Below are 285,389 nucleotides of genomic sequence, written 5' to 3'. Positions count from 1 at the left end.
TGCCATTCCCACCCGGGAATCTCGCCGTTACCTTCCTGAAAACTCAGGCATCAGAAAGTTCTCCCTGAATCCCCGGTGGCCTGTTAAGTAAACTACGTTCCCTCTACCATATTTATCAATGTGTCGGTTCTTTTGTGCCTCTAGACAGCACATTCCTTGGGAGCAGAAGTCAGGCGTTTACAGCCCAGGTGTTGGGTTTCCCTTCTGAGGTAGCAGGTACGACGAGAACGGGGCGGAGTCTGGAGTTCGTCTGAGGGGCTGATAGGTGGGCCCGCGGAAGGCGAGTGACGTAGTGGGACGAGGTTTCGTGAGTGGATGGGAACGAGAAAGAAATGGGACTTTAACTTCCTGGCCACAAGACAGACTGCTATGGTGTGGGGGCAGGCAGTGATAAGGCAGTGGGGGAGCGCTAGGAGGGAAGAATTACTTTCAGGGACACGAAAGAATTTTCGGGAAGAAGACATTTGTTGGTGGGCGTTCTGGAAGACTACCCGCCCCCCGGAACCTGGCGTCTTCCGTACTTGGTCCTCCCCGGCGGAGGCACGCTCCCCCCCCCGACCCCCCCTTGCGCCTGCGCGCGGCCGCGCCCTTGCTCTTAATCCCGCCTCTTCCGGCCACCCCTACGGGTGGGGTGCTGGGGGTGTGGTGGCCCTGGCAAGATGGCGGCTCCCGAGAAGATGATGTTTCCGGAGAAACCAAGGTAAGCTGGGTTGGGGGGGTAATGAGCCGCTGAGAAGACGGGACGGGGCCAGCCGAGCCTGGTGATGAAGGATGTGCAAGCCGGAAGGAAAGGGGAGCTGGGCCAAGCAGGCGAGGCACTGCTGCCGCTCGAGCCCTCCCCTTGATGCACCCCGGACTGTCAGGGGCGCCTGTGGGCTGAGGTAATCCGAGGAGGTGAACAGGTGGCGGAATGGAAAAGACCTGCCGGCTGGTCATGGAATGGCGAGGCGATAGTGAATACGTGTTCCGTAATTAAAGCACGGGAAATAAGAATTCACTCCCGGGCACCGGAGCGATTTCCTGTCACTCAGAGCGGCTAGGGGGCGGGAGGCGACGGGGGGGCGACGGGGGGCGCGTGAGCACGCTCTGGCAGCGGCGCAGGTGCGGTCAATTGACGCTAGTGTGTGCCTGTTTCAATTTTCCAGCCACAAAAAGTACAGGGCTGCCCTGAAAAAGGCGAAACGAAAGAAACGACGGCAGGAACTGGCTCGATTGAGAGACTCAGGTAACCGGCTCCTTAGCCCGTTTTCTGTGTATGAAATTGCTCTCTCCGCTCCCGTCCTAACTTGAAGCCCCAGTGCCAGAGGAAGCCAAGTACTGACCTGCTGAAAAATCGCTGCGCCTATTGCCTTCCAAATAAAGTGATCTTAGACCCATTTCACAAACGATATTAAAGTACTAAAGGGGGAAAGACGTCATGGTAAATCAATCCCTGATTGTGTGTATTTATGAAGTATCTGGTATTACCGGTGCAGACATCATGAATTACAGCAGCTAGCACAGCCCTTGCACATAGTAAGTATTCAGCGAATATCTTCATCTAAAACCAGCAGGACTTGAGGGGTTTACACATTTTGCAAATTTTTCTCAAACTTCAGTAACATGGGAGACCCTTTGACTCAAATTATTATTGTCATTTAAATATACACAAGCATAAAACCAGATATGAAACTCTTATTAGACTATAAAACAATACATGTACAGGTTATAAAGCCAAGTGAAATTACACATCCAGTAAAATTCAAATTTAGATTAATGTAACATTAGGAATGAGGTAAAACAAGCTTACAGCATGAATATGGTACTGAGTGGAGTTGGGAGTGCCACTACTGTTGCCCTCTGGTTATTTGCCAGTTGTTTTTCCTATTAAAGTGCTTGTGGCACCTTCATCTGTACTGGCTATGGTATCATTTATCCTTCACGTGTCAGAATCTAACAAATATATATTAAACCTGCCTGTTTAATACAGCAAAATTAGTACTAATTTACAAAATTATATATTAGTTATAAATGTGGATGGAAGCACTGAAATCGCACAGCAGTACTGTGTTATGTTTGCATCTAGACTATCCAGGCAATCCTCAGACCTTTTTATTTATTTTGACATATAACTGATTACTTTGTAATGATTTGGTACTTGTGTACATTGCAATAATGTATCTAGACAATTCTTACAGTCCACAGGCAAGGGCCTCAAGTAACCAGTATTCAGTATTCACTAGCCATGTGAAACATAGTTGTAGACATGTTAATTACTTTTTGATTATTTTTAGAAGCGATACTTGGAATATTTAGAATGGGAGGAGCAGGGTGTTTACCTGTGACCTGTTACCATCTCTCTTTTATTCAAAACTGGACCACTAAAGGCAGGACAAAGCATCAGGGATAAAAAACAAAAGGAAAAAAGAGTAGGTTGCAGTTATTGATGCCCTTGGTGTCTGCGCCCCCCCTTCCCCTCAATAATCTTAGCTACCTTTTTTAACTTAGCCTGTGTTTTTCCAATATAACTTCTTTTTTAACTTCTTAATTATTTTCTCCCCTGTTCTAAATCCTAGAACTATTGTTTGTATTGTGTTGAATTTTTTTTCCCCTTTTGACTTCACAGAGTGCTTTCAGAGTGAGCCTTTGTGGAGAGGTGTGGGTGGGATCATGTCCTTTGGCAGTCTAGTCAGTTGAAGAATGCAGTGACTGCATCAGGCTTATACAGCTAATGGCAGATCTAAGTCTAAGTACTTGTCTCTGGACTACTGCTCCTACTTTGGCCCACTCCAACTCCTAATTATTTACTCAGTGGTGCTTCGTGAATAGTGTGGCCTACCAAACATTGCTGTTCATTGTAGCACACATTGGATGGGCAACCAATACCCAGAAGGCTAGAATAGGGACATAGTCTATAAGAATTGCTGTAAGACCAAGTTGGAAAATGAGTGGTAGGAGTTTCTGGAATTTTGACCTCATTTGCAGATAGCCTCTTTAGCATCCAGTTCTACTCGAAATAGCTTGTGATGAGCTGCCTTGTCAGAAATTAAGGTGACATTAAGAATAAAAATCAAAAAAAAAAAAAAAAGAATAAAAATCAAGTTGCATGATTCTAATACATATGATTGTATGTATGATACAATTAGGTATACTATACTTACATGTGTCTTTGCATATATTTGTATGTATGTGTAGAGCAAATGCTATACCTGGTACTGTTAGTGATCACCTCTAAGGAGTGTCAGCTTGGTTTTGGGAGGATGGAGGGGTTGAGTGAGTCAGACAGATATTTTTGAGTAGCAGCTATGCCAGGCACTGTCTAGTTTATGGGCATATCTCTGTAAGTCAATCATAGGCCCTATGCCAGGTTCTCTCGAAGGTCCTTTATGTACATTAGCTCATTTAATAATCTGAATAATTAGATTTTATTCTGTGTGAGTTAGAACTTACACTAAATTTTTTTTAACCTATTTTGATTTCAGATGCTGAGATAATAAAGTTTATTTGCTTAAGAAAAGTAAATTGTAATTACCTAGGACTGGGAGTGCCTTTGATTAGAACTATACTCAACATACATGACAGACAGAAAATCTTTTTCCTTTAACCCTGAGATCTTCTGTTATATTTCCTTCACTTCAGTTTTCCTCCTTTTCCCCCCAAATTTAAATTTGGAATAGGAATCTATATTATATATGTATAATAATATATATAATTATTATACTAAAAATATTTTCCCGGGATGCCTGGGTGGCTCAGTGGTTGAGCATATACCTTTGGCTCAGATCGAGGTCCTGGGATCGAGTCTTGCATCAGGCTCCCCAGGGGAGCCTGCTTCTCCCTCTGCCTATGTCTCTTCCTTCTCTCTGTTTCTCTCATGAATAAATACATAAAATCCTTTTAAAAAATTAAAAAACAAGAAATAAAAATATTTTCCTGTGTTATTTTGAAAATGTTCCAGTGTACAGAAAGTTGAAAAAATGGTAAACATTCATGAACCCATTATCCAGATTTGCCAGTGTTAATGTTTTGCTTTACTCCCTATATAGATGGATACATATGTCCATATTTTTTCTGAACCCTTTGCATGTCAGTTGCCAATGTCATGACCTCTCACCCCTAAATACTTCAGCCTGCATCTCCTTAGAATAAGGAGCACTATATCAGACTTGTAGCCAAGCAAAGGAACAACAATTCAGTGGTGTGAGATGCAGGCCATACTTGACCTTGCTCAAAACAAGACTGATGGGCAGCCCCGGTGGCTTAGCGGTTTAGCACTGCCTTCGGCCTGGGTTGTGATCCTGGAGACCCCCGGGATCGAGTCCCACATCGGGCTCCCTGCATGGAGCCTGCTTCTCCCTCTGCCTGTGTCTCTGCCTTTCTCTCTCTCTCTCTCTCTGTGTGTCTCATGAATAAATAAATAAAATCTTAAAAAAAAAAAAAAAAAACAAGACTGATTATTGTCAAAAGCTCAAGCCAGTTGTCTGGTGGAATGCCCTGCATTCTGGAGTAGCCTGTCTTCTCCTGATTAGCTTCAAGTTACACTCCTTATGGCAAATACTACAAAACCGATGCTGTGTACCTCTCATTACCCACATCAGGGAGACTATGATGTCAGGTCGTTCTACTCTTAGTATTGCTGCAAGTGGTCAAAATGTTGCCAATCATCTGGCTCCCTTGTATAGAATGTTTCCCCTTTGTAATCAGTACTTACATGTGGGCTGGTGTTTTGCGATGGTGCAAGTAAATATCTTCTTCCCAATAAGGTTTTATCCAATGTTTTTAGCATTTTTTAAAAAATCAGTTCTTACTGTGGGGGTTGCAAAAATGATGACTTTTTCTACTACAGTCTTTCTACATTTTTTAGTTGCCATTCTTCTGTAAAGATGAATGTTCCTTTTCATAGCCCATTGCCTTTTTGAGAATCCCTGTAGAACCACCATTTTTTAATTTTTTTATTATTTTTATTTTTATTTTTTTTTCGATTTTTTAAATTTAATGTGTTATCTACCATTATTCTTTTCGGGTTTCACAGTTGTTTCAAATTTAGTTGGTTGGAGCCCTTCCTATTAGAAGGCTTTAAAAACATTCCTACCATAATTGTAAAGATTAGATTTTATCTTTTTTTTTTTAATCATTGGTTTTACAATATTCAGCTCATTTAATGAAACATTTAAATTCCCTTAGGACTCTTACAGAAGGAGGAAGAGGATGCTTTTATTGAAGAACAACGCCTAGAAGAAGAGAAGCTGTTGGAGATAGAGAGGTCAGCAGCGATTGGAGCACTTCTCATGAACTCAGTTTTATTTGAAGTCTTGGGGCGCCTGGGTGGCTCAGTTGGTTGGGCATCTGACTGTTGATCTCAGCTCAGGTCTTCATCTCAGGGTCGTGAGTTCAAGCCTGGTGTTGGGCTCCACATCCAATGTGGGGAAAAAAAATTGAAAAAAGTAAATATTAAAAGTCCTTATGAACTAGTTTGGGTCTTCTTTATAACACCTATTAATTTATACTCGGTATTTTTACAATTCTATACAAAGTTGCCATGAGTATCCATTCTTATATATCTTTGGTAACTGCCCAGTTGTTACCTCAGGAAAATGTCTAGAAGTGAAATTGTTGGGATCATAGGATAAGTACCTGTAAACTGTTGGTGGTTGGGTAGAAAGGCCATCCCAGTTGCAGCTCTTCCAGCAGTAAATTGAGGTGCCCGGATTCCTATACCTTCTTTACTCAAACTGGGCATCAGTTTTTAAAACTCCTGTAGTGAAAAGATGCATTTCATTGTTTCAAATGTACATTTCTCAATTAGTAAGTTTGTGTATTTTTGAATATATCTCATTACCTATTTTATATTTCTTAAGTCTTGCAGCTTTCTCTTTTGGGATACACTGTTTTAAGTTTGTTATGTAAGCAAGGTTATTACTGATTAAGGGTATTATTAACTCTTTATTAAATGTGTGATGTATTCTTTTCATATTTGTCATCAGTCCTAACTTGACTTAATGGCATTACTTACTGTAATTTGTTTTTCACGTCATCAGCTTTCATCTTGATACCTGACCATGGTATATGGACTGTAAAAGGCCTCCTCCATCCCAAGATGATGAAAATCTTCTAATTTTTCTCTTACTATTTTTCAGGGGGTAGGGTTTTTTTTTTTTCCAGTAGTGCACAATAAGGTGAATGTGCTTAATGCTACTCAACCATGCACTTAAAAATGGTTAAAATCCGAAATTTTATGGTATGTAAATTTCACCACAATAAAAAAATATATTTGAACAGGAGTAAAAAAAACTTTATAGATGCTCTCTAGCTGTTTAGTAGGGAATGTGGTTTCTTTGCATGTAATTCACTCCCGTTCTCCACCTAAGCACATAAACAGGTGCAGTCAGCAAAACTGCCAAAAGAAAATGTACTAGCGATTGAAAACATGGAGTTGATGAGCCAGAACTGCATTCCAGTCCTGGCCCTGCCACTTACTGGCTGTGTCCAAGTTGCTTATCCCCCTAAGCCTTAATTTCCTCCTCTTAAATATGGAGACAAAATGGAAATAAAATCAGTCCTAGTACCTGCTTCATGGAATTGGGGAGATGAAATGAGGTGGCAATTTTATGCACTTAACATCATGTTAGTATATAGGAGGTGCTGTAAATAACTCTGGTTGGTCCAGATTTCTGTGATGATGAGGATGACATTTATGGTATGAAATAAGGGAGTCATTTTTTTGGTTTCTCATTTATTTGCAGTTCTTCTTTTCAATCAGATAACCCCATCTTTGTGTTCCTTTGATCTTTGTTCCTGCACAAGTTACATGATAGTATGTCGTTGAAAAGCAGGAAAATTAATTGTGGAAATACTGTATGGCTTTACATACTGCCTTGAAGCAGAGGTATGGCATCAGAGAATAACACAGGCAGACGTTAAAGTCGTGAGAACAGGTTGTATTCCATTACCCCTGACTGTAGGGGCAAGAGTAGAGCCCCATTCTGATTTGTGCAGGGGCCCTGGAGAAATAGAGAGGTGGGGAAGTATCAAGGGTTGGTCCACGTAAACGGGACTAGGCCAGCTGTGTTTGTTAGCAGGCAGATAGGGAAGTTCGCATCCTAGCCTTTCACAGACACTGGGACACAGGCCTTGTCTTTCTTAAAGGGGACATTTCCCAGTAATGGCTCCCAGGTCCTTGAGACAGACTTATTCATAATTAGAAGCCTTTTTTAGTAAATGCTCTATGAAAGGAAGGGCAGGGGCCTATGATCCTGTGTTAGCTAGAGCAGATAGTCCATTTTCCTGGCAGCTTTGAGCTCTCTCAGCTTTGAGCTCTCTGGGGCAGGCATTTTAACGAGGGTGAGGAGGAGGGGCTGGGGTCAGGGATCAGCCGGAGGACACAGCCTTGCTCTTTGCTGGGCTGGAAGCCATGCTAGAGTTTCCTCAAGTCCTCCTAGTGCAGGGGTTTTGGTGGAGCCATGCGAGCAGAGTTCTACAGTTTTAGTTCTTGGCAGTATATTCAGGTTATTAAATTTTAAAGTGTGTAACATTTTGTTCTTTTGAGGTCTTAGATTTATATGCACTTTGGTTCGGTTTATATATAATTAATATGTTCCTCAAAAGGTTTATAAATCAGAGTTCTACACACTGAAATATCTATACATAACCTACAATGTGCACAGGAACATTGACCTCTGCAGTGTGCCTGCCTGTACCATGGTTAAAAGATGTGTTCCTAGAAATGAAATATATTTTCCCATAGGGTATTTGAAATTGTGAATAGGTTCCCCGGCCATACATAAAATTGTATTTAATGCCTAAAGTTGCTGAAGTGATACAGAGCCATTTCTTGTAATTCAATTCCCTTTTACAAAATAAGTGGGAAAATGCAATCTAGGTTCTAAACACCTGATTGGCTTTTCAACTTTTGAAATGTAACCCATCTTTCAATTAGAAACTTGTGATATTGGATGTCTGAGATGCTTGCCATTTTAAGATAAGATCTGCTTATAATTGGTCATTTTAAAAAGTAAATTAGACACCTGTTAATTTATTTGTATGACTCCTTGTCATCTTCAAACCCCTAGCTTTCTTTGTTTTAAAGACAGGATCAGATATAGTTTTATATTCCCTTCTTGGAGCACTTTAGGTGTTTGGGGACAAGCTACAGGAGGCTCTTACCTGTCTAGAGGAGCAGTGTGAAGATAGAGGGCAGTAGATGCTGGGTTTTCAAAGTGCCGCAGTCTGACATTTGCTGCTTGTAAAATGCATAGAAGAGGAAGGGTAGGACCTCCTGAACGTGAAAAGCTAGATGGTGCTTTGAGATTTGTTGGCGTCTTTATCGACACCTAAACATCACAATGGTCATCCTAAAGAGAGAGTCATAGTGTCCTTGTTCTACATAAAAGATGTCATGGATAGGAAATATAGAAGTGGTGATTTTCACCTGTTAACCCTCTGGGAAGAGAGCTAGTGAGGTAGTGTTTTTCTGAGATCACTACTCATAGCCTGTTCCTCTTATCCCTCCACTTAACTGCTTTCTAGAAAATCTTTCATGATACCTTAATCATTCTCAAATATGTCATTTTGCTATCATTGTATGTAACTGTAAATTAGTGCTCATTTCTTTTTTGATTATATCATTACATTGATAGGCAAAAATTACATGAAGCGTGGTTGCTTCGGGAGCAGAAGGCACAAGAAGAATTCAGAAGAAAGAAGGAAAAGGAAGAGGCGGCTAGAAAACGGCAGGAAGAACAAGAGGTAGGAGGTTAATCAGATGGCCAACTAACTAGTTAACTAAAATAGCTCTTAGGAGGAGTTATAGATCTTGAACTTAACAAAAATGGATATTAGCCATTTCACCAGTGTTAAAGTTTTTCATTTATCTGCCCTGTATGTTAAGTGTTTTTGGAAAGTGAATGACAAGAATTACCTTTCCTTTTCTCTCTTTTTTCCGGTAAAGAGAAAGTTAAAGGAAGAGTGGGAAGAGCAGCAGAGAAGAGAGAGAGAAGAGGAGGAGCAGAAGCTGCAGGAGAAGAGAGAAAGAGAGGTGATTCCTGTCACAGGAGGATAAACGCACTGCGTATCCTCACGGTGCACAGATATGCTGTTGGGTGGGCTGCAGAGTAAGCTGCAGGCATCACAGGGTTGGGGCTTCGTTTCCCTGTTTAGGCAGGGTCCTGCGTTAACACAGATACACACTAGAGTTTCCTTATCTCCTCTTTGGGTCTGTGCAGTGGCAGATACCTTAAATTAAGGTTTTCCTTCAGCTTCTTCCACTTCCCCTTTATACCAGGGATTGGCAGACTTTCTCTGTAAAGGCAGAGAGTCAATATTGTAGGCTTTATGGTGAATATGGTTTCCATTGCAAATATCCAGCTCTGTTGGTGGGTTATGAAAACAGCCTTAGATAATATGTAAATAAATGGTTGTGGCTGTGTTCCAATTAAACTCTATTGGTTTTATTTTGAAAAACAGGCAGCTGGCCCTGCTTTACACTTTGTCCCACTCTTGGGCCAATGTTTTTTTGCTCTAGCTCTTGACATTCACACCAAAGTGTTTCTCTGAGGTTCCATTGTATATGGGCTGACCCACTTACAGAATATTTTGTGTCATGTCCACATTGACTTAGTCAGTAAAACACTTAACTGTTTATGACATGTCAGCAAGAATGAATTGACCAAAAAGAATCAGGAATTACCATACTGAGGAATTAGGAAATATTTTTTGTTGCTAAATCTTGACTTCTTTTCCAACTTGGCTATAAAGGCCGTTGTAGCTAACACATAGTCACTTATTTAAAAAAAAGAATCTATAAGGTATATGTACAATATCTTCCAGGATCTTTTAAAGAATGCTTTGGTTTATTTTGCTGCTATTCCTTAACATAGTGTATTTATTTCCAAGATCCCACAGCTCATCATTCCTTGACTGATTCATCAGGATGTATCTTTTCTCTCATATTCCCAAGTTTGAATAGCATAAAAGTGGGTAGTTAATCACTTCATCATGGAATAAAATGCATTTGTCTATATCTTAGTCATGTTAAATCCAGCACAAGTTTTTTTTTTAAAGATTTATTTATTCATTTTAGAGCATGTGTGAGAGAGAGAGCATGTGAGTAGGGGGGAAGGCTAGAGGGAGAGAATCTCCAGCACATTCCCCACTGGGTATGGAACCTGATGTGGGGCTCAATCCCATAACCCATGAGATCAGGACATGAGCCGAAACCAAGAGCTGGACACTCAGCTGTGATTGAGCTACCCAGGCACCCCTGCAGTGCAAATCTTTAACACCCTCATTTGAGCGCTGCATTATAAGATTTTTTTTTTTTTTTTTTATGATAGTCACAGAGAGAGAGAGAGAGGCAGAGACACAGGCAGAGGGAGAAGCAGGCCCCATGCACCGGGAGCCCGACGTGGGATTCGATCCCGGGTCTCCAGGATCGCGCCCTGGGCCAAAGGCAGGCGCCAAACCGCTGCGCCACCCAGGGATCCCGAGCGCTGCATTATAGATGAGGCGAGGCCATGCTAATGTTTTAGGGGGCAGGGAAATTGTTGGGAGCTTGTCATTTTTTTATAGAGTAATTGATTCCCCCCGCCCCTTTTTTTTAAAGATGCTATTTGTTTATTCATGAGAGACACACACAGAGAGGCAGAAACATAGAGGGAGAAACAGGCTCACTGTAGGGAGCCCGATGTGGGACTTGATCCCAGAACTTTGGGATCATGCCTTGAGCCAGAGGCAGACATTCAATCGCTGAGCCACCCAGGTGTCCCTCGATTCCCATTTTAACAGAGTGTTCTCAATTGAGGCCTTTGTGGCATCAGATTAAAGTTAAGCCTTATAAAAAAGCACAGGCTTTTCTTTCAAAGGAAGACAAGTGAGACCTTATGGAGAGGCAGGTAAGATAAAGTAGGTTCTAAGCATGTATAAAGGGATATGCAGTCATGTTTCTACTGTGTGCTAGATACTTCTCTAGTAGATAGAGATAAAGCAGTGAAAAATACAGTCCCTGCTCTCCTTGAGTTTTTGAGATGGGGAGCCAGATGAGTAAGCAAAAAAGATAATTTTAAGTGCTATAAAGAAATAAACAGAGTCATGTGATAGTGGGGTAGGGATGTGTACTTCTTTAAATTGCCTGGTCATGGAAGACTTGTCCAAGGAGCTGAGGTTTGAGCTGACACCTGAGTGCAAAAATGTTGGGGAAAGGGGTTCAGGCAGAGGGAAGAGGCCTGAGCATGGAGCTGAAAAGATGTCAGGATGCCTGAATCTTGGAGACCAAAGGAGAGAGTGTTGGGTGGTGAGGGAAGGGGTCAGGAAGGTAGGCAGGGTCAGATCATGTAAGGCCTCCTAGACTGGAAGGAGGAGTTTGCGTTTTATATTGTCATGGGAAGCCATTAGCAGGGTTTTTAAGCAGGGTTTGACTTCACTTAATTCATGTCTATACCCTTAACAGATCATTCTAACTTTTGTATAAAGACAGGTCAGGGGGGTGGAGAACAGGAGCGGTGACCAAGGAGACAAGAATGGAAATAGAGTGACCAGTTAGAAGACTGCTGTTCCAGATAGGACATGATGGTGGTTTGGATGAGGGCAGTGCTTAGTTAGGATAAGTTTACAGATGTGAGGTGTATGGTTGAACAGACAGGGAGGGGAAGGAAAAGGAGAGGAATTCCAGTTCTTCTTTTTAGGTTGTTAGTCCAAACAAGGGGGCAAACGGCAATGTCCTTTATGGAGATGTGGGGTGTTCAGGTGATTGGGGGTGGAGAAGAACCAGATTTGCCTGGTGAGCATGTTAAGTTAACCAGGGGTCCTGGTAGCGTTCTCAAGTACGCAGCAAGGCAGAGGAGTCTTTTATGTAATGCTTTAAGGGGCTAGGGAAGAGAAGTCTGTCAAGAATAATTTAAAACTTGTTTAAATGACAGCTCAAAATTTACTGGCACATTGTAAGACTTCCTTTGCCTTACCGAAAAGTTTGATCTTTTTCATCAACCCGAGTTACTGCTGTTCATGTCATACTTTAATATCTGTTACGTGTTGATGATGTTTGATCTAAGCATTGCATTTTATAATAATTCTCTGATACTATATCACTCATTTTAAAAGCTAGAATGTGGTATATATGAGCAAATATGCTAAGTATTACTGTTAACTGAAACTATTATAAGACTGTTTTGCAATGGGAGCTAATAAATGTCCTATTTGAATAAACAGTCTCAGCTATATGTCCTTTGAAAGCTTTTCAGAAGATCTGTGCTGTAGAAAGCAAATTAGAACCTGAAACCTTTGATGTGTGTGGGGTTTTGTTTTTGTTTTTATGTTTTTAATTGTTACAGAGATTCTTAACCAGAGAAACCAGACGTGACATTCCTGACTTGCAGGTTTTCATTAGTCCTATGTTTGCACCATTTGTAGGAAGCTGTGCAGAAGATGCTGGAGCAGGCTGAAAATGAGGTATTTTCAAATCTTTCATTCAGAATTAGAGATCAGTGAACATTTCTTTAAAAACGGTTCTTCCAGTATAATGTTAATTTTGTGGTAAGCTATTTAGGTCACATCTGAGTATCAGAATCACTTTTGTAGCTCTGCGATTTTTACAGCAGCAACAACAGCAGCAAAAGTTTTTTGATGAGCAAAAGCAAATGGTATCAAGTTACCTCTCTGGACTGTATTATTTATAGTCCTTACAGTGTGTGTGAGCAGCATCACACACTGTTGTCCTGAAATAAATGGTTTGACTTGCTACAGAGCAACTTTGGTCTCTCTCAGGGGTGGTTCCCTGACAAGTCCTTTGACCTCATTCAGAATGGCTGGGCAGAAGGGAGACCTCGGTGACAGTTCCTGGTAGCCACAGTGACTGACGCCTGATGATGGGCGATGACTGGGAGCCAGGAAAGACACGGTGCATGTCTCCGGGCAATTGTTCGTGAAGTTTGGATTGCCTGTTATGACCTAAATGTATATATTCTTAAATCTATTTTTTATTTTTGGCCAAAATATTTGCATACATTTTAAACATGGAGTTCTTCATGGATTTTTACACCACCAATAAAGTCACGGTTATTTTCAACAGTTGGAAAATGGTGCCACATGGCAAAACCCAGAACCACCCATCGACTTAAGGATAATGGAGAAAGATCGAGCTAATTGTCCATTCTACAGTAAAACAGGAGCATGCAGATTTGGAGATAGGTAACTAATTTTGCTTTATCGGGTCAGAATTCAGTGGATCACAATGTCGAGGTTGTTCTCTTTGGGGGTGCAGCACGGGCTTGAGTTTGAGAGGTTCCCAGTCAGGTATCTGCTGCTTTCTTGCTGCTTCTCCAGTCACATTGCTCCTCCTGTACATGTTCCCTGGGTAGGCTCAGCCTAGTTCTCTGATAGGGCTTCCTTTGCATTCCTCTACAGCTTCATGAAGACCTTGTCCTTTTTGTTTTCTTCCTGTGCTTGCATGAGTCCACGTGGGACAATTTGGATGGAGAAAGAACATATTTCAAGAGACCGGAGCAGCTTGGCTTTATTTATTTTTATTTACTTATTTTTGAGTGGCCAACACCATGCACAGAAGAGACTTAAAAAAATTGGCATGCCCAAGGCTATCTGTGAAAGACAGGACCCGAGTGAATGAGGAAAAGTTTTCTCATTCCCCATTCTCAGTCTGTTTGCTTGGACTCAGGAACAGAGCCTGGGTGCAAAAACTGACTTAAGCAGCTGTCAGTTGGGGAGAGTTACTTAAGCCTTCTGAGCCTTAGTTTCCTCATCTGTAAAATGGGGATGAAAAATAGTCTCTCCTTTTGGAGGAGTTTGTGAGGCTGCAAGGAGTGAATGCAGGGCAAACCCAGACACCGTGCCAGGCATATGGCAAACACTGTCCCGAGTGTTGGCTGGTATTTTCATTTTGTTGTGGTTGTCCTTATTCTCTGAGGCACTCGGCTGGCTGCCTCTTTTGGCTCCGTGTTTTTGAAACAAGCCATTCACATGGAGAACTAAGTGTCGGTTCATTCGTTTAGCAAATATTTATTTATTTATTTATTTATTTATTTATTTATTTATTTATTTATTTATTTAAAGATTTTATTTATTTATTCATGATAGTCACACAGAGAGAGAGAGAGAGAGGCAGAGACACAGGCAGAGGGAGAAGCAGGCTCCATGCACCGGGAGCCCGACATGGGACTCGATCCCGGGTCTCCAGGATCGTGCCCCGGGCCAAAGGCAGGCGCCAAACCGCTGCGCCACCCAGGGATCCCTTTAGCAAATATTTAAATCCTTACTATGTGCCAGGCATTGGTGATGTTTATCATTTGGCTTATTAATGAATGAACAACTCAAAAAAAATGAACAACTCAAAAGTTGAAAAATAATTTATGATAGTCTATCCAAGACAAAATCTGGTGATTACTAAGCATTTTGCAGAAAACATCTAATTGTTTCTTAGGATCCTATTAATCCTGAAAGGGACGTGAATAGGCAGATTCATATGTATGTAATGAGAAAACTCTGTGTTTTCATTCATGTTATTTTATTCATAAAATTAACCATGCCATGAGTTTCATGTCCTTCTTTGAAAATATAAACTTGCTCTCTCTTCCTCTTATTTTTCTTTTTGAAGTTAAGCCCTCATGCCTTTTTATATTTTTTAAGAGCAGTGGTTCTCTTTTTTTTTTTTTTTTAAGTTATACTTGGATTTTCATTTTTTTCTTTATTTATTTATTCATGACAGACATGGAGAGAGAGAGGCAGAGACACAGGCAGAGAGAGAAGCAGGCTCCATGCAGGGAGCCTGACGTGGGATTCAATCCCGGGTCTCCAGGATCACACCCCCGGCTGAAGGCGGCGCTAAACCGCTGGGCCACCGGGGCTGCCCAAGAGCAGTGGTTCTCAACCCAGGTGCACATGAGAATCCTCTAGAAAGCTTTAAAAAATGTATGTCCTACCTCAAGTTGAGGAAATCTCTGAGACGCAGGCAGCCTTACTTTTGAAATGTCCTCTGGTGTTTCTTGTGTGCCCTAGGACTGAGAGCCCCTAATGCAGGCTGCGTAGTTCCTTTTATGGTTCATGACTAGGGTTGTGTAAAGTCAGAATATCTGTGAAAGGATTCATAGGATGTGGTCAGTAGTGAAAGCCTCCTCTTGAGGAACTGGGAACTAAGGAAAGAAGAAGAGACTTTATTCCCCTTTTTACCTTTAGAAGTGTTTCCTACACTTAGGCTTAGTTCATCAAGAAATAGTAATCATTGGCATTAAACACCCCCCAGCAAAGAAAACATGGGAAGTACCTGCGAAAGACAATGGGGACTCAGTATAAATTCACATCTGTGTGGGTAGGTTTTCTAGCTGCAGGTTTCCTCCTTTATGATGTATCTCCAACATTACCTTGAATCTTAAGACTGTGGTCATCAGATTCTAAATTCCCCTGTGGATGGGCATGAACGAGAGAAGGGGGTGTATCCTGAAGGGTTTCAGGACATCCGTGGGCAGTGTGTGTTTGTGGAAAGGAGAAGAGTCCGTCAGGTGCTCACACAGCCCTGAGAGTCATTCCAAGGACATAGTGACAGTGAGCAGGTTAGTTTGGGAACATTTCATATTTTCATAGGCATGTGAAATTTCACTATCACTGCCATCAAAGTATGAGAGCAGTTTGGTATTTTCATCATTCGGGTGATGAATTGTGAAATACAATTCTATGAAATGAGCAGTTACAAAATGCAGCACCATCCTTTCAGACAACAACAAGACTGTTCCCCTCTTAGAGAGAGCCATGCTGACTTGCTCCAGGATCCTACAGCTGTTGTTTTCTGTTAAGGCTTGTCACATCATCAGACAGATACTTCATCACCGAAGTGTTTCTTTGGTGGTTCTGTTTTTGTCATGAGTCCACAGGTCAATTCTAGAACCTTTCTGGAGCTGATACTTCTGGAGTCACAGCTTTGAGGGGGAGTTCCGGGTTTTTTTATTGTTGTTTCACCCTCCTGAAAACATGATCACTGATGAAAGGTAAAACTTACATATCAGGATAGCTATTTTAACTCACTGGTTTCCAGAAGTGATTTAAAGAGGGCTCATAATCTATTGCACTAAGTGTAGTGAAAGACATGGAAAGCAAGGAAAGGAGGAGAAAGTGAGTTATTGTGAGTGTGCAGTACACCTGGCACTGGATTGTAACACAGCCCAAGAGGAAATTTAGTTCTTACCAAAAAGGAAGAATGTGTGGTATCTCTGGAAAGACAGATTTTCCAGGCATTAGGTTCTATATCTTTCTCCCATGCAATACTGTGTAAAGACATTGAGGAAGGAGGTAGGCCATAACTTCGATAGATGTCTTATTAACAGCTGCTTACATAATTTTCCCTGAAAATGTTCTCACAGAGACCTTCAATAAATGATTGCAGCCTCATTTCAGCATGTATCTTGAAATCTGTGAAGGACAAAGGTAGTGGGCAACTCGAGAGCTCCCTCAAGAAGAGAAAAGGGTATAGTGGGTTAGCTATGCCCAAAGGGGCATCTGGAGACCACACGGTTCAGTGGCTGACCTTGGGCTAGGGTGATGTCTTAACTGTGATTTCATGGCAATCTTAACTTGATTCAAGTTATCTGCATCTTAAGTACATAGCATGGCCTAAACCAGGGGTTCCCAAACATGGCTGACCTTCAGGATCAGGTGGGGAGTTACTTTGAAAATATGGTTCCCCACCCTGAGGTCTTGACAGATGGTTTGGGACAGAACCTCAGAAATCTCGGTTCTTTCCAGGTGATTCTGGGAACCAAACAGGTTTGGTATCACACCTTTAGATTGCCTTCCCAAATACCTCTTGCCTTAGCCGACTTCTCAGGAGGGGCTGTAGTAGGGCTAGCCCTGAGTATACACAGATTGTGCGGACTGTCTCCAAGCCAAGTGGGGATTTTCCCTAAACAGGGACTTGGGCCCTGGGCCAAACTCACATGCTCGTTTGACACTCTAGGAATTAGAGCCAGGTTCATTCAGATATAATAATCCCACGAGCAGAATTTTAACCCTGTTAAATTGGTTCCATGTTTAAATCTGTCTGTGCTTCCTACTTGTAAAATTTGGATTTGCTAACACTTGTGGTCAGGTTGAACTTTCACTCTTTGTGCAGTTGGTAGCTATATTTGGGAAGATGGATCTATCACAAGGTTGCTACTGAATCATCTAGGAGGGTCCTTTGGAAAGTAGAACATTTCACATTCCTGGACACTGCACATGTCTGAGCTGGGTGCGGTGTGCGGGGGGGCACTCTGGGTGCGTTGTCTCACTGGGCGCACAGATGTCAGTTTATAGACATGGGAAGTGAGTGGGAGTTAAACGTTTAGTCATTTCACAGTAATTGATTTTGCTGACACTTGCCTTATTCTTCAGCTTCTTTTCTTCCTTATTTCTGGGGATTGCTTTTTTTCCTAAAATTTTTGCCTTAACCCATTTTTTAATAACTAGAAACCTAATCAGGAAAATCCGGTGATTTGGAACCTTGAACTACATTTTCTCTTCCTTCTCCTTTTCAGAGAGGGAAGTAAATAAAGTAAACCCCTGTAGAAGACTTAAATTACTCACATACAACCTGGTGTGGCGCACTTTAAACTCTGAAAAGAAAATCGTTCTTCCTAATGCTTAGCCTCCATTATATGGGAAGTCTGTGCATCATGTCGTATGATGGACAGGCACTAGACTGTAGCTTAACCCCGCCTTCCCAGCCCCCTCTTACCAGCCAGGTGCCCTGGATAAGTGTGCTGCTCTAGGCCTCTGCTTCTCTCTTTGCAAAGTGGGGAAGATGCAAGCCCTGACTGTCCTAACAGGCTGCAAGGATCAGAGGAAGAAATAGAAAAATGCCATGATAACTATGAAATGCTGTGTGTACACATGTGAAATTGAAATATTCCATTAGCTCGAAACTCGTAGGTTACCCTGTTCTTTAAGCATTGAGTTAGTTGAAGATTGTATAGAACCAGGATTGTATTGTTCTCACCTTCCTCCTGAGTCCCACATATGGTATCCTTGTGCCCGTCACCCCAGCCTGTCATGTCAGTGGACCTTTCCTCCTATGCTTTTACATGTGTAACACTTTGGGAACTTCATCAAAAGGCAGCCAAATGGCATATGGACATGGAAGTAATTCCCAACTTGACATCTTAACGAGAGCAGATCTATTGGTCAGTTTCAGTGTTACACTTTGACATCTGAATGGGGTTTATTATCTTGCAGTGAAGAAGAGAGACTTGTAGAGAAGTCTCTCAAAGTTTAAAGGGAGTTTTTTTCTTAAAGATTTATTTATTTTATGGGAGAGAGTGAGAGACAGAGAGAATGAGAGAGAGCATGAGTAGGGAGGAGAGGAAGAAGCAGGCTCCCCACTGAGCAGGGAGCCTGACGCAGTGCTTGATCCCAGGACCGCAGGATCATGACCTGAGCCAAAGGCAGACGCTTAACCAGCTGAGCCACTCAGGTGCCCCTAAAGGGAACTTTTGATGTACAATTTCTAACTCTTGGAGTGCTGCATTTAAGTTCTCCTTTCATATGCAGGTGTTCACGTAAACACAATTTCCCATCTTCGAGCCCCACACTTCTTATTAAAAGCATGTTTACAACGTTTGGGATGGAGCAGTGCAGAAGGGATGACTATGACCCAGACGCGAGCCTAGAGTACAGTGAAGAGGAAACCTACCAGCAGTTCCTGGACTTCTATGATGACGTGCTTCCGGAGTTCAAGAACGTGGGGAAAGTGATCCAGTTCAAGGTGGGTGTGCACGATGCACATGAAGAAGGGGACTGCTTCACTTCCCACCAAAGTGCCCTAGAGGACATGAGCGCTAGGGCACAGGCTGTCTGCCTGGGCGGGGCGTGTGTGATGGTGCAATGCCTGGTCCAAAGTTGGGCGCCCGGGTTCTCAGTAAATGTGACTTCCTTCTCCCTTTCTACCACCCCTCACTGCTGATACGGTAGAGGGACTACATGAAATCAGAACTGCGTAAGGTCCTGCAGATAGGCATCCCACCGTTCATGTAGAGGCTGCATATGACGGAGAAGGCAGCTGTCCCTTCCTTTGTAGTGGGTCTCACCTAGAGCTGCAGCGTGCACAGTGTAACACCCCTCCACTTACTGAGTTTGCCTCATGATAATGGCACTTGCTTGCACCTTCCACCCCAGGTACTAATTCATTCTGGAGCTACCCAAGAACAGAAACCTTGATTCCTTCTTTTGACATTGTTTTTATTCATTCAGTACTGAACATAGTGTTCCCCAAATTGTGGCTTGTGATGCAGCATACCGGCTGAAAAGGAGCCTTTCAGAGTACACAGTTATTGGAAAACATTCCTCAAGGCACGAATAAAGGCAGAGGTACTAGTAGCTGCTCTTGGGACCCTCGGGCTCGAATCCTAGCATAGTGAGGCCTCCCACTTTGTGACTTGATCAGATCCAAACCGGAATGATTTTGCTATGGTAGGGTGGGGGAAATGCCCCATAATTTGAAGGGGGAAGAAAAAAAGGAATAAAATCATGACTTTTTTTTCCTGCAAGTTAGCAATGACGGGAAAGTTGGAACAGCCAGGAAACAGCAGAGCGACTGCTAAGCATCAGCACTCATGAAATGCAAAGCTGTACTTAATGTACAGTGAGTTCACAACTGTTTTTTTTTTTAAGATTTTATTTATTAGAGCACGTGTGCACACACACAGGGAGAGGGAGAAGCAGACTGCTGAGCAGGTAGCCCGATGTGGGGCTCGAACTCAGACCCTGAGATCAAGAGTCGAGCATTCTACCCACTGAGATGGCTAGGTGCTCCTCTAATTCCACTCTTTAAATTTTTTTTAAGATTTTATTTATTTGACACAGAGCCCAAGCAGGGGGAGCAGGAGAATGAGAAGCAGGCTCTCCGCTGAGCAGGGAGTCTGACACGCCTCAATCCCAGGACCCTGAGATCATGACCTGAGTCAAAGTCAGATGCTCAATTGACTGAGCCACCCAGGTGCCCCTGAGTTCCTAACTTTAAAAATCTTTTAAAATTTCTCTTTCCCTTTCCATTTGTGTTCCATGCACCTCCCGGTCTTCACACTGCTTCTCAGCACAAGCAGTGATCACTAGAGCCACAGGGCCAGCCCCGCATGGCACCATAGCATGCTGGGGGATCTGCATGGTTTGACTAGCTCTGTGCCTTTGCACATATCACTTTGCCTCTTCCTGCTTTTGCCTCGTCCCAAAAGGGAGGGCATTAGACTATATCAGTGGTTTCCCTCGTGGGGTCCTTACATTGTATTGCTTCTGTGAAGTCAGTGGCAGAGCTGCTTTCAAAACTTCCACCTGGTTAGTGGAAGTCACAGCATTACTTAGAACAGGCTGCACCTGCTAGCCACGGTGTGGTTTATTTATTTATTTATTTTAAAGATTTCATTTATTTATTCATCTACACAGAAAGAGAGGCAGAGACACAGGCAGAGGGAGAGGGAGATGCAGGCTCCATGCAGGGAGCCCGACGCGGGACCCGATCCTGGGTCTCCAGGATCACACCCCAGGCTGCAGGCGGCACCAAACCGCTGCACCACCAGGGCTGCCCCACGGTGTGGTTTATTGTTTTTTGTCCTTCGGTTTAGAATTTTATCAGCCAAGCTCATGCTAATCACATTGGCAATTTTACATGGACAGCTCTTTAGTAAATTCTTAATAAGAGAAGTTTGAAAACACTGAATTAATGGAAAATTAATGGGTCCTTGGGAACAACTGGATTAAATGATCTCTGAGGTCGCTGGTGAAACTGATGTGGTCTCCTAAGGCCTTTTTAGTCTTCAAGGATGATGTTATAAACTAGCATTCCTCGTCTTTCTAAGGATGATGTTATAAACTATCATTATGGAGTGTGCCTCTTTTTGAGTACTCTAACAAAAATACTGTAGAACAAATTTGTAACATTGTAGATTCATTTTGAAAATAAAAGCTGATCATTTGTATCAATATCTGAGGACCTTCTTATACCATTAAATAAAAACAAATCGGATTTGTCTATTTTTATTTATTTTAATTCCAGCATAGTTAACATACAGTGTTAGTTTCGGGTGTACAATATGGTGATTCCAAAATTCTTTTTTTTTTTATTTTTTATTTATGATAGTCACAGAGAGAGAGAGAGGCAGAGACATAGGCAGAGGGAGAAGCAGGCTCCATGCACCGGGAGCCCGATGTGGGATTCGATCCCGGGTCTCCAGGATCGCGCCCTGGGCCAAAGGCAGGCGCCAAACCACTGCACCACCCAGGGATCCCCTGATTCCAAAATTCTATACATTACTCAGTGCTCATCAAAATAAGTGTACTCTTCATCCTCATCACCTATTTCACCCAGCCCCCCTACCTACCTCCCCTCTGGCAAGCATCAGTTTGTTCTGTAGTTAAGAGTTTTTCAGCTTTTCGCTTTTTATTTGTTTTCTTAAATTCCACATAGGAGTGAAATCATGGTATTTGCCTTTCTCTGTCTTATTTTGCTTAGCATTATGCTGTCTAGCTCCATCCAGGTTGTTGCAAATGGCAAGATCTCATTCTTTTTTTATGGCTGAGTAACATTCCATTGTATATATACCACAACCTCATCCATCTATCAATGGGCACTGGGGCTATTGCTATAATTTGTCCATTGTAAATGATGCTGCTATACATATAGGGGTCCATGTATCCCTTTGAATTAGCATTTTCATTTTCTTTGGGTCAATACCCAGTAGTGCGATTACTGGATCATATGGTAGTTCTATTTTTAACTTTTTGAGGAACCTCCATGCTATTTTCCACAGTGGCTGCACCAGTGTGCATTCTCACCAACAGCACACCAGGGTTCCTTTTATTCTGCGTCCTTGTCAACACTTATTTCTATTCAATTTGAGCCATTCTGACAGGTGTGAGGTGGTATCTCATTGTGGTTTGGATTTACATTTCCCTGATGATGAGTGATGTTGAGCTTCTTTTCATGTGTCTGTTGGTTGTCTGTATTCGTCTTTGGAAAAATATTCATGTCTTCTGCCCATTTTTAATTGGATTATTTGGTTTTTGGGCTTTGAGTCATATAAGTTCTTTATATATTTTGGATACTGACCTTTTATCAGATATGTCATTTGCAAAAGTCTTCTCTTACTACACAGGTTGCCTTTTATTAGTTGTGTTGATTGTTACCTTTGCTATGCAGAAGCTTTTTATTTTGATGTGGTCCCAGTAGTTTATTTTTGCTTTTGTTTCCCTTGCCTCTGGAGACCTACCTAGAGAAATGCTGCTAGGGCCGATGTCAGAGAAATTACTGCCTGTGCTCTTTTCCAGGATTTTTATGGTTTTAGGTCTCACATTTAGGTCCTTAATCCATTTTGAGTTTATTTTTTGTGTATGGTGTGAGAAAGTGGTCCAGTTTCATTTTTTTTTTTTTTTTTTTTTTGCATGTAGCTGTCCAGTTTTCCCAGAAGCATTTGTGGAGAAGCTTTTTCCCATTGCTTAATCATTCCTCCTTTGTCATAGATTAATTGGCCATATAATCATGGGTTTATTTCTGAGCTTTCTGTTCTGTCCCATTGATCTGTGTGTCCAGATTTGTCATTTTTGAAGACAAATGATCAAATGCTCAGCCTAATAATAGGAACAGTGCTTATTAAATGAGATTATTTACACCTATCAGGTAAAAAATGATAAATTCTGTTAATACCAAGAGTGGGCAAGGATGTGTCAATTAGTAAAACCACTTCAGAAAGAAGTTTACCAATATCTAGTGAAGTTGAAGATACATGTGAACCTACAGACTGGCACACTAGTTCTGGTCATGCATCTTAGAAATCCTTGTATCCACAGAGACATGTTCAGGAATGCTGACTGCAGCACTGTTTGTTGAAAAATTGAAAGCACCTATCTAATGATGATAGTCCTCATTAGAGGAGTGGATAAATGAATTTGGTATTTTGATATACCCAGTATACAGTTCAAATGAGTCATGTTTATGTGATGATATTTGGAAAAAATGTAAAATATACTTTGTTAAAAATTTTAAATGTACAAAGCAGTCCTGTGCATTGTTTACCAATACATATATGGGTTTCTTTGCATACGTGTACATAAATATACCCATATATTCACATAAAGTCTACCCATATGTTTATAATAGATGTCTGTACATAACATGTATGATTCTATGCACAGATGTATGTGTATGTGCCTGTCTGTATACATATGGATATGCATGTTTGTGTCTGTGTGGATTGGTGCACGTATATTTGTTTGCATTTGGAATGTGAAGGATACACCAGCCTCAGGCTAGTTTGTGCTCATCCATGTGATGGGGAAGGGACGCTAGGCAGAAGGCTTTCAACTGGGTCTTTAATGTTTTGCATATTTAACCATTCTTAGTTGAAAATGGCAAGCGTTCATCTTGAAATTGGGTGGTTGATTTTTGTTCTCTGTATTTGTATGTACGTGTGAAGCATTTCACATTCATGAAAAACGAATCTGGATCAGCAGGCATCAAATAATTGGGGCCTGTAATGGTGTGGTGTGCTGAAGCATGCCTTAAATAGGCCTGGGAGTGGCATGGTAGCTGGATTTTGGAATCTTCAAATGTTAACTACTTTTGGTAGTGTTACCTTGGACAAAGTGCATTGTGATGACTGGAGGATTTCTTTTCCTCCTCCTTCTTTCTCCTTTTTTATGATAAATTCTTCATTGCTCCTTAGGTCAGCTGCAACTTGGAACCTCATCTGAGGGGCAATGTGTATGTTCAGTATCAATCGTAAGTATTCTGAACATAAATATCTTCACATTTTGTCACAGTGTAGTGTAATTATGTTGCCGTCTGGGTTTTTCCCACTAAATAGATGGCTTTCACGTGTGTGTTATTTTTAAAAATGTAATATTAAGAGCTGATAGAGATATCCAAAGGGACTTGAGAATGCATTTGCATTTCATGCATTGTATACTTAACATAGTTTTGAATCTTTTACAGTGGTTATTTTTTTTACTTACATAGTTTTCATAATTAAAATACAAACTGAAAAGGGAGTGGCTAGCATAGAGAACAGAAAAGGGTACATTGTAAAAGCCAGAAATCGAAGCCCCGAAGCCCCGTGTAATCTTGGTATGCCTTCGGCCCCCTAAGAGAGCAGTTGGTGTATCATTTCTGCTTGTCCTGCTGTTTGTCTGGGCCCCGCCGTGGCTAATGGGATCAATTAACCACTGTAATAAGAAAAACAGCAATCCTAGCTGAGAAAGGAGAGGCTCTGATGATGGGAAACACTTCTGCATTTTTAATGGTCCAATCTATTGGTTTAAGCAGTTTTGACTCCAGCCGATTTCCATGCATCAGAACCTCTCGGAGGGTTAGCAAAAAAGCATTCCTGAATAAATTGTGAGCTTCAGGAGCTTGAATGCTCTAAGGAGGACTCCCTAGTACAAAAGCAGTGAACTTGGTGGTCTGATGATAAACTAATAAGAAAGTTAATGAACAGTGGGGGTCATCTACATAATAGAAAGTTACTGTAAAATGCATCCTTTAATTTGTGTTTTTTTGAAGGGAAGAAGAATGCCAGGCAGCCCTCTCTCTGTTTAACGGACGATGGTATGCAGGACGGCAGCTTCAGTGCGAATTCTGTCCAGTGACCCGATGGAAAATGGCAATTTGTGGTAAAATACAACACGATGATTTTACCCCAGTAGTTCTGCTATTGTGTAAAGGGACATTTTTAAGGGAAAAAACCATTTTTTTAAAAAAAGTAGGCTCCATGCCCAGCGTGGAGCCCAGTGCGGGGCTTGACCCCCTCACCCTGAGATCAAGACCTGAGCTGGGATCAAGAGTCGGATGCTCAACCCACTGAGCCGTCCGGGCACCCTGAGAAGAGTCTCTTAAAGGGGCAAAACCTAGCTTGTGCCTCATGCACTAGACGAGCAGAGACCGTTACGTAAAGACCCTTGCATTTTAGGTCTGTAATAGAGCTTGTAGATCACGCTGTGGATGAGGTGGCTGCAGTCACGGCGTCTCCGTGACAGAGTTGGGGCTAGAATTCCCACCGTCTCATCCTCATCCCGAGCCCTCAAACTTCAGGAAGCCTGAGTTGTGTTTGCGGGAAGCTGCCTTTTCTTTGTGGCCACGTCAGAGATGACCTCTCCTCACGGGCTCCCCTCATGCAAGCTGGGTTTTCTCCCGTATCTCTATCCCTCGTGAATTTTCGGTCATCCCTGCCACCTTAAAACATGATGGCATTTCCTGCCTGGCTTGAAAGACATGTTTTGTGCAGTAGAGGTCGGCTGTAGCTGTAGGGTGTGGCCAGGGCGCAGTGAGGCTCACTCATCAGACTGTGGCCGCCGAGTCCAGAGATGAGTCAGTCCTCTAAGTAGCCAGCAATTCTCAAGGCCTTGTTATTTTTTTATTTCCGTCAGACGAGCTCAGCCAACTATTTATCGTTGAACTCTTCTGGAAACAGGGATGAAACTGTCCAGGCCTTAGGGGAGCACTTCTCTTACACTTTACTTTTCTTGGCTTTACATTTGCCTGCTTAAAACCTCTCATTAAACAAAATCCATAATTTACGAAGGCTTTATCTCTGGCAGCCTGGTCTTAATGGATGCCGTCACTTAAAAACCATTTATTGAAGGGGGCAAAACAAGAATTTAGAGTTCCTTGCTTTGGAGAGCAGAAGAACCATGACGTCTGAGGTTTGAGAGCTTGCGGGCTAAAAGAGCTGGAACTGGCGTTTCCCTGCCGGCGGTTATTTTTGTCAGTTCATGGGAACGCGGCGTGCCCTTTCGGTGAGGTGCTTCCGAGTGCGACACCGGCTCCCCCAAAGCAGGAGACTCTTTCACCTGTTTTTTTAAAATAACTTTGCTACTTTCCCTAGTAATTAATGATGTTGAGCGTCTTTGGTGCGTCCTCCTGATTGGCCATACGTGTGTCCTCCTTGGAGAGAGGCCTATTTAGATACCTTGCCCCTTGTTAATTAGGTTGTCCTTTTACCATGGGGTTTTACTCTTCCATCTGTCGAAGCCCCTTATTGCAGATATGATTGGCCGATATTCGCTCCCATTTTGTGGGTTGCCCATTCACTTTGACGATGTCCTGTGAAGTATAGAAGTCTATAATTTTGATGAAATCTGTTTTATCTTTTTTTTTTTTTTTTTTTTTTTTTGCTGTACTCTTGGTGTCATACCCAAGAATCCATTGCTCAGCCCAGTGTCATGAAGATTTTACTTGTATGTCTTCCTCAAAGAGTTGTACGGTTTCATGTCTTACATTTAGGACTCGGATCGATTTTGAGTTTTCGCATATAATGTGTGGTGTGGAGGTACTTCGCCTTTTTTTTTTTTTTTTGACCGTTTTACATATTTGGGGAATTGACGAACTTTAAAAAAAAAAAGTTTGAAAGCCTCAAGAGGACCACTAAGTTGTTCGGGTAGATTTCACCTTTGACAAGAATCTTCCGTACTAAAAGCACTTGGTAAATTTAAGAGCATGAGGCCAATGTTTACCATCTTCTCCTTAAAGTATAAAGAAAAAATACAAAGTCCTCCACTTCTGATAGGGCTCCCTTCTGGACAGTAGCTGTCCTGCCACCAGCACGCTGTCCAAGCGCTGTCCCGGGACTCCCAGGGGCTGGTGCTTCGGTGTGAATTAGGGATCTACACCGTCTATCAGTGGGACGGTGGAGCCCTCAAAACCCCCCGATGTGGTCACCATGCGTTCGGTCGGTCGCACTCCACACCCTCATCCATCCGGTCGGGGACCGGGATACTCGGCTTAATGAACACCTTCTGCTTTGTTACCGTTCACAGTGCCGTTTGTTAGAGTGTTTGAATGTTTTTGCAGTTCTGGGCACCAGAGCTATGACATCAATTTACATAAGCCGCTTTGAAATAATACGCAGGAGGAGATAGGTCTGTCACGTCCAAACGTCGGCGGTGTACCTTCTAAACTGGATAAAGGGCCAGCAGTAAATTCTATTTCCTCACTGTGCCGTTGCAGGTTTATTTGAAATACACCAGTGCCCAAGAGGAAAACACTGCAACTTTCTTCATGTGTTCAGAAATCCCAACAATGAGTTTTGGGAAGCTAACAGAGACATCTACCTGTCTCCCGATCGGACCGGCTCATCCTTTGGGAAGGGCTCGGAGAGGAGAGAGAGGACGGGTCACCACGATGAGTACTATGGGAGGCCACGGCGGCGAAGAAGCCCCAGCCCGGTCCACTCCTACAAGAGAAACGGGGAAGCCGAGAGGAAGAGGAGGAGCAGCCACCGGGGGAAGAAGTCTCACAAACACCTGTCGAGGAGCCGCGACGGGCCCAGTTCACGGAGCCGAGGCAGGAAGAGGGGCCGCAGCCGTGGCCGGGGCAGCCGGAGCCAGAGCTCCTCTAGGTCCAGGAGTCGAGGCAGGAGGAGGTCAGGCAGCAGAGACTGAACGATTCAGGGTTCCAAATGCAAATAAACTTACTTTATTCGTAACTGATTGTACACCGTCCGCCAGAACCCCACTTCAGGATACTTTTCTTCTCTGATAATTAGTGTGTTTAGAATAGAAAGCCTAGGCAATATCAAATGCACAGAAACCGTGAAAATCCCCTGTAATCCTAACCTTTAGCAATAAAGTTCACACTGGAGCATTGCTTGCGTCTTTTTTCCTCCTCTTACGCGTGTGTACACATTTTTTTAGCACCAAGATCATATATGGCTGCACTTGAATATGCTTTGCTTTTCCTACACAGAACCTCCTATTTCATCAAGTCTCTCATTAATTTTCTCACTGTGCGTGGACCTATCCATTAATTCAACCATACCCCTATTGTTGGATTTTAAAGTTACCTTTGATTTTGCACTATTAAAGAGTCCAGTGCTATAAACTGTCCAGTTGTGGATTTCCTTACTTTCACATATTTCTGACCATCTCCTTAGGATCAGTTCTATGACACCAAGAGATAAGACTCCTGAGACATTTCCAAACTGCCCTCCAGAAAGGCTACCAAAAATGTACTCTATCCATCATAAGTTTTGCTATCCCCACACCACCAAGTTAATCTTTGCTGATTTGGTAAATTTTGTTTAACTGTTTGTTTCTCTATGTATTGGCTAAGCCTGACACTTTTTCTGAATTTAATGGCTCTTAAGTTCAGTTGTTTGCTCTTTATTTTTAATCTGTTGGGCTTTTCTACATGCAGTTGCTCAGCAGCTTTTTTGACTTTAAGATTCCCTTTGTTGGGCAGCCCGGGTGGCTCAGCGGTTTAGCGCCGCCTTCAGCCCAGGGCCTAATCCTGGAGACCCAGGATTGAGTCCCATGTCTGGCTCCCTGCGTGGAGCCTGCTTCTCCCTCTGCCTGTGTCCTGTGTCTCTGCCTCTCTCTCTCTCTCTCTCTCATGAATAAATAAATAAAATCTTAAAAAAAAAAAAAAAAAAAAAAACTAGGCATGGTAGTGCCAAGAATAGTTAAAAAAAAAAAAAAGATTGTTTTAAAGCACTGAAAGGGTAAAGTCGGTTTATTTTCTCTCCATCCTGTCCCATATTCACAGCCCCTTCTCAGCTGGAGGTTTTCCATTAGGGGCGTCATCTTTTTTTCTTTTAGCGTGTTGGGGAGCTGTTTATATAGAGGTAAGTCTTATTTTTGTCATTTTCAGGAAAATTAGGGTCATTGCTACTGAATTTGCCTGGTGTTAAGTAATTCTCATTTTAAAAAAGTGGTCAGAGAAACTTCTGTTTGAAGAGAAAAGGACTTAAGGTAAAAATTATTTAGATTTCAGATCATAAAAAAAGATGTTCATATATTTTTAATTTTCTTCATAACCTAATGACATACTGGACATCTGGATTTTCAGAGTATATGGCATTTGGTGACTTGGGATTTGGAAGTAAGGGCTTAGGGATGCACAAAGTACTGAAGCTGACAGGGAAAGAAATTTCAAGATTGGGATTTCTGAGTGAGTGGTTATCTGTTGAAAATGAGAGTTCTTTAGTATGTAGTCTATAAAAGGAAGTATGGTCCAGAAATCACTTTACTTTAAAAATTGATTTGTTCAACTTCAAATGCCAGCTTTACCCTAAAAATGTTTGAAAATTTTCTGTAATTACCTACTGGATTCACTAATGCTGAATAACATGGTATCCAGTATTTTCCATTACTTTCCTAAATACAGCCAAGATATACATAATTAAAGGTGATATTCCAAGTGGAATAGCCTTCATAGGTCGTGGAGGACAAAATAGGATCAACACCAGCTTGTGCTCAAGGTAATTATGAGATAATGGGGTCTCTTCCCTCCAGTGTTCATGGGTGCTGTGGTGTGGAGGGAAGGCAAATAACAGTTTTAAACCACTTGACTGGTTCATTATCCTGATAAATGTCCATCTTGAACTTAAAGTTATTAATGTTTCTTAAACTTATAACCTGATTACTATTTATGATTTTAAAATTCCAGCTCTACAGTGCCAGCAGAAGCCCATCAGACCTGTTTTCAGTGAATAAGCCAGCTGAGTGTTGGAGACTGTCCAGGTCTGCAGTATCTTTTTATCAGACTAGAAACTTGATGGTAGTTGATGCCTTGTTCTTTATTATCCTCGCTTTAATATGTAGCATTTCCCATCTGCGGTTATTAGGAGGTCCCTTAACTATCATGACCAGTTTTGAGTTGCTGCTTATATTAGGCGGTAGTTTGCAGATACTGGTTCACTTGGTGAGCACCTCCAGGTGCGGGAGGGCGGGGGGGGGGGGGGGGGGGAGGCGTGGGTTGGGGAGCTGGTTGATTTGCAATGCCTTTGATTACCTGGAATAATCAGAGTTGCTAATTCAGAAAGTAGAAACGTCAACTGCATCAAGGTTTTAAAAGCGGCATTTATTGATTGAAAATAAATGTGTAGATAAGCTCTCAGCGTGGAAGCCACATTATTTCTCAGTGAGCTCTAAGTACATGAAAACTCCTTACATCTTCCATCATTTATCTCGTGTGTGCTTTTAGCAACCACCTTCAAATGGAGGTGAATTTTCAACATTTTACTGAAAAAACTTTAAAATTCTTTCAGCAGCTCCCCATAGTTTGACAGACTTTTGTAAAGAGAAAGATAAAAACACACTACAGTGGTGTACATTGAACATTTATTACAACTAATTGGTGATGTGATAAGACAGTGCTAACATGGCCTGAATATGTATTGGTCACAATCACAACAAAGCTTAATCCAGCCCAGCAGATACAAATGAAAGTATAAATCATGAAGATACGTTTACATACATTAAAGTATGTATAAAAGTGACACTGAAACAATTGTATAGCTTTAAGAAAACATAGGGCCCACTAATGCCATTTTACCCATTCAACTCTCAAGTTTACATGAAAGGTGGTGTCTGCTTTTTTAGATTTCTGCTAACTAGGCAGTGCCATGGAAGGGAAGGAAGCTGCCCTAAAGTTTGCAGCACTTACAAGTGGAGGGAAGCAAAAGCACCCCAGGAGTAATATTCGTGCTTTAAACAATGACTTAGGCAACACTTTGTGAAGAGAACACATTTTCCATAAGATACTGTTATGGAGAATTCTGGTAGGTCAGTGTTTCCATTTTACTTGGGGGCATCAAAAAACCATTTAAGTCACTAAATGGTTATGACTACAAAAAAATCTGTCTCGAGTTGAATGTTCCTTAGCTTTAAACATAACATGCTCACTATTAAACAACCTCTGTTCCTCGTCCCCGGTTTGGAATGCCGGAGAGATAATTTTAGTGTAAAACGCATCATTTCAATTTAGTCATTTGTGTATTCCCTTTTAAGTATGTAGTTTCCAATAAGGATCTTTGGTATAAATTTGGTTCTTTTTTTTTTTTTTTAAAGTCTCAACAGTTAAATTTTAATTCATTTGATATGTATCAGTTCCCTTTATTCTCATATATACTGAAATGCTACACACTAGTCTTTGGTTTCATAAAACCAGGTTTCATATTCTAATTAACAGTTGCCTTTGCCAAAGACGGTGATTAATTAGTGTATATTGCCTGATTGTGTGTTATTCTCATAGATACATGATCGGATTGAGAGAAACAGATTCTATAAACTTTAAAATATCCAGAAAAGGTACCTTTCTTTTTCTGCATCATTCTAATTTGTATTTAAGTTCCTTATCCCTTGATTAACCAAAGTTCCCTTAAAAAAAAATTGTGTAGGCCTGAATGAAGCAGCTTTAGCAAAACAGTTAATACTGACAAGACGTCATCTTATACCATTAGCTAACATGGACATGAAGGCAGTGACCATCTACAGTGTGTGAAATGCCACAAGAAGTCATCAACAAGGGAGGAGAGTTATGTCAGTCCAATTTCTTCAAGAACACTACGTGGGGTTTCAGCTTCCTGTGGAGGGAAAATGTGAGACTCTGGTAAGCAGATCCGGGGAGGCTTGAGAATGGGAAATTGACACGGAAGGATGTGCAAGTTTAGAGAACAGTGCAAGCAGCAGGTCATGTGGGCACATTCTGATGTTGAGAGCAGTGGTTATTTAGGGTTTTGTGCCCCAAAGCTCAGAGACTACAGAAGGATATTTTCAGCATGCATTCAACACCTACTGATTACCTACCAGTGTGCTGGGCACCACTGCTGTCGCACAAAAAGCAGGCAAACCCACTGGCAATTTAGGAAATCATTGCTATCGAATTAGCTACAGGAAAGGTAACCTATAGTGTTAAAATTCAGTCTCCCCTAAATAAAAAGCAGGAAAAACCCCAAGTTCTTCTTCTGAATCTTCACATAAGTTGGTTTTCTATGGTTTCCTTTTTTTTTTTTTTTTTTGGTCACATGTATTTATAGAAATGTCTTCCTCTGCATTTTTACTCAGTTTTTTACTTTACTCTCCCTAGCAGCAGAGCTTCAGAAACTCACCTTCGCAGCCCGTTCCCCCACACCCACCCTGTGGCAACCAGTGGCTTCAGTGGGGGGCAAGCAATAACTCATTTTTAAATGTTAAAGGAAGACAAAACAAAGCAGGCATATCTAGAAAAAAATTATTTGAAAATTTTCCAGAGTGGCTGATTTTGCACATCACAAAAGAGGACCAGGTCAAATTCAGGTATTTCTTGCAACAATTTTGTCATTAAAAGGCATGACAATTTAATGGAGAAAATGCAATTTTTAGTATCCAATAATAAAGTAACTTACTTTTGCATCCTAATTGTGGTACAGCACAAAACAAGGAAAAGAAAAATATTAAACCATAAATCCATACATTAGATTTAATTGTATGTAAAGCATTATACGGAGTAATCGTAAATAAACTCTAGCCTGTCTCATTTGGAAAACAAGGATCACAGTACTTACCTTCATACGCAGACATTTAAGGGAGAGAAGGCTTAGTGCCTTACTTCTAGAAAGTGCTCAAAAAATGTTAACTGATAACATTACATGATTGAGACCTACCCTACAGGAAGGTATTTAGCATTCAGTACTAAATAAAGTATTATAAACCAGCTCTCCGTATAAAGTTCACATGATGACCTTTTAGTAGGTTAGTGAAAAATGGGTAAAAATCGGCTTTGGTGACAAAAAGGTTTTTTTATGAAGTATTCTTGCCCTTGCCGCCCCACCCCCATCAAACCTCAGCCTAACCAGGCTTTATCAAAATATATATGGGGGACAGGCAAACAAGTTAAACATTGCCACAGGATTACGATCCACCAAATACAGGATGAAGGACATTCTACAGCATGAGTGACTCTGTTAAAAAAACAAAAAAGTGGCAAGGAAAAAAAGAGTTGTTAAAGATGAAATGACTTAGACGTCAGCCAGATACAGTGTTAAGCCTTGTTGGGAATCTGGTTCAAACAAACCGATTATAGAAATGCAATTTTCAGGTAATTAGGAAAAATTAAACCAGGAACAAGATATTAGGAGTCACTGTTAATTTTGGAGGGTGTGGTACTTTCGTCTCTTGGTGATACATACTGAAGCATTAGGGATGAAATGACGTACAGGACATGCTTTCAAACCCTGAGCCAAAATGGGGTGGGGGGTGGAATGGATGACGCAAAAGCACAGTACCATGAATTTTGAGTTGATGGGTGTTGAAGCTGGGTGATGTGCACATGAAGGTGCCTTCTCCTGTTTTATTTGCATGTCTCAGAATTTTTAAAGAAAGTCTAATGAAAAAGATGCAACATCCCTAAGAACAATGTAGCCAGTCTCTGTATCATGTTTAGCTTTAAACATGAAATATATTGAAATCTGAATCACATACATCTTAAATAAAGGAAACAATATAATAATTTGCATTTGACCCTTGAACAAACCCGGATTTGAACTGTACAGGTCCATTTATATGCAGACTTTTTACCGTATTTTCCTTATGATTTTAACATTTTTTCTCTAGCTTACTTTACTGTAAGAATAAAGTATATAATACATGTACAAAAGATGTGTTGTTTAGGTTATTGGTAAGGGTTCCAGTTAACAGTAGGCTATTAAGTTTTGGGGGAGATAAATGTTGTATGTGGATTTTCAACTGTGGGGGGGGGGGTCAGTGCTTCTAAACCCCTCATTGTTCATGGGTCAACTGTACTGTTAATAGTTCTTAAAAACACTATTCAACCTTCATTGCATTTATTAATAGATGCCTACACTGGATTCTATACAGTTAGCGTTCTTCGCTTATCCGTGTAAAAATGCCTCCCATTCCGTTCCGTGGAGCTGGTCGGATTTCCCTGTGCTCACTGCCTGCAATCCTATATGGCATCTCATGAAGAGAACCATGTTACTTATCAAATATGCATTATTTAAAATGTGTCCTTTTCTAAAAGGCCTGGTTTAAAGAAACCACCTGCACATTTTATTTCTGGAGTACTCTACAAACAGTACATTAGGTTTTTTTTTTTTTTTTTACAAATTGTGTTCATAGTATCAAATGTAATTTTCCCATGTTGACACTGAACTTGTAGTTCAAAATTACCTGGAAAAACCATTATCTAAAGTAGTCACATTCATAGAAAGAGAGTAGAATGGTGGTTACAAAGGGCTGAGGGGAGGGGGAATGGAGAATTGTTTAATGGGTACAGTTTCAGTTTCACAGGAGGAGGAATTTCTGGACAGCAGTTGCACAACACTGTGAATATACTTAACAGTACTGAACTGTACACTTAAGAAAATTTGCCAGATTAACCACTTTAGGGTTTTTTAAACACGACCTAATAAAATTACCTGGAAAAACCAAAATATAAAATAGATTATTTGTCAAAAGGGATGAAGAAGAAAAAAGTCATTCACATGAGACAAAGTACATGCAATACTTTTATTTTAGACGTGCAAGAAAAGCAATTTCAGAATCTACGAATTTTAAGCAAGCAGCTGTATACAAAGAATAAAAGAAGCAACATCTTGTTACAGCTCAGCACACCGCATCCAAAGCAAACAGGCATGAGACAGTGCATATTCAGCAGTAAAACCAGATGAATGACATATTGCAGGGTGGGGGAGGGACAGAGGACAAAAATGGAAATGAAAGACCCGTGTTTCCCAATGCTTTCAAGGGCGAATGCCAAGTTTCTCATTTGCTAGCCCATCCTCTCATTTGCTAGCCCATCCAGGTGCTTGCCACGTACTGCAGGACCCGGGGACCCGAAAGAACTGCTCTGCGTCCCTGCCTAGTCTACATTTTCATAGGTCTTCCGTCAGCACTGAACCTGCTCGAGTGACTTCGGAATTTGCTTATCGATGCCTTAAGATAGCTTCTGTAATCAGGCTTTAAACTCTCTAGATAGAAACGCTGCATTATTTGGTACTTTTCCTTTTATAATAAAATAAGTTGCATGTCATATTAAAAGTCTTAATATTTAGAGTATAATACCATAGTTAACAAAGCATTAAGTATTTAAATGGAGACTTAATAGATATTATAAAACTATAGTAAAATATTAGTATTTAAACTGAGTCTTAGAACTCAGTATTAACATTTTGAAAAGGTTACTTCCTACTGAACAATATATATTGCAGAAGACACTTCTGACGCTTTCTCTGATGTGTCTTAAAGGGACTGTTCAATACTGTATAGCACAAATGTGATCAATAAATGTGGCATCACAAACTTAAGAACTGTGACTGTTTTACCCTTAAATATTATGTAACAGTACAGATTTTACTCTCTCAAATTACTTCCAAGTACACTTTTATGTGATACATTAGAATACGGTAGCTCACAAAGGCTGTAAAATAGTCACACTGAATAGAATTTCTTTTCTCCCCCGAACATCTGAAGACCAAGCCACATTATATATCATGGCATGGCACTGCTTATTTTGCCGTGGCGTTTCCGCTATATTTTCTTTGGTGAACATTTTAACGATTGCTAAATTTTTCTTACAAGATTTTAATCATAGATGGTTCATAAATGATGACATGTATGTCTTTAAGATGAACTACTCAAAACATTCATAGGTCATATTTCAAGAAGAAATTATACCAGCTGTGAGCAGGAATAAACTACATCAAGATCACATACAGAATGAAAATAAAACAGAAAAAGAAAAATGAGGACGGGAAAAACAATTACAATCGTAAAGGTACTGGTTCTGAAATGATCTATTGTACAAGATAGTCACCAAGCTGAGGATATTTTCTTTCATAAGTATATCAGCTCTCTATTTCCTCTGTGAAATTCTGCATACACGACGAGTAGTCATTTAGTACACAGGGACATTAAAATATTCATGACGTGGCTACAAAAGAAATGCATATATTCTTACACAGTGTACAAACTGACAGACACAATCAGATTCCTAGAATGTTTAGTGCACAGTAAGGAAAATGGAAGCTTACATTTTTGTTTTCGTTCTTTGGTGTATGGCTGAACATTTAACTTATAAACAGTGCTTAGTTCCAATTCATCTTGAGTATGAAAAGATTTTCAGTGTAAAATCATCTGGTCAATACTGAGTTAACTGAAAATTCAATTAGAATACTACTACCTCCTGCCAGTCTTCAAGTATGTCAGGATTTTATTACACGAAGTAAAGGAATTTAATCCCTTAATGGAAATCATTACATCCTCAGGTGACCATAAACTCTTCTACAGATCCTAAAGGAAAATCTTTGCCAAGAAAAAGTGGAAAAGTAGTCACCCATTTGGTATTTTAAGTAGCAATGGAGGTGTTTAACGGTTTGCTTAGCTTAAAAAAAAAATTCCAAAGACTATGCCTTTGAGACCAAGGATATTATTTTTTAAATAATCCTCAAGATAGATTTTAGAGAACTCTCCAAAAAGATTTAATGTCTATGCCTACAAATGTATGTAAGTAGAAGTTTCCCACATCAATGAGGTACCCTGAGGTGAGGTTTTCAAACAACCCAGAGATGGATTTCTAGGGACTTTAAGAACCCCCTGAAACTAGTGGCAAAATTACATACAGATTTTCCTGAGAAGAGGGCCCATGGCTCTTCAGACTCTCAGAGGGATTATACCCCTGCCAAAAGGCTTGTGACTCAAAGTTTAAAACTGCTCATTTGAGTGCCTTTAAAATATCTTCATATTAATATGAAAGCTGGCATTTTGAAATGTTAGGCTACAAAGTCATGTAAACTGGTCAAATATATAACAGATCCCTTATACAATTAAATACAAAAGTATCTAAGAAGCGCCAGTTAAATTTTAATCCTCAAATAATTAATCTTAAAACAGTTTAAAGAGAGTGTTTTGCTTTTGTTTTTCCACTCAGGATATAGTGGAATGAACCAGCAAGTTAAAATTATATTAGTAATAAACCCCAAATGCTTCATTTTCGTATAGAAGCTCTCATTTTCATAGGGGAATTCTATTTCTTTACATCTGTATCAATGACATTAGTGCTTCACAGTACTTAATAATACTTTTTGGCCAATGAACCTCTGACCTCTTTCAATATTCTTTGTGTAAAAAAATAGTCCCAGAGATGGATTATTATCAGAATAAAATTCCCTATGAAAATATCAGTTAAGCGAGGTTTGGGGACTATCCCTTGAGACTTAGTATAATTAGACTTTTTATCCTAAAATATAAATAACAAACTTGACAAAATTATAATTACAAACTGAATTCATAGATCCTACTACATTTTGATGCATGTCAGTACTCCAGCACGTATTCTAGTACGCTTTCTTACACCCCATGAAACTCTTGCTGTGATACATATTCTCTGTTTTCTGGAGAGAGAACAAGAAAAGTTTAAGTCTGTCAACCTTTCACCTACATACCAGTTCTTTGAGCCTTTATAGTATAGCTTTTTATCTTTTAGGTTTTCTCTCTTAATTTTATGCACACTATGTAAAAACCAACCATGGAGAGCTTATGCCCATTGAAAGAAAAGAGAAAGATAGTTTCCCAAATAGGGCTGAGCACACCCCTGATGCTCCCCAGAAGAGACTTTACTAAGCAAGACAGACCATTCTCAAACATGCATGCCCAGCATTTCTGACGGACCTTTCACTACATTTAGTAAACTCAAGGGTAGATGATAAGCCAAACTGTTCTTTATGGCCAATGATCCATATTATTATACTTAAAAAAGAAATTAGCATCCATCAACTGTGAAGAATATTCGTCATAGGAAGAAAACCCTCTTCATTGGAAAAACACCCTTTAAAAAGAAACCCTAAGATGTACAAAAATAACGTATCCTTTTACTTTTAAGTTGCTTTACTGTATTTTTAATAATTTCTCAATTTTGACAGTCTGAAAAAGTTGTGCTGTAAATAAATACCTTAATGACCACCTAACCTTTAAGGTTGATTTTAAGCTAAATGATACAGATATGCCCATATTAACCAAGTTATTTTTTCTCCTATAAACCAAGAAAATATTGTAGTGGATTAAATATAACTCCAGGATTCTGGGCCCTCAAAAACTAGTACATCTTCTGAGTCACAGAATAATTAGTTTAATTAAAAATTGGGGCGGGTGAGAGCCAAGTCTGTCACAACACACAAGGGGTCCTGGGCAGAACCAGAACTACCCTCTTCTTCCACTACTGGGCAAGCGGAGTTCCTCAATACACTAAAACATCAGTGATTTAGATTACATGGGAATAATGGCCAGAATGAAAACGGAAAAAATTAATCCAGTTGTATTACACAAATTGCAAACTGCCCTTAGTACCAGTTCTTTGGAGACCTGTTTTGAATAAAAATCAGACATTATTTTCAACCTGAAACGGGCCTGTAATTCTGGGCTATCCTTTTACTCCTCACTCATTTCCTCCCCCCATTAAGTCTATTCCAAACCCTCAACATTTTATTCCAGTTATCTACCTCTACCTCTTCTCTTTCTCCTTAGTCCCCAGCAACTCTCTTCTAGATGATAGTTTCTCAAAGCCAAGAATTTGGCTCATCCAACTGATGAAGAAAAAACAAACCACAGCTTTCCCCAGTTATCTCCTCCAAACAGGAGGAAGATTCGTCTGGCCTAAGACCAAGGCTTGTGCTTCCACTGCCACTCACCCTGCCAACTTCCGTGCCCCTTGATTCTATTTCTGCTTCCCTTGCTCTGAGTTCGCTCCCCACCCCCTACACATGCATCTATGATGTATGCTCAACTTCCCTCGGTACTCGGAGTGACTCCCTTCTCAATCCCCTATGAAAAGAGCCAGAGGTGGTGGGAAGTGCAGGTTAACAAACAGCAGAGAGGAATTAAGTTACACCTGCTCTTCCAACTGTCTACATTCTTAAGACAAAGACAAGCTCCATTGCCTTAAAAATTCCCAGATCTCCACCATAATAGGCTGATGACTCAAAACTAAAGCAATCTGGGAAACTGTAAGATACTGGAAGCTAGACTTCTCTGAAGGTCTAAGTCTTGTTGAGATGATGCCTAAGTCAACTACTGGTATTGGATCCAAAACTGAAAACCTAGTTTCCTGATTGTCTCTTTCTAGCACACAATGTGGTCAAAGAGCAAATCATTTACATTAAATGAAAAATAAGTATGTGTTATTTGAAGTTACTGCTTTCCAGTTTTTCTTGTGAAAGGGTTTCATTTATTTCTTGTACTATAAGTAGTATCCTCTAGCCTTCATGTTCTAGAATACAATGGTCCTTGTTATTGCCTCTCACTGAATTTGGTAGCCAAGGTCCTACTCTCGACCCTGGAACCCTATTCCCTGTGCTTAAAGACCAAAGGGCCAGGGCAGCCTGGGTGGCTCAGTGGTTGAACCTCTGCCTTCGGCTCAGGGAGTGATCCCCGAGTCCCGGGATCAAGTCCCACATCAGGCTCCCTGCATGGATCCTGCGTCTCCCTCTGCCTCGGTGTCTCTCATGAATAAATAAAATCTTTAAAAAACAAAAACAAAAACAAAAAACACAGGGCCAGAGAATGTCCAAATTCACTAAAATCTATGTTTAGTAATGAACAAAAAGAGAAGAATTGAAAGCCCTTGTAAGGTACCTTTCAGATGACACAGCTCACGGTGTCAGTCTTTCTCTGCCAGCAATTCTGGGCACTAGTAAAGTCAAATGATTTTTTTTTTTTTTTTTTTACATTAAGTTAGCAATGAGTGGCAAGAGCAATATGGTTGTGCCAGATGGTTAGTGTCTAAAATGGCCAAAAGCACGCAAGTGCTTCACTTTAAACTTTTTAGCAAATTCTACTCTAATTTTACCTAATGGAACAACACAATGTGTACTCTTACATTCACATAGTTTCATTTTGTCATTTAAAAAAATGTATAAATTAAAAAAGTTCATACTTCTAATACAGGTTTTACACTTCTAGAAAATGGTGGGGGGGGCTTCAAACATTTTCAGAGTTAATGCCAATAAGTTATTAATGTCCCACTCCTAGATCTTTTCTCACTTGATAGACCTTGAGTATCTTTTCATATCATTACATGGAAATTAATCTCATTCTTTTTTACAGTCAGGTAATGGTTTCATGTGTGGCTGTACTGTAATTTTCTTAACCTATTTCCCATTGATTAATATTTGGGGAAGTTCCACCAGCTTAATATTATACTAAAATTTTAGTGCATTTGTATATTTCTGTTGGATGCAATTCCTTAAAATTTAACTGATGGGTCAAAATATTTAACTGTTAACAGGTATCACCAAACTAATCCTCCAAAATGGAATACAAGTTTAAGTGCTCACAAGCACCAGACAAGAGAGTTGCTCATCCTTGCCAATCTAAGAACGAAAAAAAGTTCTCATTCATATTTTTATATGCCTTTATGTAAAAGGACCATTTGTTTTTTCTTTCATCTGTGAATTATTTATAGCTACTGCTGTTCTAGTGTGCTGTTTCTATTACATGTCTCAAAAGATTGTCTTAGAAATGATGGGAATAACTTAACTACATCTTGTAAACCCTGCTCTAAAACCTATTCGTTATAAAATACTAAGGACAAATTACTTTCTCCGGCAGTTAATTATACTTTTTAAATTAAAAAAGCAGATTACTGGGAAGTCTGGGTGGCTCAGTGGTTGAGCATCTGCCTTTGGCCCAAGGCATGATCCTGGGGTCCCAGGATCGAGTCCCACATTGGGCTCCCTGCATGGAGCCTGCTTCTCTCTCTCTGCCTGTGTCTGTGCCTCTCTCTGTGTCTCTCATGAATAAATAAATATTTAAAAATAAATTAAAAAGCAGATTACTTAGTAAATATAACTTCAGACTGCAAAGAAATAGTTTTAACCATATTTTAGAGTAACTATATTGCATCTGCCTAGGTCTTCCATTTGGACCATAACTTGAAATGCTTTAAATTTGATCAGAGTTTTCAAAACATAACAGATTTCTTTGCATCATTGAATTTCAAATATTCACACTCTAGGTGTTTACTAAAATTCTTTAAGGCTAATAAAATACAAAAGAACAACAAAAAGTCTACATGTACAATAAAAGTCTATACACGCAAATTCTGGTCATTTAAACTAGTGCCTCTCGGGATCCCTGGGTGGCGCAGCAGTTTGGCGCCTGCCTTTGGCCCAGGGCACGATCCTGGAGACCCGGGATCGAATCCCACGTCGGGCTCCCGGTGCATGGAGCCTGCTTCTCCCTCTGCCTGTGTCTCTGCCTCTCTCTCTCTCTCTATCTGTGTGACTATCATAAATAATAAATAAAAAATTAAAAAAAAATAAACTAGTGCCTCTCTAAAAAAAATTATCAAATCCCTAAGGTGGATGGGGAAATCAGCAGAAAATTTAAAAATATTCTAATTGCCTAAAGGGTATACTCCATTCTGTTTCCAGGTAAAAACTCAATTACCTTAACAGATATTAACTGATTTGGTTGTTGCTGAGAAAATGAAATTATATAGTGACATCGCACAAGCTTTGCTGTGGGTTAGATGCTAAAAGCCAACCACAGATGATCTCCCCAGGCACTGGTTATCAAGTAAAGTAAAGGTGATTTTGTTGACTCACAGAGGTGATTTTTATAGCTATTTACATGTTCTTATTAAGAACATTTGTCCTTCTTTTATAGTTCTTAGGGGTTTTTTTTTTCTCCCTCTTACTTTTGATTCATTTCAGCCAGTCATTTATACTCTGGACTATATATTATAAAGATGTAGTGGTCTATAAATGTAAATGGAATCTTTAAATATCCTATCATGTTAAATTAAACCAGGGTTTTGCAACCACAGCACTACAGACACTTGAGGCTGGATAATTCCTTGTTCTACAAGGGCTGTCCTGGGCACTGTTGGATGTTTAGAGGCATCCTTGGTCTTTACCTACTAGATGCCAGTAGCACCCCACTCCCAGTCATGACAATCAAAAATATGTCCAGGCATTTGTTCAATGTTCTATGAGGAGGCATAATTGCCCCACTCCCCACCCCAGGTGAGAACCACTGAATTAATCTAATTGTCTCTGGTTGATGGGTAGGTAAAATTAACGTTCTTGGGTGCTTGGCTGCACCTTAATTTTTCTATAATGGGAACTTTATTTTTTAAAAAAGGCAACAGAGGAAACAACAAAAGAAAAATTTAAAGAATTTGTCAGTAGGGGGAAAAAAAGAACTCAAACCATGACATTTTTCAGAAACTATTTTTTAAAGAAAAAAAAATCACCACCAACAGCTAGAAATAGGCTCTTTTGTAGGCCCCAATCCTAGGGTGCATGCAATCAATTTAGTAGATCAGGATCAGCATTGAAAAAAGGGAGAGAATAGAAAATGTGAGAATGCAAAACGAGAAATAAAGTATTAGTTAACAAAATACTTTTTTGGTTTATGTGCATGTAACTGCTATGATATAAAAATGTATTTTATTACTGTGGGTTCTTGTCAAATATCTTTAAAAATCAGATTTACAGCTACTGATTTTAAGTTACTCCAACTTTTCATTATTACAAACAGCCCAGAGTAGCAAGAGTGGGCTCAAAATAAGTTAAAATGAAACAGAGGGAGGAACCCTCAAAATTCTGAAAAGCAGACAGAGTGCTCAAAAAACACACATACAGCAAAGTGATTACAACCTAAAAACCAGTGACCAAGGACATTGGTCAAATTTCTTATAAAACATAAAACAAAAGGCAAGATTTGTTTTGCCTTCCTTCTGTATTTTCCACTCAAACATTAATGTAACCAAACCTTTACTTCTCCAGTTTGTTCTAGCAGACCCCAATCAAATTTACCTATAAGAAATTAAAATATGCTGGCATATATATAGCCTTGTTAACTTTTAACCCAACTTAGAAGAAAAAGGTTTAGGCTTGAAAGTTTTAACATCACCAGTGGAAATTACAAAGGAATCATAGGAGTTTTTCTAATTAGGCCAAATCCTAAGAGGATTTAGATCAAAATGCTTTTTGCTGTTAAATGATATTGTATATATTTGAACACATCTAGCTGTTATAAAACAATGTACAATATTCTTGAGTTTGACTAGCATACCCAAATATTCTTAATTAGCAAGATTTTAATTAAAAAACCCAAAAACTTCATACTAAAAGGCATGTTATTAAGTATTTCAAGTACTTATTTACTTAAAATAATTTTAAGTCACAAAAGATTCATTTTTAAAAATCAATTTTTCTAAGATATCTTACCTTTCCATTTTTATGCAGTCCAACAGATTTATTATTACTTTCACAAAGATGGTGCATAGTACTAAGATATATCATGCAGCCCCAGCACTAAAACAAATCAATTTTAGCAGCGCTAATTCTCCATAGAGCACCACTTTCTAGCCGAGGCAGATTAACAACTGCAAATCCAAGAGACCCTATTCATAAAGTGGATCATCTCAAAGTAGAAGCAAATTCGTGAGTGTAATGCTTGCTTTTGGTACCTCACTTATTTTTCATTGCTCACGTTCTTTAGTGAGAAACAATACCAACAGCAAACAAAGCTCAAAAGGAAAACCCCCACAAATTTCAAAACGATGCTGTTAGTATAAAAAAGAAAGGCTGACACATCTCAAAGCGCCGATCAACACCATCATGCATCTACCGCTGAGGTTAAAGCCCAACGCCCGGTTTTTTAACTATTTGATCTTCATGGATCAGGCAAGGACTTGAAATCATCTCACGTGCAACAGTCTTTGCATAACACCCCATTTTATCCATGCCACAAAAACGGTAAATTTGGTAGTTACCAATAAATAAGTTGGGGGTCAAAAGGACTAAAGCCTTAGACTGCTCTTTATCATAAGATATCCTCAGACAAACCTCCCCATTCTTCATTCTGGCTCTATAAAATTAAGGAGCAGAGAAAAACTGGTAAGTGCCTGACTTTACAAAGAAAATGCACTCTATATTTCCTTGGTCATTAAATCTATGTTTATAAACCAACTGTACCACTCCCCCATGTACTCCCCCTCAAAAAACTAGCTTAAAATAGGCACTTAATTGGTGGTGGGGAAATATTCCAAGTATTGCAAAGAATGTCAATTTAGTAATCTCAGCATGTTGCACTTTAGTAATTTAAGAATCAGGTTAAGTACCAGTGGCATGTTAAGAAAACCTGTGTTAAATTCCAGCAAACATTAAAAATTGGATAATGGACTGATATTTCTGGGCTTTACCCCCAAATTTAATTATGTATTCACAGAACCAAATATCGAAAAGAATACAAAGTTCACTCTAGAAATGTCAAAACTGAACCACTGTTTACCAAGTAACTAAGTAAAATAAAAAGGAAATCGTGGTTATTTAAACACAATGTCTGATATTTTAGCAATTATAATTTGAATACATTCTTATGTTCTCATTACTGACTGTAATATGCTAATAGAAAATCTATCCACTGACTGTGCCCTGTTTGCCTATAAGATGAAGGACTACCTCAACAAACTACATGACATTTATGCAAATTGAGTAAAAAGGAAATTTTAAAGAAAATTTTCTGAAGAAAATAAATATTTTTAAGGATAGAAATGTGTATTTCACAAACTTTAAAGGGCTAAAATCTAAATCATTTTGCGATTACCATGTATCATTAAGCCAACAGATATTTTCATTAAAAATTCAGAAGCATCGTTGGTATTTAGAAATAATCAAGTAAAAGACCTGAAACCAAATAGAAAAATCACAATACAAAGAAAAGTAGATTAAAATAAATTAGTTAGGACTTCTACAAGTTTAAGACTGCATTTAGGTAAGTGTCTTTACAGCTACATTTACAAAATTGGAAGCAAAAATCATATTCATGACATAGACTAAATTATAAGACCCAAAAAGCTACTATAAAGCTACTATAAATCCAAGAGTTTTGAGAAATTCATTAAAGAAATGATTTTTAAAATATATTATTTCTATCTATACATCCAATTTAAAAATACCAACAATTGATAATTTGGACAATGAAAACTCTATAAAATGGCATCTGTCTTAGGAAATCTACTCTGTTCCATATAGAAAAACCTCCAGAATGATGAATCTCTTTATTACTGAACAACACAGAAGTTGGTACTGAAAACAGAAGGTTTAAAATACACATGCCAAGACAATATACAAATAGGGTAGGCAGGTGGGTAGACATGGACAGGGCTTAGTGGTCAATATTCCACTCAGCTCCCAAGTCTAGCAGATCTGGGTTTGGAATGCTAGGACCAGTCACTGTAACCTCACTGAGCCTCTACTTCTGCATTTGTTAAAAAGGTGCTCATGATCCTTCTCAGGGCATCCTGATGTTTAGCACAGGATGCTTCCCATCTAAGTGCTCAGTAAGCATCAGCTATTGTCACAGTTCTTTTTTGTTGTCATGGTGTCCAGACATGTTCTCATTACTGACTATATATAATATGCTAATAGAAAACCTACTTTATCAACTGTCTGCCCTGTTTGCCTATAATATGAAGGACTATCTAAAACAAATCACAAGACGTTTATATAAATTGGGTAAAAGGGAAATTTTAAAGAAATTTAGCAGTTGGTGGAATGCTTTTTCTCATCTTATTCCACCGCCTACTTTATGAACATAATACTTACTCACCCGAAGATGTAAACATGTACCATATAGCAACATATAAATAAATCTATTTTAGGAAACAAGCATCTTGTCATCCCTGGATTTGTGACAGTATGTTGGCAAATAACCTGAATGAGTAACAGGTTAACCTGAACGGAATCATCTGAAGCCGTACTGCCCCAAAAAGACTTTAGCTTGGCTTCAGAAAGGCCTTAACCTGCAATGTTCTAACTCACTCTAAACTTAGAGCGGACCAGCCATGTTCTGCCTCCTAGAGACCTGAATGGCTAAATCTAAAAAAATGGTACACTCAGACCATTGAATAGAAAATGTCTTAGTGTACTATCATTTTGGTTTATGTACAAAATATTAAGGTAGTCATAGATGAGAAATAGGGCCAAATCTCTCTTCTAAAGATATGAAACCAAAAAAATAAATAAATAAATAAAGATATGAAACCATAATTAATGGTAGTCAACTTTTTTTTTTTTTAAACTACGGTGAGACAGGGAAAGAAAAATCTTAACATGGACCACAGACATCCCATGCTTCTCTCCACTCCTTTCTCCTAAAGATACCAAAACACTACTTCAAAAAGGGAGATATTACTTACTATTAAGATACTTCAATAGGGGAGATACACACACATACTCACAAATACAGACTTCTTTATCCTCAATAAAAACTATAAGAGTAAACTTAGTATATTTCTCATATTATAAATTCTATAGTGATTGTTCAGTAGAGTTTAAAAAACAATCCAGACACAGGAGAGATAAGTGCCCTAAACACTACTCTCCAGAAAAAAAAATATATTAAAATTAAAAGGTGAACTTCAAGAATTTTAGAGATGTTTTAAGGCAGATGTAATTAATCAGGAAATGATGAAGAACTTGGAAGAAATACCAGGATCTGAGAGAGCTGAATACCGTTCCATAATAACAAAACATAAAAGTGAACGAGAAGAGATAAATATGAAAAATTCCCAGTTCCTGTTCTGGCTTGACCCTATTTTTAGAAAAGTCTGATTAGTAAACAGCAAAATAAGGAGGTCCTAACTTTAAAACCAATTTTACAATAGCAGAATATGAGCTTGTGGTCACAATATCAGACATTGAAAAAAATCTCCCTTATGATATATTTGCAGTCAATAATAATAATGATAAAGAACCGTGGCAAACCGTACACACATGAAAAAAGGCCTAAGCTATTTCACTACGGACAGTGGCTAGTATCAGGGCTGCCAACAAGATTCCACTTTTTTTTTTTTTTTTTTTTTAAATAAGATTCCACTTTTGCAGATATCTTAAGTACTGTTTTGGTAATGCAAGATAATACATGTACAATGTATTATCTCCTATTTAATATATGTATGTTCTGGATGATATCATCCCAACTTGGAGTAATCCTCACAACTGACCCAGTCAGTGACTAATGAAGAGCCATTACCAAGGCCTACCCTCCCTCCCGTAGAGGCACACAGTTAAGAGAGGCTTACTCTTCTCTTAGTTCACATTTCTGTTACAACAGAAATGCTTAAAAAAAAAAAATGGATTTAAAGCCTCCTTTAATAACAAAAAAGGCAATTAATGAAAACACACTACATTTTTATATTGACTAGCTCCTTCTCCTTGTATTATAGTTTTTATTTGATTAAAACCACAATTATTGCTAAACCATAATTCAACTTCGTATCTGAATTAAGGTATCCTTAAGTATTTTGAAAAACTTCAGAAATTGAAGGTCCAGAAACAACAAATATACAAGTAATCCAGGACAACTGTGGAAATTGGAAAGGGAAGGGGGTTTATCAACGGTTCTCAGGATATCAAGAGAAAATAAGGATGCAATCACTTGACAGAACATGATTTGCTATTTTAAAAGAGCAAAGAGGGGTGCCTGGGTGGCACAGTTGGTTAAGCATCCAAATCTTGGTTTTGGCTCAGGTCACAATCTCAGGGTCATGAGACTGGGTCCCAAATTGGGCTCCCATTCAGTATGGAGTCTGCTTGAGAGATTCTCGCTCTCCCTCTGCCTCTGCCCCTCCCTCCCTCCCTCACTTGTGTGTGCATGTTCTCTGTCTCTGTCTCTCTCTCTGAGATAAACAGTTAAATAAAATATTTAAAAAGAGCAAAGAAAAAGGCCAAATACTTTTTAGTTTTTCTAACACAAAATTAGAGATTTCTACGAAAAGTGTAATTATAACACTTATCATTTGCTTGGCTACATTTGTGCTTAATGGACATGAGGTGAAAATATGAACCAATCTGGGATGAAAATGCCATAGTCTCACAGTCAACTGATTATCCATCCACACTAATGCAAAAAGGCATTACCTTCAGTAATTCGGAACAACGGATGGAGAGTTCTCAAATTACTGTTAGATGAATCTTTTCCCTTCTTAGTCCGTCTTCTAAAGGTTTAGACCCTAGTGTTTTGGGGTCCAAAAACTGGGCCATCAATATGACAGACCATCTCTAAAGCAAACAATCCATCCACAGATTAACTAAGTTGATGTGACTAACATATACCCCAATCAATATATTGCACATGGACACTACATGCCAAGCATGCTTCAGAGTAATTTCTGAAACTTTAAGAATGAGAGAACATAACTGAGACTTCCTTAGCAATACCAGAACATGCTTAGGTCTACTAAAGAGAACTCCAATTAGCTTACCTCCTGCAGTAGATCAGCCTGCTCAATTGCTTTAAGGACATTTTTCTTGGATGTTTCCTGAACTTCCCCTCCCAAAAGAAATTCATCCAAAATAAAATAAGCCTTCTCAAAATTAAAGATGATATCAAGTTCACATACCTGAAAAGCAAGAAAAACAATGTCAAAAACTGAAGAAAGCAAAAGATACTTACCCATCATTGGGTAGTGCATAAAATCTGATCAGAGTGAATCGATCTTAATTCTTTCTAAAAACAGCAATCTTGCTAATAACTAAGCATCACCAATTTAGTCAGCTTAATTGTAAAATCTCAAGTACTTGGAAACACAATACCTACAAGCTAAGTAAAGTAAGACCTGATTCTGGAAGCTCCCAACATGAGCAACTTAATAATTCTCTATTGATAAACACTGATCTTTTTAAATACACATTTCTTAGATAATGTGATTATAACTGCTTACCAAATCTAAATTCCATACAAAGCACTTCCAGAATATTAATCTTTGCAGCTGAACTCCTTCCTGTTTCACTATTTTAAATCTCATTCTCACAACCATCATTAAATGAGTAGGGCCATGGGATCAAGCATTCATTCTGGCAGCTGACTGAGCACGCTAGCAAAAGACAGTCAGCCCTTCCCTCTCCTGCAGTTATTTTTAAACAGTCAGAATCCCCAAGACGATCAAATAATAAACTTGTTACAGAAAAGATTAAAAAAAAAGACCATGGCATTCAATTTCCTAAAACAAAATACTACTCACACTGCCAAAATACTTGTCAAGTAATTCCACATAACGATGAATTATTTCCAGGGTAATTAGCTCATTGTCCTGATCCTCGATAGCACAGCAAAAATACAGACTAGCATATCTGTAACAAAGCAAATGTGGAAAAAATTTTACCCTATAATCATGTTTTCTAAATATGTTTTCATACCCTATTGTGAAAGATCCCATGCTTATACAGTTTATTTCCCCTTTTACAACAGTATAGATTATTTCCCTCCTGGATTACAAAAGGAATGAATGTTGGGACGCCTGGGTGGCTCAGTGGTTGAGCATCTGTCTTTGGCTTGGGTCATGGTCCCAGGGCCCTGGGATGGAGTCCCACATCAGGCTCCCCGCAGGGAGCCTGCTTCTCCCTCTGCCTGTGTCTCTGCCTCTCTCTGTGTGTCCCTCATAAATAAATAAATAAAATTTTTAAAAAAGGAAAAAAAAAGGAATGAATGCATATAGTGTTTCAAAAGTACAAAGCAAAAAAAAAAAAAACAAAAACAAAAAACAAAACAAAAACAAAAAAAGGATCATTCAATCATACCATCCAGAAATCTAGAAAGAGTAACTCATTTTGCTCTTCTTTCAGACTCCCTTCTCTGAATATTCTAAAACATAGCTGGACCCGATTATTAAATATAATGAAAGAAATATAATTGTCCTATATTGTATGAAATATAATACACTTACTTAATTAAAACAAAATGCACTGTGTGACTAATTCAAACTACAAGTAAACAGGGAAGAAGATAAACTTTCCGACCGAAGGACTCATTGAAGATACTATCAACATGAAGGCAATGCCTGAAACATTTTGTTGAAGTGTAATATACAAACAGAGGACACAGGTCATATACTCTTGGTTTTTTTCTTTTCTTAAAGATTTTATTTATTTATTTATTCATGAAAGACACGAGAGAGAGAAAGAGGCAGAGACGCCGGCAGAGGGAGAAGCAGGCTCCATGCAGAGAGCCTGACGTGGGACTCGATCCCAGGTCTCCAGGATCCCGCCCTGGGCTGAAGGTGGCACTAAACTACTGAGCCACCCCTTGGTTTTCAAAGTAAACCCACCCAAGTACCAGCACCCTAAGAAACAGATTATGGAACTCCTGAATCCCCTCTCCTAGCCCCTCCAGGTCACAACCTGCCACCCCCAAGGGTAACTACTATCTTGACTTCCCACAGCATAGAACTGTTTTTAAAAACGAGGTTTCTAGGACTGTGGAATAAACTCCAAGATAAGAACAGTTTTAAGTTATTACAGAAGTTAGAGAAAGAGAACAGGGGAAACTGTGACCTGTCGTCAAATTTTCCAAGGTCTATCTGTTAAATGAAAGTTTAGGTTATTTACCCTTGAATAATAAAATTGGAAAACTCATATTCTCTTTCCAAATTAGGATTCTAGCACATGGGACTACATTATACTTGACCCAAGGAAGCCAAAACTTAACATATAACCTTGAGGCACAGCAAACAATGATCAAGTCTTTTGAGAATTAAAAGAGCATTTTCAAATGGTTTAAGTGTGTTATAAAGGCTGTTGAAAAAACCAAACCAACGCTACCAAAAAAAACAGAACATTCTAAACAAGTCTGTTTCGACTGTAATTTTCACTGACAAGCATTTAAGTGATTTTTCGAAAACACAATGAGCAATTACTGTTCATAGCATTAACAGAAAATAATACACACACAATCTCAGTTTTGGAATTCAATGAATTCCTACTCTTCAGTATGAGAATGTCTAATATTTACAGAATGCTCTATTAATATCAATGTTATAGGGGCACCTGGGTGGCCCAGGGGTTAAGTGTCTCTCTTTGGCTCAGGTTGTGTTCCTGGGGTCCTGGGATCGAGTCCTGAACTGGGCTCCCCGCAGGAAGCCTGCTTCTCTCTCTGCCTAGGTCTCTGCTTCTCTGTCTCTCATGAATAAATAAAATCTTTTTTTAAAAAAACCCACTATCATCACATTGATCAAATAAAGACCAATTGGGGATCTCTGGGTGGCGCAGCGGTTTGGCGCCTGCCTTTGGCCCAGGGCACGATCCTGGAGACCCGGGATTGAATCCCACATCGGGCTCCCGGTGCATGGAGCCTGCTTCTCCCTCTGCCTGTGTCTCTGCCTCTCTGTCTCTCTCTCTGTGACTATCATAAATAAATAAAAATTAAAAAAAATAAAAAATAAAAATAAAGACCAATTGGGGATCCCTGGGTGGCTCAGTGGTTTAGCACCTGCTTTAGGCCCAGGGCGTGATCCTGGAGACCCGGGATAGAGTCTCGCATCAGGCTCCCTGCATGGAGCCTGCTTCTCCCTCTGCCTGTGTCTCTGCCTCTCTCTGTGACTCTCATGAATAAATAAAATCTTAAAAAAAAAAATAAAGACCAATTATTTGATCTTTCCAACAGCAAGCACCATAATCCTTGATTACAGAGGAAGGCAAAAACAAAACAAAGAAAAAAAAAAAAAACGAGGCCCAAGAGTATAGGATCTGCCAAGTGGTTGGTCTAGGACAAGAAATCTGATCTTCAGACCTTTTCCCACTCCACCTTAGGGACTCCCTCATCATACACAGCTCGACTTTATTGCCATGTCCATTCTACCTGACTTATACATTAAGTTATTCAAAATGGTAGGTCTCCTGTAGGCTTAGAGAGAAAGCTTTCGAATGTGTTCATTTATTAGCATGAAGGACATAAGAGGGCACCACCTCCAATTTTATTTATTTTTTAAAAAGATTTTTTTTAAAGATTTTATTTATTCACGAGAGACATAGAGAAAGAGAGAGAGAGAGGCAGAGACACAGGCAGAGGGAGAAGCAGGCTCCACGCAGGAAGCCCGACGTGGGACTCGATCCCAGTCTCCAGGATCACACCTCAGGCTGAAGGCGGCGCTAAACTGCTAAGCCACCCAGGCTGCCCTATTTTTTAAAAAGATTTTATTTATTGGGATCCCTGGGTGGCGCAGCGGTTTGGCGCCTGCCTTTGGCCCAGGGCGTGATCCTGGAGACCCGGGATCGAATCCCACATCGGGCTCCCGGTGCATGGAGCCTGCTTCTCCCTCGGCCTGTGTCTCTGCCTCTCTCTCTCTCTCTGTGACTATCATAAATAAATAAAAATTGAAAAAAAATATAAAAAAAAAAGAATTTATTTATTTATTCATGAGAGACACAGAAAGAGAGAGGCAGAGACACAGGCAGAGAGAGAAGCAGGCTCCATTCAGGGAGCCTGATGTGGGACTCGATCCCAGGACTCCATGACCACGCCCTGGGCCGAAGGCAGGCACTAAACCGCTGAGCCATCCAGGGATCCCCCACCTCCAACTTTAGAGTGCTTCCTCTCCTTCCTACCCTGTTTTGTGTATCTGTTTATTTTTTTTTTTAAAGATTTTATTTATTTATTCATAGACACAGAGAGAGAGAGAGAGACAGAGACACAGGCAGAGGGAGAAGCAGGCTCCACGCAGGGAGCCCGATGTGGGACTCGATCCTGGGTCTCCAGGATCACACCCCAGGCTGCAGGCAGTGCCAAACCGCTGCGCCACCGGGGCTGCCCTGTGTATCTGTTTAAAAGGCAATGAGGGACACCTAGGTGGCTCAGTCAGCTAAGTGAACCACTTTGGCTCAGGTCACAATCTCCAGGGTTCAGAGATCAAGCCCTACACTGGGCTCTACACTGAGCATGGAGCCTGCTTGGGATTCTATCACTCTCCCTATCACCTAGCACTCTCACCCTGCTCACGCAAATTCAACAATCTCTCTCTTAAAAAAAAAAAAAAAAAAAAAAAAAAAAAAAGCCATGGAATATTCCAACTCTCCATCCTCCCTAACCCATGTTCACCAAATAGTTCTGAATTTGAGGAAACTGATACAAATAACATATTACAAGTCCCCAAATCAAGAAAACTAAAGATTAAAGGAACTGATATTAAATAAAAATGGTAGATAAAAAAACAGACCTGATTAGCTGACATGAACAGAGTGCTATTTAAATAATCTCATTAGAAGGAATGTATTAAGGGGCGCCTGGGTGACTCAGTCAGTTAAGCATCTGCTCAGGACATGATCCAGGGATGCTGGGATAGAGCCCCAGAGCCCCACATCTGGGCTCCCTGCTTAGTAAGAAGCCTGCTTCTCCCTCTCCCCCTGCCCCTCCTCCTGCTCATGCTCTCTCAACTCTGTGCTCTCAAATAAATTTTAAAAAAATGTTTTTTAAAGAAGGAATTTAGGGAACTCCTGGGTGGCTCAGCAGTTAAGTGTCTGTCTTCGGCTCAGGGCACGATTCTGGAGTCCCAGGATCAAGTCCCACATTGGGCTCCCTGCGTGGAGCCTGCTTCTCCCTCTGCCTATGTCTCTGCCTCTGTCTCTCTTTCTCTCTCTCTCTCGCTGTGTCTCTCATGAATAAATAAAATCTTTTTTAAAAAAATAAAATTAAAGAAGGAATTTATTAACAGTTTAGGGTAAACTTTCTTTTACTCTGAATGTCAGCATTTCTACAATGCTACTGTTAATCTAATGCTTGCACCATCCACAGTACGGCCTCCTGAGTTACAAATAAACAGTACTTATTCAATGGTGCTTAATTGTGTGAATCATTTAGAACTATTAATTTAATTATCACCAGGACTGATGTGTCCAAGCATCAACCATTATTTTTAAAATCCTGCAACATAGGGGTGCCTGGGTAGCTCAGTCATCTGCCTTCGGCTCAGGTCATGATCTCAAGATCCTGGGATTGACTGAGCCCCACATCAGGCTCCCTGCTCAGCAAAGTGCCTGCTTCACCTTCTTCTCCTGCTGCTCCTACTTGTTCCCTCTCTCTCAAATAAATTAAAAAAATAATAATAATAATCATCCTGCGATGCCAAAAAAAAATCCTGCAAAACTACCTAAATGTTTGCTTTCACTCAGAAAGGAAAAAGAGTTATCAATTAAACAAATTTTGTTATAGGTAAACATCCAGTTATCAGGATTATAAGGCACCTGTTTATAGAAAGCTTGGAAGAAACAGAATAGTTAACAAATAACATTCATAGAGCCCTCACTCTGAGACACTAAATGTTAGCCAAGGCTTTACCATTTTAATCCTCACAACAACTCTTCCAGAAAGATACTGTTATTAACTTGCATTTATAGGAGACCCAGGCTTAATTGAGTAACGGTAATTTGACTCCAAAACCCAAGTTTCATATTAAAAACTACAGCCAGGAACTGTATTAAATAAAGTAATCCTGCACCTGGCAAAAATTAAAACTGAATAAGCAATATTTTAAGAGTTTTGAAGAGGAAGAGAAAAATTGTTATGCTGATTTAGTAAAAGACTATCAAGAGAACTGAAGTATACCCCTATTTTTAGAACCAAATGCTTTTTAAATATTCAATTTTGGCTTATTTTGTTCTCTTAGTATATATTTGTAAGTTTAAATCTGAAGTAAAAGTAATAATAGACTAGTAAGAAGAAAGGTATGTTTGGTTATTTTTAGCAGAGTGGATTAAGGCTTACTCTAATTACTGGCACTCAGAACATCTGAAAGTGCCTATTCTTATATTCAAAACACATGACTTCTCCGCAGCCAGCTATGTGTCAGCTGACTGTGCGTGAATGTAACTAAACTATTCTCAATACCCACTGGTATGTCATTAAAAATTCTTTTGTTAGTAAAGAAAATACAGTACTGTGGCAAATTCTCAAACTAGTAATTTGGAGATATATGTATTTTTAAATTCACTGAAAAACTTTAATCTAGTGCCTCTTCCATAACATGCTGCATAAAATAGGAATCAAAAAAAGCATACAGTGTTAGGTCTTTTTCTTTCCCCCCCCCTTTTTTTTAAGGTTTTATTTATTTATTCATGAGACACACAGAGAGAGAGAAAGAGGCAGAGACCTAGGCAGAGGGAGAAGCAGGCTCCCTGGGGGAGCCCAACGCTGGACTCAATTCCAGGACCCCGAGATCATGACCTGAGCCGAAGGCAGATGCTCAACCATCGAGCCATCCAGGTACTCCCAGTGTTAGGTCTTTAAGAGATCTTCAAGAGCATTTATTTCAGAGATGAGAAGACACACACAAAATGACTTGTTCAAAGTCACAAAACTAGCTAAGGGTGAAAATCAAACAGAACTCAAGTCCTCAGATTTTTCAATCTATTTTTTCAGTTATATTCTTCTTATCCACACCTCCCCCAACCCTCTTCCCAAGAGGGGGAATGTTATGAGAAATGATCAGCAAGAAGAATGTGGCTGAGACAAATGGAAGAAGGAAGACCTAAAGAGATCACTTGGTGATGGGAACAGCAACAGGGCTGGTTCAGAATTTCTCTCAGAAGCTAAGTGAGAATTCTTTTGCTTAAAAGGTCTTCTCTTCCAGCTGGACTAGGAGAAAAAAAAAATCACCTGTTTATATCAACAAAGAATACGTTCTTAAATATGTATTTAATATATGAGGTTTTCAGTATGAAATGGGGCAGATGCATAGAAAAACAGATTAAAAATTCTAACTTCCGCCTTAAAATAAAAAAAAATTCTGCATGTGAATTTTATCTCAATAAAGCTTTTTTTTTTTTTTTTTAAGGGCACCTTTTATTTACAGGCACTTGATACAAGTATCAGAATCGGGTTAGATTACCCTTTAGCCTTTAAGAAAAAAAAAAGCTTGGCCCAACATGGGTGGGCTGAATGCTGTATGCGGGAACACGGGAGAGCTTGCTTTCCTTCAGCATTAACAGGCCACTGCCTTCAGCTGCAGGAATCTCGATTTCTGGGATTGATTCCCTTGCTGGTATTTTCCTCCTCCACACGGGGGACTCCTTCCCCTATCTAGAAATAAGCTTAAGTCTCTCACACCTTTTTAAAAACCCTGTCCCTCACTCCTATGTCTATGGGTGGTTACCACCTCTTCACATCTGACAAAGCTCCCAAAATAATCTACATTTGCTGTTTAAAAGTCTCCACCTCTTCACACCTCGCCCCATTTCTTCGAGAGTTGTTTCTACTATTTCACTGAAAATGTTCCGACAAATGGCATTTTATGAACTCTCACTGTAAAACCTAATAGATTCTTTCTTCACTTTGTTTTTGCAACATTTGGCACTGGTGACTTAATTTTCAAAACTCTCTCCCCTTCCCTGACATTACTGACCCTATAACTTACCCTCTCCCCGTCTCCCTGCCCCTTGAATGTTGGTGATCTACCACTTTATGCCTAATTTCTGCCCTGACTTCCACGTTCACCCCGAGCAAACTAGGCATCTCAGTCACCGTGTCTACTACCTCACATTTACAATCAGCTGAACCAGAAATGTGGAATCACTGCCTTCCCTGTTTCTAGCGGCGACCAAGTATTGTAAAACTTACCTTGTAGTAACAGCTCATTCCGCTGGCCGAGCCCACAGCAGTCTTCCTTCAGGGCTTCACTATAATGCCAGGGTCTCCTCTAAGGGATCTCTCCAGGCGGACCTCAGCGCTCCACAACCCCCTCCCCGCTCCACCCCATTCTCCAATTACAAAGATCCTTTCAGAAATGTGTATCTGCTCTGTTTTCATCCCCGTTTAAAACCTTCCCCTCTCCACTTAATACCTGTTTCTAGCCCTCTTGTCAGTCACTAACTAGAATATGACCTTGAGCAAGTCACTTCTCCCAAATTCTTCCTTTTACAAAATTGAAGTTTAATCAACAGTGGCGGTTTTAAAGCTCATGAAACATCTCCTATGCAGAGGATACAGGCCAAGGGAGCAGAGGTATGCGTCCTGTTTTCATGACAGCACCTCCACTTCCACTTATTTCATTTAAGGTTCTAACCTTGGGACAAAAAGCTTTATAAAAACAATCATCTGACTAGATTATTCCAAGACCTCTCTCAGCTCTAAAATGCTGAGTTTTCTCAACAAGTACTAAACCCAAATCACCCAAAGATGACTAAATTTATTCTACTGGAAAAAGGAGTTAATGGTATTGAGAACATTCTTAATGTCCTATAATCCCCATTACCTCCTCTGCCACCTCCCTCACAAAACACAGTCCACACCTAGAGTGGAATAAAGGAAAGAGATAAAACCCAGACTTCTCTTCAACCCTCCTTGCAGCCCATACTGTTTGTTCCCTGCACTTCCCCTACAGAAGACAATTTTTTATATGCAGAAACACTCATCTTACATACAGTAAATTATGTGTAAAAGAGGGAATATGGAGAAGAAACAAAGTAATTATATTTCTTTTAACCTGATTAGCCTAATCTTGAGAAATATATTTTAGAGTATTAAAAGACTTGCATATATTAATAAAGATGTACATTTTTTAAAAAGCTTAGTGTTCAAAGCCAATGTGAGTCATTTTGCAACATCAAAAATTTAAAAATCTATTCTTTGCAAAATTATCAGATCTAATTATACCTCCATGACAGCAACAAGTGTTCTTTGAATAAATGCTAACAAAGAAATCTTGTGTATACACAAAGGTTCAAAACCTCTATATGACTAAAATGGTCTATGTATCCAAGGTGTTCATAAGTAAGATTCTAAAAGTCAGAAAAAAGGCATGTCAGTTATTAGTCATTACTGTATAGATTTTCAAGAAGGGGGTAGAGGGAAAAGGCTTGTCTAAATTCAGAGAATTATAGCATTTAAAATACAACCCAATTTTCACCTGTAAAGAAATAAATTCATTTTTCTAAAAAGATTATTAAAAAAGAATAATCATTTATGCCTTTAATCACATAATTAGTTTTAAATCGACTTCTGATTTTATTTTTTTGACTGGGTAATCAATCAAAACAGCAGTTATTTTAAAGACATAAAGCTTTAACTTAAACCTTTTTCACGTAAATCTTTATTAATCATTATTTATAAATGTCATCTCTCAAAAAAAGTCTATTACCACATTATACATGACTGAACATTTGATCCTACTATTTTACCTATCTGATAAATAAAAATTATACCTTTTGTAAACAATCTTCAGATCACGCCACTCAAGAAAGCTGCACATTTTAGGTTTCCGTGCTAAAACGGTTTGAACAAGTTCTCTTGTAATCTTTTTCTTCTCTTTGTCTGATAGTGGGACATACCATTTTTGCAGTCGAAGCTTTCCCTGACGACTAAAAAGCAACATAAACTGCATCTGTTAAGATAAATAGAACCAAGATTACATGCAACACTTTGACTCGGTAAAGATTAAGATGACACATTTCACAGAGAAGCTTTGGGGCCACGACCTGTAACTGACCAATGATTAGCAGCCATCAGTATTGCTATGCCAGTTAAAATAGCAGGAAAATTCTTGTATAAAGATCTTCCCACCAGATGCAAATTTCCCCACCCCACCCCACCCCACCCCACCCTGTTCCACCTAAGTGTGGTAAGCAGCTTGTGGCAAAAAAACAAAACAACAACAACAAAAAACCCCCCCAAAAAACCCAGGTAAAGAGCTGAGTGAAAATTTTGAGGAAAAAGATAACACCTGCAATTTAAGAAAACTGTCTACCTGTGCTATACATTTCACACTCTCTGTATGATACCAACTGGTTTAGATACATTTGAAACAAACAGCAGATCTACTATTTTTCACCAAGGCTGTTCCAGTTCCAGGCTGAATTACTTGTTTTCAATGCTCAGAATGCTCTCTTTAGTTTATGCTTACATATTTTAGGGAAAACAAAAGATCTAAAATTTTAAACAAAAAAACCCCAAAGATGCACATTTTTCTTAATTAGAGCCTGATTTTTAAGTACCTCTTCTCATCTTCACTTAAAAAATTCCAATATAAATAGGCACACAATAAAGAAGTGGGTTAATGTAACAATATGAAAAAATATAAACCTTTAAAATGCCAAAATTGAGTCACACACATGTAGAGACATTATGCAAAATACTTCATTTAAAACAATTTTTAAAAAATGCATCCACAGATGGAGTGGATATTGAATTCTAGTATATTTTACTTACACTATTTTGTATATATGTATTTGGAACCTCAAATACGTCAATTAGTTTTACATGTTTAATTTTAAAGGAAAGCTTGTAATCCAACTGGTCTTCCCAAATGCAAACAGGTATGCATTGTTTCTAACAAAAGTTCATTTAAAGGTACAATTCAGACACTTTTTTTCTTGTAACTGCTATAAGTTCCTTTAACAGGGTTACTACAAGTAAGATCCCAACCCGATTCTTAATATGCATCATGCCATCTTAAATTTGAATATGGGGTGGGGGAATTTGCACAGCCAATTTAGAATAAAACCGGCTCTAAATTTCGCTAAGAAATTATTGTCGCTTTTTGTACTAATCCAAACGGGCGTCAACAAGATATTTAGAAATTTATGATGTGGCAATTTAACTTTATTAAAGTTAAAACAGTGGTATTACACCTCACTTAAAACCTGCAGCGGCACAAAATAAACGATGTTCTTGATATCAAAGTGCCTCCCATACAAGTCGTGTTAGGACAGCTGCGTTCGAAGGGGGACAGCAAGTAAAGCATCACCTGGACGTTTACTGCAAACCCGTTACCAGAACTTTAAGAACAACAGACCCCTGTATCAGGACCCCGACGACCTGGACGGGTGGCGGTTTGCTTTCGAAAAGAGTACGAGCTCCAGGCGGTCTGTATCCCCTCCCCACCACTTTACAGACGAATGAATAACACACTCTAAAATAAATTATGTGCTAACACGGGACGATCCCCGGTTGCGAAGCACAAGTATTCCTTCCCTCTGGTTAAAAACTAATGCTTTGATTTTTGCCACAAATCACAGGGCACCTCAATTCCTCGAGATTGGCTATTAAAAACAATAGGCTCCGCCGCGGAGCCGGCTCAGGGCCAGCGTTCCTCGGTCCGGCCGCGTCCGACGCCCCCCCACCGCCCCACGGGGCCGCGCTCCATCACTGACCGAGCCCGCGTGAGGTGACAGGCTAGGAGCGGGGCAGACAATGGCATTCGCCGCCGCGCAGGGGGCGCCAAGGGTCCTCCGCCGCCCCCGCCCCGGCCGCGGGCCCCTCACGAAAATGCCCCGCAAAACTTGAGGTGATTCCCGAACCACAGGTGCCGCGGGGCCCCCCGCATCCCCCGGCGCGGCGCGGAGTGGAGAGGGGCGCGGACACCGAGAGAAGTGAGTTGCCGGGCGCCGCGAGCCACTGGCGGGCCGGGCGGCCAGGCACCGGGTGGGGTCGTCGGGGCGCCCGCGGGGCGGCGGAGGGCGCGCCCGACCCTCCCTCCCGGCTCCCTGTCCTCGACGCCCCCGCTTGCCCCCCGGGACTTACGGCGGCCGCGGGCCGCGGGCGCGGCGGAGCTCGGCCGGCGGCGGCGGCGGCGGCGGCGGCGGCGGTGCCGGCGGCGGCTGAGGGGAAGCCCCTGTCGCCGAGCGCTGGAAGAGAAGCCGTGTTGCTGTGGGGAGGGGACCCAGCCGGCGGAGGAAAGGCTTAGGCGGCGAGGGGAGGGCGAGCCGACAGACCCCGCCCCGTGGGCCGGACGAGGGAGGAGCCGGGGCTGCGGCGAGCGGAGGGGCGGGCTGGACGACGCGCGGGAACCCGCTAGGCCGTCGCCAACGGCACCGGAGGCGGCGCGGGCGATCGCACCGTCCGAGAAAGCCGATTGGCCGCGTCCCTACCGAGAGGGGTGGTCTGGGCCGGAAGTCGGGCCACGTGACCCGGAAGCGGCTGCTGCCAAGGCCGGCGCGCCTGCGCAGGCCTGTGCGTGCCTTCGGAGCTCCGGCGGGTGGCTGCTGGGGCTCTCGGTGGCGGGAGGACGGGGTTCTGCGGTGCCCTTTGCCGACCCCGCTGTGCGGGGCAGGGAAGGGCAGGATCGCGAAGAGCCAAGTTCGAGCCCGGATAACTCTCCGCGCCCAAAGAGGGTGGGGCAGGGAGGCGTGGCTGCCGCGATGCTGGTGAGGGGAAAAAGGGAGTGCTGCACCCCTGGGGAAAACAAGCCTGCTCCGTGGTGGAGCTCGTGCACGCGTTCCGAGCGCCTCTTGCAATTACTCTGCCTCCAAACTGCCTGGAATCCAGCTCGTCCTGCCCATCGCACTGCTCCAGCCCTAGACACCTTTTGCCCCAAGCTGTGCAAGTGTCTCTTCCCTGGCTTGCCTCGCCTATCCTCAGTGCTGTGGAACTGATGAATTACTGTCCGTTCTCTGCCGAAAAGCCCCGACAGCATCTCGTCTTTGAAATCCCACTTCCTTCACACGGAGTCGCGTCCCCCGCCCCCCCACCCCCACCCTAAAGCCGCCTGGGTTCCAGTTAGCTTTGCCGAAGACTTGCATTGCCTGGCATGCACTTCCTCTCAAATGTTACATCTATGAAGCCTCACCCTCAAACCCTGTAAGAACGTGTTCACCCTTTCACCCACATGTTCATTAGCTTCTGTTTAGCACATCTTGAATTTTAATCGTTTTGCATTCCCCACGTGTCCATTTGCCCCGATTTAACACGTCTTGAATTTTATTCTTTTTGCGCCCTAACCTAGTTCACTGCCTGGCATATAGCACATCTAATAAGTGGGAGTTGACTGATAAGGACAATAAAATGATAAATTTGTTAAGAACGATAGTGCTGAGCATTGTGCCTGGCACATAATGGATATCCGTATTTTTTTGAATGAAAAGAATGGATGAATCATCTAGTCCGACTCATCTTTTACAGATGAGGAAAGGGGAGCCCCATGGGATTAAGTGACCTTGCTTGAACAGCCACGGGTTTCTCATGTTGAATGCTATTCATTACCCCAGTCACCTAGGTTCTTACAAAGGAAGCTGGAAAATTGCTTTTGTTGAGCTGTGCCCTTTTTGCAGAGGTTCCCAAACCTAGTCGCCAGAATTTTTTAATGGCCCAGAGTGAAAAAGAAATGCTACGTTTTTCACGAAGCTGACTTTAATCAATTTAAAGGAATCCTTTATTAGAGATTGTTCTTTTTTTTTTGTGGTGAAAGGTCTATAAAACTATGATAGTATATAACAGGGATTTGAGAGCATTTTTGATGCCCTTATTTGGCAAAGTAAAAACGTATAATACCTCCCCTTTTAAGCACTACTGTACTGCTAGGAAAATTTCCTACAAATATGTACAATAATGTATACTGGACTATTAAGTGATCAACACAAAGCACAGAGCTGGCTTTCTGTGGTCTTTAGGCCCCCTGCCCAAATTTCCCTCGCTTCCTGAGCAGTCATGCCCCAAAGTCACATGTTAATGTCCCATTTCTCCCTTACTACGTAAAACATGCCATTAGTCAGTTCAAAGATAGATTGAAGACTGCAATGAAAACTTGCCTTCTGAATCCAAGTGCCGTTTTTCTTTTTCTATACAAAGCACATAAATCCTCAGTGTTCCTAGCTAACCACCCCCAAGTTTAAAGTCATTGGTTATGCTCCTAATGTTGGTCTGTGGTTCTGAAAATGAAGACAGGAGACTTGCTGATGACATATTGGCAGTCTCTGGTGCTCCTAGCCAAGAAAAGGTGGGGGTGGAGGGTAGAGATGGAAAGGAATTATGGGAAAAATAATTAGCAGCTGAAAGCAGCTATTACATAATGTTGGCTGCTTATTAATTTAGAAGAAGGAATGGCTTATTAAATTCTAATAGCAACAGCACAACTGCAAACAACCTAGCAATTAACAATGCAGGGCCCATTATTTTGTTAATATGTCCTCTTTTTTTGGCAAGTGTATAAGAACAAAATTTATAGAAGCAGATGGTCTTTTTCAGTAGATTATAGACGGTTTTTCCCCAGTCTTAGTATTAAGTGCTAATTGTGCATTCACTGTGAAAGACAAAAGCACTGTTACTGTCTTTGTTAGTAATTAACTGCTTGACTTTGATTCCCACTTTTTCCAAATTGTAGGCTTTCTTATATACATATTTCTTCTCACCTAGTATCTTCTTCATCTGTCATGTTAATAGGGTATCTTTTTTCATTCTTTGCTTTTGTTATCTGGGCGATCCTGATTTCTTGGTTGTTAATGATACAAAAATAATTTTTTATGAAAAATTAAAAATCAGATTTTATACTTCTTTTGTGCAGGAGACATTCATTACAAAATCATTTCTCATGGAACAAGAACATGTACTTTCATGGTGCAAGGTTGCCTGATGTTTCCCAGGTTTCAATGGCCCAGGCAGATAAAGGAAATTCAGCAAGATCAGAAGAAAGAAGAACAGATCTATCCTTAAGTAGGAAAAATAACCGTGTCCTAAGTATACAGAAGGGAACAAATGAAGTATTTCTGGTAAACTTTTATTTATTTGTTACTGAGGTATAATTGGCATATAACATTATACCTTCAGGTGTACAACATAATTTGATATTTATATTAGTGAAATGATCTCACAATAAGTCTAATTAACAGCACTTGTTTTTTTTAAAAAAGGAAAAAAAAAAGTACCTAGCTTTCATTTATGCTAAATGCAAGAGGTGAGGGTGGAATAGGGATTTTGCCTTCTAATGATAAAATTTTGAGACTTTTAATGTAATCTTTTAAAAGTTTCAAAAATAGCTTTAGTTTCCTGTTAAATGTGTGATGGCCGTATGCTTTTATCTCCTCTTCCTCTTAAAATGCCATTAAATGAAAAAAAAGAAGGAATGTTTAAAGTATATACCCACATGGGCAATAACAGAGGGGATATTAGCATGAGGATGTCAACAAGGATGTCTGGGTACACTGTCAGCTCATCGTGAAACACTGATGATTTAGGTAAAAATTGTAACATTTATATTGAGATATGGTGGAGCAGACATGAGGGGATGTTGAAATAATGGTGAATCCTCATGCACTAGCAGTAAGAAAATAGATAATATCTAACATAAACCAAAAAGTAGAATTATTAGTGTATTCTTTAGATACCAGGAAGTAAATTCCAAAAGCAATCGTGACTTTCTTTCCAGGGACAGAATCTTGAGGTACGATGTATTAAAGGTTATTATTACATTTTATTTTAGCGCAGGTTCTACTTAGATTGTTTTTTTAAATATTGTAATGAAGTAGATAAAAACTTCTGTTAGTGTCAACACTATATTATGGACTTGTACAGTATTCCTTTAGCCCCATCTATATGTTATTTAGAAATTATTAAAGTGCCTTGTAATGTAATTCAGCACTCAATCAGCATAGAAGATCATAATAAGTATAAAAAAGATGCTTAGAGTTTGTGAATTTGCATCTCCAAAGATAAACTGATTCCAAGAAGAAAACTGGCCTTAAATAATGAGGATTTGTGAACCAATCATTTCAAATAGATAGAGCTGTCACTACCAAAGCCCTCAAAGGTGAGCTAAAGACAAATGTGGCATCCACTTTTCCCTGAAGCCTATTTCCAGGGCTTTGAATAAAATGCAGGAAAATGACTCTTCTTTTAATATTAGGCTAGAGCAGTGATTCTCAACCTAAGCAATTTTATCCCCTCCTTCCCTAAAGGACACTTGGCAGTGTCTGGAGACATTGTGGCTGTCATATTCGTGCCCAGGTACAGGGCAGGTGGGGGTGCTGCTGCTGCGGCACACAGGACAGTCCCCTACGGAGAATGATCCAGCCCCAAATGTCAACAGCACTGAGGCTGAGAGGCTCCAAGTTAGTCACTGAAAAGGTTAGCATGCAGTAACCAAGCTCTTTTATAGATATTTCAAGAAATGGAACACGCATTATATTTGCATAACTTTTTTTCTCTTTCTTAGAGGGATTGGAGGAATTCTTAATATCTGATAGCTAATATTCTTAACTGCTGAAGAGACTGGCCACCTACATAAGGCAGTCAGTATTCTTTAATAGTAACTAGAATAAACTTTTGAAATGGGATTTCTTTCAAAGTGACCCCAGAATGTTAGTGGAAATTATTTAGAACCTGAATCCATGAGATGACTATTCCATCCATTCATTCATTTAATGTAAATATTTATTATGCTGCTTTTTATCTTTATTTTTTTTGCTTTATTATCTTTATTAAAATGGTTTACTATGCTGGCCACTCTGAAAGATAATGGGGATACAAAGATGAGTAAGATGTTGACTGTACCCTAAAGCTCTAAAACCATTTCTCCTGACACAGAATTTCATGTCTTTTGGTGACTAATTCTAGGAGCAGTCACCAGTTGAGCATAAGAATACATTTTCTTTTGGGCAGCTCCGAAAGATGCTTCATAGAACCTTAGATTTCCATCACTGATACCTTTAGAAACTATTCACCCTAATAACCTCCCAGGGCTCTTAGTGATCTTTTCATTCTGTGAATTTTCCACAGAACTCTTAATTCACAGCAACATAAAAAAGTCAATGTGTTTTCAACAAAACAGTTTCAAATAATATTCTTTTGACCTGGTCCTTGGAATGAAATGTTTCAGCAGTAATCTAAATCAACTAGACTAGTGGTTCTAGGTTATTCTCTATAGGACTTGTGAAAATGCTAGATTTTTGGGCCCCCTCCCAGAGTTTCTAATTCACTGGGTCAGAGGTGAGGCTTGAGAATTGCATTTCTGACAAGTTTTCAGGTGCTGCTGATGCCACTGGTTCAGGGACCACACTTTGACAACCACTGCTCTATGCCCAAAAAAACCTCCCCCCTCCTCCCCCCCCCCCCCAAAAAAAAACTATGATACCTAACTGGCAAGTACTCAAGCCAGCCATTGTGATAGAACTTTCCAGACTGATGATCTAAAGGAAACTTGATATCTGAGTTTTTTTTTTACTGCTGACCTTATTAAGTCTGATAACATTAGGAGAGTAATATTCCCAGTTATATGAATCTGAAGCTAAATCTATATGCACAATCTAGGGTGGCCTATGATCATTGTATGCCCTTACAAACTAATGTACTGTGTTAGTCTAAGTTAGAAATTAGAACACTTAGAGAAACTTGAAGGCTGCACCATAAAAATCAGATGCTTACTTGATGAATATCACTACTCTAAAAATATTTTCCAGCTACTCATGCCAAGTAGGAATCACCTCTGAAATATTTGCCAACAATTACAGACATGAGGTAGGAAGGAGAGAGTTGAGAGGGAACAGCTAGACAGAGTCAGTATCTCTGGAAATGGTAGAAACCCACTCTGTAGCAATCGAAATCTGCCCCTTCCCTTCCTTGGCACACAGCGAGATCCTGTTCTTCAGCCACCCCTGCAGTTAGGTATCCCATGGGGCTGAGATTAGGCTAATGAAATGTGGTGATATCTGGCAGGGCCCAGAAAAACTTTCCACGGGAAAGCCTCTTCCCCCTCCCATCTTCCTTCCCTCCTCAACCCTACTTTTGTCCCCTCGCTGTTGACACCCAAGGTGACTTTAGAAGTTAGTCTTTTAGTCTTTTAAGATGGCTGCGTCTCTATCAGCCTGGGGTCCTGAATGACTGTGTGGAGCAGAAACATAGACCACCACCAGCATACTTACCACCAATTGTACTTCAAGTGACTCAGAAATAACTTTGTATGAAGCCAGTGATTTTTCTGGGTTCATCCGGCACAACTGCTGGCATTACTGGCCATTCTCATAAGTTGTTACACCGTTAGTTGCAAAGAGTAAGAACCATAGTGATGGGGCAAGCAGGTGAATTTTCAAATAGAGAGTTATTTTTCTTGATTCTAAACTTGCTTTTTTTTTTTTTTTTTTTTTTTTATTTATGATAGTCACAGAGAGAGAGAGAGAGAGGGGCGCAGAGACACAGGCAGAGGGAGAAGCAGGCTCCATGCATCGGGAGCCCGATGTGGGATTCTATCCTGGGTCTCCAGGATCACGCCCTGGGCCAAAGGCAGGCGCCAAACCGCTGCGCCACCCAGGGATCCCCTAAACTTGCTTTTTGTGCTCTTTCATGGGTCTCCTTTCCATTGAAATTTAAAGAACATTCTCCTATAGTCTGAGCCCGGAGTTTAAAAGTCATTTATCAAAGGGACAAAAAAACTGATTTGAGGGTTTGTTTGTTTGTTTGTTTATTCTCTGGCAAAGCCTAGCCTTTGTACCGGGTGATAGATAAGGCAAAATTGAAAAAATAAAAAATCATAGGGCTGAAAGAGCCAAGGAAATAGGGGTGGGAAGAGACACATTCCAGCTAATTGTCCCTAATTATCCAAAGTGGATCATAGTCTCTTAGAATTGAGAAACCAAAGTTTATGGTTTATTTGTGACCAGATTATGTCCATATATTCTAAATACTATGGGATGCAGTTAAAACATTTATCCAAAAATGTTGTTTAGAATATATGAACATTTTCATTGAATGAGTTGAAAAATTTTTCGAAATACTGCATTTTTTAAAAAACATAACAAACATAGGAAATAATAGCATCTGAAGGTCATTTCACTTAAAAACCTCATTTTACAAATAAGGAAATTAAGGCCCAGAGAAGTTAAACAAATTGTTCAAGATCATACTACCTGTTAGTGGTGGGTGAAGAACTAAGATCCCTATGTTTTGTCTCTAGGCAATCTTTTTTCCACTGTACCACACCATTACCCATAAACTACTAGCCTTTAGACAAAAACAAACAAATCAACTGAAAAACTACACACATACAGCCCCTCCAAATGGAAACTCTTGGTGCCTTCTCCTATTATCGCTCTGTCTTCTATTAAAGTTTTTGTGTCTCCAATAGCCAACTGAAACCCTTGGAATCTCTGAGATTGGGACAGTATCTTACTCTCTGTCTCACATAACCTAATGACTTTATGCCTTGCATAAAGTCGACACTTAAAAATGTTAATTAAATTGAATTGAACGACTATACTTCAATTTAACAAAAAGAAAAAATTGAATTGGAATGCCAAAAGTAGGTGTAATAAGCCCCTGTCTTATTACTTCTCAAATATTGCCAATTTTCTGTGTCCCCTCTTCCTGCCATAGCATGCAAAGTATCCTTCTTTCCATCTCCACTAATAGTGCACTGGTCAGACCAAGAAACTGGACCTTCCATCTCAGCCCCTTCCTTCCACATGATCCCATTACAATTTCTTCTGAATGCACATGGCTGCCTGAGTGTTTTTTGTAAAACATGATTAGATCCTCTGCTTAAAATGCTTCAATTTCTTGATTACTTCATTGAATTTATGCACCTAAGTCTGGGCCAGGCACTTAGTACTGGGGATAAAATAGAGGACAACTTAGACCAGGTGCATGGGGTTTAAAGGTCAGGGGAAGTACAGTTTACAAATTGGCAATCCTGATACAGTGGAGTAAGTATTTCAAAGGGGAAAGGCCAAGGCGGCCCGGGGGGCTCAGCAGTTTAGCGCTGCCTTCGGCCCAGGGCCTGATCCCGGGATCCAGTCCTGCATCGGGCTTCCTGCATGGAGCCTGCTTCTCCCTCTGCCTGTGTCTCTGCGCTTCTCTCTCTCTCTCTCTCTGTCTCTCTCTGTCTCATTAATAAATAAATAAAATCTAAAAAACAAACAAACAAACAAACAAACAAAGGGGAAAGGCCAGAGTGCTGTGGGAGCATGTAAGTGAGGGCCTAACCCAGAGTTTTAGTACTTAAGTGATATGGGGTGGGGTCAGGGAAGATTGTTTGGAGGACACAGCCTTTGGCCAAGATTTTTTAAAAAGGGGGGGGGGGGGAATTAACCAAAAGAAGATAGGGGAAGAGTGTTCCACAAAGGGAAAAGAGCATGGGCAAGGATGAAGAGGTGAGTATGTGAGTATCTTAGAGACCTGAATGCTAGGTCATCATGGCCAGAGAGTACCTAGGTAAGGATGGGTCTGCAGAGGATAAGAGAACCAAATCATGCGGGACCTTTCAAACAAGATTTAAAAGATTTGGGCTTTTTACAAGGATATTGGGGGATGTTGGAAGATTTTAAGCAGGGGCAGTGCCATTATAGGTTTTGAGTTTTAGAGTTTCAGAAAGATCTCTCTGGATGAAATGTGGTTAATTGCAGGATATATAGTGGTCAAAGTTTAGTTGCAGATAGAATGAACCATTCTAATTAATACTGACAGAAGTAGTCTAAAAATGACTGGAAAAGCAAAATCTAGGCTGAATTTCTACAAAAGCCTTCCAGAATAATACTGTAGAACTTGACTGCCAGGGAACTACTGTATCTGCCATGATCAGTGAGCTGAAATGTTAAGCTGTCTCCATAGCTGCTGGCTTCAGGACTATACCTCCTCTGCTGTGTTCAAGAAATCAGGAAGCTGTTGCCAGTGAAATGGATGCTTGGGTATTGCCTTTTTTTCAGTTATATGGCTATGGACTAGACACTGGACTCCCTCTACAACTGCCACTGAAAGCCAAATGCTTCCATAACCAAGCTTGCCAGCTGAATGTGGTGGAGGCAAGGCCCCCTCTCCATGATAAATCACTTCCTTCTTCCAAATGTTACATGAGTACACTAGATTGTTACAGTCTATATCACAAATAGAAGCCTAGCTAAAGAATGTTGGTTTTCATTTTCTGGAATGAGCACTGCAAGTGCTGGTTGGAGTGGATATTGAACAAGCAGGTCCACAATGTCCACAGCAGTGGTTAAGACTGGTGGCTAAGGGATCCCTGGGTGGCGCAGCGGTTTGGCGCCTGCCTTTGGCCCAGGGCGTGATCCTGGAGACCCGGGATCGAATCCCACGTCGGGCTCCCGGTGCATGGGGCCTGCTTCTCGCTCTGCCTGTGTCTCTGCCTCTCTCTCTCTCTCTCTGATGACTATCATAAATACATAAAAAAAAAAAAAAAAAGACTGGTGGCTAAGAGATCAGTTCGGAAGCTGTTGGATAATTCACACGAGAGGTAAAGGTAGCCTGACCAAGGAATAAAGAGAGGGAGATAGGGCAGCCCAGGTGGCTCAGCAGTTTAGCGCTGCCTTCAGCCCAGGGCGTGATCCTGGGGACCTGGGATCGAGTCCCATGTTGGGCTCCCTGCATGGAGCCTGCTTCTCCCTCTGCCTGTGTCTCTGCCTCTCTCTCTCTCTCTGGGTATTCTCATGAATAAATAAATAAAATCTTTAAAAAAAGAGAGGGAGATAGATTAGGGAGAGTTTAAGGAGGTAGGATTGATTGGTGTAGGTTGCTTTGATGCGGGGGCAAAGTGAGTGGGCATAAAGTCAAGGATGATAATGAGGGATGATTTTCTGAGAGAAGGAACCCCCAAGAAAGGCAGACTGCTGGTGGAATGAACTTATTTTTTAACCTCCAAAATCAGATATCTGGGCCTGAATTCTGCTAACACCCAGAATGAGCTTGGAAGAGGATCCCAAGCTTCAGATGAGAATGTATCCCTAAACTCCTTGACCTTAGGCTTGTGAGACCTGAATAGAGGGCCCAACAAACTTGTGCCTGGACTCCTGACCCATAGAAGCTGAGAAATAATAAATGGATATTGTTTTAAACTGCTACGTTTGTGTTAGGTTGTTACACAGTAATAAATCACTTACACAAATAACAGGGCACAACTCATGAATATTAACTTTTAGAGGGCAGGCAAGGGAAAGCCTCAAAAGAAGACCAAGAAGGAGTGACCAAAAGCATAGGAGATCCAAAAGTGTGTAGAGTCATGAAGCTAAAGGAAGAGATCCTGGTGGGATTCCTGGGTGGCGCAGCGGTTTGGCACCTGCCTTTGGCCCACGGCGCGATCCTGGGGACCCGGGATCGAATCTCACATCGGGCTCCTGGTGCATGGAGCCTGCTTCTCCCTCTGCCTGTGTCTCTGCCTCTCTCTCTCACTGTGTGCCTATCATAAATAAAAAATTAAAAATTAAAAAAAAGGAAGAGATCCTGGTAAGAAGGAGAAAGTTGTCAAATATGCCAAATATTGCTGAGAATTCAAGGAGAAACAGAAGGAGCTCACTGAATTCAAAAAGGCCATTTGAGGGGCGCCTGGGTGGCTTATTCAGCTAAGGGTCTGACTCTTGGTTTCGGCTCAGGTCATGATCTCAGGATTGTGAGATCGAGCCCTGTGTCAGGCTCCGTACTGGGCTTGGAGCCTGCTGAAGATTCTCTCTCTCCTCCACCTTCTGTCACTCCCCACCTCGGTCTCTTAAAAAAAAAAAAGCCATTTGAGTGAAGTGATGTGTAGAAATACTCATTGCAGCATATGTAGGGAGAAGCGGAGACAGCTTTTTTAGGAGGTGTATGTTTAAAGAGGAGGAAAAAGAGAGGTAGCTGTTGCTTCAGGAGGGAGACTGGCTGATGGATAGGAGTCAATAGAGAGGTGGGGAGGCAGGGCAGGGTAGGGTGAGGAGGTAGGGTGGAGTATGCAACAAATAAGGGCCGAGTGGCTAGCGGAGTGCAAAGAGGTGAGGCTCTCTGGAGCAGAGAAGACCAAGGAAGGGACTGGCCTGGGTGTTGAGTAGTGGATGTTAAAGTCATTTGGGATGGCAGCAGGGCCTGATGGGAAAAGTGACAGTGGTCCAGTTGCTAAAGACTCCAAAGGAAGAAACTATTAGGTGGGGATCCCTGGGTGGCTCAGCGGTTTAGTGCCTGCCTTTGGCCCAGGGCATGATTCTGGAGTTCCGGAATCAAGTCCCACATTGGGCTCCTGGAATGAAGCCTGCTTCTCTCTCTCTCTCTCTCTCTCTCTCTGTATCTCATGAATAAATAAATAAAATCTTAAAAAAAAAAAAGACTCCAAAGGAAGATGGGGAAGTGGTATATAATGGCAATAGGAGAAGTAGAGTGTCATTTTGAAAAACCGGCTTTATGGAGGTGTGATCCACATGCCACACAATTCACCCGTTTATAATGTACAATTCAGTGGCTTTCAGTTTATTGACAGAGCTGTGCAATCAGCACCACAATCAATTTCAGAACGTTTTCATCACTCCAAAAAGAAGCCCCATACCCCTTTGCCATTACCACCCCCCCACACACATTTCTCCAGCAACCTCCTCCCCCACCAGCCTCTGGCAGCCACTAATATGCCTTCTGTCTATGGATTTGCCTCTTATGGCCATTTCATTTAAATGGAAGCATACAGTGCATGGTCCTTTGTGTCTGGCTTTCTTCACTTAGCACAGTGTTTCCAGGATTCATCCATGTTGTAGTGTGTACCGGCATTTTATTTCAAAGCATGACTTTAATGGGTGGAAAGAACCTCAGAAAAGCTTAGCGGATGTAAGGCAAACACTTCTTTGAACACCAAGTCAGCTCTGCTCATTAACAGCGTTGAGTTTGTCATAAGTACCTCTTTCTCTTGGGAGTATCTAAAATAAGTCAATATTAAGTGCTAATGCTTGCTTCTTCCCTCCTCACCCCCAGCAGTAAATATAACTGAAAACATTGCTTAATTACAAAGACTGAGTCAGTCATTGTTGCTTCATGTTAACTACTTGCTTAAGAAACACATTCATCTTGTAGAGGAGATAATGAGCAAAATTGGCAATGCCCTAATAAGCTCTAAATTAAGCATACATAATGTTGAACAAAATATAAGAATCAGCAAAAAAATTTTCTACTTATTGATCATTAGTGTTAATGAGAGCAACAGCAAGTGGCTTTGTTCCTATTCACTTAGAAAGTATAAAAACAAGGTAAGCAAGCAATTAGGAAGGTTAATGTGAGGATTCAGTTTTCATCCTGATAATGGAATACTTTATCTTTCCTGGCCTATTGACCTTGGAAGGCCTTGATGGCTTCATGTTTTCTGGTCTTTGGCTAATTTTCAACCACGTTAGTTACAGAAACTGTGCAAATGGGATCAGGGCCTACTAGCAGCAATAAAGCCGAATGAACACATCCACCTCTAAGAAATGTCAGTTACAAGTCAGCATAAGGTACTGTTGTGTATATGAAGGCACGAGAGCCCCTTATTAATAAGAGTGGAAGAAGTAACCCAAGAGGGGCTTGAGGGGCTACAGCTTTTTGGAGGAGTTCAGATTGTAAGAGACACATTAAAAACCCAGGAGGAAGGAGATAGCAATCAAAGGCTCAAACCACAAGAACAGCACAGACCTCTAACACTAATGCAGGAAAGAAGAACTCGAGAGTACAGAGACTTGCCGAAGGGTATTTGAATTTGAAGGTTCACTGCTGCAGTAGAATCTCGTTTGCCCAGCATCTCTCACTCCTAAAAACAGTACCTCTTCTCTCTTCCCCCCCGCCCCCCCCCTCCCCGTCACTCCCACTCCAAGGGTACAAACTGAAAGAATGTGAGGCTTCAGGTTTGGACAAAACTTAACCGAAAAGATGAAAACAATTTTCAAAAAAGATCCTTAAAATATCATCTGCAGTTTATGGGAAATAGAAGGGCTTCATGAAGACAGGCGATGGGCAAATGTCTTGGTTTTCAAAAAGGGGAGAAGGTGGGTGATGCCAGTATGAATAGGGATTTCAGTATTAATTCTGCATTAAGAATATCCTATGGGTGGTGTGTGAATTTGCAGGGGAGGGAAGAGGAGATCCTTAAACCAGCATGAATTTACTAAGAAAAAACAGCCTGACAGGCAGGCTTTGGTTTTCTTTTGTGATATGTTTATTAGACTAGTAGATCAAAGGAATTCTGTGGACATAGAGTTTCTGTATTTCTGCAAGGCATTTTTCAAAGATTTGCATGGCATCCTTGCAGAAGAGATGGAGAAACTGGATGGGCTATAAGATAATTTAGCAGCATGACCACTCTACCCTAAGAATCCTGATTAATGGATCTGTCTTTGTCAAATCAGCAAATTTTGTTGCGGGTCTGAATTTAACAGGGATTATTTCCTAGCGTGGTCCTTCTTAAGTAACCTGAATATGGGCTGAGAGGACCTGGTTATCAATACATGGAGAACAAGAAGCTGGGAGGGAGTGTGAATAAATCAGATGACAAAGTAGGTTGCAAACTGGCATTGGCCCAGGGATGATGTATCAGCCAGTATCTTTTGGAATAAGGCAGGATAAATTCATAAATAAATGTATAAGTGGCCATCTCTATTAAAATGAAATTTAAGTACCACAAGTTTGAGTGTTTTATCCTTGGAACCAGAGTTAAGGATACAGGGAGAACTTGTTAAATGGCAGCGTGTGGAAAAAAAAGACTTGAGGATTTCAGTGGCCTGAAGCCAGTAAGACCCAAGAGCGTGAGGAGGCTACAAAATAAAGGGGAAAAAAAAAAATACCCAAAGGAATCTTGAGCTGTTTAAATAGAAATATAGTATTCTGACTGTTCTATGCTTTTGATAATCAATCTTACCATCCTTTGATTTATTATGTTCAATTCTGGGAAACATATTTCACGAGGGACATAGACCAACTTCAGCTCCTTCAGAGGAGTCATAGCGTATGGTGCCATAAATCATGAAACGGGAGCAAAAGCCGAAATGAGTAAGGAAGGTTAGCCCAGGGAATAAAATATTTAGGGGGCAAAAGGATGGCTCTCTTACAGCATTGAAAGAGATGGAATATAAGGCTGAATTATGTCTGGTTCAAGAGGAAAACAAGGATCAACAGATGAAAGTTACAGGGCGGGAGATTTCAGATAACATATGAACAAGTACTACTAAGCATTAGGAGTCTGGAATCGAAGTAGGTGAGCTCCCGGTGGTTGGAGATATTCAAACAGATGACATGGTGGAGGGGACTCCCCAGCTACGTGAAGGCTCAGAGCCTTAAGGCTCCTTTCAATTTGGGGATCCTGAAGAGACCACTTCAAGTCTGCCGTTGTTTTGGGATTTGTGTATGTGTGTTGGTGTTCTCTCCACCCTAAACAGAAACGAAATATTTCAGGAGTTATCCACCAAAAGTCTAGAATAGTCAGGCACAAAAGAAATAGGTGCCCAAGGTCTAGAATTTCCTTTGGTTCTCCCTCATAATGCCGAATGCACAAGCACTCAACCGAGGGGCTCTTTTCTTGAAGCTTCTCTGTGTTTCTTATAAAGATGCTTTCTTATTTTATACCTCATTTATATTCATGACTTAACCTTGAATTGAGGTGATTTCTTTTCTCTTAAATAAAAATCTTTCCTTTGACTGCTTTCTTTTTGCTTGTGGGCATCTCCTAATTTGGGTGGAGAATCATGCAGTTTTGCAACTGCTAACGAACTATTTCCTTACTGTGATTTCCATCGCTGCCATTTCACATTTAGTAAAAATCCTTTTTTTTTTTTTAAGATTTTATTTATTTATTTGAGAGAGAGAGTGAGAGGGAGAAACAGACTCCTCTCTGAGCAGGGAGCCAGACACAGGGCTCCAGTCTAGGACTCTGAGATCAGGACCTGAGCTGAAGGCAGCCGCTTAACCAAATGAGCCTCCCAGGCACCCCTAGTAAAAATACTTTTCTAATTTTTATACTTTCTCCAACAGGGCTTTGTTTTGGAAGGTACTCAGTGTTTGTCACAAAAGCCTGAAAGCTTTTCAGGGCACTATACAAAACTGTATGCCCTTCAAGTCAGACAGACTCAGGCTTTAAATCTTGGCTTTTTTCTGTACCTTAGTCAGCTTGCTTCATCTTTCACAACCTCAGTTTTCTCATCTGTTCAATTAAGTAAATAATATATGTTTCAGAGAGGCGCCTAGCTGTCTCCGTCAATAGTGTCTGATTCCTGATCTCAGGGTTATAAGTTCGAGCCCCACATTGAATATAGAGATTACCTAAAAAAAAAAATCTTCAAAAAGATATATTTCGGGAAGTTATTTTGGAGATGCAATGAAATAAAGGATGCCAAGGACCTATTATAATGCTTTGTACATAGTAGGTATAAAGTAGCATGGGAATATTATTAATTCTTCACACAGCAACTTTCCCACAATTGTCCGCTCTCCTTAAAGTAACAGGTCAAATTAGTTTCTTGACACTATAATATTTCTATCTATCTATTTATTTATTGTAAAGATTTTATTTATTTATTCATGAGAGACAGAGAGAGAGAGAGAGGCAGAGACACAGGCAGAGGGAGAAGCAGGCCCCATGCAGGGAGCCTGACAAGGGACTCGATCCCGGGTCTCCAGGATCACGCCCTGGGCTGAAGATGGCACTAAACTGCTGAGCCACCAGGGCTTCCCCTAATATTTCTATTTAAAATATCTAGTTCCAGTTGTCCATTTCTTTCTTTAATCATTTAGCTACTACTAAAATGTCCTAACATCGTAATTTTGTACAGGTTTATTGAAAAGAAAAATTCATGTGATGGTAACCAAGTCTGAGGCATGTGTTTTTCATTAGCCTAGACTTTTTTCCCTGCCAGCTCTGTGTCTAGGTCTGAAGCTATAGTTTTCCCAGAACGTCTTGCCCAGAGAACAGCAATTGTAGGGTTCTTGCCCTAACCAAGCCCAGGGCACTGATTGTTTCCTTCCTGTACTTTGCAGAAATTGGCCTCCTCTGTTTGATTTGAAGTCATGAGTCTGGATCACAGTGAGTGGTACATTCTGCTTAATGAATCATTAGTAGAACAGAGAAAAGAACAGGCTCAATTATATGCTGGGTTGGTTAACTAGCCTTTCCCTGAATCCTGCTCCACTCCAACCTACGCTGAAACAGGGAGGCTTTTGTATAGCAACGACTCCCTTACCCATGGTTCTGTCTGTTGAACCTAGGACCCATATTCTACATTCTTGATTGATTTTAATCTGACTTGGCAGCTTTCTTAAGTACTGCAGCCATCTGCAAGCAGGAATAATGAGGGCTTTGTACAAACAGCATAGCTGCTGGGCTCCCTGCCTTGTCTCCCCCTTTCTGTCTCCTTGACCACGTGCTCCGCTCCATCACCTGCAGGTGTCAAACTCTGCATGCTGCCCCTTCACAGCCAGGCTCCTGGGGTTTGCTCAGGTGATAAGCCCAAGAAGTAAGGGGAGAGAGAATAAGAGACAGATAAATGATAAAGGATCAGATGATGATAAGTGCTTTGCATCTGGGGCTCCAGCCTCAGAATATTACAGTTCCTTGAACGACCTATGTTCTCTTCCACCTCAGTAACTGAGCATCTGTGGAAACCTTCCTGAGCATTCAGAAAACCTCAGCCCTTTTCACTTCTTCAGTGAGACCCCAGCATTCCCTAGATCACGGTCCCTTCTATGACCTATTGTTGTCTAAGCCACTCCCACTAGTCCTTACCGGCATTGATCACGTTTTTCCATTTTCTGGGTCTCAGAGACTTGACACAATGCCTGGCATATAGAGATTGCTCAATAACTCTTGGTTGATTGACCGAATAGGTCAGGGGAGAGCTGAAGGCCAACCTGGATTTATTACATAAATAATACAGAGCCCCCATGATATCCCAGGGGAGCTAGACAATCCAAAAATAAACACATAACTCTGTCAGGTAGTGAGAAGTGCCAAGAGGTGAGGGGAAGGGAGTGACATCAGGAGATGCACAATAAGCAGATAAAGAGATCAGCAGGTGATAAACAGCAGGAGGGAATGCCAGAGAAGGGCAGAGGGGGTTGCTATTTCTGATAAAGTGGTCAGGGAAGGCCTGCCTGGGAAAGTGATATTTGAGCACGTATTTGAAAAAAGTGAGGAAATGAACCAGTAGAATCTGAGGGATAAGCTTTCCAGACAGAGAGAGCAGGAGTGCCAAATCTTAGAGCTCGTTGGGAGGAAGCAAGGTACATCTGATATAAGGAATTGGAAGGAAGCCAGCATGGCTGGAGTAGTGAGTGAAGAGGAGAGTGATGAGAGGTGAGATCAAAAAGGAGAAGGAGAAGAAGGAGAAGGAGACATACAAAGACACAGCACTGATTGGCCATAAGTACTGGAGTTTGAGCCCTGGTGAATATGATAAACCATCAGCAAAAGCTTACAAATGAGACCCTGGATTCCTACAGTTGGAAAATAGGAGAGAAGCTAGAGGAATGGAAGGGTGTGGGGAAGAGGGGGGTTCCTAATTCTTAAATATGAGACAATACCAAGAATAATAGTCTAGTATACCTGATGTTACTCCCAGGTGATTGATTATAATATTCAAAGAATGATTTATAAGTAGCCACACAGGAAATTGGTGAGCTGTAGGAGCTAGGATGGTGGGGTCACAAAGTACATCACATCAGTCATTAGATTTCCTTTTACTTGTACCTTTACTAATGATGTTAGGCTGGTTGGCCAAAGTCATGTGGTGCAAATAGTGTACAGAGAGTTCTGCAAGGTATTTGGCAAGGTCTTGGTATCCTTGCGGTCAGGATGGACAGACATGCCTTATTAGGGGGCTTTGCTCTTTCTTTCTCAAATTTCTTTTAAAAATTGTGGTAAAACATAACATAACATGAAATTTACCATTTTAATCATTTTCAAGTATGTGATTCAATGGTATTAAGTACATTTTCAATGTTGTGCAACCATCACCACTATCTAGTTTCAGAACTTTTTCATCATCTCAAAAGGAAACCCCATACCCATTAAGCAATTAATCCCCATTCTCCACTTCTCCAGCCCCTGGCAGTCACTAATCGGCTTTCTGTATCTATGGATTTGCTTATGCTAGATATTTCATATAAATGGAATCATGCAATATGTGGCCTTTTTTGTCTGTTATTTTTTTTCCATTTAGCATCGTGTTTTCAAAATTCATTCACATTGTAGCCAGTGCCAGTACATCATTCTTTTTTATAGCTAAATTATATTCCATTATATGGATAGAGCACATTTTGTTTATCCATTTATCAGTTGATGGACATTTGGGCTGTTTCCTCCTTTTGGCTACTGGGAGTAGTCCTGCTATGAAGACTGTGGACAGGTTTTTGTTCAAACACCTGTTTTTAATTATTTTGGGTCTATACCTAGGGGTAGAATTGCTGGCCTATGTGGTAACTTTATGTTTAACCTTTTGAAGAAATAGCAAACTGTTTTCTATAGCAGCTGCACCATTTTACACTCCCATCAGCAGTATATGAAGATTCCAGTTTCTCCACATCCTCACTAACACTTATTTTCTGGCTTTTTGATTTTTGTCTTAAATGGCCATCCTAGTGGATGTAAAATGGGATCTCACTGGTTTTGATTTCCATCTCCCTAATGACTAATGATGAGCATCTTTCATGTGCTAATGGGCCATTTCTGCATCTTCTTTGGAGAAAGGTCTATTTAAGTCCTTTGTACATTTTAAAAAATTGTTTTGATTTTATTTTATATTAGCGTAACATTTCATTTAATTCGGCTGAACAAATACCCATTGAGTAATTTTGTATGTCCGCCAGTTTGGGGTGACAAATATAAAATGAAATAATGAAAAAACATAAAGGTATGACTTCTAGAAAGGAATGCCCAGATACAATAATAGTATATATACTGTAAATCCTATACAGTTATGATTGTAGATGTGTTGGTGCTTGACATATGTAAGTTATTTGACGTAGAAAATAATGCAGAGGCTGGATTACCAAGAAGTTATATGAATAGTGAAGGTTAGTCAAGGATAATTGGATGAAATAAAAATGATGATAATGGTGATGATTTTAACTAATGAAATAACGTTGATGATGTGAAGTCTGTTTTTTTTTTTTTCAGATATAGAGAATGTTTCCTCTGTGCCATTATTACATTATATAAAAATGCCTTTTTGTGCAAGCTGGCATTAGTCTGTGTCCCAAGGCTTTTCTTCTCTTCTGCATCTTCATACTCCTAGATCACAGGCCTAAGCCACTGACCTGATTACCCATTACTTGGCCCTCGTCCATATGGTGATGCTCCTCACAGTAATGGATTTTTCTTTTGTCTCCAGTCATGTTTCTGTCACTAAATTTTCAAAACTATAAAAAGTAAGGCAATTCTCTATATGAACAGGGCAATTAGGACCTCTGTATCTGCAGCACCTGCCTACTGAACATGTTCTACGGTATTACCATCAGCCCTCCTGTTTTGCAAGATTTAAACATAAATTTGTAAATAAAATTACCCATATTTTCTTCTTTTTATGGTCCTTTAGTTTGTCTTATAGTAGTAACATGATCTTCTACATCATGACTTCTTTCAGTGTTTCCCAGACCAATCTACTGACTGTCAGTTGACACTGCTCACTTTCCCCCATGAGCTCCATCATCAGAGAACTTTTTTTACCTTTGATGTTATCTAGGGACATTTTCTTGGTAGAAGTTATGTGTCTCTCAAGTGCATACATGGTGATTCTGTCATTCAGGCATCAGACCTTGTAGACCTTCCTCCCTGGGCTCATTAAATACATGCTTCCAGGATCCCTGGGTGGCTCAGTGGTTAAGCGTCTGCCTTTGGCTCAGGGCATGATCCTGGAGTCCCAGGATCGAGTCCACATCTGGTTCCCTGCATGGAGCCTGCTTCTCTCTCTGCCTGTGTCTCTGCCTCTCTCTCTGTGTCTCTCATGAATAAATAAATAAAATCTTTAAATAAATAAATAAATAAATACACGCTTTCTTTCCGGGGCAGAAATAAGTAGGGTTTCTTTTTAATTTTTTAATTTTTAATTTTTATTTTTTTATAAGTAGGGTTTCTACAGTAAGTCAGAGGTTAGAGAAGACACTATTAATAGGCAGAGTCCAAAAAAGTAATACAGAGCCAATCATGTCTCCATGAAGCTCTCAGTACACTCATCCCCAAGACAGTATCCCAAGAGGTGATCGGGAACTGCTTTGGCTGTATGCTCTGGCCTTGCAGGGCCTGCTTGACTTGGCCTGGGTGATGACCAAACAGAGCAGGGGGTATTTGCCCCTGCACACACTCCTCCCTTCACTAGGTGGCTTTCCAGCGCAAGCTGACTCTGACTCCTCTGGCTCCTTCTTCCACTTTTAAGAACCTTTGTGATTACATCAGGCTCAACCAATAATCCAGGATGACCTCCCTCTTTTAAAGTCAGCTAATTAGCAACCTTAATTCCTCTTTGCCATGTAATGTAACATATGCCCAGGTTCTGAGGACTAGGAAATGGATGTCTTCTAGAACCCATTATTCTGCCTTCCATATCTTCCTTGTCATCTTTAGGGCTTGAAAGGATCTTCAGACTGCTGAGAAGGAACCAGGGGATGAAGTTATGGGCAGATTTATCAGCCCACATTTCCTTTCATTGAAGATATGCTGCTCTAGGGCTTTTGTAATCTTTAGGCATAAGCCTTGTGATCACCTATCACTGGTCATTCCAGCTCAGCCAGGTAACTTGCCAACCACCCCAGGCAACATGTATCTCACCCCTGAGTGAACCCTTCTGTGTTTCCCAAAGATCCTAGCATTAGGTCAGGTGATATCTGCCTTACATTGAATACCAGCTATTAAATCCCAAGATAGCACCAAATACTATACATAGCACATAATGCAGTGGTAAATCAGGTTTATTAAGGAAACAGGGAGGAGGACCAATGAAATATATGACAGGCAATGTCACAAATGCATTTGTATGTGCCCTCCTCCCAACTCTTCCCTTTCCTGTAGAGAAGTGTTTAGGGGTAGGGTACAGTTGGAATCACCAGGGTTGGCTCCAGGAAAAGGACTGTGTTCCTCTGTATTCATGGAGAATTTGAGACGTGCAGGAGGCACCCAGTCGGGAGTGCATGATCATGAGTTAGGAAGACCTGGATTAATGGTCAGTGGAATGGCCCTGCCGAGACGAGGATCATCTTGATCTTGGAATTTGTACAAAGCAACCACCCTTGTCGGCTGAACACCTTGAAGTCCGTCCTGTCCTTAGGGGCCCTGAGGGGAGGCAGAGGCCCTTCCAGTAGACCATTTATCTTGAGATGGCACGTTGATAAGATTTTCAGATGGTACCTGAGTGGATGGGATACCAAATTCAAAATCAGAATTTTGAAAGATTGAAGCAAGCCAGGTTTGTGATTTTTTTCCCTTCTTTTCTTTTCTTCTTTTTTTTTTTTTTCCTACAGGTGTCTAAATACTCCAGTATTATATGTTCAGAGTGGGTCAGATGGGTCACCTGTGGAAAAAAACTCGGATTTTCTAGGCCAGTTAACACATCAATATATATCTATTAATCCAAGCTTAATCTTAAGGACCTAGTTTTTGCTTCAAAGATTAACAAAAGCTTAAGAGAAATGAACATGCAAATAGTTACTAGTGCTTTTTTTTTATTTTAAAGATTTTATTTATTTACTCATGAGAGACAGAGAGAAAGAGAGAGGTAGAGACACAGGCAGAGGGAGAAGCAGGCTCCATGGAGGGAGCCCGATGTGGGACTTGATCCCGGGACTCCAGGATCACGCCCTGGGCCAAAGACAGGTGCTAAAACACTGAGCCACCCAGGGATCCCCCACTAGTGCTCTTAACAAGAACCCAGAGGCTATTCAAGTAGCCGATCAAGCGCTTGAATGTATTTCCAACATCCCACAACAGGTGAATGTCAAAATTTCAACAATGTGTCTCTTTCTAAATTGGGTCAAAACCCACTGGTTACCAAACATTTTGCTTGAGGTACTGATATCTCTCCTCCACCCTTTAGGAACAGCTTTCACTAAGAATGTTCCCCTCCAGATGCCATACATAATGCAATGAATGAGTGGTATGTGTACATGAGGGTAGGGGTGGGAGTACAAAAAGTACAATTGAGACACCAAATCAGAAATGGTATTATTCTAGAGTCAACTTCCTACCCATAAATTTTTTAAAATCTCAAAATCCATCAAAATGCTTATATAACATTTTTCATCTTCAATATCAGGAGAGCACCAAAGAACAAGCCAATTACTTTCTAAAATATTTATGAAAAAGTAAATCATAGAATTCCATTCAGTTTTAAACTACGTATAATATTTATGAGTCCACAAATTGCAAATGAAAAAATAAGAAAAAGGTAATAAAAGTGATTTGTTTCCAACTGGGAAACATGCATTAGAAAATTCGAATCTGCTCTTGCAGTCTTATTCACCAGATTTTCTCCTGGGGGCCTGGACAGTTAGCATTAACACAGATTTTCAGATGAAGAATGCTTCCTAAGGTTTGCATTTTCACAACTGAGTAATTTTGAAGTTTTAGCTGGTATCAAAGGACCTAACTTTTAGCCAGACCCAGAACAAGATGCATAAAGTGACCTAGGAGTATCTCTGTCCCTTGTCCAGCTCCAGTTGCCATCATTTATAATGTTTCCATGACTCTAACTTACGTCTTTTGGCTTGCACTATTTCTCCAACATGCAAACAGCAGTAGGAGAAAGGGAGCTGATAAATAAAACATCCAAGAACGTTATAATTTCCAAGTGTTGACAGAAAACTCATCTGAATGCTACAGCAGGCATGATTTTAAAGTAATAGTTAGTGTTTGAAAACACGAACAAGTGTTCTGTGTTATGTGGTAGTATTTGAACTTAACTGATTACTTAAAACTTTAGAAACATAAATTCGTATATCAAAAATATGTGTCTACCCCTAACAAAGGGAACAACAGGAATCGTTGCAAAATCCAGGGTAAAATTTAAGTGCTATATCTAGATAAGAAGATACCTTTGTGAGTAATACAGAAAAATTCAGGTCAGTATGGGGCAACTGTATGATTCTAAAACAGCAAAGCTGATTCTCAGTTTTCTAAAATTGCTCTATCAATCTCAGTTCTATCCATTTCAAACACCTTTTTTTTTTTCTTAAAGTCACTTGCAGACTAGAATGTTGGTATTTGATACATTATAGAAATAAGCACAGATGAGGGCAATAATCCCCCAAAACACATGTTTTGGAATGCTGATAACAAATAATCAACTCTTTCAGATAAAAATCTGCTTCAAAGAAGATGTGAATGCATTTTGAGTTTTTCCAAAAACTGATTTCTAGCCACAATCTAAAAACCAATAGTAAAGAAGAAAAAGTCCCAAAGGAAAATGTTGAAAAGAGCATTACATCTTACTGCTTCCTCAAGATAATGCCATACTAAGTTGGCTCAGAAAAATGGGCAAATATATACATTTTTTATATTTTACCCTTTTACAATCTATCCTTAAGCCTGCAGTAGTAATTACCAACATGATCTGGAACATTGACACCATTTTTAATTAATATGTGGATGTCTCCATATTATTATTATCAAGAATTAAAATGTTAGACTATAGGCTGAGCCAAGCCCACTGGTCTCCCCATCCCTATACAGAATGTTCTGGTAGGGATTGAGGACTAAAACAGGACTTCTTTATGTATTTTAGAAGGTCTGACTATACTGAGGTGGTCAAATAGACAGTCACTAGAAAATTCCACTTCTCTCTAGGAGCACCACTGATTTCTAGTCTTTTTTCTACCCATCCACTCCCTTCCCCTCAAACTTCTTGAAGTATTTCCAAATCCCTAGCTCTTCGGTTTGCATGGCCTTTGATTCAATGAGCCTAGACAGATGTTGCATCACTTTCTGGCCCGCCCTCTCTCTCAGTCATACAATTAGGATCAGCACTTTTTCCTGTTTTGTTTTTATTTTTTTTCCTGAGGAATAGTTTGCCCCTTTACATTATCAGCCTCTATAAGGAAACATATGTTTTGTACCCCAGTTTGTTATGACCACTCAGACCAAACCCTGACCCCAAAAGAAAAATGAAATTGTGCATTTAAGGTCAGAGACCAGTAGGCTAAGAGAAAAAACTCTGGAAGTTCAAAGCTTCATTTATGGGTATTATAGCTTAGACATTTTAAGAAATCATCTAGATACTCTTGAAAAGTAAATACGAGGGGTGCCTGGCGGGCTCAGTAGGTAAAGCCCATGACTCTTGATCTCCTTGGGTTGTGAGTTTGAGCCCCATGTTGGGTGGAGAGATTACTTAAACATAAAATCTTAAAAAAATAAACATGAAACCGTAAGAACCTTAACTACCTGGTTAAGGTGGCACCCTCCTAAATAGACTTAAAGCTTCCAATCTTGTTTTTAAGGAAATGCTTTAAAATTCCTTACCACATGAATAATAGAAATCCAACCAGCAATAAAAAAGGTCCAAATTGTAGAGAAAAAGAAAAAAGATTGCAATTCCACTAAAAAAGGAGCCCTACTTTCTGTGAAGAAAAGTGCAAGGTGGCCAGCCCTGACTCAGCACAGAGGGACAATAATAGCTTCAATCGAATTCTTCTGCTGCAGGATTATCCATTTCGTTAGGGATTTAGATTCCGAGAGAGCTGTGCATTTTTGCTCATTCTTATTCTCGCAGTAATAATATCCTTTCCTTGAGCTAGTCAATTTTATCTAAAGTTCTCTATAGCTAGGACTGCTAGAAGCTATAATACCCAGCAGAATCTTTTGTATGTTGCAAAGTAATGGCCAAGGAATATTATTCTTTATGTTGCAACCCCAGTGGTCTCCCCCTTTCTATCTCATTTTTATTTAAATTGTAGGAGGACAGAAAAAAATGTTATCTGTTATCCCTAGTCTGTGACCCATGTCAAACTGCTTTTATCTCAATGAAAACTGTTTCCACAACACATATTTTTAACATAAAATTTTACATAATGAAGCATGAATGACTATTCATGATAAAACTTCAAAAAAAAAAAAAACAACCCACAGCCCACTGATGTTGTTGCACTAATTACTTGAGCATCCCCTGTGTAAAACCACAAAATTATGTCTGATATTTGCTTGAATAGATCATTTTTCTTGTGAAGGACCCACTAATAGAGTCAAATAGAGTCAGCAGGGTATGTGCATACAGGGAAAAATGAATTATGCCTGTCTTTATGATGATAATGGTGTGCTTTTCTCTTAAGAAATTAAAGCTCATTGAAACCGTCCCACAACCCTCTTGTGATGATTAGGAAATGTTTTCCTCTAGTGATCAAAATGTTTGAGAAAGCTCTTTGTAACCTATAAAGTAGTATTTGTATGTGAATTAGTATCGTTGTTGGCTTAGGCTTATTTACACCTGAGGTTAAAACGAGACACCTAGAGGTTGTTCTGGTTTGGTTCCCCCAAAATCAGGCCCTAAGCCTAGGATTTGGGTGCAAAGAGTAAACTGGAGAGGTGATCCCAGGAAGCATAAGCAAGGGAATGGAGAGACCTTTATTAGGAAAGGAGGAAGTCACCAAAAAGGATGAGCCATGAGTCATTCTAGCCAAGTGCAAATGAAGCTCAGGGGAACCAAGCAGTCTTGGAACCCTAGGTATTTAGCTACAGGCTTCTTGCCCTCATTGGTTAAGGGCTGTCCCAGGGGTAATAAGTCCCTGGCGCTTCCTAGATAGCCGTACATGGGGCTGAGCCAGCTCCAAAGGTGCTAGAGAAAGCCCTCAGGCAGAGATGTAGAGAGACACGGGTCTGCTGCCTGAGGTGAGGAGCCATCAGCATGTAGGAGACTGTCCTCTCCAGTAGCTGCAGGTGAACCCAGGGCGGGCTGAAAGCATATAGGGCAGGGCATTCGTGGTATGTGCTGAGAAGTCAGCCATCATATGCAGGCTCAGAAACAAAGTCGAGAGCAGGCTTCTGGGATTTGATTTGTTATGTTGGTCCCAGGCCTATCATAAACACTTTGCATGAGTGAGGCATCCCAGGTGAAGCTACTCTGGGTTTCCCTTAATACTGTGCATTGGTACAATGATTTGCTATTTTTAGACGTTGAAGTTGAAGTGCTGTCTAGCCTCTGCTGTGTTTCATGAAATTTATTGATATAGTTTGGGAGGAAGCACGTTCTACTACAATTTGTTCTAACCCTGGGTTTTCATTAGACTCCTCCAAGGAGCTTTGATGGAAAATGCTGAGGCCTGGGCCCCACTCATTTAAAATAAGGATGTCTAGGAATGGAGCCCAAGTCGTGTGCGTGTGCGTGTGCATGTGCGTGTGTGTGTGTGTATGTGTGTGTTAACTCTCCAGATGATTTTTCTTACAGCCAAAACTGAAGTCACTGGGTAAGGAAGAAAACAGCTTTGGAAAAACTTTGAAATCAGATGGCATTGGGTTAGATTTTTACCTCTTCTCTAAGCAGCTGCATTACTCTCCATGAATAATAACACACCTTCTCTGGGCTCATTTCCTCATTTGTAAAACAGGGAAACTCTATCTATCTCACAGACTTTTTGAGAATTAAATGGATTAAAAAAAAGTCTACTCTAATGTTAGTACATGGTTGGTGCTTAATAAATGTCAGTTCTCACCTTCCCAGTACCCTCTGACTTGGCTCTGAAAAGTGCTACTGTGTCTCCATAGTTGGAAAATGAAAATTAAGTTTTCATATGTAGGAGGAGAGGGTGGAAAGCTGTAAGAACAAATGGAGGAGGGCAGGCTAAGATAGTTACACTGTCAGAAGTTAGTGAAAGAGAATATAACAAGCGAACAAACAACTGGCTGAAAATGGAAACAAAACCTGTAAGGGGCTAAAACACAGTTATGCAAAGGCTTCTTTTGGAACAGAATGAGGGTGGCCTGAGAGCCAGTCCCTGCCAGAGATAAATGGATACTGTGGGGTCAGGCCTCATGGAGCTTCTGTATGGACTTGAAGTCTCAAGTACAAATACCTTCAAAGAACTGTATATGAATTGATTAGAAGCCTGTGCATTTCTCTTGGGCAGAGCTGTTGTTCATTCATCAATAATACCTGGTTCAGAATGGAAGTGCAGCCATTATCAAACTAAACAAAGCCCCAACAGAGACTGGGGTCGATGTGGCTGACTTTTCCATTGCCTCTCCCAACAAGTGGCAGCCTAATCCCTTCTCCTTTTGTTTCAAGAATGCTGAGTTTGTGCAATTAGAGAAGAGTCTAATGTCAGGAGAGACAAAATGTGCACCCATTTTGCTTCTGGTCTTTTTTTTTTTTTTTTAAAGATTTTATTTATTTATTAATGAGACACACACACACACACACACACGCACAGAAAGAGACAGAGGCAGAGACCCAGGCAGAGGGAGAAGCAGGCTCCATGAAGGGAGCCCGACGTGGGACTCGATCCCAGGACTCCAGGATCACGCCCTGGGCGGAAGGCAGGCGCTAAACCGCTGAGCCACCCAGGGATCCCCTGCTTCCGGTCTTAAAATGGTTATCCTATTATGTAGGAAGGCAGAGCGAAGAGTCACAAATAAATGGAGCCTAGGGCCTTTACTACTGGAGCTTATCAGTTATGTGAGCCAATTCTGTTTGAGTTACATTTTCTGTACTTTGTAAGTCAGAGTTTCCAAGTGGATACGATTATTGTTGAGAAAGGCAGACTTATGTACACAGCTCCCCACTCAGGCACAGAAGAATGGGCCTTGGACCTGGAACACTTCCTTACCAAGGGATAAAGAGCCCACACAGCCTGTGCCTGTCTTACTACCTTGTGTGGGAGTAGCTTTCCCTGTTTCATGCTCAATGAATGTTCCTTCACTCTGCTTAAACCCGTATGTCAGCGGCCCACAGGCACACACCTAGCTTTCAGTATTTCAGACTCCATGGGGAATGGACAGAGTTCTGCTGCGACTCGAGAGGGGTGTGCATAGGCCAATTTCCCTGCATTGGCTGCCCAGGGAACCTGCTGGTCGTGGGGGACCGACCCCAACTGTTGAAACTGGTCTTGCCCTTTTTGCCAGGTAAGTCAAACATCATTCCATTTAGTGCTTGACCTTGTTGTGTTTTCCTTGGCAACTCCATTACCATTGTGTAATGGGCAGAAGTGCATAGAGTCCTCTGGTAGCTGGTATGAAGTGTTTTGTTCCCCTTGGATTGATAGCCGGTGCACGCTGTTCTGCTCAACAATGATATATAGTCATATTTTGTACAAAAGTATAGTGAGTGCGCTATCTTTAGATAAGCAGAATGGTGACTAAATTTCTTAGCATCAGTAGTCATATTAGTTGGAACTTTTCAAAACAAATGATAAAGCAAACAAAAAGGATTTTAGATAAAAAGGAATCTATTAGAAGGAACTTGGGATAATTCATTGCACCATTTTTCTCAGTGGGACAGTGATGGGGTTGGTGGAAAGATGCCCATAGACAGAGTTAAAGGAATGTGTGTTTTCTCTGATGTGAAAAGCCACAGAAACTTAGTTTCATGCAACTTAGGTTCATCTTCTCTAGGAGACTATGCAGCTGGCATCCTTGATTCGTCCAAGATCCCTTTAAGGCCAGTGGGCACCGAGTGACAATTTTGTTGGGTGGGAGAAACTCTCGCCTGCCTCTCTTGAGGTCTTTTTACTCTCTTAGTAAATCATACTGGAGAGCCTGGCTCCCTGCCTGCCTACTTGCCAGATATAAGAAATGGGCACAGAACAACCTTGCACACTCCTCATTTGCCATGAGATTGGTGATGGTAAAGGTTAATTTATCACAAGTTTCTGGTTCTGAGCCTTTTGGCCTGCTTCCATACTTCTAGAATAGAGATCAGACCCAACAAACCAGTCTTGGGGAAGCAAGAACCTGGGTGGCCCTGGGAACTTCACGATTAAGATGGGGATGCCCCCTCTCCTCAGGACTACCTCCTTCCCTGCCTCTGCTCTCTATGCAGGTTTCAATCAGGGTGTTAAAACCCTGCTTAATGACACCTTAAGGGCTCACATCCTTCCAGCACAGATACCTGAAAAGAAAGAGTTCTCTTCCCTTAGGGCTGTTTTGAAAATATCCAAAGCAGGCTTGGGTCCTGTACCCTCTCCTATGAATCAGGTTGCCTTAGCTCAGGCAGCTATAACAGGATATCATAAGCTTGGTGGCTAAAGCAACAAACCTTTATTTCTCACAATTCTGGAGGCTAAAAAGTAGGAACTTCATGGGCCAGCATAGTTGGATCCTGGTGAGACCCTTCTTCCTGGTTTCTAGATGGCCACCTTCTTGCTGTGCCTTCCCATTGGCAGAGTGCAGGGAGAGGAAGCAAGCTTGGTCATGTCTCTTAGGAGGGCACTAATCCCACTCATGCAGCTCCTCCCCGCCTTAAGTACTTCCCAAAGATCCCACCTCATATGTTAGGGGCTGAGATTTCAACACAGAAATTTTGTGGGGGCACAAAATTCAGTCTATAACATGGGTTGCAGAGGGGGTGATGGGAGCTGTGAGGAGGGTATTATGATTAGCAGCACCAATAAAACCACACAGTTGGAGCAAGGAAGACAGTCCTCCAGAAGAAGGAATGGGTTGTTGTTGGAAGACAGGGTAGTGGCCACATAAAATAAGTAGATCTCACCACAACAGCAAATAATAAACCTTCAAAATCCAAGTAACCTTCACTGCTAATGCCACTGACCCTGCTCAGGAAGAGATAACATCCCTGAGAGCCTCATTTCTTGAAGAATGGTGCCTGACAGAGTTTGTCTTTCTAATCTTGTTCAGTCATGACAAATATTGCTGTGCTCCTGTCCCTTCAAGGAAACACTTAGGAATAGAGAGTGACCGTATAGTTCCATTTCTGTGTCTAGAATAGAATAGGCAAAATCCTGGAGACAGAAGGTAGCTTGGCAGTTGCCAGGGGCCGGGGGGAAGTGGAGGTGATAGCTAAAGTATATGGAGGTGATGGTTGCACAACTTTGTCGATGTGCTGAAAACCATTGGATGGTACACTTTAAGTGGATGACTTGTATGGTATGTGAATTGTGTCTCAATACTGCTATTTAAAACAACAACAACAACAACAACAACAACAACAACAGAAGGCTGAATGGTTTCCTTGGAAAGAAGCTTAGAAATTGACACAATGAAGAAGAGCAGACGGACATCCCTTCAGCAAACCAGACCTACAATGGAAGACAGTGGGTGGAGGCGAGGTCATTACTGACCTCAGAGCCAGTCCAAGTGTGGGCTCCTGGGAGCTCAATAGAAATGTAAATTCTTGGGTCCTACCTCAAACTATCAAGTCAGAATCCCTGGGGGTCACTAAAGTTGAGGAAGCACTAATTTAATTCCTTGTTGCTTTTAATAAACAGGAAGGCCTTTCCCTAACAGTGTGCAAAGTGCTGACACAACAGCGCTTCCCAAACTGCAGGTCAAACAAGATGTAAAAGCAGCAATAACACGCTTTAAAAAAAAAAAAAATGTCACTCGAGGGTGCCTGGCTGGTTCAGTTGGAAGAGTGTGAGACCCTTAATGTTCGGGTCGTGAGTGCAAGCCCCATGTTGGGTGTAGCGATTACTTAAGTAAGTAAATAAATAAAAACTTTAAAAAAGAAAGTTACTTGGACAAAAGAACCTTAATTCTGTACTTTGCAGATAACGATACCAACATAACAGGGCTTATTAACAACCAATGGTTACTTGCAGTGAAGATTGTTTCTTTGCTGGAAGCTGCTGAAGCAGTTAAGCAGACTGATGTGCCTTGAAGCTGCAAGTATTTTCTCCATGACCTGCTGGAAAGATACCTCTATCATTTTTCTCCACTGCAGATGCTGAAATTGGTGTGAATGCAAGGAAAGCTGAGATGCAGGTGGAAATTCAGAGATAATTTTGTCATCTTGAAAGCCAATTACTTGCTCCAGTGCCACATTTCCAGATCCAAGGTTTGAGGACAAATTTATCTCCTGTAATCATGTGAAGCAATGTAAGTGCTGCACACATATTAGAAATAAAAAACCAGAGCAAGAAAAACAATCCTAAGGTTGCTCCTGAAAATATTCAGAAATTATCTTCTTTAAACCATGCACAAAAGCTTGGTTGGTGATCCTTCTTCAGTGAAATGGCACTGTCCCCATCCACCTAACCTTTAACTCTAGGAGGTAAATTTTGACCTTAGTCAAAATTAGGAAGGAAACTTAGATCAGTGGCCGCATCCCCAGAAGCAGAAGTCCTTGCTGGCAGTGCTGGCCAAAAACACCATGTGCCTGCTCTGATTTCACTTGAAAGTGAATCTCTATTTGGTACAAAATTGCCAGCCTGTAGTACAATGGTTGAAAGAATAGTCCAGCAGCTGTCTGAGCCTGGATGTTTCTGTAGCTACAGTAAAATATCACACTTTAAATAATGACTACTATAACTTTTATTTATTACTTTTTTAAAGATTTTATTTATTTATTCATGAGAGACACAGAGAGAGAGAGAGAGGCAGAGACACAGGCAGAGGGAGAAGCAGGCTCCATGCTGGGAGCCCCAGGGACTTGATCCTGGGTTTCCAGGATCACGCCCTGGGCTGAAGGCAGGCACTAAACCTCTAAGCCACCCAGGCTGCCCAGACTACTATAACTTTTAATAATAAAATTGTAATATTTTGGGGGACACCTGGGTGGCTCAGTGGTTGAGTGTCTGCCTTTGGCTCAGGGTGTGATCCCAGGGTCCTGAGATCGAGTCCCACAGCAGGCTCCCCGTGGAGAGCCTGCCCGTGGGGAGCCTGCTTCTCTGACTCTGCCTATGTCTCTGCCTCTCTCTCTGATCTCTCATGAATAAATAAATAAAATCTTTTAAAAAATAAATAAAACTGTAATATTTTGGAATAAAATTTTGTATATAGAAGTTCATTCTAGAATAAAATACAGTTGACCCTTGAATAAAATGAAAGTTAGGGTCCCAACCCCACTTGCAGTTGAAAATCCACATGTCACATTTTTTTTTAAGATTTTATTTATTTATTTGACAGAGGGAGAGAGAGAAAGCACAAGCAGGGGGAGCAGCAGGCAGAGGGAGAGGGAGAAGCAGACTCCCCACTGAGCAGGGAACCTGGGGTTTGATCCAGGACTCTGGGATCATGACCTGAGCTAAAGGCAGACACTTAACTGACTGAGCCACCCAGACACCCCTAAAATCTATACATAACTTTTGACTCCCCTGAAACGTTACCAACAGCCTACTTTTGATCTGAAGCCTAACCAATAACATAAAGTCAATTAAGATATATTTTGTTTGTTATATGTATTATGTACTATCATGTTATAGTACCTAACTTTTTCTTTCCCTCCCTTCCTTCCTTTTGTTCTTCCTTTTTTTCTTTTCTTTTTTTTTTTTTTTTTTTTTTTTTTGGTATTTCTAGGCTATGCATTTTGTCTGCAGTTTTTTTTTTTCAAATTGTGGCAAATCTCCAAAAACTTTTCTTTTTTTTTTTTCCCCAAAAACTTTTCAATGTCTTTACAGAACCAAATCTGCATGTAAGTGGACTAATGCAGTTCAAAGCTGTGTTGTTCAAGGGTCAACTGTATTTGTTTCTGGTCTTGGCTCAAGCCACTGGGCACTTGGCCAAAACGTGTATTTTGTGCGCCTCTGGATTATATTGGACAAAACTTAAAATTAACATTGGGTATCTAGATTTGGAAAACAATTTCTTGGCCTCCTCTGCAACTCCACATGAGCTTGTGTCCTTGCTCACTTCTCTCTCTCTTCTTTCCTTTCTCAGTTTTGTCCCTCTTTGGAGCCAAACACACATTCCTTCCATTTTCTTAAGGGAGCAATCTGGCCCTCTCACCTGTACCTCCAAATTCAGTGAGGGCTTTTCTTCACATAGTTAAGGCCTTTTCTTCACATAGCTAAGGCCTTATAGTAAGTACTGAAACCTAGAGCAACTCCTTCCCCAGACTCTTACAGATACAAATGTATATATTAGCAGATATATGTAATGTAGTATAGTTTATATATAATTTACATAACATATATGCAAACAATAGTTGATACTATTATTATTTTTTTAAAGCATATATATTTTTTAAGATTTTATTTATTCATGAGAGACACAGAGAGAAGGAGAGGCAGAGACACAGGCAGAGGGAGAAGCAGGCTCCATGCAAGGAGCCCGATGTGGGACTCGATCCCGGGTCTTCAGGCTCAAGCCCTGGGCTGAGGGCAGGAGCTAAACTGCTGAGCCACCCAGGGATCCCCTGATACTAAGTATTAAACTAAAAAAAATGTCCAATGAATGGAAGTAAGGGGCACATGGGAATTCTTTATATCAGCTTCACAATTTTTCTGCAAATCAAAATTTACTCCAAAATAAGAAAAAAAAATTTAGTGGATGGAAGAATATGTCAGAAAATAAAACAGTCCTGCCAGCAAGATCCCTTCTGTACTAATGTAGAGGAGAGAGAAAACACATGATGCAAGTAGTCCATGCAAGAGACTGTGAAATTAGGACAAAATCTCACAATCTTTATAGAGCAAAGCAGAAGGAAAAACAATGACTTCTCCTATCTCCTGAGGAGACATAGGACTTAGTTCTCTGAAGGCCTCCTGTGCCTCTCTCCAGAGGCCCGTTAGCTAACTTCAGAGGTACATACATTTACATATCTAGGGGCTATTTGGCCCTCAATCTTACAGATAACTTCATTGTCAGAATGGGAGCCTGGAGAGATTTATCTCCATCCCAGAGGTTAGAGTAAGGACTCTGATTCATGATGTCTTTAGAGAAAAGGGTTGGGAATAGGAGGAGAATGGTCTCTTTGCTGCCTGTAAACAGAGAAATAATTTTTATTTACTCTCACAATACCTAGTGTGGAAGATGCACATCAAAGAGAACTAATAGGGGTGCCTGGGTGACTCAGTCGGTTAAGCGACTGCCTTCATCTTAGGTCATGTTCCCAGGGTTCTGGGCTCTCTGCTCAGTGGGGAACCTGCTTCTCCTTCTCTTCTGCTGCTCCCCTGCCTTGTGCTCTCTGGTGCCCTCTTTCTCTGTCTAATAAATAAAATCTTTTTTTTTTTAAAGATTTTATTATTTATTTATTCATGAGAGACACAGAGAGAGAGACAGAGGCAGAGACACAGGCAGAGGGAGAAGCAGGCTCCACGCAGGGAGCCCGACGTGGGACTCAATCCCAGGTCTCTAGGATCAGGCCCTGGGCTGCAGGCAGCACTAAACCGCTGCGCCACTGGGGTTGCCCTAATAAATAAAATCTTAAAAAAAAAAAAAAACCCAAAGCAAGCAACTCTAAACAGATATTTTTTAGGGATACATATAGATGTTGTAAAACTATTTTTTTAGATGTTGTAAAACTATTAAGAAAAGCAAAGGAGGAAAACAATTAACAAAATTCAAGATACTGGTTACCGCTGGGGGCAAAAGGAGTGCGGTAAGGACCTTGAAACATTAGCAGCATTATTTCTTAGATTGGTATGTTACATAGACATTTATTATTCTGTATACCTTATATAGGTAATACAATCTTTTAAAATATGAAGTAACTCATGGTGGATAGTTTTGTTTTAATGGCAGGTAGAGATAGTAAAAGCTAAGGGAGAGACTAGTGCTAGCAGGATTTCCAGAACAGAACCCTTCAGGAGGAGCTGAGACTTCAGGAAGGCCTTTGGAGGGAGGAATCACATACTTTTTCAAACCTGGAATGAATTTGAGAGTTTATTTGCCCTGCCCCCTCCTTTTGCAGATGAAGAAATTGAGATATACCTTTCTTAAATTTTTTTTTATTTTTTAAAGATTTTTTATTTTTTTAAAAGTAATGTCTACACCCAAAGTGGGGCTCAAACTCATAACCCTGAGATCAAGAATCACATACACCACCAACTGAGCCAGCCAGGTGCCCTGAGAAGTACCTTTTAAAAAAAGGCTTTAAAAAAAACGCTTAATATATTCTCCACATTGTCAGACCAATTGCAAGGTGGAAAATTGGAGTGAAAAGCTCTTTTGAGAAGAGCCTTTTAGGTGTTGCACACTGTAGCTCTACATATGTCAGGTAGCAATTCTCTTTTTCTTGATCTTTGTATACTTCTCTGCTCAGTATATGCTCCTAGTCCTATTCAGGGGGCCTTGAGTGGGTCATTCAGCTATTAGTGGTTCAGCATGACAGGCAGCTACGAGTGGACAGGCAGCCTCAGTCTTCTCATCTTCCCCTCCTGCCCCAGGCAGGTACTGCCTGGAACCTATTAGATTCTATCTGGGGTAGTGATAGTACCAGATGAGCATCCTGTTCTGTCCACGGTGCTCTTATACTCCTGGGTCATTAACCCAACACCTCCAGAGAGTACCAAGTGTTAGAAACATCGTGTATCATTCACTTCATCTTTAATGAGCTACCTCACTTCATCGTACTACTCGCATAACTACTCAGGAACAGAATTATAATCTCCCCTCCCACACTGGAGGTTGGACATTGTCAGGTTCCAGCTCAGAGCTGCCTGGCTTCTACATATGTGCTGCTTTTATTTACTATAACCTACTAACTGTGGTATCTTTGTCATTCTAAGTATTTAATCCTGTTTTAATCCTGTCTTTCCCCTGTCGTGAATTAGTAATTTATCTATTTGCTTACAGTCACTTATTTATATTAGAACTTCAGCTGGAAATAAGGTTGCCAGATTAAATGCTGTGCAATATTTGGGACACGTTTTACTGAAAAGTGATTTCAAGTTTATCTGAAATTCAAATTTAACTGGGCATCCTCTATTTTTAATTTGCTAAATCTGGCAATCTTAACCCAAAACCTTTGAGGAGGTACTTTATTATTTCTAGGGAGGCTTTTCCTCCTCAAAACACATGAGGTAGGTTGGCCATTGAGTAAAGACCTTGAAGGAGTCTTCTCAAGTCTTAATTGGGGGTGATCATGTCCCCCACCCCCAACATTTGGTAATGTGTGGAGACATTTTTGATTGTGATAACTGGAGCGGGGCTTGGTACTGGCCTTTAGTAGGTAGAGTTCAGGGATGCTGTTAAACGTTCTACAGTGCACAGGACTACCCTCCCCCACCATCAACAAAGAATTATCTTGTCCAAAATGCTAGTAGTACCAAGGCTGAGAAATCTTGCAGTAAAGAATTACTCATCTAAGGTAGTATAAATCCAGAAATATACATATATTTACAGGTTGTTTTTTTTTTTTTAATCCCTTTAAGGCTACCAATATATTTCCAAATAGAGCTTGACCTTCTTTCATTTTTTGGAAAAATAATGCCAAAGCCATTTCTTTATCCAAACTAGTTAATTTATAATTATAGATCCTGCTGGCAGCAGCAGTAGACTCAGATTCTTATGTATTTTAGCATATATTAGAATAGCCACTTAATATTAGATTTGTACTCAATTACGTTTATTGAATAATGTTCTTGACTTGTCCTAGGAGCAGGGTTAGAAATGAGGTGGTCTTGAGAAACAGTCTCAATATATTAGGTTGAAATACATGATGGTCTAAACTGGTTGAACGTTTTCAAGTTCACGTGGTTCGACCTGATGTGTGGTGTGTGGTAAGACTGCTCAAGATGGAAATGCACTCTGATCCAACCCAGGCCTCGAGTCCATTAGAGCTTTTTTTTTTCTTTTAAAGATTTTTTTTATTTACTTGAGACAATGAGAAAGAGAGAGAGCAAGCACAAGTGGGGGGGACAGAGGGAGAGGGAGAAGCAGACTCCCTGCTAAGCAGGGAGCCTGACTGCTGGGCTCCATCCCAGGACTCTAGGATCATGACCTGAGCCAAAGGTAGACGCCCAAACAACTGAGCCACCCAGGTGCCCCTTTGCTTTAATTACTAATGGCACTTGGGAAACTTGTCTTTCAGCTATTCGTTGTGCCAGCCCTCTTCTCCTTTATCTGCTTCCATGCATTTCACTGGCGTGGGCCATATAAAAGTTAGACCCCCAGGTGCACAAAATATGCTCAAGGGTTCAATGGCAAATAAATCCACCAGGAGAGAGAATTCAAACTTTAATTTGTAGTCTTCAAAATTTGGATCCAGATTTAGCTCGGGGCCCTGAAGTGAAGAAGGAACAGCATGTTTTAAGTCTTTTTCTTGTCAAGGGCCCCTAGAGATAAGGGGCATAAGAGAAATGCCAGCTGCTCATTGTTCAACATCCTCAAACATAAATATTAGCTGTATTTTGGTGTAATAGGTTTAGAAAAAAAAGTCTTTGTTTAAAAAAAAAGACTAAGGACAACATATACTAAAATGCTTTGAATTTCACAGATGATACCCTACTAATATTTTTAGTTTAGCACCATCTGTTTATCTGAAATTAAATTTCTGGCAAATGGTCACGCCAGGAGATGCTGTTTTTATTTTTGTGTGCAGCTGAAACACAGAATAATAAAAATCTGCTTGAGTTGAAGAAATATGTTCATAAAATGTTTCTTTTTTAATCTGAGTTGGCTGAGAAAATGACTTTTTAATCTAGTGGCAGCTGCTTTCATTTGGCTGGTTTTCAGTCTAAATAGTTTATGTTGGAGACAGATCATTTGTTTTATATTTGGATGCAGGATACCAAACAGTGCCTTTTGAGCTATGAGGAGGACCCGGATATGCAAACATCTTATTCTCCCCATTAGCCTACCTTTCTGATTATTTCTTGTTTCTTTGACTGACCCAAGTGGCATGCAGTAGGTCTGTAAATTAAAAGCACAAGTGGCAAATTGCATACCACCCGGTTGCCGTGTTATTTTTATTCGACTCTAAGAAAGTCACATCCTACACATTAATTGGCATTTGTTTACAGCAGGGGGAAATGATGGCTTTTGAAAATATGACTCAGTGGAAACCCTTCTCGTCACACTGGCTTGCAAATAGAATCCCTGCAATCTCTTTGGGTACTGTGGGTGATTCCACTGGGAGCCCGATTCTTCCCAACAGAGTGTTAATTAAAGAGAGCCACCTCTTGGCACCTCTCTTGCTCCAGCTACACTTCAGAATCCTCCAGTGGCCTCTTTAATCAACAACATGTGTTCGATGTCTACTTTTAGCGTGAGGTGCTGCAGCTACCACCCTGATTTCAAAGGCAGTAGCAAGGACAAGGGGCTTTTACTGCATTCTTACCAAGTCAGGGCACCCAAACGTATGTTAAAGATGCCATTAATATCTGCCTTGGGTTTGTAATAACCGACACTTACTGAGAACAGCATGAAGTTCATGGAAGAGACGGATCTGGCCTGTCTTTGTGTTCCAGCACTTTGTGCACCAGGTTTCATTATGTTTATCTAATAAACCCGCTTGTCCTACTGGGCAGTGTTGTTAATTTTTTGTACCAGTTCTCTTAGTTTTGAAAAAAAAAAAAAAAACACAAAGCAAAACAATGTGCTATTTTGAAATGTAAAGGCTGGTGTTCACGAATAAACACATTACTCAGAAAAATGAAGTGCATTTTAAAGAAAATTGATGTATGGGTCAGCTCGGGCTGCCCTAACAGAACACCACAGAGTGGGGGGCTTAAACAACAGAAATTCATTTATTTCTCACAGTGCTGGAGACTGGGAGGAAGTCCAAGATCAAGGTGCTGGATCCTAGTGAATACTCTCTTTCCTGGTTTACAGATGGTGGCCTTCTTGCTGTGTCCTCACAGGGTAAATTATGGGGTGGGGGTGGGGGAGCAGAGTTATCTTCCTTTCCTTCTAAGGCCTCAGTCCTATTAGATTAGAGCTCCACCCTCATAACGTCATTTAACCTTAATCACCTCCGAAAATTCCTGTCTACAAATACAGTCATTTTAGGGGCTAAGGGTTCAACATATGAATTTTGGGGAGAAACAGTCTAGTACATAGCACTTGAACTGGACTGAAAAAAGACACTTTAATAATAGGACTCTCAAATTACCATGAAAACAGCAGCTTACAAAAATTTGGTATTGTTACCTTTTAATTTTATGTTTCAAAAAAAAAAAGTTTTCAGAGTTTTATTTAAAATCCAGGGGCACCTGAGTGGCTCAGTGGTTAAGCATCTGCCTTCGGCTCAGGTCGTGATCCCGGGGTCTCAGGATCGAGTCCCACATCAGGCTCCTTGCAGGGCGCCTGCCTCTCTCTCTGTGTGTCTCATGAATAAATAAATAAAATATATTTTTAAAAAAATCCAAAAAGGCGCCAAAGTAATCTGTGGAGTATCAAAAGTCAGGATAGGGGACGCCTGGGTATCTCAGCAGTAGAGCATCTGCCTTTGGCTCAGGTTGTGATCCTGGAGTCCGGGATTGAGTCCCGCATCGGGCTCCCTGTGGGGAGCCTGCTTCTCCCTCTATGTCTCTGCCTGTCTCTGTGTCTCATGAATAAATAAATAAAATCTTAAAAAAAAAAAAAAAGTCAGGATAGTCATGCCAGGGAACAGGGAGGGTCGAGTGACTGAAAGGGGGCACAAAAGGGGCTTCTGGGATCCTGCCGTGCTCCATTTCCTCTCTGGGTGCTGATGCAAAGGATGGATCAGTTTGTATTTGCTGAGCTGTTCATACATAATGTGTGCACCTTACTGTATGTGTGTCATAGGTCAATCAAAAGTTCAAACATGAAAGAAACATGGGAGTAATGTGTTGAATACCAGAGATAAACTACACCATTGTCCCATTGTGTCCCCAGCTAGACCACGAACGGGCTGCTCCTCCTTTGTCTTCTCTACTTCAGAAAGGCACGAGAGGTTAAAATCTACCGAGTTGGCGCATACAAAGAAGACTAGGCTGGGGTAAGGTGGGGCATAATATCATCTTCCCACGGGCACAAGCGGAACACTGCAGACACAGGGAAAATTTCTGGCTGACTTTGCTTGAGGCTGTTTTTCTCAGCCCCGTAGCTCAGCAGCTGGAGGCCAAAAAGCCAGGTTTCCAGGGACAGGAGGAAAGCTTTCTGCGTAAGAGGCAACGTGGACTGCAGATGAGGGGTATAACCAGGGTCCTCTCGAGGGTGGTGGCAGTTTTAAATGGGTTGTCAGCAAACACCACCACGTCGTTCCAGAAGGTTCCAGCTGCTCTAGGAAGAGGCTTTGAATCTGCACAAGTGCCAAAGCTGGTTCTACATAAATGTGCGGAGCTGAAGGGTCAAGTGATACATTTGCGAGCCTGGATGTCAGTGTCCCCAGTGACTTCACACTCACACACCCAAGGTGGAACTTGTCTTCTTAAAACCAGCTGCAGTGAAGCAGCTTGCTCCAGGTAATCTTTTTGACCAGCCAGTGGCTGCCTTGTTAGAGACCTTCTAGGTTTTTGCAAATAGCTCACGGCCCCAATTCCGGAACACCGGGACGTGCTCCATTGTTCCCAGCTTTCACATTCAGTATTTTATTGTTTCACACTGTGCTTTAACTTCCTACAGAACACGAACAGCAGTAGCTAGTTGAATGTTTTCAAAACCATTTACGTTTGTGGAGCTCACCTGGAGCTCACCGTGCCGCACAGGCTAATGGAAATTTTCATTGTTCCAGGAGCGCTGGCTCCGTCAACAATCCTCTTGGTGTTCCTGTATTGTCTTTCATGTGCGAGACAAGTGCACTTACCTCTTCTTACTTTTTCTAATTGTTTAGATGGGATTTAAAAATAACTGCATAAAATGCTTTTACAATAAATTTGGGAGCTCTTAGTTGTTATTTCCCCGTGGAAAGAAATGATTTTTAAGTTGTTGAGGGATGGCTTCTCCGCTTTTCGGTTTAAGACCAAGCGGAGTTGTTGAGGTCGAAAAGCTCTGATTCGGGGGTTTGTGGGTTGTGTGGGGGCGGACTGGCAACAGGCCCATCTCTTGGTGCTCTCCTAAGTTAAGAGCCTCTAGCTATTCCTGATCACAGTAGTCCCTTGCTGTGGGTAAGTTGCCAGCCGTTTAGGGCTGTAGCTCTCATTTCTGCACCACTACCCAGCCCTGGACACTCGAAATGTCCTTGGACCACCAGCACCGGACTACCCAGGAGCTCCTTAGAAGTGTGGAGCCTCGGGCCCCACCTTCGCTACAGTCTATAATAGCATGATTTGCATTTTAACAAGATCTTCTGAGTGATTCCTACACACATGCAAATGAATCAGCACGTAGGCAAGGGCAGGGATTGAGAGATCCCTCTGCTCAAAACCTCTCCCGCTGGGCTGGGCCTGCTATTGTTGGGGATGAATTTCTCCAGTTCGTACCGCTTGATTATGAAATATGCCCGGCCTGCGTAACTCAGTAAGTCATCTTCAGTTCAAAGCCTTCACGTGAATTCAGCCACTCGGGCCTTTCCAACTCGCCAGATGGCAGAGAGCAGGTTGACTGAGGAGCGAAGGTGGGAGGAAGGAAGTGGAGTAGAAAATGCAGCGCCTTCGGGGGAAGAAAAGTAGGCAGTCGGGGCGGCCGCGGCACCGCAGAGTGGTGCTGCCGGGGGGTGCACAGGAAGGAGCCAAATAGCAGCCACAGCGGTCACCGGAACGGGACTCCTCGCCCGCTTGACAATAAGAGCCACCTCGGGGAGGAGGGGGGCTGCTTAACAAAATCGATTCCCCAGAGGCAGGGAATTGCGGAACGTTCACCCAGGTTTATGGTTTATTCACCCCGAGCTTATGACATCTGAATCTCTAGGGGAGAAATATCTATATTTTTAGCAAGTGCCTCAGGTATTCACATCCACTGCACGACTGAGTGATTGGTGAGCCTGGGTCCTGTGCCTGGTCCTCTAGAAATCTTATTTCCAGCGCCTACCATAGGCCGAAAAACTCCATGACCTTTAGCCATCTGCTGTTTGTGAGGGGGAGGCCAGAGCCTGCCCAGGGTCCCCTAGGCAGTAGGCAGCTGAGGGCGGATTCCCCCCCAGGTCTGCCTGACTCCAGAGCCTTTGTTCCCTTTGCTCTGTCAAACCTTACCTTCGTAGGGGAGAAGAGCTCGCCCCTTCTTCCCTTCTAGGTTCTTTGGCTGGTCTAATAATTCAGTTGACATGAGACAGATTAACAAGAGAAAACCAAATTTAATTATGTGTGTATGGAAGCTCCAGATGTGAGACTCAAGTTGAGCTAACCAACAGGATAGGGGCCTGAGGCATTTTGGGCTTGCATATTCCGCTCCCCTTCACCTTCCATAAAGCCGTTGTGACCCAAAGCTTAATCTACCCAGGATGTGCTCTGGTTACCCCAACCCCACCTTTTGGGGGTGGCAGTTTCTGCAGAAGTTCCTTCATTTGCCTCCGAAATTGTGACACGGACATCCAGATTTGGGTGGAGTTGTGCAAGGAAACCACACGGGAGGATGTCCCCTCCCTCCCTCCGTCCTGCTGCGGTCAGTAACCAACACAACTAATAACCCCACAGCTACGATGCTGGTCCCAAAGGGATGAAAAGCAGGGCTCTTTTGGGGAATTGAGAATTTCTGGTCGCCTTGATATTAAAAAGGTTTTCCAAAGTGATAGAGGCAAGCACATATTGTTCTTGCCCTCTGAAACCTTATTTTGTTTCAAGAAATCCCTAGAAAGAAAACACACTAATTTAATACAGCAATGTTGAATAGCAATAGTAGCAAGAACAGGGCACCATCTGGTACGTTTGAATAATTGTCAAGGTTGGCTTTTCTTTAAATGCCGCATATTGCTCAGTCCACCCATATTCAGTTACTAGAGCTAGAAGTCATCTGGTGGTGGTGTATCGGCATTACAAGAGTGTACCTGCATATTGAATTCCTCAACTTGGACTCAGTTTGGAAATTCAGATGCAACATTTGACCTTCATCTATATTTAATATCCTGTTGTTGGTTACAGCCTCCTTTATGGATTTGTTTCAAAAACTTTGGATCCTGATTCTGTCATTTAGGGCAGTGGTTTCCCATGCAGGGGACATAAACCCCCAAATAATCAATTGGGACGTGGAAAACAAATATTGCCTTTTTCATTAAAATTTGTATCTTATATGTATTTCTCAATGTATAAGACATTGTACGATAGTAGTAAAATAGGTATAAAATTTGGAAATAAATGCATATAAATATACTGGGGTTGAGGTACATGCTTAAAAATTCCCACCTCTTGGGATGCTGGCTCATGAACTTTATTGACTTTTCATGCAGTGTATTGACTCCTCCTCCCAGCAGCCTGTTATCTGCTCATTTTGTAAGAGTGCCTTTATCCTTGTGAACTCAATTCCAGTTTGCCCTATGTAGGATCATGTGTTAAGTGTTCCGGGTACCTTCAAGAAAAAGGCATATTTATTGCTCTTAGGAAGTTTACTCTCTGGGCTGAAGATGTTGATAATGGTAATGACTTTGGAGAATTGAAGAATGATGATGGCGAGGATGATGATGATGATGGCCAAAGCAGAGACAAGGAGAAGAAAGCCCCATTTATGGCTTGCTTTAAAGCACAACTGAAATCACCACTTCTCCATGCTGTCTGGGAATGCGACATCTTTCGCTAGCGCGGATACTCTTCACTGTTTGTTCATCTTGCTTCCAATGTAGCTTAAAAATACTTTTTAGTCATCGTCAGCATGTACTATAATTCTCAGCTTCCTAGGATGTAGAGCCTTGGGAACAGGAGGTTTGTTGAGGCCTCTGCCACTCTTCTGTATTTTGGCCCTCGGTGCTCCACAAGCTGTGAAAGCTGTGAGTCATGACTCCCATATGGTGGGATTCCCTCCCCTCCCCTCCATCCACATGCCTGCCCAGCCATCTGCTGCCGCTCTCAAGGTTATGGAGCAAGAGATGACACAAGGAAGGAAAAGGAAAACACCAGGAAAATGAACACTGTCTTATAATAAATAAGACTGAAAAAAGATGTATTTTCTTGTTATCAAAGCAATTTGTATTCATTACAGGAAAATCAGAAAATGAAGCTCAAAAACAAAACAAACATAACACAACACAACCCAGTTTCCCTCACAGCATCATTAATCATTCCGACCATCTCTGTGCAGGTTTCTCCAAACCTGCATCCTGTCTAGGTATCTATCAAACAAAATGGAATTGTTTTGTAACTGTTTTTTTTTTATTTAATTTTATTTTTAAGTAATCTCTACACCCAACTCGGAACTTGAACTCACAACGCCAAGATCAAGAGCCACACACTCCACCAACCGAGCCAGCCCCTGTATAGGCGCCCCATAACCTGTTTTGTAAACTGAATTGTGAACGTCTTTCTGTATCTGTAACTATACCCCCACACTAGTGTTTTTAATGTTTAAGGAGCATTTGCTATGCAAGGCACTATTCCAATTGCTGCAGTTTATATATAATCATAGGTAAGATCATCTCTGTCCTCATCTGAGTATAACATAATTTTTTCCCTAATGTTTAGGTCATTTCCATATTTTTGCTTTTACAAACAATGCTGTGATGAATATCCTCATAGGTAAGTCTTTGCATAGACCCATAATTTTTCCATAATTGTGCTGGTGACTCTCTCTTTGCCCCTCTGCATTACTCCCCTTCTTCTTTGCCTTATTCTGTGGCCTGTATCAGTGGGCACATTTGCCCTCTGGCAGTGGGAAGCTCAAGGAGTACATTGGAGGTGGGTGGTATATTCTGACTTCCTCCCTGCCTCCTTGTGGATTGTCATTAGCTGCATTCTTGTACTGAGGTTGGCTCTGGTGCCTGGGCAGCCCTCTCCCGGGGCTTGGTTCTCAGGGAGTTGCTCACCCCAGGGTACCTCACCATTCCTTGTTGGTTTCCCTTAACCTTGTCCTTGTTCTTATAGAGAGTTCTTCATTAAACCCTTCTCAGTTACCCCCTGGGAGTGTGCCATCTGTTTCCTGGGAGGAGCCTAAATGGTAAAAACATGCTCCTACTCCTTGCATATTGTGCGTTCCTAACTGCTTGCCTGCATTGGGAACCTGGGATGGATTATGCAAAAAGGTCAAGAACTCCCTTTTCTCCTTTGACTTAAGGCCTGGGCACCAGTGACTACTGAGCAGCTATCTCCCATTTCTTTCTCCTGGACCCCTCTGTACCCCCATGGAGATCTCTCTCTCTTTAAAAAAAATTTTTTTTTATTGAAGTTCGATTTGCCAACATATAGTATAACAGGAGATCTCTCAACTGGTGACTAAGGCACTCTGGTGGGGACACAAGAGAGAACCAAGGGAGCCCTTTAGCCCTCCTACCCAGAGCTGCTTTGACCTCAGGGTCTCTGCAACCTTCATCTTGTTTTTCTTTTTAGTCCTTGAAATAATATAAATATCCATCTATGTATCTTTTTTTTTTTTTTTTTTTTTTTTTTTTAGAGAGGGAGAGAAGGGGAGAGAGGAGAGGCAGAGAGAATCTTAAGCAGGTTCCATGTCCAGCACAGAGCTTGACACGGGGCTCGATCTCATGACCTGAGCTGAAATCAAGAGTCAGATGCTTAACCGACTGAGCCACCCAGGTGCCCCTAGTCCTTGAATTAATATATTTAATTAATTTATTTATTGGAGTATAACATATAATGTTATATTAGTTTCAGGTGTACGACACGTTGGTTCAACAATTCTATAAATTACTCAGTGCTCAGCGCAGTAAGCATAGTCATCCTCTGCCACCACAGGACATTGTTACGGTATACTGACTATATTCCCCACGCCGTTTATTTTATGACTAGAAGTTTGTACCTCTTCATCTCCTTTATTTATTTTACCCAACCCCCAACCACCTCCCCTCTGGCAACCCCAGTTTGTTCTCTGTACTTAGGAATCTGTTTTGTTTTTTAAGTTACATGAATAAGTGAAATCATGTGGTATCTTTCTCTAATTTCACTTAGCATAATACCTTCTACATCCATCCATGTTGTTGCAAATAGCAAGATCTCATTCTTTTTTATGGCTGAGTAATATTCCACTGCGCACGTGCGCATATGTACATATTCTTTATCCATTCATCCATCGATGAGCACTTGGGTTGCTTCCATAATTTGGCTATTGTAAATAATGCTCCATTAAACATAGGGGTGCACATATCTTTTCAAATTAGTGTTTTCATTTTCTTTGGATAAACACCCAGTAGTGGAATTACTGGACTATATGGCATTTATATTTTTAATGTTTGGGGTTATATCTATTCTATTTTCCACAGTGGCTGAACCAATTTACATTCCTTCCAACAGTGCACAAGGATTCCTTTTTTTCCACTTCATCAACACTTGTTATTTCTTGTCTTTTTTATTTTAGCCATTCTGACAGGTGTCAGGTGATATCTCGTTGTGGTTTTGGTTTGCATCCCTGATGATGAGTGACGTTGAACATTTTTTCATGTGTCTGTTGGCCATCTGGATTGGATATCTTCTTTGGAAAAATGTCTATTCGGGTCCTCTCTTTGTTTTTAAATTAGATTATATGGTGGGGTTATTTTTTTGTTTGTTTGCTTTTGGTGTTGAGTTGTTCAAGTTCTTTATGTATTTTTAAAAATTTTTATTTATTCATGAGAGACACACAGAGAGAGGCAGAGACATAGGCAGAGGGAGAAGCAGGCTCCTCGCAGGGAGCCCGATGCGGGACTCAATCCCGGACTCCGAGATCATGCCCTGAGCCAAAGGCAGATGCTCAACCACTGAGCCACCCAGGCGTCCCTCTTTTTGTATTTTTGATTAACCTCCTTTACTTTGTTTTTGATGCCTGAACTCTTCCCTGAATTAGGAGTGATTGTATGGCCAATTCTTATTCTTTTGAATACCTGAGCTCATAGCAAAATTTTTCCTATTATAGTCTTAAGTGGTGTTTTAGTATTCTATTAAATAGGCAGAATTTTATTTTTAGAGCTTCTAGCTTGGAGTCCCTGATACTATCTCTTCTGTGATTTTCTCTTATGTGAATCACTAGAAATGTTTTTTTTTTTTTCTTAAAAGTCTGCATCCAGCTTTACCTTCCTTGCCTTTTGAATTTTTAGATAATGCTATCTCTTTCTTCAAAGATTCTTCACACTTCTGTTTAATCGATTGTTCTTGGCTGTTCAGAATTAAGTGTCTGTCCCATTTCTTTTGTCTTCCTCCCGGTCAATGAGATCACTAGTAAGACTAGACTATAATGATCAAATACTCTTCTTTTTAGTGATGTGAAACTTTCTGATGTCCACGTATTTGGGATTCCCATCTTATTGCTGTGCTCCAGGCCCTTGTTCCTGGGTACATTACCTTGTTCTGGAATTCCAAATCGCAGAGGTGGGCACTTGGTAGGAACTTTGTCTCAAAGTCAGAAGGATCTAGAGTTAAATCCAGTCACTTATTGGCTTTGTCACTTTAAGGCTTCTATCTTTACTGAGTCTCAAGTTTCTTGGCTTACCTCTCAAGGTTGTTGGGAGAAGTCAATGAGATAACTTGTATATAATAAATAATCTAGCACAGCATGTGGAAGAGTGGTCCCTTAGACTGTGTAACTTTCTCCTCCTGCTCTTGGCTCTTTTCTTTCTCCCCACCTGTCTCTCCTCCTCCCACTTGTCTTCCCACCTCCCTACCTGTCTTCTCTCTTCCCCATTTTTCCCTCCAGCCCCTCCCCCCATTCTTTTCTCCTTCCCATCTTTACTTTCCCCTCCCTCCCCACTTCTTTTCCTCTCCCTTCTCCTTCTTCTTCCTCACTTTTTTCTCTCCATTTCTTCTTCTATCTCTCTCCTCTCCCTTCCTCATCCCCACTTTCCCCTCTCTCCTCCCCACTTTCTCTGCCAGTGAGACTTACATGAGGATAAGAGGGGTTAAAACCAAGGCAGAAACATGCTATATGGTTTTGTTACTCCTTGGAAACAAACCATATAATTTCTGAGAATTATAGTCCAAAGGAAAACTCTCAATTGTAATCAAGGCTTTTCCAAGTATTTCTGAGTTCTTCCATGAACTTTTTCCTTGTAACATTAAGGACATAAAGAATGATGGGAAATTGCTGATAATGATCATTATTCTCCTGGTCTTTGGCTTGTCCAGTGTTCCAGATTGAAGATTTGTTGTGTTGAATCAAAAGATAAACCCTCAAATGGGGCACCTGGCTGGCTTGGTCAGCAAGTTGAGCACACAACTCTTGATCTTGGGGTTGTGAGTTCAAGCCCCATGTTTTAGGGGTTGAGTTTGCTTAAAAAAAAAGATAAACCCTCAAGGTGATTACATATATGTCAAATGGTCTTATTTGGTGTAAGGGAGCTGGCTGGCTAAATGAGGCAGTTCAGTCAGTAATTCTGAGGTGTTTAGAGTTGGGTTGGAAAGATGATCCTGAGTTCCAAGAAACTGCTCTATCAGTTGATAAGTGCTGCTCTAAAGGCTAGCTGGAGAAATGTATTGTGAGCCCTTAGTGCCAGAATTGAAACTTCACTTCACCCCTCCTTCTCAATCCTTACAAATTCTGAACTTTTCAAGGAAAATATGTTGGTCTTAAGATCTTTTAGGAATTTACTTCTCAACATCATGACAGAGAAAACATTTTTATCTTAAATTTTTATTACATAATATTTTTGTATACAGGATAATAATGTGATGTGTGTGTATAGACACATGTATACAGTGGAAAATGTTAAAATATAAACACACAGGGGTTTAAACATTTATATCTGGGCTCTCCTCCATGATTTTTACCTCTCCCACCAAAATAACTGCTCTTCTGAATTTTCTATTCCCTTTCATTAAAAACAAAACACTTTCATCATAGATGCATTCCTGAACAGTTCATTTTTGCTTTATTTTGAACTTTATAAAAAATGCCATTGTAATGTATATAGTATTTTTTCACTCAAGTTTCTAACATTCATCAGTTCATTTATATCACTGTTTGTAGCTGAAGTTCATTCCTTTATACTACTGCTCTTATATTCCATTTGGTGAATATACCACAATTCACTTATCCATAGTCCCGTCTGTGAATGATCTTGGTTGTTTATTGTTTCCAGGTGTTCTTATAATAGTCTTGTTAGTATAGATGAGAAATAAACTAATAAGAATTTTTAGTGTTCCTTTGTCAAATTGTCATAAACACTAGATTTATTTGCCTGGTGTCCCTTTGAGCTTTTTCTCTTTCATTATTCCCATTCATCACCTAAAGAAACTGAGATGCAGGAAAAAAATAAACGATTTACCCAGGCTCTGTTATCACTGCTGCTATTTCCACTACTGTTAGATTCAGGAACCAGTTAAGTTTCCTCTTGGTTCTTCTTGTCCAAATGAGGAAGAGCCCCTTCCATTCTCACACCAGAATTAGAAAGTTATTAATTTTGAGCTCAATCCAGGAAGCAGCATGTCACAGTGAAAACAGTATAAGCTTAAGAGGCAGCAAGATTTGGGTTTTAAAATGTTGCAGTGAGCACTTCTAGCAAATTCCTTTATCCTCCCAATCCTCATTTCCTCACCTGCAAAATAGAGATTGCAATGCCTTCCTCACAAGATGGCTCACTGATTATGTCAGGTGTGAAAGGCTTGAAAATCACATTATAAAATAAGGAACAGAGGAGGTTCATAACCTGACCAATGGGACTCATAATATCACTCTAAAAAAACGACACAGGTGGAATGTAGAAAGACGTCAGTTTTGGCTTATGCAGTTTCTGACCCTTCTGCTTAGAAAAGAGGAATAACAAAGTCCTTTGCTGACTTGATCGTGTTGGGGTGGAAAAATGTTCTCTTCTTCCCTTCTAGGTTCTTTGGCTGGTCTAATCATTAAATTGATATAAGACAAATTAACAGAAGAAAAACAAATTTACTTTGTCTGTACCGGTGCCCCAAAGACATGAGACTCAGAGGCAGTCAGGCAATTGAGGTTTATATGTTATTTTGAGCTAAGGAATGAGATAGGGGGTTGGGCTTGCAAAGGGGGAGAGGACAATTCGCAGGATATAAGAAAAGCAGATGTTTGGTAATTCCATGTTTGCCCTGCCATACACGTAGGTCTTTCAGATGAGAGTTAGCTCTGGTAATAGTGCTCTTTCTGGGCCAGGCTTCCTCTCTAAATTCTTATAGGCAATTAAAGGAGAGGTAAAAGTTGTTCTTGAATTTGCTGGGTCTTGATTGCCTTCGGCTCAAAATAATCCACGTATCAAAGTGGCACATTCTGAGGTGGCATTTTCTGCTCTCCTTCAGTGGTAATGTAATGTTTTGACTTTGCTTAGGATATACGCTTTTTCTTCCCAAGCCTGTCTTGTGGATTATCTTAATGGTCCTTTCATTAATAGCATAAAATTACTTTGTACTTTGACTAGCAAAGAAAAACTGATCACAGTGTCTAATAATTAAGGAGATCATGCTTTTACCTTTGAAGAAAAGTGTAAATTAATGATTGTGAACGAATGTTAATTAATGTTAAGCCATTACGTAAAGCATTGAAATCCAGATATCTGACTGGAGCTCCACTGGGAGTGTGACCCAGTCTGTCTTCATCTCTACTCTATCCCCAATGCCTTGCACAGTGACTACGCATAATAGTTGCTCAAAAAATATTTGATGAATGAATAAGTGAAAGGACTACCTCTTTTTGTCTTTTCCTATTGCTAAAATCTTATTTTTTCCTTTTCTGAATCTTGAATAATGGAGGTCTGGAATTCATGAAAGTTTGTCAACAAGTAAGCATTGCCCCTTTGGAGCATTTATCTTTGAAATGCAAATATTCCTGGGAATAACATACTATAATGCTAAGGAACAAATGGATAAGGTAAATTAAGCTAATTCCATAGCTCATCCTCAGCCTGGGAGTTTAGGGAAGAGATTTGGGAAAGTGAACAAAGATATCATAAAGACCTTTATGAATTAGTTTAATTGGAATTAGTTTAACTGGAGGCTTTTCTGTTGACAATTTGCTGATAATTCATAGCTGGAAGGTAAGAGACCAACAAAATGGGGGAAGGAGAGGAAAAAGCCCTAATCTTGTAGCCTGGACCTCTATGAGAAAAAGGAGCCCTGACTGGAGTGTACCTGAGCAACCTGAAGAGAAACTAGAGGATAATACACCTTGCATGAGGAAGTGGAGGGTCAGGCAGGCAGACAAATCTTTTTAGAAATCCTTTTTCTAAGGGGGTAGGTAAATGGAGTTATGGTATCCTGCCATACAGAGCAATACCTTCTTTTCATCCATTCCTTCATTTAACAAATATGCAAGGAATGCCTTCATTGTTCCAGGCATTATTCTAGGGGCTTGGAATACATAAGCAAAGAAAATGGACAGAGATCCCTGCCCTCCTAGAGCTTATATTCTAGTGGGGAGAGACAGACAGTAAACAAAAGACACAATAAATAGGCAAACCATGTAATAATACTAGAAGAGGAGATGAGTGAGGGGGAGCAGAATATGCATGCCACCCTAAAATGTGCCACTTTGACATGTGGATTATTTTGAGCCGAAGGCAATCAAGACCCAGCAGATTCAAGGAAAAACTTTTACCTTTCCCTTAACTGCCTAAAAGAATTTAGAGAGGGAGCCTGGCCCAGAAAGAGCTATTGCCAGAAATAACTCTCCTCTGAAAGACCTACGTGTATGGTAGGGTACACATTGAATTACCAAACATCTGCTCTTCTTATGTCCTATGAATTATCCTCCTTCTCTTTGTGTGTGTGTGTGTTTTTAAAGATTTTATTTATTTATTCATAAGAGACACAGAGAGAGAGAGAGACAGACGGAGAAGCAGGCTCCCTGCGGAGAGCCTGATGCAGGACTCTATCTCAAGACCTGGGGATCACGACCTGTGCCAAAGGCAGGGGCTCAACCACTGAGCCACCCAGGTGTCCCTCCTCCTCCCCTTTGAAGGCCCAACCCCTATCCCATTTCTTAGCTCAGGATGGCACGTAAGCCTTAATTGCCTGACTGCCTGTGAGTCTCATGTCTTTGGGGCACTCTTTCAGACACAATTTGTTTTTCTCCTGGTAACCTTTCTTATGTCAATTTAATGATTAGACTAGCCAAAGGAGTTAGAAGAGTAGAAGGAAAAATCTTCCTCTCTTACACTAGCAGTAGAAAACCAAAAACGTGGAGCAGGAAAAGGGACACTGAGTGTGAAAGGAAAGGAGGAGCCAATGGAGAAGTTTTAGCAGGGATAGTGGTATGAACTGACATGTTATAGAAGGTTCCATCCACCCTGGCTGCTTAAATGTGTGTATGGCAAGGAAAAATTCAGGCAGAGACCTATAGTTTAGGCAGAGAGTTACAGTTACCCAGGGAAGAAACTAGGTGCTTGGACCAGGGTGGTGCCAGTGAGGTGGTAAGAGATAAGATTGTGGATATTTTTGAAAGTAAAGCCATTAGAATTTCTTGAATGGGGTAGCAGAAAATGGGGGGAGTTGGGAATGTGTCAAGATTTTTTTGCCTGAGCAAATAGAAGGCAGATATTGCCATAACCTGAGATGGGGAAGGCTGCTGGTAGAGAAGGTTGGGGGAGAAAGGATTTGGAAATGTTGAGTTTGAGATGTCTGTCACATGGAATCGTTGACTAGACAGTTGGATGACCCTGCCTGAATTGGAAAGAAGTATGGGCTGGAGATATAATGAGGGGGAATTAAAGGCATTTTGTAGAATTTTAAGCCTTGAGACAGGTTAAGATCGTACAGGGAGTGACAGAGAAGAAAAAAGAGCCAGGACTGAGCCCTGGAGCATTATAGGAAAAGAAGAGGAAGCCAGCAAAGGAGATTGAGAAGGTGCAACCAGTGGGACGAGGAAAATGAGAGAGGTCAGGGTCCTGGAAATCAAGTGAAGTGGGTGTCAAGGAGGAGGGATTATGGACTGTGCAAAATGCTGCTGCTAGGTCAGGTAAGAGAAGACTCAGCCAGGGATTCAGCAATGGGAAGATCATTAGTGAACTGTGGAAAGCAGCTTCAGTGGATTGAGGAGGTCAAAGGTAAAACTGAGGTGGGTTTCATGGAAAATAGGAGAAGGATTGAGGATGGCAAGAATAGAGAACTATTTTGAGGAAAGGCTTACCTTCCTAGAAAGTTATATGACAACATATTTTTTAAGTAATTAAAATTTTTAATGATTAAAATTTTTAAATGAAATAATTTTTAATTAATATATATATTTTACAAGGATACTCTCTTCCGCAATAAACCTAAGAAGTTTTTGGTTGTTTTTTTAAGTAAATGTAATCAGAGATTTGCACTAATTTTGGCCTACATCTTTATACACAAGGATGCACATGGCCTTTACATGTGACTTGGGCTTCCTTCCAGCATGGCAGCTGGATTCCCAGGGCAAGAGAACCAAATGAAAGTCGCATGCTAGTATGACGGGGGGACTTTTAAAGAATGTCTGTCTTCAGCTCCCAGAAATTCTGAGTTCATTGTCTGGAATGGGCCCAGGTGTTGATATTTTATCAGCTGCCCAGGTGATTTTGTGTGGCCAGGGTTAAGAAACCACTGCTCTCATGAAGAGTGCGTGAAACAAAAGATTTGGCTCCTCAGGTGTCTGCTACGAGCAGTGGCTCCCCAGCAGTTCCAGAATGGTTCCAGAAATTTTAGCCATGCCCCGTGTCATTCAAAGGCATGCCATGGAAATAAGATCAAGAAAATGTCTGAAGCAGTTGGATCACAAGGGCAATTATTACAGAGCTCCACAGCTGCCACCAGGCTGCTTCAGGCTGATGGTGGATGGGCCCAGACCCTAGGTGCTTTACCCAGGATATCCTGGCAACCAGGAAAGGCTGAGTTGAAGAACTGTACTGGGACTCCTGGTTGCCCCGATCTTGAGGTGGCAGGTAGATGCATCAAATGCCACCTGGAGTTTGCCTCCATTGTTCCTGAAGGCATAATCTCTGCACCCTAGAAGATAATGCCCCTGTTTTATTATTCGATCAGCAGCTGAAAGGAGCAGCTAAAGATGAATGCCAGCTGGGGCTCTTCTGAAGTACTCCCAGTAGATGCCACAAAGAATTAAGATCCTGTTACTTTTTAACCTGACACAAGATGTCACCATTGCTCCTGTGCTTTTAGCAATAACAATATAAAGTTAAACAGCAGGGAGACTTTGACTCCCTGATTACACAAGTTTTTCCTTTTCCCTAACGGTATGTTCTGTCGATGAGGTTCATTAATCTATAGGCCATTCCATTTATCCGAGTTAAAGTATTTATAACTCTTACTTGATTTTCCCCCCCTTACACCAGCTATGGATCAAAATTAATATCTCTTTGTGAACACTTCACGAAGAAACTTTGGTGGAGGTGACCGTAAAACAAGATGAGCTGACGTTTTTATAGGATAACTGGACAATTGCAAATCATGTTTTAGTTCAGCTTTACTGCTGCTGCCAACGCGGAAGTGATCTCCTCTTACCATGCTTAGTTTGGTACCAGCGTGGAAAGAAAGGCATGGGCAGTATCCCGGGGTACAAATGGCTAAGAAGCGGGGTGGGTAAAAGGTCATTGGAGCACTAAAACATCATTGGAAATGTCACCTTTTTCACTGGAGAAAACCGTATTGACAGAACTTCTCTCGCGCACAGCACTATGTATGGTTGGGAAGAATACTTTGCAAGGTCGCTTGGGGGTGAAGATGGTGAACTCAAAGTATAGCTAAGTGAAGTATAGGATTTGGGGGTTGGAGTCATACTCTTGGGAGCATTAATGGAGGCTGGGGCTGCTGAACATCCCTATATCCTGCCATTCCTTTACAATACTTCTTCTCTGTACAAACATTGAACATCATCTAAAGAATATCCATCTGAAGTGGTCTTTAGTCATGACTCTGCTATAGGTTTTCACACCTAAATGTTAATATCTGTTGACTCGGGCTTGTGGAATTACAGTGATTAATTTCTTTGTTTTCCAATTTTTCTATAATGAGTATATAACTAGAAAAAAAAAGATCTCAAAATGACACGAACTATATACTATATGATTCCAGCTATCTGACACTTTGGAAAAGACAAAACTATGGAGACAGTAAAAAAGATCAGGGGTTGCCAGGGGTTGTGTGTGTGAGTGGAGGTGATGAATAAGCAAAGCATGGTGGGTTTTTAGGGCAGTGAAAATACTCTGCGGGATGCTGCAATAATGGATACATGTCATTATACATTTATCCAAACCCATAGAATGTACAACACCAAGAATGAACCACAGTGTAAACTGTGGATTTGGGGTGATTATCATGTGTCAGTATAGGTTCATCAGTTATAACAAATGTCCCACTCTGGTGCAGATGTTGACAGTAGAGGAAGCTGAGCATGTGTGGGGGCAAGGAGATATGGGAAATCTCTGTACCTTCTCAAATCTGCTGTGAATTCATAGCTACTCCAAAACAGTAAGTCTTTCTTTCTTTTTCTTTTTTTTTTAAGTAGGCTCCATGCCTACCATGGAGCCCAATGTGGGGCTTGAACTCACAACCCCAAGATCAAGACCTGAGTTGAGATCAAGTCAGATGCTTAACTGAATGAGCCACCTAGGCACTCTGAAAACAGTAAGTCTTAAGAAAAACCCATGATTCCAGAGATTTATAATGAAGAGACATGTGCATGAATTGTTAAGAAAGTACAATTATCATTACTTTCTAGTCAATCTAGATGCAGATGTAGCTAAAGCTCTGGATTAGTCAGGGTCCTGGCAGGAAACATGACACATTCAAATTAGGTAGTTTGAAGAGAATTTTAATGAAGAATCTGTTTTTAAAAGTTGGAGTAGAGTGGAGAGAAATCCCAAGAGAGAGTGCAGTGCCTGAGTATAGATCAGTGGAGCTGTGACCACTATTAGGTCTGGAGTGCAAGAGGAGAGAGAACTTTACGGATCACCCAATTGGAGTTGTGACCTTCATTGGAGGGATGGAGACAGCCTGTGGAGCCAACATACAGAGGGAGTTGTGACGGTAATGCCCTAGGCTCACTCTCCCCTCTTCCTCCAATCTCTGCTGTTTAGCCAATTCAGCTAAGACTGTTAGTGGTGTCCTCATAAGTCAGTTTCCCAGGATACTCGATGGTGAGGAGCAGGGCAAAGAGTAGATCTGAGGGGGAAATGGAAGATGTACAGCAATGCTGTTTTTAAAAAATTAATTTTTATCATATTTTACAAATACATACGGTTCTATAAGATTTTCAGTGAAAATGAATTATCTCTTCCCCCACCTTTCTCCACCCATCGCCCACTTCTAAGAGTCAAGCACTATTGATTTTATTAAGTTTTTTTTTTTTTTTCTGGGCTTTATCTCTTTATTTTAAATCAATCCCCCACTTCCGATAACCAATCTCAAGTCCAGGTTACCACCTGTGCTTCTGACCTACTGACTATAGATTGGAGGTTACAACTACCCCTCTTTGGGTTTGATTAATTTGCTAGAGTGGCCCACAGAACTCAGAAACATTTTACTTACTAGATTACTGGTTTACTATAAAGGTTATAACTCAGGAACAGCCAGATGGAAGAGATGCATAGGACAAGGTATGGGGAGAGGGGCACAGAGCTTCTATACTCTCTGAGCGCATCACTCCTCCCACATCTCCACATGTTCACCAACCGGAAGCTCTCAGAACTGCCCTTTTGTGTTCTTTTTTTTTTTTTTTTAAGGTTTTATTTATTTATTCATGAGAGACATAGAGAGGCAGAGACACAGGCAGAGGGAGAAGCAGGCTCCACACAGGAAGCCCGATGTGGGACTCAATCCTGGGACCCTGGGATCACGCCCTGAATCAAAGGCAGAGAGGCTCAACCGCTGAGCTACCCAAGTGTCCCTGAGCCACCCAGATGTCCCGCCCTTTTGTGTTCTTATGGAGGCTTCATTACATAGATATGATTGATGAAATAAATCATTGGTCATTGGTGACTAGACACTGATCTCCAGCCCCACTTCCCTCCCCAGAGATTAGGGGGGTAGGACTGAAAGTTCCACTACTCTAATCACGTGATTGGCTCCAGAGGCACCCAGCCCCCATCCTTAGGTGCTTTCCAAAAGCCACCTCATTAGCATAACAGATGACATCTCTATTTTTCTCCTCACAGGAGATTCCAAGTGTTTGAGGAACTCTGTGCCAGGACTGAGATGAAGACCAAATATATATTTCTAATAAGAAATAAGAATAAATATAAATATAACTCACAATATCACAACATCTCAGTAGTTTCCTGAGGTTTTTGAGACCTTACATGTTTTTGCGATATTACATGTCTGAAAATATTTTTAAACTACCATCAAAACAGATTAATGAGATGGTTGTGTATAAAATTCTATGTCAAAACTATTTTTTTAGAATTGTGATAGCATTGTTCCACTGTCTCCTAGCCAGTCTGCTTCTTTAGCTTTTTATTTGTGAGCTATATTTTTCTCTGGAAGATTTTAGAATCTTCCCCATATACCCAGTGTTCTGAAATTTTATAGTAATACCTTACTTAGCAAGGGTAAGGTGCTTGGGCACTAACTTGGCCTTGTATTCTGTTTTGGGAAATTTTAATTATTTTGTTGTTATTGTTTTCTCCTCTCCACTTAAAAAAAATATTTTTATTTATTTATCCATGAGACACAGAGAAAGAGGCAGAGACATAGGCAGAGGGAGAAGCAAACTCCTTGCAGGGAGCCCGATGCAGGACTCGATCCCCAGACTGGGATCACGCCCTGAGCCAAAGGCAGACGGTCAACCACCCAGCCACCCAGGCGTCCCTCTCCTCTCCACTTTTATCTTTCTTTCTAGAACTCTTATGATTCAATCTTGGACCTTATAGATTGAGCCTCTGATTTTCTTATTTTTTGCTTGTATTTTCCATTTCTTTCTTTTCTATTTAACTATTTGTAAAGTTTCTTCCACTTTATCATATGACATTTCTATTGATTTATTTTCTGTTATATTTTAATTTCAGGGAACTCTTTATTGCTTCTTAGATTGCCTCTTTCTGTGTAGCATGCTGTTTTGCTCCTTGGCCGATGCAATCTCTTACTGTTTTAGGATATTATTTATAATGAGGTATAGTTTTCCTCTGCACTCTGCATTGTTTCTGTTTTCTCTGGGTTCTTTTTTTTTTTTTTTTTTTCCATTTTGGTTCTTTGTCTCTCATGTTAGAAACTTTCTTTAAAGGAAAATTCTTGGTGGTCTAGGAGTGAAACACAGAAAACCTTAGTTTAGTGGAAACTGCATTGGTCAGGCTTGACGGTTGATGGACCTTACCATAGGTTGATTAAGAGGGGGCTTGGATGTTCCATTGGAGACTCCCATATACTAGTATCTGTGAGTGCTTTCCCAGGAATTATTATCGTACCTGGGAAGTTAAGTGACTGGCAGCTGATATTCTCAGAGCCAAGTAGGAGAAGGGGTTGGGAGCATATCACTGTTTGGAATGTAATAACCGAATTAATCCCTCTGGTTTTAGCGCAGCACCCTTGCCCTCAGTTATGGCTCTTTTCTGGCCTTCTGCCACAAAACCTTCAGAAGCACCTGGTCCTGCCAATTTTTGAGCATCCCTGGGCTTCTGTGACTCAAATTGGCTTTTTCTTGCCACTACTACCTGACCCTGAATCCTAGTGGACACTTAGGTTTTAGCTTTATGCTACTCCAGTTACCACCTAGCCATCTGCTTTCCAGCTTTCAAAATTTTATGGCCATCTCTCATTTCCTGTCATCTTGCTCATTCTTCCTAATTTCATAGCCTTTCTAGAAAATCATTTTTCCTGCCATATTTAATCTGAAACCTCCCAATCATCATTTTGTTTTGTATCTCAACTGAATGAATGGTCAGGAGGAAGTAGAGTGTAAGGTTGCTCAGCTTCTCAAGATCACTCTCCCCCAAGCAGTCACTTGCTGAAGATCTTGGGAAGCCTCATTTGCCTTCATAAACTTTCTTCTTTGCTGTGTTGACTCTTTTTCAGACATGTGGCCCATTACACCCATTAAATGACACATTCCTCCGTTATACTCCAGTCCAGTTCCTTTATTCCTCAGAGGATTGTAGGTTTGCACATGATCATTGTTGAAATGAATTAATTTCTACTCTATTTATAGAAATGTGGTGACATGTCTCCCAAGGTATAAATAGAACAATGGGTGTTGACAAGAGTTTTTGTAACCATGGAGACGCTGCAATTATTCCTGTACCATACTCATTGTGTATCTGTGTCTGAATTTTAACAAACAAGGCTCTTGCTGCTAACACAGATTCTCCAGTGAAAACATATTGCCCATTATTATCCTCTTCTCATGAGTCAAGCTTCATCTTTCAAGTTTAAATTCAGTCATATACATTTGAGAGGACTGAGTCAATCACTTTTCTTGGGTAATAGTTGAAAATTCATAATGAGAATAATAATAGTAATAAAGATGATGACAATGTAATAAAAACCAAATATTCTGACAACGTTATTTCTAAAAGTAACTCCATGATGTAAGCGAGTATTATTGTTAATCCTTACTTTGTAGATGAGGAGACCTGAGCCTCAGAGATTTCCATTTATTTATTTTAATTTTTTATTTTTTGAAAGATTGTATTTATTTATTTAGGAGAGAGAGAGAGCGCGAGAGCATACAAGTGGGGAGGAGGGGCAGAGAGAGAGGGAAAGGCAGACTCCCCACTGAGCAGGGAGCCCGAAGTGGGGCTTGATCTCAGGACCCTGGGATTGTGACCTGAGCCAAAGGCAGACACTTAACCAACTGAGCTACCCAGGTGCCCCGAGATTTCCATTTATTGTCCAAAATCCCAACTCTAACAAATGACTGAGATTCATAATTAAGCTGTCATCAAACATTTACTGGATATCCACCATGTCTCAGGCACTGAGGATACCAAGATGAATTACATATAGTCTCTGTCCTCAGGTTGCTTATAGATTGATAAATAAATTCATAAGTGAATAAGTAAACAGGAATATGCACTGAAGATAAGGGTGGGGCTGGGGATGAGGTAGACAAAAAAAAATTATGAAATTGCATGCTGATTTCAATGTGCCATATAGAAGGGACCAGAGAGAGAACGGTTTGAGATTATATTGGTTAGGTCATAATAATAAGAGTAGTTTGGAAGGCACCTAACACTAGAGCCACCACTATCTGTGGTCCTTCCAGGTCATTTACTTGGATGTAACATTTGGGAGAATATCTGCAGAAAGCACTAATAACATGCTTTTACACACTTCAGGATTGTTTTCAAAGTATATGCATTCCACAATGGCTCTCTCTACATAATAAGTAATATTATGTAACCAGTTCAGTGAATATTCCACTTTATGTACTTAAATTGATTGACCACTCAGTAATTCACTTAATTTCACACTCTATTTCTTCATTTGTAATAAAGAACACCATAGACATTTCAAGTATGACTTAGAAAGTTTCAAAGCTTCTGCATGTGTAATAAACCACATATTTTTCTTTAATATTTTCTTTCCTTCAGGGTTCTGGCACCCCTGAGTTAGCCATACTCCATTTATAACGATCCATTTGAATATAGCTAAAACCCATCATATCACTAAATTTCAAATAACCAAAATTCACCTCTGAAAAATATTCTACAATGTTTTTCTTATGCCAGGAGACAGACTTCAGTTATTCATTTAAAAAAAAAATAAAAAAAATACATGTTAAAGCTACTGGTTTTTGAATCCAGCTCTCTCCCGTCTCTTTATAATTCCTACCTTTCTGTAGAATATAAGCATAATATTTAATATGTTAGATTAATATTGTGGTTAAAAAATACAGTCTCCAAAATGCTTAGATTCACTTAAAAAATCAGTATAAAACTACAGGCTTGGGGAGGTATTCCCCAAACTCTTCCACATGTAGAATTACTTTGGGTTTGATTTCCGTATGGTTTTATGGTTTCCCTGGAGTGAGTCAGATGCCAGGGAGCAGTGGCAACAATGCAAGGAGTAATGGGGCAGTTCTGTCATTTCCAGGAATAGAAGGGAGCAGTATTCACTGGAGACGCCTTCCACTGGAGATAAGGGGTATTTGACCAGTAGTTCCAAGTACTGATGAGAAAAGGAGGCATGAAAATTAAATCTGGCACCAGAAACTTTTGAAAAACAATCTCAAAGTTGGGATAGACCTATGTGCGTCTCTGAACAAGGCCTCACTTCTTGTTCCGTCCCCTTTGAGAATCTGTACCTAATTCCAGCTTTTATCTGCCACCAGGAAGCACTGCTCAGGTGAACGCTCCTACACTTTTTTGTGGAGACATAACATTGGTCTTCACTGATAATTGTACCCCAAAAGCATTTGCCTTTTCCATCAACAAATAAAAGATAATGCTCCTAATCTTGATTATCCTGTGTTCTGCATTAAAAAAAAAAAAAAAATTCACCCCAGAAGACTCACCAGCTAATGTGAAATTCATGACTTTTGTTACAATAGAAAAATGGTAAAATTGGACAAAAGCGTTCAGAATAGCTTCTTTATTCTCACTGTTATTTTCATGGCATTTTTTTCTCCTCCAAGGAAAATGTGTAGTAATTTTGCCCCAGAAGCCTACATTTTAATTGTATTAGACAGACTATATCTCTAGCATTGTCATTCCATTAGAGAATTTGCTATAAATCTTAATGATACATGCAAATACACCAATCTAATGGCCCATTATAGAAGAAATGACTGACTGTTACCATTCGTTTCCAGCAATTTATATGATTTCTCACCTCCTGCTGGTAAAAAGTTCCAGAAGGCAGGGAAGTCAATTTTTTTTTTTAAAGCAAAGCAGATCAGAGTGAAAAGGGAAGACTAAGAAAAAGTGTTGCTCTTTTCTTGTGTCTGCATTAAAAGTTTTATAGACTTTCATAACCTGGCATAATTCTGAGCTTTTTGATTTGAAAACTACCTAAAAATAGTTATGTATAGATGTTTTTCTTTTGTTTACTGTGCTTTGGCATTCTTTTTCATGCTCTTCTCCATGGAGCTATCTATACAGAATGCGTAAAAACAGGGGACTAGGTAAAAATCAGGTCAGAGAGGAAAAAATAAAACCTTTGAAAGGGTTTCCTTCTTCTAAGAAAGCAATGGGGTCATCTCCCCCTTCTCATCTCCCTCCTTGAGTCATCTTCCACCTGAGAGATCTGAGTTCCTTCTTGCTAGATATGACTTGATGTGCATATACAATACTGGAGTTGGTTGAGAGTCACTTACGATAGCAAATTATAAATTCCTGGATAGGGTCCATGTCTTAATCATTTGTGCAGTCTTGACACTAGTTATACCAGCTATTTATGGTCCTTCCAGTTCCTCTATTTGGATGTAATATTTGGGGAGATAAATGCAGACAATGCTGATTTGCAAAACAAAGGCTGCACCATCCCTGCTTCCTTCTCCTCTGTCTGCAAACTCGCTCTCTTGGCATAAACATGGTAGGAGATGTCTGCCTCTATCATTTCATTTCTTTTTTTTAAAGATTATTTATTTATTCATGAGAGATACAGAGAGAGAGGCAGAGACACAGGCAGAGGGAGAAGCAGGCTCCCCGCGGGGAGACTGATGCGATACTCAATCCCAGGACTCAGGGATCTGACCTGAGCCAAAGGTAGACACTCAACCACTGAGCCACCCAGGTACCCTACATATCCTTTGTCCAAACGACCAGTGGAGACTGACTTGTGAATTTGATCCTAGCTCCACATTCTCATAAGAGAGAAACAGGTCTGCTCAGCTTGGGTAAATTTTTATCCCTGCCCGAATGTTCAAGGGCCAAAGGGCAGGTTAGGTAGTCATAAATGTGACTCAGGAACCACTCTTGTCTGAGAGAGCCCTTCTCACAGAGGGGAGCTGGTGGGCTGGGTAGGTAGCCTAGAAGCCCTCTAATACAATGAAGAAAATAATAATAATTTGCTTTTACCCAGAGAGGAAAGAAAGTACAAAATGAATAGGTTATATAGACAGGGCAATCAATAAACAATATGTGCAAATTTATGGAAGGCAGTTGAATTCGATCGGTAGCTCTCATAAATAGAACACATTCATCTGGTAGCACAGGAAAAATCTCATCAATCTTTTTTTTTTTTTTAATTTTTTTATTTATTTATGATAGTCACACAGAGAGAGAGAGAGAGAGAGAGAGAGAGGCAGAGACACAGGCAGAGGGAGAAGCAGGCTCCATGCACCAGGAGCCCGACGTGGGACCCGATCCCAGGTCTCCAGGATCGCGCCCTGGGCCAAAGGCAGGCACCAAACCACTGCGCCACCCAGGGATCCCCTCATCAATCTTTTTTAATTAAAACTTTCTTTTCACAACCAAACCTAAGAAATGGCTATAACAGAGAAGACCCGCTTCTAGGGGTATTCTATTTCTTTCTTCTATTAAAACAGTTGAGATATTTTCCTGCACAGCTAAAAGAACCCATTTCTCAGCCTCCTGTGTAGCAAGGTGTTGGCAACGAATTGCATGCTGAAATTGTCTGCATGCAATGGGACTTCACAGTAAAAGGTGGGGTGTTTGTTTGTCTGTTTCTGTTTTTTATGAAAGGGACACATAGATAGGTAGCATGTGTACTTTATACTTTTCACTCCTTCCCCTTCATCCTGACTGGAACACAGACGTGATGACCGGATCCCCAGTGCCCATTATGGAACATGAGGTGGCCTTGAGAATGGTAGTCATACTCTAATAATGAAGGAATAGAAATATAGTAGGTGTCTGGGTCCAGGATGACACCATCGAGCTGCACTGCTTAGCTACGGACTTCTTTTACATGGAGAGGAAGATAACCGTCTGTTTTAGTTAAGCCATTCTTATCTCTAGTCTCCGTAACTAGCAGCTGAATATAGATCCTAACTTGGTTAAGGAGCCTCTGTTCAAGGGGGGAGCACTCTGTGATCCACTGATGGTGACTGATAAAAGCAAAATTGATAACAAGACCCATCATTGAGATTTGTTTGGTCTGGTCTTGACCCTTTGTGTTTTCATAGTGGCTAAAACCTACTGAAACAAAATGACAATCAGGTAGGGTGGATAAACTCATGTTACCTTAAAAAAAAGACAATAAACCAACACTGTAGATTTGGTAGTGTCCTGTGCTCTGAAGCTTGAGATTCTAAGAATGAGAGATGAGATAATGCAGTCCCTCTTTTACTAGCTCTAATTTGATTGAAAATATGAGAAGGTGGGGGCACCTGGATGGCTCAGTCATTAAGCGTCCAACTTTTTTTTTAAGATTTTATTTATTTATTTATTTATTCATTCATGAGAGACAGAGAGAGGCAGAGACACTTGCAGAGGGAGAAGCAGGCTCCATGCAGGGAGCCTGATGTGGGACTCAATCCTGGGTCTCCAGGATCAGGCTCTGGGCTGAAGGCAGATGCTAAATCGCTGGGCCACCCAGGCTGCCCATCATCCAACTCTTGATTTCAGCTCAAGTCATGATCTCAGGGTCCTGGGATCAAGCCCCATGTTGGGCTCTGTGTACAGTGAGGAGTCTACTTCAGGTTTCTCTATTCCTTTGCTCCTCTCTCTGCTCTCTCTCTCTCTCTCTCTCAAATAAACAGATCTTAAAAAAAAAAAAAAAAGAAAATATGAGAAAGTGGAGAGAGGCTCTGCCCCACACAGTGTTCAGCAAACACGGCTGACCTAGTTCGGCCATCTTCAACGTGTGGGAGGAGAGAGGGTAAAGGATACATGGGAGGATTTTATAGGCTGGGCCTGGAAGTGGGGTGTATAACTTCCTACCTCTATTCCATTGGTCAAGACTCTATCACACAGGAGGCTGGGAAATGTATTCTGCTTGGGAGCCAAGGAGGAAATGGAAATGGGTTTGGGGAACAGTTAGCCAATTCCTAACCCAGGCACTTAGGAGAGGAAATGTAAGGAACAATGGGGCCTCGGTTTCCTCAGAAAGGGGAGTTCCTTTTTACAGGGACATTTCCATGTAGTGCTTCCTCTGGATCAGGACTCTGGCTGCATCACTTCATTATAAAGTATAAATTTTTAAGGGGATATAGAATATAATAAAATATTTTATGGTAGTTAAACTGTCTTAACACCACTTAATTTACTCGGAGATTTGTTATGCAATCAAGTATTCCCAGACTGCTTCGAACAGATTGCAAAGCTGTCTGATCAAAATTCTCATTTCTTATTTATAGGCAGATTATAGTTCAGATCCAGATGTTAAATGGGGGAGCAGGTAGGAAATTTTATTTTGTGCTTCATAGGCATGTCAAGTGAAAAGATGAATTGTATTTTCTTTTTAAATGCACAAATAGATGACTATGAATTGGACCCTGAATGGAAATATATTTAAGATCTAGTCAAATTTCTATGACTTTGAATACACTCAGGCTATTTTATACATTCAAAATAAAACTATTTCAATATTATAATGTTTTGTGTTAAACATCACTCAAAGATGGAAATTTTATTTTTAGCAGTGTGTTAAACCAAATCAACCCTTTACTTTGAATATTGCCAATTTTGAGGTTGGGTGGAGTGGGGTGGGGAAAGGAACATGTGTAAAATGCTCTCAGTAACATTTCATTTAACATTTGCCTAGACTGTCAGCCTATCTTTTTCTGACTCGTATTAGCTATCTGACAATTCCAGCTGCTTGGTAACAGTTGTAGGATACTAATTTCTCCAGATTGCTAACTACTGCACGAGACCACACAAAGTCAGAATTAGATTAAAAATAACATTTGTGAAAAGATAACAGAGTAACCAAAAGCATCACTTTTCAGTTTGGTTTCGGGATGCCTGTGGTTAAACTTGCCCGTAACACTTTATGAACTCAGTGTTTTAAATTCAGAAAAGATCTTAAAGGTCAACTAGTCCAACCTTTTCATTTCACAACTGAGAGAACTGAATCTCAAAAAAGCTGAAGGTTACATGGCTAATTAGCTACATGGCCAGGTTTTGAAGCCAAGTCCGTCCATCCGTCCATCCATCCATCCATCCATCCATCCATCCATCCATCCATCTATCCAACCAACTAATATGTATTGAGTTCCCACTGTCCAGACATTGCTTGATATTAAGGATACAATGGTGAACAAAACCAGACATAGTTTCTGTTCTCATGGAAGTGACAAACACTGATCAAATGGCTGTAATAATATATTGCCATGAAGGAGTACTACACTAGTGTTGAGAGCCTATACCAGGGGCTGACTTATGTGGTAGGTGGGGATGGCAAGGAGGTCTGACTTTAGGTCCTAAAATTTAAGCTTGGAGCTGAAGTTTGAGTGTGCATTACCCAGGCAAAGAGGAGGAAGACTACACCATGGAAATCTATGTGCTCTGATAGAAGTAAGATAGCATATTTGATGAGCTTGAAATAGACCAATGGAAGTGAATCGCAGAGAGCAAGTGAGAACATGACTCAGGATGGGGCTGAAAGATAGGCAGAGGCTAGAGAAAGAGAACATCTGTCATCCTACTGAGTTAGTGTGAAGATGGGAGGTTTGGACTTGAGCTGCCCTTTTGGTACAATGAGGGGCAAGCCAAGGGATTGGCGTGAAAGCCCTGAGGTGGTGCCAACACCATGGAAGTCTGAGAGAAAACTAGAAGAAACCAGGTCCTTGGTGGCATTGCATGAGCTGCAGGGTCAAGTCTCACCTGAATGAAGAAATACTGTGGGACCTCTTAGTTGTAGTTTTTATGATTTGAATGAGTTTAAAGTGGATTTTTTTTGTCACTTGTAACCAAAACTGTCTCCCTCAAATAGGGCGTCAGCCAAATTAAAATGGCAACCATTGTACTTGATGTGATGTTTGGTGGTGGTGTTGTTTTTTTAGTAATTAATGAATATTTGCTGAATTGCATGTGCATTTCCATCACCACGTGATTGTGTGGAATACTTTCTGTGTCTGTTTAAATCCTCCTCATTCTCAAAACCCAGGTTAACCTCCCTACCTTTCAGGAGGCTGAACAATCACCTTCATCACCTTTTTGACTGCTTCTGCCCTTCCTCTTGGTCCATTAATACTGTGACTCAGTCTACATGTTCTTGTAATTTACTTATTTCTTTTTTTAACAATAACCCCCTCCCTCTAACCAATTTTTTTTAAGAATGCTCTTGTATTTTTTTAAATTTTTATTTATTTATGATAGTCACACACAGAGAGAGAGAGAGAGGCAGAGAGCTCTTGTATTTTTTTTAATTTTTATTTATTTATGATACTCACACAGAGAGAGAGAGAGAGGCAGAGAGCTCTTGTATTTTAATGCCAGGGCTTCACCTGTATCTTTTTCTCCGTTGTATCTTTTCAAGTATTACTTCTCACACACAGTAATCACCTGTGGACTTGTTAAAAGGGCAGATTCTCTCATCTATCATAGGTGCACACATGGAGAAACACTGTACATTAGGTATTGTATAATAGAGGCACTCAGTGCATAATTCATGAGTTGAACTGAATTAGAAGTCCAGGGGGGATTTGCTTTGGAAATTATCAGAAAGCTTTCTCCTATTAGCCTCTAAAACCGGGCACCTCCTTCAGCTTGTCCCCAGTGATCTCATAACTATGCTGATACCAAGGTTGAGATATTGCACGCTTAAGAGGCAGCCAAGATTTTTGATGACCTTAGCTAAAAGTGGTGAGAGAAACCATATCTCATCTCTCAAATTCTGCATGAATAAGAATCAGTGTCAGGATTTCTTGACAAATAATGGATATTTCACCAGTTCCTCATTGATTTTTCTTTTCTGACCAAGTGCCTTTACTTCCTTTACCCTTTGAGCACTGGTCTCTTCCCACTGAATCTTAGTTTTTGTTCCAGTAGGAAGCACTTTGATGTAACAAGAAGCAGTGATGCTTCTACCTGAGCCACAACTTTGTCACAGCATCAAGTTGTTCATTTCTTCCTTTCTCCCTCTGGCCAGAGCTGAGCCCTGCCTCATCCACCCCCACCTCCCATACACATACAGAGCCTCTTTCCTGTGTTTGCTACAGAAATAGACATTCTTCCAACTTCTCCTACCCTAATCTTTCTTAAACACACACACACACACACACACACACACACGTGCACGCGCGCCTTTTTTTTGATTTCATATATGAAAATATATAATTCTCCATTTGTTTAACAAAACAATGGAGAGGTTTAAAAAACTGTAAGAATTCTTACAAGCCCTAGTAATAAGGGTCTGTTTTATTTTTTCTTTTAAAGATTTTATTTATTTATCCATGAGAGACACAGAGAGAGAGACAGAGACACAGGCAGAGGGAGCAGCAGGCTCCATGCAGGGAGCCCGATCCCCAGACCGAGGATCACATCCTGAGCTGAAGGCAGATGCTCTACCACTGAGCCACCTAGGTGCCCCAATAAGTGTCTTTTTTTTTTAAGATTTTTATTTATTCATGAGACACACACACACACACACACACACACACACAGAGAGACAGGCAGAGACACAGGCAGAGGGAGAAGCAGGCTCCATGCAGGGAGCCTGACATGAGACTCCATCCTGGGTCTCCAGGATCATGCCCTGGGTTGAAGGCAGCACTAAACCGCTGAGCCACCAGGGCTGCCCCAAGGGTCTGTTTTAATTGCCTCCTTTTCACCCCATTGGTGATGGAGGAATTTCCACCATAGAGTTCTGGGAATGGCTGAACACACAAGACCAGCCACTGGGTAGATGAGATGGACAACAGTTTATTGGTCACATATTCTCACAGTCTAGGGGAGGAGAATAATACCATATGCCGTGTAGGGTTACATGGGGATTGCATTAAGGAGCAGAGTGAACAACCCAGGGCTGTGAGAAGCAGGCTTGATGGTATCAAGAAGATGAGGCAACCCCTGGTTCTTGTGCGAGGATGTGATTGGCTCATTTTTTTAAGTCTTTTTTTTTTTTTAAAGATTTTATTTATTTATTCATGAGAGACACACAGAGAGAAGCAGAGACATAGGCAGAGGGAGAAGCAGACTCCCTGCAGGGAGCCCAGTGTGGGACTGGATTCCAGGATCCCGACCTGAGCCAAAGGCAGATGCTCAACCACTGAGCTCGCCAGGCATCCCAGCTCATTTGGATAGTTCGAAAGGCTGGCATAGAACTGCACCCCACCACTCAGGGATAAGCAGGAGCTGTGCTCAATCCCTGTATAAGAAGAATTGTTTAAGGGATTTCTGGGTAGCTCAGCGGTTTAGCACCTGATTTTGGCCCAGGGTGTGATCCTGGAGTCCCGGATTGAGTCCCGCATCAGGCTCCCTGCATGGAGCCTGCTTCTCCCTCTGCCTGTGTCTCTGCCTCTCTCTCTCTCTCTCTCTCTCTCTCTCTCTCTCTGTGTGTGTGTCTTGTGAATAAATAAATAAAATCTTTTTTTTTAATAAGGAGAAGAATTGTTTGACTAGAGGACATTATCCTTCAAAGCAGAGTGGGGAGAGGAACTTGTATGTAGGCCACTTTCTGATTTTACCAGATGTCAAGGCAGCACATAACATTCATTTTCGGCCTTATATCACAGGTCTTAAAAAACAAAATCTAAGTGGGGCTAGTCTAGCTCTTTGTGGCTCCCGATTTATCTCCTCAGTGTTACACTGGAAGTAAACTCACTCAAGTAATTTTCTTTCTTTTTGGGTTTTATATCACCACTTTGCTATGTAAGCCTTCCGGTGGGATTAGAGCATGTCAGAGGTCCTTTGATTTTCTGCTTGCCCTAAATTTGAATAATTAAGTAATAACAATGAAAATGATTGACTCTTTATACCGTTTGAGGCTCTTTACCTCCTCTCTTAGCTTGGGTTTTTTAGGAGTAGAGCCCGGCAGGAAGTCAGGTGTATGGGATGTATTGCAGGAATGTTCTTTAGGAATAACCTGTAAGAAGGGAGGAAGGCAAGAAAGGAAAAGAGTGAGGGAAGCTGAGCAAGGAAGTGGTTTCCTTACAAAGAGGCTCTGAAATGCAAGGCACACCCTTGAGTTATTCCTGTCTTGAGAGGAGAGGGTCTCCTTTGAGCCTCATATCAGTTGGTCATTGGCTGTGACCATGGGCGGGGTTGGGTAACTTGAAGGAGGAGATGGCTGCTCTCAGTCCAGGGCAGTTCTGCGGAGAAGGGGGGGCAGCTGGGAAATCCCAGCTGAAAGAAGATGGAGCCCCCCATGGAGCCAGGCAGAGCACCAGTTGCAGCTACTACATCTACTGCACCTCCCCTGATCAACAACCCTAAGAGGCAGATATTATGGTTACTCTATTTTTCAGGTGAGGAAATTGAGGCATGGAAAAATCATGGCAAAGTTAAGTCAGTATTCCAACCCGGAGAAGCTGGGGCTCATTTTTAGAGGATTACAGAGGACATACACTCGAGAATTCTAAAGTCTCTTCTTGTTCTTCATTTTAGCCTTTTAATTTGATTCGATTCATAAAATATGCATTGATCACCAATATTGTGGAGAGTTGTCTTACAGGAGTGTTTTGCTGAAGGGCCTGAGTTGCCTTGCATTCCTCTCTACTGGAGGCTTTGATGTTGAAAGGCCCTCGGGCCCGTTTTGTCTAACACTACAAATTATATAATTCACTACACATACCTTAATGGTTTCAGTCTCAAACTGTCTGATGAGTTTGCTGTTCTTAATTCATCCATGTGAATTATCTGCTCATAAGATAGGTCTTTTTTTGTTTGTTTAAAGATTTTATCTATTTATTTGAGAGAGAGAAAATGAGACAGCACAAGCGGAGGGAGAGGGTCAGAAGGAGAAGCAGACTTCCTGCTGAGTAGAGAGCCTGATACAGGGCTCCATCCCAGGACTTGAAGATCATGACCTGAGTTGAAGGCAGACTCTTAACTGACTCAGCCACCCAGGCGCCCCTAGGATAAGTCTTTAAATGAGGAAGTGTAACAATGGCTCTTCATTTAAGTCAGTAATTAAGGAATATCATGGAGAGCAACTTTATTTCAGCTGCCAGCATTGTAGCTTTCTATCTTCAAGCAAATAGCTTAAAAGAGAGAGGCAGATGACTAAAGATATTTCTTGATAAGACTGGACAGTTAGGGGCACCTGGGTGGCTCAGTCGGCTAAGCATCTGACTCTTGGTTTTGGCTTAGGGCATGATCTCAGGGTTGTGAGATCAAGCCCCACGTGGAGTCCATGCTCAGTGCGGAGTCTGCTTGAGATTCTCTCTTTCTGTCTCCCCCTGCCCCATACCCCCACTGTCTCTCTTTCTAAATAAGTAAATAAGTAAATAAATAAATAAAATATTTAGAATTCAAAAGGGTATTTTAGTAAAAAGTCTTTTAGTAAAAAGCCCTTCTCAAAGGCAACCAGTGTTGTCAGTTTCTTGGTTATCTTTTTTTAGAGATATTTTATGAATGTTTAAACAGGTAATGTAAATATTTCCTAAGATCTTTGAAAATACAGTGCTGAGGGTAGAAGTAGGAAAAGCCATGTGTTAATTACCTAGAGTTGCCATAAAAAATTACCAGGAACTGAGTGGCTTAAGACAATGGAAACTTATTCTCTCACAGTCCTAGAGGCTGGAAGTCCAACATCAAGGTGTCAGCAGGGCCATGCTTTCTCTCAAGGCTCTAGGGAAGAATCTTTCTCTGACACTTTCTAGCTTCTGGTTGTTGCCAGCAATCCTGGGCATTCTTTGCCTTGTAGATACATCACTCTAGTATTTGTCTCTATCATTCCCTGGTGTTCTCCGTATGTGCCTCTGTGTTCAAATTTCCCACTTGTTGTAGAAGGATACCAATCACTGGATTAAGGCCCACCCTAATCCATTATGACCCCATTTTAATTTGATTACATCTGCAGAGACTATATTTCCAAATAAAGTCACAGTCACAGGTACTGAGAGTTAGAATTTGAGCATATCTATTTAGGAGACATAATTCTACCCACTTTAACCCATAATGTTATAATGTCAAAGCTTTAAGCAGCCTTTAGAGTTCAGTTCACCTTTAGGATGTGGAATGGAGTTGAGAGTTCTGTCATTTTGGGGGAAATAAATATTCAGTGGATCTTTCTCTTTCTATAGACATGAAGCAAAGACCCACAACAATAAATGGAGATTTCTAAACCTCCAGTGACATCAAGAAGCTTGGATTAAAATGACTGTTTAAATTGGTAAGGTTTTTTTCTCCATAACTTTTTTTTTTAAGATTTTATTTATTTATTCATGAGAGACACACAGAAAGAGGCAGAGACACAGGCAGAGGGAGAAGCAGACTCCCTGTGGGGAGCCCAATACAGGATTCAATCCCAGGACCCCAGGATCATGACCTGAGCCAAAGGCAGACACTCAACCACTGAGCCACCCAGGCATCACTCCACAACTTTTTTTTTTAAGACTTATTTATTTTAGATAGAGAGAGTGCACAAGTGGGAGGGGTAGAGGGAGAGGGAGAGAGAATCTCAAGTAGACTCCATGCTGAGCACAGAGCCTGATGTGGGGCTCAATTCTACAACCCCAAGATCATGACCTGAGCTGAAACCAATAGTCAGATACTCAACAGACTACACCCCCCCCAAGTGCCCTCCCAACTTTTTAAAATTCCTGCTCATAGTAAGAATTATGTCCTGACCCTGAACATCCAAATGTTTGAATGTACATATATGAATAGGTATAAGTGAAACAAAGACTTGCTCCATCCATGAAACAATATGTACATTTATTATTTGAAATGAATTTTGATCCTTTCTGATCTACCCTTTTTCATTAGTTTTTTCTCAGGACTACTAATGGGTTGTCCCCTACAGTATGAATAACACTTCTTTGTGATTCATTCTTCCCTAAGAAGGGGTTTATAGATTTCAGTTAATATAGATTTCATGTTAATCCTTATTTTCATGGAGGTGTTTGTGTATGACAGAAATGAAGTGGAGGACTAATCTTCACCTCCCCAAGGAGGACTGAAAGACTATAAAAGGGAAATGAACCCTGCTAATCACATTGGCTCAACTTAGGTTGGATTGTTGGTACCGTACATGCATATTACTCAATTTTATGTAAGTCAGACTTGGTCAAATGAACTTATGTTGAGCTTTTGTGTGCCGATGTCTTCTTGGAGTCCTAGGATCAAGATTAGGGAATAGGGCTATCAATCATCTTGGAAAATCCTGGAATTGAAACAGGATTGGATGATGTCTTTAAGGGAGAAAGAAATGTCTCTGGGACCTCTGACTCCAGAGAGAAGAACTAGCTCAAAGACATTTTTGTTGGTGGAAAGGAAGTGGGAAAATGATGACTAAGGTTAACTCTTTCAAACACTGCCAGTGACGGGATGAGCACTGGGTGTTATTCTGTATGTTGGCAAATTGAACACCAATAAAAATAAATTTATTATTAAAAACAAAAACAAAAAACACTGCCAGTGAGATTGGCAGAGGTGCTCTTCCGGGACTAGTTGTGAGCTCTATTTTGATCATTGTAGTGGATACTGTTGGTACTCACCCAGATCCCTGTCTGTTTAAGGGCCTGCGCCCCATCCCTTAGCTGCTTTGAGTGTTGCCTGCTAACAGTTCATAGCTGCCTCTTTCTCTGGAGAATTGTCCTCAAAAGAATGGGAGTCTCCTCATCTGGGCAGTTATGTTACCCTATCCCAAGTGGCAATGGCCAATGACTGACTGACACAAAGGTACAAAAGGCTGGCTCCTTTGTCTTCAAAGTAGTACTGTCCTCTGGGGCAGTTGTACTCCAGGGTTCCCTGTGGGATCAGGTTAAAGCTGAATTCCCAGTGAGACCTCATGATTACTTCACTCCTTTCTGCCCCATCCTGCTTCCTTCAGTCCTCTTCTCTCTCCTAAGAAATCACATGCCCAAGAATTCTCATCTTAGGTTCTGCTTCTAGGGAACCCAGCCTAAGACAGTTACCTCTGTTTTGTACCTTCCTCAACTTGTAGTTTTATTATTACTTTTACTAGTATTTGCCACAAGCTAAAGCCTTGCATTTCACTTTGGAAATTAAGAAAGGTGATCAGGACTATGCTTTGGGCAAAGCAGTACAAGGGAGTAGTGATGCAGGAATGCAAGGTAAGTGAATCCTGGGAGAGGACAGTGGCCAGCAGCAGGGTCACCAGTGGCCCCACGGGTGGAGGGAAGGAGTGGCTTTGAACCAGGAGGGGGACTAGGTCAATGGGAAACAACCAGGGCAAACTCACAGAAAGAGTGAGCCTTCCCTTTTATTTGTGGAAGAAGTCAAACAGACCCTGGACTTCTAGTGACAAGTGAGATGGGACTTACGTTGTTGTAATTTAGGGACCAGGAATAAATTGATCTCATCTTGCCTGCACAGGCTGTTGGCATATTAGTTTCCTTTGGCTGCTGTAACAAATTGCCACAAACTTGGTAAGTTGAAACAACAGGAATTTATTATCTTACAGTTTTGGAGGTCAGAAGTCCAAAATGGGTTTGCAAGACTGCATTCCTCCTGGATGCTCTGGGGGCAAATCTGTTTCCTTGCCTTTTCCAGCTTCTAGAGGCCATGTGCATTCTTTGGCTCATGGCTTCTTTTATATCTTCAAAGCCAGCAGTGTAGCATCTTCCAATTTCTCTCTGTTCCCCTACTTCTGCTTTCACATCTCTTTCTCTCTAACTCTGATTCACTCCTCTTGTGCTCCTTTTACAAGGATCCTTGTGAATAGAAAGGGCACATCCAAATAATCCAGGATAGTCTTCCTATCTCAAGATTCTTAATTTCATAACATCTACAAAATCTCTTGTGTTATATAAGGTACCATATTCATAAGTTCTCTGTGTTAAGTTTGGGAGGAGCATTATTTAGCCTACCATGTAGGGGAGGCCTGGACATAAAAGTTATATTTGCCTTTCAACATTTGCTTCATGTTCAATGCCTGGAATCAATTTTGCTGAGTTAATAATGTCTGCATTTACTCCTCACTCTTTGAATGCAAGAGTTAATCTCTGTCAGGGCTTGGAGCTGGACCATGGTAGGCCTTGCCTCCAATATTGGGGCCATGGGGTTGTGTCGGCTATGTGGTACTTGTACGCCTTGCCTTAGACAAGGCTTTCTCCTGGGACGATTTGACAATGGCAGAACCATGAGTGGCAACTCCATATGGCCCATCCAAAACCAACTCTTTGACTAACTCTTTTGGGAACTCATTAAAGCCCAAAAGGAAAGGATGGGAAGACTCTTCTCTTGCCATGAAGAGTGTATGTAAATATTCAGCTGATAAAATTGAGAGCCACTAAGGAAGCAAGGGGACTCGAAGAAGAAATCACCATGAGTCCCACCCCAACTTCATTCTCAATCTTTCCCTTTTCCCTAATTTGTCATGTATTATACGTCTTTACAAAAGACATCAAAATCAGGCCCAGGGCTCCAGACAGAGTCTGTAGTACATGCAAATGAATCCCAGAACTACTGTTTAGTAAAATGCTAAGAGAAGGTGGCATATGCCTTCTTTCTCCATTAAATAAAAATGTCTTTATAGACAGTAACTCGTGATTAATGTCAATCAAGGGAGGAATGGTGTCCGAAAGTGCTATCGTTTGATATCAGTAATATTTCTTTTGCATTCTTCCAATTACTGACAAAGGCCATGAGTGTGAAGTTAAGCATTATTTGCCTAGCCAAATGTACCTGCCTGAAACATTTCCTGTTTTCTGTCTTTGTATTGCTGTCCTGCTATGAAAGAAATAATTTCATCTCTTAGCAAGGGATGCATGATGCCTTCCACCCCTCATACTTTATTGAGTCCACGATTTTTAGTCTTTCCTTTTGTTAATCTCCCCGGTTTTCTCTCTCTCTCTCCTTCTATCCTGTTCAGATCTTTTTTTATCCACTGTATTACTTACATTTTTCATTCTAGCGCTTTCTACCTGAGCAGGAGCCTGGTCACCATATGGGTAGTTTGGTGAAAGCTAAAGTTAGAAAACTAGGCTATTCTGCTGTTAAGATACTTGCAATATGTCAAAAAATCATCATCTGAAGGTTTTGCCATTGAATTTCTAAAACCCACTAGCTATTTTCTCAGAATATTGGTTTGAGTCACATGCTGTTTATGACAATTCATTATTCCTAATATAATGCAGAAAAGAGATATTGACTACAGGTCAAAATCACGTACATTGCCTAGTTACTTTTCACAATCCAAGATGTGGAACCATGAACTTGATGAATTCTGGGTGTCACTGACATGCTTCAGGAAACCAAGTGGCTGCTTCATGGATATTTCTTCAGTCTTCAATCTTTCTTGCTAGCTGACTGTGACAGTTTTGTACAGGGCAAGAATATCCTTTCTTAATATGTTTCCTTCAATCTCTGAGAATATAAATGAGTTGATGATTAGAGCTATGAAGCATACAGGATTCCTTATCACTCTAATATGTTTCTGAGATTTGAGCTATTTATTTTGCCAGCTCAATGTTTCTCCAATGCCAGGAGGAAATCTAGCAAGAGTAGAAGCCCTATAATATTCTTCTCTTGGGTACAGCTGTAGAGAGGATAGAATAGAAGCCAAAGCACAACCAACTTGTCTTAAGTAATAATAACAACAAAAAGAGGGGCACCTGAGTGGCTCAGTTGGTTGAGCGTCTGCCATGGTCCCGAGGTCCTGGGATCAAGCCCTGCATCAGGCTCTGGCTTGGCAGAGAGTCTGCTTCTCCCTTTGTCCCTCCCCATGCCCCAGCTTGTGCTCCCTTTCACTCTCTCTCTCAAATAAATAAAATCTTTAAAAAATTTAAGAAATAATAAAAAGAAATAATAATGATAAGAAGGATAATAAAGAGAATTTTTTTACTTCAACAAAAAGTAATAATGTGCTCTTAGGGGAAATAAGCAGAATTATTTCAGAACTTGACTAAGGTACGTGACTGGCATTTAAAAAAGCATCAGGCAGAGGATTTTATGGGTATATCTGAATTGATTGTACTTTTGTATGGGACAGTAATATGTATGAGACAAAGAGAAAATCTTTTCTCCATTGAGAGCCATTGACTTAAGGGAAACATTTTTATTGACAACCCACCGGTAAGGATGTTTCTTTGGAAAAAACCAAATAAGTATATGGGCACCTGGGTAGCTCAGTTCGTTAAGGATCTGACACTTGGTTTTGGCTCAGGTCATGATCTCAGGGTCATAAGGTCAAGGCCCCCCCCAGACTCAGTGGGGAGTCTGAGATTCTCTTTCTCCCTCTCTCTTCCCCCTATGCTTTCTCTCTCTCTCTCCAAAATAAATAAATATTTAAAATATTTTTTTAAAAACAGATAAGTGTATTATTCAATAACTAAAAATATTTTTAAACATTTTATTATGAGGGGCACCTCAGTGCTCATTCGGTTGAATCTCTGACTCTTGATCTCAGCTCAGGCCTTTCTCTCAGAGTGGTGACTTCAAGCCCTACACTGGGCCCATGCTGGCATGGAGCCTTCTGAAAAATAAGTAAGTAAATCAATCAATCAAAATTTTACTATGAAAATTTCAAATATACACATAATTAGTGAGAACAGTATAATACATGGCCACATATCCATCATTCAGCATTAGCGGTAATTGTAGTTTTTCCAGTCTTTCAACTTCGTTCAACAGTAAGAAAGAACTTGAGTCCTATCTTACAGAGGTCCTATTCAGTATCTCGCCTAGTCATTGCTACTCCTTATGGACCTTAAGGAATCTCATCTTTTTCAGTAGATTTTCTTACCTTTTTCCCCCTAGAAGATAGGCCGTTCTGCCATGTTTCCTTCTCTCCATTTCAAAGTGTCATGTCTGTGTCAGAATTCTGCTGTTTTCCCCATCTTTTTGTTTCTTCTTGTTGCAGGGAAGTAGAGTTTTTCCTTGTGAAATTACACCTCCATCTGAGTATTTTGGTCGTATCTGCCTCCTCCAGAACCTTGCCCTATTAATTTTCTATCTTTACTCTTCCTCTTGGCGCCCTTATCTCTGCCAATAAACATGCTCAAATCTCCAAATTCAAAGGGCAGAGCTACAGGGAACATCTTTTGAAATAATCTTTTCCCCAAACTAGCTCTGACTCAAACCTTCCTATTTGTGGTTATTCTTTTTTCCAACTAAACTTAAAATCTGCAAAAAAGTGTTGATTTTTTCTTCTTCTTCCTTTAGCCGGGCTCTAAGAATCCATATTCCTTCATTGACTTTGCATCTGCCCCAGAGTAGGAGGCTGTATTTTCCAGAGATGGTCACAACAATGTCTCCCATCCCATAGGCTCTTCTTACAGTGTGACCTTGACACTCCTCCTATTGGGTAATAGGGTCTATGTCCCTTCCCCTGGAACTGATATGAACCTTGTGACTTCTTTAACTATTAAACTATGGCAGAAGTGACACTATGTGACTTCTGAGATGGACCATAAATGTGCCATCCACTTTCCTCTTGCTCTCTTAGAGCCCAGCCACCATGCTGTGAAGAAGCTCAGATTTGTCCACATGGAGCGTCTATGTGTAAGTGTTTCAGCTAATAATCAGCTACAACTACCAGACATAGAAGTGAAGAAGCCTTCAAAATAAACAAATGGGGCAGCCCAGGTGGCTCGGTGGTCTAGCACCTGCCTTCAGCCCAGGGCATGATCCTGGAGACCCGGGATCGAGTCCCATGTCGTGCTCCCTGCATGGAGCCTGCTTCTCCCTTTGCCTGTGTCTCTGCCTCTCTCTCTCTCTCTCTCTCTGTGTCTCTCATGAATGAATAAATGAAATCTTTAAAAAAAAAACCACAAAATAAACAAATGGACCTTGTGTCATTGAGTTGCTCCTGGATTTGAAACTTCCCCAGCTGAGGTCCTGGACATTTAGAACAGAGGTAAGCTGTCCCCATGATGCCTTGTTCAAATTTTTAACCTACAAAATCTGTGAATATAATAAATGGCTCTTTTATGCAAGTTTTCAGATGGTTTATCACCTAGCCATAGCCCTGGAATACTCAGCCTCTCCTTCCTCAATATGCTAGTTCTAGTATACATATACATCCTCTTGGCCTGGTTTTTGGACCAGGCGTTTGCCCTGAAGGATCTCTTCAGCAGATTCAGTGCTGTGTCTGTCTTGCCTGAACAGAGGGCTCTCCTATTTTTGAAATAGTTGTCTGTCATATTTTTCATTTGCTCCCCCAAACTGGAGAATGGGCAGAGCATATTCTAAGAATTATTTTACAGATAAGGAACTGAGATTTAAGTCAAGAGAGTCTATAAGCTCTCAAAGTAGCTTATAGAGCTAGGACTAGAGCTGTAGGAGGGGATTTACTCTAAAATGCAGTTTCTTAAACTTGTTTTCCTGCAGAATCCTATCTAGAAACGCCTATCAGCATTTGAAGGACACTGGTTTCCCAACGAGCACAGTTTGAGAAATTCCCTTCCAGTCCAATTTCTTCTTTTTATGGATCAGGCTTGGGAGATTCCATTTCTTTTCTTTCTTTTTTTTTTTAAAGATTTTATTTATTTATTCATGAGACAGAGAGAGGCAGAGACACAGGCAGAGGGAGAAACAAGCCCCATTCAAGGAGCCCGACATGGGACTCGATCCTGGGACTCCAGGATCATGCTCTGGGCTGAAGGAGGCGCTAAACCTCTGAGCCACCCAGGCTGCCCGAGATTCCATTTCTAAGAGATAATTAAATAAAAGTTACAAAAGGGATGACTAGAGTGCAGGGTTATTCTTGCCAAATGTTTGTAGCTTACTGTATGTGGTGAGAATTTTTGTACATTTGTACCTTTGTAATATTTCTATCAGCCTGGCTCTTGGTGTTCCAGATGAGAGAGGAAAAGATGTATTTGGAGGTGTCTGTGCCCTTTAGCCAAAGACCACTAGAAGCACACTTAGTAAAATAAGTTGGGTTTATTACTCATTGCAGGGAACCATGGGGTACCCCCAGTAAGAGAGTGTTAGAAATGATATATTATAGGATTTGGGCTTCAGTTGCTGAGTTGGGGGGAGTCTAGGGAAGCAGGAGTTTAGATTGGATGCTGTCAGAAAGCAAGGGTGATCCTGTGATTGGGTGTTTCATGGATGGCACGGTGACCTTGTTTCTGTTTGTACTTAATCAAAATTATGAAGTAGTCTTGTCTTGTTTCATTTGTCATGACCTCAGAGTAACCTTGTTTGGGACTGGTGTTCTGTCAGTTTGTTTATATCCGACAGGAGAAAAAAATGTCCTGGCTGTATTAGATGAGCTTGTAAAAATATTGAGGTGTAGTTGTGAATATCAGATTAGCTTTGGATATCAGAGGTCATTATTCTTAATCATCTTAGATATTAAAGAGCAAAGCAGATCTCTTTATCTGTAGCCAAGACTCATCTAAGGGAGCATGACCTGGTTTGGGGTGGGGTCTTTACTGCTAGGTAATAGGAGACAATTAAAGCAAAGAAACAACCAGATGGCCAACAGACTTTGTGAGTAGTATCTAATTCTTTTTGTTAAAAGTAGGCTTCACGCCCAGCACGGAGCCCAACAGTGGGGCTTGAACTCAACGACTGAGATTGAGACCTGAGCTGAGATCAAGAGCCAGAGGCTTAACTGAGCCATTCAAGTGCCCCAGTATCTGATTCTTATTGCATGTAATCTTCAATAGAATAAAAGAGACTGTTTAAAAAAACAAACCACCCTCCTAACCAATGTCTTTTAGAATTCTGAACCTTTTTAAAAAAGATTTTATTTATTTACTTGAGAAAGAGAGCACGTGCATACACACAGGCAAGTGAGGGGAGGGGCAGAGAGGGAGGGAGAGGGAGAGATTCTCAGGCAGACTCTGTGCTGAGTGTGGAGCCCTACACAGGGCTCTATCTCACGACCCAGAGATCATAACCTGAGCCAAAACCAAGAGGCAGATGCTTAACCGACTGCACCACCCAGGTACCCCGGAATTCTGAACCTTTCAATCATGCCTTAGAAGAAACAGATTCTCCTGATATGGACGAAGAACACCCAAGAGGCATACTCACAGAATTGTATTAAATGGAGAGAGATCATTTGTGAACTTAAAACCTGGCTCATAAAACAACATTTGCCCATTTTACATAACTGCTTAACATTAGATTTAGGACTAGAACTCAGGCCTCTGACCCCTAATTCAGTGCTATTAAATCCCCAATGCCTAGCACATGGCCTGGTACACAGTACACATCCAGGGAATGGTTATCGAATGGATAAATGAATTCATCATAGATATTTGGTTTGGAAGTGGATTGGTCAGAGGTGACTAAAATTGGTCACCATTTAACTGGCCGAATTTGACTGGCCTCCCCACTCTCCCTGTCCTGCACCTGCCATTTTCAGCTTAGCCCTCTATCCAGGACTCTTAGTCTTCAAAAGAAAACATAAGCTTGAGTAGTTCCTATTTCTTTAATAGTCTTGGATCTGTGTCTGAGGCAAACCAAAGTTCATTTGTATTGGTTCTCCAGCAGTTGTTCTCAGCAATAATCAGTAGTCAAAGAAAACCCTTTGAAACCCTTTAATAGAAAGGTGAGTTGTCTAAATATAAAAATGTTACAACATTTGTTTTTCAACATCAATTAAACTGACACTTGTGTATGTAGGTGTTGATGTTAATCATAATGTTATGTTGGCATCGAGCACCAATTGTTTTTGTCCATTCGTGGTCCTGAATAAATATGTTTTTCATGGAAATGTTAATCACCTTTTAAATTGTTACTTCAGAACTCATAAGATCTGATCATCATTCATGTATTTGATGATTCATCCCCAGTGTTTTTGAAGGAAAATAAGACAGCAGAAGGGAAGTGCGTATTTTCTCCTTACAGCAATGTAGCTCATAATTAATTGATCATCATTTCCTATTAGTGAGGTATCTTTGATCCTGCTTGTTGAAAATGAGACTTTTCCCCTAAGTGCAGAATAAAAGCAATATTAAACTGTTTAGTCTTTGTCCACTTAAGGGCCAGACATTAGTCAAGTGGGTTTATAGGAACGATTAATCAAAAAGTTTAAACTGACTTTTTAACTAACAATTTTCTGGCCACTACTGGTTGGGAAAACTTCTTACTTAGCAGGATGGCTTTCCTATAAGCAGAGAAGTAACTTCAGAGAGGTTGAGCGGTCATAAGAGAAGGGGATCACAAGATATGACGAACCTTATCATCATCATTATCATCATCATCGTCACATCACACAAGCATGATGCTTCCACATAATTATTACTACCTTCTCAGAAGTCTTGTGAGGGGTAATTTTTGTATCCATTTTACGGATAGGGACATCGGGGCTACAGAGTGTTCAGAAAGTCATGCAACGTAAGTAGCATCGCCAAAATATAAATGCAAATTTTGAATTCTAAATCTTATGTTAGCTCCAGCATTCTTTTTCCTATATCATTTGGCCTTATAATCTGATTAATGTGAAAAGAAAATATGAACAATGCTAGAATATGAGCAGGTGTAGACAAATGCCTAGAATCAGTGTAACTTGCCCTCATAATTCTGGATGTGATTTTATGCTTACACTTATATTAGAAAGACAATGTAACTTGTAGAGTTGATAGATTGGTAAAATGTTCTTTGAATTGAGTGATTAGATATAGTGAAGTAATAGTGACAAGTTATTGTTTCAGACTCTACAAATTACCCATAAGACTGGAATACACATTTTTTAAAAAAAGATTTTATTTATTTATTTGACAGAGAGAAAAAGAGAGACCATGAGCAGGGGGGTGGAGAGGAGGAGAGTGGGGAACCCAAGATGGGGCTCAATCCCAGGACCCTGAGATCATGACCTGAGCCAATGTTAGACCCTTAACCAATTGAGCCACCTAGGTGCCCCAAGGTTGGAATACTCCTAATAATGGAATACTTAAGTAGATAGTTTTAGAAACAAGAAATCCACTGTTTTCCTCAAATTATTTCTTCTCCTACTGTAATGTTATATGTCTTTATTTTGCTTAGCAGCAGTAAAAAGTATTATTCAAAAGCACAATTTGTTATGTCATAGAGACATGATCAAGTGTGTAAAGGATGCTGCTGAGCCTTGCCTTTTTATAAACTTATAGTGTAGACATCAACATACAGGCAAGAGAATGAGAATGCCTAAATTAGGGATTAGCAAACTTTTTCTGTAAAAGGCCAGATAGTAAATATTTTAGGCTTTGTGAGTCACATGTTTTTTTTCTTTTTTGCTGCTTTTCAACTCTGCCGTTGGAGCTAAAGTAGTTCTAGATAATACAGAAACAAGTGGGGGGCATCTGGTGGTTCAGTCACCTAAGAGTCTGCCTTCTGCTCAGGTCATGATCCTGGGGTTCTGGGGTGGAGCCCTGCTCAGTGGGGAGCCTGCTTCTCTTTCTCCCTACCCTTTGCTCTCACTCTGTCTCTCAAACAAATAAATAAAAATCTTAAAAAAAAAAAAAGAAACAAACGGGCATGGCTGTGTTCCAATAAAACTTTATTTACGAACATTGAAACTCACATTTGATATGGTTTTCCTGTTTCATGAAATATTATCCTCCTTTCAATTCTTTTCAACCAGTAAAAAATACAGCAAAGCATTGTTCACTCTCGGAATGTAGCAGGCTGGATTTGGCCCGTGGGCCACAGCTTGCAAAGTCTTGGCCCAATTAATACAGAATGACTGTAAGGGATGAAGAAGGAGATGTGGGTTTCATTGGGAGAGGGGGAAAAGACTTTAGGATGAAAACCTGCCTGCCTTCTAGTTTAGAGAGGGACAGAGGGAGAAAGCTCTTCAGAGCGGGGCCCACACCTCTTTTCTGCCTCAGTAATGAGCAATGCTTGTTGCTTTGAGGAATTGTTCTGAGCAGATTCACTCAGAATGACTCACTGGCTTGAACAAAGCTGGGGAAGATTTTCTGCCTTTTATTCAAAGGGAGTAATTGGCCCACCTGCATGTCTTAAATTAAGACTGCCAGAGCTCAGGTCTTTAAGCCTCTTAACATGGTTTACTTCTTACACCTTTTATCAGCATAGAAGAATAGCTGCTTTTCTCATCTTTTCTTGTAAAACCCTGTTCCAAATGTACAAGGCGCTTTATCCACATGATGTTTCATGGCTATTTCTAGGCCTATGATCACAGAAACACAAAAAGGTATAGAAAATTTAAATGGCACTCTGTTAACGTGTTGTGGGCAGCCTTTGACAAGACATAGTTAAGCTGGAGTTTCACAGATGTGATTTGAATTTCTTGTCTGCCATCCTCCCTGCCTTTTTTTTTTTTTTTTTCTTAACTGAAGAATAAGTCATATATGGGAAATTCATTCTTTTGGCTATATAGGTCTGTGAAATTTGACAAATGCATGTAACCACCATGACATGTTACATTTAATAGTTACATTACTACCATGACAAGCAAGATATAGAACATTTCCATTGACCTAAAAAATTCCTTGGTGCCCTTTTGTGATTATTATGTATCCTAATCCTAGTCCCTGGTAAACATTTATCTATTTTCTGTTCCTGTAAGTTTTGTCTTTTCCAGAATAGCACATAAATGGAATCATACAGTATGTAGCCTTTGGCGTCTGGCTTCTTTCATGTGGCATAATGCAGTTGATAGTCATCCATGTGCTTATATAGTTTATCAGTAGTATGTTCCATTTTCTTGCTAAGTAGATTTCATTATTTGAGTATATCAGTTTGTTTAGATATTCTCCAATGGGGAATATCTGGGTTGTTTCCAGTTTTTGGTGATTATGAATAAGACCAATATAAACATTTATGTAAGGTTTTTGTGTGAACATAAGTTTGTGTTGCTCTTGGGTAAATTCCTAGAAGTGGGATTGCTGAGTTGTGTGTTAGATGTATGTTTAACTTTATAAGGAACTTGCCACGCTGTCTTCCATGTCATTTTGCATCCCCTCCAGCAGGGTATGAGAGTTCTAGTTGCTCTGCATCCTTGCCAGTGCTTCGAAACTACTAGTTTTTGTTTTTCGATTTTGGTCGTTCAATAGGTGTACGATAGTATCTTATTGTGGTATAATTTGCATATTCAAATGAGTATCTTTTCATATGCTTATTTGCCACCTGTGTATCTTTGGTGAAGTCTGTTCAAATTCTTGGCCAATTTTTTAAAAATTTATTTATTTGAGAGAGAGAGAGAAGGAGAGTGTACACGTGCATGTACACACACACACACACACACACACACACAAAGAGGGAGAGAACATTAAAGCAGACTCTCTGTCGAGTGGGTGCCCCCCACAGGCTCATTTTTTAATTGGGTTGTTTGTTTTCTTACTATTGAGGTGTGGTTTTTTTCTTTTCTTTAAGTAAGCTCTACATCCAACATGGGGCTTGAACTCATGATCATGGGGCTCGAACCTGAGATCAAGAGCTGCATGATGTACCAACTGAGTTAGCCAGACTCCCCCTTACAATTGAATTTTGAGAAGTTTTAATACTCTGGGAACAAGTTCTGTATCAGATATATGTTTTAGAAATATTTTCCCCCAGTCTATGGCTTGTCTTTTTTATTTTAACAGTACCTTTTGCAGATCAAAAAATAATAATAATTTTGATGAAGTTCAGGGACACTGCAGTAACAGGGAGCGTGTATAGTGCCCAAATCTTGGTTTTAAAAAACCATTCTCCAGGGACACCTAGGTGGCTCAGCGGTTGAGTGTCTGCCTTTGGCTCAAGGCGTGATCCTGGAGTCTCAGGATCGAGTCCCACATCAGGATTCCTGCATGGAGCCTGCTTCTCCCTCTGCCTGTGTCTCTGCCTCTCTCTCTGTGTCTCAAATGAATAAATAAATAAATCTTTAAAAAAAATTCTCTAGAAAAGGGAACCAGGACTCCTTAGAGAAACAACTAATTCCAGGTCTGGGGGAGGGAAAATACAGGAAACATCTTGTGGTGTCAGAAAGTAAAAGTGCTAAAAAATCATAGGGATGAGTTGAAAGGACATGTGAGTCAACTTCAAGGAGTTCAGTGGCCAAATCTGAGAAAATATGAGCAACAAAACAAATAATGATAGTAAGGGACTATAACCTATAGAATAAGATAAATATCCATGAATCCATACTGACATAAGTAATCAGTTGAGTAAGATAATAAATGAAGAAGAAAAAGACCCTTTTTGATGAAATTTTAATAATAAATATGGAAAGAATGATGGAAATAGAAACTCACCATTTGATAAAAGCTATAGTAATAACTGTTTTAAGCAAGAATTAATAGTAGTTATTAAAGTTAGTGGAGAAAAATTTAAGCAGTTACAGTATGTGAATTATACCTAAATAAAGCTGTTTAAAAAAACTTTTTGTTATGAAAATTTTGGAACACACACAAATAGAATCATCTGCAAGTGCTCATCACCCAGCTTCAAAAAAACAAAAGTTTATTTGTGTAGTTTAAATGTATCTCCCCCCAAATATTTAGTAATTATAAGGGACAAATAGTAATTTTACAGTGGAGAAACCTAGGCAGACACCACCTGAACCAAATTAACCTCATTGGTAATGGGGTTAATTGACATCATGTGCCCCTTGACAGGATGCTCTGAGAAGGGCACACTGTCACTTCTATGGTTTTCTTGCCCAAAATGCATAACCTGCATTTAGCCATGAAGAACCATCATTTAAACTCAAATTAAGGAACCTCATATAATCTAACTGGCCAGCCCTTTTCAAAGGTGTCAAAATCATGAAAGGCAAAGAAAGATTGGTAAACCGTCTCAGATTGGAGATGACTAAGGGGTCATGACAACTAAATCTAGTGCCGGATCCTGGATGAGGTCCTGGCCCCGAAAAAGTCCATCAGTGGAACAACAACAATATAATGAAATCTGAAAGATGTTTGTAGTTTAGTTAATAGTATTATACCGATGTTAATTTCTTAGTTTTGAGAATTGTGCCATGGTTAAGTAAGATGTAACATTTGGGGAAACTGAATAAAAGCTATATGAGAACTCTCTGTATTATCTTTGTAACTTTCTGTAAATCTAAAATTATTTAAAAAGAAAAGGAAAAAAACCTGGGAAAATAAGCCAAAAACTTTAAAAATAGTTACATATTGGAAGAAGGAGGAAACCAGGTAGAGGAAATAGGGATAGAAATTGGATTTTCTGGGATGCCTGGGTGGCTCAGTGGTTTAGCGCCTGCCTTTGGCTCAGGTCGTGATCCCGGGGTCCTGGGACTGAGTCCCACATCAGGCTCCCCACAGGGAACCTGCTTTTCCCTGTGTCTCTGCCTCTCTCTCTGTGTGTCTCTCATGACTAAATAAAATCTTTTTAAAAATTTATTTTTTATTATGTTTTGTAGATTTGACTTTGGAATCATGTCAATATTTTACATAACTGAACAAAATTAAATTTAAAAGGAATTTCCTAAATGTAAAAAGACAAAATAAAACAAGTCCATAGGTATAGTAAGTCAGTGGCAAAAGTAGAGAGACAAATATTTCAAATAGGGAAGTCTGGGTGGCTCAGCAGTTGGGTGTCTGCCTTTGGCTCAGGGTGTCATCCTGGAGTCCGGGGATCGAGTCCCATATTGGGCTTCCTGCATGGAGCCTGCTTCTCCCTCTGCCTATGTCTCTGCCTCTCTCTGTGTCTCTCATGAATAAATAGGTAAAATCTTAAAATATTTCAAATAACTTTAAAATGACAGTGATTTGACTGTATATTCTTTTTTTTTTTTCTGAAAGAGAAAGTGCGTGTGCTGGGGGTAGGGGGCCAGGGAAGAGGGAGAGAGAGAATCCCACGCAGGCTCCTTGCCCAGTATGGAGCCCAACATGGGGGTCCACCCCACAACCCTGAGATCATGACCTGAGCTGAAGTCAAGTGTAGGACACTTAACCAACTGAGCCAGCCAGGTGCCCCTTGACTGTATATTCCTAATGAGATATACCCTATAGACAAAAAAGGTAAAGATTAAGTTCTATCTTATGAGCCAGAGCTGGGTCATAAAGCAACCCAAAGCTGCAAAGGGACTATGTGAAAGCACTTGACATTTCACTCTCTGTAGTGAGTCAGCAAGGGAGGATGGGGCTGGGGATGGCTTTGAGACAGCCGACCAACAACGCTAGCTTGGTATCTACTGGGGTCAATAGAGAGTAGATACTTGGTACCTACTTTCTATTTCCACTCCCCTTGGACTGGGACAGGCAAAGTATTTCCCACCAACAGATAAAGTGGTGGTGGTAGCAGTGCTTCTGCCTCAAGTCCTCTGCCATCTTGCTGAGGCTAGGGTCATGGCCATGATCATCTTTTCTCTGCCCAATGCAGGAAAAATTCCATGTTTGTTATCCGTGGTTACTAATTTTGCCTCTCCAGGCTAACAGTGGGAACACTGCTGCCATCACTTATTTTTATGCTGAAGAAAATGGTAACCATGCTTAGAGGCTCTTGCAGTTTGTAACAAGACTTGTGATTTTAAAAGAAAGAGTAATGGAAGCCTAAATTCTGGAAAGATGCATGATGTGTAAATTCAGTCATCATTATGCAAATGTATATTCACATAATAAATCCAGCAATGGCTGACTATATTTTAGAAATATTATAGGCCAATTATTTTGACATCCTGCAGGAGGTAGATAAATGGCAAAATATATGTTATGGTATACACAGTAGCTTATTAACAAGATGTCTTTTGCTGGAAAATATTTTAGCAGAGAAACCATCCATCAGCATATTTCCAACTCTGTCCTCTTCTGACTTCACAGGCACATTTAGTAGCAAGAGAAAAAGGGACAAATCTTGTGTGTTTGGGTAGAGGCTTTAGGTAGTTTCATAAGCCTTGTCTCATTTGATACTTACAATAATCAGTGAAATATGTGAACCATAGCTCATTTTCCCATTTTATAGATTAGCAAACTGGGAGGCAAATTTGGATTACAGCCGATATCTGATTAGTGTCTTTTGCATTATAACATTTCTGCCCTTCTTTCACTCTTCACTTTTCAGATTGAGATAGTTTGGGCACCCTCCGATAAGTTACCAGGCACCCACAAGGGCCCTAGGATTATTGGTGCCGTGTCAACAGAGTGTAATGCTAAAGATAAAAGGTGCGTTTTTAGCTAATGCCTAGGTGGAAAAATGTTCAGTAGACAAAAACCAAACCTCCCAAGACCTCTGCTGTCACTGCCAGTATTCACCACGTGGCTTTGGGGGCAGTATTTCTATATTCAGAAATGCATGCTAATGGCAAAGTGTCAGGGCGTCAAGGGAGTGAGAGTGTCAGGAGATTACTGATTTCTTGGGTGACATATGACAAGTCACTTCACCAATCTGGGCCTCAGAGTGGATTATTTCTCAGGCTCCTACATAGTTCTAATATTTCATAATTCCTTGCTTGGGCTTGCAGTGAAAACAGGGAAAGTTCTAAACAGGGGAATGTTAAGAGATGAGCTGTTTATGCCATAGATTTCTTCCTGGACGTATGGGCCTCACCTGCAGAATTTAAAGACAAGAGATTCTCAACTCCCATTAGCAATGGCAGAGTGGAGGAAAGCTGAATTAGTGAAGATAATAGCCTTGCTAGGAATTTTTTTTAAGATTTTATTTATTTATGAGAGAGAGAGAGAGAGAGACAGAGAGAGAAAGATAGGCAGAGGGAGGAGTAGCAGGCTCCACGCAGGGAGCCTGATATGGGACTCAATCCTGGGACTCCAGGATCACACCCTGAGCTGAAGGTAGATGCTTAACCTCTGAGCCACCCAGGTGTCTCCTTGCTAGGAATTTTAAATGATGCACTTAGTACTTTCTCTGTTGGCCTCTCAGAAGCTTCATGGGCAGTTTTATAAGAGCAAGGAATGACATGGTGAAATTTGCTACCTAAGGACAAAGCTGGGGGTGGGTAGGAGAACAATACTCTGGCAGTCATGGTAGCCTAGTAGTAGCAGTTCCCAATGCTGGTCATACATTAAGAATCACTTATAGTTTTAGGATTTTGAAGGTTATTTATAATTGAGATTAAAATAAACAAATAAATATACACCCACAGAGCAAAAATCTTAAGTATGTAACATAGTGAATTTTTACCTATGTATCCATTTATGTCACCATTACCCAGGTCAAGATATAGATCAATCCCAGTACCTCAGAAGAACACCTCCCATTCATCACCTTCCCCCAAGGGTTACCGCTCTTCTGTCCTCTGTCACCATAGATGAATCCTGCCTATTTTTGAACTTTATATAAATAGAATCATATAGCAAATACTCTTTTTTAATATTTATTTTATTTATTTATTCATGATAGACATAGAGAGAGAGAGAGAGAGGCAGAGACACAGGCAGAGGGAGAAGCAGGCTCCATGCCGGGAGCCCGACGTGGGACTCAATCCTGGGACCCCAGGATCGCGCCCTGGGCCAAAGGCAGGTGCTAAACCGCTGAGCCACCCAGGGATCCCCAAATACTCTTGTGCCTGGCTTGTTTCACTCAATGTTATGAGTGAGATTCATCCATGCTGTTGTATCAGAGATCTGCTCTTTTCCATTGCTGTGTAGTATTCCATGACATGCATCTACTGCATTTTATTCATCCATTTAGGTTGTACATTTAAGTTGTTTCTGATTTCTGTGTTACTATGAATGAAGCTGCTTTGAACATTTTTTGTGCATGTCTTTTGGTGGACATGAGCTCTTCTTTCGGTTAAGTGTATACCAGGAGTGAATTTTCTGGATCATAGGGCAGATGTAAGTTTACTCTATAAGAAACTGCCAAACAGTACTCCGGGGTGGTGTATCCTCCACCAATTGCCTCTGAATCTCTGAGAGTGGGGCTCTATCTGAATGATAGGTATCATTCAGAATCTCACTTGGTGGTTCTGACACACAGTGGAAATGAGAGCCTCTGTGGCCCAGCCTTAATGGCCAGACCTGTATCTTTGTTATCATCTCAGCAACAAAGAGACATTCCATTTATTGTCCAAAAGCAAAGAAATTACTCCTTGCCCATAGATCTGGGAAGAAGCTTAGATTTGTCTTCTGGGGTTCTCTCTCTGTGTGTGTTTGCTTTTGTTATACTTGGTGGGGATCACATTAATTGTCTTACTCCCCCCCAAATCCTTGAACACGGGAATGGAAGGGTTCATCCTAAGCAAATGATATTTTATGCATCAGGAAATATGAAGGACGAGGATGAGGCATAGAGCTCTTTCAGGGCTCTTGACAGCATCTGACCACATGGATAACCACAATCTTCTCACACAACAGAAATTCACCTCCTTCTAGCATTTCTCTACCTAATTAGGCTGAGGGACTGTCATTATCTTTTCCATCTGTCAGCTCTTTGAACTGACTTCACTAAAAAGAAATTTTACAAGCAACATAGCCTATTTAGTTATGATTCATCTGAATTAATAAGAACAGCTAATGTTTATTTAGTAGTTCCTATGGGCAAGACACCCTGCTGTGTGCATCCATTATTTCTCAAAACAAGCCAACAAGCTTCAGGAGCTATTATCAAGCCCATTTGACAGATGAGGAAACTGAGGTTTGGAGAGCTTAAGTAACTTGCCCATGTTCATGCGCTAATATATTATGGATCCAGCTGAGATTCAAACCCTTGCATTCTGACTTCAGAGATTGAACTAATCAGTCACTAATTACACCACCTGTACTTAACCAATCCAAGAGGTTTAGAGCTATTTATGGCCTGGAATATAAAGAATGGAGTATAGGCCTCTTTGAGTTACAGGTTTCCTGGAAATAAAATGCCAAATAGTGGTGGTCTCTTGAATAATGGAATTATTGGAATAGAATGAGTGACTGAAGGGCCAAATGTGGCCTTTATATCTCCTTGAAGAGTTGCTGGTCAGCCAGATGATTTTTCAGGAAAGGAAGAGAAAGCAAAAGGGAGCAGAAAAAGCAATAGGAGAGTTACACAACTTCCTTCTCATCTCCACTCTATATAGATGATCTTACCCACAATTGGAACTAAAACTCTCAATGGGAATGAATCCAGAATTTTCTTCCAGAAAATTCTAAGCCACTCCCAACTGCTTATTTGATCCCTTTACTTGGATGTCTTACGGGAACCTCAAATGTAACATTGTCCAAAAATGGAATTCTTTACTTCCTCTCTTCTCCCCTACAATCTGTTCCTCTTACAGCACTCTTTGCTCAGTAAATGTCACCTCTACCCACCATTACTTATACCCCGAACTGGAGTAACCTTGCCATTCCCCTTTGCCTTCTCCCACCTTACGCCATCGCCATCACTGAGTCCTGTTGATTCTGGACCCAAAATATATCTCATCTGCCTGTGCTTGAGTCATAGGGCTAGACATTCTGAAAGACGCTGCCTGGAGATGGTGAACAGGAAGCCTGATGGCACATCAGTCCTTCAGCTTAGTCTCAGAGTATCATGAAAAAGACTAAATTAGTTGCCAGTATTTAAAGATCCAGAAAACGACCTTGGACATCAGAATTCCATTGATCTTTTCTATTGGAAAATCTGGGAGTGCATGGTTACTTCCTCCTCAGGCAATATTCAATACTGAGTCCTGATTCTGGATTCCCTTTTTACCTGGAGCTTCCACACTTCCCACTTGGCTTCCTTTATGCAAGTACCTTACCTGCCCACCCTTAGCCAGCCTACATCCTGTGTCTAGACCCCTGTGTCAGTCTAGAGCCCTCTAGTACTGGAGGATTTTGTCCCTGTGGGGCTGTCAGCCCATGCCACTGAGCCCTTGCTACCTACACTTAGAGGGAGTATAAACAGACCAGAGCCCGTGTCTCCCTCCTGGCTGGGGTTCATTTCCTGGGCCCTGTTAGGAAGACACGCTGTGCTCTCGTTTCTACTTGAAGTCACTGAGAGACTAATTTGAGACTGGCTGGAAGGTACATTCCTTCTGCCACCTCGGCCTGGGTGTGCGTACCTGCATAGGGTAGCTTGGCCAATCGTTTCCAGAACTGCCTGGGTCTCATGAAGACCCATTTGTTGTGATTGCAAATTACAATGTCATAGTCAGTTTGGATAGCTGTAACAGATTACCATAGACTCAGTGGCCTAGACAAAAACGTGCATTTCTCACACTTCAGGATGTGGAAGTCCAAGAGCAGCATGCGAGTATGGTCTGATTTTTGGTGAGGACCCTCTTCCTGGTTTATAGGTGATTGCCTTCTTGCTGTGCAAGAGAGCTCTGGTCTCTTTGTCTCCTTATCGAGGCATTAGTCTCATCATGGAAGCTTCAGCCTCATGACATCATCTAAACCTAATTTCCGCCCCAAGGCCCTACCTCCAAATGCTATCACATTGGAGATTAGGGTTTCAACATATGAATTTCGGGGACACACATTCAGTCTATAGCACACAGCATCAGTATTTCCAGCAAATATTAGTGGTCACCAGCTGTGTATCCCTAACTGGACTTCAAGGGTCAAATTTCTTTAGCCTCTCTGGCTTCAAGATCCTTGACCATCAGAACCATTCTGATACTGCATTCTGCTTGGTGGCAGCTCCCTTCCATCCAAGCAGGTAGAAGATGAACCTATGGGTCCTGAATCACCTCAAATCCATCTCCTGCTCAGGGAGATTAATATGGCTGAGACCCCACAGTTGCACAGGTTGAGCAAATGTAGGGTCTTCCCACTGTGTTCTCAGTTCCAGGCTAGCCTTCCACAGGGTCCCCTCCATCTCCATGGCTGAATTTCTGTTGGTCATCTTGATGCTGCCCTGAGCTTACCAGAGTTCAAGGTTTCTCTGCCTGTTTGTGTGTGTGTGTGTGTGTGTGTGTTTTAAATCCATATATGGACTGGTTAGCATGGAGATTTAATCCAACTTTGGGGCTCTCATACAGGAGGACTTTCAACTGCCATCGAAAGCAGCTTTTAGGTGACTTTCTCTCCCCTCCACCCCCCTTACCCTCCTCTCATGTTTCTCCCTCCACTTTCCAAGTTCTCCAATAAGGAGCAGACTTCCCAAGTCTTCTCCCTGTTTGCAGCTTCCATTGGTATTCTTGTGAGTAAAATTTTCATCATCCATTGTTCTCAAAGACAAATAGTATGTAAAGTGACATTACCTTTCAGCACATGGATCAAGGCTTTCTAAAAATCACTGACTTGTATCAAACTGCAGATGTCATCACTTCCAAAGCATACATTTTCCTCCCACATTTTAACATCTGTGAAATTGAGATGTGTATTATGCCTGCTAGTGGGTCATGATTTAATTGTCAGCGTGGTTTTCTTTCTTAGCAGTATAATAGTTGTGTGTCTTGAGTTAACGACATCTTAGATTTCCTAAACTATAACTAACATGAACATCTTGCTTAGAAAGTGTCTTCCTGAGACAGAAACAAAAGGGTGGGTGCCTGAAGGCCATGGAGGGATGAACTGTGGGAAAGGGCTGGAGGTCCAGAGAGGCAATAATATTCACAAGGCACCTGGGTGGGAAGAGAATGGCCTGTCCAACAAACCAAAAGTGGTTTAGGGAGGCAGGAGTGTGGAGAGCAGAGAGGATAATGAGCCACTTTAAATGGATGTGAGGATTGCACAGAAATATTTATGGAAAGTGCTTGGGACTTATAGGCACTCTATACTTTGTACTTTGGTTTGTTTTCTGGACAAACGAATGAGGCAATTTATGATATTTTATCAGTTCGCTGCCATTCCCCACCACACACATTTTAACACCTCTGGAATTGAGATACATTTACAGCTAAGGTGTTTCATTATTTAATCAGCAGCATTTCCCACCCCCCATAAATGGTATCTTAGAGTTGATGAAACATGGTATATAAAATCAATTGCTAAAATTGACACACTGTCCCTCTGTTCTTTTAGTTTTTAAAGATTTTACTTATTTATTTTAGAGGGACAAAGAGAACACACATAAGTGAGGGAGAGGGGCAGAGGAAGAGGGAGATGCAAACTCCCTGCTGAGCAGGGAGCCTGATGCAGGGGCTCCATCCCAGGACTCCGGGATTCTGACCTGAGTTGAAGGTGGACACTTAATTGACAGAGCCACCCAGGCGCCCCTGTTCCTAAGTTCTTAACCTGAATTCCAGATCTCTCGCAAATTCTGGTGTGTATACTTGGAACTTTTAAAACTACTTTTCCTAATCCAGGCTTAGATAATGGGTCTCATGGCCTCATCTCTCTGTGCCTCAACCATGTGTCTATGAGATCCTGTGGGGCTGACCTGAATGTCAGTTTGGGCTTCTCTAAACCTATGTTTAGAAAGGAACAGATGAGCATTTGAGGGAATGAAAGTTCATACAAGTATTCATTTATAGTTTCTTCTTCAGATTCCAGGCTTTAAAAATTTATTCAGTCAGGGCATCTGGGAGGCTTAGTGAGTTAAGTGTCTGACTCTTGATTTCAGCTCAGGTCATGATCTCAGGCTGGTGTGATCAAGCCCCACATTGGGCTCCACACTCAGCAGTGGGTCTGCTTGAGATTTTCTCTCTCCTTCTGCTCCTCCTCCTGCTCGTGCTCTAGCTCTCTCTAAAAGAAATAAATAAATCTTTAAAAAAATCATCTATTCAACCAGTATTTATTTGAGAATCTATTATCTGCTAGGTCAGGGGTTGTCAATCTATGGTCTACAAGCCAAATCAAGACCAATGCCTGCTTTTTTAAATAAAATTTTATTGGAGCACACTCATGCCCATTTATTTATGAATGGTCTAGAGCTACTTTTGGGCTACAGAGTTGAGTAGTTGCAACAGATGGTATGGTTTGCAAAGCTGAAAATATTTACTGTCTGGCTCCTTATAACGCCAGCTTATCCTCCTAGGGGATCAAGAAAGGCCTATCTTAAATGAACAAAGAAAAGACAATCTCATAAGAAAAATGTTCCTATTTGTTTATTTATTTATTATTATTATTTTTAAAAGATTTTATTTATTTATTCATGAGAGACACAGAGAGAGAGAGAGAGAGAGAGAGAGAGAGAGAGAGGCAGAGACACAGGCAGAGGGAGAAGCAGGCTCCATGCAGGAAGCCTGATACAGGACTCGATCCTGGGTCTCCAGGATCACACCCTGGGCTGGAGGCAGCGCTAAACCACTGAGCCACCCGGGCTGCCCAAAAATGTTCCATTTTATATAGAAAAACACGCATCTAACCCAGAAGAACAGGAGCCTTGTACATCTTTGTCTCCATAGAATTCCCACTGACTAGAACAATGTATGGCACAAAGCAGGTGCTTGCAATAGATTAAAGATGGCTTCTTTCTTTGTGACTCCTCCCATTGAGAGATGGAATCTATTTCTCTTCCCCTTGGTTTGGGACTAGACTTAGTGACTTGCTTAATCAGTAGCTTATGGCAAAAGTGACATTCTGGGACTCTGAGGCTAGAATCTATTATACCTTGCAGCTGACTAAGCCTCATAGAATGCTCACCTTTAGGGAAACCAGCCACCTGATAAGAATTTTGATTCCACCATGTTAGAGGAACTGGCTGCTCAAAAGTCTTAACTGAAGCTAGCCTTGCAGCCATCACTGACAGACATGTGAAAGAAGCCATCTCCCCATCCATCAGCTGAATACCACTGAGGAATCCCAGTTGATAACATGGGGATCAGAAAAATCACTGAGTGGAGTCTTGACCAAATTTCTGACTCACAAAATCATGAGTTATAACAAAATGATTGTTCTCTTAAGCCACTAATTTTGGAGTACTTTGTTACTAAGAACTAGATAGCCAGAACGATGCTCAATAAATATTGGTGGCTTTGTTTTACATAGCCAGACAAGTGCAGAGTCAGGACTAGAACCCAAGTCTGTTGATTCAGAGTATCTATGATACTTTTCTTTCTTTCTTTCTTTTTTTGTTTCTTTCTTTTATTTATTTTTTAAACAAAGATTTTATTTATTCATTCATGAGAGACATAGAAAGAGAGGCAGAGACACAGGCAAAGGGAGGAGAAGCAGGCTCCATACAAGGAGCCCAATGTGGGACTCGATCCCAGGACCCTGGGATCACAACCTGAGCCGAAGGCACAGATGCTCAACCACTGAGCCACCCAGGCATCCTTCTTTTTTTTTTTTTAAGATTTAATTTATTTATTCATGAGAAACACAGAGAGAGGCAGAGACATAAGCAGAGGGAGAGGCAGGCTCCCTGTGGGTAGCCCGATGTGGGACACAATCCCAGGACCTCAGGATCACGACCTAAGCCAAAGGCAGACGCTCAACCACTGAGCCACCCTGGTGCCCCTATGATATATTTTTTTTCTACTGATAGTTGCCCAAGGTTACCAGAGCAATCTGATTCTTCTTAGACCTCTTCCAGTCTCTCCCAAAGTCTGATTCAGTTAGAGGCCAAATAACCATATTAGGAGCTTTGTGAAAGGTGATACCTAAAGCTTGGGAAGTGTTTCTGGGCCAGATTCTGGGGAGCATGCTGGCACTAGAGTGAGCTTCACAATGTACCAGGGCTTAGGGTGCACCTTCAAGTTTTGAGGGGCCCCTCAGAAGGTTTTGGTAGCTCTGCAGACTCTCAAATATGATATATTTATATAGAAAGCCAAAAACAATAATGAAGTTCAGTTTCTCCAGAAAGACTGCTTGGGTTTGAATCTCAGAACCTGTGCTTACTACATAGAAGGCCTTGGACAATTTATTAAATTATGCTTCACTTACCTCATTTGTGAAATGGTGATAATATTGACACACGGTTGTTGTGAAGATTGAATGAGTTAATCCATGCAAAATAAGTGGAAGATTTGTAGCACTCAGTAAACACTCCTGGAAAGGGAGTCATTCTTTTTTTTTTTTTTTTTTTAAGATCGTATTTATTTATTTGAGAGAGAGATAGCCAGAGAGAGTGTGAACAGGAGGAGATGGAGAAGCAAACTCCCCGCTGAGCAGGGAGCCCAACATGGGGTTCAGTACAGGACACTGGGATCATGACCTGAGCCAAAGGCAGATACTCAACAGACTGAGCCATCCAGGTGCCCCAAGAGAGTCATTTTTTTAAAATTATTTTTTAAAGATTTTATTTATTCATGAGAGACAGAGAGAGAGAGGCAGAGACACATCCAGAGAGAAGCAGGCTCCACGCAGGGAGCCCGACATGGGACTCGATCCCGGGACTCCAGGATCACGCCCTGGGCCAAAGGCAGGTGCTAAACCGCTGAGCCACCCAGGGATCCCCCAAGAGAGTCATTTTTATTAGTGGTACTAAAGATCCAACTTTCATTAAATCTCAAACTTTTACCTAGAATTTTTGTAAACACATGACATATCCAGTTGTCCTGCATGGACTAATATATTGGCCTATGCTTTTATTTATGGATTTATTGGAACGACTCATGTTTAGTCACCTACCTTTGGTGTGTTGTTCCATTGTGCATTTATCATTTCTTTATGTTCTCAACACACTGAATATGTGTACTCTATCACCTCTTTAAAGGCACTGGAACCTTGCCATGAATTTGTTTTAAAACTACATCTTTGGCTTCCCAGTTTACTCGGCTGGTAGGCATACTTTGTAAGCTCTGAAGAGCAGACACATCTGAAATATGTTTTCCATCTATCCTCGAGTTTTCTGGAACTGCCGATTTCATACGCTAAGTAGCTCAGTGGAAAGGTGAGATTTCCTTTCTTCGCTGGACCACACTATGGGATGGAGCTAGACCTAGTTAGTGGCTGGGGTTGGCTCAAAGGGAAACTTTCGGGCTTTGGCTAAAGATGAAAAGCTGTTAGAGCAAGAAGAAGGTGTACAGTAAGAGATAGCTTTATACACTATTCCTTATTATCAGGCTTCTCATGGGAAATGGCAAGGAATCAAACCTTGTTGAAAGGCTAAAGTAGGTCCTGAAAAGGGTTTGAACCCAACAATCTCTGGTGCTAAGGTCTGCAAATAGTTAAAGTCATGTAATAGGCAGTCATGAAAATTTGTTCCGGGAATCTATGAATCTGTGACTTACCACAGCCTGGGCAGTGGTAAAAGAAGGTCAAGGTCTTAGATGTCATTCCTAGAAAGATTAATGAGCTTTGCACTGGTCCCTGAATTCTGTATTTCTATGAAGCCTGGCCAGGCTCTGTCATTTAACTTAGGCTATTTTGTCTCACTCACTGAGATCCTGAACACATTGCAGAATGGATGAGCAATGTGTAATTAGATGGATCCATTTCCCCTCATTGGTTAACAAAGCATGGCTTTAAAAAAAAAAATGTAGCTGTTGAGGGCAGGAGGATTATTTTGACCAGTTCCTGAGAGGGGAGCTAAAGCAGACCAAATATTAGACCTAGAAAATGGTGGAACCACTTTTCTCAAAGGATGGCTCTTTGCAATGGGCTTTGGAAACATGTCATTATGGGAAGGTGGGGGGTTGGGCAGGCTATGGGCATAGGGCAATGTGTTGGCCTGGGAGGCCCTTTTCTTTCTACCCTAAGTATAAAACTCAACTGTGTGTTATTCTAGTAGACAGCAGAAGGCTTCCAAGCACCAGACTTTCTCTTTGGGGTGAAATTTGGATTGTTGAGTGGATCAGATGCTTTGAGACTCTTAAGTGGTAGGAGTGGAGATGGGGAAGAGGAAGCGACAAGAAATTCCATTTCTTTCATAGTGATCTTACTTGAGGATGCTTCTCAGGGCCAGCTTATCAGCAACCACTCTAAATTGACCGTGATTTTATCCTTGCCTCTCCTTGTAAAGGTTTCTTTTTCAGAATTTTCAGCCAGCAGCTTCCAAACTGTCATTTACAATTTACAGAAGGACAGAAAGTAGAATAGTTGTCAGCAAGCAGCATAATTATGTGCCAGGAAATGACATGGCAGCTAGTGTAGCCTGGCAAGTGCTAGACGGCTCTTTCCTATTTTCTAGCTTCAGGCAGGAGCAGAACTAGAATATCTACTGATCTTTTCGTGACTTATTTTACACTCAGAGTGCAGATTACTAAGGAGTATTTGGTCTGGAGATCAAGCAGAAATTTATTTTTTAAAAAAGCGAAGCAGTGGGGAAATAGGAACTCAGAAAGCAGGATCTGATGTTATGTTGTGTTATGTTACGAAATACTGTTGTGTAATCCAGTGGTTCTTCAAGTATGGCTCTTGATGCAGCAGCTGCACCACATGGGGACTTGTTAGAAATGCAATTTCTTTTTTTTTTTAAGGTTTTATTTATTTATTCATGAGAGATTCAGAGAGACAGAGACACAGGCAGATAGAGAGAGGCAGAGAGAAGCAGGCTCCATGCAGGGAGCCCGAAGCGAGACTCGATCCCGGGTCTCCAGGATCAGGCCCCGGGCCGAAGGCAGGCGCCAAACCGCTGAGCCACCCAGGTGTCCCAGAAATGCAATTTCTTGTGAGCCATCCGAGAGCTACTGAATGAGAAACCCTGGGTCTGGAGCCCCAGCAATCTGTATTTTACCTTATCTTATTTTATCTACCTGCTTATTTTTTAAAGTAGGCTCCATGCCCGGCATGGAGCCCAACACGGGGCCCAAACTCACCACCCCGATTTCAAGACCTGAGCTGAAACCAACAGTCAGACTTAATTAACTGAGCCACCCAGGCACTCCAGGTGCCCCAAATCTGAACTTTAATAAGCCTTCCAGGTGATTCTGATCTGTCCTCTAGTATTTGAATCACTAGTGTGTAATAGACGGCAAGTAAATCCTGCCTTGTTTTACCTGTTTATTAGTTACAAATGCAATTAGCTGCAAAAACATGCCCCTGAAACTTAGGAAACCCAGCAAAGAGTGGTTGTGTAAGTAAGACGAGTTTTATATTCTCCACAAACAAGCAATTCCAAGGGAGATAGTCCAGGTTGCTATCCTGGGCCCCAGAATGCTGTCTTAAGGACCCAGGCTTTTTCTAGCTTCCTATTGTGCCACACTTACAAGTGGTTTTTGTCACTAGAGTTGCAAGATGGCTGCAGCACGTCCAGGCATTGCTTCTATGTTCCAATGGGAGAAGAAGGAAGGACAAAGGGCTTCTCCTATTTTTATTCAGGTAAAGTAACTCTGCTCAGGGATTTTTGCTGTATCTCATGGCCAGAGTCAAGTACAGCCTACTTGAACAACATTCAAAGTTAAATCAACTTTAGCTTTTTGGTCTTTAGGATAGAGAAAATCAAGGGAGAAGGGATAGAGGTGAGAATAGTTTGGGGGAGGCCAATCCATACTATCTCCTTCAACTTGCAACTTGTAGCTAATTCTGTTGCTTTATTGTTGTTATTGAGATTCTTGGGTTAAGTCATTATGGAAAAAGCCATCATCTTAATATTTAATATGGAAATAGGATCAGCAAATTATCTTTCTATTTGCACTTTAATTCTGAAATCTAATTCATTAAGGAAAACTCAGGTTTTATGTTTGAGCTGTTATTTTATGTTAGGTTAAGGATTTGGCTGAGCTTGCCTTCTTGAGACTATTAGGAAGACCTGTAAAGTAAGACAAAATAAGAAATAATGTGAACTACTGCACTACTACACGTATTTGGACTAATTATAGTTGGGAGTCTGAAATTTTGAATATTTCAAAATACTCATCTATTATTTCTTTAAAATATGAATAATAGAATTAGGCTCTAGGGTTGTCACATAGAATTTATTTTTATTATAATACATAAACAGTGATGATTATTGACTTAGTTATAGTAAAAATTGTTTCCAAATTAGTATAGCAGTGTTAAGCCTATCTGTTAGTCTCTGCAATCCTATAGATTTCTCAACGAAGCCATTCTTTTTGTATTTTAAATGGTAAATTTGTACAGACTCTGTTCAAAATATTACCGATTTTGATTTAACTCAATGTGACTATATGAGCTATTGTTGAACTCCTTGAGGTTACCATGGTAATTATTTAGCTGGCAGGAAGAAGCTGAGGACCAGAGAAAATCAATGATATGAGTAGGTTATGAGCACCTATCCATGTCAGAATTAGGGTCAAAACAGGGATGGCTGGACGCCAAGTACTATGTTCTTTTTACATTCTTTTTCTCTAGCTTCCAAAGTTCTAAGTTTTAGTCTTCAACAAATATCTGTAATTAAAACAACCTCCTAGCACTCCCTTCCTTAATCCCCATCCTGTAGGTTGAGTTGGCAAACTATAGCCAGTGGGCCACATCTGGCCTACCACCTGGTTTGATAGGGCTCATGAGCTAGGAATGGTTTTTACATTTTGAAATGTTTGAAAAAATTTTTATGACATGAAAATTACATGAAATTCAAGTTTTAGTGCCCATAAATAAAGTTTTATTAGAATATAATCATACCCATTTGTTGAATGTATCTATGTCTGCTTTCACACTGCAGCAGCAGAGTTGAGTAGTTGCAACAGAGACTGTATGGCCAGCAGTGCCTAAAATATTTACTATCTGGTCTTTTACAGAAAAAAGTTTGCTGACCCCTGCTCTAGCTCAATCCTGATCAAGGGGCCTTTTGGGCAGAGAAAGGGAAGCCTTTCTCTTGTCTGAGATGCTAACGTAGGCACATCTTATCAGTCTTTCCTGCTTTTCTGACTTTTTTTTCTGACACTTTTAAAAAAGATTTTATTTATTTATTCATGAGAGACACAGAGAGAGGCAGAGACATAGGAAGAGGGAGAAGCAGGCTCCTCACACAGAGCCCAATGTGGGACTCGATCCCAGGACCCTGGGATCATGACGTGAGCCAAAGGTAGATGCTCAACCCCTGAGCCACCCACGTGCCCATGTTCTGACGTTTTACATAGTAAATTCTCTTTCTGCAATTTTCAGTCTTGCTTGAATGTGAAAGGTGATGGTTTGTACCTGTACTATCCAATATGATAAATATTAGCCATGTGTGACTCTTGAGTATTTGAACTGTGGCTAGTGCAAATTGAGATGTGTTCTTAATGCAAAATATATACCAGATTTTGAAGAATCAGTACCAAAAAATGTAAAATCTCTCATTAATATTTGTATATTGATTATATTTTGAAATGATAGTATTTAGGATATTTTAGATTAAGTTAAATATATTATTAAAGTGAATTTCCCTTGCTTTTTCTGACTTTTTAGTGTGGCTATTGGAAAAATTAAAATTACACATGTAGCTCATGTTTTATTCCTTTGGACAGGGCTGATTTGAATCCTTTCGCTTCTTACCACTCTCTTCACTGCCCCCTGGAAATAGAATTTTCTCTTTTTGTGGTCAAATTTGCATTTTATTTTTTCTGGTTTTATTGAGATATAATTGACAACATTGTGGAAGTTTAAAGTATACAACGTGATGATTTGGTATGTGTTGTGAAATGAGGTTAGTTAACAGATCCATCACTTCACATAGTTGCCATTTTTGTGTGTGAAAACATTTAAGATTTACTCTCTTAGCAAATTTCAAGTATACAGTGCAGTATTGTTTTTTTTCAGTACAGTATTGTTAAGTATAGTCACCATTGCTGTGCCTTAGATCTCCAAAACTTATTTATCTTATAACTGAACCAGTTTTCCACTAGCAAACCTCTCTCAAGTCACTGGAGAAACCATAACAGGTGCTTTATCAGAATTTACACCTTCTTGTTTCTCCATAAGCCATTTCTGACACTTTAGGTAGAAAGTTGTTTTCTTTCTTTTTTTTTTAATATTTTATTTATTTATTCATGAGAGACACACAGAAAGAGAGGCAGAGACACAGGCAGAGGAAGAAGCAGGCTCCATGCAGGGAGCTGGATGCGGGACTCGATCCCGGGACTCGAGGACCACACTCTGGGCCAAAGGCAGGCCCTAAACCACTGAGCCACCCAGAAAGTTTTCTTAACCAGGCAGGTAAAAAGAACTATTCAATGGTGGACAAGTATTTCTACATTTGTTTTGTTACTGGCTAAATTTGTTACTTGCTGCTGTAGTTTGAAAATGTTATTTTTCTAAAGGGAGAAAAATGTTAACACCTTTTTCCAGGGATGCCTGGGTGGCTCGGTGGTTGAGCATCTGCCTTCAGCTCAGGGCATGGTCCTGGAGACCCAGGATCGAGTCCTATGTCAGACTCTGCTAGAGGAGTCTACTTCTCCTTCTATGTCTCTACCTTTCTCTCTGTGTCTCTCATGAATAAATAAATAATTTTTTTAAAAAAAAGCCTTTTCCCAAATTATACCAGTTAGAAATACCAAACTATTTCAACAACGTGAGTTTTCCCACTGGTATTTGTGTCTTTTGTAAACTTTATAAATTTTAGCAGGATGTGTAGAAACAAATATAGGTTAGGCGTATCTTTTTATAAACTTCAACATGGCAAATTCATGGTAAAAGATTTGTAATTAACAAAAATTTAGAATTTACTGCAAGTACCTAGAGAATGTCATTTTACCTTGCTGTTATACTTTCAAAGCACAATTGGCGTAACTTGCTAATTCTTATTTGATTTTTTTAAAATGGATTTTTTTAAATAGATTTTATTTATTGATTGAGAGAGAGAGAGAGAGAGAGAGAGAGAACATGAGCAGGAGGAGGAGCAGAGGGAGAGAGAGGGGAAAGAATCTCAGACTCTGCACTGAGCATGGAGCCCAACATAGGGCTCGATCCCATGACCCTGAGGTCATGACCTAAGATAAAATCAAGAGTCAGCACTTAACCAACTGAGCCACCAGGAGCTCAAAATAGACTTTATTTTTAAGAGAGATTTTAGATTCATAGTGAAATTGAGTAGAAGGTACAGAGATTTCCTGTGTACTCCCCAGTCTCTCCAACCTCTAACATGCAGAGCCTCCCCCATTATCAATATCCCCTACCAGAGTGGTATATTTGTTACAATCAACAACCTACAGTGACACATCATTGTCACCCAGAGTCCATAGTTCACATTATGGTTCACTCTTAGAGTCATATATTCTGTGGGTTTGGACAAATGTATAATGATATGTATCTACCATTATAGTGTCACACAGAATAGTTTGCCCTAAAAATCCCCAGTGCTCTGTCTATTCATTCCTGTTATTTGATTTTTAAATCTGCACAACTCTTCTCAATGATTTCATTTTTACTCAGCCACCTTCTTTTAATCTTTCTTTTTTATCAGTTATTTTTTTAGGTGTAATTTAAAGAGTCAAATACTTTCCAAGATTTATTATAACTAAATATCAGGTCCCTCTCTCCACCCTTCACTTCACCCTTTTTCCTGCTTTAGAGGCAACATTTTCAACTTAATTTTTTTTTTTTGGTGTTTATCTCTCTAGCTTTAAATACATGCTTATATTGCAATTTTTTTTAATTAGTAGGAATTATCTGATTACTTTCCACTATCCTAGATCAGAACTTAGCTCTTTCAGATCTCTTCACCCCCACTACACGCATGAACATTTCCTGTAACCCCTTTTCCCAGCATAGTTTCATTATAATTTTAGTTAGCTCAATAATTTGACTATATAAATGCTATTTGTAGCTGAGCCAGGTTGAACCGCTGATAAGACAACTAAAGAAATACTTAGGGATTTGGAATATAGATTTAAATATTTACCCAGAATTCAGCTTACATAGATAAAAAGAAGAGAAACTGTGAAATAGAGGTTAAAGGGACATGAGGGATAGAAAAAGAATGCTCAACATATGCTAATGTGATTTTAAAAAGGAGATAAGTAAAAGAATGGGGGGGGGGAATAAGTGTCAGATAATGTAGACTAAGGAAGAACAATCAAATAGCTAGCAGGAACATCTCTTTAAAATCATACTACTATTTGGGGTGCCTGAGTGGCTCAGTCAGTTAAGTGCCCAATTCTTGATTTCAGCTCATGTCATGATCTCAGGGTCATGAGCCCTGTGTCAGACCCCATGCTCAGCAGGGAATCTGCTTGGGATTTTCTCTCCCTCTCTGCCCCTCCCTGCACATTCGCTCTCTCTCAAAAAAATAAATCTTTAAAAAAAAAAAAAAAAAAAAAAAACAACCAAAACACCATACTACTATTTATTGAGATTAAAGATGAAATTAAGATTTTTTTGTAATAAAGTCAGAGAGAATTGACCATTCACAAGCCCTTAATAGTAAAAGATGTACTTCTGGAAGAAGGAAAGCAAATCTAGAAAGAAGGATCAATATCTAAGAAGTCATGTTAAGCAAATAAACTGGCAAACATGTTGGTGATTTTATTTTCTTAATTTTTACAAAAGATTTATTTTAGAGAGAGAGGGTGGGGAGGGACAGAGGAAGAGGGAGAGAGTCCCCAAGCAGACCTCCCCACACCAGAGCCCAACCTGGGGCTCTTTCTGAGGACCCCAGAATCATGATCTGAGCCAAAACCAAGAGCCAGATGGTTAACTGACTAAGCCACCTAGGCACCCCAAACATGTTGATGATTTTAAATAACTGATGACTGTTTTTTTAAAAAACAATACAATCATAACAGCAATAATGACTATGTGGGTAGGGGAAAATAAAATAAAGTGGAATTAAATATATGACCTATCATGGAACATTGGAGATGTGTGCAAATGGAGTTAAAGGGTTCTAAGTTCCCTTGAGTTGTCAGGAGGCGTCTAAACATGAGATTATAGTCAAAATTTTAAGGTCAAGTATGTATATTAATTTTTTTACTAAAATAATAGAAATAAGATGTTTATTTTCCAAGTAAATGGAAAATAGAGGGGGAAAAAGAAGCAAAGAAGAATCTAGATAGAACACTCAATAAAAAGAAATCACATATATTTGTAGTAACAGTAGACATAAATGGTTCACCATTCCTCATTAAAGACAGAGCTTCTGGGCAGCCCGGGTGGCTCAGCGGTTTAGAGCCACCTTCATCCCAGGGCGTGATCCTGGAGATCCAGGATCGAGTCCCAAATCAGGCTCCCTGCATGGAGCCTGCTTCTCCCTCTGCCTGTGTCTCTGCACCTCTCTCTCTCTCTCTCTCTCTCTGTCACATAAACAAATAAAATCTTTTTTTTTTTTTAAAAAAAAGATAGAGCTTCTTAGATTAAATAAACCCCAAATCTTTTTTTTTAAGATTTTATTTATTTATTTATTTGACAGAGAGAGAGAGAGGGAGAGAGAGAAAGAGAGAGAGTAAACAAGCAGGAGGAATGACAGGGAGAAGCAGGCTCCCCGTGGAGCAGGGATCCCAATATGGGACTCTATCCCATGACCCTGGGATTATGACCTGAGCAGATGCTTAACCCACTGAGCCACCCAGGTGCCCCAATAAACCCTAAATCTAACCATGTTCTGTTTATAAGAGACACAGATAAAGCATAAAGACACAGAAAGGTGGAATGCAAAAGGATAGAAAAAGAAAAACTAAGTGACTATTTGTTGAACAAATACTTAAAGTTTCTGGATGGCAGAAACTGTGTTTTCCTCTTATTAAAAGACTTCATTTTTTTTAGAGCAGTTGTGGATTCATAGCAGAAGTGAATGTAAAGTACAGAGAGTTCCCACATGCCCCCTCCATTCCTTCCCACAATCTCCCCCACCATCAACACTCCCCACCAGAGTAGTACATTTGTTACAATCAGTGAACCAACCTTGACACACAATTATCATTCATAGTCCATAGTTTACATTAGGGGTCACTTGGTGTTATATGTTCTGTAGGTTTTAACAAATGTATAATATCAAGTATCCATCATTACAGTATCATACAGAAGAAGAGTTTCACTTCCCTAAAAATCCCCTGAGCTCTATGTACCTATTCATTGAGACTGTGTTTTATATTTACCTTTCTTTTTTGCTGTAGAGCCATGTTTATATTAGGGGTTTGAAGGTCTATGCTTGGATTTAACTGTCTTACTAAGTCTCTTCTGATTGAATTTACGATAATAAGAGAAAATGAAAACTCTTTGGCAGTTCCAAATATTAGATCTTTAATGACAATGCCACCACTACTAAGTACCTGAAGTCTTTTCCAGACAATTCAGAAAATGGTATTTCTTGCATAAACAGAAAATAAACCTCTTCAATGTTATCTTCTAAAACTAGGGATGCTTAGCCCAGCTATATGGAAAACCACCCACTGAGATGTTATTTGTAGTAATAAAATTATTTGAATGTTCTGTGAAGGATTATCAAATAATCTTTTTTTTTTTTTTTGAGTTTGTGATTATTATTAAAAGGCCTTTCAGGGCAGCCCCGGTGGCTTAGCAGTTTAGCGCCGCCTTCAGCCCAGGGCCTGATCCTGGAGACCCGGGATCGAGTCCCACGTCGGGCTCCCTGCATGGAGCCTGCTTCTCCCTCTGCTTCTCTCTCTCTCTCTGTCTCTCCCTCTCTCTGTGTGTGTCTCTCATGAATGAATGAATAAAATCTTAAAAAATAAATAAATAAAATCTTTTTTTTTTTTTTTTTAAAAAGGCCTTTCATAAGCCAGAGCCCTATGTGACAGTCATCAAAAATCCTTGGACAGAAAGACCATTAGCCGTCAAGTTCACGGTTCAATTGATTTTAATAAAAGAGTTCTAAGATATTTATAGACTTAAACTATACTAAAATCCTCTGTATTAGTTTTCTGCTTTGCATAATAAGTTACTCCAAAACTTAATGGTTTAAAACAACTTTTATTATGTCATTTATTGTGTCATTTCTGTGGGTTGAGAATTTAAGAGCATCTTAGAGCTGTGCAGATCTGGCTCAGGACCTCTCTTAAGATTTCGTTCAAGCTGTCACCTGGGGCTGTGGTCATCCAAGAGCTTAACTGTGACTAAAGGATTCACTTCCAAGATGGTGCACGCGTATGGCTGTTGGCAGGAGGCCTCATTTCCTTGCCACATGGGCCTCTCCAATTGTTGCCTGAATGTCCATGATGCATCGCAGCTGGCTTCCCTCAGAGCAAGTGATCTAAGAGAGAGTAAGACAGAAGCTATAATGTCTTTCAGTGTTATACTCTATTGTTTTCATATCTTGTTCATTATATGGGTCAGCCCTACTCAGTGTGGGAGGGAACTATACAAAGACATGAACTAGGAAATAGGGATTACTAGGGGATCATTTTGGAGATTGGTGATCACATTCTCAGATATAGATACCAAACTAGTGTTTGGAAAGGCTAGAAGCACATTTTTAGGCAATAATTTAGAATTTTATCCTTACTTACATTTTTTTCTATCTTGCATAATGGCATTTTTTATTTAAATCAACATTTGACTTTTCTTTAATTCCTACTTTTTCCAGACTTACTAAGGTCTGGAGCGCTTAAATGTTATGGAAACTGGTGAAATTTAGAGGTTTGTCTACTCTTATTGTGTAGAAATATTGAGGATTTAATGGTTACTTTGGCGTGAATATCTCAATATATGTATGTCTCATCTGAAGTGAAAACTGTCTTCCACCCCTACAACATTCATCTTCATTGTATATGTAGCTTTTCCTAAAGTTAGAGGTTATCTCTTTTGTCAATATCTTAGCTGTTTTCATGCAATTGAGGCCACATTAAGTGTAAGGAAAATGTTTTCTTTTCAAACCTTCTTATTGTTTCTAATCTGAAATTTTCTGAAAATTTCCTCTAATTTTTATGAAATTAATGCCTTTAACATTTTCCAATTTTCCATCCATGGGTGCCAGGGTGGTGCAGTTGGTTAAGCATCCTACCCTTGGTTTTCGCTTAGTCCTGATCTCAGGGTCTTGTGCTTGGGGTCAAGAGATCAAGCCCCACATCGGGCTCTGCACTCTCTGCAGTCTGCTTAAGACTCCCCCCCTCCCCCCTTTCTCCCTCTGTCTCTCTCAAGTAAATAAATAAATCTTTAAAAAAAACCTCATTTTCCATCCATACTAGAACCATAGTAGAAAGTGCTTTTGTAATATTTTTAAGGGAATGATATATAAAAACCTGCCTATAATTGGCTAAATAGAGACATTAGAGAATCAAATACCTCATCCCTTTACAAAGGGCTGCTTCTATCGGGCAATATGAGCTTTGCAAAGTGGATACAGTTTTATGAAATTGGTGGCTTATGATGCATTAAAATCTAGGAAGTCTGCATTTTATTTCAAATTGAGATCTTGAAAGTAATACTCTACTTAGAGCTGTGTTATTTTAATAAAATTTCAGGGATAATTATTTTAAAACCACCCATCATCCTATGTTTAAATGAAAAAATCACAAAAATTTAATTTAAAACTTTAGAACTTAAAGTATGAAAGTTGCCAGAGTCAATTTCATATAATTTTTTTATAAAGATTATATTTATTTATTCATGAGAGACACACAGAGAGAGAGGCAGAGACACAGGCAGAGGGAGAAGCAGGCTCCATGCAGGGAGCCCAACGTGGGACTTGATCCTGGGACTCTAGGATCACTCGGTGGGCTGAAGGGAGGCGCTCAACCACTGAGCCACCCAGGCGTCCCCAGAAGCTATTCGTTCTTTGCATGTTTTGTGTCTCACCAGTGTGTGAGTTCATCCCTAGACTCCTAATTCGGAACCCACCAATTGCCAGACCAGCAGGATCTTCTTGTACTTTTCCTAAAAGCAGGCTGGTAGGATAAAGTGTGTTCCACAGGAAACAAGAGCTGATGCCCTTGAACTTACTGTCTTTCTAGCTGCACTGATCTCCTCTGTCTGATCCAAAACTCAGCTGTTCTGCTGGGATCCAGTGAGGGAAACCCTTGGCTGCTGATCCCCATCACATTACTTGGGATTTTGCCTAGGCTATTGGGAATGCATCTCTCTCTCTGTCTCTGTCTCTCTCTTTCTGATGGTAGGGTTAAGGAAGTAGGATTTGATTTCAGAGCTCTGGGAGGTCATCTTTGTCACTACTGGGGGAGAACTATTAGAAAATAAAACCAGCACAGAAGAAGAAAGGGGCAAGAAATGGAAAGAGACTCTTCTAGGCTCCTGCCACATGACTCTTGGATTCATCAGTGAAATAAGCCCCCACATTCCCTCTTCTGTGCTTACATAAATTTGAACTGAGTTTTGATCACTTGAGAGCAAAAAAATCCTTATTACAGCAGCAATTATGAGATGAAAGTATTGTTTACAAAAAACAAATGTTATCTCTTGAGGGAAGAATTTGATTATGTTTTTCTTTGAACAGTGGCCAAGAAAAACCAAAGTAAGTCCTTAATATGTCTTTTTGAGTTGCTACAAAAATAATACAAATAATATTATACCTAAAAATCGGGAAAACACAGTGGAGTAATCAAAGACTACTGGTAATGTAAAGAGGTTTGGATTGGCTCAATGGCTGAATTAAGATCAAGGGGAAAGCTAGTGATTTTAGTCCACAGATATTTTGAGGTAAGATCAAATAGAAGAGCTGCTTTCTTCTTATTAAGGGAATTTTTTTGTATATTTATTTTTATTTTGTTTATTGGAGTTTATTGGAGCTTGATTTGCCAACATATAGCATAACACCCAGGGCTCATCCTGTCAAGTGCCCCCCTCAGTGCCCGTCACCCAGTCACCCCATCCCCCCACTCACCTCCCCTTCTACTACCCCTTGTTCGTTTTCCAGAGTTAGGGGTCTCTCCTGTTCTGTCTCCCTCACTGATATTTCCCACTCATTCTCTTTCCTTTCCTCTTTAATCCTTTTCACTATTTTTTATATTCCCAGACATGTTAAGGGAATTTTAAGACAGCCATTTGGAGAAATGAGAGCAGTGGATAACCTGTTGCCTGTTCAGTTTTAGGATGTGAATTGTAGGGTGGCGATTGGTAGAAACAAAGGGCATTTGACCTATGACTTTGTCCTATGTCTTATTGTCCTGTGACTTAAGACACCAAGCCTCAAGACTCTGTGACCTAGCAGGCCCGATAGAGATATAAGAATCAGATTAATATAAAAGGAAGTTTTGAGTTCTAGGCCTGATTTTTCCTTTTGTCTCATGGAGCAAATTATTTATGGTCTCTGTTCAATATGCTAGAGCCAGTGATGTGGAGAAACCCTCAGGACAAATAGGAAAAGGATCCATGTATATGGAGTGTGTGTGTGTGTGTGTGTGTTGTACTTTATCAGGGAATAGGAACTGTCTGTAGTGTACTTTAATTACTATTCCCTTTGTCTCTTGGAGGGCACTTTGGTGAATTGAGGAAGACAGGGAGGAGCTTATTTCTGGGCTCATACTGTAGACACTGGGCAGTGTTTCACAGAAGCAGCAGAGAGGAAGTGGCTTCATTGCCTAGGAGATGAAAATACTCAAAATTTGAATTTAGAGAATCCACGTATGTTACTTGCCCCACTAATGCTTCACCTCTGAAGCAAACATTGACAAGTATCTCTCCCCAGTTCCATTTCTATTTATAAAATAACCCTTTTTAGGGGCACCTGGGTGGCTTAGTTAGTTAAACGTCTGCCTTTGGCTCAAGTCATGGGCCTGGAGTCCTGGGATTGAGCCCTACATCTGGCTCCCTGCTCAGAGGGGAGCCTGCTTCTCCTTCTCCTTCTCTCTCCCTCTGCTTGTGCTCTGTCGTGCTCTCTCTCTGTCAAATAAATAAATAAAATCTTTTAAATTTTTTTTTTTTTTTTTTTTTATGATAGTCACACACACAGAGAGAGAGGCAGAGACACAGGCAGAGGGAGAAGCAGGCTCCATGCACCGGGAGCCTGACGTGGGATTCGATCCCGGGTCTCCAGGATCGCGCCCTGGGCCAAAGGCAGGCGCTAAACCGCTGCGCCACCCAGGGATCCCAAAATCTTTAAAAAAAATAACCCTTTTTGTGACATTTTCCCTCTTTTAAATCTACCCTGATACTTGGGGAAGAGAGAAGAAATTAAAGGAACTATGATGAGGATAAAATTCAAGGCACTCCTCCTCCAGGCCCTTGAAGGAAAAGGAAATGTTTTAGGCAGGCTTTCAAATAGTAGAAGCTTTGATGGCTAATTTGGGCAAAACAGAGTAGAACCATCCCTAAGGAAAAAGAAGGGAAAAGTGAGTCATGAAGCCTAAGTGCATTTCAGAGCACCCAGTGTGCTTGAGAGTGAGTGTCAAGCAAGGGCTTCAAATCCTCTGGTTGACAAATTCTCACTTCTGTCTCACTCTTCAACCATGTTTCCTAGCATCTAAATTTCTCGGAGTCACAATTTGGTGCCGGAATGTGAATTAAAGCATATAAAGTATATAATTATTTCCGATTCTCGGCTTAAAACTTTGCTTTTGCATCCGAAAGAAACAACAGATTCAGAGACCAGAATATATTTTGCTGCAAAAACCTTCATCAGGAGGCAGCCTGGGTGGCTCAGCAGTTTAGCGCCGCCTTCAGCTCAGGGCATGATCCTGGAGACCCCGGGATCGAGTCCCACATCAGGCTCCCTGCATGGAGCCTGCTTCTCCCTCTGCCTGTGTCTCTCTCTCTCTCTCTCTCTCTGTGTCTCTCATGAATAAATGAATAAAATCTTAAAAAGAAAAAGAAACCTTCATCAGTGTTTGAGCTCCACTTCAAGATGTAGCTTGAATCACACTGGAAAATCATGTATTTTAAAAATATGCATCTAATAAATCCAGTGTCATTCAGGGAAACAAGCCTTTTTATTAGGTTGAGATACTGGCTGGCTATTCATTTTCCTGGTCAAGACCTCCAGGCATGGCAATTTAAAGTTTACCTTTGAAACAAACAGTGCTCTCGCCTTGGAAACCTCTTTCTCCCCACTGTTGCTAGGTCCCCCGGCCCTGCGCAAGCACTGTGTGTAATAGCTTCTGGTGAGGAAATGACATTTAGAGCTCTCTCGATCTGTCAGCATAATACCCACATTTTAAAAAATCATATGTTTGTGAGGCCCTTTCTTCCTGTAAGTCTCAATTTTTCTACTTCCAAGTTTGAAAATATATTCAATGAGCAATTTAAAATTGACACTGGCATTTGTGTGATTATTTTCTATTTAACAATATTGATTTTCCATGTTGAAAATAGCTTCACTGATGGGCAAAATGTAATGTAAGAGAATAGCTGTGAATGAAAGGTTTTTTTTGTCATAACTCATTTATTTCGCCAATGCATTTCTTTACAGGTAGGTTACTATGGATAAAAGTAGATAAGTATTTATTGAGTGGACTGTTCTTTATTTTCACTTTCTTTCAAGTGCCTGGCACATAGTAGATGCTCAATAAATAACTGTTTAATGTTTGTGACTGAATTAATGAGTTCCTGATAAATCAGACCTGCCTAATTATTTTATATCAAACTCTAAGTCAACAAATAAGTATTGTACTTTTTGGGAAAAAAATCTTTTAATTATCTTGAAGGAATATTAGCATTGCTATATATATGTTCTAATTTTTTAAAAGATTTTATTTATTTATTCATAAGAGACACAGAGGCAGAGACATAGGCAGGGGGAGAGACAGGTTCCCCACAGGGAGCCCAATGTGGAACTCAATCCCAGGACCCCAGGATCACAACCTGAGCCAAAGGCAGACGCTCTACCACTGAGCCACCCAGGCATCCCAATGCTCTTAATTTTTAAAGTATTTTATTGTGAACATTTTCAAACATATTGCAAAGTTGAAAGAATTTTATGGTGATAATTCGTTACTGTCACTTAGATCGTACCACTTATATTTTACTATACCTGTTTTATCACCTGTATCAAGTCATCTTATTCATTGATGCGTTTCAAAGTAAATTGAACACATCTGTACTCTCCCTCCACCTATTGCAGCATTCATGCTAAAATTAGAGTTCGGTATTTATCCAAAGTTTTCCTTTTGATGTAAATTTTACATGCAGTGAAACGCACAAATCTTGAGCATGCATCCACTGAGTTTTTCCATGCATACAGACTCCCATCAAGGTATAGAACATTGTCATCACTCCAAAATGTTCATTCATGCCTTTTCCCAGGCAAACATAGTCCCCACTTTATACCCTCTTCTCTGCCAGGAAACTCCTGTCCTAATTATTTTCCCCATAGATAAGATTCGCCTGTTCTAGAACTGTATATAAGTGGAATCATACAATATATATTCCTTTGTGTAAAGCTTCTTTCATTCAGCATGTCTTTGAGATTTTTGCATATTTTAGTGTTTATTGGTAGTCAATCCTTCTTTTGCAGAGTTGTATTCCATTATATGAATGTATCATAGTTTGCTTATCTATTTCTCATTTTGATGGACACACCTGGGCTGCCTCTGAGTTTCAACTATTAAAAATAAAGCCACTATGAACATTTGTGTATAAATCTTTCTGTGGACATTGTTTTCATTTCTCTTTGGTAGTAGCTAGGAGGAATTGCCAGATCATAGGATTGGTATATATTTAGTTTTATAAGAAGCTGCCAGGCCTTTTGTTGAATGAAGACCTTTACAGTCATACCAACAATGTATAAGAATTCCGATTGTCCCAAATCCTTGTAACATTTGGTATCGTCAGTCTTTTTAATTTTAGCCATACCAATGGATGTGTAGAATTTCATTGTGGCTTGCTTGCTTCCTTCCTTCCTTCCTTCCTTCCTTCCTTCCTTCCTTCCTTTCTTTATTTTTTTAGAGAGGGAGGTGGGTAGGGGCAGAGAGAGATAGGGAGAGAGAGTCTCAAGCAGACTTCCCACTGAGCATGGAGTGCATTGCAGGGTTTCATCTCACAACCTAAGCTGAAATCAAGAGTTGGATGCTTAACTGACTGAGCCACCCAGGCACCCCTCATTGTGTTTTTAATTTCATTTCCATATGACTAATGATGTCAAGTACTTTTTAGCTACTAGCACATGTTCTTTTGTAAAGTACCTATTCAAATATCCTGCCCATTTTTTTTTAAATTGGAGTTTTTTTAATCATTTAATTTTAGGAATTTCTATATCCTGAATATCAGTCCTTTGTCAGATATATGTTTTCTGAAGCTTTAGGGCTTTCATTTTTATGTTTAGGTCTAGGGTATATTTCAAATTAATTTTTGTATGAGGTGGGCACTGATGTTATTTTTTTTCCTTTCCCTATGGATATCCAGTTATTCTGTCAGGATTTGTTTAAAAGACTCCTCTTTTCCCTTTGAATCCCTTTAGTAACCTTATAAAAATTAAGATGACCATATAATTGGGGGTCTATTCAGTTCTTTTTTTAAAATATTTTATTATTTATTTATTCATGAGAGACACAGAGAGAGAGAGAGGTAGAGACACAGGCAGAGGGAAAAGCAGGCTCCATGCAGGGAGCCGGATGCGGGACTTGATCCCGGGTCTCCAGGATCACATCCTAGGCTGAAGGCGGCGCCAAACTGCTGGGCCACCCAGGCTGCCCTATTCAGTTCTTTTGATCTATTTGTCAATCATTATCCCAGTACCACATTGTCTTAATGATTTTAGCATTGTAGTTAAGTCATGAAGTCAGGTAGTATAAGTTCTTAACTTTCATCTTTATTTTCAGAGTTATTTGACTATTCCATTTCCTTGATTTTTCATGTATTTCTATACTTAGCTTGTCAATTTCTACAAAAAAAAAAAAAAACTCTGCTGAGAGTTTGATTGGAATTGCACTATATCTCTATGATTCATTTTGGTTGAACTGACATCTTAGTATTATGTCAGTAATATGGAACATTCTAATCTGTGATTTATCTCAACATTTATTTAGATTTTCTTTAATTTCTCTCAATGATATTTTATATTTTTTAATGTAAAGATCCTAGAAATGTTTTATTAGATTATGTTATATTTTCTCTTATAATTACATTATATATTTTTATATAACATGTTATGTTAGAATTATTTCATAATTTTTGATGCTATAGATGGAATAAGTTTTTAAATTTCAATTCCCACATGTTTGTGATACCAATGGACTTTTAAAATTAACATTATATCCTGTGACCTCATTAAATTCATTTATTTGTTCCATCATTTATTTTGTAATTCTTTAGGCTTTTGTATATAAATAGTTTTGTCATCAACCAATATATTCCTTTCCATCTTTCTACCTCTTACTTCTTTTAATTTTTAAACCCTGACATATTGAATTGACTGAAACCTCCTGTACAATATGAAATATAAATGATGACAGTGGGCAACCTTGCCTTTTCTTAATCTTGAGGAAAAAAACATTCAGACTTTCACCATTAAATATGAAGTTAATGGGCAGCCCGGGTGGCTCAGGGGTTTAGTACTGCCTTCGGCCCAGGGTGTGATCCTGGAGTCCTGGGATCATCAATTCCCACGTCAGGCTCCCTGCATGGAGCCTGCTTCTCCCTCTGCCTGTGTCTCTGCCTCTCTTTCTCTCTGTGTCTCTCATGAATAAATAAATAAAATCTTAAAAAAATATATGAAGTTAACTGCATGCAGGTTTTTATTTTTATTTTTTTTTATTTTTATTTTTTACATGCAGGTTTTTAAAAGTTGTTTTATTATGTTGAATAAATTCCCTCCTATTCCTAGTTTGCTACAAGTTTGTATGATGAGTGAATGAATTTTTTTCTGCATTTATTCAAATTATGCTATAGTTTTTCTCCTTTGTTCTGTTAATATAGGTGGATTGCCTTGACATTAAAAGTTAAACAGTGTTGGGGCTCCTGAGTGGCTCAGTTGGTTAAGCCTCTGCCTTCGGCTTATGTCATGATCCTGGGATCCAGGTGGGCATCAGACTCCCTGTAGGAAGCCTGCTTCTCCCTCTCCCCTCTTTCTCTTCCCCCATGCTCATGCTCTGTCTCCCTCTCACTCAAATAAATAAATAAAATCTTAAAAAAAAAGTTAAACAACCTTGTATTCCTGAGATAAACCCTACTTGGTCATCATGTATTATCCTGTTGATATTCTATTAGATTCCATTTGCTATATTTTGTTAGGACATTTTTGCATCTATGTTCATGAAGATTATTGATCTATAAATTTCTTTTTTGGACTGTCTTTATCAGGTTTTAGAATTAGGGTGATGCTGACCACACAAAATGAATTGGGCAGTATTCTTTCATTCTTTGATTTCCAAGAGTGTTGGTAAGAGTCGTGTGATTTCTTCCATAAATGTGATAGAATTTACAAGTGAAAGCATCTGATTTTGAAGTTCCCTTTTCAGAAAGCTATTTAACTATGAATTTAATTTTTCTAATAAATAGTTATTTTCTTTTACATGCTATGTGCAGCCCACCAACAAATCCTATTGGCTTCACCTTCAGAATATATCCCAAATCTCACTTCTTACCACCTCCTTGGCTAACATCTTTGACTGAGCATCTAAGTCTCTTTCTGGTTTATTGCAGTGACTGCTTTGCTGGATTTTTTCCTTCTGCCCTTGCTCTATTCCGCCTAGTCTGTTTTTCAATACAGCAGCTAGTGTGCTGCTTAATGTTGTCAGATTGTGTCACTCCACAAAACCCATACCCAGAGTAGAAGTCAAAATCCTTGCAGTAGTCTATAAGGTTTCACGTGGCTTGGCACTACATTACCCCATCACCTTTCATTCTTCTACTCTCTCTCAGTTATTCCTCTCCACACTGGCTTCTTTCCTGTTCCTTCAGCAGGCTGAGCATACTTTGCCCCAGGCCCTTTGCACACGCTCCCCGCACCTCCACCATGCTCAGCACACATTACACTCAAGTATCCATGGGTCTGTTCCCTTGTGTCCTTTAAGTCTTTGTGCAAATGTCATCTTCTAAATGGAGCCAGCCCTTACTACCTAGGGGCACCTGGGTAGCTCAGTTGGTTAAGTATCTGACTCTTGATCTCACTCAGGTCTTGATCTCAGGGTGGTGAATTCAAGCCCTGCATGGAGCCTACTTAAAAATAAAATCCCCCGTGCCCCCTGGCACTCTCTGACCTTTTCTTTTTTTCTTGTTCTCTATACACTCATGACTTTTTAATGTGCTATACCATTTACTCATTTTGTTTATTGTTTGTCTCTCCTTTCTGAAAGCTCTATGAGAGCATAGATTTTTGCTTATTTTTTGCACCATTGCATCTGGGAATCTAAAACAGTGCCTGATAAATAGAAGCTACTCAATAAATAATTTGCGTAAAGAACAAACTGCACTCCTAGATTCACAACCTTGTCTAAATCATATAGTATTTGGGCACCTGGGTGGCTCAGTGGTTGAGTGTCTGCCTTTGGCTCAGGTCATGATCCCAGGGTCCTGGGATGGAGTCCTACATCGGGCTCCCTGCAGAGAACCTGCTTCTCCCTCTGCCTATGTCTCTGCCTCTCTCTCTGTGTCTCTCATGAATAAATAAAATATTTTTAAAAAATCATATAGTATTTTCAAGAGAGGAAAATTAATATATAAAAGGTTCCAAAACCAGCTCTATTGACAGTACCTTTCCCCTAATACTCTTAATTTTCATCATTTAAAAAAATCAGATATTTTTTCAATCTGAATCTTTTGTATATAAATAATAATCATAAAACAGTGATTTCATATCTTTGTTCAGCAATAGTCTCAACAGAACTTATCCTTAGGAGCAATGCATTATTCTACAACAGTTGATGGAATTGAGAGGTGAGGTTGCTAAATGAAAATTGTTATCAATCCCACAATCCCATGCTCAGTCTGCACTGAGCATGAAGCCTGACATGGAGCTTGATCTCACCACCCTGAGATCAGGCCTGAGCTGAAACCAAGAGTGGTTTAACTGACTGTACCACCCAGGCACCCCTTTCATAGAGTTTTCTAATGGCTAAAGAGCCTTCATTGTGACTGGTGGAAAATTACAGCTTTTTCTAACTGCATTATAACCCAGAATATGTGGAAGTTTTAAAGGAATATTATTGTAAGCTTCTAAGTCAAATCTCTCATTTCTTTCTAAATTTCTTTGGATAATTTCCCATGTATAATTAAAGAGAATCTTATTGTTCTTGTCTTTGTAGCTGTATTTTTCCTGTTAGGCCAGAGTATTCTCTATTTCTGTATAACAATTACCCCAAAACTTACTGGCCTAAAACAACAAAACCTTATCACTCCGTAGTGTCTGTGGGTCAGAAATTTAAGAGTGGTTTAGCTGAATGAGTTTGGCTCACATTGTCTCATGAAGCTGCAGTTAAGACATGTGCTGTAGTCATCTGAAGGCTTGACTGGGGTGGGAGAATCCATTGCCAAGGTCATGCAATGACTGTAGAAAGACAGCCTCAGTTCCTTGCTGGTTGTTGGTAGGACGTCCCAGTTTCTTGCCATGTGGGATTCTTCTTGGCACTGTTTGAGAGTCTACAAGACATGGCTGCTCAGAGTGGTTGATCAAAGGAAGAGAGCAAGGAAGAAGTCACAATGCCTTTTATATCTTAGGTTCAGATGTTATAGACTGTCACTTTTACCATTCTATTCATTAGAAGCAAGTCACTAGGGGCACCTGGGTGGCTCAGTTGGTTGAGCATCCGTCTCTTGGTTTTGGCTCAGGTCAAGATCCCAGGGTCATGAGATCAAGCCCTGCATCAGACTCCACGCTCAGCACAATCTGCTTGGGATTCTCTCTCCCTCTCCCTCTGCCTCTCTCATGCTCTCTCTTCCTCTCTGAAGAATAAATAAACATTTAAGAAAAAAATACTGTCTCTGTTTTTCAGAGGTGGCTCAGATATAGTGAATGACAGACCCATTTATACAGTTAGAAGATGATGGTCTGAGATTAGCTCAAACTCCTACTGTTTGCTAGCAGTTGTCAACCAATTATGTCAATAAACACTTGAGAATAAGCCTTTCTGTTAATGACTCACCACTGCATGATTGAAAATTGACCATGCAATAACATATTGTATATTTCTTATACTTATTTGAGCCCCATTAAATAATTCCTTGTGATAATATCCCCATTAACTAAAGAAGAAACAGATAATCTGTAAAAGAAACCATTTCCTTGGAAATGATTTTAACTTATTCAGAGTATCTCTCAAAATATTTGGTGTGTTTATTAAAAGTGGCACATTGGAAAATAAAAGTTTGTTTTGTTTACTTTTAATGGCTTGAACTTTTTTGCACTAATCTACAGAGATTTTTCAATTAACAAGCTTGTAGCTCTGCTTTGGCAGAATGACAATGTGTACACTGTTTACTGTCTTTAGAACATCATTACACTATCCTAAAAGGTCAGAGCTTGTCAGAGGTGCTGATAATTTGGGTCCTTATTAACAGCAAAGACAGGAAAATAACTGAAGTCATTATTTCTCAACTGTTTGCAAAATTGTTGAAATTTGATTTCAAAGACTCAATATTATAGGAGGTTTTTCTACTTTTTTATAAACAATAGTTGAACTTGGCTCTGGAAAAGCTCATGTAATTTTTGCATAGATAATAATCTTTGTATATCACTAGCAACTTTTCTGAATCAGTCCCTTTAAAAGTAATGGTCTGGTGGGAATGTCATAAAACCCCTCAGTGCATGCTCCCACAGAAGCCTCCCCATATTTGTCATTGGTTTTGTTATTATGACTCAACAAGAAAGTTACTCTCTTTTATCATGCCACTGGTTCTTCATCTTAGACATATGACTACAAGCAGTACACTTTTGTGACAAGTCTCCTAATTATAACATTCTCAGCCAATCTTCTAAAATGAAAAATCCCCCCCAAAATAAAATAAAATAAAATAAAATAAAATAATAAAATGAAAAATCCCTTTGTGAACAGGGGAAGCACTTAGGGGAGGCACGTGGGTGAGGCATTTTATTGAACTTTTAGGCAAAGAGAATGAAAGTAGCTTTGTCTTTTGGTTTTGCCCTTAAGTTATCTATGCTATTAGTCACCTCATGGTGTATTATTATAAAGTGAGCATACCTGCTCCTCAACTACATTGCTATTTAAATATTACAAGATGTTTGTCTCTGGCAGGGAGAGGATACAACAATAACATACCATTTGCTGGCACTGATAGGTGTATGGTCTTTGGAGGAGGCTGAGTTAGGGGAAAAGAGATGCAGGATTTTATTGTTCAGGTTTATTGTTGGAACTGTGCTCTCTAGTCTCATGCAGTATCTAGGCACCCCATGAGGTGATAGGCTCACTCTCTCACTGATCTCACTCCAAATTTGCTACCTTTTGTTAGGGTTAGAGCTGATGGAATAAGGATTGGACATAGAGTGAATGACCCAACAGAGGCAGGAAGTAGTGGCATTAGAAAGCAAGGGGGATAGGTGGTAGATAGGTTGGCCAGGTTCATTTCTGAGCTCCAGGTTTAGACTGTTGACTTTTTGGGAGTCTGGGAGTATCCACTTATTGTTATTTTAAAATAATACTAATTCTTGACAAAATACAGATAAATAAAAAGAAGGGGGGGAAAAACCCAAAAAAGGTCATATTCTCACTGCCCAGAGAATCCACGTTAACACTTAAAATGGACCAAAATTCACACATGTACATGCTTAGAAAATTTAAGTAAAAAGGAAAGATACAAACAAATAGCACAGGTGTCTTTTACTGCTCACTTTCCCAACCCAATTTATTTTTCCAAAGGTGACGGCTGTTAATGGTTTCTTAGTATTCCTTTAGAAACAGTAAAAACTTACCTGGGATCAAAAGAGTGAACAATCAGCTCAGACATGGGAGGAAAAAAAGGAAGGCTTTCTATCATTAAAGCTAGGGGGATAGACACGTAAAGTCAGATGCAAAGTTAATAGAAACCATTCTTTCTCCAATGATTGTGCAGCAGCCGTAAAATGCCATAATGGCACCCCCTAAGGGTGCCATTATACTGGGATGTCATTACTGATGACAGCCCCCAGCCCCACTTTCAGATAACATTCATCTGTTATCAAGAGACTCAATCCTGCAAAAGTCCCCTAACTTCAAGACAGCACTCAATCCCTAGTTGAACTCCCTTTCTAACATTGCCTCAGTAAAGCAACTAACCCAGAACTGATCACCACTCTCTTAAACCCTCCTCATAATCCTTCAGTGAGAACCCAAATCTTATAAAAGATGTTTCTCTCTTCCTTCTTGTTGAGTAGCACTCCATGGTTCTCCTGGAGGGCCCTCCCTCACTGCATAGACACAATAAATCCAACCTTGTCATATTTCACGCTTATCCTTCTTTAGTACTCTTTGGCTGATTAGGCCTTAACATAACACATTTTGTATTCATCTACCTGCTTTTTAATTTACATAAATGGTTTGCCTTACACACTGAATTACACATGCCTTTTTTCTTTAATGATACATCATGGAGGCCCACTACATCAGAAATATAAAGATCCACTACTACAAAGGATCCATAATAAGAATGTACCATAATTTGTTTAAATTTAAGTCCCCTACTGACATATACTTCAGATGTTCCTAGGTTTTTGCTATTGTAAAGAAGGTTGCAATTAACATCTTGACACACACATCACTATACGTTTGTGGTTGGACTACCCAGCATCTACTTCCAGTTCCTCCCTTCTCAATAGTACCCAGCTTTTCTTTTCTAGCTAGGGAAGACAGTCCATCCTTATCTTTGGGAGTTCGTTCTGATTGATTTAAATCATGTAGCAAAATCAGAGGTTATGCCTGTACCTTAATTCAACCCTATAAGGCTAAACATAAGCATTGTTTCGTGGAACATTGACATTGAAGTGCTTTCTATATCCTGCAATATCTGTAGCCCCAGTTGGGACTGATAATCATTTCATGAACACTGTGGAAAACATTGGTTGGATAAAATTAACCCTGGAAACCAGAGCAGAATCTTTGTGATGTTGAGCTGCTGGGTTACCCAACCTTGAAGTCCATCTGAGGCAGATGCTATGGGTGCCCTACTCATATATCTACTTGTCTTTACCACTTCAGTGCACACTGGCCTGACTTTTTTTTTTTAAGATTTTATTTATTTATTCATGAGAGACACAGAGAGAGAGAGAGAGAGAATGAGAGAGAGAGAGGCAGAGACACAGACAGAGGGAGAAGCAGGCTCCATGCAGTGAGCCCGACATGAGACTCGATCCCGGGTCTCCAGGATCACACCCTGGGTTGAAGGCGGCGCTAAACCTCTGAGCCACCAGGGATCCCCCTGGCCTGACTTCTGTTAGTACTGAATTACTTGCCTGAGGGGTTTCTCTTACTACTGGAGTCCCCTCTGCCATCCACTCAGAATGGAATGGATGACTCTCAACCAGTGACTTACCCTCTAGGGTGGATTACCTCTAAGGCATATGGTTTACACTAGCTCTCAGGGTTTGCTTAGTGGAATTAAACTCTAGTTGTCCACAGTGGAAATTAGCTTGATACTGTACCCTATATTGGCTCCCTTCTCACCTGTGTCACTTTTCCACTCTTTTTTTTTAATTTTTTTTTATTTATTTATGATAGTCACATGCAGAGAGAGAGAGAGAGAGAGAGAGAGAGAGGCAGAGACATAGGCAGAGGGAGAAGCAGGCCCCATGCACCGGGAGCCTGACGTGGGATTCGATCCCGGATCTCCAGGATCGCGCCCTGGGCCAAAGGCAGGCGCCAAACCACTGCGCCATCCAGGGATCCCACTTTTCCACTCTTTCATTGATGTTTTCTTCATATTCCAAAAAACAGCCCAAACTATGAACCGTGTTCTGCTTGAATTTTCCAAGTCTGTGTGCCAACAACCCCCTTTATTATTTAAGCTGGATTGCATAGATTTTGTGTTACTTGTTAGAAGAGTGTTCTCAATATGTATCTTTTGTGGGCTTATCTGAAGGGTCATTTTTGGAGATATATCTGAGCAGTGAGTATGTGGGGGCTAAGAGGTAACACATGTTTTACATTTGCGTAAATACTATCCTCCAGAGTGGTTGTACCAATTTTCAAAAGATTTATCTCTTAAAATAATCCGTGCTGCAGTTACCCAGATCTTACTCTTTTCTTTGCAAAATTGCCCAAAGTTACTGAGCACTAAAGTGAGTTTGAATAACCTGAAGATTTTTAGGATTGTTGTTATCTGTTCCAGAAACTGTCACCTAATGGATTATGCTTTACACATACTGGAGTATTTTTTTCCTTCTTTTTTTTTTTTAAAGATTTTATTTATTTATTCATGAGAGACACAGAGAGAGAGTGAGAGAGAGGCAGAGACATAGGCAGAGGGAGTAGCAGGCTCCATGCAAGGAGCCTGATGTGGGACTCGATCCCAGGGCTCCAGGATCTCGCCCTGGGCCAAAGGCAGGCACTCAACTGCTGAACCACCTAGGCGTCCCCCATTTTTTTTTAAAAGATTTTATTTATTCATGAGACACACACAGAGACAGAGAGAGAGAGAGAGAGAGAGAGAGGCAGAGACATAGGCCGAGGGAGAAGCAGGCTCCCTGCAGGGAGCCCGGTGCAGGATTCCATCCTAGAACCCCAGGATCACGACCTGAGCCAAAGGCAGACACTCAACCACTGAGCTACCCAGGTGCCCCATCTTGAGGATTTTCTATAGCAACCCAAAAGAGAAATATTGTGTGGGGCAACCCTATCAGATGGAGGCCTTGGGCAAGGGCAGTGGAAGAACTCACCTGAGGCAGAACAAAGAAGATAGAAGTTTATTGGACGCACCACAAGGGGGTAGCGGGCAGGACAGGGGAGGAGAGACTGTCCGCCAGGAGGGGATGATGGGGGGCTGTAGTTATGGTGGGGAAGGTGAGGACATAGGGGACCTTATGGAATTTCCCTTTTTTGGTACCCGTGCCTGGTTGTAAGTAACCCATTGGTCAGCGAGGGCCTATGGCTCTTTCAAGGTGGGTCTCCTAATGAGCCAGTTTGCATTTAGCCTGGTGGTGGCTGCAGGCCCTTATACCTTACTCAGGTCTCCATCGCTCAAGCCTGCTGCCCAAAAGCAGCCTCTATACATCTTTTTTCCTTTTTATGGAATTTCTCATTTGTTCACTATCACTGTGACTTTGTGTGAATTATCTTCCCATTAATAGCTTTGGTTTTATAGCTAGTCATCAATTCAACATTGTAGCAGTGTTGAATTGGACTATTGATTGATTTCACATAGGATGAGCAAGTAAAGTTATATAGCACCATCTTAAATTCTCTTGCAGGCCAAATTATTTCCCTACCCCTGGACACAGTAATGTCACCATGAAAGCTACTGATAGAAATATCTCTCCCAGTGAGATATTGGGTTTCTTGGAGGGTTTTGTTTACTACTGTTAGAGTATAACTTGATGATCTAAATGCCATCTTATATGAACAAACTTTTGTAATAAACCTAGTGTCTTTGAGCCAAAAGTAACTAGGCTTCAATCTTTTCAGTAACAGAAGACTTAATCTGTTATGAACATATACTAGTCCCGACCACTTGGGGTTCCATTCAAAACACACCATGTTTAAAGCCACTAATTCAGCTGACTCTTAGAACTCTCAGGAAGGTGAACTAGCATCCCCTCAACTTCAATTTCATCTGCCTCTTGAAAGTCTTCCTTTTCAAAGCAAGCATTTGGCACACTTTATATTACAGATTTGCTCTGCTCATCATCCTGCCCATCATATCCCATCAGCAATTTCCGTGATTAAGGTTAAGGGTAGAGATAGAAATTTTAGCACCTATAATTTAAGAATACCACAGAGAAAGAGACAAAAGATTTGTTTGATGGGCCAGAATGTGCTCTATTTTGGTAAATGTTCTCTGTGCACTTGAAAAAAATGTGTATTTTGCAATATTTTGAAGTGTTGTAGAAGTGTGCATTAGGCATTTGGTTGATAGTGGTGTTCAAGTCTTCTGTATCCTTGTTTTCTATCTATTTGTTTTTTCAATTGTTGAGAAAAGGTAAATCTCTGAGTATAATTACGGATTTATTTGTTTCTCCTTACACTTCTATCAGTTTTTAATTCATATAATAATTCTGTTGTTAGGTGCATATAAATTTAAGATTGCCATATCCTTTTGCTGAATTGGGCTCTTTCTAAAATGACCTTCTACTCTTAATAATACTTACTCTGAAAGCTACTTTGCTTTATATTAATATAGTAACTCCTGTTTATTTTTTTAAAGATCAAAATAGGGACACCTAAGTGGCCCAGCGGTTGAGCATCAGCCTTTGGCTCAGGGCGGGATCCCGGGATTCCGGGATCGAGTCCTGCATCAGGCTCCCTGCGGGGAGCCTGCTTCTCCCTCTGCTTATGTCTCTGCTTCTCTCTGCGTCTCATGAATAGATAAATAAAATCTTTTAAGAATAAAATAAAGATCAAAATAGAATAGTATATCTTGTTCCATCTTTTTATTTTTAACCTATGTTGTGTCTATATTTAAAGTACATTTCTTAAAAGTAGCATATAGCTGGGTTTTTTTTCCTTAATCCAATTTGACAATCTCCAATTTAATTGTGTGTTTAAACCATTTACATTGAATGTTTTATTATTCATTGCTGCAGAATAATATTGTCAAAAACGTAGCAGCTTAAAACAACACACATTTGTTATCTCACTGTTTCTGTAAGTCAGAAATTCAGGCATAGCCTAGCTGAGTCCTCTGCTTCAGGATATCTCACAAGATTGCAATCAAAGTGTTGGGCAGGGCTGGGGTCTCATCTGAGGCTCAACTGAAGAATAATCTATTTCCAAACTAATGTGATTTTTGGCAGGATTCAATTCCTTGCATGGTGTCAGAATGAAGGCCACTTTCAGTTCCTTGCCACATGGACTTCTTTGTATGATGGTTTACTTCATCAAAGCTAGCAAAAGGAACAGTCAATAGAGAGAGACTGCTTGCAAGATGGAAGATGGAAGTTCTAGTCTGACGTAACAGTCATGATGGTTATATCCCATAGTCCATTGGTTAGAAGCAAGTCACAGGTTCTGTCTACGCTCAAGAGGAGGGTATTACATAAGGGCATAAATACAAGAAGACAGGGATAATTGGGGACCATCTTAGAGTCTTTCCACCACATATGTGATGATAGATATGGTTGCACATATATCTACCATCTTTCTATTTATTTTCTATTTTTACCATCTTTTATTTGCTCCTTTTTTCTCCACTCATATTTTGGATTAATTGAATAATTTTTATGATTCCATTTTATCTCTTTTGTGGCTTTTTGTCTTTTAACTTTTTGTGTTATTTGTAATAATGCAAACTTTGTAATAATTTATAATAACACAAAAAGTTACCTACACGGGTAACACAAAATATTACCCCAGTCTGCTTTCAAGTGATATTATTACTACTTCCTATATAGTATAGAGACCTTCCCACAATGTACTCATTTCTCCCCTCCTGACTCTCATGCTATTGTTTTTGTATATTTTATTTCTACATATTATATGAACCCCAAATACATTTTTATTATTTTTGCTTTAAATGGCTGATTATCTTTTAAACAGACTGACATAATGACAGAATTTCTTTTTAATTTACCCATATGGTTACCATTTCTAGTACTCTTTTTGTGTATGTTTGTGTAGGTCAAAATTTTTATCTATTATCATTTTTCTTTAACATTTCTTATATACAGGGCCTGCTTGTAATGAATTCTTTCATCTTTTGTATGCCTGAAAAGATTCTTTATTTTTGCCTCTATTTTTTAAGAGATTTTTTTCCTGGAAATGGAATTCTAGGTTGACGATTTTTTCTTTCAGAGCTTTGGAGATATCATTTCACTGTCTTTTGGCTTGCATTGTTTGTGTTGAGAAATCTGTTGTCATTGTTATCTTTGTTCTGTACTTAGTATGTGTTATTTTTCCTCTGGCTGCTTTTAATATTTTCTTTTTATCACTGGTTTTTAAAATTTTGATTATAATGTGTCTTATGTGGTTTTATTCATGATTTTTGCTCTTGGGGGTTTGTTTAGCTTCTTGAATCTGTGGGCTTAAAGTCCATCAAATTTGAAAAGTTTTGGGCAGCCCAGGTTGCTCAGTGGTTTAGCGCCACCTTCAGCCCAGGGCGTGATCCTGGAAACCCAGGATCGAGTCCCACATCAGGCTCCCTGTATGGAGCCTGCTTCTCCCTCTGCCTGTGTCTCTGCCACTCTCTCTCTGTTTCTCATGAATAAATAAATAAAATATTTAAAATTTTTTTTGAAAAAGAAAATAAATAAAAAATAAATTTTTTTGAAACGTTTTTGTCCATATGTTTTCTGTCTTATCCATTCCCCTTCTCTTTTGGAGATGACAATTACATGTATATATATATATATACAAATATATAAATATATATATAAATATATAAATAATACTAATTCTTGACTATATATATTTGTCCATTTGGAGTTGTTTCACAGACTACTGATTCTTTATCTCCCCCTCCAAGCCCCCAACTCTGGGTGTTTCATTTTAGATTGTTCCTATTACTAAGGGTTCAAGTTTACTATTTTCTTCTGCAGTAGTTAACCAGACATTAATTCCATCAAGTGTATTTTTCACCTCAGCCAGTATAATTTTAATCTTTAGGAGTTTGAACTGGGTCTTTTTCAAATTGAACATGTTCAATCTTTCCTTTAGTTTTTGAATATGGAATATAGTTATAAATTTTTTTAATCCTTGCATTTGTGTTATTTCTGAGTCCATTTTAATTGATTTGTTTTTCTAAGATTGGGTCATTTTACTTGGCGGGATGAGCACTGGGTGTTATGCTGTATGTTGGCAAATAGAACTCCAATAAAAAAATTAAATAAAAAGAAGTACATTAGCATCCAGCATTTATCACATCACATGCTCAGTTCATATGACTATTTTTGTAACTAATAACATCAGTTTTTTGCCATAACCGATCTTGTATATTACGTTATATATTAATTTCTCATATTATATTACATATAATTGTACATCAATTTCTCATCATCAGAAAATACAAGCTCTATTAAAGACCTTCTTAAAGTATAAAAAAAAAGATTGGGTCATTTTCCTGTTTCTTTACATCCCTGATAATTTTTTACTAGAGGTCAAACACCATGAATTTTGCCCTGTAGAGTGCTGTATATTTTTGGAATTTTCTTGAGCTTTGTTCTGGGATGCAGTTAAGTTACTTAGAAACAGTTTGATACTTTTGAGTATTGATTTTAAGTGTTGTTAGGTGAGATCAAGAGCATTAAGTAGTCTAGTGCTATTTTTCCACTGCTTCTGAAGCAAACCCCTTTTTAGTATTCTACTCAATGGCCTGTGAATTATAAGTTTTCCACCCAGCATACTAGGAATGAGCACTATTCCTGGTCTGTGTGATCTTTGGGGATTTCTCCCTTTAAACTTGTTTGGTGTTCTTTTCCTCATGTGTATGTACTGACCTGTACTCAATTGAATAGTAAGGGTGGGGGGGGGGGCCTCTGCAGATCTCCAGAGTTCTCTTTCTATGTAGCCTTTTCTTCTTTGGTAACTCTTGCTGCCTTGGCTTTCCTGGCCTCCCAGCTCTATAGCCTCAATTTGGGAGTCAACCAGGACTATCCTGGGTTTTTTTCTTCATATGGTAAACCTGAGCAACCATAGTGTACATTTCATTTGTTTGTGTTGTCTTGTAGAGATCATTGTTTTGTCACCTGATATTAATGTAATAAAACTATATTCCATACTTTTTTTTTGGTGTATCTCTCAAGAAATTACATCTGGCACCTATTATTCTTTTTAGCTGAGAATGAAGATATCATCTAAATCCTCTTTCTTTTTTTTTTTTTTTTATTTTTAAATTTTTTTTTTTTTTATTTATTTATGATAGTCTCACACACACACAGAGAGAGAGAGAGAGAGAGGCAGAGACACAGGCAGAGGGAGAAGCAGGCTCCATGCACCGGGAGCCCGACGTGGGATTCGATCCCGGGTCTCCAGGATCGCGCCCTGGGCCAAAGGCAGGCGCCAAACCGCTGCGCCACCCAGGGATCCCAAAATCCTCTTTCATTTTTAATTCTCTACATGCAATCAGTGAGAAATTAATAGTTGAGCTAACTTTTATATATGTTCTAGAAAAAATAAAAGGGCATAGGGACACCTGGGTGCCTCAATGGTTGAGCATCTGCCATTGGCTCAGGTCATGATCCTGGGGTCCTAGGATTGAGTCCTGCATTGGGCTCCCTGCAGGAAGCCTGCTTCTCCCTCTACCTATGTCTCTGCCTCTCTCTGTGTGTCTCTCATGAATGAATAAATAAAATCTTTTTTTTTTTTTTTTAAAAAAAGGGGCATAAATCTATTTTAGGATGGATACTTCAGAAGTAGAACCTTGAATTTGTTTGCAAATACTTTATTGAGGAAATTTTCTCAGACGAGAATTGTGAGGAGCAGTAGAGGACAAGGGAAGGAGTCAAGCAAGGTTATGATCTCAGCTGGAGGCTATGTCAGTCTGTTACTTTGGGGAGTTCTAGAGTACAAACTGAAACACAAAGTTAGTTCCACCTTTAGGTAAACGTGGGGATGGGAGGACTTTTCTACATCCTTGTTACCAAGTTAATGGGTAAGAAGCTGCTTCTCGTAGGGAATGACCTCCCCAAAGACACAGCTCCCACTCAGACAATGACAGTTTTTATAGAGAAGGAGGCAGCTGTAAGCTATTAACAGCCAATACTTAGGTGTGTGGGAGTTGGATATGTGGATTGGGTAAAGGGATCTGGGAAGAACAACAGTAACATTCCTTATATTGTTTTATGAATCTTTATCTCAAAACTGCCTGTACTCAGTAGGCATTCTATACGTTAGTACCTTAATGTATAGAACTACAGCACTATCACATATTCAAGTAATAAGTTATTTCATATGAGTACACTTTTTTTCTTTTTTTTTCACTTTTTATTTTTCGTTTTTCATTTTTATTTATTTTTTTCAAGATCTTATTTATTTATTTGAGAAAGAGAGCACGAGTTGGGGAGGGGTAGAGGGGGAGGGAGAGGGACAAGCAGACTCCTCACTGAGTGTGTGGAGCCTGACACAGGGTGGATCCCAGGACCCTGAGAGCATGACTTGAGGCAAAGTCAGACAGTTAACTGAGCCACCCAGGTGCCCCTAAACTTTTAAGATATTAAAGACTGTACTTTTTTTTTTTTTAATTTTAAAGAAGATTTTATTTATTTATTTGACACAGAGAGAGAGAGCACAAGCAGAGGGAGCAGCAGGCAGAGGGAGAGGGAATAGCAGATTCTCCACTGAGCAGGAAGCCTGATGTGAGGCTTGGTCTCAAGACCCTGGGATCATGACGTGAGCCAAAAGCAGACACTTAACCCACTGGGCCACCTAGGTGCCCCACGACTGTGCTTTTAAAAACTTTTTTTAAAAAAGATGTTATTTATTTATGAGACACACAGAGAGAGACAGAGACATTGGCAGAGGGAGAAGCAGGGAGCCATTGTAGGACTTGATCCTGGTACTCAGTGATCACGCCCTGAGCGGAAGGCAGATGCTCAACTACTGAGCCACCCAGGTGTCCCTAAAAACTTCTTGATGAGAATGTTTCTAAAATATATCACATATTTTCCTTACATCACACAAAAAGATAATGAGATCAAAATGATCTTTCCATGATGACTCAGGGTGATAATTTAGGAACCTTAAATACTTTGCTGGGGTGCAAGTCAGTAGGATCTTCCTTTCTAAATCTTGAGGTGAATTTTGGGAGCTACTGTATAAGGCAGTATGCATGGCCGTCAGATACCAGCTCTCATTACTCTTAATAGTACACTGGGTTTTTTAAAGTTTCTTCAACTTCAAACCTCTGAGGTCAGAGAAGTCTGATGATCAAAGATATGAGGCTTGTGAGAAAATAAGGTGTGAATCATGTCCTGAGGGATTCTCCTAGAATGGATTATAGGACTTTAGTGCTTTGACAATGGACAGATGACGTATCAGGTGTAAAGCATGCTTGTGCTTGGTTCTCATTTGTAGCCCTGCTCTGCATCCCAGGGTGCTCTAAACTTCAGCATCTATGGGAACAATGTATTCAGAGTCCATCCATGATTAAATTGATGATCGACTTTTCAGGTAAGAGAGTTGGTTTGACAAATTTCATTCTTATGGGGATTAAGGAATTGAAAAGACAAAATTTGCTTTTACTATTTTTCTGACTTAGAACCTTTAGAAGTCATGAATGGCTTTTATAATCTGATATTTAGAATGTTTTAAAGTGGGACGCCTGGGTGACTCAGCAGTTGAGCATCCCCTTCAGCTCAGGGCGTGATCCCAGGGTCCTAGGATGGAGTTCCGCATCGGGCTCCCTGCATGGAGCCTGCTTCTCCCTCTGCCTGTGTCTCTGCCTCTCTCTCTGTGTCTCTCATAAATAAATAAATAAAAATAAATTTAAAAAGAATGTTTTAAAGTAGGTGAAGAATTAAAATGGAGGGTTAAGAAAAGGAGATTGAGTTTGCAGTTCAGTGTTTCATGGTTTCTAAAACTCTTTTTTCCAAACCGGCAGTGAATTCAGTGGTACATTTTGTGTAGTAAACAAGGGATTATTTATGTCTCTGTCCTAAATTGAAGTTGAAAATATAAAGTATCCTGTTACCTGGAGCTGTTTTTCCTTGTGATGTTCTTACTGCTCAGGAACTAAATGTGAACTGAGGGGTGAGCAGTGCAATCCAATGGGTTTGGCACAGTGATGGTGCTGGAGCCTGCTCCACCGAGCGACTTGTGCGTATCTCTTTCCTGTTCCACCTTTTAGTGATGTCTCGCTGATAGCTTGAAATTGGTGTGGTAGGACTGTTTACACCATGGAATTTGGCAAACATTATAAATCAGGGTTTTTGTTTTTTGTTTCTCCAGAGAGCTAACATTAGTAAACGTTTACCAGCACACCACTGGTCTCTAGCATAAGTCACTAATTAATGCTTTATTAAGCCAACTTAAAAAAAACTGAAGTATAATGACCAGTAACATTATATGAGTTTCAAGTGTACAACGTAATGAATCGTTATTTGTATATATTGCAAAATAATCAACCCAGTAAGTCTAGTTAACATCTGTCACGGTACATAGTTACAAATCTTTTTCTTGTGATGAGAATTCTTTAAGCTTTACTCTTTTAGCAAGCTTCAAATATGCAAAACGGTATTATTAGTTATGGTCACCATGCTGTACATTACATCCCTATCCTTATTTATTTTATAGCTGGAAGTTTCTCCCTTTTGACCCCCTTTCCATTTTGCCCACCCCAACTTCCCTATCTCTGGCGACCATCATCTTCTCAGATTCTATGAGCTCAGATTTTTTTTTATTCTACATATAAGTAAGATCATACAATATTTCTCTTTCTCCAGCTTAACTTCACTTAGCAGAGCACCCTCAAGGCCCATCTATGTTGTAACATATGGCAAGATTTCCTTCTTTTCATGGCTGTATAATATTCGTGTGTCTGTGTGTGTGTGTGTGTGTGTGTGTGTGTGTGTACCATAATGTCTTTATCAATTCAGGCATTGATGGATGCTTAAGTTGGTTCCATAGATTGGCTATTGTAAATAGTGCTGCAGTGAACCTGGGGATGCCTATAACTTTTTGAATTAATGTTTTTGTTTTCTTCAATTAAATACCCACAAATGGAACTGTTGTATCAAAAAAGTGCTATTTTTAATTTTTTTGAGGAATCTTCATGCTGTTTTTCACAGTGGCTGCACCAATTTACATTCCCACCAACAGTGCACAAGGGTTCCCTTTTCTCCACATCCTCACCAATGCTTATTATTTCTTGTCTTTTTGTTGATAGCCATTTTGATGAATGTGAGGTGGTATCTCACTGTGGTTTTGACTCATATTTCCCTGATGATTAGTTATGTTGAGCATCTTTCCATGTACCTGTTGGCCATTTGTATGTCTTCTTTTGAGAAATGTCTGTCCAGATTTTCTGCCCATTTTTTAATCACAATGTTTTTTTGCTATTGAGTTATATAAATTCCTTACGTACCTTGGATATTAATCCTGTATCAGATATGTGATTTGCACATATTTTCTCTCATTCGGTAGCTTGTCTTTTCATTTTGTTGGTTTTCTTGCTGTGTGGAAGCTTTTTAGATTAATGCAGTCCCGCTTGTTAATTTTTGCTTTTGTTGCTCAAGACAGCCTTCTTGGACAAAGGAAACAAATTAGACCCAGATGAACTTAAGAGTCATCAATTGCTAAAATATTTGTGTCAGGAGAGACAATATCAGCAAATCCAAACCCCTTGTTTACTTATTTATTTTTAACCAAAAATAAGCTAGAACTCATAAATAAAAGCAACTTGGCCAGATCATATATTGTACACAAGGCAGAGTTGGGATGAGAACCAGGTCTCTTAACTCTTTGACCAGAGAGTTTTAAAAGAGTAATTTAAATAATACATATAATTAATAGTTTAATGTTCCAAAATGGAAAAATAGAATAATAAAATTTAATAAGAAATATTGGCAATTAATTATGTTAGTATTTAATTAAGAATTTAATACCTAGTGTGTTCTAAGTACAAAACTGCCAATTTACAGTATTCTTTTTTTTATTGAGCTTTTAACTTTAATTCCAAGATAGTTAACATGCAGTGTTATATTAGTTTCATGTGTACAATGTGGTGACTCAACAATTCTATACGTTGTGACTCACTGTTCATCATAAGTGTGCTCCTAATCCTCTTCACCTATTTCACCCATCCCCCTACCCAGTCCCCTCTGGTATGCTTTAAGTACACTCAGTACACACCCTACACAGAGAAGAATCTCCCATTATAGTATTCTCTCATTTAACCCCTACCACAATCATGTGCCTTATAACCCCCCTTTGTGAAAAAGAATCAGAGATCAGAGAGGTTATATGACTTACGTGAGTTTACACAGCAAGCGGGTGGCAGGAGCAGGAAAGCAGAAGGCCCTGCTGTTTTGAAAGCCTACTCTTCTCCACGTGCCAGATTGCCTTTATAAACATGACATTAGCAGGATGGGATTGTACTGCAATGAAGTACATTCTTATTTACTTCAAAAACACTGTGGAAAATAAAAAAAGAGGTAAGCACAAAAAAGAATTTTCTCTTAAGCTCTAGTGCTTCTTCCTATGGCTCTCTCCTTTATCTCCTCCTAGAGACCTGTACAGGAGAACAGCCTGCCATTTACAGCAGTTAGCTTCATGCCTCTGCAGCGCTCACTTGAGTTTGTGAGATTCCTGCTGTGTCACATTAGATTGGTCCTGCTGGGAAAGTTTACCCGAGGAGGACTTGATTTCTCCAGGGATCACCTACCGTTTATCAATAGGTTAATGTATGTCTTATTCATGTACGTAGTCTACTGGAGGAAAATTTGGCATGGCTTCTGTTTGCCTTTTAGGAAAGCCAATTTGTGTTGTTGTTAAGTTTTGTATATTCTTGTATGCTATATATGTGTCTGTGTGTTGAATATGCTAGCTTATAACACATTCTTCTTTGAAGCTAAAATAATTCTTCATGGTTACAATGTAGACTTAAACTCTCATAGCATAAAGGAACACTTTCTTGAAGCTAAGAAATACATCTCCTTGAGCTAGTGGATTCGTTTTTAATTTGGGATGTTTTCTTAAAAGATAAAATATTCTACATTTTTTTGGTGAAGCAATAGTTTTAGAATGTGTTTCCAAATTGCATTGCCAATTCAAGTCTGGCAATAGTTCAAGTGGGCTGTGATAACCAGATGAAAAGGTTTGGAAGTGGGTGTGCCTGTTAAGGGCAATGGGACTGGAAGGGCTTTAAGTAAAGAGTGTTTCAGAACAGCTGTATGTCTGGGAGTAAAATCTTGGAATTCAAGGTGAAATGCTGACTAGACTGCTCATGTGATGCTGTATTGGATAAACACAGGCAGCCATGTACTTGGGAAGGTGAGTGTAGCTACATGCATCATTAACCTGACAACAGTCCTCTCTGGCAAGGTCGCCTTGGTGGGTTCACCGTGCAGCTGAAATAGGAATATGCAGTGAGTGCTGGAGGTGCAGGTTAGGATGTGGTTGCCAAACAGTTCATATCTTCGAGTTGACCAGAAAAATGGTGCAATGATGGAAGATCCAGACAGATGTTCTTCTTATTTAAAAACTATTCTGTTTATCTATTGCTGGGTATCAAACCACCCCGCTATGGGAGCTTCAAAAATAGCCATCACTCATTTTGCCTACCAATATGAGAGTTGACAGGGCATAGCCAGGAAGTTTCTCTTGGGACCTATCAGGTGATTTTGGCCACAGTGACAGAAGTTGGGGCCATCTCAAAGACTTCTTCACTCTTATGTCTGGTGCTTGTGCTGGGGAAATTCAAACAGCTAGGGGCTGGAACAGATGGGGACCCCTGGGCATCTCTGTGTCTAAGTGGTCTCTCCAACATGGCGGTATAGGTGACCAGATTTATTACAGTGTAGATGAAGACCCTCCAAGAAAGGGTTTCAAGAGATAACATTTAAAAGGTGCCAGACATATAGTAGAGTACCTAATGGTAAATATTACATTCATCCAAAAGAATTTTGTGTTTAGAATTTCAGGCTAGCAGATTTCAAGTGAAACACATTATTCTCTTTATAGTAGAGTATATAAGGCTGGACTGTGGGATTAGGCAATGTGGGGTGTGTAGAGGTATGTTCGTGTTTGTGCGTTTGTGTGTGTGTGTGTGTGTGTGTGTGTTGGGGCACATAACCAATCTTATGATTCCTAGAACCTCCCAGAAGTTCCTCTTGCTCCTGGCTAGAAAAAAGAGAAATTCACAAGATCCTATCCCCCTCCACCTCCAGCCTCTTTGTAATCTGAAATTTTTGTGTGGCCTCTATCACCCTCAGTCCTTCATGAGAAAACATGTCTAACTACCAAGCTGTGGAGCAATAGTTGGATATACCATAGACAGGCTATGCATTTTACTTGGGTCTAACCATGTGTAAGTGGCTCAGCCTTTAAAGCCTATGAACTTAGTTCAACTCAAACATAGGAAGGCATCTTATTTATTGCTAATTGGGATAAGATATAATTACTATAAAAGTAAAAAATATTTTGAGAGTCAAGCAAGGACTCCTTGGTCTAAATATGTTTTATCTGGAGGATAGGGGGATAGAATTCTTTTTTCAAGAAATATAAGAAGGATAAGCTAGGAAAATTGAACCTTGAGAGACCAGAGTTTAAATATATCATATACTCATTCAATTAACCCTTTTCATATCCAATTAAAGATTAACTTGTACATCCTGCTCTAGAAGCTTGTTTTATTTGCTCATCTTTAGTTTCAGGTGGTGTTTGTTTAGTTTTAAAAGCGCCTTGGATGCTGTTCCTTGAACTTTCTTTGTGGTAATTATTAAGTTAATTGAGAGAAGTCAGGGCCTAAGTGTTTAAGAAATGAGATCATATGGTCATTAATTTGTGAAGTTCCTGATTATCTTCTCATTCAGGGAGTTTAAAGTTCATTTCAGGATCATAAATAAAGGAGAGATGACAAGTCTAGTTTTATGAACTAGGCACTGGCTTCAACCACTTAAGGAAATGATCCTAAGTCCAGTTTCTAACTGCCTTGATCCAGTTGCACAAATTACCCCCATTTATTTTTGATTTTTCATAATAATAATGGGCCACACATATCTTGTAAAGAATAGTTGACTTATTAAGAATATGGTTAGTGTTATTTGACCAAAGGTAATGTTCTGGAGAACTTATTTAGATAATTCCCTTGGTTTATTCCATCCTCTTGGCCTGGTATCTTCTTTCTGTTACTCTTTATCTCTTTGACTTTCATCTATCCTTGAAGATTCCACTTAGGCTCTGAAGGACATCCCCATTCCTCAGGTGCCTTGTTGCAGCAGGCATAGGCCTGCACTGCACACATTCCTTTATGGTTTCTATCACTGGAAATGAAAGTTAATAGTTATCTGCTTCGATGTCTGTCACCTCACTAGATATCAGCCCTCGGAGGGCAGGAACTTTCTTTTTCAACAGGGTACCCCCCGTACCCAAAGAAAATTATATATGCTAGAGAGAAATTGTGCCTCAAACTCAGGGCACATGATACATACCCCAAAATAAATGCTTATGGATTGAATGTGTACAAATATCCTGGATTATCAAATGATGCTTTTCAGAAGCCCGAATCAATGCAAAGTTGACTTGATAAAGGGAAGTTTGAGCCATTTTGATGAGTGAAAAGCACAGTTTTGAATTCTGAAGAATAATTTGCTGATACATATTGGAAACCAATCATTATGCTTAAAAATAAAGGAAACTGTGCATTTTGTTATTGTTGGGTTTTATCATCTGTGAATCCTAGCTGATTGATAAATAATGTATGAGTTATCTATAGCTGTGTACAAATTACCCAACACTTAGTGGCTTACAACAATACACATTTATGACCTCACAGTTTCTGCAGGTCAGGAATCTGGGTATGGCTTAGCTGGATCCTCTGTTTCAGCATCTCACTGGCGGCAATCATCTCAAGGCCCCAAATGGAAAGGATCTACTTTCCAAGCTCAAACTCATGTGGTTGTTGGCAGGATTCAGTTTCTCATGAGTTGCTGGACTGAGCCCTTCATTCCTCACAAGGCCTCCCTTGGTTCCTTGCCATGTGGCCTCTCTATAGAGCATCTCATACATGGTGGCTGGCCTCATCAGAGGGAGTGAACAGGAGGACAGGAGAGGATGCTAGCAAGAGAACATGCACAAATCACAATGTTTTGTAAACTAATATTGGAAGCAAGATCCCACTGCTTTTACTATATTCTGTTGGTTACTAGGTCCAACCTATGCTCAAAGGTAGGGGATTATATGAGAGCATGCATACCAGGAGGTAGAATCATTGGGAGCTGTATCAGAAGCTTCCTATTACAAATAATAAGTAAGGATTTAAGAAAATTACAAAATATATAACACAATATTGGGGAGTATAAAAAGAAAACACACTAGTGTGATTGAACTACTAACAGAATGGGTATATAGGCAAGACAAGGAAATTTAAGCCCAAGTTTTTTAGTGTTTTATTCTTTAATCCATAAGCGTTAATTTACTGCCTACTTGGTGCCAAGCATCACAATACACTCGTGGCACCCCAGAAAGAAATAAAAGTTTGTTAATGACCGAAGGAGCTTAAAGATTCATGAAGGAAATAAGCGCAGAGGAAAAAAATCATTAAGGAAAATTTCATAACACAAGTACTTCAATACTGTTTTTGGAGCAAAGTACTAGAGTAGGTGTCAGGAAAATTTACTGTGTTCAGAGTTTCTGAAAGTTATCTGGGGAAGTGAGTGATGAGGAAGAAGTTCCTAAGCAGAGAGTAGTGGGAGGAAGAAGCACTTGTGTAAAGGAAGAAATACTGCTTATTTGAGATGAATGAAATCAAGATTTTGCTGATCATATAAGTACATGGAAACAAATCATTAAGAGTCTGGAAGAGACATTCTTCTAACTATCTTCCAAGTCTCAACCTCAGTGCCAAGGGAAGCAGAGGTGGTTCAGTTCCCAGAGTGAGTAGAGATGACTTTGTGAGGAATAATCTTTGGCAAATGCTTTTGTCCTCTTAGAGATTAGTTGTGCTGAAATTTTCTGAATTCATGACTGGTCCTTTATGAAACTTTGAAACATGCACATTTTGTCATTTGGGACACAGTTGGAGCCCCTCTCCTGCTCTGTAGTTTTTCTCTACCCTCAGGAACTTGGTCAGTTCTGAGTAGCTTCTTGTCACCTGAGGTTCCACCAGGCAAATCTTGATAGGCAGTGTACCCACAGGGATCCCTGGAAAGTTCTCCCTCCTCTTACCCATTGGGACCTATTTAACATGTTTCCTCTCCAGATGGAAGTATAGGAGGAGACTTGGGGTCAGCATCCAAACTAGCAAAGAAGCTGATACCCATGTCACCTGATTTTAGGGCCAGCATCTAAGGCAATAGCAGGAATTATCCATAGTGATGTGGGATGGGAGGTATGATTGACTGTAAAGTATATAGTTGACTGTTGAACAACATGGGTTTGAACTGTGCATGTCTACTTATATACAGGTTTTTTCCCTGATAAATACAGTACATTACTGTAAATTTATTTTCTCTTCCTTGTGACTTTCTTCTTTCTTTCTTTCTCTTTCTTCTTTCTTTCTTTCTTTCTTTCTTTTCTTTCTTTCTTTCTTTCTTTTATTTCTTTCTTTCTTTTTTTTCTTTCTTTCTTTCTCTCTCTCTCTCTCTCTCTCTCTCTCTCTCTCTCTCATGAGCTGGAGGGAAAAAGAGAAGGAGAGAGAATCTGAAGCAGACTCTGTGCTGAGCACAAAGCCCAACAGGGGGGTTGATCTCACAATTGTGAGATCATGACCTGAGCTGAAACCAAGAGTCCGCCACTTAACTGACTGAGCCACCCAGGCACCCCTTCCTTGTGATTTTCTTAAGAACGTTTTCTTTTCTGTAGTTTACTCTATTGTAAGACTATAGTATATAATAGATATACAATATGGGCAGAGTGCCTGGGTGGCTCAGTCGGTTAAGCATCGGACTCTTGATTTCAGCTCAGGTTATGATCTCAGGGTCATGAGATCGAGTCTTACATCAAGATCAGCATTGGGTGGGGGTGGGGGGGGTGGGCAGCCCACGTGGCTCAGCGATTTAGTGCTGCCTTCAGCCCGGGGCATGATCCTGGAGGCCCAGGATCGAGTCCCACGTCGGGCTCCCTGCATGGAGCCTGCTTCTCCCTCTGCCTGTGTCTCTGTGTCTTTCTCTGTGTGTGTCTCTCATGAATAGATAAATAAAACCTTAAAAAAAAAAAAGATCAGCATTGGGTTCCACACTAGGTGTGGAGCCTGCTTAAGATTCTCTCCCTCTCAAAAACAAACAAACAAACAAAAAAAAGTTTCTCTCCCTCTCACCTCTGACCCTTGCTCTAATGCACACACTTTCTCTCTCTCAAAAAAAAAAAAAAAAAAAAGGAAAGAAACATACAAAATACGTGTTAATTGATTGTTTCCATTATCAGTAAGGCTTCTGGTCAATAGTAGGCTATGAACAGTTAATTTTGTGGGCAATCAAAAGTTATATGCCCATTTTCAACTGCACAGGGCGTCAGCACCCCCAGCCCCCGTGTTGTTCAAGGGTCAACTATAATTGCATTGTTTTGCTTTTAATTATCTTATTTTTTGCTTTTGCTGCCACCTCAATTACATTTGTACAAATACACCTCTTTTCTTGTGACAGGAACATGTATTTATTTCTAAGTTTAATTGTTTTGGGCATCATTCAATTTTACATTCTTCAAAATAATAACTCTAGGATGCCATTATCTCATGATTGATGAATTTGCTACTCTGCCAAGTCATTGTCTCATATTTAGGGTTTTGGCTTTTTTAAAGGTTAGGTTATATAAAAAAAATTCTGTCTACTAGGGAGAAACTATACATCAGACATGGTGACAGAACTGATATATGAACCTAAAGCCTGTGTTCTTTGCACCAAGCCAAGCAAAAGATCCAGTAGATGAAATTATGGAATCCTTGAGGAATATGCAATGTCTGGGTGAGAACTTCTGGGTGGTAAGAGTTGGGCAAATGGTCTCTTTTCCAGTCAGGAGGAACACTACAAACTATAGGTTGATTAGCTTGCTGTCAATCCTTGGAATGAGTAGATGAATAAAATAAGCTAGGAGAATTTATAAAAGGGAATGACATTGACCTTCTGATCCTCTATACTCCCACAGCTATCAGCACTCTTTTCTGTAGCTTTTTGAATTTGCCTATTTATGACATCAGTATCCCCTTGCCTACTCAACAGTCATGAAAACCTTCTTCTGTGTCGATCACAACACAGTTCTCAGAAGCATCTTACTTTGTATATGAATATAAAGAAGGCCTTAAATTTCAGTGTTTTTAGGAGATAGGATTGATTACCCCAGCCTCTGATTGGTAAAATATTTCCCTTCTTTTTCCCCCACTAAATCTCTAAGGGCCATGGTCTGATTTTTAAATCCTCAGCCACAACAGCCACATGTGTGAAATTACACTATAAGTATGTGCTTACATATCTATCATTCCTACTAAATTGGGAACTTTCTGGAAGTTGGAGTCCTGGGCCTTCATCTATGTGTACATTTATTTAATGCATTCATCTGCGTATTGAAATCTGTGTAACAATGCTTGGCACCTAGCAAAGTGTAACAAATGCTTGTCCACATGAAGACATTCATTCATTCATTTAGACTACTCAGTATCCCTGAACTTTACCTTCTTTATTCTTATTAGGAAAACAGTACAAATAAATCACCTGGCAAATTGTCAGATACATAGTGGATACTCAATAGTGTGATATTCTTTCCTCCTATTCAAAGATGCAATCCATGAAACCTGAAGAGGTAGATATTTTTAGAGCAGTCAGGTGTTCTGGACCATGTTCTTATCTGTTCTAAACTCATCCATGTTAGTTTCAAGTTTATCAGCCTATACTTAGCAGGAGAACAGAAGGAAAAAGGCTTCTTGGGCATCCTGCTTTCTCCATCTTACATGAACACAATTTGTGTACAGATTGTGAGTCTTGTTCCTTTTGCTGTGTGAACACAGCTATAAATAACCCCTAATCTTCCAGACATGATTTGATCTGGTCTGGGTCTCTTTTTTATTCATCCTTGATTAAACATCCTGCCTTCTAATTTTTTTTAAAGATTTTATTTTATTTATTCATGAAAGACACAGAGAGAGAGAGAGAGAGAGGCAGAGACACAGGCAGAGGGAGAAGCAGGCTCCATGCAGGGAGCCCGACACGGGACTCGATCCCAGGTCCCCAGGATCAGGCCCTTGGCTGAAGGCGGCGCTAAACCACTGAGCCACCTGGACTGCCCCCCGCCTTTTTTTAAAAAGATTTTATTTTACCTGCCTTCTAATTTTTGTATGTGACCTTTTTTTAATCTGAGTTCATCAATAACTTTATCGTTCATTTTCCACTTTGATCATGAGAGCTCAGAAATGTTTAATACTCACAAAATGGAGACATGATAAAATATCACACATCATTAATGTAGTCAAATTAGTACATGTGATTTGAAATCTTATCATTGCATTAAAGGACTTCATTTTGGCCCTGTCTATTTTTTAAAAGAGGCCAGACTCATTAACAGAGGGACTTTGAAAAGGTGTTTTTTTGTTGTTATTTTGTTTTTTTTTTTAAGTGGTCCTGCTTATCAGGATACTGAGGGCCTAAATCTTGAACCTGATGAAAGAAGTTCAGGTCCAGGGCAGCCTGGATGGCTCAGTGGTTTAGTGCCACCTTCAGCCCAGGGTGTGATCCTAGAGACCTGGGATCGAGTCCCACATCAGGTTCCCTGCATGGAGCCTGCTTCTCCCTCTGCCTGTGTCTCTGCCTCTCTCTGTGTCTCTCTTGAATAAATAAATAAATAATCTTTTTTAAAAAGTTCAGGTCCATAGTTTCTTATCTGCAGTCCTGAAAATTCCTAACCTCTGAAAAGCAACAGTTTTTTGTAACATATTTGGTGACAAAGTTTGAAACTAAACTGGAGGAAGATTAGTTATAGTCTCTACCCTACTTTGTGTGAATATTCATGTTTCATGGCAAAAATACCAACTTTTGCTTATTGTGAGCTGTCCCAAGCCCATTGCAAATATTATTTAATATATAGTTTATATTCTCTGTGACCTTCTTAAAATCTGAAAAGTCTAGATTTTGAAATCTATTTAATCCCAAGAATTTCTTTGGAGGAAAGGACCATGGGCCTGTAGTTACCAAACTTGGTCTCTGGGTATTAGTGTATGTATATAAACACTTGTGTGGAATTAAGTTCCATCATCTTTGATTATAATAGTTTCAAAGAATATTCAGAATAGTTTTATTTTATTTATGGATAAAATAACATAGTGTCTGGGATTTGTTCAAAATAATATGGGAAAGAGGAAGTGGATGTCAAGAACTCTGAAGAGTCTTAGGTTTTACCCTACTTGCAAGCTCATAAGTTAGTCTGCCAGTTTCATGGACACTGGCAGAAGATATGAAACCCTTGGGTCAGAGGTAAAGGACTTCATTAATCATTGAATAGCAAGCAGCACGACTTTCATGTTCACATCAGATCCCTCTTCCTTTCCAAGTCCCATGGGACAAAGTGAAGCAGCCCAGGTGGATGTTGTGCAAGCAGTGGGTTTGCATCATAGCTGGGGACCCCTGAGTTTAGAGAGCCTGAATCTTTTATAATGGCAAGTAAGTACACCTGCCTGACCTTACCCCACAGGGAGATATCTTTGTTATAGTGGTCAGTTAAAAATATGCCCTCTGCAACTAAGAGATACACTATCTTTATTGTCCAATATTGTTTACTATACAAGCACCCTTGAAGAGTCCATAACAAGGCAGTCAGCATCTCTAATCACAAAATATGCAGAAACACAAGAGACCCGTGGAGAATTGTCCCCCAACAGTGGTGGTGGTAAGGGGGAGATGAAAGAAAATTAACTGAGTTGATGATTATTATTCAATATTATTCAATATTATTCATGATTGATGGATATATTGAGATACAGTTTATTTTTGTATATTTTTGAAATTTTCAACAAATAACAAGTTAAAAATAGCAGCCACTGTAAGTAAAGTGCTATGTGACACTCTCCATATAAATAACAATAGAAAAGACTGAGAGTGATTTTGTTAACTCTACACTCTCACAACTTTACTTCCCTAGCAAATGTCGGAGGTTTAGTAAATGTTCTTGGAGGCTAATTACATTATTGGTTTGTTAGAGTACTGACAAGTTCAATATAATTAACTGAAATCTCTATAGGTTAAATAACCACCAACTGTGAAAGTTGGGAATATTGGTGAATGGCAGAAAATAATTTTTCAGGTTTCAATTTTTCAGAAGCACCATTTACATATCATATACGTACACATCACGATATACATATAACATATACATATCACATGTATATCAGTGAGATAGAGGTAGAGAAAACTTCATTTATCTGCAAGGCCTTTTATTCACGTGAATAGTAATCAGACTGTCAAAAAAGAAAATCTTGAAAATCATGCTAATGTAGATGTTTTTAGCAAATACATGTTTTAAATATATATATATATATATATATATATATATATATATTTCACCAAAACATAAATAGATTCTTGTTCTAAAAACAGAGATGTCTAGACTAAAAAGTGAATGTCTTATTCCCCACAGAACAAGTACTATGCCCTCTCCATTTTCCCATTTGCCTCTAGAGAGGTAATCACTGTTAACAGTTCGGCGTATATTCTTTCAACCTAGTCTTTATAAATTTACATACATTAATATGTAAAAGTACAAATATAGTTTTAAGAAACATAGATGGAATTATACTATGCATACTTTAATATAGCCTGCTTTTTTCACATGAAAGTTTCTTGGAGATATTTCAATTTCAATATATATAAAACTATTTCCATTTTTGAAATGGTTGCATAGCATTCCATAGAAAGGATGTATCATTTGAAATATCCAATCTAAGCTCACCTTTCATTGCTGCTAAGTATTTTTCATTGTTATTATGAACACATATTACTATTACATTCTTACCAAGTAAGTTTCAGTCTAGTTCCTGCCCTCCTGAGTCTGTATAATCTAAGACAATTTCAATATAAACATGTGGCAAGAAGACAATTTCTGTACATGTCAAGAATTTTGAGACTGTTTTTTTGTTAACACAGTGTTTATTAGTTTCAGATGTACAATATAGTGATTCAGCAATTCCATACATCACCCATAGCTCATCTGATAAGTGCACTCCTTAATCCCTGTCACCTACTTAACCCATCCCCCTCCCACCCAGATCCCCTCTGGTGATCATCAGTTTGTTCTCTAGAGTTAAGAGTCTATTTCTTGGCGCTCTCTCTCTCTCTCTCTTTTTTTCCTTTGTTTGTTTCTTTTATTTCTTAAATTCCACATATGAGTGAAATCGTATGATAATTGTCTTTCCCTGACTGACTTATTTTGCCTAGCATTATACTCTCTATCTCCATCTATGTCATCACAAATGGCAAGATTTCATTCTTTTTTTTTTTTAAGGTTTTATTTATTTATTCATGAGAGACACAGAGAAAGAGGCAGTTTCTCCTCTCCCTCCGGGGAGCCTGATAATGGGACTCAATCCCAGGACCCCAGGATCATGACCTGAGCCAAAGGCAGATGCTCAGCTACTGAGCCACCCAAGTGCCCCAATTCCATTCTTTTTTATGGCTAAATAATGTTCTACCATATATACATACCACTTCTTTATCCATTCATCTATTGATGGATGCTTAGGCTGCTTCCACAATTTGGCTACTGTAAATCATGCTGCTCTATACATAGGGATGCATGTATTTCTTTGAATTAGAGTTTTTGTATTTTTGGGTATATACCGAGTAGTGTGATTACTGAATCACAAGGTAGTTCTACTTTTAACTTTTTGAGGAAACTCCATACTGTCTTCCACAGTGGCTACACGAGTTTGCATTCCCACCAATGGTGCACCAGGGTTCCTTTTTCTCCACATCCTCACCAACACTTGTTGTCTTTTGTGTTTTTTATTTTAACCAGTCTGACAGGTATGAGGTGATATCTCATTGTGGTTTTGATTTGCATTTCCCGGCTGATGAGTGATGTTGAACATCTTTTCATGTGTCTGCTGGCCATCTGAATGTCTTCTTTGGAGAAATGGCTGTTCTTGTCTTCTGCCCATTTTTATATTTTTCTTGGGTGTTGAGTTGTACAAGTTCTTTATATATTTTGGATACTAACCCTTTATCAGATATGTCACTTGTAAATATCTTCTTCCATTCCGTAGGTTGTCTTTTAGTTTTGTTGATTGTTTCCTTTGCCTTGTAGAAGCTTTTTATTTTGATATAATCCCAATAGTTTATTTTTGCTTTTACTTCTCTTGCCTCAGGAGACATATCTATTTTTTTTTTCAGAAGACATATCTAGAAAAATGTTGCTATGGCCCATGTCAAAGACTACCCCCTGGGTTCTCTTCTAGGATTTTTATGGTTTCAGGTCTCACACTTAGGTCTTTAATCCATTTTGAGTTCATCTTTGGGTATGGTGTAAGAAAGTGGTCCAGTTTCATTCTTCTGCATATAGTTGACCAGTTTTCCCAGAACCATTAGTTGGACAGACCATCTTTTTTTCCATTGCATATTCTTTACTGCTTTGTTGAAGATTAATTGATCATATATTTGTATATTTATTTCTGGGTTTTCTATTCTGTTCCATTGATCTATGTGTCTATTTTTGTGCCAGTACCATATTGCTTTGATTACTACAAATTTGTAATATAACTTAAAGTCTGGAATTGTGATACCTCCAGTTTTGTTCTTTTTCAAAATTGCTTTGGCTATTTGGGTCTTTTGTAGTTCCATATAAATTTTAGGATTTCTTGTTCTAGTAGTGTTAAAAATGCTGTCGGTATTTTGATAGGGATTGCATTAAATCTGTAGATTGCTTTGAGTAGTATAGACATCTTAACAATATTTGTTCTTCCAATTGATGAACATGGAATGTCTTTTCATGTCTTTGTGTTGTTGAGACTATTTTTTTAATTGTGAGGCTTATTTTAAATTATCTTGCTAAATCAAGGAGGAAGAGAGCTTAATGAGGAATAGGATATTTACATAGTCTCAAAATATCTCCTCATTAATTCCTTATAAGTTACAAAAGAAAAAACCTATACACAGTAAAGGAAGCAGACTTTAACAAAATGGCTCAAATCAGCATCACCAATAAAGCTGAATGGGCATCATGTGTCTCTAGATATGAGACCCTGAGAAAGACACAACATCATTTGTGTAGTATTCCAGCCAGATGTGTATTACTTGAATCAAATCATGAGAAAATATTAGATAAACCCATATCAAGGGATAGTCTGTAAAATAACTGGCCCATACTCTTTACAAATACTGAATGAAATAAAAATATTTATGATCTTGATGAACACGGAGAAGTGTATAGAATTGTTGAATCATCATATTGTACACCTTAAACTAATATCATGCTGTAAGTTAATTATCCTTCAATAAAAAATAAAAATAAAAAATACTAAAAAAATATTGATAAAAGACAAAAGTAAAAATAAAAGGCTTAAGAATTGTTCCAGATAGGAGGAGACCAAATATACATGACAACTAAATGCAATGTATGATACTGGACTGGATGCTACACTAGGATGAAATTGCTGTAAAGTACATTGTTCAAACAATCAGTAAAATTAGAACATGGACTATAGATAAGATAAAATACTGCATCGGTGCTTATTTTTCCAGTTTCAACAACTGTAGTGTGACTATTTAAGATTATATGTTAGGAATATGTTAGGAAATATGGGAAATCCACACTGAAGGATTAAGGGGGTAAATGGGCATGCTATCTGCAAAAGGTTCAGGGGAAAAAAAGTGGAAGGTGGAGGGAGAGATTATGATAAAGCAAATGTGACAAATTATTTATTTTTATTTTTATTTTTTTAAAATATTTTATTTATTTATTCATGAGAGACACACAGAGAGAGAGAGAGAGAGAGAGAGAGGCAGAGACACAGGCAGAGGGAGAAGCAGGCTCCATGCAGGGAGCCCGACGTGGGACTCGATCCCGGGACTCCAAGATCACGCCCCGGGCTGAAGACAGGAGCCAAACCGCTGAGCCACCCAGAGATCCCCCAAATTATTTAATATTAGTGCATATGGACATGGATAATGGGTACATGGAAATTCTTTTAATATTTTTCTTGCAACTTTTCTCTAAATATGAAATTATTTCAAACTGAAAATTGAAGAACATGTCTTGGTTTCCAGAATATACAGAGACCCGAAGTGGATAAATAACATGTTCAAGTGATGGTCATGTTGCCTGTTCAACTTCTTGCCTTCTTGGAGCGAGCTCTGGTTATAAGACTTTAGGGAATAGTTCTTTTTCAATAGATTTTCTTGAGGTATTTTTTTTTTTCTTGAGGTATTTATTTCATATATCTCACAATTGGGAACTATCAAAACACTTTAGTTTCAAAAATACGAATAGCTGAATAGCTGTTAATTTTCAGAGACAAGAGAGGAACTTGTATTTTAAAGCGTGTGTTATTTTTAATAAAACATTGTCTTGCATCAACCTATTATACTAATTCTGCACCTGAGGCACTTCACTAAGCTGTGTTTATGCAGATAAAATCACTCTCACTTTTAATCTTTTACTTTTTGTAATGCTAGTGGAGTTAGTAAACAGTGAGTCATAGCTTTAAGTTTAGAGATGCATAAAAACATAGAAATTATTTTAACAGACCAGTAATCCTTCTTGCTAATCTGTCTCTGAATTGCTCCAAGGAGCTAGCAATAAAATTATTTTAACAGTTTTATTGAGATATAATTCACATACATACCTTTTACCCATTTAAAATGTACAGTTCAATTTTTTTTTATATATTCACAGAGGTGCAACCGCCACCACAATATAATTTTAGAACATCTTCATCATCCCATAAAGAAATGCTGTGTCCATTAGCAGTCACTCCCCATTCCCTCCTCACTCGGTCCCTGGCAAACCACTAATGTATTTTCTATGTCTATGGATTTGCCTATTCTGGATATTTCATATAAATGGAATCATACAATATGTGATCTTTTGTGACTGGCTTCTTTCACTTAGCATAATATTTGAAAGGTTTATCCCCGTTATAGCATGTGTTAGTATTTCATTTCTTTTTGTTGCTAAATAATATTTTATTATGTTGATATACCACATTTTGTTTATCTGTGCATCATTTGTCTCTTCGTGGACATCAGGGTTGTTTCTATTTTTAGCAACTTAGAACAATGCTGCTGTGAACATTTGTGTGGATATATGTTTTAATTTCTCTTGCAGGGCAGCCCCGGTGGCGCAGCGGTTTAGCGCCGCCTGCAGCCCGGGGTGTGATCCTGGAGACCTAGGATCGAGTCCCACATCAGGCTTCCTGCATGGAGCCTGCTTCTCCCTCTGCCTGTGTCTCTGCCTCTCTCTTTGCTCTCTCTGAATGAATAAATAAATAAATCTTAAAAAAAAAAAAATCTCTTGCATATGTATCTAAGAGTGCAGTTGCTGGGTCATGTGGTAACTCTGTGTTTAAGTTTTTGAGGAACAACAACAAAAAAAGATTTTAAGGAACTACCAAGTTGTATTCTAAAGTGACTGCACCATTTTACATTCCCTCCAGCAATATATGAGTGTTCCAATTTCTCCACTTGTTATTATCTGTCTTTTTTATTATAACCATCCTACTGGGTGTGAAGTGGAATCTCATTGTAATTTGGATTTGCATTTCCATAATGACTAATGATTTTGAACATATTTTCATGTGCTTATCAGCCTTTTTTATGTCTTCTTGGGAGAAAAGTCTATTTAGATCCTTTTCTAGTTTTTAAAATAGGGTTATTTGTCTTTTTATAAATGAGTTGTAAGACTTCTTTGTATATTCCAAATACAAATTACTCATTGGATATAAAATTGGCAATAGCAATTTACACAGGTTGACCATATTTGGCTGCTTTTTTTTCACCTAAAATCCCTTGGATATATTTCAATTTCAGTATATGTGAGGAAGCCTCAATTCTTATTTTATTTTTTATTTTTTTAGAGAGATCGCATGTACAAATGGGAGTGGGGAGGGGCAAGGGGAGAGGGAGAACGTTAAGCAGACTCCACATTGAGTGTGGAGCCTGATAAAGGGCTTGATCTCACGATCCTGACATCATGACCTTGAGATCACAACCAACCAAGAGTTGGGCATTTAACCAACTTGCACCACTCAGGTGCCCCACAAGTCTCAATTTTTTAAAAAAACTGCCGAATAGCTTTCCATATTTAAAATATCCCCTAATAATTGCCACCTGAATGAGGTCTTCTGTTTATATATTCTTATAGGACACATTCTGAACCATACTCTTCTCTCTTCCTCATTTTGAAGGTATTGGTCAAGTCCACCCTACTAGATTTATGCTAAGATTGAGGAACATGTATTCTGCATCTTTTTAAATGTATGTGTGGTTCCTCACCATAGCATTTAACACACACTACTCTTCTGATTTGTACATTTAGAATAGATGACTTCCACTGGCTCATTATTAACTCTCAAGGGAGAAGACTTTTCCCCCTTGGGTCCTACTTATAATGCTACAGAATACATAATCTTAAAATTGGAAGGGACCTCATGGATCATGTAATCCAGTAGAACTCAAAGTGTGATCCACAGACTGGTGCCAGTCCACTATCTCTTACTGGGCCATAACGATTGAGTACAGAAATGGGGAGTAAATGCTTAGAAACTTTTATTGTATTTGATATTGCTGTGAAAGCCAAGTATGTGGTATTGTATTAGACAAAAATGTGAGATTACAATTGATAGGAAATTTTTTAAAGTTCTAGTCAAAGACAACTGAGAAATACTTTTATAGTCCAATCTATCACCCACAACCAAAATGCCTTTTGCATTCAATCAACTAGAATTTACCTAATTCATTTAGTTTATTAATTCAAAAAAGATTCATTTAGCCCTTACAACAAGTTGTGAACTGGTTGAGCTTGCATGTCCATATCCTGGTTTTTTATTTACTGGGTGTGTGAACATGGGGAGGGTTCTTAATCTTTCTGGGCCTTACTTTCCCAATTTCCACCTATATAAAATGGGAGAAATTAGAGTACCTAATCTCATAGAGTTGTTTTGAGGAATATATGTGTGTGTGTGTGTGTGTATAGTTCTAGAATAGTTCCCAGTACATGGTAATATTTCCATAAATGTTAGTGAAGTTAAGGTTGATGTTAATGATGTAATTGAAGCAGAAATTGATGGTTTGAAATAAGGTAGTATCAGTGGGAATGGAAAAAATTAGATGGATCTGGAGAGTGTCCTCAGGACTTGCAGACTGACGGGCTAGGGAGAAATGGTAAGGATGAGGGAGAGGACCAGGATGACATCTCGCCAGCCATTCTCTGAAATGGGGAACCTGAAGGAGGAAGGTTTGGGTTGGGGGAGGGCCATGGTGGGGGATTATGATTTTATGATTTCAAGCTTGGCCACATTGAATTTCAGGTGACTCTGGGGGTTTCCAGTGAAGCCTTCCAGTTGGTTTTTGCAGATAGAGACTTAGATTTCAGAAGAAAGAAAGTTACCCTGGAAGTAAGGTGTCACAATGCATAAGTGGCATTTAGAACACTAGAAGTCATAGAAAGAGCAAAGGATACCATGTAAAAAAAGGACAGAGTAGACCCAGGACAGAGCCTGGTGGAATATCAGTGAACATCAATGTGTGTTAGATGTGAGGGAGACCACAGGGAGGCTTAGAAGAGTGACTGGAGGAGTCTGAGAGGTGTCAAGAAAGTGTAATACTGGAGAAACCAAGGAAAGATTATTTCAAAAAGGAGGATGTGGTCAATAGTGTCATGCAAGAGAAATTGCAAAGAGCATTTGTCCACAGTGACATTACAAAGATTTGTTTGGGTGGCTTGGGGTGGGGCAAAAGCCAGGCTGGGTGGACCGACAGGGGAGTGAAGGCTATGGCAGGTAGATCACAAGCACATACCACTCTCTCAGAAGGCCAGGCTTCAAAGAGGATGGGAGAAAGAGGCGGTAGTTTGGTGGTATGTGAGGCCAAGGAAGTTTACTTCATGTACATGATGGGAAAAACCTATGCACGATCACCAATGAGAAGATGGGTTAGGCAAAGGTAAAAGTGAGAAAGGACATAATTAATGGAGGTAGAAAAGGAATCAAGAGCATCCATGGATAGGATTAGCTTTGAATATTAGTTCTCTTTCCCACAGGCTATTTCCTTTGCGTACACCTCTACATATTAGAACTATATTTCTTATACTGAGGAGAAATATGTTTTCTTGTAACTCTCATCTATGAGTCTTATTTCTGTTCCTCAACTTGTACACAGTTGCAATTCTGTTTCCTCTTCAGTTTCTTTTATAAACATCCATAGTTCCTTCAACCATTTTTCATATGATTTGATTTCAAGGTTTCCTTTGAGTAATGTTCAGCTTAAAATGTCAAACCCGGAACTGCCAAAAAAATTTTCCAGATGCAGTTTGGCACGTATGATACCAAGCTCACTGTTTACGTTTTCTTTCTCAATCTGGATGCTATATATTTATTATTGCTCTGTAAATTACATTTTGATTTTTTTAATTGCATTATACAAACATTACTTATTGTGCTTATAAACAATTAAAACCCAAGTCTTTTTTCCAGGAACTGCTTCTAAGCTAGTTCTCCTGTGTTAAAAGCTAAGTGTGGGTCTCAGGTTTCTTTCTGCTACTTTTGGCTTATTATTCTAAGCTGTCATCCTTTTGGATAGGATATGAACTCTGACATCCAACATATATCCTCTTTTTCAGTCAGTGCAGTCAGCTTCAATATGCACAAGTTTGTTGTGAGAGGCAGTGTTCTTAGATGATTCCCATGATTCCCACCCCCCTGGAATCCATACCTTGGTGTAATCCTCTCCTTTGAGTGTGGGTAGAGCCTGTGACTTTCTTGGAACCAATATAATATGGCAAAGGTGAAGGGATTTTGCAGATGTAATGAAGGTCCCGAAGCAGTTACCTTTGAGTTAATCAGAAGGGAGAAAATCCAGGGTAGGCTTGATCTAACCAGGGGAGCTCTACAAACGAGAGTCCAGACCTTCCCTAAAAAAGGAGACTTGAAGCAGGCGAGATGCTCTCCTTCTAGCCTTGAAGAAGCAGATAGCCATATTGTGAACAACCCATGGAAAGGGATGGCCTCTAGGAGCTGAGAGCCTCTGTCCTCCAACTTCAAGGATCTGAATTCTGCCAACAACCTGAATGAGCCTGGAAGAAGTCCACGAGTCTCAGATGAGACCCCTCTTCCCATCAACACTTCCATTGCAGGGGACCCAGTTAAGGACCCATGGAAACTGTGGGATAATAAATGTACGTTGTTCTAAGCCACTTAGCTTGTGGTAATTTGTTCTGCATCATAAAAAATAAATGCACTTGTCTTCAGCATTTTACCTTCAATATATTGGATAGGAGAGTTGGACTACACAGGGAGAAAGCACCATCTATCAAGACTCGCTCCTCCACTCCTCACCTGTGGCTTCCATAGCATCCTTTCTGCTCCTTGCCCACCAGGTTAATGCACTTTGCTTAGTGAGAGATAGAAAACATCAATACAGTGGGCCACATATCAGCTTCTGAACCAAAAGAAAACTGCCTTTGTAAAAATAGAGAACACATTGAAAGCCAGTATTGTTCATGCTGTGTACTATTGCAGTACTTATTAACAGCTCTGCTGATGCATTCTGTGACAAAGCATCTGAATCAGACATTAGTGGATCATCTCTGTTGTGAGAGAGCCATTTGCCTTGGAATAAAAACTGTCTGTTAATATTCTGGGCACGCTCGAGACTCTTGTGTAAGAGGCCAATCCTGCCCTCTCATTAGTACTTTGTGGGTGTCAGGGCCTTCATTAAGATTCCACTTCCTTTAATGTGGTCACCTTGGCATGTTTTTTGAATGACCTCAGTGGCTTAGGGAGGACTGGTTTTTCCAAACAATAGGAAGAATGCAGAAAGTAATTGGATTTGGCATACTTTGTAGCATCTTATTGGATTGCTTTTAGAAGAGCCCTTTTAAAAAGGCTTTATTTAAATCAGAACAAAGAGGAATATTTGGCTGGAGACACTGATGAGCTTCTGTAAGATTCAGTGACTAATGCTGTATATCAACACCGGGCTTCCATGTAAAAGGACGTTATGACATCAATGTGTATAGATTTCTTAATGCTGAGGGAAGAGGGGAAGACAAAGCTACCTCACCCTATTCCAGAAAGTCAGTAAGAATATAGTGGGAATCTAGGAGGCTGAAAGGATTCTATGTTGGTTGATGGACAAATGAGCAGAAGATTTCAGTTTCTGGGGTGATTTTGGATCTCAGAGATGCCCTTAGGCAACAGCTCTGAACCTGATCTAAAGCAGGCTTTCTCAACCTTGGCGCTGTTGACATTTGGAACAGAATAATTCTTTGTTGGGTATGGGGCAGGGGATACTGTCCTGTGCATTGCGAGATGTTCAGCACCGTCACTGGCCTGTACTCACTAGATGCCAACAGCACCCTTCCTGGCCCCCACCCTCTCGAAGTTGTGACAACCACAAATGTCTCTGGACTTTAGCACATGTGGCCTCAGGACAAAAATCACTTCCAGTTGAGAATCACTGACAAAATCACTTAGTTTTTTGTCCAATGTCTGTTTCTTATGATGCTTTAATTTTCTAAAGTCAATTTAACCAAAATGGATTGAGCACTTGCCATGAACAAGTGCACAGAAGTGTACTGCATGCTGGGAAAAGGTTCTGCCCTCATATCTTTCTCACCTAGAACTGACTAACTGCAGGCCAGAGCTGTTTTAGCTTCTTTTTTCTCTTCTGCCAGAATGTTTAACGGGATAGTCAAGACTAACCTACAAATGCCCACCTAGAGAGGACAGGACCCCAAATTTAGAAATTACCACGTTGTGACCTTTTCCAATCCTGTTATTAAAACCATATTATACTGAATAACTACAGGAATATTTAAGTTTTTAAAGGAAAGGGGCACCCAATAAATGTTTAATTTCTATCACTTCTAAGAACTTGATCGGGATCCCTGGGTGGCTTAGCGATTTAGTGTCTGCCTTCAGCCCAGGGCATGATCCTGGAGACCCGGGATCGAGTCCCACGTCAGTCTCCTTGTGTGGAGTCTGCTTCTCCCTCTGCCTGTGTCTCTGCCTCTCTGTTTCTCTCTGTGTCTCTCATGAATAAATACATAAATAAATCTTTTTTTTTTTTTTTTTTTTTTTTAAAGAACTTGATGAATTGGTCAGAAAGCCACAGACTACCTCTTCTTGTTTAGGGGTACAAGTGGTATATCAAAGTTTGAGAACAGTGTTCCATAAGGAATTACCTAATCACAGAATAATTTGCTTTTAATTTGAGTCCGTTCTCTTCCATAGAAAATCCCTTTTTTTCTCAGTCACAAGCAAATACATGTTCACTAAAACGATATGAAAAATAGAGTACTGTATAATAAAGAAAGTAAGAAATACTTGTGGGCCTATGTTACCCTGTGTACCAGTCACTGCTTTTCCTTCCCTTCCAGGCACATGTTGGGTAGCATTTTCCCACCCCCTTGAAGTTAGGCACAGTCATGTGATTTGCAATGGCCAATGAAGTATGAGTGGAAGTTCATGTGTCACTGATGAGTAAGAGCATTTAATTGTCCCCACCTCTCTCTATCCCTGCCTCAGTGATCATGGAAACCCACACTGGTATGGCTATATAACAGTGAGCCTTCAGATAGAGGACAGGTGTCTAAGAGAGTCACCTACAACCATCAACAGATCCTGGATGATTAAGAGGAAACCTTTGCTGTTTAAAGCCCTTGAGATACTACAGTTATTTGTTACTGCAGCAAGACCTAGCCTGTCCTACCTGAAATAATATCCATAATCCTACAACTAAAAAATATTTTTTATTAATATTAAAACATTTTCTTCAAGGATATTGTATATAGTTGGGATCTTAATATTTTAAAGTCTAACTTTTACCACTAAACAAATTATGAGGGCAGCCTCGGTGGCCCAGCGGTTTAGCGCCACCTTCAGCCCAGGGTGTGATCCTGGAGACCCTGAATAGAGTCCCATGTCAGGCTCCCTGCATGGAGCCTGCTTCTCCCTCTGCCTATGTCTCTGCCTCTCTCTCTCTCTCTCTCTCTCTCTCTCTGTCATGAATAAATAAAATAGTAAAAAAAATAAAGTCTAGGGATCCCTGGGTGGCGCAGCGGTTTGGCGCCTGCCTTTGGCCCAGGGCGCGATCCTGGAGACCCGGGATCGAATCCCACATCGGGCTCCCGGTGCATGGAGCCTGCTTCTCCCTCTGCCTGTGTCTCTGCCTCTCTCTCTCTCTCTGTGACTATCATGAATAAATAAATAAAATTAAAAAAAAAAATAAAGTCTAAACAAATTATGAGAAGACATTTCTTTGCTTTCTAATGCTTCCAATGCATCACATTTTCTCCTTCTTAGCACTTAGCACTTTGTGAAATTATCTTTATTCAATTGCCAATTTCCATGGCTTTTGCTGTTTTTCTCCTTTGGAATATAAGTTCCAAGAGGGCAGGGATCAGGGATCCTTTTGGTCTTGTTCACTTTTGTTTTCCCTAGTATCTGGAAAGTGCTTGGCACATAGCAAGTGCCAATAAACATTTGTTGACAGAATAATGAATGAATATTCCATATGAATTTGCCATAAGTTATCTAAAAATTTCCCTATTGCTGGACATTTTCATTATTTTCATTTTTTCCCTTCGAAGACCAACTTTTACAGAAATCTTTTTTTTTCAACCTTATTATAGGAGAGATATGATTAAGAGCATGGTTGCTCAAGAGTTGCTACCACACCAAAAAACAGGGGATTGAATTGTCATTGAACCAATTAGTTTCTGCCAATAACTGGCAAGAGCCTGAGATATCAACAAATCAAATATACAGAGAGAAGGCTAGAAAGCAAGATCTGAAATTTCATCGGTTTGCCCATGGATGTTCAGTTAATTATTTGCTATGAGAGGTAATTTTAAGTTCTTCAAAAAGCACTATATATGTTCAAAAGGATATTCCTTTAGAGGAGGTAAAGTACCATGTTTTAACTGAGGAAACCAGCCTGGCTAAGCTAGCAGATGGAAGTAAGAGGCCAAATCCATTTACAGAACTTAGTTTCCTACTGTTCATTCCATGTTGCCCAAGCTTCCTGATAGTAATGAAATTATCTTCAAGCGAAAGACCAGGACTTAGAAGAGAAATTGAGCACAGAAAATCAATACTAAGTTTCAGTGGTTCCTGACCAGAACATTAAGCTTATTTTTACAGCACAGAGAGAAATGGATCCAAGGGACTCAGTCCTACCTCCTCCGTCGGTGGGCAACATCACAAACAATATTAGATTTGGGTTTCTTTAAAAGCTATATAAAAAAAAAAAATCATTCAAATCTGAGAGGTTAGCCTTTTTTCTTCAATGGTGTTAATACTAACTCAAGATTTTCATCTTTAATTGAGTTGGCATTTTAATTAGGTATTACCGTGCTCTGTGCAAATGAGGATGAAAGGAATTATTTGGGCTGCAGCCTTTTGAAAAGAGAATACTTGTCAATAACATCAGAGAATGCTGGCAATGAGGAAATTCAGAAATGATCCCCTGGTCTTTTCTTACAGGGTGTGCTTTGAATCTGATGTTGTTAAATATAAAAGAGAAACGAATGTAGCATAGTTTAGAAAAGGTTTTATTTCAGTCAATCTTGTTAGAATATGATCTATGATCTCTTTTTCCTTCCTCAAAAATGCTGAAAGTGAGTTTTATAACTTGTACATATCTATATGTTATTCACATGTGTATATTTGTGTATATATATATACATACTTGTATGACTCTCTAGCAGAAGTTGGCAAACTATGCCCTGAGGGTCAAATATAGCCTGCTTCCTGTTATTGTAATAAGGTTTTATTGAAACATGACCATGTGCTTTTTACATATTTATGTATTGTCTGTGGCTGCTTTTGTGCTACACTGACAGAGTTGAGTAGTTTTGACAGAGACTACACGGCCCTTTATAGAAAAACATTTACTGATCCCTATTCTAAAGCTGGATCTTTGTACTTGACACATATTTGATTCAGAAGGGAATAAATATTCCTATAAGAATACCTATTTATGAAGCATACTCTACACAAAGAAGGTGCTTGTTGACAGGGAGGGTAAAAATGTGTAGAAAATGTGTAGAAACTCATGAAGAGGATCTCAGAATGTTATTAGAGACTTCTAAAGAGAAAGAGAGAAATTTGTCAACTTGGAATTAATTAAAACTTTACCAAAAAGCCTGTGAAAATGCATGTATCTGAAGATTCAATGTGATTCAATTAAAGAAATTAAGCAGTTATTATGTGGCAGGCATTGTACCAATCTAAAGAGGTTACAAGATGAATAACTAATGGGCCCACCACATGAAGAACAGAGAAATAGGGGCACCTGTGTGGTTCAGTTTGTGAAGCGTCCCATTCGTGGTTTTGGCTCAGGTCACAATCTCAGGATTGTGAGATCGAGTCCAGTGTCAGGCTCAGCACTCAGGGGGGAAGTCTGCTTGAGATTTTCTCCCTCCCTCTGCCCCTCCTCCTGGTCATGCTCTCTCTCTCTCAAATAAATAAAATCTTAGAAAAAAAAAAAGAACAAAGAAATATTTTGGGGGGTTTGGTTTTCCAGAGTGTTATTAGCTAGAGCACTGATCAGTACCATTGACCGGTACATTGTACCAAGGCAGGAAAAAGGATCAAAATTGAACTCCCTATCTCTCCCTTCAAACCCGTTTCCCGTCATGTACTCTCGGTTCAGAGAGCAACATCACCACCCAGCTGACCAACTTGGTTGTCAACTGGTCGGCTCTCTCTGTTCTATGCTAGAATTTGCTTTCCACTTTGCTTTACCTGGTTTACTGAAGTACCACCACCTCTCAGAAGATTCCCTGATCCCATCTCTTTTTTCCACAGCAGTGCCAGTTTGGGTTCTGTACTGCAACAAGTATTCCCACGGATTCCGATATGTCTTATGCCACTGTGTTTTAATGGTTTCTTTATTTGGGAAGAGTTCATTTTCACATCATGGAAAACTAGGAAATGATAATATTTATATGGAACTTGGGTAAAAGGATGTGGCCAGAGGTAGTGAACTCAGGCTTTCTAGGTGCCCCGGGGTCAGTGCATATGTAAATATATACACATTCACTTATTAATCAATTAATTAAATTTGTTAATACTTACTAAGCATTATCTTTTTTTAAAGGGTTTTATTGGGCAGCCCCGGTGGTGCAGCGGTTTGGCCCGCCTGCAGCCTGGGGTGTGATCCTGGAGACCCAGGGTCGAGTCCCATGTCGGGCTCCCTGCATGGAGCCTGCGTCTCCCTCTGCCTGTGTCTCTGCCTCTCTCTCTGTGTCTCTCGTGAATAAATAAAATCTTTTTTTTAAATATTTCATTTATTTATTCATAGACACAGAGAGAGAGAGGCAGAAACACAGGCAGAGGGAGACGCAGGCTCCCTGTGGGGAGCCTAATGTGGGACTTGATCCCAGGACCCCAGGATCACGCCCTGAGCTGAAGGCTGACGCTCAACCACTGAGCCACCCAGGTGTCACACATTATCTTTTTTTAAAAGATTTTTTATTTATTATTTATTTGAGAGAGAGCATTAGCGGGGGGAGGAAAGGAAGAAGCAGACTCCCCACTGAGCAGGGAGCCTGATGTGGGACTCGATTCCAGGACCTCAAGATCATGACCTGAGCCAAAGGCAGATGCTTAACTGACTGAGCCACCCAGGTGCCTCTATTAAGCATTATCTTAACGCTGGACACTATTACATATATGGAGGATATAGAAGTGAACAAGACAGACAAAGTTTGTGTCCTCATAGAACTTGTATTCTTTTTTTAAACAATTTTTAAAATTTTTTATTTATTTATGATAGTCACACACACAGAGAGAGAGAGAGACAGAGACAGAGACACAGGCAGAGGGAGAAGCAGGCTCCATGCAGGGAGCCCGATGTGGGACTCGATCCCGGGTCTCCAGGATCACGCCCTGGGCCAAAGGCAGGCGCTAAACCGCTGCACCACCCAGGGATCCCAGAACTTGTATTCTAGTGAGGAAAGATAGACAATGAAGATTTTCAAACTAACCTCACCACCACCACTGCCATTTTGAAGATAAAAGAAAACTGAGACCTATTATTTTTTCTTCCACAATTTCTTTTTTTTCTAAGTAATCTCTGCATCCAACGTGGGGCCTAAACTCACAACCCCGAGATCAAGAGTTGCATGCTCTACCAACTGAGCCAGTCAGGCACCCCAAACTAAAACCCATTTTTTTGCTTTAAACTCTTATTGGAACCATTACACTTTTATTTGTGTTTTAGAAAACACTATAAATAGACTTTTCTAAGCTGTCATACAATTAGTAACCTTTACAATCAAGAACATAGTAATAGGGATGCCTGGGTGGCTCAGCAGTTGAGTATCTGCCTTTGGCTCAGGGTGTGATCCTGGAGTCCCAGGGTCGAGACCCACATCAGGCTCCCTGCATGGAGCCTGCTTCTCCCTCTGCCTGTGTCTCTGCTTCTCTCTCTCTCTCTCTCTCTGTGTGTGTGTCTATCATGAATAAATAAATAAAACCTTTTTCTTAAAAAGAGAATATAGTAGTATATTCATGAGAAGAAAACCCACCATAAATATATAAAGTGAATGACAAGTATTATTTTAAAAAGAGGCAGGAAGAGATGGACACTGAGTGGGCATCTGGTAAGCTGTTCTTGGTGAGGTAGCCAGGGACAGCATCTCTGAAGGCACAATATTTGACACTTAAAGAGACCACGATGAGGATTAGGTGGGTGTAGAGTAGCCAGAGCAGCATGAGAGAGTCAGAGAAAAACATGGACCAAATTACATAAAATTGTTCAGGCTTGGGAAGGAGTTTATTCTGATTATTCTGATGACAGGGTAGCCATTCAAGGATTATGAGCAGGAGAACTGACGTGTTTGATTTGGTTTTACAAAGTTCTTATAGTTGATCTATGGAGAACGGACCAGGGGGCTACAGGAAGAGAAAGTGGAAAAATGAGTTAGGAGGCTCTGGCAGTTGGGGGAGTTGATAGAATTGGACAATGATGTGGCAGGTGTACAATTTTGTGATTCAGCGCTTATGTACAACACCTGGTGCTCATCACAGGTGCACTCCCTACCCCTCATCAGCTATTTCACCCATCCCCCATCCTCCTCCCCTCTGATGACCATTTGCAACAATGTGGATGGCGCTAAAGAGTATTACTCTAAGTGAATCACTTTTCAATGGTATGTATTAACTTTTTCCTCTATAGAATACCTTTCGCCTTAAGTTACAATCTTCAGCACACAGATGGAACAAAATATCCCTGAATATATTAAATTTTCTTTCCTCAGAGATGAAGGGAAAAAGTTTAAACTATGAGGGTCTTCTTCTTCTTCTTCTTCTTTTTTTTTTTTTTTGCTAAAATGAGCATAATGCGGCCTTATTAATAATTCTCTTCCTTGTCAGTCACTCAGCACATCTTGTGAGACTGAACAGTCTTTTACAGTGTTTTTTGTTTTGTTTTGTGGATTTCTAATATTTTTACTGTATTCTCTAGTGTGAGGTCTATTAATTGTATAACAAGTTAGAAAAGACTACCTCTTTGTCATGTCTCCTATCACAAATAAAAGTTGAGTGATTCAAGTAGTACATTGTAAAAGGACAATGATGATGGTGAAGTTGATTTGAAAAATCTCTAAGGTTCTTCCTCACTTGAAGAAACTATGAATCTCATCTCTATGACATTTGGGTTGTTCTAGACTAGAATGAATATTATTTAGCACTAAAAGTTAAATGTTATGCCCTTGCATAAGACCCTGTATCTTTAATTGTGGCACTTAGGAAGATGCCCCCTCTCCCAAAATATAGACATTTGGATAAGTAAATTCTCCTCAGTTCTAAAAGAGTGAGATAAATATACTGTGTACCATCTTTTTTTCTGAGATGTCTTCTCTTATTAATTAACCTGTAGTCACTGTCCAAAACTCAACCTCCATTGTTATTAAACAAGGATAATCACTCTTGTTGCCCGGATCAGCAACAAGTATATTTCTGAGATAAAGCTATTTAACAGTAGTCTCCATTTTTTTGTGATTTTGATTTTTTTCAGATTGCTTATTTTATGAGCCCTGACACCTACCTATATTTCACTTGTTCCTACTTGAATCATCTCATTCTGATTTGATTTTCATTCTGGAATTCTTAGCCCACAACTCCATCAGACTCTGCCTGCCACACACACACACCCCCCAATGCAGTTTTAGTTGACATCTCCCCTTATTACTCAGGCAAGGCTGCTATCTAGACTCTAGAGACAGGACTACAAGCATTTGCATTTGTTTTGGGGACAGGCTCAGAGGAGACAGTTTACCATGATCCTATTTTTATATTAAAATCCACCATTGGGGATCCCTGGGTGGCTTGGTGGTTTAGTGCCTGCCTTGGGCCTAGGGCACAATCCTGGAGACCTGGGATCGAGTCCCACATCAGGCTCCCTGCAAGGGGCCTGCTTCTCCCTCTGACTGTGTCTCTGCCTCTCTCTCTCTCTCTCTCTCTCTGTCTCTCATGAATAAATAAACAAAATCTTAAAAAAAATAAAATCCACCATCATAGCCTCTAATTGCTCGCAAACAAACTGGGATATTTTTTATGTCCAACCCCATTCTCTCTGCCATTTCCCCTCATAAACTTAGCTGGACCACCTGTTTGCAGTTCACTCCATGGTTTGTCTCTTTTTACTTGGCCCTTATTCTTTTCTATAACTATATCAAACAAGTCATTATTTTAAAAATAATTGTGTATTTAAAATAATATGAATTTTGTGAGAATATTGCATTATCAATTTCTATCTGACTTTGAAGAAACATGGGGAACATTTTAGTTTTTTTAAAATCCTTTCTAACTAAGTAACTAATTCACTAAATGTTATTTGATCCTAATGACTAATAAAGATTTTTCATGATGTTGATTAGCTAAAAGGTTATTTAATGATATTTCAAATCAGCCCTAAGTAAATATACCTAGAGGCACCTGGGTAGCTCAGTCAGTTAAGCATCTGCCTCTTGGTTTCAGCTCAGGTCATGATCTTGCAGTCGTGAGATTGAGCCCTGCATTGGGCTCTATGCTGAGTGCATATTCTGCTTAGGTTCTCCCTCTTCTCTGCATCTCCCCCTGCTCTCTCTCTCTCTCATAATAAATCAATCAATAAATCTTAAAAAAAGAGGGGCACCTGGGTTGTGCAGTCAGTTGAACATCCAACTCGTGTTTTTGGCTCAGGTCCTGATCTCAGGGTCACAAGACTGAGCCTTGTGTTGGGCTCTGTGCTCAGTGCGGAGTCTGCTTAAGTCTCTCTTTTCCTCTGCCCCCCCCCCCACTAGCTCTCTCTAAAATAAATAAAAATAAATCTTAAAAAAAATTAAAATAGAGGCGCCTGGGTGGCTCAGTTGGTTAAACATCTGCCTTCAGCTCAGGTCATAATCCCAGGGTCTTAGGATCGAGCCCCACATCAGGCTTCCTGCTCAATGTGGAGTCTGCTTCTCCCTCTCCCTTTGCCCCTCCCCCTGTGTGTGCTCTCTTGCTCTCTCTCTCTCAAATAAATAAATAAAATCTTTCAAAAAATTAAAATAAAATAAATATACCTAAAGCAACTGATCTGAGGGTCCCCATGTGGTTTGTCTATCTGTCCACCTGGAATTTACAAATATCCAGGAGAATGCTTGGCTTCTCCAAAGTACTTCTGGAGGACTGGTAAATGGAACATGGGAACCAGAAGCCAAATGAGAAGTAACAGCTGGTTTCCAATCTTAGGAACAAAAGGAAAACCACAAGTAGCAGAGAGTCAAAGGACTCATTCCCAATTCTTGGCAAGAAAATAGAACAGGTGACACCTAGGGTTGGTGGAATTTTTGGTAATGACCAATACATTTTGATCTGTTTTAGATCAGAGTTCTCTGAGTTTGCCCTATTTACTAAACTGAGGCTTATGGAATTTGGGAGCTGGAGGGAACTTTGAGAGCATGTGTTAGGCAAAGCCATATGTTTGTGCTATCATTCATCTCTAGAAGTAGGGAAAGACATCTCAAAAAACTTAAGGTTACACATTATGTTTAAAGGAGTTCAAAATTTGTTACTTGATTTTAGATCTCTTAATCATGCCCCCCAATGCCTTAAACTCAGTGAAAACAAACTCATTACTCACTGGCTCTCTACTCCCTGATCTTTACACACACACACACACACACACACACACACACACACACTTATTGCTTCATGGAGAGTGTGAAATTTAAATTAAACCAGACTCTGAAGGATAGAAAGGATTTTGATAGAGAGGGGAAGGAAAAAAGGTAGTGTGACAGAGATAGGTACTTGTCAGTCAATATTCAGTCTTTCCTTCCAAATGAATAGAATCTGCCCCTGGCATTTAGCCCATCACGTGACCTCCCAGAATGAAAACTACATTTGTCCCAGCCTTCCTAATTGCTAGTTGTGGTCACATGATTACACTTGGGCCAATGAGGTGGCCAAAAAGACAGAAACTTAGGCAACCCATCCATAAAAGGAGGGAGGCATGCCTTTATCCATGGCCCTATCCACCTTTCTTCATCTTATTGATTAGAATGTGATTATGGTATCAAACCATCTTATATCATGATGATAAGGACAGCATAGAGTGTCAGAGATGATAGCTGGAAGAGGCCTGGTTGTTGGATGCCCTCATGGATTACATCTGCTACACTCTCCTTGGACCTCCTGCCTACCTCTGGACTATTTCATGACGAGAGAAAAAACTATTGCATAAGCCACTACATGCATCCAAACCTATCTACTAAGCAATACAGGCATTTTAGGTATAGGGAATAATATGAACAAAAGCTCAGAACTATGAAAACAGGAGCCAGGTGAAAAGAAGAGTGAAAATTCTGTTCCAGGTTTTTCCTCGATACTTCATGTATTACCCAGGGTGATTTCTTAATCCAAATCTGAGCGGGCCATTCTCCTATTTAAAACCTTTTGGTCGGGCAGCCCCGGTGGCGCAGCGGTTTAGCGCCGCCTGCAGCCCAGGTCGTGATCCTGGAGACCGGGTATCGAGTCCCACGTCAGGCTCTTTGTATGACGCCTGCTTCTGTCTCTGCCTCTCTCCTCTCTCTCTCTCTCTCTCTCTGTGTCTATCATGAATAAATAAATAAAATCTTAAAAAAAAAAATAAAACCTTTTGGTCACTTCTCACTCCATAGCATGGATTCTGAAAAAGGGAAAATGGGCTTTCCTCCAAAGAAGAGCACAAAGATACCCAAAGGCCAAATCACCCTGGATAACAGAACAAATCCCCATAAATTGAGAATGACAATTATGATAGTTGGGGAAAATATTAGTTCTAAGAATTGTAAAACTCTTGCTCTAGATATTTGAGTTTGAACAGCTCAATACAGTTTGTGCATTCCAACCTTTTCCTTCCAAGAAACACTGTTTTTCATTTGATGGTCTGCTTGGCCATCTTCTGTCCTTCTTTATACCAGAAGGCCTTCACTGCTGACTCTTTGATCAAGTTTATTGCATGTCTACTGTATGCTGGACACTGTCCTATGTCCCAGAAATACTGTGGTGAGCAGATCAGACATTGTCCTGTCATCATAGAACTTTTAGTCAGAGGGACATGACAAATATTAAACATATAATTGCATAATCACTTCATTGATTCCATTTGGGATAAGTGCTTCAAAGGTGAAGTTGTGAGAGTATGCCTAACTCTCATTCTTACTTTTTCATCCTCGAATGACCTGTTGTATATTGTTCTCATATATCTCCTTTGAAGGGCCATTTGGAAACTGTGGTGGTTGTCATGAGGGGCTCCTCTGGTATCTCTCTCTCTACAAACCCCATCTTCTGCACCACACACAGGACTTGGTACCAGTTCACTTCACAGAAGCCCTGGATTGCTTTTGGAAGGCAAGATGTAAAGGCTCTACTGCATGGAATGGGACATTAAAAAAAAATGTTGGTTTCATAGGAGGTCTCCAGTGCCAAATGATAGACTTCTGTCCTACTCATCTTTAGAAATAGCCAAACCGGGATCCCTGGGTGGCGCAGCGGTTTGGCGCCTGCCTTTGGCCCAGGGCGCGATCCTGGAGACCCGGGATCGAGTCCCACGTCGGGCTCCCGGTGCATGGAGCCTGCTTCTCCCTCTGCCTGTGTCTCTGCGCCTCTCTCTCTCTCTCTGTGACTATCATAAATAAATAAAAATTAAAAAAAAAAAAAAAAGAAATAGCCAAACCACTTAGGCCAGACCACTGACAAAAGGAACTTTTTCATGAGTCTGAGTATACATTGATTAATTTCTAACTTGATGTTAATCTCATCAGTAGCTTTAAATATATATATAGGGGGCACCTGGGTGGCCCAGTGGTTAAGCCTCTGCCTTCGGCCCAGGGCATGACCCTGGAGACCTGGGATCGAGTCCCACATCGGGCTCCCTGCATGGAGCCTGCTTCGCCCTCTGCCTGTGTCTCTGCCTCTCTCTCTGTGTCTCTCATGAATGAATAAATAAAATCTTTAATATATATATATATATATATCTTTAATATATATATATATATATATCTTTAATATATATATATATATATATATATAGTACCTCACCCCTAACACTCTTAAAATCATCAGCAAACTAAAAAAGTCAATCAGAGACAACCAGAAAACACAATATTTTTTAAGTAATAAAAAAACTAAAGCAAATATAAATATAAATATAAAGATCAACCAGTGAAAATATACCAGACATTACATTTAAGCAGCTCTCACATGCAGTTTTGGATGGACAATTTTTATAAGGCTATCTTTCTAATAGTCATATTTCATGAATCACTAAAAATTAGGTCTTAAAATTGCGTTAAATCCCAAGCCGAAAGCCTGTTTTTCCTGAAATGAGAATTCATAGTGCAGTTGCAATCAGGGTGCTAGTGCAGGCACTGGACACAGTAGAATGCAATTTCACCTTCACATATTCCAGAAATCATCCCATACCATTGTAAGTAATTCCCAGCTATCCTTGGTTGTTATAATTCTCACGCATTCCTAGAAAATATCCAGAATCTTTTCAAAGCAAAGCAAAACTAGAAAATTATTGAGTTCTGATCCACTAACATGCATACTTAATTCCATTTTCATCTAGGTACCAACTGTGCAAATTATTTGCATGAAATAAACAACCTATGTCAATGTCCTAGATCTGCATCCCTAAGTGACATTCATGTTGACACTTACATTTCAAGAAGCAAGTAGATTTGTTTTCAAGGGATTAGAATTTCCTATCTTTTCCCCTAATGCTGCTATTCCCCTTTTCCTCCCCATACTCTCAGCTTGTGACATCTCATACTTAATTGACAAAACTAAAGTCACTAGACAGAAAGCTGTCTTTTCCATATTTGTCATTCTTCACCCTGTGTTGGAAATTAAATGGCTTCTTCTATCAAAGGTGCTCTCTCTCCATCCCCAAGGACTGCTACCTCCTTTATCCTTTCTCTTGTACATCAGTTTTTTCTTCTCCACTAGATTTCTACAATAAGCATACAAACCCACCCTAGTATCCCCAACTTCCCCAAATTAGAATGTTCTCAACCCTGTAATCTCCCTTTACTCCTCCAACATTTTTGTGTAAGAGCTGTCTCTATGCTGTCTTCATTTTCTCACCTCCCATTCTCTTCCCAGCTTACTCGAAACTGGCTGCCAAACCCACAACCCCTTGAAATTGCTATTGTCAATGTCACCATTGGTCATAATTTATGAAATCCTATAGTTATTGTTTGGTCTTCATTTGAGTAGATCTCACAGTAGCGCTTCAGAGAGTTGAATAGTGCTCAATTCTAGAAATAATTTGTCTTTTGGCTTCTGTGAACTCCAGTGAGTCTCAAGGTGCAGTCCCTAGACCAGCAGCAATAGCATTATTTGAGAACTTGTTAGAAATGAAAATTCTTAAACCTTAACCCAGATCAACTGAATTAGAAGCTCGGGGTAGGGCTCAGCAATATGTGTTTTAACAAGTCCTCCAGGTGATTCTGATCCAAGGTAAAGTTTGGGAACCACTGCTTTATTGATTTTCTACATACTTCAATTATAGGGTTTTTTTTTTTTTTTGGTTCTTTTTGGATTATATCAATTAGCTTTTGTTGCATAACAATAACACTCCAAAACTTAGTGACTTAAAACCGTCGTTATTTATTTAGCTTATGTGTATAGATCTCCCAGTTGCTTTGTATATTTTCTTAGGTCAGGCTCCCCAGAAGTAGGCTATGAGGTAAAGATTTGAGTACAAGTGGTTTATTTGGGAGAATACTAGGAAGTATTGGTAGGGGTATAGGAAAGGAAGGGAGCTAATATGGCGTGTATTGATGAGCAGGTTATTCCCATGGACAACTGGGCTGTATGCCTCAGGGGGCTCCCAAGGCATTATTATGCCATCCAAGGGTGAAGAAGTTGGGATATTTATCCACAAGATCCCACTGGTTAAGGACTGCTTCTCACAGTTGTAACTCCCATGTTCTCCTGCACCTATCTGGTGTGAGGGACAAGCTTGCCCTTGTGGATTGAGAGGGCCCTGAAGCAGAAAGTCCAGGTACTTGCACAAAGAAACCATCTGCATAGGATGATGACCAATGGATGTGGGTGGGGTACCACGATAACTGCTTCAGGAATCCCTGTTCGGTCTCAAATCTTGGAAAGCTACCCCTGACACAAAGGCAGAGTTAGAGTCTCTCTTCTCTGCCTCCCTATCCTCTTAAGTGCATTTTACTAAGTTTCTATCCCTTTGCCCCCTTGGACTTGATTTAACAGTTCCTTGAGAGTAGGGATGGGATTCAGAACATACTACCACAAAATATGGTTCCTTGGCATATTAAATATTTTAAATTGAAAGAATTTGAGAAATGGTGAGTGTAAGGAGGACCGTCTGATCTCTCCCTTGTACTCTGAGGCAGGCAATAAGACTCAAGTGAGAGGAGCCCTCCCAATACCTGGAGAAAAGGAGCATCCTTATCTCCAAGATGGAAGGACAGTAAGAGAATCTGAATGAAGAGGCCTTGCTAAGTTCCCCGCCCCCACCCCCATCACTACCCTTAGCTCATGCCCTTTTGTCCTATCACATTTTCTCACAACTTTCCACTCTTCATCAAACCTAGTACAAAAACACTCAACTTTAACTGTTTCTTCCTGTCTTTATTTCTTATGAAGGTTCTCATGTCATATAAAACTTTTATTATATAAATTTATGTATTTTTCTTTTGTTAATCTGTCTTTTGTCAGTCCAGTTTATAGAGCCTGAGCCAGAGAACCTAGGCGGGTGATAGTAAGAAGAATTTTTCCTTTTCTTTTCTTTCTTTCTTTCTTTCTTTCTTTTTTTAGGATTTTATTTATTTTTTTGACGGAGAAAGAATGAGCAGAGGGAGCAGCAGGCAGAGAGAGAGAGAGGGACAAGCAGACTCCCTGCAGAGCAGGAAGCCCAATGCAGGGCTTGATCCCAGGACCCTGGGATCATGATCTGAGCTGAAGGCAGATGCTTAACCAACTGAGCCACTCAGGCACCCAGAATTGTTACCTTTCTACAGCAGATTACACATACTCCTTTTTTTCACCTTTTATTCCTATCTCAGTGCCTGGCACAGAGACAATATATGTTGATCGGATGCATGACTGGGTGCCTTATCTTTTTATCCCTTAAAAGACCTCACACATAGAGGAGAGTCAAAAAAAAATGTATTAAATTGAATTAAAGAGGCCTTGTGATTGATGTGAGTATAAATTGGACCATTATTAACTTTAAGCTAATTCTACTATGTCATAAATAATGCCTGAAATATTAAAAAGTCCCTTTTAAAAAATAGCCTTATCTAAAAAATTACATTAAATGAGTAGACTCTTACTCAAGTTTCCAGGAAAACAAATATTTTGCCTATCATATTCTGTTCTTCCTTGTCACAGAAGAGCAGTATTTTATTAGACTCTTCTTTTTCAATGTGTAGACTTGGTTGTGTGATTTAAATCTGTTATGTATTTGCCTTATAAAAATCATGAGAAAGTTTAAATATAAATAAAGCATTGTTTTTTGGAAATTTTATAATTCCAGTTTATTTAAAATCATGCAAAGATCCCTATATTATACCCTTGTCCTTCAAAACATTTGTATGTGTGTGTGGTCTTCTGACAGTAATATTTTTTAGTTCAATTCTCTTATTTTTAATGAAGTACATTTTGATGATTGAAGGGAATTCCATTGGTGCACTTAACTTTGAAGGAATATGCAATCAGTGTCATGTTGAAGGAGTTATGTTGGGTAGAAAATAAAATTTTCCACAAATAAGCAGACATTCTTCATGGAAAAAGGCAATATGCTATATTCTTCCATTTTAAAACTAGAAAAATGGGCTGCTGTTTGCATTTAGATACTGCTCTTTCCAGTGGAAAGAACATTGGGTTGTATGATAGATCTGTGTTCTGATCATGGCCTCTTTCCTTACAAGCCCTGGGAATGATCTGGACACAAAACTCCCCACAGCCAAGTTTCTTCTCCTGTACTCTGAGGGGTTGGAAAAGAGGTCTTAATTAGCTTTGAAACTCTGTGATTCTATATTTCACACCACCACTGTAGCTCTGACTAAAACATGAAAATACTAAGTTTTATTACACTTTTACTAATATCCTCAGCTTTCCTGTTTAAAAAATTATATTTGGGGGCAGCTCAGGTGGCTGAGTGGTTTAGCGCAGCCTTCGGCCCAGGGCGTGATCCTGGGGACCCGGGATCGAGTCCCACGTCGGGCTCCCTGCATGGAGCTTGCTTCTCCCTCTGCTTGTGTCCCTCCCTCCCTCTCTCTCTCGCTCTCACTCTCGCTCTCTCTGTGTCTCTCATAAGTAAATAAACACACTAAAAAATTAAAAAATATTTTTGTTTGTAATTGTAAATAAAAGACATCACTAGATAAATGGTTTCATAGTATTGCTGTCAACGGTTGAATGTAGCTTGCCCTCAGGAATAATCATCCTTTGATGATACAGAGACTGGAAGATGTATAAGGACTCAGCTGTTATTCTCATCTGCCCATGATCCTTTCATATTCCCTTCTGGTTCAGCATTCTCTTCCCTTTGGGAGATTTCTCCTCCACACCCACCACTTCCATTCCATGTATTCTGGTAGGATTTTCAATTACAGTGCCTTGTTTTCCCTTGCCACAGGAATGGGCACTTGACACAGTGGCCACAGTGATTGGTCCAGGGGATAACCATGTGACCCAAACTAGGCCAATTAGAGTTGTTTTGATGTTGTTTTAGAATTCTCTAGATTCATAGTGCATGTGCATGGGAGATGACTCCTCTTCTTGGATTTTGTGTTGGGATGTATGCCAGGAACTGTTGAAAGGTGTTTAGTTTACCACATATAGCAAGATTGTTTCTAACAGAGAATGAGAATACACAAGTAGAAGCAGAGATCAGCAGAGATGAGGGATAGATGGAAAGCTAGAGGGCATTGAGTTCCTCATTCTAGCCCCTGATTCTGGACTCCTTCCAGATTCTTACTGCCTGTTGGATCATGTTCCTTTTCATTTCATCATCCCTGGTTCTTTGACTTTGTAACTCTCAATCCTTGTTTTACATTCCCTGTGTGTGACAGCCCACCTTGGCTTTTGTATCCCTTCATTCAGTTCTGTGACCTATCTTCAGAACTTTCTTAGCTAGGTGAGCTAATAAATCCCTTTCTTTGTTTATAACAGTTTGATTTGGATTTTGTTTTTTTGCAGTAAAGGGAGTTTTGACTAGTACCCAATATGGATGCATAAATGGTCTTGGAACAACTGAAACTTTTTTATGAGCTACTAATTAGGAGACTAGTTTGTTTAGCCATTGCTACATAGCTTCTCATGTATTCATGAAATTACCTCATCATCATGTTTGGGAAATAAAGAGCGGGGAGGGACCTTGTTCCTAGATTGATTCATGAATACAGGTTGTTATAAAAGGGACAACAGGCCCAAAATGGAGTCAACTTATGCTAAGGTCATATCACCAAGGCAAGACTTAGTATCTAACCTAACTACAGTTTCAAACTTTTTCAGGAATGTAATCTTAAATCAGTAAATCTGGAATTTCCTGGTGATGTAATTCACCTGATGGATCCCTTTCATCCTCCAAAGAAAGAAGAGGTTATCCAATCTTTCCTTGTCTGTACCCTCCTCTGCCTATAAGTTTTCCATTTTGTTTAGGTCTTCAGTGTTCCTTTCTATTAGATTGGAGGCTGCATGATTCATGAATCACTGAATAAAGCCAATAAGATCTTTAAAGTTTACTCATTTGAATTCTGTTTTGTAACAGTCTCTTGATATTGTTGATACTCTCAATTCCTTAAGTTCCATGGTTTTTTATGTCATCTTTTGAACCCAACTAGAATGAGCAATTATCCACATAGACTTTCAAAGTTCCCTTAGGTTTTCCATTTATCCATCTAATGGAGCTGTTCTACCCATTCAAATAGAAGGGCTCAACTATGGCATTCTACTCCTCTTTCTGGACTTCCAGACTCTTCTTGTTTGCCTGATGGGAGGAACTTTTCCTCATATTTTCAACATCCCTGCTTCCTGAGTTCTTGCTTTTGGTATCCTGGCTTTGACAAATTATTCTGGACATGTTTCTCTAGACTGAAACTGACATTTACCTCGCCTACTAGCCTCATAATAGATAAGAAACGTCCCCCTTTCCATTAGCCATTGCACTAGAGGAGGGTCATCTAACAGTAGAAGGGATGGTACCTTATTGGATTGGACTTTACTGGCCTAAATTAACTTTCTCTGGCCTTCCAGAAAATATTAAGTAATCCTTAAGATCACGCCATGAGACCATTTATCTACTCTCTTATGCTGTCTTTTCACCCAAGAATTCAGCCTGGCTTCTGATTCCTTCAACATCTTATATTTTTCTGTTCCCATGCTGAAGGTGACCTTATTTCTGGCCCATAAATGCCCTGACTCAGGGCCAAAGTAAAAATGGACAGATAGGTGGTGAGATAAACAATGAGGAAAAAAGTAGAAAGTAAACCTGTCTGTAAAATGAGTTCAGGTAAGACATGGCATCTTTTACTTGGGGATGGAGGGAAGGCTCTTGAATATGAGATTCTTAATTATGGAATTTTTTTCCAATGTAGAAGCTTTTTTTTTTTTTTTAAAGGGGGCGGGGGCGGGGTGTGTGGGTGGGTGGGTGTGTGCGCGCCGTCGGGGGGGGGGGGGGGTCAATGTAGAAGCTTTTTAAAGAGAGTTGCAAAACCTGAATAAAAGATCTCAAACATAACACCTGAAACTAATGTAACATTGCGTGTCAACTGTACTTAAGTTAAGGGAAAAAAAAAAAAAAAAAAGATCTCAAACACGTTCAACAGAGTTGAAAGATCCTAAATTGGTCTTTCAGTTTTCTGTGAGGTAAAAAGAAAACAAAACCCAAAAAACATTGGTTGTAGAACTTTGTGGAAGGAGGTGGTTTGTAAATGTTCTTTTCTTCTCCCAAATTAATTCAGATGTTAATCCATTGATCCATTGGTTAAAAACAAACAGCCTTTCACTTTCAAAACAGAAGGTGTTAGTAATTTCAGATTGTCATATTAATTCTTTTGATCTTTCAAATCCCTCCCAAGGCTCTCTCCTAACTCTTCCTAAATTAAGCAGAATAGTGCCAATCTGGTGGCTGTATGTTTTGGAAACCTGATAGGCTACCCACTTTGCTAAAGCTTCTTGAGTTTAAGGATATTGCTTATTAGTGAAGGGGAGCAAAATATACCACCCCAAAATATGCCTTTTGGCATAAGAATTATTTTAGGCTGATTATATTTAAGAAACACCTGACATAGGACAAGCTCTGAAAGCAGTAGATGTTACTCTTTTGTAAAAGACATTGACATTTGTAAGACAAATCCTTATTTGTGAGGTGTTTCCCTCTCTGTACCAGGAAGAGAAGGTTGACTTTGAATCTCCTGAAACTCTTATCAATGGAGAAAGTAAGGAATTAAATTTGAATAACAAACATACCCTTGTTTACTGTGCTTTACCTGATAACCTCCCTTAACAGGCTGCCTCACCCCCAATGTCTTCTTTGTCTTTAGCTGGTGATGATATTTAAGGTGACAGCTTGGGACATTTTGGGGAGACACTCACTTTTCCTGGGTGTTTCCCATGTATACGGGAGGTATATATGTTGTTAAACTTTTGGTTTTTTCCTGTTAATTTGTCTTTTTATTACAGAGATGTCTCAGCCAAGAACCCAGAAGGGTGAAGGGAAAATTATTTTTCCTTCCCCACATTAGCCAAAAAAGAAAAAAATAAAATTCTTAAACGTTGGCTAGATTCCCAGCAAGTGATATATAAGAGATACTCAGGAGAATCAGTAAGCCAATTAAGAATATTTCAAAATGAAGCTTAAACAAAAATCTGTGCTAGAAAATAACATGATTATTTGAGTACAGAGAATTCTCATATAAACTATAGTAATTTAAGGAACCAACTTTATGGGTATTCTGAAACATGTAGAACATATCACTTGCAAAGTTGTCTTTTATACTCACAATTCCTCTGTATAATGTCTTGAGAAAGCAGTTATGAAATTTCCAACTGGGATCCCCATGGTTCCAGCAGTTGTTCCGGGAACAACTTTTGATTATCCATCTTAATGATACTGATGGTACTGTTAAGGAGGAAGAATTTCCTCTGCCTTTCAAGATCCTTCTAGCTGGACTAACAATTGAATTGATATGAAACACATTAACAGGAGAAAATAAAATTTCCTTCCATAAGTATGCAGAACCCACACAGAAATGAAATTCTAAAGACACTGAGGCAGCAAGAGGCTTATCTGGGCTAAAAAGAAGGGTGAGAGTTTGAGGATTGCAAGGAGAGAAAATCCGTGGTCAGGAAGGTGAAAGGAGATGTTTGAAAAACAAAGGTTGCCCTGTTTTGCAGATGAGTTCCCTTGTTGAAGAGGAATCTCTCTTTGTGAGTAGCTGTCTTCTTGGTACAAGCTGGCTATGGAGAGGGAGGTTAAGAGCTTTTTCTGAATCTGTTGGGTTTGGATTGCCTTTTTTTTTTTTTTTTTTTTTTTTTAAGATTTTTACTTACTTATTCATGAGAGACACAGAGAGAGAGAGAGAGAGAGGCAGAGACATAGGCAGAGGGCATGGCTCCTCACAGGGAGCTCAATGTAGGACTCCATCCCGGGACCCCAGGATCACGACCTGAGCCGAAAGCAGATGCTCAACCACTGAGCCACCCAGGTGTCCCTGGATTGCATTTTTTTTAAGATTTTATTTATTTATTCATGAGAGATACAGAGAGAGAGGCAGAGACACAGGCAGAGGGAGAAGCAGGCTCCATGCAGGGAGCCCGACGTGGGACTCCCGTGTCCCCAGGATCATGCCCTGGGCCAAAGGCAGGCACCAAACCACTGAACCACCTGGGCGCCCCCTTGGATTGCTTTTAACTCAAAATCTTCATGCCAAAGTGGTTCATCCTAGGGTGGCCTGCCTTTGGCTCTGACAGTACAATGAGGGAAAAAAACCTTTTCTTCTGCTTGGCACCTCAGAAAATATTTTCTTTTTTATTGCATATATATTTTCTTTACATTTTATCTTTTAATTTTTATAATTGCCCTCTCAGAAAAGAATAAGGCTTTTTAAATTAAAAAATAATATACTATTAAAAGGAATGTTGTTGAAAATTTAAGAAACTCCTTATAAATCACCATAGTAACAAAACAGTCTGGCTCACCTTTGTGAATTTTTGTTTTTGTTGTGTTCATATTTATACACACATATTTACACAGTCCTTTGGAATGCACTTGAAATTTGCATATCTACCTTTTTTTATTTAACCTTCTATTGTACATTTTAGAAATAATAGTTAATATGCAGATCTATAGTGAACATTTTTAAATCTCTGTTGTTAGACATTTTGGATGTTTGTAATTTTACTGTACTAGATATGTTTAGTAGATGCCCTTAAAAATCTGGAGCCAACCCAGATGGAGGGAGAGCTAGGACCCAGCATCCTTGATATTTCTGCTGAACTAACACTGCTTCTAACCTGCATCTTTCCTCTAAATATTTTAGACAATGTCTTGTGATGATTTGTGATCATCTGCGGTAACTTTGTATGGGCTACTGCTACAGATCATGGCCATGCTAACTGTAAATATTTACTATATTGTAGTGGTTTTCAAAGTGGGCTCCAAATCCCCCAGTTTCAACCAGAGCAGTTTGGTTTTGTTGGAGTCTAATATTAAACAAAAGTTTGAATACAACTAGACTAGATCAATGAGGGGTAGTGTAGTAACAAGTACAGACAAGTGGGCATCACTAAGTGTTTGAAGATTCAAAGACCTTGGTGATAAGTTAGGGTGTGCATCACAAAGGCAACCTTAGATGTCTGTGATCTTCATGGTCTTTCCTAAAGATCCAAGGCCCTGAGGAGACTTTATGTCTCAGAGTCTCAGAGATATAGAGCTTCTCCACATGTCCTGAGTTGGAGAGAGAGCATGGTCACTACTCTCTCATTTTTGCTTCCCTCCAGGCTGTTCTCCAAAGTGCAGACAGACAGATCTTACTGAAGACAGGACACAACAGCTATTTATAAAAGTCACAATATCCATGGGCAGCCTGGGTGGTTCAGCGGTTTAGTGCTGTCTTCAGCCCAGGGCATGATCCTGGAGACCTGGGATTGAGTCCCGCATCGGGCTCCCTGCATGGAGCCTGCTTCTCCCTCTGCCTGTGTCTCTGCCTCTCTTTCTCTCTGTGTCTCTCACAAATAAATAAATAAAATCTTAAAAAAAAAAAAAAAAGAGTCACAATATCCAAAGAACTAGTTCTAACCCCAAATTTTCCCTTGTAAATCTGAATTTTGGAAAAATCTCTTCTAGAAAAGAAAAGGAGAGGCTCTTGCTGCCCTCACTTTGACTGGACCTGAGCAGAGATTTGGGAGAAAAGTGGACAGTTTTGGGGTGCCTGGGTGGCTAAGTGGTTGAGCGTCTGCCTATGGCTCAGGTCATGATCCCAGGGTCCTGGTATCAAGCTCCATATCAGGCTCCTCACAGGGAGCCTGCTTCTCCCTCTGCCTATGTCACTGCCTCTCTCTGTGTCTCTCATGAATAAATAAATAAAATCTTTAAAAGAAAAAGGAAGTGCACAGTTTTATAAATTATTACAAAGTGCATACACTCATGTAACCACATCCAAGTCGAGAAATAGAACATTAAACAATATCATTGAGAAAGTGAAAAGACAACCCACAGAATGGTGAAAAATAGCAAATCACTTATCTGATAAGGAACTTGTATGTAGAATATATAAAGAATATACATATATATTTATATATAAGGAATATATAAAGAACACAACAATAATAAAAAGTACAATTAAAATATGGGCAAAGGATTTGTATAGACATTTCTCCAAAGAAGATAAACAAATGGCCAATAATAACACAAAAGATGTTTAACAGCATTAGTCATTAGCTAAGTGCACATCAAAACACAGTCAGATACTACTTCACTCCCACTAGGATGGTTATAATAATTTAAAAAGTGAACAATAACAAGTGTTGGTAAGAATGTGGGGAAATCAGAGCCCCAACACGTGGCTGCTGGGAATGTAAATTGGTACAGCCATTTTGGAAAAAAAGTTTGAGAGTTCCTCAAAAAATTTAAAGTAAGTTACCATGTGACACAGCAATTCCATTCTTAGGTATATACCCATGAGAAATGAAAACATGTGTCCACATAAGGGGCTTGTACATGAATGTTTAGAGCAGCATCATTTCTAATAACTAAAAACTAAAAACAACCCAGATGTCTAATATCAGATGAATGGATAAATAAAATATGGTATATGAATAGAATAGAATATTAATAAAAAGAAATGAAGTGCTGATATGTGCTACAGCATAGATGAACCTTGACAATTGTTATTGTCAACAACATCATTATCCACTTTTTTTTTTATTGTAGCCATTATGCTCTGTGGAAGAAGGCAGTCACAAAAGATGACATATTATAATGACACTTACATAAAATGTCCAGAATAGGCAAATCAGTAGAGATACAAAGAGATTAGTGGTTGCTTAGGGCTGACTGAAGGAGGGGTGTTTGGGAATGAGGAGTGACAGCTAATGGGTACCAGGTTTCTTTTAGGGGGGAAGAAAATGTTTCAAAGGGAAATGCTGATGATGGCTGCACAACTCTCTGAAAATGCTAAAAAATACTCAATTATACACTTCACATACATGAATTGTATGGTACTTAAATTATATCTCAGAAAGCTGTTAAATGAGAAAAAAGGTGAATAGAACATTACCAACATTCAAAAAGCTCTTCTGGGATGCCTGGGTGGCTCAGCGGTTGAGCATCTGCCTTTGGCTCAGGGCGTGATCCTGGAGTCTCACATCAGGCTTCCTGCATGGAGCCTCCTTCTCCCTCTTCCTGTGTCCCTGCCTCTCTCTGTGTGTGTCTTTTGTGAATAAATAAAAAAAAATAAAATAAAGTAAAGCTCTTCTGTCTTAGATTAGGTTTCCTGGAAACAGAACCTGAGGTGATTCTTGTGCAAGCAATTTCCTGAAGGAGTGCTCTTAGAAAAAGATAAGTGGAGAAAGCAGGAAAAAACTAACTGGGGTCTCAGCTGAGGACCAGCCTTAGCCTGACCCAGTGGGGACCTCTGGAACATGAGTAGTACAGTGTGGCCCTGCATACCCATATGGTAGTGAAGAGCTTGCCTTTTTAAAAATAGATCCATGTCAGTGACTATCATTGGCTGTGAGCTGCCTCTCCTTTATGTGTGTGTGTGTGTGTGTGTGTGTGTGTGTTTATCTGTGTCTGATGTGTCTGTGTCTGTGTGACTATGTGTATGTGTAAAATGTCCTGAGTAAGTTAGCTTCATTTTGACCAAAACCAATTCTAGCCTTCTAGAGGGAGGCTATGACCAATTAGCACCTGACAGTCATAACTGCTGGAAGACTGATGCCTCAGCCAGTACCCAGGATCTGGGCAGGGCACTAATAGTGCCCACTCCATAGCTTCATGCCCCCTCGTGTTATTACAGTCTTGATCCTCTAAAAGTTCTGTCTTTGGCTGGATTATTACTTCAGCACATGATTTATGGGCAATCTGATTTATCTCATTGTTTTATTTCTTAGAAAACTCTGCGCTTCATACTGGGGGTATTATATGCCTGTTCTGTGTCAAACAGTGTATCAGATAAACTCTAGTCTTCATTGAAAATGAATAACACTGGCCTGTTTACCTAGTGTCAACATAAGTGATTTCAGACATGATTTCCTTTAAGAAAACCAGGAAAGCCATTAAAGCAGAGAGCATGAAGATAAGAAAGAAAAAAAGAATATTTGCATAGAAGAATGCTGAAAGGTAGATACTGTCTCCCATTTTTATCATCAGTGTTCCTTGATGACAATACCTCTGTGGCAGTAGGAATATTCACTAGAAAACTGGAAGTTATGAGAAGCCAAGAGGGTTTTTGATGCCGAGCTGGTTAACGTTCCTGAGCTCATGAACAGGCCCCAAGAAAGAACTAGCTCCAGGAAGGTTGGAAAACAGTTTTATTTAAACTTAAGGAGAAAACCAAGGTTAGAGTGTATATTCACTTTCTATTGCTGTAGCAAAATACCACAAACATAGGGACTTAAAACAAGTCACATTTATTATCTCAGTTCCTAAGAGTCAGTAGTCCAGGTCCTAACTAGTTTTTCTGCTCAGAGTCTTACTAGGCTGCAATTCAGGTGTCAGTTGCTGCAGAACTCCTTGGTAAGAAAAACCCCTGGAGTTTGGGGTCCTGTTCCAAGCTCATGTATTGTTGGCAGAATTCAGATCCTTGTGGTTGTAGGACTGAGACCCTCAGCTTCTTCCTGACTATCAGCTGGGGACTGGCTTCAGTTCCTTCAGGCCTCGTGCAGTTCCCTGCCCCGTGCCCTCTCCACAGGCTGTTTACAAGGTGACTGCTTCTTCAAGGCCAACAGGAGAGTCTCTCTCTCCAGTCTGCTGAGATGGGCTCTTAGGTAACAAAAAGTAGTCATAAGAGTGACATCCCAGCACATTCATCATACTCAGTTTATTAGAAGCAAGAGACAGTTCCCACTCATACTCAGTGGGGTGGTGGTAAAGGGATTATACCCAAGGGTGCGACTCATTGGGAGTGACCTTGGGGTGTGTGGACACAGATGAAAAATACTGTGGATTTCTTCAGTTCATTTAAAACTTTGTCTAAACATTATTATCTTAAAAATAATCATTTTATGTTTTACCTTTAAAATAAGATTTTTTTTTTTTTTTTTTTTTTGTAAAAAGGTAATTGAATATGGCCTCTTATCCCACTCTGAATACCCATGGACTGGAAGGAGGCCCTACATGCTCTGGCTTCCTGGTACTTTCTGTACTTTCTGGAATCAACATGGCATGATTCCAGGTGCATCATAGGTGCTCAGTAAATACAGGTTGACTAAATGAATAAATACATGAAAAAGAACATTTTCCATGCATATAGTAGATACCTGGCCTTTTTTTTTTTTTTATATGCCCAAAATATCTTAAGTGTGTGCTCTCGGCTTACCATCCCTGGTGATAGAGGATCCAAGAGAAAGGCAATAGCCCCTTGAGTGCAAAAGTGGCAGTAGCATCAAGAATCATATCTTAGTTGTAGTCTGTGGCATGCATAGTGGGATTCAAGGTCAACTACCTACTCTTCTAAAAAAGGTAACATTTGGCTTACAAAAGCATAGGCAACATAAGTGCCCAGAGTGTTACCTCTCTGAGTCGCCACTTCTTAGATTAAGAGCTCTGTGTGGTTTATATCAGGTTGATTGCTGTTGGAATATAACATGCACGTATGAGTACACTCCTGCTGGGGCCACCTGAAAACATAGATGAACCTCTTAGGCCGGTGAGCACATTTCCAAGTTATTACTCAAGGCAAAATATATTTGAATTCAATTAATTTTTAGCCTTTGTGGAAAGGATGGCCAACATGAATGAAAGAAAAAAAATGTTATCATCAGACTCTGTCAGTGACTGTATCCAAGAGTTTTATTACTCATAGTATCTCACTATGAGTGAAACAAAGTAATGGGGCCTTCAACTATCTATTCTGATGAGTTACTCCTTGGTAAGAAAGATTTGTATGTTCATAATTGTGATGGTTAATTGTATGTGTCACTTTGGGCTACAAGGTGCCCAGATATTTGGGTGTGTCTGTGAAGAGACTTCTTGATGAGATTGACTTTTGAATTGGCAGACTGACTGAAGCAGATTGTGCTTCAGATGTGAGTGGGCCTCATCCAGTCAGCTGAAGATCTGAATAGAACAAAGAGGCTGACTCTCACACAAGTAAGAGGAAATGCCAACCAACTGTTTTGAGCTGGGAAGTTCCTTCTGGCCTTTGGACTTGAATGAAAACATCCAGTTTTTTGGGCTCTTGAGTATGTCAGCTTTCAGACTGCAATTTGTACCATCAACTGTACTGGTTCTCAGGCTTTCTTTCTTTCTTTCTTTCTTTCTTTCTTTCTTTCTTTCTTTCTTTCTTTTTTTTTTTTATGGGTCACTGAGGCCTTTTTATTCTGCACATAAAACCACTGGGGATCTTGCCTATGGACACCTTGAGATTATTACATAGACAGACCTGGCTCCAGACGCTTGGTGGAAGTGAGGTGAGAAAGCAATGATTTGGACCAATCACATGTTTACAGAGCTAGGGTTCCCAGCAGGGTTCCAGATGGTCAAGTCTGGCTTCTGTAGCAACTCTAAGGAAGCTTTGAGAACATCACGGGGAAAGGAGAGAGCAGCTAACTAGCACAGGGCCCTGCCACTTTGGGCTGGGGGCCTCGAGCTGGCCGGGGGAGCAGAGGTCTAACGAGCCGACTCAGGACCACAGGGTGCGCCACCTGGACCTTACTTGGCAAGGGGGTTTCTGAAGCTTCTGCCGACGAACTTGGCCTTGCTACCCAGTTCCTCTTCAATTCTGAGGATCTGGTTGTACTTGGCCAAGCGCTCGGATCTGCATGGTGCACCTGTCTTGACCTGCCCAGTGCAGAGTCCCACCACCAGGTCAGCGATAAAGGTATCTTTGGTCTCCCCGGAGCGATGCGACACCATGACGCCCCACCCATTGGACTGGGCCAGCTTGCACGCCTGAAGAGACTCGGTCACAGAGCCAATCTGGTTCACTTTAAGCAGGAGGCAGTTGCACGATTTCTTGCCCACAGCCTTGGAAATCTGCTTCGGGTTGGTCACGGTGAGATCGTCCCCCACCACTTGGATTCCAGCGCTGGCAGTGAAGTTCTGCCAAACTTCCCAGTCATCCTGGTTGAAGGGGTCTTCAAAAGACGCCACTGGGTAGTTCCTGATGAAGGACTTGTAGAGGTCAGCCAGCTGGTCAGGCGTGATGTACCTGCTGGGGTCATCAGGGGACTTGAAGTCCAGGTCATACTTCCAGACCTGAAGAACTCGGAAGCAGCTACGTCCATGCCGATGACCACCTTATCGGTGTAGCCAGCCTTCCCGATGGCATTCTTCAGCAGTTCCAGAGCTTCTTTGTTCTCCAGGATATTAGGAGCAAATCCACCTTCATCGCCCACATTGGTGGCATCTTTTCCATATTTCTCCTTGATGACATTCTTCAGGTTGTGATAAACCTCTGCTCCGATGCGCATGGCCTCCTTGAAGTTCGCTGCACCAACGGAAAGGATCATGAACTCCTGCATGGCCAGCTTGTTGCCAGCATGGGAACCACCTTGATGACATTGAAAGCCGGAACTGGCAGGATAACTTCAGAATTGCCAGCCAAATCAGCAATGTGGCGGTACAGGGGCACCCCCTTCTCGACAGCCCTCGCCTTGCAGACAGCCAGGGACACTCCAGAATGGCATTTGCACCAAATTTAGATTTATTCTCTGTCCCGTCCATCTCGATCATCAGTTTGTCAATCTTTTCCTGCTCCACAACGTTCACTGTCTTGCTAACCAGGGCAGGTGCAATAGTTTTATTGATGTGCTCAACAGCCTTTGAGACACCTTTCCCCATGTAGCGTGTCTTGTCATTGTCCCGGAGCTCGAGGGCCTCGTAGATACCAGTGGAGGCACCACTGGGCACAGCAGCTCTGAAGAGACCTTTGGAGGTGTAGAGGTCAACCTCAACAGTGGGGTTCCCACGAGAGTCAAAGATCTCCCTGGCGTGGATCTTGAGAATAGACATGGTGACTTTCTGGCCGCCCATAGCGCTGCCTGGGAAAAAGGCAGAGGATGCTGCAGGCACCAGGGACGAACGTCAAGCTGCGCGGTCCGGACGCTCCGAGGACCCGAAGCTCCTCCTGTTCTCAGGCTTTCAAACTTAGACTGGAACCAAGACATTGGTCTCCAGTTTGCCAACTACAGATCTTGGGACTTCTCAAACTCCAGAATCACATGAGCCAATTCCCTATAAGAAATCTTTCTATATGTGCATATATCCTATTGAATCTGTTTCTCTGAAAAGTCCCAGCTAATACAATCATATAATGCTTGTGAGATTCATTATTACTTAAAAGATGATAACAAATGTTTTTGGTAATTATTTACTTTTCCCAGATTGGACTCCATGTAAAATCTTACCCTGCCTCATAAATTTCCTTCCAGTGGCTACTCCAAACTTTACAATTCCTCTCATGCCCTCAGACTAATTTTGCTCAATTTCAGACAATGAGCCAAGGCCCACTTTCAATGAATTCCGTATCTTAGACCACTTGGCATCCCTTGTCTCAAGGTCACAGCGCCCTCAGATAGCTCTTTTCATACAGCTTCTTTTCATTCTCTCTCTCTCTCTCTCTCTCCCTCCCTTCCTCCTCCCTCTCCCCCCTCCCAACCCTAGCAACTCTTATTTCAGGCCTGGGAGTGGGAAACTGGGCCCAATTGTTGAATTCTGAGTTGCTACAACATCCCTTGTGTGATTTTCCTGCTCCTTACTCACATCTTCATAAACGGTCTCTCTTTTTAACTCTTTATTTTGGAAAAATTAGGACTCACAAGAACTTGCAAAAATAATACAGAGAGATTCTGTGTACCTTCACCCAGCTTTCCCCAACAATAATGATGTAGGAAAAGACATTAGGATTCGAAGCCAATGGCCGAGAAAGAATTTTTTTTAATAATAAATTTATTTTTTATTGGTGTTCAATTTGCCATCATACAGAATAACACCCAGTGCTCATCCCGTCAAGTGCCCCCCTCAGTGCCCATCACCCAGTCACCCCCACCCCCCACCCTCCTCCCCTTCCACCACCCCTAGTTTGTTTCCCAGAGTTAGGAGTCTTCATGTTCTGTCTCCCTTTCTGATATTTCTTACCCCTTCAAAAAAGAATTCTTGAGACAACTTTGGTGCAAAAAAGATGATTTTATTAAAGCACAGGGACAGGACCTGTGGGCAGAAAGAGCTGCACTGGGGTCATGAGGAGTGGCTCATTATATCCTTTCAAGTTGGGAGGAGGTTAGGGACAGCATAAGTCATAAGGAATTTTGGATTCCAGGACCTTGAGGGGGCTAGCTATTGTTGGGAAAGGGTCATTTATTACCGTCTAATAAAATCTTAGTCATGAGATCCTTCAGATGTGTATCAGTGGGCCATATGCTTGGGGGATGATTGTCAACACATATCTTGAGGGGTTTAGAGATAAAGGAAATTTCTAAAGGAATTTGTATATGTTAAAGTGGGCTTATAGAATCATGAGGATTGGGCTAAGATTGCCTTTTGCCCTTGGCAAAGTATTAACATTGAGGCAGTTAAGTCCCTAGAGGAAGGTCACTCTGCCTGTTTCAAGAACTTGTCAATGGGCTGTAGGTAATAAGGAGATTTAATTTTTTGGGACGCCTGGGTGGCTCAGCGATTGAGTGCGTCTGCCTTCGGCTCAGGGCGTGATTCTGGGGTCCCAGGATTGAGTCCCACATAGGGCTTCCTTCATACAGCCTGCTTCTCCCTCTGCCTGTGTCTCTGCCTCTCTCTCTCTCTCTCTTTCTCTCATGAATAAATACATAAAATCTTAAAAAAATAATAATTTTTCTTCTGCCTTTGTTTCCCACATCAATAACATTTTACAAAGGAAAGAGTATCAACATAAGAAAATTTACATTGATATTATACTATTGACTGGACTATATACCTTACTGGGATTACATCAGTTTTCAAATTCACTGCTTTTTTTATATAGTCCTACAAAATTCTATCACATATGTAGATTCTCATGTAATCACCACTGCAACCAAGATATGAATGGTTCCATCTGTATACAACCTCTTTATTAAACTTTTCTCATTACCCAATTTGAAAATGCCTTCTGTTTTCTGCCAGCATCCCTGCTGAGGGACCCTTAAAAGATTTTCAACATTCTGAAAATGGAAAGGATCTGTCCTTTTGTTTGTGGGTGAAAGCCAAGAAGGCAGCAAGCCTCTGAGAGAAGAGGGTGGCAGCTGCAAAATAAAAATGTCAATTGAGCCACTCTTGGCAAAGAATATCTGAGATAGTTTCCAGAGTGATATGGGAATAATCTGAAGGTTTTATTTTGTGGCAATTTTCTCAAGTCTAACCGTGTATCAGAATCACCCGCAGAACATTAAAAAAAAATTAATCAATCAACCAAACAAAAAAACAAAAGAAAAACAGAGATTTAGGCCCCATCCCCAGAGGTCCTGAATCATTTTTTTCTGGGATGAAGTTCAAGGATTTTTTACAAGTTCCTTAGTCGATTTTAATGTGCACCCGAGGTTGAGAGCCACTGTTTTTTGACATCTAGGTTTTTGCATCTTAATTAGAAAATCCATTCCTACTCACGATTATGATTTTTAAAAAGACAACTTTGAGTTTTTATGTATATTTTTAAAAATTTTTATTAAATTTAATGTATCTTTATGTATCTTTAATGTATCTTGGATTTATATTTGTTGTAGGAAATGAGAAATGAATTCATTTTATTTTTTCCCCAGACAGGTATTTTGCTGTTCTAATATTTATTGAATAATCCATATTCTCTCCACTGATATAAAATATTACTTCTATGGTTTAGTAAATCTGTGAATTGCTTTATTCTATTTCCATATTCTATTTTGTTACATTGATCTTTCTATTAAGTGCCAGAATCAAACTGTTTTCATTATAGTAATTTTGTCATGCTTTAATTTCTGGTAGAAGTAGTAGAGAATTGATATTTTTAAGATATTGATTTTTTAAAAGATTTGAGAGAGAAAGAAAGAGAGTGCATGAGGGGGGAGAGGACAGAGGGAAAGGGAGAAGCAGACTCCCCACTGTGCAGGGAGCCTGAAGCAAGGCTGGATCCCAGGACCCCAGGGATCATGACCCCAGCAGAAGGCAGAGACTCAACTGACTGAGCCATGCAGGCACCCCCATATTGACTCTTTCCATTGAAAAAAACATATATTTTAAAGTTGATTCCAATTTTCTCTTTTTTTGTGCTCTGCAGTGTAGTTTTAAAGTTTTCTTCATATAGACTCTGTACTACATATAAGTTAAAACTATATTTAAAGAAATGGATCAGCTCCTCATCCACTAAAACTAATTTTGAGCCAGAGTAAAAAAAAAAAATTTAGTCTGTATAAATTACCCTTGATCATACATGATGGAAATGAGTGCTGTCTTGTGTAATTTCTTATGGGAATAGAACATTCCTTTATTATCTGGCATGATTAGCAAATGTGTGCCACATTATCATTATCAAGAATTCTGGTATACATAGAATAGTAATTTTCAAAGCCTAGAATCCAATAGAACACTAAACATCTAACACAGTAAAATTAAAAATTTTTTTGAAGACTCAGAAGCTATGTGTCTTTGTAATGAGCATGATACACTGTAGATGTTAATGGAAAGTTTAAATAAGAAAATGCCAGATAAAAATGACTTTTCAGAAAGCAGGGACTCCCTGCTCAAGTCAGACTCAGGATAAAAGCTACTCATTCTTACTAGCTTCTTTCCTGAAAGATAAAATTTCGTTAGGATGGCCAACCATGAGATACATAGAAACTTGGATTTCTAAAATAAATGATGGGACAAATCCATCTCAAGGTCTAAATGCTCCAATATTTTCTAAAATTTTAAATATTCAAAGCCAACTGATTTAAATCCATTTGCTGAGAGTCTTCCTCCATATCCAAAGCTATACAAAAGGAAATTCTAGACTAATTACCTTTCATCAGCTAAGGCTTTTAATTAGTTAAGTGGGCATTATTTGTGCTTTCACAAAGAATTAACATTTTAAGGTAAATGGTAAAAATTCTGGAATAGGAAGAAGAGAAACACCCATATAAATTTTAGAAATGCTACTTATGGATATGCATATGGCAAGCAGCAGAAATATTATGAATTGTAAAGAAACAGCCATAACTGAGAAATGCTTTTTATATAACATGGTCAGGAAAAATTAAAATATTCACAGCTACTATATGTGTGCATCTGTGTGTGTATATTTTATGAATGTGTGTGTATACATGTGCATTTATGCGTATGTACATATTTATATACAAGGGCTGTAATTAAGTTAGATCATTCTTCTCATAAATAACCCAGAGTGAATCTTGGGTTAATGTTTCTGGGGCTACATCACAAGCAAATATTGGCTTACCTAACTGTAGAAACTTAATTTTAAACAACTTTTGTTATTGGCTAGAACACTATTGAAGTCATATTGTTTTGTCTTCCTTTGACTTGTGAGCTACTTACAAAAAGTGGATTGGCTCATTGTATCTAAATATGCTTCCTTTGAAGAAAGAACGTTTTATCCCCATTATAAATAAATAAAGAAGTATTCCTCCTTTATTTTTTTTTTTAAGATTTTATTTATTCATGAAAGAGAGAGAGAGAGGCAGAGAGAGAAGCAGGCCCCATGCAGGGAGCTTGACATGGAACTCGATCCCGGGACTCCAGGATCATGCCCTGGGCTGAAGGCAGGTACCAAACTGCTGAGCCACCCAGGGATCCCTAAGAAGTAGCCCTCCTTTAAAAGAAACAATGCTGGTCTTCTCCATTTACTTTGAATATCTAATTGTAGAGTGCTGGAATCAGTGTGATTTGGAAACCAAAGGCAGATCGCTGAGACCGTGCTGCTACTCTTAGGCAATGCCTATGTCCCCCACTAGCAGCTTCCTCTCTTCTAAAATAGAACCAGTCATTGTTCACACTTACTTTCTGGGCAAACATAATCAACTGATGCTCCTCTGTGTACCAGACAGTATGAGTAAAATACTGAAGCTTTGTTGGGGAGGAAAAATTTTTCCCTTACCCTCCTAGATTTTTTGTCTGGTATATTGATGTAAAACAGATTAGCAGGAGAAAAACTAATTGCATATGTATAAGAGCTCCATAAGAATATGAGAGCCAAGTGATGAAGTTTTGGAATATAGGTGAGCTCTGGAGCCCACGACGACCAAGAAAGAATTCTTGAGATGTCTTTGGTGCAAAATGGTGGTGGTTTTATTAAAGCACGGGGACAGGACCTGTGGGCCGGAAGGGCTGCTGCCCCGGGCCTGTGAGGGGTGGCTGATTATATTCCTGGGAGTTGGGAGGAGTTTGAGAATAGTTTACTCTCTAAGGAATTTTGAAAGCAAGGTTTCCAGGACCTTGAGGGGGAAACCCCCCCCTTATTACCATCTAATAAAACCTGAGTCATGAGACCCTTCAGATGTGTTTTGGTGGGCCATGTGCTTGGAGGATGATTGCCAACATGTATCTTGAGGGGTAGACATAAAGGAAATCTGTAAAGGAATTTTTATATGTTAAAATAGACTTACAGGATCCTGGAGGTCGGGCTAAGATTGCCTCCTGCCCTTAGCAAAGTATGAACATTGAGGCAGTTGAGTCTGTAGAGGAATGTCACTCTCCTGTTTCAAGGACTTGTCAATGTGCTTTGTCCTCAGCTAGTCCTCTGTTCCCCCATCACAAGGAAAAGTCAGCACCTTGAGTATTAAATGTTTCAGGTAGGAGCTATGTCTTTTTTAGCAAAGTCTTCTAGTACCTAGCATGACATTTGCTACATAGTACACGCTGATTAAATATTAGTTTGATGAATAAATGAATGTTGTTGAGGTTTAGAATGAGGCTCAGTCAGGTGAGCTAAAGAATGGCATAGAGGCCTGGAGCTTCAAAGGGGAGGAGGATAATTCAAAGACCAATAAGAGCAGATGTTTGTTAAGTGTTTGCCCTGCCATACAGATCTTTCAGGTAAAAAGTTCTCTCTGGTGATAGCTCTTTCCAGGGCAGACCCCCTATCTAAATTCTTTTAGGTAGCTAAGGAAGAGGTAAAAGTTTCTTGAGTCTTCTGGATTTTGATTGCCTTAAACTTAATATAATCCACATGCCAAAATGGCATATTTTAGGGTTACGTATGTTGGGAAGCAAGAATTCTTGTACCCTCAAAGGTCCTTCTGGCTGGACTAAGAAACAAATTGACATGAGACAGATTAACAGGAGAAAAATCAAATTAATCAAATTTAATAGGTGTATTGTTGAGGAATCTACCTAGACATGGAAATTCCAAAGACAGGCAAAATGAGGTACGTATGTCATTCTGAACCAAGGAGAAGGGGATAGGGCCTGGGATTTCAAAGGAAAGGAATGCACCTCATAGGATGATAAAAAAAAAAAAAAAGGCAGATGTTTGGTAGTTAGATGTTTGCCCAATCATACAGATGGGTCACTCAGATAAAATTGATCTCTGTTAATAACCCTTATTCTGAGAAAAAAAAAAAAACAATCTAGCTTCTGTGTGGTTAAGAGAGTGCAAAAGTTTCTCTTGAGCCTGTAGAGTCTTAAGTGTCTTCCGACTTCAAGATAATCCACATGCCAACGTGGCACATTTTGGGAGAACAGTCTGTTCTGAACCCCTACACGTATTTTGCTGCCTCTCACATTCAAACCAGCACCCTCTTGTTTTCTATCTTAATAGCAAAGTGAGTTCCTAGGAAAAGTTTAATTTAGTATTTTAAAAGTATGTATTTGCATTTTGACCACAAAATAGCTAAGTTATTTATAGCTATGCAAATAGTATATAATTATGACTTGATTTTAAATTCAAATACTATCATAACAGTAAAAAATATTTATTAAGATTACTTTCATGGATCAAGTATTTTTATATTTCCAGTAAGAAAACAAAAATAACCTTTAATATTTATAGCTAAGCATCTGTAATCTATTATTTTATTTCTGCCAATTTGGTGAGTTCCATATACCTAACATAATTTAAAGAGTTTTCCTTCTTTTCTTTGAGGCAGATTAGACTCAAGAGATAAAAGAATACAGGAAATATTTCTGTAGTTATATACATAGGCATAGAGGTCATTTAAGTTTTCTTATCATCAAACATTTTGTGGCTTGAAAGTTTTTTTTATTTTACTTATTTATTCATGAGAGACACACAGAGAGAGGCAGAGACAGGCAGAGGGAGAAGCAGGCTCCATGAAGAGAGCCTGATGTGGGACTCGGTCCTGAGACTCCAGGAACACGCCCAGGGCTAAAGGCAGGCACTAAACCTCTGAGCCACCCAGGCATCCTTTGAAGGTGTTACAAATGTGGAATGGGAAGTTAGTTTTTCTTCCTGGTGTGTATGAGCAGGACTAGCTACATAGTTTGTGAAAATGCAGGGCCCCTTGTTCAAAAACCAAGGATTGATTTATTTTTTTTTAAGATTTTATTCATCCATTCATGAGAGACACACAGAGAGAGGCAGAGACACAGTCAGAGGGAGAAGCAGGCCCCTTGCAGGGAGCCTGATGTGGGACTCGATCCCGGGACTCGATCCCGGGACTCCAGGATCACATCCTGGGCCGAAGGCAGGCGCTAAACCGCTGAGCCACCGGGCGTCCCCAAAACCAAGAATTTAAAGACAGAAACAATATAACATTAAACCAGTGAAGGGTGTAGAATTTGCCACCTGCAAATATGCCTCTTTGGCATAAAGATTATCTTCAGCTGATTATTTTCAACAAACAAAAATTCAGGAGAAGTTCTGAAACTGAGTAAAAGTTACCCTTTTGTAAGATATATTTACATTTATAAGGCAAATTTCCATTTGTAAGGGTATCTCTCTGCCTGTACCAGGAAGAAGAAGATGACCTAATCTCTAGAAACTCTTATCAATGGAGAAGGCCAGGATTTAGATCTGCATAATGACCTTACCTTTGATGACCATCCTTTGCCTGGTCACCTCCTGAAACCAGCCTCCCTTTCCCTTTGTCTTTAGCTGGAGATGATGTTTAAAGTGGTGACTTGAGCCATTTTGGGGAGTTACTCAGTTTTTCTGGGTCTCATATATACAGGAAGTATACATGGTATTAAATTTCTATTTGTTTTTCTCTTGTTAATCTGTCTTTTAATTCGGGGGATCTGGACAAAGAACCTGGAGGGTAGAGAAAAAATTATTTTTCCTCTCCCATACCAGACATGATGGGGTCCTTCTAAGCATAAGGATCTGTATGATTGCATAGCTCTACAAATTATAAAAATGGGAATACTCCAGGAATGATCTGAAGAGGATGACTTTTTTTTTTTTTTTTGAGGATGACTTTTAAATAAGACTTTGATTAAACTCATGGCCACAAGACTGAACAGAGACCAGCACTGAGTAGAATGATTTGTGAATGTTTAACACACTTCTCAGGCAGATAAAAGCATATCAAACACCTTCAGAGGCAGGTCACAAGGATGGAGTGAAGTAAATGTAATGATAGGAACACTTGGAAATGATAAAAGCAAGCTATATTTTTATGCCATTTAGTGGCTAATTTGTACTCACATATGCTATTTAATCCTCACGATAATAAGATGAAATAGGATAGAAGAAATAAGTTATCCAAGACTAAGTAACTGATTGCAGAACCAGAACTTACAAAGATCTCCTTCTCCTCCAGAATTAAGGGTAGACAAACCATAGCCATGGGCCATATCCAGCCTGCTACCTGTTTTTTTTTAGTATTTATTTATTTATTTATTTATTTATTTATTTATTTATTTATTCATGATAGAGAGAGAGAGAGGCAGAGACACAGGCAGAGGGAGAAGCAGGCTCCATGCCAGGAGCCCGACGCTGAACTCGATCCCGGGACTCCAGAATCACGCCCTGGGCCAAAGGCAGGTGCTAAACCGCTGAGCCACCCAGGGATCCCCCTCTACCTGTTTTTTTTATAAATAATGTTTTATTGGAAATAAATGTCTATTTATTCATGTATTATTTGTGGCTGCTTTCAAACTACAATGGCGAAGTTGAGTGCTTGTGATAGAGACCATATGCCTGCAAAGCCTGGAATATGTATTTTCTGTTTCTTTGCAAAAAAAATTTGGTGACTCCTGCCACAGTTCTACCATAACTAAAATGTGGGAACCTGGACTGGTCAAATTGCTTTGACTAAGTTGTGCTTTCACATTCAAGCTAAATGTATTTTTTGTTTACGAGTACTTTATAATTAACAGGTGCCCGTTGATGGACATTTAAGGCTTTACTAAATTTCTATTATAAATGATGCTGTAGTGACTATTCTTAAATCACAACTTTTAACACTTGTAAGTTTCTTTTTTTTTAATTTTTAAAAAATGTATTTATGATAGTCACACAGAGAGAGAGAGAGAGGCAGAGACACAGGCAGAGGGAGAAGCAGGCTCCATGCACCGGGAGCCCGACGTGGGATTCGATCCCGGGTCTCCAGGATCGCGCCCTGGGCCAAAGGCAGGCGCCAAACCGCTGCACCACCCAGGGATCCCCCACTTGTTAGGTTCTTACTTCCTCCACAGATTATTCCTGAAGAGTAATGTATGAGTCAAATAGTATGCACTTCATAGTAGTCTTGATTAGTTGAGTAGTCTTATACAAGTTGACTAAATTGTATAATTTGGCAAAGTTCTGCTGGATGGCCATAGAAAATAGGTTCACCAGGTCACGCTATCGGTGGTGCATGAGGATCCCTGTGTCTCTGTATCCTACTTTTCTGGGCATTATCCAGCTTTTTTATTGTTGCCAATGATTGTCAAGCCTTAGAGCAATGTTGTATTGATTTGCATTTCTCTGGTTACTAATGGGTTTATACATCTCTTCATATTATTAATTGGGCCTTGGCTTTTGATTTCTATAAGCTATTGCCTTTTTCTAATTCATTTTTGGGAGGTTCTTGAAAATGTTGGATATTCCTTCTCTGTCAGTTTTCAACACTGCACATATCTTCCATTTTGTTATTTGCTCATTGATGTTGTTCATGCTGTTCTTCATTGGATAGATGCCCTTAAATGAAATTAATCAACTCGCTTTGTCTTATGGTTTATGCTTTTGAGGTTTTCTTTAAGAAGCTCTCTACTCTTAATTCATAGAGATTTCCTCTTACTTTTTCATCTATTAAGTTTATAGTTGAACATTTCATGTTTATGTATCAATCTTTGTGTATGTATTAGTACAGTTTTAGTTTTCTTCATCAGTGAGCCATTTTCCCCCTAATATCATCATTAAACAGCTTTCAGTTTCCCATTTACTTGTGGTGCCATCTTTATTGTATATTATCTTTATATATGTCTCTGTTGAATATTATATTCCATCCTTAGCCTATTTTCCTTCTTTTTAAAAATATTTTATTTATTTGACAGAGAGAGAACATAAGTAGGACAAGTGGGAGAAGGAGAAGCAGGCTCCCTGCTCAGCAGGGAGCCTGATGCAGGGCTCGATCCCAGGACCCTGGGATCACGACCTGAGTCAAAGGCAGATGCTTAACTAACTGAGCCACCCAGGCACCCCCGCCCATTTTCCTTCTCATTCTGAAATTTCTACCTTGGAAATCTTAGCTACTCCTACAGTTTTGACTCCTTTTAATATCCTGATGTGTTATACATCTGTATTTCTAACCTTGATCCTTTCTTCAAATTTCATGCTTGTGTATTTATACCTGCCTGCTGGCTACCTCTCCTACATGTACCACAGGTACCACAAACTCAAAATATTATAAAATAAACTCACAATCATCTGTACTGCAAACCAGCTCCTATATTCTCTGTTTCAATGGGTGACATTACCATCATTCATCACACATTCTGGTAGATGGCCTTGATTCTTCCCTTACCTAATTCCCAGTATTCCATGAATTGTCACATTCTGCCTCTTTTATTCCTTGATCCCATACTCTCCTCTCTCAATCTATGATGACTGTCCTAGTTCAAGACCTAATTGTTCTTGCCTGGATCACAAATGCATCCTAAGTAAGCTTTCTGCCTCCAAAACGCCCTTAATTCTGCTCGCCGGGTGAGTTGTTCTAAGAGGAAAATGTGGCCATGTGACTCCCCTGCTTAAACCCTGAAATGGCTCCACAGAACCAACAAGAAAAGGCCCGATTCACTGGGATGGCTTTCATAGCTGTCCTTGATCTAGCCCCTGCCTACTGCTTTAGCCTCTGCTTTTGCTTCCCCTTGCCTTGCATTTTACAGTCCAACACCGCCAAATTGCTTATAGTTTTCTCCACATGGCATTGCCCTGATTTCCCCTTCTATGTCTTTATTCTAGCTGTTCTCTGGAGTGAAGCCTCCTCCTCCTCCCTTGCCTGTCTACACTTGATCCCTTGGAAACCTTCTCTAACCAACCCAACCCCCTCCTCCAGTCCACTCTGGGATTCCCTTTGGCCTCCTGCTGCTTCATGAACTTATCTCAGTCATTAACTTACTACCTGTATTGACAACTATGGTGTATGTATGTGCATGTAAAACTTAAATGAATCCCCAGGGGCAATATCTTAGTTCTGGCTTGCCTTATTTCTGAACTTTATTACTCATTGGTTTTCTAATTCTCCCTCCTATCTCCAGTTTCAGTTTTACTTTCAATATATACCCCTGTAATGGGTTGAAATGTGTGCCCCCCCAACCCCGTCAATTCATGTTCATCTGGAACCTCAGAATGTGACCTTTCTTGGAAATAGGGTTGAGGATCTTGAGATAACCTCGTACTAGATTTGAAGTGAGCCCTAAGTCTAATGACTGGTGTCCTTATAAGAAGAGAAGAGGGCAAAAACAGTGGGCAAGATGATAAGAGACAGAGGTAGAGACTGGAGTGATGTGTCCACAAGCCAAGGAATATCTGGAGTCACTGGGAACTGGAAGAGGCAAGGAAGGATTTTTTTCTAAAGCCTTTGGAGTGAGTGTGGCCCTGCTGGTACCTTGGTTTGGACTTGTGGCCTCAAGAACCACGAGAGAATAGATGTGTGTTGTTTTAAGTTGTGAAGTTAGTGCTAATTTTTTTATGGCAGCCCTAGGAAACTAATACAACCCCGAACATGCACAAAATTGATCCATACTGCAACAAGGGTATTTTCTTTCTTTTTTTTTCTTTATTTTCCTCCTTCCTTTTTATAGTTGCCTTTTCTGTATGTGTTTATTTTTATTTTTTATTATGGCAAGTTAAAAACATATACAAAAGAAGACAGCATGTCTAATGAACCCCATGTACCCATGGCCCCAGCTTCAACAGTGGTCAGACTCATTGCCAGTCTCATTTCATCTCTGCTTCCATCAATTGCCCCTATCCGTGGCCTTATGTTGAAGAAGATTATAGACATTGTATCATTTCATCCATAAATATTTGAGAATCTCTCTCTAAAAGACAAAGACTCTTTTCGTTTTAAGTGAGCCACAAGAAAAGGTGGTTTTTCCAAGAGTTTCCCACTATTACTCTTCTTACAAGACTTAACGTCTCCTCCAGTATGAAAAGCAACCGAATTAGCTTGACATCATGGATGTCATGGATTTTGTTTTTGAATCTGAAATGGCCCCCTTTATCTTTCCAACCTTATTGTCCAACATTCTCCCCGTTCACACTGTGTCCTAGATATACCAAACTATTAGGTGAAACTGTAAGAAATGACCATATTTGTAGATCAAAGCCAGTTGAACACTGGCAACTTCCTATCATTCGACCCAATTTAATGGACAGTAGACTCTCTGTTCTTTCATCTTGCTTTACTGGGCCCACACTTTGATTTCTGGATTTATTACATAGTAATGTAATTGTTACCTGCCTGTCTCTTCACCTAGCAGGTAAACAAACTCCTTGAAGGCAGGAGTGGGAGTCTTTTTGGTGTGTATCTCTAATTTTCTGGCACAAGGTCTAGACCCAATAAATATCATTAAACATATCAATGGCTCTGTCTATGCCAACCTTCCACAGGGTTGTGTTTTTTTTTTTTCCCTTAGGCCATCTCTGAAGTTATATAATTCTGACACTTCAACACACGCCCTCTTCTTTTTGTCAGTGAAACCTAATAAGGGCTCTTGGGGCTGTGCCTTTCTTGCCAGTGCTGCTGTCAACCAGCCCTGCAGCAGAGCTATGATAATATGTTCTCTGCTAGGGGCTAAAATCTAGTGTCTTCATTTACTAGATTAGAGAAGATAAGGAAAAGTGAAGTCAAATTTAGGTAAAAAGGCAATAATTCTCAAAAAAAAAAAGGCAATAATTCTCATAATATTAATGCACTAGTCTACAGGAAAAAAAAATCCAATTTATGCTTAATTTCCCCTCACTTTAAAAGTTAATTTAAAGCTGAGCTTTCAATAATGTAAAAGGAATCATCTTTTAGTTTATCCATTTGTTTTAGCAAACCACTCTAAAACTTAGAGGTTTAAAACAACCATTTGATTTTGATGATGATTTTATGAGTCAGGAATTGAGAAAGGGTTTATTTTTTTTTTAATTTTTATTTATTTATGATAGTCACACACAGAGAGAGAGAGAGAGGCAGAGACACGGCAGAGGGAGAAGCAGGCTCCATGCACCGGGAGCCCAACATGGAACTCGATCCCCAGTCTCCAGGATCGCGCCCTGAGCCAAAGGCAGGCGCTAAACTGCTGCGCCACCCAGGGATCCCGAGAAAGGGTTTAACAGGACAACTCCTTTGTGCTTTTGGGGTCCAGTGAATGAGACAGAAAGTTGTGGAGAGGAGAGAAGGGGTGGAGGATAGAGAGTCTACTTCCAAGAGAGCCGCATCATTCACATATCTGGTACATTGGGGCTCATTTGGCCCCTTTTTTATATAGTGTCTCATCCTTTGGGGTTTCTCTGTGTGGCTGGGGATTATCAGAGCATGATGGGCTCAGGGTGGTCGTACTTCTTACATGGCAGCTAGCTTTCAAGAGAGATGGTGAAGCTGCCAAGTGTCTCAAATGTTTAAGTCTGGAATGGGTACAGCATCATTTCTGTGATACTCTGTTATTCTGTTGGTAAAGCAGTTCTGGCCTGGTGCAGATCCAGAGGGTGGCAAAATAAGCTCTGCTTCTAGATGGAAGTGGTAGAAAGAATGCATGTCCATTGTGAATTTGACGCATCATCTGTCAGTTATTGTTTGGACATATGAGGCCTGAATCACATTTCCAGACCCTACTGAGCTTATATTTGTTGGCTGGGTAATTATCTTATTTTGGTTTAAGATCCTTGCTGAGTTCACACAAATATTGATCATTTTGTAAATAATAACTAATGAAAATTATATCACCTTTTATTTGATTGAAAAATGTCCATTTTTGGGGCACCTGAGTGACTCAGTGGTTGAGCATCTGCCTTTGGCTCAGGTCATGCACCACAATATTCACCGGAAGAAGACCAGAAAATAACTATTTAGTAGAAGTGTTGATTTAAGAATTAGTAGTGGGACGCCTGGGTGGCTCAGCAGTTAAGCGTCTGCCTTCCGGCTCAGGGCGTGATCCTGGAGATCCGGCATCGAGTCCCACATCGGGCTCCCTGCATGGAGCCTGCTTCTCCCTCTGCCTGTGTCTCTGCCTCCCTCTCTGTGTCTCTCATGAATAAATAAATAAATAAATAAAATCTTTTTTTTTTTTTAATAAAATCTTTTTTTAAAAAAATAAGAATTAGTAGTATGAAATCTTACAAGAAGCAAAATTTAGCAGAAACCAAGTTCTTGGGAGATGTATATATGTCATATGTATCATATATACTTGTATATATTTTTCTTTTAAGCCAGGGGTACCATGGGATGTTATGGTAAGTCTGTTTCATCTGTGAATTATCTTTCTATATACCTTAGGTCTGTAGGAAAGCCTTAGGAGTATTTGATATCATATACAATGGAAAATAAAAGTGACTATTTAATTTTGGCATTTTTACATCTCTGGGTAAAAGCAAAGATTGCTTGAAGCTAAGGCAAGTCCCCATTTATATCAGAACTTGGGAGATTAAAGGAGACCTACCATGCCTGCCTATTATTCTGATATTTAACATTTGGAATATTATTTAATATTAAAACCCTATTTCTATTCCTAATTATTTTTTGACAATTGCAATCTCATTGTCAGTTCATTTCCTCCAGATAGTCAATGTGATTATAACATCATGCCTCAGTTTTAGGGATTTCAGTCCACAGAGGGTAGAACAGTGTTAGAACTTTCAACACCCAATTACATATATATTGAATTTGTTTTTTGTTTTTGCTTTTGTTTTCTTTTTAGTCTACAAGATCTTGAATAAATCAGTATCTATTCCTACTACAGAGGAAAAGGTAGGATTTTTTCCCTACCTTTTTCTTTTCTACCATATTTTAATTTTTTTAAAAAAGATTTTCTTTATTCATGAGAGAGACAGAGAGAGAGAGAGAGAGAGAGAGAGAGGCACAGACACAGGCAGAGGGAGAAGCAGGCTCCATGCAGGGAGCCCGATGTGGGACTCGATCCTGGGTCCCCAGGATCACACCCTGGGCCGAAGGCAGGCACCAAACCACTGAGCCACCCGAGCTGCCCATATTTTAATTTTTTAAAACAGATTTTGTTTATTTATTCGTGAGAGACGGGGGGAGGGGGGAGAGAGAGAGAGAGAGAGAGGCGGAGACAAAGGGAGAAGCAGACTCCCCACTGAGCAGGGAGCTGAACATGGGACTTGATCCCAGGACCTCAGGATCATGACCTGAGCTGAAGGCAGATGGTTAATTGACTGAGCCACCCAGGCACCCCTACCATATTTTAATTTAATTTGATGGATGCACTACCTTCAAAATAAACACATCCAACCAAGTGTAGGTTGAACCAAAGTTAATTCCATTTGCTAATTTCTTAAAAGCTTTCATGACACACCTCGAAGCAGTTGGAGAAAAATAGAAAGATTCAAAAATCAAGGACTAAGAATCACTGAGTTAAGTCTACTTATTAGAAAAGGCAAAGAAAAGTTCTATGGTAGAAAGTTTTATAGATCACTTATCTTTTCTTGAAGACAGCAAATGGACACAGCCTGCTCCTTTGGTGTCAGCTGGCTAACAGGCACATCTGTTTATCAGAATGGTACTATTTGGCAGGACAATATATATGTATTATATATACGTATTGATGGGGAATCAATAACATGGTATTGAAAACCAATTGCATCTTTTGTAGGGGCTATAGTTAGCTGTCTTGGATTTTTTTTTAAAGATTTTATTTATCTTGGAGAGAGAGAGTGAGCAGGGAGAGGGGCAAAGGGGAGAAGGAGAGAATCCAAAGCAGATTCTCTGCTGATGGGGGGAAACCCCGTGTGGGGCTCAATCTGAAAACCCTGAGATCATGACCTGAGCTGAGATCAAGAGTCAGATGCTTAGCCGACTGAGCTACCCAGGTGTCCCTGTCTTGGATATTTCTGGCATATGGGGACTTAGCAATGGAAGATACAAATAATCCCTTAACAAAAGACAAGCAACACCTGGTGTTCATCTGCAGTAACATGAAATTATATGTAATTTCCTATTGGGATTCTTTGCTTATAATCAAACTAAATGCTTTCTTTTACATAAAACATCTTTGTGTTTTATGTGTGTTGAGAAGTGAGGGTCCTTGGCAAGAAGGAAATATCCCGTCCATAAAGGGAAAGGGAAAAGAAATCCAGGGAAAAAAATCTAAAGAAGTCTGTGGAAGAAGTGGATGCATTCCTAATAGGTAACAAGTCTGAAAGATGAACCTGCCATGTCAATTGATACATTTTAAAATTAAAACAACTAAGAAGATTTTGGCTCTAAGATATAAGAATATCACATTAAAAGATGTAGAAAAAAATTTAACAGCAAAATTTGTGTTTTAGGGAAAAAAGAGTAACTTGATAAATTATTAATAGTTCTATAAATTTCAACTACTGCTAGAGTATTTTGCTCATTTAGTACAACAGTTAAATGTTAAATGGAATCTAGACAAACTTCATGGAACTAAAACTAATTTGGTTTCTATCAACCTGCTTTCTCCAATATTCTACAACAGCTACACCTGTTAGGACCTATTTCATTGTGTGGGTGGGAACACTGGCATTTAGCTATGATCTAAGAAAGGAATTAATGAAGAAAAGCAGAGCAGCCATTGAAAAGGAAATAAAAGATAAATAATGGTAGCAGAGCAACAGAGCAGCTATGCAGGGTGTCTGAGGATACATGCTTTTATAACACACAATTAAGGGACTCACATGAGCACCCAGCTATGCAAGTCATTATGTGTCATGAAGTCTGTTCCTTGATAAAATGATGCCATAGTGAGGCTTATGAAAGAGAGGGTCTTGGAAAAGGGCAGGATCTAGCTGGTACAGAAGGCAAAAATCTTCAGGAGAAAAAAAAAAAAGAATATGGCTAGGGTGGCAAGACTCAGCCTACAAATCTTGTCTCCCTCCAATTACTTACTAAGATATATATATATATAAAAGCCAGCAATTTTGACTTCCACTACATACTTTTGGTGAGATGTTACCCAAATAGAGATAATTCCTATTCCTGGGAAATATTATCTTATGTGGCTGACTGGCCATTTTTAGTCAGCACAATGAATGGATCACCCACTAGGAAAATTGAATTACTTTCGGAAGATACTCAGCACTCTTTATTGAACACTTGTACTCACAAGCTTTCTGTTATTGAACTTAAAGACACACACTATGATACATGTCAGTGCAGCTGTGCTAGAACCAAAGCAAGTTAATTATGCCTACTCCCAACACATGCCAATTGCTACCCTTAGTGTAGCTTTGCAAAGTTGTTGACTGCCTTTGAAACCCTATCTGTTCGCCTGAAGAGGAGCAGCTAATCCAGCCTCCAGCTTATTTCTCCATTTTTTTATCCCATTTTAAAACATCTCAGTGTGGGTCTAGTCATGAACAAGGACGATGATTGACTCACCTGCAACTTCCCTGATTCAGTTCATTTTATTATACACCTCATCTATGTCGGCCACTTTTTCTGCATGCTTTACAAATATCTGCTCATTTAATCCTTATAAGAACCTTCAGGTGGGGTGTCTCTCTTTATTTGCATTTTACAGGGAGGTTAAGTAACTTTCTCAAGGTCACACCTAGTAGGTTCTGAAGGCAGGATTCGAGCTCAGGAAGTCTAGTTCTAGGGTCCGAGCCTACACGCTGTGTCCATTCTCCTTTTCTTGTCTCTTCATTCCTTTACTGTCTTTCTCACTGACTCACTTGATTGAGCCAGTCTGCCTTTCATAACACTGTCATTAGTTTACTATTTTAGTTAGAGCCGGTTCATCTGCATGTTGGCTCTTGGCTTCTGGCCAGAATGGAAGGGTGGAGGTAAGGTAGTGAGATTGTGCTGGGAGAGACACATGTTAAAAGTGAAGTCCTGGAAGAGCCACGGTCATGTGGTCATCACAACAGGTTTTCCTTCTAGATTTCTCTTCCATATGGAGTCAGAGGCCTGCATCCAAATCCTGGTGCCTCCACTTCCAAACTCTGTGACCCTTTCTTTGTTGCTTATCTCTTCATTTCACAGACTCCTTTTCTACAAATGGAAATAAACTGTAGTGCTTACCTCACAGGGCTGTCTTAGGGACTGAAGGGGGCAATACACATAAACTATTTAGAATATGCCTGGCACATAATAATTGCTTAGTAAACATCAGTTAGGATTGTGAGTATTGTGGTGGCTATATGAGTTTGGGGCATGATCTGTCATGTAAGACCCAAGCATCAGAATAGGTTATATTTTATTTTCAGCTGATGCTACTCTCAATTTTTCTAGAAAATCTGCCATCCGATGGTGGCTTATTGATAAGGAAAATGGAAGGCATATAGTTTTAAGAGAAGGAATACTCTACCTCAATATTTTAATTTTTGAAGGTCTCTAACATGTTGACTTGGGGAATAAGGAATAATATTTGTTTGTTTTTTTAAGATTGTATTTATTTATCCATGAGACACACACACACACACACACACACACACACACACACACACAGAGGCAGAGACACAGGCAGAGGGAGAAGCAGGCTCCATGCAGGGATCCCAATGTGGGACTCGATCCCGGGACTCCAGGATCACGCCCTGGGCCAATGGCAAGTGCTAAACCGCTGAGCCACCCAGGGATCCCCAAGGAATAATATTTGAAATTGGCATTGCAAAATGAGTCTCAAAAGTGTCCAACACATAGTAGGTACTTAACAAATGTCACCTTCTACTTACATCATATAACCCCAGCCCCTTACTTGTCACTCTTAATTCTCACATCCCAAAACCTTGGTTCTAGTCAAACCATAGTAATGGCATCCTTGTTCTCACGTATGCCTTTGCTCACTTTATTATTCCTGCATGGAATGCCCTCAACTCTTCTTTCCATGCTTCTAAGTCCTACACATACTCCAAGAGCCAGGTCAAGTTTGGCCTCCTCCATGAAGTATTTCTGAACCACAGAAACCTGCTTAGGGTATGAAGGTGAATTGGGAGAAGGCACTATGCAAGCAGAAAATGTACAACCTTCTACAGCCCCCAAGGTCAGTTGTCCTTTCAGGAAGAACAGATGACAAGACATCAACAATGAACACAGACGAAGTTAAGGCAGGGTGACTCTAAGGGAGATCGTATCCTCCCTCTGAAGACACATGGCTGTAGTGTTTCCACTGTGTCCTTCAAGCTTTGGATTTGGTGGCAGGAAAGAGAGGGGAGGGGGCTTGGGGTTGGCCTGGATTTAGTTAATACCAAATTTGATGACAGAATCACAGGATTGGAGTGAGTTTAGCTGACACCATCTAGAATAAGTTGATTGCCAGGAGTTGGGTTGGAAGTCCAGAGTCATAAATCAAAGTAGGTTCTCCCAAGAATATTTTGCTGGTGAGAATTTTGAAGACTGAAATTCCATGCCTATCATTAATGAAATACTTTTTAGATATAAAATTTGCTTGGAAAAATTATCAAAAACTTGGACATAAGGCAAAATTTAAGTGACATACAGGAGCTTTTCCTAACAGGTTCATCCCAGGATTATTTAATTCTAAAGCATAAAGCATACCTTTATTTGATATATTATTTGCTCTTAGGACCCAGCCTCTGAGAGGTTATGTGATAACTTGAACCTTTTTTTCCTCTCGTTGAGATGTAAATGATTTCTGTCCAGTAAAATAGATGATTCCAAAGATGACGTTTTGGTGCTCTGGAGGACATTCCTTTTTTATCTATTTAGTAATCTTCCCCATTCCTTCTTTCAATGCCTATATATACTCAGTGTCTCAAATTCTCCTTTGAACCAGCTTTACTACCTTACTATTCTCCAATTTCATGAGATAAATAAGTTGGTGATTCGTGCTCACTTTATATTTGCAGGAGAGTCGTGTTTTCAACATTTAAAATATTATACTTTGATAAACCCTGATATGGAAGTCAGAATCTTTATGGAGAAATATTAAGGCCTTTGAGAAAGAATTTTAAAAATAAAACTCAGTGTGAAAGTCTTTCTGACTTAGCAAATTTGGAAGAATCCAAGGTAAACAGCAGGAATACTTAGTTGCTAATGAGAGACAGTGAGTCCAGACAGTGCCGCTTGGGATAATGTGAATGTGGTAAATCAGAAACATGCACAGCAATAAAACAACGCATGACAAAGATCTCAACTCAGTGAATCACCTGGTGGCTCTTTTTTTCACCTTAGTTTGGTTTCATTTAACTTTAAAGTCTGTGTCAGTTTTGAATTTTAAAATAAGCTATTACTTGATAATTCTTCTAACCTAACAGAAACCCAGGAAAAGGGATTAAAATGAAAATGCTATGGCTCTTTTGTTCTATTTTTAGTAGAACTTGTAACTTCTAACAATCCTCTTGATTCCTTTTATTGTTTGCTGTGCAGCCTTGGGGCATGTGTAAAGGATGAAAAATTCAGATACTACTTTCTTTTGCTCTGAGAGATTTGACAATTTTTGGCTATATTTTTCTTTGCAAACCTTTGGAAGAGACATTGGTGTGTTGGAGATATGTTGGGGTCTGGGGCCTGGGGGGAGTATAATGTGGTGATGGAAAGTTCAAGCTCATTGGGTAAACTGTCTGGGTTCCAATCCCAGCGTTGCTATTGCCAATCAGACAGTATATCCTGTGTGGCACTTGGCATAGTGACTGGCAAATAGTAAGCATTCAGTAAGTGGCTGCTGTGATTATTTTAGGGGTAGGGGACATGTACCTGTGCAAATCTTTCCCATTTGTACATGGTTCACCTTTGGGGTATCTCTTTAACCACTTCCCCCTTATTCCTCCTTATCCAGTGGCACCATAGTCTTAGAACTTAGAACTTAGGATTTTAATATTTATTTGTGTGTATCAATGAAGTTATTGCCATCCTCTTTGAAAGCAAAACAAAAAAGGAAAATTCGAAAAGTGAAACATTTCATATTTCTTTTTTTTTAAATTCTTAAGGATTTTATTTATTTATTCATGAGAGAGAGAGAGAGAGAGGCAGAGACATAGGCAGAGACAGAAGCAGGCTCCATGCAGGGAGCCAGATGTGGAACTTGATCCCGGGACTCCAGGATCATACCCTGAGCTGGAAGGCAGACACTTAACTGCTGAGCCACCCAGGTGTCCCACATTTCATACTTCTGAAGGAGGACTGATCAAATTACATTATTTCTCAGGAGTGTATTTGTATTATTTTTCCTCTTTTTTTCCTTGTGGACAACAGTGCTCCCCCACCCCCACCCCCTTCATGGGATTCTTTGACTTCCTGGACCTTCAAGTCCAGCCATGGGGAGGTCACTGCTCTTTCCGGTAGCAGCAGTCTGGGTGCTGTGATGTTGCATTAGAGAGGAAAGAAACATCCACATCAGTCACGATTTGTGCTGTGTTCCCAACCGTGGTTTCAAGTATGACAGCCTAATTATAAGGCTTCCTACACAAGATATGTAGGCAACCAAGATTCTCCCCCTGCTTTCCAGTTCTTGTGCTACAATGCAATTCTTTCTTGGCAAATTCACAGAATGTGTTTATCTGAAACTAATCTTTCAAGGGTCTTGGGGTAATTTCACTCCAAATATCCTAAAATTGTCTAAGATAATCTACTTATAATGACAACTTCAGGGGCCATGGGTGGCACCTAGAAAAGGAATTCTTAAGACCCTGGAGAATGTTGTTGCTTAGTGTAAATACTGATTATGTTAGGATGAACAACTAGATAAGAGCACCTGAGGTTGACAAGAGCTCTGCGATAAATCCCCCCTAGTGGGAGGAAAAAGTGTAGTTAAACTACAAGCCCAACATGAGCCAGCAATGTGATTCAGCTGAGAATTCTGGAAAATGAAAAAGACTGGGCTATAGTTTTGTGTTTTCTCTAGTTGAAGTTTAGTAGTCATCTACTTTTGCTGTTGTATAGAATTCTCTTGCATCAAAATGGAGGAAATTAAGGTGAAATGATCTTTAAGATCCTTAACAATTTTAAGTTTGGATGCTGCTATGTTTTCTTCTTTTTATCAATATTCTTTTTTTTTAAAAAAAACTAAAGTGTAACATACCTCTAATGAAACACACAGATAATAAGTGTAGTGTTTGATGAATTTTGACAAAGATATACCCCCATGTACCTCTTTCCCCATTCAAGACATAGAACATTTCCATCACTCCATAAAGTTCTTTGTAACCTTTTACAATCAATGTCCCCTATCCATAGGTAATCACTCTTCTGATGTCTATTGACACAGATCCTAGATCTTCATATAAATGGACCTCTGTAATATGTACCTATTTATATCTGACTTCTTTCACTTGACATAATGTTTTTGAGATTCATCCATGTTGTCGTGTGTATCAGTGCTTCATCCTGTTTTGTTGCTGAATTATAATCCATTATACACATAGACCACAAACTTTTTTCTTTTCTTTTTTTAAATAATAAATTTATTTTTTTATTGGTGTTCAATTTGCCAACATACAGAATAACACCCAGTGCTCGTCCCATCAAGTGCCCCCGTCAGTGCCCGTCACCCATTCACCCCCACCCCCTGCCCTCCTCCCCTTCCACCACCCCTAGTTCATTTCCCAGAGTTAGGAATCTTCATGTTCTGTCTCCCTTTCTGATATTTCCTACCCATTTCTTCTCCCTTCCCTTCTATTCCCTTTCACTATTATTTATATTCCCCAAATGAATGGGACCATTATAATGTTTGTCCTTCTCTGATTGACTTATTTCACTCAGCATAATACCCTCCAGTTCCATCCACTTTGAAGCAAATGGTGGGTATTTGTCATTTCGACCCACAAATTTTTTATTCATTCTCTTGTTGTTGGATGTTTGAGTTTTGGCTAGTACAAATAAAGCAGAATAAATATTCTTATGCAAATTTTCAGTGGACATACGGTTTTGTTCCTCTTAAATAAATACATAGGAGTAGCATTGTTTGGTCATAGGATAGGTGGATTTTAATTTTATATGGAACTATCAAGTTTTCTGAAGTAATTGTACCATATATGAGAGTCTCATGTGCTCCACATCCTGGCCACTCTGGTTTTCTTTTCATCACACGCATTCATTTCCCTTGAATGTGTTCCTAAGGAAACCAAAGAGATGAGCACTGTTATTAGCAAAGGTTCACTTGACAAGCTACCCTAAGTTAATAGGATTACCAAAAAACAGAATGCATTGATCACATTAGAGATGACTCTTGATTAAGGATTAGCCATAGGGCACCTGGGTGGCTCAGTTGGTTAGGCATCCAACTCTTGATTTCAGCTTGGGTCTTGAACTTGGGGTCGTGAATTTGGGCCCTATGTTGGGCTCCACGCTGGGCTTGGAGCCTACATTAAAAAATAAAAGGATTAAAAAATAAAAATAAAAATAAAAATAAAAAATAAAAGGATTAGCCATAAATCATCTTAAAGTAACTTTAAGCTACAGTGTGATTTACAAAGAACTATGTAGGGAAAAACACATGATAGTTTATCATTTCCTCATAGCTCTTTAAAATGGCCAGAAAGCTCTAGTTTCTGGTGTTTTTACATGAAAAACTTTGGCAGTTTGTCCTGACAGTGGGCAGGCAGTCAGGAGGAAAGCAGTGATTTGCTCATCCATCATATTTTGAAGTACTTTTGGAAAAAGAATCCTTGGCAACTGGTAGTTTGTGTTAGGGACTCTAGGAATAAAAGACAGGGTTGGATGGACAAAATAAGTGAAGGGGACTAAGAGGTACAACCTTCCAGCTATAAAATAAATAAGACACAGATATACAATGAATAGTATTGTATCAATTTTGTAAAGCAACAGATGGTTAACTAGACTTATCGCAATGACCATTTATTTCCTAATGTATGTAAATATTTAATCACTATGTTGTACACTTAAAACTAATACAATATTGTACGTCAATTACTCATCAATAAAAAATAAGGGTTGGGGAATCCCTGGGTGGCACAGCGGTTTAGCGCCTGCCTTTGGCCCAGGGCGCGATCCTGGAGACCCGGGATTGAATCCCATGTCAGGCTCCCGGTACATGGAGCCTGCTTCTCCCTCTGCCTATGTCTCTGCCTCTCTCTCTCTCTCTCTCTCTGTGTGTGACTATCATAAATAAATAAAAATTAAAAAAAAATAAGGGTTGGACAAAATATTACGGATCTAGTATGTATGGAAAATCTTCCATAGGGTGTCTCTCTTATACACTGAAGAGGTATTATGCAGAGTAGATTAATAATTTGTCATCATTTATTAAATGCTTACTATACACCGGGCACTGAACTAAGTACGTTAATATATTGATTCATTTAATCCTTGCAATGACCTTACACAAAATAAGCAACATTAACTTCCCAACATTACAGAAGAGAAAACTGAAGTTTATAGAGGTTAAATAAGTTTCCCAAAGACACAGTTATTATTCAATAGAGGTAGGATTCGAACCCAACAGTGCCACATCTCAACTATACTTTGGTGAGAAAGTTGAACTGGATGGTCACATGGAAAAAAGTGTGTTTGTGTATGTATATATGTGTGTGTGTATGTGTATGTGTGTGTTACAGGATGACAGGGTCTTTCAAACATAAAAATAAGTTTCATTAGGATAAAATTCTGTGGGAGAAGTAGAAGGAAATATGAGATGGAGGAGGAAAAGAAATCCTGTAAAATTTCTATATTTAAAAAATGGATGATGATAGGTATCAAATGGTATTTTGATTCTGTTGGATACTTTTATTTATTTATTTTTAAAGATTTTTTTAACATTATATGCCCATTTAAAATATTTAATCAAATTTCATCAAAGATTACCAGCCATATTACATACCACAATTAGCTTTCTATAAACAACTTTGCTTTCTGTGTACAAATCAGTATCAATGAAATTTAAAAAAAAAATCTCCTAGGCAAAGGACTTTATTAACCTTGTTTCAAACTTTTTTTTCTTTAAAGATTTTATTTATTCATGAGAAACAGAGAGAGAGGCAGAGACACAGGCAGAGGGAGGAGCAGGCACCCCAAAGGGAGCCCGATGCGGGACTCAATCCCCGGACCTGGGCATCCCAATCTTGTTTCAAACTTTATTCCCAGGCTTATTCAGCTTAATTAGCTGCAAAGAATGAATTATGTCTAAGCAAAAGCTGAAGAGAGCTGCAGTGTCCAATGAGCTTGGGCTTAAAAATATTAGAGATCTAGGGGTACCTGGGTGGCTCAGTCAGTTAAGTGTCTGCCTTTGGCTCAGGTCACAATCCCGGGGTCCTGGGATCAAGCCCTACTTCGGGTTCCCTGCTCAGCGGGGAGCCTGCTTCTCCCTCTCCCTTTGCCCCTCCCCCTGCTTGCGCTGTCTCTCTCTCAAATAAATATTTTTTTAAAGTTTAAACAATGTTAGAAATCTAGATTTTATCACATCCATGAACCAAATTTTAAAAAGCAGTCATAATACAAAATAGCAGCTCCCAGTAACTTCTTCAAGTTTTATCTTCAGAAGGTAACTCAATTCAGTTGGCTTCATTCTTGAAAGCTTCATCAAAATTCTCCCCAAGATCTGGAACTCCATCCTCCTCCTCCCCGGTAGGCAGCGAGTGGTGCTTTCCCATCCACAGGGTGTGTGGGCAGAGCTTCAGCCAGTCTTCTTAAACTAGCCAGAGCGTCTGCACCCAGCTGGTGTAGGATCCTGGGGAGCATTTCTGTGGGCTGCTGTCTCAGCACAGCCTGGAATGGTGACAGTGTTCGCTGCCAGCTATGCCTGAACTGTAGGGTTGTTACAGTGGGTCACTGTTCCCCAGTTTGTGAACATGTTCACTTCTCCAGTACCAGAGGTGTTGTCTACCCCCAACTTCTTTCAGGAGAACTGAAGCTTTTTTTATCATCTGCTGTAGCTGTCCTATGAACCACCTTCTTCTTTCGGTGAGCAGTTCCTTCCCTACCAATGTGCACTTGTGCTTGCAGTTTGGGGAGTTTTTCCTGGTTCCTGATAGTTTCTTTCATCTTGTTGGAGCGGAAATGGGACCACGAGGGGGACTAGGGACTAGGGTTGGTGCTTGGGAGGCGGGGAGCCCGGGGGGTGGGGGTTGTTGGTCATACCAGCTGAGACTAGGTGCACACACATGGGGACACAATATGGTAGCTGGAGGGAGGTATTTTTAAAGATTTTATTTTTAAGTAATCTCTACACCCAACATAGGGCTTGAACTCGCAACCCCGAGGTCAAGAGTTGCACGCTCTTCCAACTGAGCCAGCTGGGCACCCCTGTTGGGTACTTTTAAATGTTCATATTTATAATGCATTGGTAATTCCAACCTTTACAAATATTTAATCCATGATGAAAAATTTGAGATGTCAACTTAAAAATGGGTGAGAAAGTTAGTTGAGTTTTTAAACTTCTTTTAAGTGACCGGCAGTTAAAATTTGAATACTATGACTTATGAAAGATAGGGTCCTGACCACCTAGTCACTTTTTAATCCTTGCCCTTTCCACAGTGCCCAGAATATATGAAGTCAAAGTCCTCAGTCTGTGTCTGGAGAATGAAGAGGCAATGCCTTGTGAGAGGCTGTGCACAAAAGTCTTAGGGGCACAGATCATCGGTGCCATGCACAGAACTTTCCAACCTTTCAGCCTTGTCTCCTCTGCTCAGAAAATAGCATTCTGCAAGTTACCTGATGCCAACAAACTGAAATATTTTTAATGACGATAATTGCGATCATGGTATTTTACAGCTGACAAACCCCTGTAGAGACATCAGCTCATTATAATCCTGGATGAGGAGTGTGGCATTTCCCTACTTTTCTTTTTTTTTTTTTAATTGAGGTATAATTGGCATATAACATTATATTAGTTTCAGATGTATAACATAATGATTCTATATTTATATATATTGTGAAAGGATCACCATAAGTTTAGTTACTATCCATCACCACACAGTTACAGTTCCTTTTCTTGTGATGAGAATCTTAAGATCTATTCTTTTAGCAACTTTCAAATACACAATAAAATATTGTTAACTATAGTCAATATGACATCGTGGACTTATTGATATTATAACTGCACATTTACTTTTGTACCTTTTGACTGCCTGTATCCATTTTGCCCACCCAGTATCCCACCCGACTCTGGCAACCATTGATCTGTTCTCTGTATCTATGAGCTTGAGGTTTTTTTTTTTTTTTTTTTTTTGATTCCACATGTAAGTGATATCATATGGTATTTTTCTTTTTCTCTCTTGACTTATTTCGCTTAGCATAAAACCCTCTAGGTCCATCCATGTTGTCGCAAATGGCAAGATTTCATTGTTTTTAATGGCTGGATAATATTCCGCTATATATACCACATCTTCTTTATCCATTTACCCATCAATGGACAGTGTTAAAAAGAAAACCACAAGCCTAAGATGGCATCACTTAGGCTGAGTCCCCAAACTAGGGTTTAAAACCTAATCTAATTGTGGTTTCAACCTCCCCCCACAAATGTAATCATAACCTGTCAGTTAGGAATTTTCTAATCAGTGCCCAAGAGTCTGCCCCATGGGCCCTCTCTATCCCCCAAAGGAAGATGAGATCATCTGCATGATAAGACCCCCTTCTCTTGCCCCTAAGGGAAAGCCACCTTGCCTAGAACAATCCTTCTCTTTTACTGACAACTTTCTTAGTAGTGTGCCCTGCCCTCTTTTTAATAAAAACCTTCCATTTTTGTGCAGTTCATCAGAGCTCTCCTCTACTTTGCTAGATGGGATGCTGTCCTATTTATGAATCATTTAATAAAGCTACTTAGACCTTAAAATTTACTCCACTGCATTTTGTTTTTTTGTCAAACACTTAGGTTGTTTCCACGTCTTAGCTGTGGTAAATAATGCTGCAATGAACTTGGAGGTGTAGATCTCTTTTTGAGTTCATGCTTTTGTTTTCTTCGGATACATATCTGCGAGTGGAATTGCTGGATCATGGTAGTTCTATTTACGTTTCCTTTATTTGGTTCCTATTGGGCTAAAAGTCCTATTGACTTTCATCAAGTTGATTTCTCTGTCTCCAACAAGCCTCATAGTGCTGGAGTGCTCCAATGTCTTGTGTAGAACAGTTGGTGAAGGAAGTCAGGACAGGGGAGGGAAGGAGAGAAAGAGACTTTCCAGTTCAAGTATTCTTTAGTGCCAAGACTGTTATGGGGTATAGCATGGGGTCATCCATTTCTGTCCATACTGGGGACAAGTGGAATTTCTCTGTGGCTCATCCATCCATCCATCCATCCATCCATCCATCCATCCATCCATTTAATAAATATGTATTAATCATCCACTTTGGGCAAGATCTTGGGACAGAGAGGTAAATAATACTCACTAACACTCTGAGAGAAACAGGTCAAAAAACAAATGCAGATCAGAGGGAGGAGCCTGGTTTTGCTGTACAACCTCCCAGCCCTGAGATAAATGCTCTGCCATTTTCATCAGAAGGAGGGAGAATATAGGGTCAGAGCCTTCCCTTTCCTCACCTGCCCAAATGGATCATGAAGGGCCCCAGCGTTCTCCAAAGGATATGCTGTCTGAACACATAGGCTAAGGAATGAGATAAAGCTTGGTTGGATTAATGTGAGCGAGACTCCTGGACTTTTTCCATTTGCTTTAAAAGGTCAGCTAGGCTAATGTGGAATACATGTGGGGAAAGATGAGCTTTGGGTTTTGCAAGAGTGAAGGGAAGAGTCAGATAATATCCAAGGTGAATAAAAGGAACTAGGTGTGTCTTATCTTCAAAGAGGCTATATAATTGGGGGCAGCAATCATAAAGGGTGGGTATAGTATGTCTGCCAGCCACACACATCTGTTTGGTGAATGATCTGAAATCTAGTGACATTCAAACTGGGTAGGGCAATTGTACTTGCCAGGTCACGCCTATCATCCTGGTGTAGTTATTAATAGCATTCCCTTTTGCTTTCAAAAGTGTGCTAGGTTAGAAGATAAATTATATATGGCCATGGTAGTAACTCAAGAAGAGAAAGTCAAGCCCCATCTGCATTCCCCATGGAAAAGTATGACCAAAATATGACTGTTATTAAAATCTTTCATGTTAACATTTTGCTGGTGTGGGAAGTTGTAAATCTGCTGGAAAGAATACGATTCAACAAACATTGTTTCTGCAGGGCTTGTGTTAAGAGAATAAAAGAGACAGAAAAATGAATAGGACAGAGGCCTCTTTTGGAAGAGTTTATGACCTGATAGAGGTGAAACATAAAAAACAACATGTTTGAGACACTAAAGCCTTACATCCCTGAAACGAGAATGCTAGACCATGAAAGGACCTGGGGCTAATTTTATCACCTTATTTTACAGATGAGGATGTTGTTTGCCCAGGTTCACATAACCCGTGGGTGCTGACACTAGGGGCTTTGCCTGGGACTATCCCTGTTTATGTGTATTGTCCTGGCATACCTACTAATAGCATACCCTCTTGATCTCAAGTTCCCCTACTATAGGGAGCAGGGCCTCTCAACTCAGACCAGTAGTTCTACATTGTGGCACTATGGACATCTGGTGCTGGGTAACTCTTCATCTAGGGGGACGGGGAGCTGAGTCCAGTGCATTGAAGGATGTTTAGTAGCGTCCCACTAGAGGCAAATAGCAGCCCCACTCGCAGTTGTGACAGCCAAACTGCTTCCAGACATTGCCAAATGTCCCTTGGGAAGGATAATCACCTTGGTTGAGAATCTCTGCCCTAGACAATGACCCTGAAAATAATTGGCCAGACTGTACCAGGCTGCTACATAACTCCAAAATATAACCAACCAAGAATACTTTCATTTGCTTCCCCCTTTTTTTGAATTCTTAATATGACAATCTCCAGAACACTATTTAAGGCAAAGATTTCAATGGGAAAATATTTATTTCAAAAAGTTGTCAGGAAGAATTATTGTTTTCCATGTGAATTAATATTTTCTGTGAAGAGAATACCCCCTACAGAAAGGGTATTAAATCTGAAATGTTGTCCACAACTTCATGACAGGTTACAAATTGTATGGATTGCTATTTTAACCTGTTGCCCAAGTGGAAAACAAAAAGGAGAGTGGATATTAAAATTATTTCTGTAATGCTTGGAACCTACTTTTTTTTTTAAGTTCTTATTCAAATTCCAGTTAATTAAGGGGGGAGGGGAGGGAAAAATAAATTCCAGTTAGTTAATAGATAGTGTAAGGTTAGTTTCAGGTGTACAATATAGTGATTCAGCACTTCCACACATCAGCCTGTGCTCATCATGGACAAGTGCCCTCCTTCAATCCCATCACGTACTTCAGCCATCCCCCACCCACCTCCCTTCTGGTAACCATTGGGACCTACTTTTAAAGTAATATTTTTGAGTATGTTTTGTTGTTTTTTTTTTTTAAACAAAACAGAACAAAATAGGAAGAGACCATGCTGGCCCAAACTGTGAAATTGGTGTTCCTCTCACACACCCCATTTTCAACACTTCCTTCTTTATTCTTTCCAACTTGGAATTACTATATTAAACTGTGCTGTCATGAAAAAGACTTACCTATTCTCAAACAATAATAATTTGTTGATTCAAGCAATATATACTAAGTGGCTCCATGTCAGCCTGCTCCAGTACTGGTGATGGATTGGTGATCCCTGGTCTTTGCTCTTTTTTTTTTTTTTTTTTTTTAAATTTTTATTTATTTATGATAGTCACACACAGAGAGAGAGAGAGAGAGGCAGAGACACAGGCAGAGGGAGAAGCAGGCTCCATGCACCGGGAGCCTGACATGGGATTCGATCCTGGGTCTCCAGGATTGCGCCCTGGGCCAAAGGCAGGCGCTAAACCGCTGCGCCACCCAGGGATCCCTGGTCTTTGCTCTTGAGATGCCCGTGATCTAATGGGAACTCATTCACACCCAGGTAGACACCACTGATAACATTTAGTGCACAGTGGATCTCAAACCTAAGTGTACATCAGCATCCCCTACAGGGGTTGTTTCTGATTCAGCACGTCTGTTGTAGGGCCCAGACAAATTCTTCCGTGATGCTGATACTGCTGGTCTGGAAATGACACTTTGAGAACCATTGGTTTCATCTCGAGGATATTTCTGCATCTCATTACGCATTTCACTTCATGAACCCAACATCCTCATGCCCCTCCGATGCTCCTCTATCAGACATTGCTCTTAAGAAAGATTTTTATATCAAACATTAGCATGGCATTAAGGTGATATCTTACCTTTTCCAGTGTAATTGGTATTTGGACATATCCCTGCTTGTGGAATAGGACACAACGTCTCTGTCACTTTTTAGGACTGATTTAGGCAAATCTCCTCTATATAAGCATTCTTATTGCACCAGACCTGTCGGTGTAGGTGTCGCACACATATTGACTCTGCCATATGGTGTAACCTATATACAAACATCAAACAAACAAACAACCATCTGTATAATGAAGGTATAAATGTTAAGGAACCTTTAAGCCCTGATCTTTTATGATTATTTAAATAAATCCAGGGTCTAGGTAAACCTTACTGAAGTGTCAAAATTGTCCTTTCTCTTGTTGAGGGGCTAATGTCACCTAGAAGACACCACCACCACTGCTTTCTTCTTGGTTGGCCAAAAAACACAACAGGTATCCACACTCCTATTTACTGGAATTAACAAAAATTAATCTAAACATTGAAGTATGTGCAGAATGAGAAATTTTAAATGACACCTTTAACTTGAGGGTTGTTATTAAAGTTAAATCCTCTCACATTCAAAGTGACCACTAGGTATTAAACAACAGGGAGAAATACTTCCTTTTAACAATATTGATGGTTGCTTTCCCTTTACCCCCACATTACTGGGGTTAATCTTTGATGAATAAAGGGAGAGGACCTATGATTACTTCTAGTGTGTGAAGTTGAGAGAAATTTAATATGAACACTCATCCAACCAATGAGTTTGTAACAGGCCATGTATTTATTCATCTGGGTTAATGTCATGTGCAATTAATGACAGAATAGTCTAATTGATAATTGATCTAGTTAACTTTTTAGCTGAGTGGTTGGACCTGAATTCCAATTAGAGCAGTGAGTGGAAAATAACATAAATGTAAGTGTTATAACCAGTGAATTTGAGGAATAAGAAGGAAAGATAAGAGCAAATGCTTTTCTCTCTAGGAAAAAAGAGCGTAGGCAGAAACAACGGTCTTGCTCTTTCCCAATGCCCTTCCTCCATCCTAAGGAGGAGTGGAGATGAGCTTTAGTGATGAGGAGACAGGAAGGGAAAGAGAAAAACAATTTCTATGTGGCCTACAGGTTGTATCTCAGGCAAGATATTTTTATATCACTCTCCATTTCCCTTCATATTTTAAAGAGTCCCACCCACTCATCCTCTTACCATCTGACCATTTTAGAAGCCTGGTACATAATGATGGCGAAGATTTAGCAGCCTGATGAAAGTAATACTGGGTACAGGTTCCAGACCTACTATTGGTAGCCTTTTCATGCTTTGAAACTAAAAAGTTACCAGATATTTAAATGAGGATGAATTGTCCAATCAGAATGAGTTGAAGTATCCCAGAACAAATAATGGTAATGGTATCAGCTGCTAATTATAAGACTTCACAGTGTATTCCCTTTTTGGCAAGTACATTTTACCCCTTTAGTTCATCAGAGTATTATATCAAAACACTGTGATAGATGGTGATGCTGAAAGCATAGTGAGTATACCAATTAGGAATGTGTTTGGCTGTAACAAAACTCAACTTCTAAATGCCAGGCAAAGTGTGAAGTTCTTTTCTTATTTTATTTATTTGTTCAAGAAAGAGAGCCAGAGAGAGAGCACAAAGGGAGGCGAAGGGCAGAGGGAGAAGCACACTCCCCACTGAGCAGGGAGTCTGATGCGAGGCTCATCCCAGGACCTTAGGATAACGACCTGAGCGGAAGGCAGATGCTTAACTGACTGAGCCACCCTTTTTTCAAACATAATTATCTTGCAACCCTGAAAAATAGTTATTTAAAAAAAAACCACAGTAGTTAAGTAACTTGTGTAAGGGCACAATATTAAAATAATAGCTTTTCCTAGAATTTTTCAAATCAGTAAAAGATATAGCATTGCTTGAGAATATAAAAACTTCTAAATAAATCCAGAAAACTCAGGATCAATTTCTCTGTGGCCTGATGAAAAGCTCAGATGGGCAAGATCTTAAGTGGAACAGAGGCCCAGGGGCTAGGTTATTGTTTAGTCAGGGGGTAACCATGAGATCTACATTTTGTACTTGTTACAAGTGGATACATGAAGCTAAGGATTGCTTAGAGGTAGGTAGGGATGGTTGGGTATGGGGATCATGTGTGTCTTTTTGTGGTATGTACTATAGATTATCTCAACACTCCCTTCCTACGGCTTCCACCTTTGCCTTCTTTGTTTTATTTTATTTTATTTTTTTAAAATTTTGCCCCCCCCCTTTTTTTGCCTTCTTTGTTTTAAAGGCTATAAAGCTTGAAACCTTTTTTTCTAATGAGAGGTAAGTGAGCATCTACTGAGGTGGTCCTGGGAAAGTTTTACTTCCTGAATATAAGGGGAGACTGCCAGCTGCCATGGTCCTCTGTCCTTTCTCTCTGCTTGGAATGTAGACTTGACATGTAGAGTTGCACCAAACATCTTACAACCATGAATGCAAAAGCCAATGTAACTTATTTCATCCATGGAGCAGAAAGAACTGGATGTCTGATGATATCATTCACCCAAGATTATCTGCCTTTGAACAGTTTGTCACGAGAAAATAAATTCTTATTTACTTCAGCAACTATAAGTTGAATTTCAGTTATTTACAGTTGAATGGATTCCCAAGTGACACCCCCTCCTTGGTATAAGCCTCACCACCCCCCATAATGTTTTAATATGATAGCCTGATGGACCAATAGGAAAAAATATTGTACCTGTCAGCAAAGTGATAGAAAGTGAAGCTTTGTAATACATGTAATCAACTGTGTAAATTGTAAAGCATAAGTCATGCTTGCAAATTGTGATGCATAAGTTTGTATTTGTCTACAGTGGTATAAGAAGGATAAATGTATACAAACAGACAAAAAGAAAACCAAAAAACAGCCTGTAGATTAGACTATTGTTCAGCCTATATTCATTCCTTTTGCCCCATTTCCCCAAGACTTTGGAGGAGTATATTTCCCTTCCCCACTAATGTTGGGCTTGGCCATGAGACTAGCTTTGGCCCATGGGGTGTGGGCAGAAGTGACAGCCATAATCTAGGTCTTAAGAAATATCCTGTGTTACACTCTTATACTTCTGCCTTAGCCATACAAAGAGCATGCCTTGGGTTAGCTGCTGGTCTAAGGAGGATGAGAGACATGTGAAGCAGAGATGAACTGAACCCATAGCCTGGAGCCATGCCCAGCCAAGATCAGCCAAACTGTAGCTGACCCCCGGATGCCTAAGTAAGAAATAAATATTTGTTAATGTACATCACTGGGTTTTTGAGGTGGTTTGTTATGCAGCATTCATATGACAATAGCTAACTGATATTAACTGACAACCTTGAAAGCTTAATTTTACAAAATAAACTATAGTTATTTTCATTTTTTTCAAAAAACAAAGATTAGGACTGTAGTGACCAATAATGACATTCTAAGTGGAACCCAACTTATTAAGAAATAAGCCAAGATTTACAAAGACATATTATTATCCATTAAATTAAGCATATATTTGCTTACTCCCATTATTTCAGGAATTAGGCATCTTCCTAAACATGTGTATCCTAATCATAGCCAGTTAAAGTAGGCTTTCTATTCCTTCCTAACAAAACCTTTAGCTTTATTGTTCTGATCTGCTTCTATCCTTCTTCTGTTAGTTATGCTATGATCAATAGTACTCTACTCTTTAAAATTTTGTTTAGACCAAAGAAAGCCACTCTGATTAAAAAACACAAAGATAAACTAGAGAAAGTTTATCTTTGCTTGAAACTGATATGTGTTCTAAATTCTATTAGTTATCTATTGCTAACAAATTACCCCAAAACTTAGAGGCTTAAAATGATAACATACAGTAACAAACAATAAGCAATTTCAGTACATTAGGAATTCAGCAGTGGCTTGCTGAGTGCTTCTGGCTCAGCACGTCATGAGGTTACAGTCAAGATGTTGTCCAGGGATGAAGTCATCTGATGGCTTGACGGGAGTTGGAGGATCCACTTCCAAGGTGGGTTTCTCATGGGTCTCCTGCCATGTAAACCTCCCCATAAGGCTGCTGAGTGTCCTCATGGCATGGCATCTAGATTCTCTAGAGCAAGTAATCAATCTAAGAAGGCAAGGTTTCTTATGACCTAGTTAAAAAGATCACACTCTGTCAGTTTCACAATATCCAATTAGTTACACGGGTCAGTTCTATTTGGTGTGGGACAGGAAACCTAAGGGTATGCATACTAGGAAGCAGGATCATTGTATTTTCAACACAATCTCTCTGTTCCAAGTATCTTCTCAAAATGGATTTATAATTTAAACTAGTGGTTCTTAATCCCCACTCCCTGGGGACATTTGACAATGTCTAGAGACATTTTTGGTTGTCCCAAATGGGAGAGGGGAGTGCTACTGGTATCTAGTGAGTAGAAGCCAGGGTTGCTGCTACACATTCTATGATGCACAGGACATTCTCCCCACAACAAAGAATTATTCAGCCCCAAATGTCAACAGTGAGAAGGCAAAGAAACTCTGCATTTAAACTATTACAGTCTACTAAAAATTTAAAGTTTCCCCTTACAGATCCTTCAATATATCATATAAACAGTGCTTTTCATTTTCAGTCAAGTATAGTCAGATTAAGTAAAATTGAGTTATTATAGGGCATGATCAGATTGCAGGTGCACAACCAAAAGAAGGTGAGCAGGAGAAATGAATTTGGCCAAGAAAACACACACATGCCTCCCCAGAAGAGGAGGTGTGTGCCTTTTTTGTGTGATACACTTGCTGAATTTGCAAAAGCAGCACCAAATAATTGCTATTTCATTGAGAACACCCTGCTTACAACTAGAAACAGCCCTAGCTGGTTGACACTGTGAATTGTGAAAAAAAAAAAAAAATCAATTGGGGATTTTAAAGACAAACAGAAAAAGAATGAGAAAGTGACTTCAATAGAGTTTTATTGACAACTTATAGCTTATAGAGCTTTCTCTGTAACCCCTGACAAGTCTTCTTTGCATCCAAGGTCTATTTGAGTGCTTAAAGGAGGCTAAGATAATAAATCCATAACACAGTAGCTGGTTCTGTCAGAGACTGCTCTTTCTCAGAAGTGCTTAGAAGCCAAAGAGGAGTGATTATCAAGCAGACTGCTAGATCTGGGGACAGCCTCAGGACTCTCTGTGCCTTCTAACAATTAGGGAGATAAAGAAGATCAGCCTGAACTCTAATCTTCCTTGCACAAACCAGAAAGAACTGAATTGGCTTCTGGGCAGTGTTCAGAGCCATGGGGACAAAGAGAAAAGTAAGATTACACTGCATTTCCTGAGTGTCTCTAGGCTAGGACATGAGTAATGGTTCTCCAAAAAAGGAGAAGTATCAATATATCTTTGCATTTGAAAGTTCCACGTGTTGGGGCACCTGGATGGCTCAGTAGTTGAGCATCTGCCTTCCGCCCAGGGCCTGATCCTGGAGACCTGGGGTTGAGTCCCACGTCAGGCTCCCTGCGTGGAGCCTGCTTCTCCCTCTGCCTGTGTCTCTGCCTCTCTCTCCATGTCTCTCATGAATATATAAATAAAATCTTTAAAACAAAAAGTTCCACTTGTTAATGAAATACGTGCCTATATTCTTAAACTTGTTTTAGAAAATATGACTTATTAAGTATCTATAAAATATAGATTATAGACTATATGTATTGTTCTCTGTTTAATATATATTATATAAATATATAAAATTATTTTTTTCTTTCACATGGGAAGCCATGGGAGGAATAAAACCGTTTCTAGAGAATGGGGAACCTATCATGAGGAGAAGCCATTATCTCATTCCCCAATTTATTTTTTTTAAAGATTTTGTTTATTTATTCATGATAGACGTAGAGAGAGAGAGAGAGAGAGAGAGAGAGAGAGGGAGAGGCAGAGACACAGGCAGAGGGAGACGCAGGCTCCACGCAGGGAGCCCAATATGGGACTCGATCCCAGGACTCCAGTATCACACCCTGGGCCAGAGGCAGGCGCTAAACTGCTGAGCCACCTAGGGATCCCCTCATTCCCCAATTTAGCATCTGTTTGGACAGCAGGAGGTTGGTGGGGGGGCGGGGGGAGTGGAGAGAGACAGAGATGTTACTTTATATGGAAGCAGGATCTTTGCAGATATGATTGAGCTAAAGATCTTGACAGTATCACTAGAATGAAACCAAGGTGCCGGCAGGGTGTAGGCTCCCTTAAGAGGCTCTAGGGATGGTCCATTGCTGCTCTTCCAGCTTCTATGGCTGCTGGCTTCCATGGTTTGTGGCTGTATCACTCCAATCTCTGCCTCAATGGCTACATTGCCTTGTTGTCTTTTGTCTGCCAAATTTCCCTCTACCTCTCTCTTATAAGGATACATATGATTGCATTCAATGCCCACCCTGATAATCCTGGATAATCTCTCCATCTCAAGATTCTTAACCACATCTGCAAAAGATCTTATTTCTGTATAAGGTACGTTTATAAGTTTCATAGATTAGGACCTGATATATTTTGGGGAAACATTTTTAGCCTACCACACCCAATATCTTGTTCCACCCTTAGTTCTTCCACGGTTCAGCTCAGCTCTACACCCTATTTATCTATTTATTGCATACACACACACACACACACACACACACACACACACACACCTCTTTCTCTCTTTTTTTCCTTAATAGAGCTTGATAAACCAAATCTTCCGCAACTTAAAACTTATTATATAAATGATAGAGGGCCCTGGAGAGCTCTGTTTGCATTCTACCTGTAGTAGCAGTGTTGGTGGTTGAGTAGGTTTTTATAGATTCTTCTAATGCAGCAAAGAAAAGGAAGAAAAACAAAGAGAAAAGAGCTTTCTATATAGAAAGAGGTTGAATACTGTTATTTTGCCCTGTGAAGAAATCATATGGTATAGTCAAGAATTTGTTATAAAAAATGAGTACAGGGACACGTGGGTGGCTCAGCAGTTGGACATCTGCCTTCGGCTCAGGTCTGTGATCCTGGGATCCAGGATCGAGTCCCTTATCGGGCTCCCTGCAGAGCCTGCTTCTCCCTCCGCCTGTGTCTCTGCCTCTCTCTCTCTATCTCTCTCTCTCTCTCTGTGTGTGTGTGTGTGTTTCTCATGAATAAATAAATAAAATCTTAAAAAAAAAATCTCTCTGGAGGGGCATCTGGGTTGCTCAGTCAGTTAAGCATCTGCTTTTGGCTCAGGTCATTGTCCCAGGGTTTTGGGTCCCTGCATCAGTCTCCCTGCTCAGTGGGGAGTCTGCTTCTCCCTCTCCCTCTGTCCCTCCACTCTGCTCATATTCTCTCTCAAATAAATAAATACAATATTTTTTTAAAAAATTAAAAAAGAAAATATCTCTCTGGAAATGTAAATTATCAAGATGATACAACACTGCACAAATGGTTACATTTATTTTATATAGATTTTTCTGTTTTCTGTTCACATACATTCATTCATTCATTCCCATAATTATTATCTGCAAAGGCATATGACATTGGATGCATGGTACTCTTTTCATTCGATGTCAACCCAAGTTTCTCCAGCCTATGGGTACCAAAGTGGTCATGAGTTCAGATTTCACTGGTTTTGCAAAATCCTTTCTGGTGGCTCAGAAGCCTTCTCTTCTTCCCCTTGAACCCCTCAAGAACATCTGCTACTTAGTGCTATTCATCATTACAGCCAGCCTCTCTGGGACACCCAGGTGCCCCAGAACTGTGAACCTTTGAGCTGCCCAAGTGACACTGTGTTCCCTGCAGCCTTCTTTCACATCCTTAGCAGAACTATAGTACAATGCATCCTGGACTGGCATATTCAGAATTTCTCATGAAAATGGGTTTCTAAGTTTTTCCTGTTATCCCATTTCCCCAGATAGTTCAGACATGAGTATACAGGGCCAGGCCAGGAACTTATATTCAAAAGACCAATTTTGACTCTTCCCTAGGTACAACTTCCTCTTCCTTCTGCCAAGGGTGTTTATGTGAATCAGTTTATAGATATAAATTCATCAGATGTATCTGAACCACAGTTAAGGCCTAAACTAAGATTGTTTTCATATATTTTGTTTGAAGAATGAACGTACAGATTAGCATAAAAAAATTGTTGCCCATAATGGAATTCAGCAAAGATGTGAGTCAGTCATTTCCATTAGGAAAGGGAAATTAATGATAAATAGCTGATTTTAGTGACTTGCTTTGTAGTTCTCTTATTTTTTTTCCCCTTAGAGATTATTACGTGACATTTTTAAATGGCTTCGAAAATGCAATTTATAGAAAATTTCTCAGTTTCATGGGGCATAGTTAAGTTGAATTGGAACATGGCAAACCCATTTAATTTTGCTGAGAATGCATTTAGAAACTGAGTCTTTTTACTAAATGCATGTGCATATTCCCAAAGGTCGTGTTTTCTCTGTTGAGATAAATTCTCAACATGGCCCTAAAGATGTAGATAAAATGGGGATTTAAATCTCAACTTTCTGTTTCAGTTGAGACATCTGTACCTTGTTTCCCTTTGGCTAGAAAAACAAAATGGAAAGCCCACATTAGCAAATGCTTTCCTCCGTAGGTACCACTTTGCCATGAGGGATCTGGCTTAGCCCTTCTCAAACATTTTAAACCAGAAGACATTTCTGAGACTCATCTGTCTCAATGCTGTACTTTTATGCTGAACTCTCTTGAAAATTAACGTCTTCTGTATATATTCACCAACCAAAGAGATAAAGGCAAAAATTTTTTTTTAATTTTCTAAATATAAAATCATCTTCTATCAAGTATGGTTCTACAAACTGTACATGCCTTCCAGGAATTCTGACTCACCCATGTGGAAAAGCACTGCCCTCCCTCAGTCATTTTTTAAGTCCAGCCCCAGACTACTACTTACAAATCTTGGTGTCTTTGCATGCTTACAAGAAAACACCAAATGTCTCAGACCATTATTGTAGACCTTCCATGTTCCCCACCCACCCACCCAATGTACCTTTTAGGCTTAATCTTCTATCACTATCATCTGGCTAACCCAAAATATTCACCATTCCCAGAGTTATGACTTGCCCTCTCTACCACCTTCTTTATCCAAAATGCACTCTTTTCTGTTTATGGTATCCTACTAGTTCTTCAGGAACCTTGAAAATCAAAAATAAATTCTGTATCTTCCACTGAAGAAATGTGTCTTTCTCTTCTGTCAGATGTGATTCCTCATGCTTGGAACATCTGTAGACTTATTATACAACTCTTGGGAACATTTATCTCATATTTCCTCTTCCTTTCTTTTCTCCTTATTAAATGGAAAGTTCCCATATGATAAGGACCATTTTTTACATGTGTTTCTATGCATTGCCATGCTACTACCTTGAGTGGATCATTGGAATGGATTGGTGAATGACAGGATGGATTCATGGGTAGATGAATGGCTGGATAATAAACTGGTGGATAGGTAAAAGCATCAATGCATGGATGGAGGATGGGGTGACTAACAGATGGGTATATGAACACGTACATGAATGAGTGAGTGGATGTGTGAATAAATGTTACAGCAGTTTGAAAACCCATTTTTTCCTCATATTTTAGTCCCTCATAGGCATAAATTACTGAGAGCTTACATCCAATTAACAATCCTTTTACCATTCCTGCCTTATTAGAACTCTAACATCCCTTCTCATCATATCATGAATTAGAACAAAATCTCCTACTCGTCAATAGGATCTACTTCTCCCAATTTTTTAAAAAAGATTTATTTATTTATTTATTTATTTATTTATTTATTTATTTATTTATTCATGAGAGATGCAGAGAGAGAGAGGCAGAGACACCGGCAGAGGAAGAAGCAGGCTCCATGCAGGGAGCCCAATATGGTACTCGATCCCAGGTCTCCAGGATCATGCTCTTGGCCACAGGCAGGCACCAAACCGCTGAGCCACCCAGGCGTCCCAACTTCTCCCAATTTTACACTTCAGCTTCCTTATCAAATCATTTGATTTGTCTGTCCAAAAAAATTAGTATATTGATTACAACATATAATTTTTAT

At 40.0% G+C, this 285,389-nt stretch overlaps 3 protein-coding genes and 1 pseudogene across 10 annotated transcripts; 2 read left to right on the top strand and 2 right to left on the bottom strand.

Annotated features, from left to right (window-relative positions):
• Nucleotides 1-310: 310 nt before the first annotated feature.
• ZRSR2 (zinc finger CCCH-type, RNA binding motif and serine/arginine rich 2) lies at nt 311-27,574 on the top strand. The gene is made up of 11 exons (XM_077889159.1): nt 311-700; nt 1,146-1,225; nt 5,164-5,242; nt 8,616-8,724; nt 8,927-9,013; nt 12,382-12,420; nt 13,040-13,158; nt 18,499-18,712; nt 23,661-23,716; nt 24,497-24,606; nt 26,939-27,574. Exons 1-11 carry the CDS (start codon nt 660-662, stop codon nt 27,370-27,372), a joined length of 1,368 nt encoding a protein of 455 aa, XP_077745285.1. The 5' UTR covers nt 311-659; the 3' UTR covers nt 27,373-27,574.
• A 2,198-nt stretch (nt 27,575-29,772) lies between these two features.
• Nucleotides 29,773-60,175, bottom strand: AP1S2 (adaptor related protein complex 1 subunit sigma 2). 4 transcript variants are annotated; one of them, XR_013374794.1, is made up of 6 exons: nt 60,001-60,175; nt 57,684-57,862; nt 48,740-48,848; nt 47,981-48,118; nt 43,487-43,581; nt 29,773-31,295 (listed from the first exon to the last, which is right to left on the bottom strand). XR_013374794.1 is itself a non-coding variant. In XM_077888586.1 (5 exons), exons 2-5 carry the CDS (start codon nt 57,860-57,862, stop codon nt 31,248-31,250), a joined length of 474 nt encoding a protein of 157 aa, XP_077744712.1. In that variant the 5' UTR covers nt 60,001-60,150; the 3' UTR covers nt 29,773-31,247. The 4 variants fall into 4 exon arrangements, 3 of the variants coding, with proteins under 3 accessions (XP_077744712.1, XP_077744710.1, XP_077744713.1); XM_077888586.1 differs by lacking the exon at nt 43,487-43,581 and having other exon boundaries at nt 60,001-60,150; XM_077888584.1 differs by lacking the exons at nt 29,773-31,295; nt 43,487-43,581 and adding an exon at nt 34,205-37,100 and having other exon boundaries at nt 60,001-60,174.
• A 27,084-nt stretch (nt 60,176-87,259) lies between these two features.
• Nucleotides 87,260-209,850, top strand: LOC144307822 (uncharacterized). 5 transcript variants are annotated; one of them, XR_013374520.1, is made up of 6 exons: nt 87,262-87,967; nt 90,744-90,898; nt 99,542-100,110; nt 160,250-160,342; nt 191,827-191,922; nt 209,707-209,850. XR_013374520.1 is itself a non-coding variant. In XM_077887842.1 (4 exons), exons 1-4 carry the CDS (start codon nt 87,781-87,783, stop codon nt 209,769-209,771), a joined length of 441 nt encoding a protein of 146 aa, XP_077743968.1. In that variant the 5' UTR covers nt 87,272-87,780; the 3' UTR covers nt 209,772-209,850. The 5 variants fall into 5 exon arrangements, 1 of the variants encoding a protein (XP_077743968.1); XR_013374523.1 differs by lacking the exons at nt 90,744-90,898; nt 99,542-100,110 and adding an exon at nt 131,606-131,694 and having other exon boundaries at nt 87,260-87,967; XR_013374521.1 differs by lacking the exons at nt 191,827-191,922; nt 209,707-209,850 and adding an exon at nt 176,657-176,843 and having other exon boundaries at nt 87,261-87,967.
• Nucleotides 209,851-242,098: 32,248 nt separating this feature from the next.
• Nucleotides 242,099-243,885, bottom strand: LOC144307536 (alpha-enolase pseudogene; annotated as a pseudogene).
• Between the last annotated feature and the right edge of the window lie 41,504 nt (nt 243,886-285,389).

The sequence above is a fragment of the Canis aureus genome, chromosome X (assembly GCF_053574225.1).
Source record: "Canis aureus isolate CA01 chromosome X, VMU_Caureus_v.1.0, whole genome shotgun sequence".
NCBI classification, from domain to species: Eukaryota; Metazoa; Chordata; class Mammalia; order Carnivora; family Canidae; genus Canis; species Canis aureus.
The sequence above is the reverse complement of the archived record's forward strand: the minus strand, read 5'-3'. Positions and strand labels throughout refer to the sequence as shown.

Coding starts and splice junctions, on each gene's coding strand:
- AP1S2 (XM_077888584.1), bottom strand. CDS start 57,862: ATGCAGTTTATGTTGCTTTTTAGTCGTCAGGGAAAGCTTCGACTGCAA. Junction 48,119..48,739: donor TTGACAAGTATTTTGGCAGT/GTGAGTAGTATT, acceptor CTTGCTTTTCAG/GTATGTGAACTTGATATCAT. Junction 37,101..47,980: donor AGGCTGATCTACTGCAGGAG/GTAAGCTAATTG, acceptor TTCTCTCTCCAG/AAAACAGAGAATATGTATCA.
- ZRSR2 (XM_077889159.1), top strand. CDS start 660: ATGGCGGCTCCCGAGAAGATGATGTTTCCGGAGAAACCAAG. Junction 8,725..8,926: donor AACGGCAGGAAGAACAAGAG/GTAGGAGGTTAA, acceptor TTTCCGGTAAAG/AGAAAGTTAAAGGAAGAGTG. Junction 24,607..26,938: donor ATGGAAAATGGCAATTTGTG/GTAAAATACAAC, acceptor GTGCCGTTGCAG/GTTTATTTGAAATACACCAG.
- LOC144307822 (XM_077887842.1), top strand. CDS start 87,781: ATGTCAGCGGCCCACAGGCACACACCTAGCTTTCAGTATTTCAGACTC. Junction 87,968..160,249: donor GGTCTTGCCCTTTTTGCCAG/GTAAGTCAAACA, acceptor TTTTGTCACTAG/AGTTGCAAGATGGCTGCAGC. Junction 160,343..191,826: donor CTTCTCCTATTTTTATTCAG/GTAAAGTAACTC, acceptor TCTCATTTGTAG/CCCTGCTCTGCATCCCAGGG.